The following is a 233802-nucleotide window of genomic DNA, read 5'->3' on the forward strand; positions in this document are numbered from 1 at the left end:
GGAGGCGGTTTCGGACTTTTTTTGGTGCGGATTCCGACGCATTTTCTAAGAGATCTGAAGTAAATGCAATGAGAATAACGAGAATGTATGTGAAGTTTATAGGTTGTACGGACAGACAAGGGTGTTCATACCATATAGACAGCCAAGGCAGCTGCTATGGGGCCCAATAAAAGAGGGGCTGAACTAAGGACAACCTCATTCCCTTATATGGTGGGCAAATGGTCATGTTTCCCTACTCTCTTTAAAGGAAGGGAAAGTCCCATAGCCCACAATCATTCAGAACTTGGATTTTATTCTGTAAACTGCACAGGGCAAATGAAAGCTAAATTCTAAGGGTATGCTCACACGGCTTATTTCCGGCCGTTTTTCAGGTCGAAAATGGCAGCGAAAAAGAAGTTCATTAACTCTATAGAAAAACAACTCCATAAACATCTGTAAAAAAATGCAGCGCAAAACGCGAGTTGCTAAAAAAACGGCTGAAAATCAGTAGCTGTTTTCCCTTGAAAACATCTCCGTATTTTCAGACGTTTTTAGTTAAGCGTGTGAACATAGCCTAATTGGTTGGCAACAAGCACATTTTTTTTTTCCCTGAGACACATGCGGTCTCAAAAAGAATTATTTACAAACTATATTGACAAAAGTATTAGGACACCTACACTTTACACCTACAGGAGCTTATATGACATCCTATTCTAAATCCATAGGCATCAATATAGAGTTGGTTCACCCTTTGCAGCCCAAATAGCTTCCCCTCTTCTGGGAAGGCTTTGTACAAGATTTTGGATTATTTCTGTGGGAATTTTTGCCGATTCATCCAGATGAACATTTGTGCGGTCAGACACTAATGTTGGATGAGAGGGCCTGGCTCACAATCTCTGTTCAAGTTCATCCCAAAGGTGTTTAACAGAGATGAGGTCCGGACTCTGTGGGGCCAGTCAAGTCCTTCCACACCAAACTCACCCAACCATGACTTTATGGACCTTGCTTTGGGCACTGGGGGACAGTCATGCTGGAACAGACAAGGACCAAAGCCCAAACTGTTCCCACAAAGTTGGAAGCATACAATTGTCCAAAATGTCTTGGTATGCTGAAGCATTCAGATTCCCCTTCACTGGAAATAAGGGGCATAGGCCAATATCCTGAAAAACAACCCCATAGCATTATCTCTCCACCAAACATTACAGTTGAACTGTGATCCGTCGCTCCACAGAAAACGTATCCACTGCTCCAGGGTCCAGTAGCGGCGGCTTTACACCACTCCATCTGACGCTTGGCATTGTGCTTGGAGATGAGAGGCTGGCATGCCATAAAGCTGCCAGTGAACAGTTTTTGTGCAGATGTTAATGCCAGAGAAGGTTTGGGACTCTGCAGTTATTAAGTCAGCAGAGGGTTAGCGATTTTTATGCTCTATGCGCCTCAGCGACCCCGCTCTTCAGCTTTACGTGGTCTGAGTGAGCTCTTTAGAACGACCCATTCTTTTGCAAATGTTTGACAAGGCGACTGTATGGCGAAGTGCTGGATTTTATACACCTGCGGCAATGGCACTGAATGAAACACCTGAATTTAGTGATTAAGAGGTGTGTCCCAATACTTGTGTCCATATAGTGCATGTGTCTAGATATATGAAAGTATGATATATAAATGACGCCTAAAGTGACTTTTATAATGGCCCAAACACATAACAACAAATGCACTGTACAGATCAGTACAACGCACCTACCTGCATAATGACATCGAAATGGCAAAATAAAACATGGAGAGGCCAAGAATTCAATTTCACTGTTCAGAGTCCAGAAGTGGCGGAAACTATTTATATGTGAATTGTGTTTTTAAAAAAGTCTTCTACAGCATCGAATCCCAAAGTATTCAGACTATTTAATAAAAAATCCAACTTGATTCAGCATAAGACATGAGTCTAAAGTACATTTTTGTGATATACCCAAAAATATTTGCGAACAGTTATGGCTCCTTTTGGAGCTTTTGAATAACTTTGAAATGTAAGAGATGCAAATGCAATTAGATAATGCGGGAAATCCTTCCCTATAGTTTTTTCGGGCAGCTCTCCTGCTGTCCCATTGCTGGATCCGATCCCTATCTTGGCGCTAAATATACATCTAGTACACAAAGCCATAAGGGTATGTTCACACGCTTAACCAAAAACCTCTGAAAATATGGAGCTGTTTTCAAGGGAAAACAGCTCCTGATTTTCAGACTTTTTTTAGCAACTCGCGTTTTTCGCAGCGTTTTTTACGCCCGTTTTTGGAGTTGTTTTTCTATAGAGTCTATGAAAAACGGCTCCAAAAATGTCCCAAGAAGTGACCTGCACTTCTTTTTCGGGGCCGTTTTTCAAATCGGCAGAGTAAAAAAACGACTGGTCGGAACAGAACGCCATTTTTCCCATTGAAATCAATGGTCAGATGTTTTCCGGACGTTTTTCGGACGTTTACGGCCCGAAAAACAATAGAAAATAAGCCGTGTGAACATACCCTAACACGTGTGTGTAAAGAAAGCCTAAGGGCATGTTCAGACGTGGCGGAATTCTGCAGACACTGTCCGCATCAATGCCGCACATAATCCGCGTTGCAGATTCCGTTGCGGATTTGGCTAAAATGTTAAGGGCAAAGTCCCACGTGGCGGAATTGCTCTGGAATTCCGCTGCGGACACTCCGCAGCGGACCCGTTTCTCCATTGCCTTCCACTTCTTTTTAGTAGGCTTCGTTTAGACGAGGCGGAAAATTCCGCTGCGGAGCATAGGCTGCGGTGCGGAATTTGGTGTCCGCAGCATACAATGGATGTTGCGGACGTGTGGCGGACTGGTTACGGACTCATTGCGGAAGTTCTCCATTGACTTCAATGGAGATTCTAAATTTCGCAATGAAGCCCGCAGATGTCATGTACATGTTATGTGTGCTGTGGATGCGTATTGGTTTTTTAACATGACATTTCTTCATTCTGGCTGGACCTATGTATTTCTAGGTCTACAGCCAGACTGTGGAAGTCAATGGGGCTCCCGTAATTACGGGTGACTACGTGTGTGCACCCATAATTCCGGGTGACTACGTGTGTGCACCCGTAATTATGGGAGCGTTGCTAGGCGACGTCAGTAAATAGTCACTGTCCAGGGTGCTGAAAGAGTTAAGCGATCGGCAGTAACTGTTTCTGCACCCTGGACAGTGACTACCGATCCCAATATACATCAACCTGTAAAAAAATAGAAGTTCATACTTACCGAGAACTCCCTGCTTCTTCCTCCAGTCCGGCTTCCTAGGAAGACGTTTCAGTCTAAGTGACGGCTGCAGCCAATCACAGGCTGCAGCGGTCACATGGACTGCCGCGTCATCCAGGGAGGTCAGGCTGGATGCCGAAAGAGGGACGCGTCACCAAGACAACGGCCGGTAAGTATGAAATTCTTTTACTTTCACTAGGGAAAGTGCTGTCCCTTCTCTCTATCCTGCACTGATAGAGAGAAGGGAAGTACTTTCACCTCAATACGCAACGGCCAGTCCGCATCAATTTACTGCACATTTTGGGCAGATCCGCCACAGAACCTGCAACGCAGATTCTGTGCGGCATTGATGCGGACAGTTGCGGAAGAAAACCGCCACGTGGGGCCATGCCCTGAGTAAAATGCTGCGGATTTGTCGTTGCGGATTCAGGTTCGGATCACACCCTGCTCTCTTTCAAACATTTCATCTCAGTCTGGGTATAGACCTCGGCACACATAGGTCCAGCCAGAATGAGGAAATATCCTGTTCCTGAAAGCAATCCGCAACGCAACACACATTACATCTGCGGATTTCATTGCGTAATTTTGAAACTCTATTGAAGTCAATGGAGAAATTCCGCAACAAGTCTGCATCAAGTCCGCAACAATGTATGCCGCGGACAGAAAATTCTGCACCGCAGCCTATGGTCCGCAGCGGAGTTTTCCGCAACGTCTGCACGAAGATAACTAAAAAGGTGTGGAAACCAATGGGCAAACTGTCTGCTGCGGATTTCCACTGCGGACTGTTCGTAGCGGAATTCCACAGCAATTCCGCCACGTCTGAACGTGCCCTAAGGCCAGGACCACACACAAACACAGTTTTGATGCAGTTTTTGGCTCCGTTTTTTGAGCCAAACACAGGAGTGGACACGAAAGAATGGCGATGCATCAGTCTTTTCTATACACCTCTTCTTTCCTTTAGATCAACTTCTGGCTTTGGTTAAAAAACTGCACCGAAAAACTGCATCAAAACTCTGTGTGTGATTTTACCCTAAGGCAACATGCACACGTTGTGGAATTTGGTGCAGAAAATCTGCATTAAAACCGCAGGTAAACACTGGTAATTCCACAGGAAAAATCTGCACCTAAGGGTAGGAACACACACGGCGTATACACTGCGGACTCATTGCGGAAAATCTGCAACGTATTGCAGTAGCAGCAGTGTGGGTGAGATTCCAACAAATCTCGTCCCCACTCTGCGGAAAAATGCAGCCGAAAAAAACGTACATAAATTGACCTGCTGTGCGGTTCCTTCAACCGCAGCATGTCAAATAATGCTTCGGAATCGTAGCTCTTCTGTTGCGGGTTTTCCCATTGAATTCAATGGGGTGCTTAAACCCGCAACAAAGTAGTGTGTTGCGGGATTTCCCCATTGAGTTCGATGGAGATGCAAAACCCGCAGCAGAAAGAAAAGTGTGGAGACTTCTGCGGCGTAATCGCAGCGTTTATGCTGCAAAAATCGCAACTCCCGAAAAATACAAATAAATCATACTTACCCAGAATGCCCTACTTCTTCCAGCAGTCCGGCCTCCTTAAATGACGTTGCATCCCATGTAACCGCTGCAGCCAATCATAGGTTACAGCATCACATGGCCTTCAGCCTCATCCAGGGAGGTCGGAGCGGACGTCAGAGGAGGGAGGGGGTAAGTATGAACAACTTTCTTCCGCAGCGGATATTCTGTTTGAAAAACCGCACCACAATTTGGTGCTATTTTTCAGGCGGAAAGTACTGCGGATTCCAGGTCGGACACGCTGCGTGATTTTTTTACGCAGCATATCCGCCCCGTGGGAACCTGGCCTAAGGGTCTACCTTTTTTCTGCTATAGATTTCACCACAAAACCGCGGCAATTTTGAATCAAAATTTGAATGTGTTTTACGGATTTTGCTGCAGATTCTACAGATTTTACCCTACACATTGAAAGGCTAAAATCCACCGTGAAAATTCCCTGCTTTTTTGCAACATAATGAGCACGTTGCGGGTATGGATGTAAAATGTTTCCATTCACTGACAGCAAGCATAAACCTTGAAAAGGATGAGAAATTGAAACACAAAGTATTTTCTTTATAATTTTTTTTACTTCTGACTATTTTACACTGCAGCACAGAGATTATGAAAAATTAGCTGGATCAATTTTAACACCAGTTTCTCGGAAGCAGTATAAAGTATAACAATACTGCAATATTTTAGATAAGGCAGCGGCGAACTATGACATCCCAAACTACATTCAGTAAAGAGGTCAGTCACACTGGGACCAGCAGGCTATGGGTTAATACTCTTCTGCGGTACCCAGAACGACCAGATCTGCGCATGCGTGCAGCATCCTTTTTTTGCTTTTGAGAGCCCCATAGGGATGCAGTGACGTCACAACCCATCCCTCCAAGTCCCCCTCCCCAAAGAGGAGCCAAGAGAGAAACATGAGGATGGAGTGAGTGGGAGCAAGCACAGTCCTCCTCCCCCTTCACCCTCCCACCCACCTACCCATCACCTCTCAGCCTAGCCACAATCTAGACAGGCAAGGAATCTCTTCAGTGAGGAGCACACAGAAGAAGCAGGAACCATGCAGACATCCATGGAGTTAAAGAAATCCATCTCTGCCACCTTGGAGACAGACAAGCCAATGAAAAGATATGGAGCAGTGGAGGAGACTGACTGGAAAGCAGGGGGGCTGGGGAGGAGAAGTAAGTACTGTCTATTATAATAGGCTTGCAGCTATGTAATACCTTGAAAGGAAGCAGTGATCTTATCCATTGTGTGCATTTACTATTGTGTCTACACTGCGTTCATTATGCATGGAATAGATGGAGAAACTGCAGAACTGATCTGAGCACTCACATGCTGGGACTGGCATTCTGTGCCATCTGTTTTGCTCTGGTGTTCAAAAGATGCCAGGAGCCACTTCACCCGCAGGTATCTGTATTCCTGCTCTCAGTTCTGTGCCTACTGTATATACACAGAGAAATACTGAATTCTCTCCAGCTTGCGTGTCCTTTCATCCAGTAGTAAATATTGTACATATACATTCCGTCAGTGTAATAATAACGTAAATGCCTACCAAGGTGGTGCAGGGGATTAAGCTGGGCATTGTTATTGGTAGGCATCTCCATATTATATACATACTGTACACTATTTATATAAACTGACTGCTATTATACATTATTATGTAAACAGTTATACAATATCACAGTGATTATTAGTCCATTGATTGGATAATATTTTGTTGATACTTTAAGTGACATCATTCGATAAACTATGACACGTGCTGAATTATCCAATATTCTGGATTATTGCACAGTCTCAGTATAATAATAAAATATACTTGTAATTGTACAAATTTACAGCATATTTTAAAATCTGCTGCCATCACTTTGTTTTTGTCTTCAGAGGATTCTCCTCATTGATTATTTCTGTTTACTCTTCTGTTCCTGGTTTCGAGAAATTTTAGAAAATCTTGCACTTTTGTACCAGATTATCAGAGTTTCTGGACTATTGGATACTGGATTAAAGGAATTGTACTGTATAAAAAAAATTGTTTCTATCTGTCCATAAAAAATTGTAAGGGTCGTTTATAAAAACATTAAAATCCGATATTATCTAGCAAGGTTGTTCAATTGAATGACAATTTTGTGGGTGTGGCCAAAAAAAAGGACCAGACAGTCATCTCATTATCTCATTTAGGGCTTTGGTCACATTTCTGTTCCTAATAGAGCCATGGCAGTTTGGACAGATCTGTTTTCAAAAAGATCCCATCGATTTACAATGGGTCGGACAACAGGTCAGACTTGTAAAAGAGTTTTCTAATAGTAAAAACTTTGTTTTAATGGTATTTGGGGGGGGGGGGGGGGTAATTTTTATGACAGCTTTGCATGTTACTGCTGCCCAATATTTTAAGTCCAATATATCAGTGAATTTTTTTTTAAGGATTTACGCCATTTTATATTATTTGTCTAACTTCACATTATGTACGAAATTGGTGACATTTTCTAAAAAAAAAACAAAAAAAACTGCCGGCAAAATCTAATTTTTACAAGTTTTTACAAAATGAAATTTTGACAAGTGTGGTCGTGATCTTTCATTTTAATGAACATCTACAACAATAGCTCAAAGACGTCTAGTGAAGCCGACACAGCATTGTCTATATTGTACACACGGCTAAGTGTTATCGACATCAACACCAGTGTGAACAGCATGCAGCTGCCATTCCAGAACATCACCTCTGTCTAAGCTGTGTAAACTTGCCTCCCCTCAACTACCGACCATCTACGATGTAGCAAGTCGTCGCTCTGTTAGCTCCATGAACTTGGAGCAATCATCACTACTGTATGTGACCAAACAATTTCTAGTGTGATTGTTCTGGCACATCAGGGGCGTAGCGAAAGGCTCATGGGCCCTGATGCAAAGGTTCTTCTTGGGCCCCCCCCCCCACAAACTTCTCATGGCCGATGGCCCGCAGCCTTCAGCTGCATCGCATGGTCTCCTAAGTGATCCAACAATGGAGCACTAGCAGCCAGGGACGTCACTAAGGACATAAAACATCAGAGGGAATATCCTCAATACATATGTGCCCCCCCCCCCGAAAAAAATGTGTGTGTGTGTGTGTATATGTGTGTGTTTATGTATGTATTTACGATTAGTAAGGGCCTGTTCACATCACTGCAGCCCTTCCGTGTAGGGGTTCCGTCGGGTTAACCCCTCAACAAAAAGGCAAACTGAAATCTCGGCTTCCGTTTCCCTCATCATTGATCTCAACGGTGACGGAAACGTTGCTAAAGGTTTCCGTTTGTCACCGCTGTGACAGGATTCAGTTGTTTTGCATAGTTGACTGCGCTATTGATTCCGCCAAAACAACGGAACCCGTTCACAACGGTGACAAACGGAAACCATTAGCAAAGTTTCCATCACCATTGAGATCAATGGTGATGCAAACGGAAGCTAAGGTTTCAGTTTGCCTTTCCGTTGAGGGGTTAGCCCGACGGAAACCTCAGACGGAACCCCTCAACAGAAGGGCAGCGGTGATGTGAACAGGGCCTTAGGCCTCATTCACATCTGTGTTGGGGTCCCGTTCTGACGACTACGCTATTGCTTCCGGCAAAACAACGGGTCCGGTGCACAATAGAGACAAATGGAAACCATGGGCACTGGATCAGTCACCATGGAAATCAATGGCGATGGAAACCGAAACCTCTGCGTTTCCGTCTGTGTCAGTTTGTGTCTGTTCAGGGTCCCATTCTGACGGACAGCTCAGACGGAAATTCAGAACGGGACCCCAACGCAGATGTGAACGAGGCCTTAGATACAGGTGCATGTGTGATACTGTTTATTGGACCCTGTATCTAAGCCTAAAGTAGGCTTAGATACAGGGTCCAGCAGACAGTAATCTTATACAGTATAATCTGGGGCCCTGTATCTAAGGCTGGATCCACACGAGCACATTACGTCCGTAAATGACGGAACGTATTTCGGCCGCAAGTCCCGGACCGAACACACTGCAGTTATGTACGATGCTAGGAGTCCCTGCCTCGCTGCCGGACAACTGTCCTGTACTGTAATCATGTTTTCAGTACGGGACCGTAGTTCCATGGAGAGGCAGGGACTCCTAGCGTCGTACATAACTATGATGCTGGGAGCCCTGCAGTGTGTTCGGTCCTTTACGGACGTAATGTGCTCGTGTGAATCCAGTCTTAGCCTAACACACGGTAGGCTTAAAAGGGGTTGTCCAGTCCCTAAACATTGATGGCCTATCCTCAGGATAGGCCATCAATAGCTGATGGGTGGGGGTCTGACTCCCGGGACCTCCGACAATCAGCTGTTTTGAAGGGGGTGCAGAGCTCGTACGAGCGCTGCTTCCTCTTCATTTTCCCTACTTGCTCACGCTGTGAATCGCTGACACGTCCGTGTCGGCGATTCAGTGTGAGAAAGTGTCTGGAATGAAGGGGAAGTAGCGCTCGTACAAACGGCTGCACCCCCTTCAAAACAGCTGATTGGCGGGGGTCCTGGGAGTCGGACCCATAACAATCAACTTCAGCAAGACACTAATATTAAACTTACCTCCTCTTCGGCCACAGCGGAGATCCTCACTCCATCAAGTGTCGGGACGCACATCGCTGTGACGTCAGAACCTCCGCTGCGCTACGGAAAGCTGCCTGATTTTTGGATCCTACAAAAACAGCTGAAGAAGTGACATGCGCTGAAAAAAACGGACGTTTTCCGACGGGGCGTTTTTTTTTTTACGCCTAGTTTTCCAAAAGCGGCATGTAAAAAGATTCCCGCGAAAAAGAAGTGCATGTCACTTCTTGGGACGTTTTTGGAGCCGTTTTTTATTGACTCTATAGAAAAACAGCTCCAAAAATGACCGTTAAAAACGCTGTGAAAAATGCGACTTTGATTCAAAAACGTCTGAAAATCAGGAGCTGTTTCCCCTTGAAAACAACTCCGTATTTTGAGACGTTTTTTTATTTTGTGTGTACACATACCGCAAGACTGTTTGGAGGTACGTCTTTATTCTTACCTAATCGACCTGAAGTCATGAACATTTCCAACAATTGTTTAGAAAATCATCAGGTACAAAAGTTTTATAAGTTAAAAAAAATAGAAAAATCCACCTCTGAGACAAGTCTTAAAAAGCATACTGTTCTTACTATAAACTTCAGATTCCAACCGAGTAAAAACCCAAAAAATCCAACCCGGCAAATAAAATTTACAACTGATTATGTGTCATTAGTCAGCACCCGGGACAAATAGACCAGATAATAAATAACCAACTGTCTTTTCCTCTTTTGTTGATCATTATCTATTTGCTCTCCCTGGTTTTAGTGCCACATGCTGTATACATTGTGCTATGTCGCTCGCCTGTCTATTGTAATGACAGTTAATTCTGATGATTAGTTAAGATAGGCTTCAGTGGGATCATGTACTATGCTGGTAAAGTATTCTAGCTGGAGCGTTTTTATGTTCATATTACATATTAGTTAGCTATTTGGAGTAAATTCTTCTGATTCCTGTATTTGCAGCGTGGTGAGTCATCCAGACAAGAGATCACACACAGTAATGAGATACCATTTACATTACCAGTCGTGAAAACAACCCTAACATAAAATACTATGTTGTGTAGCTGCCATCTAATTGGTGGGAATACACTGTATCCTGGCAGCAGAGATCAAGGGCACTTTTTTCCTATAGCTTTAACCATATCTGTTTAACTACTTTATGTCTAATATGAGAAACCCGCCAACCATCCGCTACGCTACACAGGTGTACTTTGTCACCCAAATGACTAGATAACAATCTCCTTCCAATCTCAGACAACGCCTTTAAGACCCATCACATTTTTGCCCTACGTTTACCGTTTACAGCAGGAAAGCTTTTGACAGACACACTACACAAGTAGCCGTGTGTACCATAGGGCTTCATCAGCCTGACGAAGGCCGAAAGAGGGTTCTTTTGGCCTCCTTTGGGCTGGCATATGTCGGTATACTTTTTTTCTAGAGGTATGGTATATAGTAGCAGCAGTCTCAAACACGTGGCCCGAGGGCCGCTTGCGTCCCCTGAGGCTGTCATCCACTTTTGGAGAAGCCCCTGACGTCACTATCCATATATGGACAGTGACTTCAGGGGCTCCTCCTGGAGAAGAATCCCCGGCCAGAGCGTCGGCAATGCTCTGGCTCGAGATTCCACTCCTAGGGGGAGCCCCAAAGGTGCTACCGACAGGGAGGGGGGCTGTGTGACACTACCAGATAAGGGGGGCTGTGTATCACTACCAAGGAGGGAGACTGTGTGGCAATACCAGGGAGGGGGGCTGTGTGGCACTACCAGGGAGGGGGCTGTGTAGCACTACCAAGGAGGGGGCTTTGTGGCACTACCAGGGAGGGGTCTGTGTGGCACTACCTGGGAGGGGGTCTGTGTGGCACTACCTGAGAGGGGGTCTGTGTGGCACTACCTGGGAGGGGGACTGTGTGGCATTACCTGGGAGGGGGCTGTGTGGCATTACCTGGGAGGGGGCTAGGTTGCACTTCCTATGAGGGGGGCTGTGTGGCACAATCTACAGAGGGCACTGTGGCATTATCTACAGAGGGCAGACTTCATTTAGCAACACTTACACTGGGAAAACTGGATTATTAAAATAAGCACGTGGAGTAAACTCGCAAATTTACGTTAAGTTTAAACCTAGCTGTATTATTATAATAATGTAGTATTATTATAGTAATGCAGTATTGTTATAGTAATGTAGTATTATAGTAATGTAGTATTGTTATAGTAATGTAGTATTAGGGCGGGTTCACACATGGCGGAATTGCACTTAAATTCCGCTGCGGACACTCCGCAGCGTTAATCCGCAGCGGAGCCGTTTCTACATTGACTTTCACTTTAATTTAGCAGTGTTCGTTTACACGATGCGTACAATTCCGCTGCGGAGCATAGGCTGCGGAGCGGAATTTGGTGTCCGCAGCATGCTCTGTCTGTTGCGGAGCAGTGGCGGACTCATGGCGGAATTTCTCCATTGACTTCAATGGAGATTCAAAGTTCCGCAATGAAGTCCGCAGCTGTCATGCACATGTCATGTGTGCTGCGGATGCGTCTTGCTTTTTTTACTTGACATTTCTTCATTCTGGCTGGACCTATGTATTTCTAGGTCTACAGCCAGACTGAGGAAGTCAATGGGGCTCCCGTAATGACGGGAGCGTTGCTAGGAGACGTCAGTAAATAGTCACTGTCCAGGGTGCTGAAAGAGTTAAGCGATCGGCAGTAACTGTTTCTGCACCCGGGACAGTGACTACCGATCCCAATATACATGTATCTGTAAAAAAAAATGAAGTTCGTACTTACCGAGAACTCCCTGTTTCTGTCTCCAGTCCGGCCTCCCAGGATGACGTTTCAGTGTAAGTGACGGCTGCAGCCAATCACAGGCCAAGCACAGGCTGCAGCGGTCACATGGACTGGCGCGTCATCCAGGGAGGTCGGGCTGGATGCCGAAGGAGGGACGCGTCATAAAGACAACGGGCGGTAAGTATGAATTTCTTTTACTTTCACTAGGGAAAGTGCTGTCCCTTCTCTCTATCCTGCACTGATAGGGAGAAGGGAAGCACTTTTCCCGCAGTCCGCAGCAGCTAGTCCGCATCAATTTTCTGCACATTTTGTGCAGATCCGCAGCCGTAATCCGCAACCCGGATTAGGTGCGGCATTGATGCGGACAGTTGCGGAGGAATTCCGCCATGTGTGGTCATGCCCTTATAGTAATGTAGTATTGTTATAGTAATGTAGCATTATTATAGTAATGTAGTATTATTGTAATGTAGTATTATAGTAATGTAGTATTGTTATAGTAATGTAGTATTATTATAGTAATGTAGTATTATAGTAATGTAGTATTGTTATAGTAAGGTAGTATTATTATAGTAATGTAGTATTATAGTAATGTAGTATTATTATAGTAATGTAGTATTATAGTAATGTATTGTTATAGTAATGTAGTATTGTTATAGTAATGTAGTATTATAGTAATGTAGTATTGTTATAGTAATGTAGTATTATAGTAATGTAGTATTATAGTAATGTATTGTTATAGTAATGTAGTATTGTTATAGTAATGTAGTATTATAGTAATGTAGTAATGTTATAGTAATGTAGTATTATAGTAATGTAGTAGTGTTATAGTAATGTAGTATTATTATAGTAATGTAGTATTATAGTAATGTAGTATTGTTATAGTAATGTAGTATTATTATAGTAATGTAGTATTATAGTAATGTAGTATTGTTATGGTAAGGTAGTATTATTATAGTAATGTAGTATTATAGTAATATAGTATTATTATAGTAATGTAGTATTATAGTAATGTATTGTTATAGTAATGTAGTATTGTTATAGTAATGTAGTATTATAGTAATGTATTGTTATAGTAATGTAGTATTGTTATAGTAATGTAGTATTATAGTAATGTAGTAATGTTATAGTAATGTAGTATTATTATAGTAATGTAGTATTATAGTAATGTAGTAATGTTATAGTAATGTAGTATTATTATAGTAGTGTAGTATTATAGTAATGTAGTAATGTTATAGTAATGTAGTATTATTATAGTAATGTAGTATTATAGTAATGTAGTAATGTTATAGTAATGTAGTATTATTATAGTAATGTAGTATTATAGTAATGTAGTATTGTTATAGTAATGTAGTATTATTATAGTAATGTAGTATTATAGTAATGTAGTATTGTTATAGTAATGTAGTATTATAGTAATGTAGTAATGTTATAGTAATGTAGTATTATAGTAATGTAGTAGTGTTATAGTAATGTAGTATTATTATAGTAATGTAGTATTATAGTAATGTAGTATTGTTATAGTAATGTAGTATTATTATAGTAATGTAGTATTATAGTAATGTAGTATTGTTATGGTAAGGTAGTATTATTATAGTAATGTAGTATTATAGTAATATAGTATTATTATAGTAATGTAGTATTATAGTAATGTATTGTTATAGTAATGTAGTATTGTTATAGTAATGTAGTATTATAGTAATGTATTGTTATAGTAATGTAGTATTGTTATAGTAATGTAGTATTATAGTAATGTAGTAATGTTATAGTAATGTAGTATTATTATAGTAATGTAGTATTATAGTAATGTAGTAATGTTATAGTAATGTAGTATTATTATAGTAATGTAGTATTATAGTAATGTAGTATTGTTATGGTAAGGTAGTATTATTATAGTAATGTAGTATTATAGTAATGTATTGTTATAGTAATGTAGTATTGTTATAGTAATGTAGTATTATAGTAATGTAGTATTATTATAGTAATGTAGTATTATAGTAATGTAGTATTGTTATAGTAATGTAGTATTATAGTAATGTATTGTTATAGTAATGTAGTATTATAGTAATGTAGTAATGTCATAGTAATGTAGTATTATTATAGTAATGTAGTATTATAGTAATGTAGTAATGTTATAGTAATGTAGTATTGTTATAGTAATGTAGTATTATAGTAATGTATTGTTATAGTAATGTATTGTTATAGTAATGTAGTATTGTTATAGTGATGTAGTATTATAGTAATGTAGTATTATAGTAATGTAGTAATGTTATAGTAATGTAGTATTATTATAGTAATGTAGTATTATAGTAATGTAGTAATGTTATAGTAATGTAGTATTGTTATAGTAATGTAGTATTATAGTAATGTAGTATTGTTATGGTAAGGTAGTATTATTATAGTAATGCAGTATTATAGTAATGTAGTATTATTATAGTAATGTAGTATTATTATAGTAATGTATTGTTATAGTAATGTAGTATTGTTATAGTAATGTAGTATTATAGTAATGTATTGTTATAGTAATGTAGTATTGTTATAGTAATGTAGTATTATAGTAATGTAGTAATGTTATAGTAATGTAGTATTATTATAGTAATGTAGTATTATAGTAATGTAGTATTGTTATAGTAATGTAGTATTATTATAGTAATGTAGTATTGTTATAGTAATGTAGTATTATAGTAATGTAGTATTATTATAGTAATGTAGTATTATAGTAATGTAGTATTGTTATAGTAATGTAGTATTATAGTAATGTATTGTTATAGTAATGTAGTATTATAGTAATGTAGTAATGTTATAGTAATGTAGTATTATTATAGTAATGTAGTATTATAGTAATGTAGTAATGTTATAGTAATGTAGTATTGTTATAGTAATGTAGTATTATAGTAATGTATTGTTATAGTAATGTATTGTTATAGTAATGTAGTATTGTTATAGTGATGTAGTATTATAGTAATGTAGTATTATAGTAATGTAGTAATGTTATAGTAATGTAGTATTATTATAGTAATGTAGTATTATAGTAATGTAGTATTGTTATGGTAAGGTAGTATTATTATAGTAATGTAGTATTATAGTAATGTAGTATTATTATAGTAATGTAGTATTATTATAGTAATGTATTGTTATAGTAATGTAGTATTGTTATAGTAATGTAGTATTATAGTAATGTATTGTTATAGTAATGTAGTATTGTTATAGTAATGTAGTATTATAGTAATGTAGTAATGTTATAGTAATGTAGTATTATTATAGTAATGTAGTATTATAGTAATGTAGTATTGTTATAGTAATGTAGTATTATTATAGTAATGTAGTATTGTTATAGTAATGTAGTATTATTATAGTAATGTAGTATTATAGTAATGTATTGTTATAGTAATGTAGTATTATAGTAATGTTGTATTGTTATAGTAATGTAGTATTGATATAGTAATGTAGTATTATAGTAATTTAGTATTGATATAGTAATGTAGTATTATAGTGATGTTGTATTGTTATAGCAATGTAGTATTATAGTAATGTAGTATTATTATAGTAATGTATTGTTATAGTAATGTAGTATTGTTATAGTAATGTAGTATAGTAATGTAGTATTGTTATAGTAATGTAGTATTATAGTGATGTTGTATTGTTATAGCAATGTAGTATTATAGTAATGTAGTATTGTTATAGTAATGTAGTATTATAGTGATGTTGTATTGTTATAGCAATGTAGTATTATAGTAATGTGGTATTGTTATAGTAATGTAGTATTGATATAGTAATGTAGTATTATAGTAATGTATTAATGTTATAGTAATGTAGTATTATTATAGTAATGTAGTATTATAGTAATGTAGTATTGTTATGGTAAGGTAGTATTATTATAGTAATGTAGTATTATAGTAATGTAGTATTATTATAGTAATGTAGTATTATTATAGTAATGTATTGTTATAGTAATGTAGTATTGTTATAGTAATGTAGTATTATAGTAATGTAGTATTATAGTAATGTAGTATTGTTATAGTAATGTAGTATTGTTATAGTAATGTAGTATTATAGTAATGTAGTATTATTATAGTAATGTAGTATTATAGTAATGTAGTATTGTTATAGTAATGTAGTATTATTATAGTAATGTAGTATTGTTATAGTAATGTAGTATTATTATAGTAATGTAGTATTATAGTAATGTATTGTTATAGTAATGTAGTATTATAGTAATGTTGTATTGTTATAGTAATGTAGTATTGATATAGTAATGTAGTATTATTGTAATTTAGTATTGATATAGTAATGTAGTATTATAGTGATGTTGTATTGTTATAGCAATGTAGTATTATAGTAATGTAGTATTATTATAGTAATGTATTGTTATAGTAATGTAGTATTGTTATAGTAATGTAGTATAGTAATGTAGTATTGTTATAGTAATGTAGTATTATAGTGATGTTGTATTGTTATAGCAATGTAGTATTATAGTAATGTAGTATTGTTATAGTAATGTAGTATTATAGTGATGTTGTATTGTTATAGCAATGTAGTATTATAGTAATGTAGTATTATTATAGTAATGTATTGTTATAGTAATGTAGTATTGTTATAGTAATGTAGTATAGTAATGTAGTATTGTTATAGTAATGTAGTATTATAGTAATGTAGTAATGTTATAGTAATGTAGTATTATTATAGTAATGTAGTATTATAGTAATGTAGTATTGTTATAGTAATGTAGTATTATTATAGTAATGTAGTATTGTTATAGTAATGTAGTATTATTATAGTAATGTAGTATTATAGTAATGTATTGTTATAGTAATGTAGTATTATAGTAATGTTGTATTGTTATAGTAATGTAGTATTGATATAGTAATGTAGTATTATAGTAATTTAGTATTGATATAGTAATGTAGTATTATAGTGATGTTGTATTGTTATAGCAATGTAGTATTATAGTAATGTAGTATTATTATAGTAATGTATTGTTATAGTAATGTAGTATTGTTATAGTAATGTAGTATAGTAATGTAGTATTGTTATAGTAATGTAGTATTATAGTGATGTTGTATTGTTATAGCAATGTAGTATTATAGTAATGTAGTATTGTTATAGTAATGTAGTATTATAGTGATGTTGTATTGTTATAGCAATGTAGTATTATAGTAATGTGGTATTGTTATAGTAATGTAGTATTGATATAGTAATGTAGTATTATAGTAATGTATTAATGTTATAGTAATGTAGTATTATTATAGTAATGTAGTATTATAGTAATGTAGTATTGTTATGGTAAGGTAGTATTATTATAGTAATGTAGTATTATAGTAATGTAGTATTATTATAGTAATGTAGTATTATTATAGTAATGTATTGTTATAGTAATGTAGTATTGTTATAGTAATGTAGTATTATAGTAATGTAGTATTATAGTAATGTAGTATTGTTATAGTAATGTAGTATTGTTATAGTAATGTAGTATTATAGTAATGTAGTAATGTTATAGTAATGTAGTATTATTATAGTAATGTAGTATTATAGTAATGTAGTATTGTTATAGTAATGTAGTATTATTATAGTAATGTAGTATTGTTATAGTAATGTAGTATTATTATAGTAATGTAGTATTATAGTAATGTATTGTTATAGTAATGTAGTATTATAGTAATGTTGTATTGTTATAGTAATGTAGTATTGATATAGTAATGTAGTATTATTGTAATTTAGTATTGATATAGTAATGTAGTATTATAGTGATGTTGTATTGTTATAGCAATGTAGTATTATAGTAATGTAGTATTATTATAGTAATGTATTGTTATAGTAATGTAGTATTGTTATAGTAATGTAGTATAGTAATGTAGTATTGTTATAGTAATGTAGTATTATAGTGATGTTGTATTGTTATAGCAATGTAGTATTATAGTAATGTAGTATTGTTATAGTAATGTAGTATTATAGTGATGTTGTATTGTTATAGCAATGTAGTATTATAGTAATGTGGTATTGTTATAGTAATGTAGTATTGATATAGTAATGTAGTATTAGGGCGGGTTCACACATGGCGGATTTTCACTTAAATTCCGCTGCGGACACTCCGCAGCGTTAATCCGCAGCGGAGCCGTTTCTCCATTGACTTTCACTTTAATTTCGCAGTGTTCGTTTACACGATGCGTACAATTCCGCTGCGGAGCATAGGCTGCGGAGCGGAATGTGGTGTCCGCAGCATGCTCTGTCTGTTGCGGAGCAGTGGCGGACTGGTTGCGGACTCATGGCGGAATTTCTCCATTGACTTCAATGGAGATTCTAAGTTCCGCAATGAAGTCCGCAGCTGTCATGCACATGTTATGTGTGGTGCGGAGCGTATTGGTTTTTTAACATGACATTTCTTCATTCTGGCTGGACCTATGTATTTCTAGGTCTACAGCCAGACTGAGGAAGTCAATGGGGCTCCCGTAATGACGGGAGCGTTGCTAGGAGACGTCAGTAAATAGTCACTGTCCAGGGTGCTGAAAGAGTTAAGCGATCGGCAGTAACTGTTTCTGCACCCGGGACAGTGACTACCGATCTCAATATACATGTATCTGTAAAAAAACATATAAGTTCGTACTTACCGAGAACTCCCTGTTTCTGTCTCCAGTCCGGCCTCCCAGGATGACGTTTCAGTGTAAGTGACGGCTGCAGCCAATCACAGGCCAAGCACAGGCTGCAGCGGTCACATGGACTGGCGCGTCATCCAGGGAGGTCGGGCTGGATGCCGAAGGAGGGACGCGTCATAAAGACAACGGGCGGTAAGTATGAATTTCTTTTACTTTCACTAGGGAAAGTGCTGTCCCTTCTCTCTATCCTGCACTGATAGGGAGAAGGGAAGCACTTTTCCCGCAGTCCGCAGCAGCTAGTCCGCATCAATTTTCTGCACATTTTGTGCAGATCCGCAGCCGTAATCCGCAACCCGGATTAGGTGCGGCATTGATGCGGACAGTTGCGGAGGAATTCCGCCATGTGTGGTCATGCCCTTATAGTAATTTAGTATTGATATAGTAATGTAGTATTATAGTAATTTAGTATTGATATAGCAATGTAGTATTATAGTGATGTGGTATTGTTATAGTAATGTAGTATTATAGTAATGTAGTATTGTTATTACAATGTAGTATTATAGTAATGTAGTATTATAGTAATGTATTGTTATAGTAATGTAGTATTATTATAGTAATGTAGTATTATAGTAATGTAGTATTATTATAGTAATGTAGTATTGTTATAGTAATGTAGTATTGTTATAGTAATGTAGTATAGTTATAATAGTTCAAATAACTAATTGATTAGCAATAATTTGTATTGTATTAAATTAGAAAATAATGCGGCCCGTCAACTTAAAACATTTTCTGTGTGCGGCACATTTACCCGGCCGAGTTTAAAACCAATGTAGTAGACTATGTTAATCCTTATAATGGGACACAATGAAAAAATTATACTGCACAGCATACGTTTTTTTAACGTAGGAGACTAAGGGTGACGTATGCCACAGTATGGCATATCTCACAGGCATCCTTTAAATAGATTATAAGCTTTTCAACAACTTTTCATGATGTATACGTTAAATAAATACCTTAATAGCCTATGGGTGATGGATTCCTGTGACAGATGCCTAACAATGGCATCTATCACCCATAGGCTATTATGGCATCCATTTAACGTATATGTTATGAAAAGATCATGATGTATATGTTAAACGGATGCCATAATAGTCTATAGGTGACGGTCGCCACTGTTAGGCACACTACATTGCCTACGTGTAGCGTGTAGATAGGTAGATTCTCCCACGCGAATATGCTAAACGTAGGCCAAAAAACGTGATGTGATTGCCCCTTCTTAAATTCTCATTCAAGAAAAGCTTACCTAATATTGGGTCCCATTGCCTGGGACCATGTTTTACCATAACGTCTAGAATTAGCTATTGGTGCTGGTGAACCAAAAGTGGTCTCACACAAAAGATAGCCGTCACCTAGATGACCATGGTCAATGGCCAGATATGTATGCGAGCCCCATAAAGAATAGGATTGTCCTCAGACAAACATTGGCAAATTTCATAGTAAGCCGACTAGTCTAAGGGTATATTTACAATCGGCAGATATTTAGCAGAAATTTCTGTCCGATTTATCTGAGTGGAGTTTGCAGAACATCATACACATGTTGCAGAAACAACCCCATTCAGATGTATGGAGCTGATTTTCAATTGCAGAAATTACTTCAACTAATCTGCCACGTGTGAATATATCCTAAGTATGTTTTCGGGTTGCAGATGTAGCCAAAAGAAGCTTCTGTAAACACTTGGAGAACATACCAACTCCATGCAGACTTTAAACTGGTCAGATTTACCCCATGGCCCCAGTGATAACCACTGGGCGTATTACAAGTACACAAGGTATTTTAAAATTGTTGTATCGTTTTGCATTGCTTGACTACGCTATTGCTTCCGGCAAAACGACGGGTCCGGTGTACAACAGACACAAACGGAAACCATGGGCACCGGATCCGTCACCATTGAAATCAATGGTGATGGAAACGGAAAGAGGTTTCCGTTCGTGTCAGTTTGTGTCTATTCAGGGTCCTGTTCTGACGGAAACCTCCGACGGAACGTCAGAACAGGACCCCAATGCAGATGTGAACAAAGCCTAAATAACCTGTGCCAAGACTATAGCACGGTTAAAATATTTAGTCACTGCTGAATTGTGACACTAAGGCTGGGTTCACACGTGGCGGAATTTCACTTAACTTAAATTAAGCGGAGCCGTTTCTCCATTGACTTCCACTTTAATTTAGCAGTGTTCGTTTAGACGATGCGTAAAATTCCGCTGCGGAGCATAGGCTGCGGAGCGGAATTTGGTGTTCGCAGCATGCTCTGTCTGTTGCGGAGCAGTGGCGGACTGGTTGCGGACTCATGGCGGAATTTCTCCATTGACTTCAATGGAGATTCTAATTTCCGCAATGAAGTCCGCAGCTGTCATGCACATGTTATGTGTGCTGTGGATGCGTTTTGCTTTTTTAACTTGACATTTGTTCATTCTGGCTGGACCTATGTATTTCTAGGTCTACAGCCAGACTGAGGAAGTCAATGGGGCTCCCGTAATGACGGGAGCGTTGCTAGGAGACGTCAGTAAATAGTCACTGTCCAGGGTGCTGAAAGAGTTAAGCGATCGGCAGTAACTGTTTCTGCACCCGGGACAGTGACTACCGATCCCAATATACATGTATCTGTAAAAAAAAATGAAGTTCGTACTTACCGAGAACTCCCTGTTTCTGTCTCCAGTCCGGCCTCCCAGGATGACGTTTCAGTGTAAGTGACGGCTGCAGCCAATCACAGGCCAAGCACAGGCTGCAGCGGTCACATGGACTGGCGCGTCATCCAGGGAGGTCGGGCTGGATGCCGAAGGAGGGACGCGTCATAAAGACAACGGGCGGTAAGTATGAATTTCTTTTACTTTCACTAGGGAAAGTGCTGTCCCTTCTCTCTATCCTGCACTGATAGGGAGAAGGGAAGCACTTTTCCCGCAGTCCGCAGCAGCTAGTCCGCATCAATTTTCTGCACATTTTGTGCAGATCCGCAGCCGTAATCCGCAACCCGGATTAGGTGCGGCATTGATGCGGACAGTTGCGGAGGAATTCCGCCATGTGTGGTCATGCCCTTATAGTAATGTAGTATTGTTATAGTAATGTAGCATTATTATAGTAATGTAGTATTATTGTAATGTAGTATTATAGTAATGTAGTATTGTTATAGTAATGTAGTATTATTATAGTAATGTAGTATTATAGTAATGTAGTATTGTTATAGTAAGGTAGTATTATTATAGTAATGTAGTATTATAGTAATGTAGTATTATTATAGTAATGTAGTATTATAGTAATGTATTGTTATAGTAATGTAGTATTGTTATAGTAATGTAGTATTATAGTAATGTAGTATTGTTATAGTAATGTAGTATTATAGTAATGTAGTATTATAGTAATGTATTGTTATAGTAATGTAGTATTGTTATAGTAATGTAGTATTATAGTAATGTAGTAATGTTATAGTAATGTAGTATTATAGTAATGTAGTAGTGTTATAGTAATGTAGTATTATTATAGTAATGTAGTATTATAGTAATGTAGTATTGTTATAGTAATGTAGTATTATTATAGTAATGTAGTATTATAGTAATGTAGTATTGTTATGGTAAGGTAGTATTATTATAGTAATGTAGTATTATAGTAATATAGTATTATTATAGTAATGTAGTATTATAGTAATGTATTGTTATAGTAATGTAGTATTGTTATAGTAATGTAGTATTATAGTAATGTATTGTTATAGTAATGTAGTATTGTTATAGTAATGTAGTATTATAGTAATGTAGTAATGTTATAGTAATGTAGTATTATTATAGTAATGTAGTATTATAGTAATGTAGTAATGTTATAGTAATGTAGTATTATTATAGTAGTGTAGTATTATAGTAATGTAGTAATGTTATAGTAATGTAGTATTATTATAGTAATGTAGTATTATAGTAATGTAGTAATGTTATAGTAATGTAGTATTATTATAGTAATGTAGTATTATAGTAATGTAGTATTGTTATAGTAATGTAGTATTATTATAGTAATGTAGTATTATAGTAATGTAGTATTGTTATAGTAATGTAGTATTATAGTAATGTAGTAATGTTATAGTAATGTAGTATTATAGTAATGTAGTAGTGTTATAGTAATGTAGTATTATTATAGTAATGTAGTATTATAGTAATGTAGTATTGTTATAGTAATGTAGTATTATTATAGTAATGTAGTATTATAGTAATGTAGTATTGTTATGGTAAGGTAGTATTATTATAGTAATGTAGTATTATAGTAATATAGTATTATTATAGTAATGTAGTATTATAGTAATGTATTGTTATAGTAATGTAGTATTGTTATAGTAATGTAGTATTATAGTAATGTATTGTTATAGTAATGTAGTATTGTTATAGTAATGTAGTATTATAGTAATGTAGTAATGTTATAGTAATGTAGTATTATTATAGTAATGTAGTATTATAGTAATGTAGTAATGTTATAGTAATGTAGTATTATTATAGTAATGTAGTATTATAGTAATGTAGTATTGTTATGGTAAGGTAGTATTATTATAGTAATGTAGTATTATAGTAATGTATTGTTATAGTAATGTAGTATTGTTATAGTAATGTAGTATTATAGTAATGTAGTATTATTATAGTAATGTAGTATTATAGTAATGTAGTATTGTTATAGTAATGTAGTATTATAGTAATGTATTGTTATAGTAATGTAGTATTATAGTAATGTAGTAATGTCATAGTAATGTAGTATTATTATAGTAATGTAGTATTATAGTAATGTAGTAATGTTATAGTAATGTAGTATTGTTATAGTAATGTAGTATTATAGTAATGTATTGTTATAGTAATGTATTGTTATAGTAATGTAGTATTGTTATAGTGATGTAGTATTATAGTAATGTAGTATTATAGTAATGTAGTAATGTTATAGTAATGTAGTATTATTATAGTAATGTAGTATTATAGTAATGTAGTAATGTTATAGTAATGTAGTATTGTTATAGTAATGTAGTATTATAGTAATGTAGTATTGTTATGGTAAGGTAGTATTATTATAGTAATGCAGTATTATAGTAATGTAGTATTATTATAGTAATGTAGTATTATTATAGTAATGTATTGTTATAGTAATGTAGTATTGTTATAGTAATGTAGTATTATAGTAATGTATTGTTATAGTAATGTAGTATTGTTATAGTAATGTAGTATTATAGTAATGTAGTAATGTTATAGTAATGTAGTATTATTATAGTAATGTAGTATTATAGTAATGTAGTATTGTTATAGTAATGTAGTATTATTATAGTAATGTAGTATTGTTATAGTAATGTAGTATTATAGTAATGTAGTATTATTATAGTAATGTAGTATTATAGTAATGTAGTATTGTTATAGTAATGTAGTATTATAGTAATGTATTGTTATAGTAATGTAGTATTATAGTAATGTAGTAATGTTATAGTAATGTAGTATTATTATAGTAATGTAGTATTATAGTAATGTAGTAATGTTATAGTAATGTAGTATTGTTATAGTAATGTAGTATTATAGTAATGTATTGTTATAGTAATGTATTGTTATAGTAATGTAGTATTGTTATAGTGATGTAGTATTATAGTAATGTAGTATTATAGTAATGTAGTAATGTTATAGTAATGTAGTATTATTATAGTAATGTAGTATTATAGTAATGTAGTATTGTTATGGTAAGGTAGTATTATTATAGTAATGTAGTATTATAGTAATGTAGTATTATTATAGTAATGTAGTATTATTATAGTAATGTATTGTTATAGTAATGTAGTATTGTTATAGTAATGTAGTATTATAGTAATGTATTGTTATAGTAATGTAGTATTGTTATAGTAATGTAGTATTATAGTAATGTAGTAATGTTATAGTAATGTAGTATTATTATAGTAATGTAGTATTATAGTAATGTAGTATTGTTATAGTAATGTAGTATTATTATAGTAATGTAGTATTGTTATAGTAATGTAGTATTATTATAGTAATGTAGTATTATAGTAATGTATTGTTATAGTAATGTAGTATTATAGTAATGTTGTATTGTTATAGTAATGTAGTATTGATATAGTAATGTAGTATTATAGTAATTTAGTATTGATATAGTAATGTAGTATTATAGTGATGTTGTATTGTTATAGCAATGTAGTATTATAGTAATGTAGTATTATTATAGTAATGTATTGTTATAGTAATGTAGTATTGTTATAGTAATGTAGTATAGTAATGTAGTATTGTTATAGTAATGTAGTATTATAGTGATGTTGTATTGTTATAGCAATGTAGTATTATAGTAATGTAGTATTGTTATAGTAATGTAGTATTATAGTGATGTTGTATTGTTATAGCAATGTAGTATTATAGTAATGTGGTATTGTTATAGTAATGTAGTATTGATATAGTAATGTAGTATTATAGTAATGTATTAATGTTATAGTAATGTAGTATTATTATAGTAATGTAGTATTATAGTAATGTAGTATTGTTATGGTAAGGTAGTATTATTATAGTAATGTAGTATTATAGTAATGTAGTATTATTATAGTAATGTAGTATTATTATAGTAATGTATTGTTATAGTAATGTAGTATTGTTATAGTAATGTAGTATTATAGTAATGTAGTATTATAGTAATGTAGTATTGTTATAGTAATGTAGTATTGTTATAGTAATGTAGTATTATAGTAATGTAGTATTATTATAGTAATGTAGTATTATAGTAATGTAGTATTGTTATAGTAATGTAGTATTATTATAGTAATGTAGTATTGTTATAGTAATGTAGTATTATTATAGTAATGTAGTATTATAGTAATGTATTGTTATAGTAATGTAGTATTATAGTAATGTTGTATTGTTATAGTAATGTAGTATTGATATAGTAATGTAGTATTATTGTAATTTAGTATTGATATAGTAATGTAGTATTATAGTGATGTTGTATTGTTATAGCAATGTAGTATTATAGTAATGTAGTATTATTATAGTAATGTATTGTTATAGTAATGTAGTATTGTTATAGTAATGTAGTATAGTAATGTAGTATTGTTATAGTAATGTAGTATTATAGTGATGTTGTATTGTTATAGCAATGTAGTATTATAGTAATGTAGTATTGTTATAGTAATGTAGTATTATAGTGATGTTGTATTGTTATAGCAATGTAGTATTATAGTAATGTAGTATTATTATAGTAATGTATTGTTATAGTAATGTAGTATTGTTATAGTAATGTAGTATAGTAATGTAGTATTGTTATAGTAATGTAGTATTATAGTAATGTAGTAATGTTATAGTAATGTAGTATTATTATAGTAATGTAGTATTATAGTAATGTAGTATTGTTATAGTAATGTAGTATTATTATAGTAATGTAGTATTGTTATAGTAATGTAGTATTATTATAGTAATGTAGTATTATAGTAATGTATTGTTATAGTAATGTAGTATTATAGTAATGTTGTATTGTTATAGTAATGTAGTATTGATATAGTAATGTAGTATTATAGTAATTTAGTATTGATATAGTAATGTAGTATTATAGTGATGTTGTATTGTTATAGCAATGTAGTATTATAGTAATGTAGTATTATTATAGTAATGTATTGTTATAGTAATGTAGTATTGTTATAGTAATGTAGTATAGTAATGTAGTATTGTTATAGTAATGTAGTATTATAGTGATGTTGTATTGTTATAGCAATGTAGTATTATAGTAATGTAGTATTGTTATAGTAATGTAGTATTATAGTGATGTTGTATTGTTATAGCAATGTAGTATTATAGTAATGTGGTATTGTTATAGTAATGTAGTATTGATATAGTAATGTAGTATTATAGTAATGTATTAATGTTATAGTAATGTAGTATTATTATAGTAATGTAGTATTATAGTAATGTAGTATTGTTATGGTAAGGTAGTATTATTATAGTAATGTAGTATTATAGTAATGTAGTATTATTATAGTAATGTAGTATTATTATAGTAATGTATTGTTATAGTAATGTAGTATTGTTATAGTAATGTAGTATTATAGTAATGTAGTATTATAGTAATGTAGTATTGTTATAGTAATGTAGTATTGTTATAGTAATGTAGTATTATAGTAATGTAGTAATGTTATAGTAATGTAGTATTATTATAGTAATGTAGTATTATAGTAATGTAGTATTGTTATAGTAATGTAGTATTATTATAGTAATGTAGTATTGTTATAGTAATGTAGTATTATTATAGTAATGTAGTATTATAGTAATGTATTGTTATAGTAATGTAGTATTATAGTAATGTTGTATTGTTATAGTAATGTAGTATTGATATAGTAATGTAGTATTATTGTAATTTAGTATTGATATAGTAATGTAGTATTATAGTGATGTTGTATTGTTATAGCAATGTAGTATTATAGTAATGTAGTATTATTATAGTAATGTATTGTTATAGTAATGTAGTATTGTTATAGTAATGTAGTATAGTAATGTAGTATTGTTATAGTAATGTAGTATTATAGTGATGTTGTATTGTTATAGCAATGTAGTATTATAGTAATGTAGTATTGTTATAGTAATGTAGTATTATAGTGATGTTGTATTGTTATAGCAATGTAGTATTATAGTAATGTGGTATTGTTATAGTAATGTAGTATTGATATAGTAATGTAGTATTATAGTAATTTAGTATTGATATAGTAATGTAGTATTATAGTAATTTAGTATTGATATAGCAATGTAGTATTATAGTGATGTGGTATTGTTATAGTAATGTAGTATTATAGTAATGTAGTATTGTTATTACAATGTAGTATTATAGTAATGTAGTATTATAGTAATGTATTGTTATAGTAATGTAGTATTATTATAGTAATGTAGTATTATAGTAATGTAGTATTATTATAGTAATGTAGTATTGTTATAGTAATGTAGTATTGTTATAGTAATGTAGTATAGTTATAATAGTTCAAATAACTAATTGATTAGCAATAATTTGTATTGTATTAAATTAGAAAATAATGCGGCCCGTCAACTTAAAACATTTTCTGTGTGCGGCACATTTACCCGGCCGAGTTTAAAACCAATGTAGTAGACTATGTTAATCCTTATAATGGGACACAATGAAAAAATTATACTGCACAGCATACGTTTTTTTAACGTAGGAGACTAAGGGTGACGTATGCCACAGTATGGCATATCTCACAGGCATCCTTTAAATAGATTATAAGCTTTTCAACAACTTTTCATGATGTATACGTTAAATAAATACCTTAATAGCCTATGGGTGATGGATTCCTGTGACAGATGCCTAACAATGGCATCTATCACCCATAGGCTATTATGGCATCCATTTAACGTATATGTTATGAAAAGATCATGATGTATATGTTAAACGGATGCCATAATAGTCTATAGGTGACGGTCGCCACTGTTAGGCACACTACATTGCCTACGTGTAGCGTGTAGATAGGTAGATTCTCCCACGCGAATATGCTAAACGTAGGCCAAAAAACGTGATGTGATTGCCCCTTCTTAAATTCTCATTCAAGAAAAGCTTACCTAATATTGGGTCCCATTGCCTGGGACCATGTTTTACCATAACGTCTAGAATTAGCTATTGGTGCTGGTGAACCAAAAGTGGTCTCACACAAAAGATAGCCGTCACCTAGATGACCATGGTCAATGGCCAGATATGTATGCGAGCCCCATAAAGAATAGGATTGTCCTCAGACAAACATTGGCAAATTTCATAGTAAGCCGACTAGTCTAAGGGTATATTTACAATCGGCAGATATTTAGCAGAAATTTCTGTCCGATTTATCTGAGTGGAGTTTGCAGAACATCATACACATGTTGCAGAAACAACCCCATTCAGATGTATGGAGCTGATTTTCAATTGCAGAAATTACTTCAACTAATCTGCCACGTGTGAATATATCCTAAGTATGTTTTCGGGTTGCAGATGTAGCCAAAAGAAGCTTCTGTAAACACTTGGAGAACATACCAACTCCATGCAGACTTTAAACTGGTCAGATTTACCCCATGGCCCCAGTGATAACCACTGGGCGTATTACAAGTACACAAGGTATTTTAAAATTGTTGTATCGTTTTGCATTGCTTGACTACGCTATTGCTTCCGGCAAAACGACGGGTCCGGTGTACAACAGACACAAACGGAAACCATGGGCACCGGATCCGTCACCATTGAAATCAATGGTGATGGAAACGGAAAGAGGTTTCCGTTCGTGTCAGTTTGTGTCTATTCAGGGTCCTGTTCTGACGGAAACCTCCGACGGAACGTCAGAACAGGACCCCAATGCAGATGTGAACAAAGCCTAAATAACCTGTGCCAAGACTATAGCACGGTTAAAATATTTAGTCACTGCTGAATTGTGACACTAAGGCTGGGTTCACACGTGGCGGAATTTCACTTAACTTAAATTAAGCGGAGCCGTTTCTCCATTGACTTCCACTTTAATTTAGCAGTGTTCGTTTAGACGATGCGTAAAATTCCGCTGCGGAGCATAGGCTGCGGAGCGGAATTTGGTGTTCGCAGCATGCTCTGTCTGTTGCGGAGCAGTGGCGGACTGGTTGCGGACTCATGGCGGAATTTCTCCATTGACTTCAATGGAGATTCTAATTTCCGCAATGAAGTCCGCAGCTGTCATGCACATGTTATGTGTGCTGTGGATGCGTTTTGCTTTTTTAACTTGACATTTGTTCATTCTGGCTGGACCTATGTATTTCTAGGTCTACAGCCAGACTGAGGAAGTCAATGGGGCTCCCGTAATGACGGGAGCGTTGCTAGGAGACGTCAGTAAATAGTCACTGTCCAGGGTGCTGAAAGAGTTAAGCGATCGGCAGTAACTGTTTCTGCACCCGGGACAGTGACTACCGATCCCAATATACAGCTACCTGTAAAAAAAATTGAAGTTCATACTTACCGAGAACTCCCTGCTTCTGTCTCCAGTCCGGCCTCCCAGGATGACGTTTCAGTCTAAGTGACGGCTGCAGCCAATCACAGGCCAATAACAGGCTGCAGCGGTCACATGGACTGCCGCGTCATCCAGGGAGGTCGGGCTGGATGCCGAAGGAGGGACGCGTCACCAAGACAACGGCCGGTAAGTATGAATTTCTTTGACTTTCACAAGGGAAAGTGCTGTCCCTTCTCTCTATCCTGCACTGATAGGGAGAAGGGAAGTACTTTTACCGCAGTCCGCAGCAGCTAGTCCGCATCAATTTACTGCACATTTTGGGCAGATCCGCAGCAGAATCTGCAACGCAGATTCTGTGCAGCATTGATGCGGACAGTTGCGGAGGAAATCCGCCACGTGGGGGCATGCCCTTAGTGGATTCCTTTGTGTGTTTTACAGGCTCGGATCAGTCCCTTGTCTGTAGAGTGTGGACATTTCTCAGCATTACAGCTGTCAAATACAATCTCAGGCTGAGGACACTATGTAACAATAGTGGCTTCTTGATTCTATCATGAGCATGTTGGGATTTGCTGGCCTCCTTTTCACAATATTAGGAGCGTTGCTGGAAATTTTTCTAGAATTTAAAGCTTGAAATCACATGTAATAGTGAGCTAAGCAATGACATTTTAAAATGCAATGTTTTAGGCTATGCTTTTGGCCAGGGGGATAGGTAAAACAGGGGGTCTCATAGCAAGAAAAAGGAGTTTTCATTCTGGAACTTTTGCATTACCACAACCCCCCAAAAGCCCATAAGCCCTTGTAGAAAATAAATACACAAAACGGTGTTCTCCCCTCTTATTTTGAAATGTAAAATGCCTTGCATGGGTTTAGCACTGCATAGGGAAAGGGAATGTTATGTCTAGTGCAGGGCCTGAGACAGGGATTGTGTCATGCAACGCCCCCTCATGCTCTGCATATAACATAGTGATCAGTTTTGCCTGGAGTGTTTAAGGGGTTATTCCCATCTGATAAAGTAGTAGCATATCTCTAGAATATGCCATCACTTTATGGAAGGTGGGGGTCCAAGCTCTGGGACTCCCATCAATCCTGAAAAGAATGGGCCGAAGTGCTAACTTTTTTCCTTGCACATGATGCCATAGCCACCCACTGTTCAAGGAATGGCAACACGGTCCTATTCTAGGGAAGTTGTCCGGGAAGTGGACGCAGCGCTAAACCAGCAACGTGGCCCCTTCATTCTCGAAATCTGTAGGGGTCCCAGAGGTCGGACTTCCACCGATCATAAAGGGATGGCATATCAGTCACTTTATAAGATGGGAATAACCCTTTAATTCTCTTCAAAAATATTCCACATGCCAGTGTCTTCGGATAAACCTAGGGATACCCAGATAGAAAAGAAATAGGGCCACCATTTGACTATCCCAGTGTGTTTTATGTGCTTTCACATATGATGGTATATATAAACTTATGTATAGGGCAGAGCTGATCAAAGTACTGTAGATATTCGGAGCCAGTTAGACCACTCCTGAAACCAACCTTGGCCTTTTTACGTTTCCTGGCAATAAGCTCTCTGTTAGACATTAATTAAAATGTAAGTAATTAAATTTAATATATTTAATTTGAAAACAAAAGTTAGGCGCCAGTACCAGTGCTGGATGAGAGCGAATAAAAACAACATGCCCATGACTGCATTGGTTCTGTAGTTGGGTAACTTTTTATTACAAACTCATGCTGTATTGTGTGGCGATCTCTAAAGGCAGCTGCAAAATATTGTCAGAAGTAAAAGGCACGGAGCATACAGCATGGAAGCCAATGGTGTCAGATTGTATATTGTGACAATGGAAGATAACTACAGCAATATTTGTAATTTTGGCATGAACTTTGATCACTGGTAAGACCACAGTTAAAAAATAATAATATTAATAATCATAATAAATATTACTGTATTCTTGGTATTTATTTAGTAGTAATGAGTACGTGCCAGCAGCTACCCCTGGTGATAACCTATTCAACTTCCATATATACAGAGTGGGCCATTTATATGGATACACCTAAATAAAATGGGAATGGTTGGTGATATTAACTTCCTGTTTGTGGCACTTTAGTATATGGGAGGGGGGAAACTTTTCAAGCTGGATGTTGACCATGGCGGCCATTTTGAAGTCGGACATTTTGTATCCAACTTTAGTTTTTTCAATGGGAAGAGGGTCATGTGACACATCAAACTAATCGAGAATTTCACAAGAAAAACAATGGTGTGCTTGGTTTTAACGTTACTTTATTCTTTCATGAGTTATTTACAAGTTTCTGACCACTTATAAAATGTGTTCAAAGTGTTGCCCATTGTGTTGGATTGTCAATGCAATCCTCTTCTCCCACTTTTCACACACTGATAGCAACACCGCAGAAGAAATGCCTCCCGATCTGACCCCCTTAGACTTTTATCTTTGGGGTCATCTGAAGGCAATTGTCTATGCTGTGAAGATACGAGATGTGCAGCAACTGAAACTACAGATACTGGAAGCCTGTGCTAGCATTTCTTCTGCGGTGTTGCTATCAGTGTGTGAAGAGTGGGAGAAGAGGGTTGCATTAACAATCCAACACAATGGGCAGCACTTTGAACACATTTTATAAGTGGTCAGAAACTTGTAAATAACTCATGAAAGAATAAAGTAACGTTAAAACCAAGCACACCATTGTTTTTCTTGTGAAATTCTCGATAAGTTTGATGTGTCACATGACCCTCTTCCCATTGAAAAAACTAAAGTTGGATACAAAATGGCCGACTTCAAAATGGCCGCCATGGTCAACACCCAGCTTGAAAAGTTTCCCCCTGACCATATACTAATGTGCCACAAACAGGAGGTTAATATCACCAACCAATCCCATTTTATTTAGGTGTATCCATATAAATGGCCCACCCTGTATGTGTATATTATATTCATACTAATTTTGATTAACTCAGTGTTGTGTGTGTATTTTTAAAGTCATATTTTTTTCTTTGCTGTACACAAATATAGATCAAATAGAAATGTAAACAGAGATGACATTTTATTCATGCTCCATATTTTTTTCAGTTTCCATTAAATTATTTAGAGATAATGTGGCATCAATACGAGCACCAATAAAATATTCTCTTTGTTTTGGGTATATAGTCAGAACAATCCAAATAAGTTACTAAGACTGTTCACACTCCGCTAGGGCTATATGCTCAGTGTATATGTTGGTAAATGCTCCCATGTGCCTATAGACTTAAAAGCCAAACGTATGCCAGTAGAGTGTCTTATTGGCATATGTTTTGGATAACGTATTTGGCTTTGCCTTTCATTATAACTGGACCCACCAAAAAATGTGTACGAAGAGTCATACCCTTTTTTTTTCCAAGTAGGTTACATGTACACGTTGTGTATTTTGCTGCGGAAAATACACACAAAAACCGTATCAATACGCAGGAAATTCGCAGGTAAAAACCGCACCAGATAGCGTGTTTTTTTAGAAGCGGTTTTCACATTTTGAAACGTAAATCGTCGCGTTTTCATGCTGCGGGTTTTGGTGCGATTTTCCAAAACACAATTCGCAAGTGGAAACGCAAGATAAATTGAAAGGCTGCTGATTTTTAAATACGCACCGCAGGTGAATTTCCATTCCGAAAAGTATCGCAGCGTGTACATGAGATTTCCTGGAATCTCATTGACTATACTGGTACTGTATTACGCTGCGGATTTGGCGCATGCAAATACGCGCTGCAAAACCGCACGTAATAAGTATCATGTTCATTGTGCCTAGAATCAATGGCAGACGTATACTATGTCTAACGCATATGTTCACACTTAGGTTCAATATACACGATGCGTATTACGTGCGGTTTTCCCGCGCAGATTTGCATGCGGCAAATCCGCAGTGTAATACAGTACCAGCATAGTCAATGGGATTCCTAGTGCAGAGGAATATCGCACCAAAATCCGCAGCATGAAAACAAGCCGAAAAACGCATCAAACTGCACTGAAAAACGTATAAAAATTTACATGCGAATTTCCTGCGTATTGCTGCGGTTTTGGTGCGTATTTTCCACACCAAAATACGCAACATTTGCATGTTGCCTTAAGCACACTTCAAGGTTTTTTTTCTGTTTAAATGTAGAACCCTTGAGAAAGTGAAGAACCAAGGCAGAGTCCCATTGGGTCAGGGAGATCAGATTAGTAGCCTAGGATTGTGTAACGCTCTGAAATATCTTATTACTTAGGGCTGTCGGAGAAATAATTGTTGTTCAGGTGATTAATGGCTGCAAAGTTTACCTGTAAGGTCCCGGGCTTCAACGCTCTATCAAATCCTTCTAGCAAGAAGGTTAGGAAATCTGGAATCTCAGGGCTGGTAATAGACTTTTCTTGACACCAGCCATCAAATTTCTTCCATATATGACCATATGATCTTAGAGTAGATGATCTTCTAGCTGACATTAATGTCTGAATAACCCTAGAAGATTATCCAATCTGCCCCAAACCCCTCTCCTTGGTTGTTTCTGGCTTCTCTTCTTTGACTTACCATAACACCCTCTGTATTAATAGCGGAGGAGGGAAGATGTAGACAAAGACATTGTCCCACTGGAGTGAGAAAGCATTGATCACTTAAGGGAAAAATGTCTGAAACTTTGCGTTGTTTTGGGTTGTCGAGTGTTAATCTGTTGGAATACCTGAGGGTTCAAAGATCAGTCTCAGCTGGGATCTGCTGGGATGATCTGCTCGGTTATAGGCAGCCAATCCATATGTGGCCAGCTGGGATGCTTATAGTCCATTTCTCCACACAGAACATTATCTTTCAACACTCTCTCATACTATTAGCATCTGGTTTCTGGTGCCCCTTTATATGTCTAGGTAATATACAGAAACCATGAGGGAGTGATTAAAATGACAAAGGGTCGGTGAAATTGCTCTCATCTCCTTCATGTTGGAGGATAGGGTATTTTTCCTGATGTTCCATGTGTTCTGAACCCAAAGTTGACGTAGATGAGCTCCCTAACCTGTGGATGAGGCATCTGTTATTAGATTGGGGTGGGAAAAATTTATGGAACTTCCCCTACAAAGATTCTTCTTCACTAGCCACCATCTGAGGTAGGCACAGAGTTCTGAGTGGAGAACAAACCTCTTCTAAAGACCTGTAGGAGATCTGTTCAAAACAGTCAAGATGTTCCTCTGAAGTAACCTGAAATGAGCTTTGAGCAGATGTTAATAGCTCCAATGCTCTCATGGCTGTTTTGATGGTGGTATGAGTATCCCAAAACAGAGAAGAAATGTAGAGAGAGAGAAACATATTCACAGAGTAAAAGATGGACCACAAAAACGGAATACTCTTTCGTGGTGTCAGGCTGGAAATTTTCCATTTGACGATGAACCAATGATGTTGTAATAGTGTCACAGTTGATGACAGATCTTTCATCAACTGACCCCTGGAGTGTTTTAGAATTACCCAGTTATCCAGATATAGAACCATTGAAACCACAAAGCCTCTACCAGGACAATACAGATTTTTCTAAATACTCGCGGCGCAGCTTTCAGAACGTAGGGAAGACATGTAAACTGGTAATAGAGCACAACTCCTGTGTTGCTTGCGGATTGGCATATGCAGATAGGCATCTGCCAGGTCTCTCTTTATTCCATGTAATTACCCTGTTCAAGAATGGTGGTGGTTAATCTTATTGTAAAGGATCTGCCAGGCACAATTTCTGTGTATACTCCCATAGGTAATCAGTCTGCACCTGAGTCTATGTCTCTGAGACTGACTCCATCTTCCACCACTCAGGATGGCAGGCTTAGGAGTGGGAGAGCCTATCGCAGCCTGGCCAGACGGAGCTAGCTCCCGCCCTCTGTCTATTTATACCTGCCTTTCCTGTTCCTCCTTTGCTTGTGATTCTTCTCGTGTGGTTTCCTGGCCCAGCTACAGCTTCTACTATTTGATCCTGCTCCATACTGACCCTGGCTTACTGACTACTCTCCTGCTCTTACATAGTTACATAGTTACATAGTTTGTACGGTTGAAAAAAGACACATGTCCATCAAGTTCAACCAAGGGATGGGAAAGGGGAAGTGGGATGGGAAAGGGGAAGTAAAAAATTTCTACACATAGCAGTTAATATTTTTTTATTCTAAGAAATTATCTAAGCCTTTTTTAAAGCCATCTACTGTCCCTGCTGCGACCAGCTCCTGCGGTAGGCTATTCCATAGATTTACAGTTCTCACAGTAAAGAAGGCTTGTCGCCTCTGCAGGTTGAACCTTTTTTTCTCCAGACGGAGGGAGTGCCCCCTTGTTTTTTGAGGGGGTTTTACATGGAACAGGATTTCACCATATTTTTTGTATGCGCCATTCATATATTTATATAAGTTAATCATGCGTTTGGTACCTCGTGCACTCCTGGTTTGACTCGGCTCGTTCACCACTCTTGTTGCTCACGGTGTTTCCGTGGGCAACTGCCCCTTTCCCTTTTCTTTGTGTTCCCTTGTCTGTTTGTCTGGTGCACTTACTGAGCGTAGGGACCGCCGCCCAGTTGTACCCCGTCACCTAGGGCGGGTCGTTGCAAGTAGGCAGGGACAGAGTGGCGGGTAGATTAGGGCTCACTTGTCCGTTTCCCTACCCCCGTCATTACATAATCACAAGCCCATATACCTAGTCTACCCTGCTCCCTGACACTACTATGGACCCCCTTGAGACCCTGGCCCAGCAAATGCAGGGTTTCTCCCTACAGGTCCAGGCCCTGGCTCAGAGGGTCAACCAGTGCCCCTCACCTCACCTCTTGAACCCCACCTCAAGTTGCCTGACCGGTTCTCAGGGGACCGGAGGACTTTTCTCTCCTTTCTGGAGAGTTGTAGGCTCTACTTTCGCTTAAAGCCTCACTCCTCAGGTTCTGAGAGCCAGCGGGTGGGTATAATTATGTCCCGGCTCCAGGAAGGGCCCCAAGAGTGGGCCTTCTCCTTGGCTCCTGACGCCCCTGAACTTTCCTCCGTTGATCGTTTCTTTTCTGCTCTCGGACTCATTTATGACGAGACTGACAGGACTGCCTTTGCCGAGAGTCAGCTGGTGACCTTACGTCAGGGTAAGAGACCTGTTGAGGAGTATTGTTCTGACTTTAGGAAGTGGTGCGTAGCTTCTCGGTGGAATGACCCTGCCTTAAGGTGCCAGTTTAGGTTGGGTCTGTCGAACGCCCTGAAAGACCTGCTAGTTAGCTATCCCTCTTCTGACTCCCTAGATCAGGTTATGGCTTTAGCGGTACGACTTGACCGACGTCTCATGGAACGACAGCTTGAACGTTTTTGTGTTTTCCTCTCTGACTCCCCCATGATTCCTCCTGAGGTCCCGTTGCTTCACTCTTCCACGGAAGACTCGGAGGTACCTATGCAACTCGGGGCCTCCGTGTCCCCCCGACAACGTAGAGAGTTCCGCAGGAAGAATGGTCTCTGCTTCTATTGTGGGGATGACAAGCATCAAGTGAACACCTGTCCTAGGCGTAAGAATAAGCAGCCGGAAAACTTCCGCGCCTAAGTGATCATCGGGGAGGTCACTTGGGCGCACAGGTATTTCCCGTAAATATGAAAAGTAATAAATTATTGCTTCCCTTTCAGGTCTCTTTTGGTGGTAGGTCTGCTACCGGCAGTGCCTTCGTGGATTCAGGGTCTTCTGCTAATATCATGTCTGTGGAATTTGCTATGTCTCTAGCTATGCCTTTGATTGATTTGCCTAAACCTGTCCCGGTAGTGGGTATCGACTCCACTCCTCTTGCTAATGGTTATTTTACACTGCATACCCCTGTTTTCGAACTCCTTGTTGGCTCCGTGCATTTGGAGCAGTGCTCTGTACTGTTGATGCAAGGATTATCGTCCGATTTGGTTTTAGGCCTTCCCTGGTTGCAGTTGCATAATCCCACGTTTGACTGGAATACTGGGGAGCTTACCAAATGGGGTAATGAATGCTTGACGTCATGTTTTTCTGTTAATTCTATTTCTCCCCCTGAGGTGGTGAACACGCTACCTGAGTTTGTTCAGGACTTCGCTGATGTTTTCTCTAAGGAGGCCTCCGAAGTGTTACCTCCTCATAGAGAATACGATTGCGCTATCGAATTGGTACCAGGAGCTAAGCTTCCTAAGGGTAGGATATTTAATCTTTCTTGTCCCGAACGTGAAGCCATGAGAGAGTATATCCAGGAATGCCTGGCCAAGGGTTACATTCGCCCCTCTACTTCTCCGGTAGGTGCTGGCTTCTTCTTCGTAGGGAAGAAGGATGGTGGTCTTAGGCCATGCATTGACTACCGTAACTTGAATAAGGTCACTGTAAGGAACCAGTATCCCCTTCCTTTGATTCCTGATCTCTTTAATCAGGTTCAGGGGGCCCAATGGTTCTCTAAGTTTGATCTGCGGGGGGCGTATAACCTTATCCGCATCAAAGAGGGGGATGAGTGGAAGACTGCGTTTAACACGCCCGAAGGTCATTTCGAATACCTCGTCATGCCCTTTGGGTTGTGTAATGCTCCTGCGGTCTTCCAGAATTTCATAAATGAGATTTTGAGAGATTACCTCGGGGTATTTCTTGTAGTGTACCTTGATGACATACTGGTGTTTTCCAAGGACTGGTCCTCCCACATTGAGCATGTCAGGAAGGTGCTCCAGGTCCTTCGGGAAAACAAACTGTTTGCGAAAACCGAAAAATGTGTGTTTGGGGTACAGGAGATACCATTTTTGGGTCAAATCCTCACTCCTCATGAATTCCGCATGGACCCCGCCAAGGTCCAGGCTGTGGCGGAATGGGTCCAACCTGCCTCCCTTAAGGCGTTACAGTGTTTTTTGGGGTTCGCTAATTATTACAGGAGATTTATTGCTAACTTCTCGGTCATCGCTAAGCCTCTTACGGACCTCACTCGCAAAGGTGCTGATCTCCTCCACTGGCCTCCTGAGGCTGTCCAGGCTTTTGAGGTCCTTAAGAAGTGCTTTATCTCGGCCCCGGTGCTGGTTCAGCCCAACCAAATGGAGCCATTTATCGTGGAAGTTGACGCATCCGAGGTGGGAGTGGGGGCTGTCTTGTCCCAGGGTACCAGGTCCCTCACCCATCTCCGTCCCTGTGCCTACTTCTCCAGGAAGTTTTCGTCCACTGAGAGTAGCTATGATATTGGCAACCGCGAACTCTTAGCCATTAAATGGGCATTTGAAGAGTGGCGCCACTTCCTGGAGGGGGCTAGGCACCAGGTAACGGTCCTTACCGACCACAAGAATCTGGTTTTCCTAGAATCTGCCCGGAGGCTAAACCCGAGACAAGCTCGATGGGCGCTATTTTTTACCAGATTCAACTTTTTGGTTACCTATAGGGCTGGGTCTAAAAATATTAAGGCCGATGCACTGTCACGTAGCTTCATGGCCAGCCCTCCTTCGGAGGAAGATCCTGCTTGTATTTTGCCTCCTGGTATAATCATTTCTTCTATTGATTCTGATTTAGTCTCTGAAATTGCGGCTGATCAAGGTTCAGCTCCCGGGAACCTTCCTGAGGACAAGCTGTTTGTTCCCCTGCAATACCGGCTAAGGGTACTTAGGGAAAATCATGATTCCGCACTATCTGGTCATCCAGGCATCCTGGGTACCAAACACCTCATTGCCAGAAACTATTGGTGGCCTGGGTTGCCTAAAGACGTTAAGGCATACGTCGCCGCTTGTGAGGTTTGTGCTAGGTCCAAGACTCCCAGGTCCCGACCAGCGGGCTTACTACGTTCTTTGCCCATTCCCCAGAGACCTTGGACGCATATCTCCATGGATTTTATCACCGATTTGCCTCCATCTCAAGGCAAGTCGGTGGTGTGGGTGGTAGTAGACCGCTTCAGTAAGATGTGCCACTTTGTGCCCCTCAAGAAACTACCCAACGCCAAGATGTTAGCTACCTTGTTTGTCAAACACATCCTGCGTCTCCATGGGGTCCCTGTCAATATTGTTTCGGACAGAGGGGTACAATTTGTTTCTTTGTTTTGGAGAGCCTTCTGTAAAAAGTTGGAGATTGATCTGTCCTTCTCCTCTGCCTTCCATCCTGAAACTAATGGCCAAACTGAGAAGACTAATCAATATCTAGAACAATATTTAAGGTGTTTTATCTCTGACTGTCAATATGATTGGGTCTCATTCATTCCCCTCGCCGAATTTTCCCTTAATAACCGGGTCAGTAACTCGTCAGGGGTCTCCCCCTTTTTCTGTAATTTTGGGTTTAATCCACGGTTCTCCTCCGTTTCACCTGGTAGTTCCAGCAATCCCGAGGTAGAGGTCGTTCATCGGGAACTGTGCACAGTCTGGGCCCAGGTTCAGAAGAACCTAGAGGCGTCCCAGAGCATACAAAAAACTCAGGCTGATAGAAGACGTTCTGCTAACCCTTTGTTTATGGTCGGGGATCTGGTGTGGTTATCGTCTAGGAACTTGCGCCTTAAGGTCCCGTCCAAGAAGTTTGCTCCCCGGTTTATTGGGCCGTATAAGGTCATGGAAGTCCTCAATCCTGTCTCCTTCCGACTGGAGTTGCCCCCATCTTTTCGAATACACGACGTGTTTCATGCCTCCCTCCTTAAACGCTGCTCCCCGTCCTTGGCTCCCTCGAGGAAACCTCCTGTTCCCGTTCTCACCCCTGAGGGGGTGGAGTTCGAGGTGGTCAAGATTGTGGACAGCAAGATGGTCCAAGGCTCCCTCCAGTACCTGGTCCATTGGAGAGGATACGGGCCTGAGGAGAGGACTTGGGTACCCGCCCGGGATGTTCACGCTGGGGTATTGGTCAGGAAGTTCCACATTCGTTTCCCCAATAAACCAGGTCCACTTAGAAAGGGTCCGGTGGCCCCTCATAAAAGGGGGGGGGGTACTGTAAAGGATCTGCCAGGCACAACTTCTGTGTATACTCCCATAGGTAATCAGTCTGCACCTGAGTCTATGTCTCTGAGACTGACTCCATCTTCCACCACTCAGGATGGCAGGCTTAGAAGTGGGAGAGCCTATCACAGCCTGGCCAGACGGAGCTAGCGCCCGCCCTCTGTCTATTTATACCTGCCTTTCCTGTTCCTCCTTTGCTTGTGATTCTTCTCGTGTGGTTTCCTGGCCCAGCTACAGCTTCTACTATTTGATCCTCCTCCATACTGACCCTGGCTTACTGACTACTCTCCTGCTCTGCGTTTGGTACCTCGTGCACTCCTGGTTTGACTCGGCTCGTTCACCACTCTTGTTGCTCACGGTGTTTCCGTGGGCAACTGCCCCTTTCCCTTTGCTTTGTGTTCCCTTGACTGTTTGTCTTGTGCACTTACTGAGCGTAGGGACCGCCGCCCAGTTGTACCCCGTCGCCTAGGGCGGGTCGTTGCTAGTAGGCAGGGACAGAGTGGCGGGTAGATTAGGGCTCACTTGTCCGTTTCCCTACCACCGTCATTACACTTATAGAGTCCATCTTGAAGGGTATTTTCCTTAGATATCTGTTTTAAATCTCAGATCTATTATCAACCTCCATTTGTTTCCTTGTTTTGGACCCACAAATATGATGGAGTAAACGCCCTTCCCTTTCTGCTCTAACTTCTTCTATAGCATGTTTTTGAATGAATTCGGAAAGGAAATTGATAATGAGAGGTTTTCTGTTTGCATTTAGCACAAATCTTACAGGAGGCATCTTATCGAACTCCAGTTAATGATCTTTTTTTAGTGAAGAACGGACCCAAGAATCAGAATTTACTTTTGTCCATAGATAGGAAAAATCTGACAACATTGCTCCAACAGGATATTCTATCCCTTCTTTTCTGGAATAGAAAGGGACAAAATCTTGGTTTGCTGGGAACTAAAAAAAAATATTTTCCCGTATCCTTTATTTAGGCTTTCTAGAACCTTTTTAATTTTGCACCAAACAGACTGCAACCATGTACTACATTGTCACCCGCTCATTTGAATGGGCACCATGTATTACAACATTTCCTCTGCAGTGTATAATGCAGTGTAATTGCATAACTGCACACAGTTTCCACCGGTGATCGACAGGGTTATAGAAGTCAGACCCACAATAAGCAACTTTTCGAATCTAGAGAGACTTTTCTGTAAGGCCTCATTTAGATAGCCGCAATGCAGGCGCATTTTAGCTTCTGGACCATCATAGGTATCTATCACTCTCTTAGTACCGGTCATTAGACCTGTGGACAATCGCTGAAATGAGTCCGCAGTATAGCATAAGAAGGCATTGTCCAGTTAGGATGGCCCGTTTAAGACCGCTCTACATAGCCTCCAAAAAGTGCAGAAGTTGTGAGCATTCTTTCATTAGGGTGGAAATATGTTTTAATGTTTTAAATCTAGAAATTAGAGATATGGTGCCAGGGCCTTTATAATTTCACCCACTTGCTTTGGTCTTTTTGCACATATTGTAACATGCTAGTCATACTTGGTAAATTAAATAGTAAACTGCTTTGGCTGCTTGTGTGTGGATCATTACCACATTACCATGAAAAGTTAAAAAAGAGTAATATCAGCATCCCACTCTCAGCACAGAACCATATTCTGTAGATTGCATCTTCCCATCTGCCCACTGATACACACCATTACTGCATTATGTCAATTCTCACTGTTGATTTGTCATTTCCCTTAGGAATTACAGTAAAAAATTGTGTAGTACCGTGTTAGCCAGAGACAATATGAAATGTTAAATACTTTTGTGTCAAAAAAGACAAAAGTATAATAGGTATGATACCTTTATTGGCTAACCATAAAAGTTCTATATGCAAGCTTTCAGAGCACAGAGGCCCCTTCTTCAGGCAGTTTACAAATGAATGACTTAGGAATTAGAAACGTGCAATTATTTCTTCTACAGTTTCTAGCTGATACCCTAAAAGCAGTAGTCAGTGCCTTCAGACATTTAATCTGTGGAATTAGGGGATTTCCTTAGAGGAGAAGCATGGTTACCAGTGCATTCAGGCTAAAGGCATTATTAACAATTACAATTTCTTGTTGAGCATCATTCCACCCTTACAACAATTTACAGAAAATGCTTAAAGGGAATGTGTCATCAGAAAATGACCTATTGTTTAGATCAGGTTTTTATGTTAAGCATATTTTTTAACAATATTTGGTCATTGTTTTTTCCTATGTCATTATCTATATTAAAAAGTAATCCTAAAATCTTGCAGTTTTCACTCTGGCCTCATAATAGACTGACACTTCCTGTTCTGTAGAGATCACTTCCCAGCAGTCATCTCATTATCATCACAGGCGTTATTACAATGAAAGGTAACACCTCTATATAGATAACACAGGATCCACCATTGAAAATAAGTGATGGTCACAGCTCCCCTCCTATCCCTTTCAGCACAGTGACCTCTACACAGGTCACAGAGTATGCCTAGAAAACTCTCATATAGTCAATGAGTCCGCTCCTGTTCACAGGTTCTGCCTGGGGATTCGGTGGTTCGGGTGACGTATACAACTGTATGCCTTATGTAGTGGGATACATTGCCATCTTCCATCGGAGGTATACATTGGGGGTCCTCCTGACAAATACCTTTGATGGAATAAAAATCCGCTATGTGAATGGGGCCTAACACAGGTGCGTGGCTCATTACAAGAGAGCTTTGTTGCATTTAACAAGTTCTGCAAGATTTTCAGCCACTGGAAACAAAAATGTTTCCTTTCACGGACAGCAAACAGAGCTTGAAAACCCACAGAACTTGATGCACCAAGTATAATAAAAAGCTGCAAGTTCATTTAAAGGAGAAATACGAAAATTTATCTTTATGACACATCATAGATATATGTCAGAAGATAACATAAATATGGTCCATGAGAATGTACCAGCACCAATTTTCAGAACGAAAGGGCTTGGGTTCCCTTAAACCGATTGAGTATCCACAGATTTAATTTCTCAGAAAACGCTGATATAAAATTCTAAGCAAATGACCATTCAAATTAAGCATTTAATGTTGTGTCAAAAGGGCTTGGGGTGTCCTATAGTTCTCTAAATCAGTAGAGTTACAAGTTTACAGACTCTGTGATGATATCTAATGACATGTTCCTATGGTATGTCAAAACATTTATTTTGGGAGGAATTTATTTTAAGTTCACCCATTGGCTAAAGTGTAAAGGCCTTTTTACATGTCTCAATGATTATGCAAACGCTCGTTCCTCATCTGATCTGCTTTTTTATGCAGCAATAAATATTCTTATGGTCAGCAGCGCATCTCCTAACATTCACTCGTCCCCATACAAAGCCAACAATTACTTCTTGTGAAAGGAGCAAATGAGGGCCGATCAACGAGCTGATCGGCGGCCGATTAATGAGCTGATCGGCGCTCGTTTTCACAGCTCATATCGGGCCGTGTAATAGGACCTTTACGCCATCCTCCTTTCCTACAGAAATGTGTTTTGGCTAAAGCGCAGTCAAAGGCCCAGTCTGGTGGTGTAAATCCAAACCATGACCCTGGGATTGTAGAGATCGTTCAGTTAAAGACTAAGCCCCCCCCCCCCTTTTATCCACTCCTCTTAAACTTTTCCTCCCTCCCTTATGGCCACTAATACCCAACCCTGCGTTTACCCCTCCCATAAAACACAGACAACTTTGGTTTGTATAAATCTTTGCCACAGCAGCCATCTTATTAACAAACATAAATATCAATAACCATATCAGCATATAAATTGAACATGGAAAGGAGGTCTTTGGAGCTACAAAAATCTGGCCCACAACCATTTTCCCATCTGCATATTTTTTGTCCCCAGCCGTCTCTCACCAGCTCAGGGGCACTTTTATAACTGCAGTTGGCTGTCCTTAAATGCCACCACTCCCCGAGACACCACCCAGCAGGACCCCAAATTGAGCCAGACCAATTCTATAATTCGGGAGGGACCATACCCACGATGAATCCCCCCCCCACACAATTTACCACCAACTCCAAAGACCCCCAATCCGCCAACATCTGCCATGACTCCGCTCTAGCGTCCCCTCAGCGTCTCTGCCTCTGTGAAGAAAGAAAAGAAAAAACGAGCAACACAGCAACAAAAACGGAACAATGAATTCAACAAAACAACTAAACAACACTTCCCCAAAAAACACCAAAAAAGGGAGGGCGGGTGGGAACTTCCTACACAGTGTCAGCCGTTAATGGCGCTGCCTCTCCCTGCCTCCCCTTATAATCCACCCTTTCCACGCCCATATCCAACCCCTCCTACACACCCCTCCTCTTCTCTTCTTCCCTTATTTTCTTAACCCCTTCCCTACCTACACCCCTGGTCATGCTGGCCTCCCTTAAGTCCTTTGGCCTATGTCCGGCCTGTCCTATACTGTAGGTATTCTAATTTTGGAACAGTTTGTGGGACCTTCTCTCCTCTGTGTACCTCTCAAACTATGGTCTACATACTGTAATTGGGCACAGAGCAATTTGGAACTACCTTGACATCTCGACAGCAATTTTAAAATAAAGACGAGGATTTTCTTCCTTACCTGCTTTTACCAAACATTAATACCTATGAATATAATATGACCCATATCTATCATTTCAATTACACACTCTTCTGCTGACATGCTTAGTATGCACAGCATTAGGGGCATGTTACAGAAATAACTAATGCTCATGTCTCATAGGGATAAGATGTTTCAAGCAGCAGATGTTAACGTCAATGACTGACTGCTGGGTTAACGTCTACAAGGTAACTGAAGCCCACCTCTGCCAACTCAATGCGCCATTTGGCATTATACACTTCAACATTCTCTACACACAGATACAGGCAGCATCACGTCCAAACCAAGGTTGCCAGCTCATTTATACAGGCAAGCTAAAAAACAAACCATTTCTACAGTAAGTTTAGTGTCGGCATTGTCAAGATTTTAATAAAAAGTATTTTTAAAGGGGTAGTCACATCTTATAATGTGATGGCATATCACTAGGTCCGACCTCTGGTACCCCACCAATCCTGAGAATGAAGGGGCTGCAGCACTGATTTAGTGCGGCATCACCTTCTAGTTTTCCCTGCACAGCGGTGCTCCTAACAACCCAACTGTGAAGGTAACCCGCATTGATAAGACGTTTATTGCATATCCGAAGGATATGCCATAAATGTATCAATTGGGAATACCCCTTTAAGTGCTTTGAGAATGTAGATAGATCTTTATGAGGACCACATGAAAACCCTTTGTTAAAACCTATTTTGGGCAAACATTAAATCAAGGCCACAGAAAGCAATTTTCATCCTGTATGATGTAAGTTCTCTACAAATTTTTGCATGTACCAGATCTGGGCCCCTGGGCACTAATCGTCATTGTACCCTTGTCAACCACTAAAGTTACAGTACACTTCAGCTGGGTTAATACAATGCCTTTGAGAGGCATTTATTTCTTATTCTTTAAACTTTAATGCATCTGACTCCGGACATGGGCCCTCAGGCACTCGTTTAACGCCCAAATAGTCAGTACACCCCTTAAAGAGGACCTGTCACGACTCCTGATATGTCTGTTTTAGTAAATACTTGTATTCCCCATCAAACATAAATTCTGGAAAATTAATTTCTTAGAATTCTGCATTGTGTCATTCCTCTATTATTCCTCCTACAAATTTTAAAAAAAATTGATAACTGGGTGTTACCATTTCTCATGTCGAAGGGTTGTGTCCCTACACAGTCTCACTTTATCAGCACTGATTGGACATTGTCATTCTGTGTAAGGATACACTCGCAACTGATAACACCCATTTATCAATTCATTCATACACTTCTAGAAGAAATAACAGAGGGATGACAGGACATAGAGTTCTAAGAATTTTTTTTCCAGAATTGTTATTTTATGGGGGAAAAAAATATTTACTAAAACAGACATGTCAGGAGAGGTGAAAGGTCCTCTTTAAAGAGGCTCTGTCACCAGATTTTGCAACCCCTATATGCTATTGCAGCAGATCGGCGCTGCAATGTAGATTACAGTAACGTTTTTATTTTTAAAAAACGAGCATTTTTGGCCAAGTTATGACCATTTTTGTATTTATGCAAATGAGGCTTGCAAAAGTACAACTGGGCGTGTTTAAAGTAAAAGTCCAACTGGGCGTGTATTATGTGCGTACATCTGGGCGTGTTTACTTATTTTACTAGCTGGGCGTTCTGACGAGAACTATCATCCACTTCTCTTCAGAACGCCCAGCTTCTGGCAGTGCAGACACACAGCGTGTTCTCGAGAGATCACGCTGTGACATCACTCACTTCCTGCCCCAGGTCCTGCATCGTGTCGGACGAGCGAGGACACATCGGCACCAGAGGCTACAGTTGATTCTGCAGCAGCATCGGTGTTTGCAGGTAAGTCGATGTAGCTACTTACCTGCAAACGCTGATGCTGCTGCAGAATCAACTGTAGCCTCTGGTGCCGATGTGACCGACACGATGCAGGACCTGGGGTAGGAAGTGAGTGACGACACAGCGTGATCTCTCGAGAACACGCTGTGTGTCTGCACTGCCAGAAGCTGGGCGTTCTAAAGAGAAGTGGATGATATTTCTCGTCACAACGCCCAGCTAGTAAAAGAAGTAAACACGCCCAGTTGGACTTTAACTGTAAACACGCCCAGATGTAACACACATAATACACGCCCAGTTGGACTTTTACTGTAAACACGCCCAGTTGTACTTTTGCAAGCCTCATTTGCATAAATACAAAAATGGTCATAACTTGGCCAAAAATGCTTGTTTTAAAAAAATAAAAACGTTACTGTAATCTACATTGCAGCGCCGATCTGCTGCAATAGCAGATAGGGGTTGCAAAATCTGGTGACAGAGCCTCTTTAATGACCAGGACTAATTTGGCCCTGCCCGCCATTATCTCCTCTTAATGACACTCTGCATAAACAAGACTCAACACTCTGATAACAGGATGTCCGTGAACAGTGTTACAGATGTTGCAATATTGAACTTGACCGTTAACGTGTTAAATACACAGTGGCAAGAAACTTTAACTTGACTTTTTCAATAGCTTTTGTTGTGGGATATAACGCTGCAGCAAGTTATCACAGTCAAGTTAAACTTTGCTACATCTGTAGATGATGGTACATGTCATCTAGAAGGGTGACGCTTGTTGTATTTGTAAACGAGGCTCTCTCAGCAATGAAAATCAGTCGAACGAGTAAAAAAAAATACCAGTCTGAGTTTTTGGCATTCCAGAGCCTGTGGAGATTAAAGTTGTACTTGTAAATAGCAGCTGGCAGGCTCCCTAATATTATTTTGGCATTTTCAAATAAGTAAAATGTAGATAACATTTTAACAATAACGAATAAATAAAATAATAAATACCAGGCTACACTGGGAACAGCCATATTGCAGAACCATGAAAAGGACTTAAGGGGGTTTTACAGTGGGCAATTATCGGGCAGACAAGCGTACATTGAACGCTCGTTGCCGATAATTGCCCTGTGTAAACAGGGCAGCGATTAGCAGATGAACGAACAAACGCTCGTTCATTTTCTGATCGTATCGGTTTAAAAAACTGAAATATTATCGTTGTCGGTAGCACATCTCCCTGTGTAAACTTGCCGACATGATAATAATGTATGGGGACGAACGATCATCCCCATACATAGCTCCTTGTGACAGGAGTAAACGAGCACCGATCAATGAGCTGTCTCGTTGATGGGCGCTTGTTGAACTAGCCAAAATTGGCCTGTGTTATAGGGCCTTTAGCAGAAAAAAATTCAAATAAAAGGGGCTAAATAAAAAGGATTACTCTGACCCAAAAGTAGATTGCAGGAAATAGTTGACTATGATACCCAAATATTTTATACAATTGACTGAAGTCCTTTGAATCTTGACTTGAGTTAAATGAGTTGGGCAAATAGATGTCATAGAGAGTGGTCTGCTGCTCGTCACCACCCCCCCCCCCTTTCCCCTCTATAAACCTGAGTGAAGAGCACCAAATAAGAATAACTCCTGTTCCGGAGGTACCGGCCGGATGACTATACATTTACCATGCAGGGCAAACACTATGTAGCAATACATGTCTCCTATTCAAATGAATGGCTGTCCCCCAGGAGGCTATTGCTGCACTGTAGGCTCCTATTTCCCCGGAGGAGTGGTCCTGGGCACTGAAGGACTCACCGATGGGGAAGGCATCTGGCCTGGATGGGTCACCTTTACATTATTATAAGGTCTGTTCGGAACTGCTCTCCCCTCATTTTCTGCATGCATTCAATTCACTCACGGAGGGGAGGACCCTTCCTCGGGACATGTTGAGGGCCCACATTACGGTGATACCCAAAGAGGGGAAGGATCTAACCATGTGCCAAAATTACCGTCCCATATCGTTGTTAAATGTAGATCTGAAGTTGTTTGCCAAAATTCTGGCCCATAGGATGACCCCACTATTACATAATGTGATACATAACGACCAGGTGGGCTTCATGCCGCTAAGGGAAGCCCAAGATAACACTACGTGGGCAATTAACCTGATGTATCAGGCGGCCACCACGGCCCTGCCCACTTGCTTCCTATTTACGGATGCGGAGAAGGCCTTCGACAGGATCAACTGGGATTTTATGTTGGCTACATTGCGGCATGTGGGGCTTGGCTCACATATGATGCAGTGGATTTCGAGTCTCTACTCCTCCCCCTCGGCACAGGTTAAGGTGAACGGCCACTTCTCCTCCTCACTCGCTATCTCAAACGGCACGAGGCAAGGTTGTCCCTTGTCCCCCTTAATTTTCATTTTGTGTTTGGAGCCCTTTTTGTGCCATATTCGCTCCAACCCAGACATAGCGGGTGTATCTTTGGGAGGACGGGCCCATAAGGTCGCTGCTTATGTGGATGACCTGCTCTTTTTTCTCACCGCCCCCAGAATCTCCTTGTCCAACCAGATGGCGGAGCTGAGTAGATACTCTAAACTTTCTAACTTCAAGATCAATTACCAGAAGTCGGAGACTCTCAATATCTCGTTGCCGCAGTCCCTGGTGGATGAGCTGTCGGAGTCCTTCTCCTTTAAGTGGGCTAGAGATTCCCTTAAATACCTGGGAGTCCGGCTGACCGGAGATTTATCTCGCATTTACGCGGTGAATTACCCTCCACTTCTTCAACGTGTGAAGAGCGACTTGGATTCCTGGACGTCGGGCACCTTCACCTGGTTCGGTAGATGTGCCATATTTAAGATGAACATTCTGCCACGGATTCTGTATCTTTTTCAGGCCTTGCCGGTACGGGTGGGGAAACCAGCACGCATTGCTCGGTCCATGCTTTTTCGTGCCAAGTGTGACGGTGGCATTGGTCTCCCGTATTTTGTTTCCTATCACCAGGCCTCACATTTGACATTAATATTGGATTGGTTTAGACACACAGAGGTCAAACAGTGGGTGTCCATGGAACAGACCTTTTTTGAGGTCCCGTTGCAGGCATTGCCCTGCTTGGGCACACACGTCCCCCTCTCGGCACAAACACATCCGACAATAGGGTCCACCCTGGCGGTCGCATCCCGGCTCTTCCCTCGGAAAGAGATCTCGTTGTTCCCCTCACCCTTGTTCCCTATCTTGGGCAATCCTGCATTCCCACCGGGACAGGAGGGGGACCCCTTCCGACACTGGCTGAGGGCGGGTAAGGGCTACGCCGCCAATTTTATACAGGATTCGGCATGGATGACCGGCTCACAGCTGGCATCTTTGTCAGAACCCGTCTCCTTTACTTCTTGGCAGGTCACCCAGTTAAGACACTTCATTACCTCCCTGCCTAACCCACAGGCATACTCACGAGATAGCTCCCCTTTCGAACTCTTATGCAGGGGCAGGGACACGGTGCGTCACTCGTTGTCCAGACTTTATGCGCTGCTGAGCTCTCCATCTACTCTTACCACACCTCCATACTTGAGTAGCTGGGAGAGGGATTTAGGTCTCACATTTACTGCGGAGCAGACGGACCGCCTGCTTACTATGACCCATAAATCCTCCGTGGCTAGCAGATTCCAGGAAGCGGGATTTAAGATTCTGTCGCGTTGGTACAGGGTGCCTTCCAGATTGCATGCAATGATCCCTGCGGTCTCTCCGTTGTTCTGGAGATGTGGGGGCCAGGTGGGCACAATTTAACACATCTTTTGGGACTGCCGCAGCTGTCAGATTTTTGGTCTGAGGTGTGGCGCATTTCTTCCAAATTTACGGACTTCCCCGTTCCGTGTTCTCCGGCTCTGTTCCTGCTCCATCTGTGCGATGTCCCCCTGTCTACGTACCGACGCTCGGTGGTTCGCCATTTGGTGAATGCAGCTAGAGCGTGTGTTCCCGGGTTGTGGAGGCAAACTTGTCCAACAGTGGGCATGTGGTTCAGCAAGATCCAGGAGATTATGAGAATGGAGGACCTCACAGCATCAGTGAGAGGGGCCGATTCTAAATTTCTCAAAACATGGCGTGAGTGGATTCGATTTCAAACGTCAGAGGAGTATAGGACCGTCATGGCCTCCTATAATTTATAGCCTTAAGTGTGGGAGGTCAGCTTCCCTCTTCTTTCCTGCTTTTCTATGCTTCTATCTTGTTCTCATTTGGGTTTTTATGCATGGCTGCTGGTTCAGGATGTATAAATTACCTGATCCTTCAAGATTGGTTTCAGCGGAATGTTATGGTTTTCAATTGTGTCTTTTGCACTTCTTGTATCTACACATGCTGGCCTGTGAGCCGATGTCCGTGCTGATTATGTCTGCACTTTCTTCTTTGCATTTGAAAATTGAAAATAAAAGAATTTATAAAAAATAAAAAAAAATGAATGACTGTCCATTTAAGGCCTCGTTCACATCAGTGTCAGGTTCCGTTTGGAGGTTCCGTTCATCCATTCCATCAGAGGTACAAATGAACGGAAAGCCAAACGGCAACTATATTATCGTTGATTCAATGGTAATGCTTCCGTTGCAATTCGTTTCCGTTCAGTAAGATTTCCATTTTTTTTCACGGAAACAATAGCGTAGTCTAATACAAGGACAAGCTAGGTCCGCCAGTGTTAGAGCTGCTGCTTGCAGAGAGTGGGGACCCCTGTCTATAATGTCCATATACTCTAATAGGACGTATGCACAGGAGTTGTCCTGATTAGACAACCCTTTTAAGAAATTAATGAGCACAAAACTCTTTTAATCTATTTAGATTAAAAAACAAATTGGCATTCGAGGGTGGATATTCGCTATCAAGATTTACCTTTCCAGATTTAGTACTACATGGTAATTGTGATTACTTTACTGTGTTTTTACTGAATGTCAAAAGATTCTGTTTCACAAAAAATTATTCTGTCTCAATTATCCTTGCAAACCGAACCAAAAGATAATCTTAAAATATATCTAAGAAAGGAGACTTGAGATTAACACTAGGAATGAAGCCAGACGTTGTAAATCAGTTTTTACATCTTGTTACAAGTAAAACACTGACTTTTATGCTTAGCTCTAAAATCAGGATATTGGATGGTTGAGAGTCAGCAAATCTGTAGTAATTAATCTGCAATATTTTTTTTTTTACAAATTTTATGTGCGGTAATGAACAAAGTATATATGCAATAACTCACACCAATAAATAACTAAATAATGTTTTGGTTTTTTTTTATCACTGAAGGACATCAATAGCGTTTAGAAACTAACCGCTATCATTTTGTCAGCATATTGTATGAATAACAAAGTAACAGTTTTACCACCAGTTTCTGAGGACTCAATTCAAAAGATGCCACCAATATGGCTACACTTCCATGTTTTGTAGCGACCACTCTTTCGTTGCCATCTCATTATCATCACAGGGCACGATTACAATGAAAAGTAAGATCTCTATTATAAAGCTGGAGGAGATAACACTGGGTCACACCATTGACAAAGGTGATGGGGACAGCTCAGTTCATTCTTCTTCCTCCCCCTCCATGCACAGTAACCTTTGCACATGTCACAGAGCATGCCCACAACACTTTCCTATAGATTCTAATAGGTTGTGTTTGTTGCAACGCAAACCTCTGGAATACCGGTTCGCAGCTTGAAGCAGCAGCCCATAATTATATAAGAAAAAATTTATTAAAAATAAATTTTCAGTATGTACTTTAAAATTATAAAAAAAAATATAAAAATAAGGGGGATTTACTAAAGCCCTGTTCATATCATGTTTAGGTTCACATTGTACAATACAATTGTACAATGTGTGGTATACTTTTTTTTACAGGATACCGTTTCATGGAGTAGTAGTCAACTATGTGGTTTGTCTCGGAGCTGCATACAAAATTGAACAATTATTAAATCTAAAATATGCAGTAATCAGCACTGTTTGCTAATAGTTACTTCTTAGTAGCCATTCAAATTCTTTAATAGGGTTCTGTCCCTTACAATTCGGCCAGTAAGAAGTGCCGAAGCTGATAGAAAGCAGCCGAAAAAGGAGGCCGAATTGTACGGGACAGAAGCCTATTACAGAATTTGAATGGCTACTGAAAAGTAACTATCAGCTTTAGGCCTCATGCCCACTTCAGTTTTTTTCGTCAGGGTGCTATCCGTTTTTTTTAACGGATAACACCCTGACACATTCATTTCAAAGGGGCCATGCACACTTCCGTTGTTTTAACGGAACCGTGCGGCCGTTCGGTCAAAAGTAGGGCAGGTCCTACTCCTGCCCGTTTTTGACGGAACAGTCTCGGCCTTTTAATTGAATTTGGTCCGTGAAACAACGGACTGCACGCGGAAGCCTTCCGTGTGCGGCCCGTGTTTGACGGAACCGTCATTAACGGCCGTACAACAGCCGACGGAAGTGTGCACGAGGCCTTAAGACAAATCACATTGCTAACTACTTTCTTTACAGCTGGGATACAGGACTCGGTATTATCTCGTTTGTTGATATTTTTGTTCTGAATTTCCTCTACCATTATATATATTAGTCACGTTGTTTGGAATAGCATAGTCTACTACGCTATTGCATACCTTTTTTTTAGCAGTATACCTACATATGCCAGTCGGATAGAGATCAAAAGGACATTCTTTTGGTCTTTAGCGGGGTAATGCAACCCTATGGACACGTTTAGCCTGTACGTCTGGAGCTTTCCTAAACGTACCTTACAAACGTCATATGAACATGGCCTTCATGACACAGATTTTGGATTCTTTAATGCAACATACTAATAATGAGAAAATTGCAAAGTATTACAACAGGGTAAGCAGATATTGTTATATATTTTATAATGACATGAGAAAAGACAGTCCCTTTATGCTCAGTATAACCACAAAATAAAATGTTGTTTTCCTTTGTAATTATTTTTTCATATAACCTCATTCTACCTCTCCCACAGGCAAAACACAGATGACACTGAAAAGTACATCCGAAATCAAATTTCACTGACATTTTAATGAAATGGTAATCTAGTTCTGGACAGCATGCAGTAAAACTTCAGGTTGTCCACGCATCATTGCGCCAGACAGTTTAGCTCACAGCAAAATAAATAATTTACAGAGTTTCTCACAGTGGGAAATCCTCTAGATTGGGAGGGTGCGATATACTTCTGTAAGGTCAAAGAACTAGCATTTCATGGCATTAAGCATTCCTTTTACACCTGTCAAACATCATCTATGACCTCTAGTGAGGAACTCATCAATCTCCGCAAATACCTAATGCTTTACATTTGGTATACAATGCTTCTACCATTCTTAGCCATCACAAAAGAAGTTGAATTATGTTTCCAAAGTATCTTGGACAAGAACGTATCAATCAATCTTAGTTTACTACTGAGATGTATTATTCTGTTATGCTATCTGAACATAATATAAGATGAACTATGACTATACTTGCCAACTTCCCCAGAATGTCCAAGAAACTCCCGGAAATATGGGAGACTCCCGGAAGAGCAGAAAAATATCTTGGGTGTTTCAGGTCTTCTTTAAAATATACTCACCTCTAACCGTTCCTTCACTCACGTGTGCCACAGACAATATCCTGACATTAGGTCCAGAACCAGTATGATGTCTGCGATGGCGCCTAGTAGTAAAGAGCACTGCAGGAACAGGGAGAAGAGAGTAGTGACTCGTCTGGTCTGAGGCCTGTATTACTTTAGAGGGTCTGGTCAGGGGTCTCTGTATAGGGGGTCTTGTCTGGGGTCTGTAATTATTTAGAGGTCTGATCTAGGGTCTGTATTTAGGGGGTTGGGTCTTGGGTCTGTATTGGTTTAGGGGGTCTGGGGTCTATATTAGTTTAAGGGTTCTGGTATGGGGTCTGTATTCATTTTTGGGTGTGGTGAAGGGTGTCATATGGACTTTTTGTGATTCAATTATTGTGATTTAGTCTTTTGGTGTACCCTATATAAATGGCCTGGGGGATATGGTAACAAATTTCAGAAATGCCCTGATGTCCCTTTTCAAAACTTGGCAAGTGTGATTATGTCTTTCTGGGTTTGCGGTTATACACCAAGCAGATCTGCAGTGTAAAGCATTATAAGGAACAGAGCAGCAGCTTGAGCTTCTGATGAGATAGAAGGTGGATTTAAAACTATTTCAGACTCCTAATAGGCAATGCACCTAAGCTGCAGTCTTTAATCATAGTTATTACCGAATGTCTTGTTCAGAGTGACAGTGCATAAGGTGGTCTAAACCAGCAAAAAAAAAACAACACCACAGGGGCCCTGCTTGCCAGCTCACATTCAGGAGATGCTGCCACAAGACTAAAAAAAAAATTAACATTGTGGCAGAGGGTCCTAGGGGGAACACACTGCATAAGGATTTATACAGCTTCTATTGAGTTCAATGGGAGTTGTGTAAATCTGTATGCAGTGAGCTCCCCCTAGTGGTGTCTGCCATAATGTTAATTTTGTAAAGATGAATTACAGGGTCACGGTCATGACATGTCATAGAGACATGTTAGAAGTTATCAGTGGGGTTGCTTGTGCTGAGAACCCGACTGATTGCTAAAATGAAGGAGCAGAAGCGCTCGGCTAAGCAATGTGCCTCTTTATAGACTTCTTTCAGGTAACTCTGCCGCTGGGAGGAGAAACAGAAAATTCCAATAGGAGTTGACGGAGCACAACAAGGCGTACAGAGCCCTAACCATTTAATTGTATGGGACCCTGAAATTTCTCATGACTGCCCTGACTACAGGATAAACAGGCTAAAGACAGATACTAGGACAGTGCAAAAATTTGTGTTTTTTTTTATGCGACCTACTGTCGGGAGTGAGTAAGTGGCTAGGCCTTCTTCTTGACCCAAACTGGATGAATCAAACCAACAGCAAAGTCTCTTCTCACTGGAGACTGCACAGATAACTAGAATCTCCAAAGCTCCTCACATCTAGATGGAAGCCTTTCTATATGCAGCAGAGGAATAAGCAATGTTTTATAGAAAGACCGGCCCTTTCTTCCAGCTCATTCATTTAGCTCCCAATGTCAATGAAAATGCCTTGCAAAAAAGTATGTTTTTATTTGATTAAGAATAAAAATCTGCCCGTGTCAGAAATGTGACATTTCTTATATCTTTTCCATTTGCTTCTCCGCCTCATTTTTTATTTTATTTCACAGCCCAGTTATAAATGAAACAGTTTATGGTAAGACCATTGTAACATAAATTATTTATTTCAGTCACATCACAGTTTATTCATAAATGCAGTCGTACTTGCAGAAGTGTTTTAACTACTTCATGACAGCCTCGGTGTGTTCCCTCGTCAGGCATGTTCTGAAGGCCCAGGGTGGTGTAAGGCCAAAATGTCATTTTTCTTAGGCCGGTGTTACACTCACACACAACCACAGGTTATGGCAAAACTTGGCTGCTCACCACTCAGTTGTAGGACAGAGTTTCGGGAACTCCTCCCCGATACAGGGGTATGCTCTTTTTAAATGCAGCTCTTTGCTTGACCTCCTGGCTTGCAGCCTAACCAAATTAGCTTGCTTGTTGCGGGGAAACTCCTGAGTCCTGCCACTGTCACCCGCCATTATACACTGTCTCTCACATCGGGACTCCTGCCCTTCACCCGACCAACAGTGATCCACACCCACACACACAGCTCCTGCCAGTTACACACAGATATTCTGGACCCACTTTGGCTCTGGGCCTCACGTAACACTCTGGCACTATGCTGCAACACCTCTGCTTTCCAGGGCAATAGCCCGCGCACTAAACCCTTTTAGGCAGGAACACAATCGAAATGACAAATATTCAATTTACAGCAGGAACATGTCTTACTCCGGAACAAGAACCCTGGGGAGAAAAGCACATTTATCAGCAAACAGAGTGTATTTAAAGGCAGAGCATTATTCACATAGAACTTCTATACATATGTATAATGCAAAAAAAATACACCTTTAATCGGTATGGTAATTTTGGTGCGTCTCGCTAGACATTTTAGACACTTTTCTCTTCCTCACGCCACCTCATATGACTGCCGTAATTTACAGCAATATTTTGCGTAAAAAAAATTGCTCATGCTGTTAACAAATCTGGTGCATTTTACGACTCATCTTAGCCACATCGCTTTTTCTAGACACTTTTCAAAATTGTCAAGGAAGGTATAAAAAGTGTCTAAAACACATAATAAATTTGGTACACACCATGTATGGCACTTTTTTGGTGCAATTTGTACAAGAATTCTGGCTCATTTTTCTTAGTAAATCTCCCCCACTTGGGGAACACACTATATAAAATAAGTAAAAATAAAAAAATTTAATCAGTAAAATTAGTAGGAAAAAAAAATCTGAAACATATGCACTTGTTACCTCGATGTTTATACCTGAATACTGCCATACAATATCTATAATAACAACTCTAATATATAGGTATCTCTTGGCTCTAATGACTACAATGAGTATAATTCAGACCGGAGGTAAGGTAAATCGGGTTAAATTTAAAACACCCTTTAACATAAAATACAACACAGCAAGGTTTTACCGCTCCGACGGCACTGAATATACAGTCCAATGTGTAGTCATCTGGACGCGCTCTCCCAGTTAATGTGCAATAGACAATACGTGATCCAGTGTGGGTGTGTAGGTAATTCTTACTCCTGTAGTTCCACCGAGTACCTTATATTATCCCAACGTTTAAACTCCTTGCAGTATACGTTCCTATATTTCTAGTGTGGAAAAAAAAGGGATATAGTGCAAAACCCTTCAAACTGTTCGTTCCACGCTGGTTTTATTCCATGCTCACAAGGTTGCAAAGGTTATAAGCACATCATAAATGCAATAAAATGGCTAAAAAGGTATAAGCGGCACGCCAAACAATCTCGCCCGACCCCGGATTTCGCCATTCCGGCTGCCTCTGGGGCATGTGTGACATGTCCAATGTCTAATAATACTTAAGCGGAATCCCCGTTGCAAATGATCTGGCCGGGGATTCCGCTCCTAGAGGAAACCCCTGAGGTCACTGTCCATATATGGACAGTGACATCAGGGGCTCCTCCTGCAGCGGAATCCCTGGCCAGAGTCGGCAACGGGGATTCCGCTCAAGGAGTAGCCACTGACGTCACTGTCCATATATGGACAGTAACGTCAAAGGCTTCCCCGAGCACAGCGCTGAGCTAATTCTGAAGCAGGGAGCTGATGGTTCCCTTCTTCAGAATTAGTGGCTACTCCTTGAGCGGAATCACCATTGTCAATAATCTGGCCAGGGATTTCGCTCCCAGATGAAACCCCTGAGGTCACGGTCCATATATGGCCATTGACGTCAGAAGCTCCTCCTGGAACGGAATCCCCGTCCAGAGTCGGCAATGGGGATTCCGCTCGAGGAGTAGCCACTGACGTCAATGTCGATATATGGACAGTGACATCAGGGCTTCCCTCTTGGAGCGGAATCCCCGGTCTATTCTCTGGCAGGGAATTCCGCTCCTAGAGGGAATCCCAATGGCACTATCTACAGGGGGCGGGTAGCGCTATCTTCAAGGGGTGTGTGGCACTATCTACATGGACACTGTGGCACTATATAGGGGCACTATCTACAGTGGACACTGCGGCGCTATGTACATGGGCACTATCTACATGGGCACTGCGACACTATCTACAAGGGCACTGGCACTAGGGGCAGCTAATGGGGCATTATACTGTATGGGGCAGCTATGGGGGCATTATGCCGTATGGGGGAATTTGTTTGGGCATTATACTGCATAAGGGCATCTTTATGGGCATTATGCTGCATGAGAGAATCTTTGTGGGCATTATACTGTCTGGGGGCATCTGTGTGGGCACTATAGTGTATGGGGTATCTGTGTTGGCTTTATACTGTAAGGGGGCATCTATGGGGCAGTATACTCTATGGGGGCATTATACTGTATGGTGGCAGCTAGAGGGCATTATACTGTGTGGAGGCAGCTATTTGGTATTATACTCTATGAGAGGCACTATGGGAGCATGATACTGTGTGGGCTGAACCGGATGTGTATGGGCGGGAATTGGGTGTGATTAGAGTCGTGGCTTCAAAGAAAAAAAACTGCAGCGGTTGTCCCTTTTTGTGATACTTGAAAGTTGGGAGGTATGCCTGCGGTACGTATTTTTTGTACCGCAGCATGTCAATTCCTGCTGCTGAAAGTGGTCTGAATTGCTGCGTTTTTCAGAGGAGATGTCATCATCTCCCAGCATTGAGAAAAACGCAGCAAAGTACGCACCATTTTCTGCAGTCAAAAACGTAGAAAAGGGTGCGTTTTTGAAGCAGCGTTAAGTCTGCTACTTTTAACGGAATTGCTGCAGAAATTTTCTGCAGCAATTCCGTCACGTGTGGACAAGCCCTAAGAACCTGTTCACACAGTGCAAATCAGCTGCAGATTTTGCATGCATTTTTTTAATGCCAAAACCAGAATTTGATCCAGGAGAGCAGGCCTATAAGGCCTTCATTTATATATTTCTTCTGTTTCGGTTCTGTTCTTGGATTTGTCTTAAAAAATGCATGCAAAATCACTTGAGGAAGTTCTGGCATGTGGTACCACATGCTGAAAACTGTAGGGGGTTTTGGCTCTGGAAATGACAGACAGATGATGACAAACACGGTAAGTGGGCGCTTGGCGCTGTTTTGTTACACAGCCACCTCTCCTTGCCTCCTTCGGCTTACTCACTAATGGCCCTGATGTATGTTCCTGTACGTATGTATTTGCATGCAGTTTTGTGGTCATTCAGCCATGTTGTGGCTCTGTGACGCACTGTTCTGCATTGCATAGGTACACTCTGCACGGTGCGGAATGGTGTGGCTCTGCGTCTATTTGGTTTTGTCTTGGTTAAGCAGTGCCTTGGTGTAGTATAGCCCTCCGCCGCACCATTCTGCAATGTGGAAATATACACTTAGCATTTTACTCTTAACATTATCTAGTTAAAGAGGCTCTGTCACCAGATTTTGCAACCCCTATCTGCTATTGCAGCAGATAGGCGCTGCAATGTAGATTACAGTAACGTTTTTATTTTTAAAAAACGAGCATTTTTGGCCAAGTTATGACCATTTTAGTATTTATGCAAATGAGGCTTGCAAAAGTCCAAGTGGGTGTGTTTAAAAGTAAAAGTCCAAGTGGGCGTGTATTATGTGCGTACATCGGGGCGTTTTTAATACTTTTACTAGCTGGGCTTTCTGACGAGAAGTATCATCCACTTCTCTTCAGAACGCCCAGCTTCTGGCAGTGCAGACACAGCCATGTTCTCGAGAGATCACGCTGTGACGTCACTGCCCCAGGTCCTGCATCGTGTCAGACGAGCGAGGACACATCGGCACCAGAGGCTACAGATGATTCTGCAGCAGCATCGGCGTTTGCAGGTAAATCGATGTAGCTACTTACCTGCAAACGCTGATGCTGCTGCAGAATCAACTGTAGCCTCTGGTGCCGATGTGGCCGACACGATGCAGGACCTGTGAGTGACGTCACAGCATGATCTGGCAGAAGCTGGGCGTTCTGAAGAGAAGTGGATGATACTTCTCATCAGAACGCCCAGCTAGTAAAAGTAGTAAAAACGCCCCGATGTACTCACATAATACACGCCCAGTTGGACTTTTACTTTAAACACGCCCAGTTGTACTTTTGCAAGCCTCATTTGCATAAATACAAAAATGGCCATAACTTGGCCAAAAATGCTCGTTTTTTAAAAATAAAAACGTTACTGTAATCTACATTGCAGCGCCTATCTGCTGCAATAGCAGATAGGGGTTGCAAAATCTGGTGACAGAGCCTCTTTAAGGACTCTACAGATAAGTTTAGTGTAGTTTGGGAGGGGGCTGTAATACAGGTGTGAAGTGTCTCATTCTGTGACCTAATAATAAAGTTCTTTTATTTTCAGAAAAATGTAAAAGTTCCATTAAGTGTGATGATTTCACTGATATTTCTCACCAGATTATACGTTTCCTTCGAGCAGAGATATAATTTGTCTTTTAAGCACAGTGCTGTGCAAGATTTGTTAAGCTGCCAGAAATCTTTCAAATGGCAGCTGCAGCATAAGTACCATAATGACTGTGTGAGTTGTATTGCTACCTTCAGGTCAGGTGGGTGGGAGATTTGGAGAGAAAATGGCAATGCGTTCACTTAATTTAGGAACAATTGCCGTTTATGGTTCTCATCTTGTCACCGTCCATCTTTTCAAGGAATGGAGAGTTATGAGCCAGGAATATTAGGAGCATTTTAAAAAGCGAAGTTCATGTATTCATATATTTGCTTATAAATCGAGCACTTACAAAATATATATATTTTTTTGCTACAGTAAACTTGTACTTGATGTCCAAATGCATTTTAAAGAATACAAATATATATTTATGTCTAAAGCCTCCTTGCATATTTGTATGTCTCTATATAGAGTATGGGCCTATCGAATTGTGCTGTATTAGGGCTAGAGTAAGTGCTAGAGCTTGTACAGAGCCTTAATACGTGTGCATGGGTTCTTAAACGGACCCATCATCTCTCAGGACATGTCTGTTTTAGTAAATAATTATATTCCCTATGAAATACCAATTCTGGAGCGCCGTTTAGAACTCTATGTAGTGCCGTTTCTCTGTTATTCCTTATAGGTCTTTATGAATAAATTGACAACTGGGTGTTACTAGTTAGGGGTGTGTCTCTACACAGACTGACAATGTCCAATCAGTGAGACTGTCAGCGCTGATAACACCCAGTTGTCAATTTATTCATGAATTTCTAGACGGAATAACAGAGGAATGGCATGAAGCAGAGTTCTAAGAAAATGTGTTCCAGAATTGGTATCTCATGAGTATTTACTAAAAGAGACATTTTAGGAGAGGTGACGGGTCCCTTAAGACAGTGATTCCCAACCAGTTTTTCCCCATAAAATAGCAACACATACCTCCCAAAATGTGCGGGACACCTTCAACCTTGCCCCTAATCCACCTGGGAACTCCTACAAAATTTCACTGGAATGCCCACTTTTATTAAAAATTGGACGAGTCCCGTTTTCTTTGCGACCAATTCGCCATGGGTTAATCATTTACTATAGGGGTAATTGTTTACAGTAGGGTTAGAATAATTCCATTTTGCTAAAAGACAAAGAAGTCAATAAATCGGAGTCAGAATATAGCATGGGCAAAAATGATAGAAGGCTTTTCCTCCCTCTTCACCAAGCGTATTTGAGGTTCCCGATGATTAGGTTGGGAATCACCGCCTAGGATTTGAATGCAAGTTACACATTTCTAAACCGAATAATATGTGGCTGTGATATTGAGCAAATTTAAAGTTCAGTTCTACAGTGTTGACAATAAAGTGTACCATGTACATTTCTGACGACCGTATGGCACTGACGTTGGTTTCAGGAGACAGTGCTGAGGTTCTGGGTACATTTTTTTTTGTACGCCAGCTCCAAGCTGATCTGTTCCTATTGACCTAACTGCATTTTGTTTTGTGGTAGCAATCTTGAACCTTTTAATGGATTGAATAACAAATGCACTTGGTGCTTAAAATATCCAATCTATTTAAATCTGCTGTATAATAGAAAAAATATATGCCCCCCAAAAATTTTTTTTTTACGTACCCGATATTGTTCAAAATTATATTTATGGGTTGTTGCAAGAAATGTACTAGTTATTGGTTGAAATACATGCACGTAAACACATCTGATGTTTAATCTGACAGAATAATTTGAAAAGGATATTGTGCCTGTGAACAGATTTCATTAAGTCATGGCCCAACACTGTTTGTTATAATGTCTCAGCTCGTGTCAGATGTGAAACCATCTGCCTACTCAAAGAGACATAAACCGAATAACTGTTTGCGAGAATATTTGTTTTAATGGAGATAATACCAGGCTTGTAAATGCCAGACAACTCATAACAAAGATCATACAATAATGAGTCAGGATAAATACAAATAACAGATAATGTTATTATTGCAATATTATTTCATTATTTTATACAGACTTTAAACATCTCGGTTGTCTGATTGGCCCAGATGGCTCATGAACGTTCATTTTCATAAAGCGTTCCAAAACGTACTGCCAAAGAGGAGGAGACGAACGATTAGTAGGTTTAGATGCACTCACTAATTTCTATATGTTATGGCATCTTAAAGATTCCCTAATATTTCAAGGTCTTTCTGGGACTTAAAGGGGTTTTCCGAGACAAAATGACTATGTGTTAATGCTTGTAATTTATTAATGTAAATATATTTGCAATATACTTACATTTTCCAAATTGGCCCCGTTTCCAGATGCTGCCGTGGGGTACTTGACGGGTGACATCACTCTCTGCCGCTGTGTTGATCTTCAATTATTTTCCGGGTATGCGACACGTCACTTGTGATGTGCCGAGTATGGGCTGTTCTGTTATACAGCCCGTAACGCGCATGCACGGTCCCTGCTGTAATCGAGATAACAGCAGGGACCGTGCAACAAATGTATTTACATTCATAAATTACAAACATTAACACATAGTCATTTTATCTCAGAAAACCCCTTTTAAACTCCATTTAGCCTCACACAGATACACAGTAATGAGAACATTCTCTGGATATAGTATCTTTCACATGGCAGTATATTGACCAGTATTTTGCATTAACATTTATAAGCCAAAACTAGGAGTGAAACCTTTAGGCCCACACGGAGTTTACTGGTGCTGATTTTGATGCGGAAACCACGTTGGAATCAGCGCCAAAAATCAGCGGGGCAAAAAAGTGTCATGTTCTTTATGGCCGCGGTTCCTAAAGGAATTTTAAGGCAGGTTTTTTCTGTCTTCAAAATACTCCATGTGAACTAGGCCTTATAGAGAAAAAGTATAATGAAAATATTTGCACCTCCTGACTTTGGCTTCCAAATTATTCAAAATACTGCCGTGAGAAGTGGCCTAAAGATGAAATGCTGAGATTGATGATCATGAGGATAAAGTTTGTTGATGTTTTTCTATATGGGTTTAGTGATTCAAGAAGGGTGGGGATGTTGGCCCGCTTTTTCCAAGTTAGTGATCAGAACTAATTTTTTGGGTAGGATCTTAATAAGTATTTTGAAAAGCACATGACTACAGGATTGCTATCTGTGGCACACAGCCTTGGAAGAACAGTTCATCAATTCTGGGATTATTGCCTATGGCTTCCCGACGTAGATCTCCGGTGGAAGGCTGCAACCTATCCACTTTATGGCATATAGTGGGATAAGTCGGCCAGGGTCTCCGGCTCTGGGGACACTTATGAAGTCACTGTCCATACACTGTCCCCAGCTTCCCCAGGGCCGAAGTCCCTGGAAGAGTGGATGTGCAGGAAGCTCCAGCAACATAACTGTCCATATATGTCGCTGTAGCTTTGTGATGTGTACTTTTAATGCACTGTATACCTGTGACGGATGAGTAACGTATGTTTTTTTTTTTAACACAAGAGCCTATTATTATTGCGTGCAGTCACAACCGGCAGATGTTGTTGCAAAGATTTCTGCAACTGAAAATCAGTCCCATTCATCCTGATGGGGTTGTTTCCGCAACAGGTGCATGGATTTCTGAAGGACAGTTCAGATGAATGGAACTGATTTTTAGTCGCAGAAATTTCTGCCTGTTGTGACTGCACCCAATAATAATTGGCTCTCATGTTAAAAAAAACATACGTTTGTTTACGGGATCTTTTAGCTTAGAATAGGATTGTCTACTACGCTATTAAATACTTGGAAAAAAAAAGTATACCAACGTATACCAGCCCAACAGAGGCCAAAGGGACTCTTTTGTCCTCCGTTGTGCCAATGGAGCTCTGTGGACACCTTTTATAGTGTACATCGGGAGCTTTCTTGATGTACAAGATAAACCTTGCTCATAAAAGTGATGTAAAGAGGGGCCTTACTTGCACAGTTTTTACTTTTGTTTTCAACTTTTAAAGACATGTTTTAACTCAGATTTAGCAAGCTATCCAAAAATGTTTTATGCACCATCCTTAGATACTGACTGCACCCTCATAATGACAGCTATAACAGTGCTAGCCCGAGTACTCCATAACAAGACACCCCCTGAATAGTGCTAGCCAGAGTTCTGCCATGAATAGTGCAAGATGATCCACACTCACTTAGGCTTTATTCAGACGAACGTAAAATACGCGCGTGCAACGCGCGTGATTTTCACGTGCGTTGCCCGTAGCTATATTAGTCAATGGGGCCGTGCAGACATGGCAGCGTTTTTTGCGCAGCGTTGCTCCGTTGCCAAAAACTCACGACATGTCCGTTGATTCAGCGTTTTCAACGCATCACGCACTCATTGAAGTCAATGGGTGCGTGAAAACCACGCATGTCGCACGGAAGCACTTCCGTGCGAACTGCGTGTTTGCGCAACAGCTGTCAAAAGGATGAATGTAAACAGAAAAGCACCACGTGCTTTTCTGTTTCCGAACATCCAAACGGAGTGTCTTTGTGATTAGCGAAGCCGGACAAGCGAACCGAACTTCACCGGGTTCGGCCGAACTCGATTTGGCCGAACCCGGCAAAAAAATTATCGGTACGCGACGTCAGGAGATAGTCACTGTCCATGGTGCAGAAAGAGTTAAACTGTTTCAGCACCATGGACAGTGACTTCCGATCCCAATAAACATGAACCTGTAAAAAAAATACGAAGTTCTGACTTACCGATAACTCCCGGCGTTTTCCTCCAGTCTGACCTCCCGGGATGACAATTCAGGCCAAGTGACAGCTCCAGCCAATCACAGGCCAAGCACAGGCTGCAGCGGTCACATGGACTGGCGCGTCATCCAGGGAGGTGGGGCCCGATATCGAGAGGCGCGTCACCAAGGACGCGTCACCAAGGCAACGGCCGGGAAGTTCTCGGTAAGTACGAACTTTTTCTTTTTTTCAACAGGTTTTTCGATATTGTGTTCGGCATTCACTGTCGAGGGTGCTGAAAGAGTTAGCTCTTTCAGCACCTTGGACAGTGACGGGCGTCGACTAGCCTCATCTCTATGATGGCGGCTGCGCGAAAATCACGCAGCCGCGCATCAGACACGGATGACACACGCAGCTGTCAAATGTTTTTTTCCGCGCGCAAAACGCCGCGTTGTTTGCGCGCGCAAAAACGCAACGCTCGTGTGAATCCAGCCTTACTCTGCACTCCTGCATCTCTGTTCCCTGCCAGGAAGTGATATGTGAGCAACCAACAGATGGCCACAACACTAACATGCCACTTTCTCTACCGCTTTGATCAACAGAAATCGGCACAGGAGAGTGCTATTCATTCAGTGGGAGTGACGGTTTTAGATATACTAATACATTTTTTGGCATATTGATAGGATATTTCATAGATATCTCATTAGTGTGGACCTGACTGATGGGACCCTCACCGATTCAGAGAATGAATCCCGTTCCCCATTCCTGGCAGGGAAGTGGCCGTGTAAGTGCGATTACTCTCCATTATAGTGAATGAGAGATAAGGAAATAGCCGAATAAGTGTGTCTGACCATTTTCATATTTCCCATTCATTACAATAAAGATTAGCTCTGCATACAGGGCCTTTCTCCACTAGCACCGTTTTGTTTGAATCTCCGATCACTGCTTCTTCCCCGACAGGCTGTGCGACTCCTGCACATGCTCAGTTGTAGTAGTGAGTCCTATTTTGTCCTAGTGCGTCTCTCTACATGTATATGTATTTGGCTGCAACTAGTCTGACACATGCCATCAGACTTCAAACTACTGTAAACTAGACTCCAAACACAGATCTTTACCAGCAGTCAGTACATGAAGAAAACTAATATATAATTTAATATACATTTCAATATAATGTCACTATATAATGATCTATCCGTGGCATCTTTATAAAATCGCAGCATGCGCTAGGTATGGATTTTTCTGATGTTTTTCTCTGTGGGCTTTTCAATAGAGTTTCAAAAATGCCAGGAAAAAAATGTGACAAATAAAAAAAAAAACGCCACAAAAAACACATTTACAAAAAAACATTCTTAATTCCTGTTTTTTTTTACATGTGTTTAAAACACTGAAGTAAAACCATGTGTGACGGAGGCATAAAGAGAATCCGTTCTGTCCATGTTTAATGTCAAGCAATGTGATAATCAAATAGAAAGTGACCGACAATCATTGCTAACATGGTGATCTTATGTACGAGATTAATGTGGTTCTACTTTTTTTTGTCAATTCCTCTCTTACGAGAAGTTTTTTATTTATTTTTTATTTCAGTAAAGAAATACAAACAGCAGCAGTACTATAAAGTCATTAAGAAACCAGCATCAGCAAAGTTATATTTAGGCTTTCCTTTAATCAAGGCAGAGATTCAATTTGCTGTCCTAGCCCTGTAATTAAATACCCTGGCTTACATGGGCCAATGATCGGGCATACGAGTGTTCATATAAACAGGGCAACGATCAGATTATGAACAAGCAAACACAGCAAGAAATATTTATGAAGCAAGAGATATGTTATCGTTGTCGGCAAAACATCACCCTGTGTAAACAGGGAGATGTGCTGCCGACATGATAGAAATGTTTGGGGATGAGCGATCGCAGTAGTGATCGCTCATCCACATACATTACTGATCCTTGCTCCTTTTGAAAGGAGAAAACGAGTGCCAATAAACGAGCTACCTCGTTGATCGGCGGTCGTTGTCATGGCCGAATTTACCTCCCTTCCTTTCGGCGTCAGTTCTGCTCCCAGGATATTTACAAAGATCATGACAGAAGTAATTTCTTGTTTAAGAAATCTGGACATCAACATCGTTCCTTACTTAGACGGTCAGTCTCATTCTCCTTTCATCTGCAGAAAACATGCCAGTCTCTTCAGAATCTAGGATGGAAGCAGATATCATTTCTTCCCCCGGAGAAAAGAACTCTCCTAATAAAGAAGATATCCTCTTTCAGAAAACTAAAATGGGTATCCTTAAGAGAAGCTATGTCGGTCCTGGGCTCCATGATGTCATGTATTTAAGTGATTCCGTCAGGCCCATTCACGACCATTGCAGACCCTGATATTGTCCAATTGGGACAAAAATCCCTTATTCCTAGAAAAGAAAATGTTTCTATCTCTTCAAGTAAAGGCAACCCTTAAATTGGTGGCTGTCACCAAAATAATCTGAAGAAGGGAACCCTATGGATACAGACACCTATCCACTCTCTCTCATTACAGATGCCAGCATATGTTACCAAACTTTTCAGGGAGTCTGGTCTCAGCAACTACCGAGAACTCAGTGCAGTCTAGGTGGCCCTAAAGGTTGCAGGAGTCCTTTTAACAAATGTGAATGTCCGAATCGACTCAGACAACATGACTACAGTAGCTCATCTTTGCCTACCAAGACAGAACACGCTACAAAAAATTGCAATACCTATCGGAAAAAAAATATTATTCTTTGGCAGGAAATATCCTTCTCTCTCTCTCTCTCTCTCTCTCTCTCTCTCTCAGCTGTTTGTCTAAAAGGTTCAAACAACATCAATTTTGTTAAATAGGGAGAAAAAAAGACAGAGAAGCGCTTCATGTGTGGGGACCTTAGGGTTTTTTTTGGGGGGGGGGGGGTTGTTTGTAGTTATGCTCACCTTCTTTAGTTATGCAGTGAGGCACAACTACTCAACGCGTGTTATAGTCAATGTTTCCCAACCACGCGACTGTCAGCCTTGAGTCGTTCCCCGGTCCCTCGAAGGAAGCTGGTAATTCAATAGGAATAAGAAGGTATAAAAACGAGTAGTTACTCTGAGACTCTCTGTGGCGCTGTTCCTCAGGGAAAATGAGGAAGAGCGCCACAGAGAGTCTCAGAGTAACTACTCATTTTTATACCTTCTTATTCCAAACAACATCCAGGCAGACTATCTCAGCCGGCGCAACCTGGATCCAGGAGAATTTGGCCTAATAGATCAAGATTTCCAGCTTATAATATAGTAGTGGGGTCTTCCAGAAATTTGACCTATTTGCTTCCTAGAACAACCACAAAGTTCCAATCTTTTATTCCCTCAATCCAAGGGATTCTTCAATAGGAGAGGATGCTCTATTTCATCATTGGGATTATCGACTGACATATGCCTTCCCGACAATCCCTCCTCTTCCGAGAAAACTTCAGAAAATCAACTCCGAAGATGTCACACTGATCCTAGTGGCCCCTCACTGACCAAAATGCAGTTGGTTCGGTCTCCTAAAAAAACCTAAGACTGACTGGTCCCCTGTATCTTACATTGTCCATTGTCTTCTTCATCAGGGGCCTATTCATCATTCAGATCCCTATAAATTCAGTCTGGCAGCGTGGCTTCTGAAGAGACAGTTTTAAAGGCCAGAGGCCTATCTGATGTGGTCATAAAGACCCTCCATGCCAGCAGAAAACCTGAAACTACAGCTATCTACCTGAATGTCTGGAATAATTTTTCATCTTGGTGCGGCAGTAATCCACCAGATCCTTTTCATACAAATATTTCAAGGATTTGGGATTTTTTACAGTCTGGCCTAGAGAAAGACCTCAAAACAAGCACATTGAAAGTGCAGATATCTGCATTAAGTTCCCATTTTGACCAGGACCTAGCCAATCATAATTGGATAAAACTTTTTTTTAAGGCTGCTAGCAGACTGTACCCCAGGATTGTCAATCTGACTCCTTCTTGGGATCTGAACATTGTTCTCAATGGTCATTCTGTTTTGTTCCGTTTGAACCATTATCTCAACTAGACAATTGCTTTCCTTGTAGCTATCACCTCAGCCAGAAGAATAGACGAGATCCAGAACCTGTCTATTAGAGAACCTTACCTAAGAATTCTAGAGGACAGAATTATATTCAGGTTAGATCCCTGCTTTCTTCCAAAGGTAGTCACTAGTTTTTATATGTCACAAGACCTAATCTTACCATTATTTTGCCAGAATCTAGAGAACAAGAATTCCATTCCTTGGATGTTCACAGAATTATCATCCGTTACCTCAACATCACAAAGCCTTGGAGAACAGACCAAAGTCTATTCATTCAAGTCCAGGGCCCAAATAAGAGAGAAGGTTTCAAAGAGTACCCTAGCTAACTGGATCAAGAAAGCTATTGCTGAAGCTTACTCTTCCCAGAACTTAACTTCTCTGAATGCCACTTCATTGCCTTGATCTCTCATCTGTTTGGAATCTCTCCTTCGGGAGAAAAAAATTACAAGCTGTGGCTCTGGCCTAACGTGGTTATGTGGTATCCTCCTGTTTGCGATCATGGTGGAAGATTGGGGAAAATAGAATTAGTTCTTATCGGTAATTACCTTTTCCGGGATTCCTCCATGACAGCATCCTTAAATTCCTGGTTAAGTGTACTATGATGCTTTTTGGTAATTTGTAAAACACTGGTATGCTGGGGGAGGTGGGGCCTTTTCTCTGTTTCCTGTCCCTAATTAGACATGAAGTCAACTTCCTGTGTGCTGTCATGGAGGATTCCCAGAAAAAGGGATTACCGATAAGAACTAATTCTGTTTTTGTAATTTTTACATGTATTTTTGGTGTTTTTTTTTATTCAGTGCCATTATGTACAGGCATTTTTCAGCGTATTTTTTTGTCCGTGGTGTTTTTTTCAAAACCTAGCATTCTCTAGGTATGGCGTCTTGTCTGAAGTTTTTATCCATAGGCTTCTCTATAGAACTTAAAACACGCCAAAAAAAGAGCATACCGTGTTTTAAATAAAATGCCACTGGCTCAGAAAACTCCACAAACCAAAACCTGTGTATGTAGGCTTTCTCATAATTTAAAGTGTTTTAATTGTGCAAAAATGGTAAAACATAAAAAAACTTCTATATGCTTCTATTGTGCTTTAAGGTACTCCTGAACCGCGGAAGGATGGGGTGTTGTGTCCGTAAAATGGGCACAAAAAAGCACCCGTATTATGCTTGTATGAAAGCGTCCTAATTTCTACTGATCCCAAGTTGTAAGCTTCTATAAGGGTATGTTCACACGGCAGCGTCCATTACGGCTGAAATTACAGAGCGGTTTTCAGGAGAAAACATCTCCTGAATTTCAGACGTAATGGCAAGTGCAGGCGTTTTTCGCTGCGTCCACTACGGACGTAATTGGAGCTGTTTTTCTATGGAGTCAATGGAAAACGGCTCCAATTACGTCCCAAGAAGTGACAGGCACTTCTTTGACGCGGGTGTCTTTTTTACGTGCGCTTTAGAGCCGTATTTTCGGACGTAATTCGAGGTTAAAACGCCCGAATTACGTCCGTAAATAGGGTGTGTGAACCCAGCCTTAGGGTTGATTCACAGATGGCAGATTTTGTTGCAGAAATTTCTGCGGCTCTAAGTCTGTTCCATTCACCTGAAGAAATCCATATGTTCGTTGTTTCCGGAACTGGGAAGCTACAGAAACAGTGTGCTACGCTATATAGGACTAATTGGGAGGTCTGGAAACAGGGAGGCAAATTGCGCTCGGCCGTTTCCTGAAAACCCGGCCACCTTGTAATTCAGTAGATGGAACCCAGCGGCAGAAGGTAAGACGGGGGTCAGGGGACCCGGTTCTAGATATAGGTGCAGGTCTCTGAGGTGTGGATATGCTATAAATGTCAGAGATAGGAATACCCCTTTAAGGTCTGCCTCTAACACACTTTTCTTCAGTGTTTTGAAACGCACGTACAAAAAACACTGTTTTAGTGGTGTTTTTTTATTTAGTGTAATTTTGTACATGCCATACCTACAGCATTTTGTGCATGTTAAAAGGGACACTGACCACAAAAATGCTACCAAAACGACAAAAAACAAAATGCTATATATGTAGGCAAGAAAAAAACAGCACAACGAAAAACACCACCGAAAATGCATCAAAATGCTGTGTCTGATACTGGCCAAATGCTGAGTGACTCATTGAATGATCCATTGAATATTTTAGCTACTTGGATGCTATTGGTCTTTCATATTAAAATAGAATTCATCTAAATGGGGATCGACCCAACCTGTGGATAGCATGCTTCCCTCCTTATATAATAAAACATTCTGCAGCTTTCAGATATACTTTGTTCCATTTTCAAGATTTCGTTTGCTGTCAGTGGGTGATAGCATTCTTGTTTACATCTTATTTTGTACAATTGCATCCAGTTTAGCCATATCTCTGTGATCGAAATACTCCAACAGCGCAATTCTCTCTCCAGCTACTATGTATCAGTGTTAGTAAAATGTATCTGTCTTAAGCTTGGTAATGTATCAGCCTGATTACAACTGTAGGTATGTTTTCATTCACTCACAGCAAACAGATTTTCAAAATATTGAGGAGTTGAAATACATAGTATATTTAAAAAAAATGCAGAACTGTTCATACCATAAATAAACTTTCCCATAATATTACAACACTTATACAAAGGGGTGCACCCTCCATGAGGTAAGCTAAGCCAGGCATGAACAGTAAAGTAGTTGAAAAAAGTTAATTGATAGATATAAAAGCGCTGCTGACATAAAAGATTAATCTGGTATTTCAAAATTTATTAAATGGCTACGCGTTTCGACACAGTAATTGTGTCTTCATCAGGCCAAAATATTGAGATCATACAACATACATGTTTTATATACACATACATTCTGGACTAACTGGTTATTTCAAACAAAAAAACGCCAAAAGTGATGAAAAAACGTCCCATAACGTCATCAGCGACAAAGGAGTAGTGAGTGATAGACATAGTAGAGCCAATGGAAAATAAAATAAACCATTGGTAACATTGTGATAAAAAAAAAGAAAAGGGGGTAGACACTGAAACAATACAAGAGGAAGAAATAATATTGCGGATGATATCTATTTCTTCCCCTTGTATTGTTTCAGTGTGTCCTCCCCCTTTTTTCAGGTTTTTTTTTGTCACAATGTTACTGATTGTTTATTTTATTTTCCATTGGCTCTACTATATGTCTATCACTCACTACTCGTTTGTCAATGCTGACGCCATGGTAATTTTTTTCTGCTGTTTTGGTGTTTTCTTGTTTAAAATAACCAGTTAGTCCAATATGTATGTGTATACAAGACATGTATGTTGTATGATCTCAATATTTTTACCTGATGAAGACACAAGTACTGGTTCGAAACGAGTAGCCATTTAATACATTTTTAAATACCAGATAAATCTTTTGCCAGCAGTGCTTTTATACTTATCCATTAACTTTTTCAACTACTTTACTGTTCTACTGCGGTACCATTTTTATGATACCGGTCTTTGGATTGAGAGCTGCAGCTGATTTAAACATCTTGCACGCCTTCATCAGTGTTATGCCTGAACTGCACAACTGTCATAGGTGAGCAAAACTGCTACTCCTCGCATTCTATTCTTTGAACCATTCCTGGTGATCTTGCACTATGTGGCGCCGTGCAATTTTTTCTTCTTTTCTAAGCTGGGCATGAGGCTTATTTCCCGCAGGGGATGGGGCAGCATTGTGTTATGGCACCCTTTACCCTGTCATGTACCTACCAATCTCTCCTATCTCCAATTTGGGTTTAGATGGCATCATTTCACTTCACCTCAGCCAGCAGGAAGGCAAAATTTGCTCCTTTGTAATATATAACAATGGATATGGAGCAGTAGCAGCTCGAGAGGGAACAGAGCATGAAGTTATAATTGCTCTTTCTCCCTAAAGATGTCTTCTCTCTGAATGCTACTTCTGTACGTCCCTTCATCTAAGTCTTATGCCACAAACACACTGCTGTATTATATAAAGGATTTATGTTGTACAGATCTGTAATATGGCGCATATAGCCAACTATAGGTTTATTATATACCTACGTGTGTCTGTAGTTTTATATGAAAGTACACTGATGAACAAAAAAATGAAAGTCCAAAGCAGACACCATACGTCAGCACAGGAGGCGCCTACAGGTCTGTAATTCAGACCCATAGGGACTCCATATATCGCCATAAAGGGTCTGTGCACACCTCAATGTTGAATGCATGGATCCTAATAGTCATAAAAAGATACAAAATTCTACAGCACTCGGCTTTAGTATCCTCATCCTGACATACTTAACAAGAAGGCATCGGGAATAACAGTCAGGGGAGACTTTTTACAGCTTTTCATAAAGAATGTCTACATATTTCATTACCATGATTCAGATGTCAAGTCAATTACAAACAACAGCTCCCCTGCAGAGCATTCATTCCCCCTACTGAATAATTGTTCCGAAAACATCTACAGGGCATTTTTTCGATTTCCCCAAATGATGAGAAAATATTAATGAAGAATCAGAGCCAAAATCTCAGCCTAAAATTAAGTGATAAAGATTGACATGAGCTCCTTCCCATGTAATACGTAGCCTATTGAAATCTTAGAAGTGCTTTGTTGGGCTATGATATTTGTAAGAAAGAAGTATTATTAGCTATAGGTGAAGCCTGCAGGAAATTAATACCATCATTTATTTACCTGTAAATGTTCCTATTAAATATTTCAATCAGTATAATGTAGACGGTGTATTTGGAATGCAATGTAAAAGCCTTAATAAACTGACAGCTGGAAGTCCTGTATTATTATACGAATTGAAGGGTAAGATAAGTAATAGAAGATTGTTAGACTTCAACTGCTAACAAATTGTTCTCACCTGAATGGAATATTCATTCCGTGCGTTTATCTTTTTTTTACTCCTGCTTACAATAAGAGGATTTGCACATTGGTAAGTAAGGGTCCCTGCACATTGCATTGTTTTGTATGGTACCTCCATGAGGCACAGTGTTCTCCCCTAGAGGCAATGCATCTAGGGAAGAAATCTCTGTAATATAGCATTCTATGGAGCATGCCATATTTTTTGTGTCTATAAAATTGGATGCACATGGTGGTACAGTATGGTCATATAGCGGGCTATGGGTTCCATATTGCAAATCCTTACAGAATGGATCAGTAATACAACTTTGTGCATAAAGCACATACATATTTTATCAGTAAATGGCATATGTAGCCAGGGCCGAATCTAGCTTTTCTGCTGCCTGAGGCGAAAATTGAAATGGCACCCCCAGATTTTGATTGACATCCCCCTGGATGTTCTACATCACTATCAGCCACCTCCAACTCTTTCAGATGCACCGTTGCCATGTACTCCCATGGCATGCGCGGTGCAGCCTGGCAGAGTACACCTCGCTGCACGGTGTGTGCCCAAATAGTACAAGGCAATGTCGCATCCGAGAAAGTTGGAGGAGACTGGTAGTGTTGTATAACAGCCAGGGGGATGTCAATCATGAATGGAAAGTTGGGTTTGGAGGCAGTACTATGTGACTCTTCAGGATAGCGGCACCGCCCCATGATCCTTTAATGATGAGTTAGCATATAGTGTGCGCCGTATTAAAAGTTGATTTTATAGATTTTGCTGCATCTGAAAAAAAAAACATACAAGGGAATGTTTGGAAATATTGTCAGGTCATGTATTAATGCATGGTGGAGGTTTAAGAGGTTAAAACTACCTGACAAATTCCTAATAAATATACAATGAACTGAAAACAATTCCATCTGCCCTGCAATTTTGTTGTTATAAATATATCCTACATAATTACAGCTTCAGAGCCAAGCTCATACATATGTACAGTACCAGAACAAAGCTCAGTACATATATACAATACCAGAACCAAGCTCACTACATATATAGATCCCCAGACCCAAGCTCAGTACATATATAGAACCCCAGAACTAAGCTCAATATATAAATAAATAAATATTTGTATATATATATATATATATATATATATATATATATATATATATATATATATATGCAGCACCAGACCAGTATTAGTATCAGCCAATAGACGGCGAGTGCTGGGGCATGCGCATTACGGCGATGATGGCGCCGAAAAAATTATTTTTGCTATTGACATCTCGTGGACAGATTTTCCTTGTTCATCCAGATTGGTGAGTGCCAGCTTCTGTGTATTGTATTGTGATTGCCGATTAATATGTAATTAATATGTTTCACTACTATATACACTAATATTTCACTTGTTAAAGTTGTGATTGTTTACATTTAAATTTCAGTGATTGACTCATACGCTTTTGCACTATGTGCTCTGTTACACTATTATAATATATCGTATTTTTTGATACATTGTATAATTGCTACGATTCATAACACCTGTTAATTGAGCTGTGGCTCTGTCTATATATGTCAATGTGTGGTTTTTATTGATTGCTTGATAATGCTTCCATGGAGGAAGTGAAACATTGCTGTGTTGGGTGAATAAATTCATACTTTTTTTGCTGAGTGCTGCTTCCAGTCTCTTTTCTTGGATATATGTATGAGGAGCACGTCACTCCTTGATATTTGAAGCTAGCACCAACCGTTTCTGGCTATCGACACAGTGCTGCTCCTATCTTTGTATCTATTGTATATATATATATATATATATATATATATATATATATATATATATATATATATATATGCAGCACCAGACCCAAGCTCAGTACATAAATACAGCTCCAGAACAAAGCTCACAACATATATACAGTACCAGAACCAAGATCATACATATATACAGCATGAGAGCCAAGCTCAGTACAACACCAGAACCAAGCTCAGTACATATACGCAGCACCAGAACAAAGCTCGGTACATAAATACAGCACCAGAACAAAAATCATAACATATATACAGAACCAGCACAAGTACAGCTCAATTTAGTGCAACCCCTGCTGTATAGGTTTGTACAGCGTAAAACTACAGCTCCCAGCATCGCCTGAACAATGGTAAGGGTATGCTAGGAGTTGCTGTTTCACAAAAAAAATCATACCACTCATCATCTCGCTGCAGATCATACAGTGACTACATTACATTATAGGCAGAATAAACATTTACATTAAGTGATTCACCGGAGACGTCTCAGATTCTAGTTCTTTTTCTCTTTTCTTCTCCATCCGGTCCAGACCTCTATGATGACTTCTCCCGGCCACAGCCCATTTCTGCAGTTTGCAGCTCAGATGTCTTCAGCGTCTCACTTTTCAAACATTTCTGCACCTGTAAATGAAGATAAAATTTTCACGGTGCCACACACTAAGCCACGAAATATAATAGAGTGATATACTGCACCTCTAATTATAATAGTGCCATACACTGTGTCCCTGATTATAACAGCACCATACACTGTGTCCCTGATTATAATAGCACCATACACTGTCCCACACACACTGTTCTCCCTGTAGATAGTGCCCTCCATAGAGCCTCCAGTAGATAGTGTCCCACATAGATCCCATGTAGATACTGCCTACATAGATGCCCCCGTAGATAGTGCCCCACATACAGCCCCCTGTAGATAGTGCCCCACATACGGCCCCCTGTAGATAGTGCCCCACATACGGCCCCCTGTAGATAGTGCCCCATATACAGGCCCCTGTAGATAGTGCCCCACATATAGCCCCCCGTAGATAATGCCCACATATAGCTCCCCTGTATATAATGCCCCACATATAGCCCACCCCTGTAGATAGTGCCCTACATATAGCTCCCCCTATAGGTAGTGCTCCACATATAGCCCACCCCTGTATATAGTGGCCCACATATAGCCCACCCCTGTATATAGTGCCCCACATATTGCCCACCCCTGTATATAATGCCCCACATAAACCCCACCCCTGTATATAGTATCCCTGTATATAGCCCATCCCTGTATATAATGCCCCACATATAGCCCACCCCTGTATATCGTATCCCTCATATAGCCCACCCCTATATATAATGCCCCACATATAGCCCACCGCTGTATATAGAGTCCCTCATATAGCCCACCCCTGTATATAGTGTCTCTCATATAGCCCACCCCTGTATATAGTGTCCCTCATATAGCCCACCACTGTATATAGTGTCCCTCATATAGCCCACCCTTATATATAGTATCCCTCATATAGCCCACCCTTGTATATAGTGCCCCAGATATAGCTCCTCCTGTAGATAATGACACTCATACTTTTATTAGAAAAAACAAAAACCTTACATACTCACCTTGATCCCGTTACCACCCTGTCCGGCGGCAATGCAGATCTGCTCTCTTCTGAGGGGATCAGCTGGGGCTGAATGACGAAAGGCGTTGATTGACAGGGCAAGTCAGTCTGCCCTGCCAATCAGCGACTTTCAAAGACGCAAGCAGCGCGATGACGTCATCGCGTCGCTTGCAACGTTGAAAGGCGCTGATTGACAGGGCAAGTCATTCTGCCCTGCCAATCAGTGCCTTTGAATGATGCAAGCAGCGCGATGAAATCATCGCGCAGCTTGCGTTGTTGAAAAGCGCTGAATGGCCAGGAACGGCGTTCGCCCATTCATCGCTTATGCAATTATAGTGCAAGAGGGGGTGGCGGTGGCTGGTTTCAGTGGCGCCGTCGCCCCCTCAGAGAGGCAGCAGGGCGCCGGCTGAGGCGAGAAAATTAAAAATTTTAGGCCTATCCTACAACACTTGGATTGGACATCGCTGCATTACCATGCACAGCCGCTGCAAAAGTAATGGCGTGTGCGAGTAAGAACAGCCTGAGACCCGATGTAAACAAGGAATAGACTGCAGTGTTCGCATGAGCACAGCAATCCCATTAAACAGCTGATCACCGGTGGTGCAGAGACTAGGCCCAGAAGTTTTAAATCCTGGATAACCCCTTTAAAGGGGTATTCCCAAATTAGACATTAATGGCATATCCACAGATAGAGCTAGGACCAGAGCTAGGCATATCCACTGTATGTTTTTTTTTCTGGATGGTAGTGACATATACTTTTTTTAACATGGCCGATAAATGACTGACTGCATCCGTCAGAGGTATACTTGTATTTTTTTACGTGTTTGTTTAACATCTGGCGCCATACATCTCAGATTATTTCGGATTTAAAGAGAATGTTAACCTTTAACATATGTTTTCTTGGATTGGGTCATTCATTTTTAGCCATCAGTTATTCAATTTGTTGTCCATTGACACTAATATGAAATAAAGTCACCAAAAACATATTTGTTTCATTGGGAAAAATAGTATTGCATATGACTTAACTCCACAAATTCCTGTAACTTTTCCATTCATTAACCCATTCATTATAGTAATATATGTGTGTGTTTTCTATAATTAATTGTTGAAACTATGCTTCAGGGAGTGTTTAATTTATTTACGGTTCTTCTCCCACAAGCATTCAGGATGTTGTTTATTCAACCAGGCATCGAGGAGAGCGTGGCAGTCATGCATTTCTAGTTTTGCCAGCAATTAAGCTGACATGAGGCTCCTGATATAAAATACATGCTCAGAATTTTCTCCAGGACACAATGTTCTTCAGCAAGTTTCCTTTTGCTAGATTGAGTTCATAAAAATCACCTTTGTGGATACTTTTAAAAAAATAAATAAAAATAGGGCATTGATTTCATGTTTTTTTTTTAATGCCTTAAAATTGACATTTGCTTTGTTGCCTGGGAAAACGGAGCATACAAATCCTGAGATGGAAATAGCCGCTCTAGTCAATGGGAGAATACATCACACAAGCATATCAATCTGATGGCACTAATTCAACAATATTAAGAGTATGGAAGAGAAAATGTAGTAACATGTTTTGTTTTGGTTTTTTTTCTCACCAAAAGTCCACTTAAGATGTAGTTTTTGTCGCTATTGTACGTGTTGTTTCTTAAGAGCTTTTCTATTGTCTGTCCGTTGTCTCTAACATCATGTCGTCTCTCTATATTAAACTGAATCTTTCTAAAACTGTTTCCCCCATGTACTAACCTACCTAAACCTGATGAATACATCTCAGTATGTGGTACTAACAACACTCCAAAGCAGAGCGCTCGCTGTCTTGGGTTTATTTTTCACTCAGATTTTTCCTTTACTCCTCACATTCAATCACTTTCACGCTCCTGTCACCTTCTCCTCAAAAATATCTCCAGAATCGTCCCTTTTCTTACTGTTGAAACAGCCAAAACTCTCATTGTCGCTCTAAATTATTCTCATCTTGTCTACTGTAACTCATTGGCCTTCCCTTCACTAAACTCTCCCCTCTCCAATCTATCCTTAATGCAACAGGCAGGCTTATCTTCCTGACTAACCGCTACACCAATGCCTCTACCCTGTGCCAGTCACTGCACTGGACCGCTACACCAACGCCTCTACCCTGTGCCAGTCACTGCACTGGACTGCTACACCAATACCTCTACCTTTTGCAAGTCACTGCACTGGACTGCTACACCAACGCCTCTACCCTGTGCCAGTCACTGTACTCGACTGCTACACCAACAAATTTAAACTTATTACTCTCACCCACGAAGCTCCCACAGTGCTGCACCTCCTTACATCTCCTCCCTCATCTCTGTCTACCACCGTACCTGCGCTCTACGTTCTGCCACTGACCATAGATTAACATCATCCATAATCCGAACCTCCCACTCCCGTCTCCAAGGTTTTTCTCGTGCTGCACCAGTCCTCTGGAACGTTCTTCCCCAGACAATCAGATTGGTTCCCAACATTCACCATTTTAAGTGTGCCCTGAAAACACATCTTTTTAGAAAGGCCTATAAATTCCCGAATCTGACTCCTTTCCTTTGCCCACCTATTACATTAGTCATCAGAACCTGACCCCCTCATTCAGCATTATCCCCCACATGTCTTGCACCCTAATACACTTCAAGTCCGTCATACACAGATACTGGCTGGTGACCGGCTCATGCAGCTTTATGTGTCCGTCCCCATATGTATAAAAGATGGCTGAACCAGTGGCGGATTAAGTGTACCATGGGCCCTGGGCTGTTGATACAACTTGGGCCCCCCTCACACAGAGTTCACAGCAGCACAGAATCTGCACGCTCCTCTCCTGAAATACTCTGTGCTGCTGTGAACTCTGCTCTTACCATTACGTGGTGACTTGCCAATCATTTGAAGGTGTTATTGAGGACAGGAGTGGAGGAGTGGTAACAGACTGAGCTACGTAATGGTAAGAGCAGAGTTTACAGCAGCACTGAATCTGCACGCTCATCTCCTGAAATACTCTGTGCTGCCTTAAACTCTGTGGACAGGTCAGGATCCTGTTTTTTTTTAAATGCTGCACTGTAGCGCAGCCTTATATAATGGATCGAGCGGGTTCCCCAGCAGCATTTAAAAGAAACAGGATCCTGACCTGTCCACAGAGTTTAAGGCAGCACAGAGTATTTCAGGAGAGGAGCCTGTGATTGGCTGCAGAGGCCGCTGCAGCCTGAGATTGGTTGCAGAGGCCGCTGCAGCCTGTGATTGGTTGCAGAGGCCGCTGCAGCCTGTGATTGGCTGCAGAGGCGGTCACGTGGGATGAAGCGTCATCCCTGCAGGCCGGCCTTCTGACGTCATCCTGACGTGCGTGACCGCCACTACAGCCTGTGATTGGCTGCAGCGGCGACATGGATGACACGTCACCGCTGGAGGCCGGACAGGAGGAATGTAAGTATGAACGTATTTTTTATTTTTTTTTATTACATTAAAATTGTATTTTCCGTGCGCCGAGCATGTACTGTCAAGGTTGTTGAAAGAGTTAGTGCAGCCCATTAACTCTATCAGCACCCTGGACAGTAACATGCTCGGCGCACGGAAATTACAGGTTCGGTCCGAAACAAACTTTTTCGTGAAATTCGGCGAACTAGCCGAACCGAACTTTTCAGAAGTTCGCTCATCTCTAGTCATAATGATGGCGGCTGCGCGAAAATCTCGCAGCCGCGCATCATACACTGATGACACATGGAGCCGTTAAGTGCCTTTTGCGCACGGAAAACGCCGCAGTTTTTGCGTGAGCAAAACGCACACGCTCGTGTAAATGAGGCCTAAAGGGTAAGTCAATTTTTAACAAACTTCTAACATGTCATAGTGACATGTCAGAACTTTTGATGGGTGGGGGTCCGGGTGCGGAGACTAAGCGGCAGAAGCGCTCATGTGAGCAAAGAGCCAATTCATTTCTGTTTGGCTTTTTCCGGAAAGCCAAAGTAGCGGTGTACGGGCTCATTGACTTTCTATGAGACCGTACATAAGCTGCTCAGCTTTCCGGAAACAGAAACCAAGTGGCTCAGCGCTCACACGAGTGCTTCCGACGCTTAGTTTTAGTGATCAGAGGGAGTCGGCGAGAGACACTGCTTCCGTAACCATCATTCAGTTTTATGGGACTTACGGATGGTGGATATGTCATACATTTTTCTTATGGGAAAACTGAGGGCTGTATGGGGGGATTATATTGCAAGGGGAGGTGAGTTTGTCTGACTTCTGGGGGCTCTATAGGGAGGTCTGAGTGTCTGATTCTGACATCTCTGTGGGGGGGGGGTAGCCCCCCCCCCCCATAGAGCCCGTCGCTCAGACCCCCCTATACAGCCCCCAGAAGTCAGACAATTTGACTTACCCTTGTAATATATTAGTAACTAGTGAGGGCTCTATGAGAAGGGGGGATTATACTGAATGGGGGAGGGGGGTTCTAACCATCTAAGTGACTCCAGAGGACTCCATGAAGGGGGGAATAACCCCCCCATCCCATCCCCCATAGAGCCCTCAGTATTTCAGTATTTATTATACAGCAGGGAGATTTGAGCGTGTAACTCACTGCTGAGTGTCTATGGAGGGAAATTATTGTCCCCCCATAGAGTCCTCTGCAGTGAGTTACACCGCTCAAACCCCCCCTGCTGTATAATAAATACTGAAATCCTGAGAGCTCTATGGGGGATGGGATGGGGGGTTATTCCCCCCTTCATGGAGTCCTCTGGAGTCACTTAGATGTAAATTAAGATGGAGACGAACATGAACACTAACCTCCTCGTTGCTCGACCACCGCCCTTCTCGTCTGTTCCTCACTGGCGGTACGTGAAGCGTCAGAGGGGCGTGTTCTACCACGACTAGCAGACGCACGTCTGCTAGTCCTATCCAGACATTGATATCCATCCCCCTCCTCCTCATCAGCACTGCGCTGCCCTCTGCTGCAGTCCGCCCGCCCCTCCCTCTCAACGGCCATTAGCGACGCTTCTTGTGAACGGCCATTAGTGAGTCCGACCGGATTTAAAATGATGTGCGTTTCGGGTTGCGATGGGCCCCCTAAAAGCTTGGGCCCCGGGCGGCCGCCCGAAACGCCTATATTATAATCCGCCACTGGGCTGAACCATTGTACTGAACAAGCACTTTTAACTTTTTGTGTCTCCCCTATTTCCTCATTGATTGTAAGCTCTTGCGAGCAGGGTCCTCACTCCTCTTGTGTGAATTGTTTATTAGTTTTGTCACTATGTAATGTCTGATATTGTCTGTTCATGTTCCTTCTGAATTGTAAAGTTCTGCGGAATATGTTGGCACTATATAAAGATTATTATTGTTGTTATTTTCTAACCTCTCCCCGTATAATAGAAGACACGATATATTAAAGGGGTTAAATGAGATTAAACAAAACATGGCCATTTTTTCCAAAAACTGCTCCAATATTGTCGCCGGGCTGTGTTTGGTATTGCAGCTTAGCCCCATTCACTTGAATGGGGTTAAGCTGCAATACCACACACACACCGAATGGACAAGAGTGGCGCTATTTGTGGCAGCAGCCATGTGTTTTTCTTGTTTATCTTCTACAGTCCCCTTAATTATGACAACTTATATATAATTGGAGGTACACTTTAAAGATCTACATTGACCCTAAAGAGAGGCAGCTGAGGAAGAATTTGGGTTCTAAAAAGGGATAAAAGATCCTCCAGCAGGTCTTGAGAGTCCAGTCTATTATTAGTCTAGGTTCTGAAAAATTTGGTATTTGTTCCATATCTTAAAATCAATGCACAACGCAGGACACCAAAGAAAAGAAACTGAATCAGTATGGACACATTTCTTTTGCACAAAAGTCATCTGAAATCAAGTCGCTGGTCTAAATGATCTCTATCTTGAGAAAGCGAAATAATCTGCTTGGTGAACTTTCTGGCCCATGAACAATCTTTGGCTATGTTCACACGGGGTATTTTGCCGAGTTTTTTGACGCGGAAACCGCGTCGCAAAACTCGGCAGAAACGGCCCGAGAACGCCTCCCATTGATTTCAATGGGAGGCGTCGGCGTCTTTTTCCCGCGAGCAGTAAAACTGCCTCGCGGGAAAAAGAAGCGACATGCCCTATCTTCGGGCGCTTCCGCCTCCGACCTCCCATTGACTTCAAGGGGAGGCAGGAGAAAGCGTATTTCTCGCTGTTTTATGCCCGCGGCGCTCAATGGCCGCGGGCGAAAAACGGAGCGATAATTGCCGCGAAAATCGGCGTGCAGGGAGAGGAATATCTGCCTCAAAGTTCCAAACGGAATTTTGAGGCAGATATTCCTCCCCCAAAATACTCCGTGTGAACATAGCCTTTGTCTACGAGGAATTATTGCATTTCTTTGACCTGTTTACTTAGCCCTCACACTAAGTAACCCTATTTTTGACAATTCAGCCATGACCAGGTATAGGGCGAATCGTACCATTATTTTCTATGATGTAGTCAGTTGGTGCACAGTTCTTTTCATAGCAGGCTGGGGACTTTTCATTACCGATCTGATATCCTTGTTGTTTTTTAATTGATTGTATAATTATTGGAGGTAATACATTGATTTACCAATATTTATAGACCTGCTTAGTGCTTTCCTCTCATTATATACAACTATTTTTGTATGTAATAACTGCAATTTGTTCTGCTGGATAACATTAGGAAATTGTTTGCTAAAACAATTTATCATAAGCTGTTTATACTCGGGGCAAATTTCTGTGTGGGCCGAATTCCACAATTACTCAAAAATGGAGCAAAAATAAATTTGTTCAGCACAGTGTTATTGTATATGTGTTCACTGATGGCTTAACTTACCAGCGATACAAGAAAAATGACTTGCCAGTTTCGCTTCACTGCTTATTTCTTGCTTCTAACTGGATGACTTGGGTAATCAAAGTGTATTTTACCCAAGAATGAATTTGTAGTTTTGATGGAACTATGCATTATTTTTTTTCTTGGAAACATTATATAGACCACATGTGAACTTTATAACTATTCACAGTGAGCAGAACATTCTGGTTGTGAAACATAATCTTTTTTTCTAATCTGTTTTTTGAGCGTAGATTTTTTTAAATTCTATTTTCTGTACATGATTGTAGGGGCATCTATCTTGTCTGAACGGCTGTTAACAGCATTTAGAATAATGTTTTAGAGCAGCTACATGGCCCATAGAGGAGGGGACCCATTGACATCTATGGAAGAATTTTCTAGGCATGCTCTGTAACCTGTGTAGAGGTCATTGTGCAGAAAGGGATAGGAGAAGAGATGTGTCCATCTATCGTCAATGGTGAATCCTGTGTTACTTGTGCATATAGTTGTTACCTGTCATTGTAATCCTGCCTGTGATGATAATGAAAAATTGGATTGCACTCCTGGTTGGGATGTTCAGGTGCTGTGAGGGTTCGGGTTTGGGCAGCCCACAATATACATCGAAGAAATAACCCAAGCACTCAAGCGTGTAGATAAATATAATACATTTTTTATTATTGTTATTCAGTTTTTTCAGTTTTTTTCTTCACAGAGGTATTATAATTGATACTTTTCTTCAAGCAGTGTTATGCAGACACTTATTCAGTAATTTTTTTACAGGCGATTTTTAATTGACGTTTCGGCCGATCCAGGCCTTTATCATAATCGCTTAAGATGCCTTAGTACTTAGCTCCACGCCGACTTCATAAAGTTTAAGCGATTATGATAAAGGCCTGGATCGGCCGAAACGTCAATTAAAAATCGCCTGTAAAAAAATTACTGAATAAGTGTCTGCATAACACTGCTTTAGAAAAGTATCAATTATAATACCTCTGTGAAGAAAAAAACTGAAAAAACAGAATAACAATAATAAAAAATGTATTATATTTATCTACACGCTTGAGTGCTTGGGTTATTTCTTCAATGTGATGATAATGAGATGACTGCTGAGAAGTGATCTCTAGGAAGTGTCAGTCTACACCGCATTCCAAATTATTATGCAAATGTTATTTTTCGCTGATTTTCCTAAATAGTCGATGCAAATGACAGTCAGTATAATCTTCAAGCCATCAACCGTTGGAGTATAATGCAAATTTTATTGAACAAATCTCCTAATGATAACAGATTTTTTTTTAGAAGTAAAAAACTCAAAATGCACTGTTTAAAATTATTATGCACAACAGAGATCAAAACATTTTAAAGGTTGTAAAGAGAACTAAAATGGTCATTTGTTGAATTTGTAGCATCAGGAGGTCATATTTACAGAAATCAAAAGCTCTTTCAATCAAAAAAAACTTAACAGGCCAAGTTACATGATAACATAGGACCCCTTCTTTGATATCACCTTCACAATTCTTGCATCCATTGAATTTGTGAGTATTTGGACAGTTTCTGCTTGAATATCTTTGCAGGATGTCAGAATAGCCTCCCAGAGCTTCTGTTTTGATGTGAACTGCCTCCCACCCTCATAGATATTTTGCTTGAGGATGCTCCAAAGGTTCTCAATAGGGTTGAGGTCAGGGGAACATGGGGGCCACACCATGAGTTTCTCTCCTTTTATGCCCACAGCAGCCAATGACACAGAGGTATTCTTTGCAGCATGAGATGGTGCATTGTCATGCATGAAGATAATTTTGCTACGGAAGGCACAGTTCTTCTTTTTGCACCACGGAAGAAAGTGGTCAGTCATAAACTCTACGTACTTTGCAGAGGTCATTTTCACACCGTCAGGGACCCTAAAGGGGCCTACCAGCTCTCTCCCCATGATTCCAGCCCAAAACATGACTCCGCCACCTCCTTGCTGACGTCGCAGCCTTGTTGGGACATGGTGGCCATTCACCAACCATCCACTACTCCATCCATCTGGACAATCCAGGGTTGCACGGCACTCATCAGTAAACAACATGGTTTGAAAATTAGTCTTCATGTATTTCTGAGCCCACTGCAACCGTTTTTGCTTGTGAGCATTGTTTAGGGGTGGCCGAATAATAGCTTTATGAGCAGTTGCAAACCTCTGCAGGATCCTACACCTTGAGGTTCGCGGGACTCTAGAGGCACCAGCGGCTTCAAATACCTGTTTGCTGTGTTGCAATGGCATTTTAGCAACTGTTCTCCTAATCCTATTAATTTGTCTGGCAGAAACCTTCCTCATTATGCCTTTATCTGAATGAACCCGTCTGTGCTCTGAATCAGCCACAAATCTTTTCACAGTACGATGATCACGCTTACATTTTCTTTAAATATCCAATGTTTTAATACCTTGTCCAAGGTATTGCACTATTTCACGCTTTTCGGCAGCAGAGAGATCCTTTTTTTTCCCCATATTGCTTGAAACCTGTGGCCTGCTTAATAATGTGGAACGTCCTTCTTAAGTAGTTTTCCTTTGATTGGGCACACCTCACAAACGAATTATCACAGGTGTCTGAGATTGATTACAATGATCCAAAGAGCCCTAAGGGTATGTGCACACGATAGCAGGCATTTACGTCTGAAAAGACAGACTGTTTTCAGTAGAAAACAGCTGCCTCGTTTCAGTCGTAAATGCTCCTCCTCGCATTTTGCGAGGCTTCTCTGACAGCCGTAAATTTTGAGCTGCTCTTCATTGAGTTCAATGAAGAACGGCTCAAATTACGTCTGAAAGAAGTGTCCTGCACTTCTTTTTACAAGGCTGTATTTGTACGCGTCGTCGTTTGACAGTTGTCAAACGACGACGCGTAAATGACAGGTCGTCTGCACAGTACGTCGGCAAACCCATTCAAATGAATGGGCAGATGTTTGCCGACGTATTGTAGCCCTATTTTCAGACGTAAAACGAGGCATAATACGCCTCGTTTACGCCTGAAAATAGGTTGTGTGAACCCAGCCTAAGACACAATACCATCCATGAGTTTAATTGAAAACGAATAATTAAATGTTTATGACACTTAAATCCAACGTGCATAATAATTTGGAGTGCGGTGTATTATAAGGATCAGTGGCCAGTGTGAAAACGGCAAGATTTTAGGATGATTTTTTTTTATTTACTGTCATTTTGTACAGGTGGTGTTAAAGTCCCATAGAGAAGCCTATAGAAATATGGTGGTACTTACAGCAGAGCACAGTGTAATTTCGCGAGATTACGCTGTAGATGACAGGTTACAACGAGATTACGCTGTGCTCTGCTGTAACTACCACAGACACATTAACGAAGTGCAGAGATTGTGAATAGACATCCTGTGGAATGTCTATTCACTGTCTAAACACTTCAGTATCGTTAATGTGTTAGTATAAGACAGCACATAGCGATCCAAAAGGATCCCTATGCGCTGCCTAAATGAATGGAGAGGAGTGCAGGACGCTTATTGGTCAGCGTCATACACTCCTCTGTACAACGCCCACTTGGTCTAAAGTAAAAACACGCCCACTTGGGCATTAAGAAACTCATTAGCATAAATCTAAAATCGCTAATAAAGTGGTGAAAATAGATCGTTTTTTAAAAAAATAAAAAGCATTACTGTCACCTACATTATAGCGCCCATCTCCTGCGTTGTTCTCTATGTGCTGTCTTATACTGACACATTAACGTTACTGAAGTGTTTAGACAGTGAATAGACATTCCTTCCAGCCAGGACGGGATGTCTATTCACAATCCCGGCACTTCGTTAACGTTTGTTTGGTACTTAAAGCAGAGCAAAGCGTAATCTTGCTGTAACCTGTCATTTACAGTGAGATCTCGCAAGATTACACTTGCTCTGCTGTAAGTATCAAACAAACGTTAACGAAGTGCAGGGATTGTGAATAGACATCCCGTCCTGGCTGGAAGGAATGTCTATTCACTGTCTAAACACTTCAGTAACGTTAATGTGTCAGTATAAGACAGCACATAGCGAACAACGCAGTGTCAGTATGCGCTGACTAAATGAATGGAGAGAAGTGCATGACGCTGATTGGTCACTGATTGGTCAGCGTCATACACTCCTCTGTACAATGCCCACTTGGTCTAAAGTAAAAACATGCCCACTTGGGCATTAAGAAACTCATTAGCATAAATCTAAAATCGCTAATAAAGTGGTGAAAATAGATTGGTTTTTTTAAATAAAAAGCATTACTGTCACCTACATTATAGCGCCCATCTCCTGCGTTGTTCTCTATGTGCTGTCTTATACTGACACATTAACGTTACTGAAGTGTTTAGACAGTGAATAGACATTCCTTCCAGCCAGGACGGGATGTCTATTCACAATCCCGGCACTTCGTTAACGTTTGTTTGGTACTTACAGCAGAGCAAAGCGTAATCTTTCTGTAACCTGTCATTTACAGTGAGATCTCGCAAGATTACGCTTGCTCTGCTGTAAGTATCAAACAAACGTTAACGAAGTGCAGGGATTGTGAATAGACATCCCGTCCTGGCTAGAAGGAATGTCTATTCACTGTCTAAACACTTCAGTAACGTTAATGTGTCAGTATAAGACAGCACATAGCGAACAACGCAGTGTCAGTATGCGCTGACTAAATGAATGGAGAGAAGTGCATGACGCTGATTGGTCACTGATTGGTCAGCGTCATACACTCCTCTGTACAACGCCCACTTGGTCTAAAGTAAAAACACGCCCAGTTGTGCATTAAGAAACTAATTAGCATAAAGTTAAAATAGCTCCTAACGTGGTAAATATAGATCATTTTTCTAAATAAAAAGCCCTGCTGTCACCTACATTATAGCGCCCATCTCCTTATGTAGGAGATAGGGCACCTATAATGTGGTGACAGAGCCTCTTTAAGTGAATGGCCAACTTTATGTGTTTTAGGCAGAACCACCACAAACAGGAAGATCATACAAGCTCCATGTCTTTTTATTTATTTCTGGTAGCTGAATGAACTAAATAACGGTTCCTTACACTGTTTTTCTAAATGAAAGCTTATTGTATCCATATTCAGTTAGGTCCAGAATTACTTGGACAGTGACACAAGTTTTGTCATTTTTATCTGTTTACCAAAACATATTGAATATACAGTTATATAATGAATATGGGCTTAAAGTGCAGACTCTCAGCTTTAATTTGAGGGTATTCACATCCTACTTTAAGAAAGGGTTTAGGAATTATAGCTCTTTAATATGTAGCTGCCTCTTTTTCAAGGGACCAAAGGTAATTGGACAATTATCTCCAAAGCTATTTGATGGGCTGCATGGGCTATTCCCTCATTAATCTATCATAAATTTAGCAAGTAAAAGGTCTGGAGTTGATTCCAGGTGTGGCATTTGGAAGCTGTTGCTGTGAACCCACAACATGAGGTCAAAGGAGCTCTCAATGCAAGTGAAATAATATTTAGGCTGAAAAAGTGAAGAAATCCATCAGAGAGAGAGCACAAATTTGGCAAATTGAATGTGGCCAAATGAACAGTTTGGTACATTCTTGAAAAAAAGAGAGCACTGGTGATCTCATGAACTCCAAAAGGCCTGGACGTCCAGGGAAGATAACAGTGGTGGATGATCGAAGAATCCTTTCCATGGTGAAGAAAAACCCCTTCACAACATCTACCCAAGTGAAGAACACTCTCCTGGAAGTAGGTGTATCAGTATCTAAGTCTACTATAAAGGGAAGACTTCATGAGAGCAAATACAGAGGGTTCACCACAAGGTGCAAACCATTAATCAGCCTCAAAAATAGAAAGTCCAGATTAGACTTTGCCAAACAACATGTAAAGAAGGCAGCCCAGTTCTGGAACAGCATTCTTTGGACAGATAAAACTAAGATCAACCTGCACCAGAATGATGGGAGGAAGAAAGCATGGAGAAGGATTGGAACTGTTCATGATCCAAAGCACACCACATCCTCTGTAAAACATGGTGGAGGCAGTGTGATGGCATGGGCATGCATGGCTGCCAAAGGCACTGGGTCGCTAGTGTTTATTGATGATGTAACTGAAGACAGAAGACAGAATTATGAACTGTTCATGGATTTACTTTCTGCTCAGATTCAACCAAATGAAGCAAGGTTGATTGGACGTCGCTTCACAGTACAGATGGACAATGACCCAAAACATACTGCGGAAGCAACCCCAGAGTTTTTTAAGGCAAAGAAGTGGAATATTCTGCAATGGCCAAGTCAATCTCCAGATCGCAACCCGATCGAGCTGAATTTCACTTGCTTAAGACAAAACTTAAGGCAGAAAGACCCACAAACAAGCAACAACTAAAGACAGCTGCAGTAAAGGCCGGGCAAAGCATCACAGAGGAGGAAACCCTGCGTTTGATGATGTCCATGGGTTCCAAACTTCAGGCAGTCATTGCCTGCAAAGGATTGTCTACAAAGTGTTAAAAAATACCATTTTATTTATGGTAATGTTAATTTGTACAATTTCTTTTGAGCCCCTGAAATGAGGCGGCTGTGTAGAAAAATGGGTGCAATTCCTAAATCTTTCACAGGATATTTTTGTTCAACCTCCTTGAACTAAACCTGAAAGTCTACACTTCAATTGCATCTCAGTTGTTTCATTTCAAATCCAATGTGGTGGCATGTAGAGCCCAAATCATGAAGATTGTGTCACTGTCCAAGTAATTCTGGACCTAACTGTACAAATATGTTCTGGATGAAAATATACATTAACCAGTAGCTCACTATACAAAACAGGGTCATATCTGGAGACTGCCGTTGAAGTGAATCAGTGATTGTTTGTCAATGAAACGCTGGGGTTCTTATTTTTACCATTACACAAATATGCCCTCACTTTCCACAACATTTCACTTCTTTATTCTTGGCAAACCTGTACACCATTCCATATAGTGTTCTATAATGCAATTATGTTACATATTTTTGCCTGCACCAAATTAGGTAACCTTCTTAATTTCTTGGCTATCTTCCTACTTCTCCATTAGAAGATGGCCAATAAAGGCTTACAGTGAATTTCTATACAGAGTATGAAAAAATTCATAGGGCTGTTCTATAATGGATTGATTTTGTTAAAAGGAATCTATTATATAAAAAAAAAATCTAATATGAAATCTTCAGTATTTGTTGTGTTTTGAAAGTAAATATGATTGAAAGCTATCTACTATGACAGTCCTTTAAATACAAATTGGAAACGGTTAAGCAACAGTATAACCTTTATTCATTACAAAAGAAGAAATATAGCAACTCAAGCATTCTGTTCGTATTATGTAATCAGTCTTTTGTGTTTTGTACTGGAGCATGCAATGTTTGTGAATGTTTATACAAAGAAATGTTATAATAGGAATATAGGAATTCATAATGACAGTGACTTCTGCCATGCATCGGCTGGTGCAAGAGGGTTGCATGATGAACAGTTCGCTTTCATTCATTTTGAGCTTCTGAACATTGGGGTCTTCTGTTGCACTCTAAGACTTCATGCCCACGTCAGTCTTTTTCTTCAGGGTGCTAGCCGTTTTTCTGACGGCTAGCACCCTGACCCATTCATTTCAATGGGGCCATGCACACCAGTTTTTTTGACGGTCCCATTGCTCCATTCCGACAAAAGTAGAGCATGTCCTACTTTGACCCGAGATTCCGTGACCGTGAGGCCCATGCAAGTCAATGGGGCCGTCAAAAAAACTGAAGGCACACGGAAGGCATCCATGTGCCATCCGTGTGTGACAGAGCCATTGCCTAGCAACGGCCGGGCGGGCAGAAGTACATTGGAGATATTACACTAATCGCCAGCCACTTCTCTCTATCCAGCACTGATAGAGAGAAGAGGCTGCTGATAAAAATAAAATAAAAAGCAGTTCATATGTACCCCCGTCATTGTCTTGGTGACGAGTCCCTCTTCTTCCTCCAGTCCGACCTTCCTGTATGACGCAGCAGTCCATGTGACCGCTGCAGCCTGTGATTCGCTGCAGAGGCGGTCAAATGGGATGAAGCATCATCCCAGGAGGCCGGCCTTCTGACGTCATCCAGCCCGGCCTTCTGTTATGACTTTTATCCCATGTGGCCATCACTACAGCCTGTGATTGGCTGCAGTGGTGACATGGGATGAAACGTCATCCCAGGAGGCCGGACAGGAGGAAAAAGCAGGGCGTTCTGGGTAAGTATGAACTTATTTTTTATTTCATTAGAATTGTATTTTGCGAGCGCCGAGTCATTCTTCAGCGCTAGTCACTGTCCAGGGTGCTGAAAGAGTTACCACCGATCAGTGCAGCCCATTAACACTTTCAGCACCCTGTACAGTGACTAGCGCTGAACAACCATGCTCTTTCAGCACCCTGAACAGTACCATGCTCTGCGCTCGGAAACGGAAACACGGAGTGCACAAGGAAGTGCACACGGAAACCATATGGATAACAAAACGGGCACACGGATCCGTCAAAAACGGCCGATAAAATGGTGAAGGAAGTGTGCATGAGGCCACTATTGTAGTGATTCCCAAAGAGGGTAAAGACCCACTGCTTCCCGAGTGCTACCACCTTATCTCTCTGTTGTCTACAGACGTCAAAATTCTCACAAAAGACCTGGCCAACCGGTTGAATAAGGTAATTTCCTCCGTTATTCATTATGATCAAACAGGCTTTATGCCTGGTAAGGCGACATCTGTTAATATTCGGCGTCTGTTTCTTAGTTTACAGATTCCGCCGGATAATGTGGGTAGCAGAGCCATCCTGTCGTTAGATGCCACTAAGGCATTTGACAGTGTTGAATGGCCCTATCTATGGCATGCACTTGAAAGTATGGGGGTAGGCCCGGTTTTCATTTCCTGGGTTAAAGTTTTGTACTCTGGTCCCAAGGCTAGAATTAGGGCTAATGGGGGTTTGTCGGAGAGATTTCAGCTTTACAGGGGTACACGACAAGGGTGTCCACTTTCGCCCCTTTTGTTTGCAATTGCTATAGAGCCTTTGGCAGCAGTGGTTCGGCTTTCCCCAGCAATTACAGGTTTTATGTATGGGACTTATGAGAATAAAATTGCCTTGTATGTGGATGATGCATTGCTCTTTTTGGGAGATATGGGACCCTCTTTAACAGCGGTTATGTCCTTAGTGGATGAGTTTGGGCGTCTCTCTGGACTTACTATTAATTGGCAGAAATCAGCGCTACTACCGATAGACTCCCTGTTTGAACCTGTAGACAAATAGGGAGCTCGGTCCAATGTGTTGCACAAATGCGGTACTTGGGGATAGAGGTAACATGGCGGATATCTGATTTTGAGGATTTGAATCTCATATCTTTGATGCAGATATTTAAACTTAAAATAGGTGCGTGGTGTAAATTGTCTCTTTCTGTCGTAGGCTATGTGAATCTTATTAAAAGGATTCTGATGCCGCAATTGCTTTACCTGATACATAATGCATCGGTGTGGATCCCGCTCACTAAGTTCCACAAGATAAGCGCTCTTTTCCGAGACTTTATTTGGTGAAGGAATCGCCCTAGACTGCGGCTGGAAATTTTGCAAAGGCCGAAAACTGAGGGGGGACTGGCTCTCCCGAATCTATGGATTTCTTTTTTAGCAGCTCCGTGTCAGCACCTTAAAAGATAGGGTGCTCGTTCTGGGGAAATTTTTGTGACATTTTATTGGATGCTGTTGAGAGTGGGTGTCTCTCGGGCAGGCGATCTGTGTTTCCAACGTTAGATCTCATTCATAGAATCTCGGGGAAAGTTAAGGAGTTGAGAGGGGTGACGGGATACACAGAATATACACCCATATGGGGAAACAGAATGCTTCCTGAGTTCGTGGGCCTAGACAGTTCGGAGTACTGAATGGCGGCGGGGCTTACGAGTGTATCTCAACTGACAAGTGAGTCTACCTTTAAATCCTTTCAGCAGTTCCAAGAGGAACTCAATGTTCCGCATAGAGAGTTTTATAGGTATTTACAATTGAGGCATGCGTTTTAGGCACAGTTGCCACAGGTTCAAGTGAATATACAGCACGACACTATTGTCCAAACTCTTGGCCCTTCTGGGGCTACGAAAGGGGTTATATCGTGGGTATACCAACTCCTGCTGACTACAGTTTTTGGATAGTTATCCTTTGGTAGCTATGCGTAAATGGGATAGGAATATACCAGGGATTGATGAAGACCAGTGGTCCACTATAATGGAAGCTGTTCTGGGTGTTTTGTTGAGTGAGGGCGGCAGCCTCTCACAGCTCTATATACTCCACCGGGTGTATAAAACCCTTGAGGTGTTACATCGGATGGGAATTCGGCCTGATGCTACTTGTCCGAGATGCGGTTTGGAGCCTGCCGACCCCCTCCATATGCTGTGGGATTGCCTGCAACTTGATATATACTGGTCTGGCCTCCTTGCGACTGTGGTGAAAGTGTTCTCTATATCTGTGCCTCGGGATCCAAAGTATGTCTATTGGGTTTTGTAGATGGTCTGCCTGTGGACTCTAATGGGAAACTGGCAGTGGGGAGAGTGCTATATGTGGCCCGGAAGCTCATAGCGCAGCATTGGATTCAGCCTTCTCCCGCAAAGGTTCAGGAGTTTGTGAATAGAGTGAACCAGTTGCTCATTAATGAAAAGGGCGATATTTCTTAAAAGAGGAGCATCTGCCAGGTTTGACAAACTGTGGTTGTCGTGGTTAAATACTGCTGGGTTGGCAAGTGCCGGAATGCTAGGGTGTGGGGCTGTTGGGATTCGGAGTTAAATAACTTCTTGCATATTTGAGTCTGTGTTTCTGGGGTAATGCTTACCTGGGTGGGGAATGGGTCATGATATCCTCTGTACAACTGCATATGGCATGTAGATTATGTCTGCTAGTAGACGTTAAAAAACCCCCAAAAAACTGTTTCTGCCCTGTGTGGTGAATTTTCTGTATAACAAATGTATACGCTCATTTTCCTGTATGGTGTATGGTCAAAAGTTCGCTGGCTGCCGCTTCCAGGCAAAGCATTGGTGCACAGCAAGACGGGTTTATAAGACAAAATAGTTTTCCTGTAAGGCCCAAAATAAGTGAATAGTAGTTACAGAAACTGCAGAGCACAGCAAGCTTGGGAAGTAGGACCCGCATCTATCATACATTTATGGCATATCCTGTGGATATGCCATAAATGTCTGTCATGACACAACCCCTTTAGGTTTTATTTTCATAGTTATGCAATATTCTGTTACGCAGGTATGGACTTTCCTATATGGAATATATTGTAAGTCAGCCCTGTAGTTTACCTTTGGCTGTTTCAGCTGAAGTAGCCATGATGTTTCCATGTGAATTCTGACATGATGTTCAGATGTGTAACTTCAAGCTCCTGGGTCCCAATGAAAAATTTGTATTTGGCTCCCCCACCTATATCTCAACTTCATAATACTGATGTGTTTTTATGTGGCAGAGGGGCCTTTGTATCCCTCAGACATGAGGGCTTGGATACTTCTGCTACCTCTGCACTCCTTATAGCCGTGCCCCGAAGATGTCTGATGCCACTTCTGTCTTGAATATCTTTCTGAGTAAAAAATATCAGGCAGAATGTGTTTGGCATAGCAACAATTCAAGAATGCACTGGGTGACAACTGCAAATCTACTTAGCCCTGCATGCTCTGCTTTGGTCACTGAATCTTCTCTAGGGTGCTTCCTGCAGAAATAAGGCTATTGCCAACCAATAAGCGTTGCCCCTCACTACAGTGGGCTGGAGTTTGCACATTGCCTGAGACATGCATGCTGCTGTATAAGGCAGCATCTCCTGTGTATTTTCCTGGGCCTTAGACCTGCACTTGTAGCTCTCCACTATCCTTCTCACAGTTTTGGAATGACCTACATAACTATAGCTTCTGGTATGGAGAAAGTAAAAGAACCATGCCATAATGTGGGCTAGGTTAAGGGGTGGTAGTATATAGTAATTTCCTTACTATTAAATTGTAGTTGTATTGTCTATGAAAATTCTGTGTGAAGTAACTGCCTGTAGGTTTTCCCCTTCCTGTAATCTGCTGCCCACCCCTTGTTGTCAAGCAAAATCTGTCTCTAGTTGCAGAGGAGACGTAGTGCAGAAAGTGGGGATTCGTCTCTTCACACTAGCAGAGAACAAGACACAGGTGCTGCACATAGAGGAGACTTTGACACACTGGCCATACAAGTCTGTGGAGAAGGGGGAGCCGGAGCAGGGCAAGAAAGACACACGTGCTGCAGCTGCTGGTGTGTTATATCTCGCCCCAGTGTTGGATTCTCATGTATGCTGCTCATTACCTCTGTATGATATCCTCCATAAGGCTGCAGCTTTTTATATATGTGCGTGTGTGTGTGTGTGTGTGTGTGTGTGTGTGTGTATGTGCGTGTGTGTTAGAGATTGGAGAGCAGGATTCTCTTCTTTGTGTGTAGTGTATAGAAGAACTAATAGCCGTTGGGCTCCGCCCACCAGCTCAGAGAAAACGGAGAAATAGAGAGAGAGCCTGTTGGGGGGAAAACTGCTAAAAAAATTGCAGAAGACATCATATAATGGCCAGAAATAGTGTTATTCCTTGTATACACACATATTACAGCTTATTCTGAAAAGTCACCTGAAAAGTTAGATATGCTTCAAGATACCTCTTCAAGCCTTTTAATACAATCTATTGAATAAATACAGAAATTATGACATTAGACCGCATTGACTGTGGAAATTTCTTATGAGGGTTTTGCTCATATGTGAGGGTAACGTGTGTACTGTCTATTTTCTCACACAGCTCCTGGAACTAATAATCTGTATAATGTCTCATTATTTCAATATTGAATTACCCTATCAAATTATCCCTCGAGAATATTCTATATACAACAGAACATAGGATGTGAGGAGATCTCATCTCTCAGTGTATCAAATGACAAGCATAAATGGGAAATTGTTTAAAGATGCAAATACAACCCAAGCAATAATGCATCTGTCTCCATATTGTGTCATATGTGTTCATTATAAGAAAAACAGATTGTGGGGAAAAATTGTGCTTTCTCTTAAGAAAGCATAGCTGGTTACACCGGCTATAGAAAATTTCCTAGAGCTTTGTTTTGGTGCTGTATTTATTTACTACACTTAGTTCTGGGACTGCATTTTTGTACTGAAGTTGGTTCTGGTGCTGTATCTATTTACTTGGCTTGATTCTGGTTCTGTATATATGTACTGATCTTGGTTCTGGGGCTGTATATATTTACTGATCTTGGTTCTGGTGCTGTATTTATGTACTGAAATTTGTTTCTGGTGTATTTATTTACTTGCCTTTGTTCTGGTATTGTATTTATGTACATAGCTTGGAACTGGTGCTGTATATATGTACTGAGCTTGATTCTGGTGTTGTATTTATGTACAGAGCTTGTTCCTGGTACTATATTTATGTACAGAGCTTAGTACTGGTGCTGTATATATGTAATGAGCTTTGTTCTGGTGCTGTATTTATGTACTGAGCTTGGTTTTGGTGCTGTATATATTTACTGAGCTTGTTGCTGGTGCTGTATTTATGTACTTAGCTTGTTACTGGTACTATATTTATGTACCGAGCTATTCTATTTATGAACTAAGCTTGGTACTGGGACTGTATATATGTACTGAGCTTGGTTATGGTGCTGTATTTATTTACAGAACTTGGTTCTGTGATTGTATTTATGTACTGAGCTTGATTCTGGTACTGTATTTGTTATAAGCTTGGTTCTGGCACCATTCATTAGGCTTGAATCTGATACTGTATATGTCGATATGGTATGTGCACACGATGACTGCAATTATGTCTGAAATTACGGAGCTGTTTTCAGGAGAAATGGGCAGGGCCAGTGTCAGCACCCGGCGAACACGGGCAAGTGCCGGGACCCACTACCCTTGGGGGGGCCCACTTGGCCGCCAGGAGCTGTCGCTGCCGTCGTCATGGCATCACTGTCCATATTTGGACAGTGATGTCGGGAGGAGAGGAGTCCCAGGCAGAGCGCTAGCGGCTCTGCTCTGGGAATCCGTCTCTTGAGAATCCCCTGACATCACTATCCAAATATGAACAGTGATGTCAGAGGGAGAGAAGGAGTCCCAGGCAGAGTGCTGCAAGCGTTTCTGCACCGGGACTCCGTCTCTGGGGAAGCACCTGACATCACTGTCCATATATGGACCATGATGTCAGGAGGAGAGGAGGAGTCCCAGGCAGAGCGCTAGCGGCTCTGATTCGGGACTCCGTCTCTTGGGAATCCCCTGACATTACTGTCCAAATATGAACAGTGATGTCAGAGGGAGAGAAGGAGTCCAAGGCAGAGCGCTGCAAGCGCGTCTGTACCGGGACTCCGTCTCTGTGGAAGCCCCTGACATCACTGTACATATATGGACAGTGATGTCAGGAGGAGAGAATGAGTCCCAGGCAGAGCGCTAGCGACTCTGCTCCGGGATTCCGTCTCTGGGGAAGCCCCTGACATCAATGTCCATATATGGACAGGGATGTCAGAGGGAGAGAAGGAGTCTCAGGCAGAGCGCTACAAGCGGCTCTGCTCCGGGACTCTGTCTATGGGGAAGCCCCTGACATCACTATCCATATATGGACAGTGATGTCAGGAGGAGAGAATGAGTCCCCAGGCAGAGCGCTACAAGCATATATGGACAGTGAGATCAAGGGTTTCTCCTGAAGCAGAATCCCCAGCCAGAGCATCGTCAATTATCTGGCTGGGGATTCCACACATAGAGGGAACCCCAAAGGCACCACCTACAGAGAGAAATGCTGTGTGGTACTACCAGGGGGGGGGGGTGGCTGTGTGGCACCACCAGGGAGGGTCTGTGTGGCACTACCAGGGAGGGGGGCTGCGTGGCACTACCTGAGAGGAGGACGCTGTGTGGTACTACCTGGGAGGAGGGGGCTGTGTGGCATTACCTGGGAGGAGGGCTGTGTGGCACTATCTGGGAGGGGGGCTGTGTGGCACAACCTGGGGGGGCTGTGAGGCACTACCAGGGAGGGGGGCTGTGTGGCACTATCTACAGAGGGCACTAGATTTATGGGGGTACAAACTGGGGGCCTAACTTCTATATGTGGGCATAAACAGGGCCTAATGTCTATATGGGGTCACAAAGTGATGTTTTCTGCCATTTTACTTCCGCCATGAGTTCCCCCGCAAAGGGGCCTACTAAGTCTGTGTTGCCCAAGGGCCCACATAAACCTGGAGCCGGACCTGGTAATGGGTCAGTTTAATATAATAACTGTGGGTACATATGTATGCATGCTTATGTAATTATATACATAGTGTGTCAATCCAGTTAAACATTCTGTACAGGGAGCCACACAAGTTTGGAAAGTTTATAGGATATTTCTGATACATACAATACACAAAGACTTATTTAGATTTTAAATTATTATAAGATGTATTAGAAATATTATAATGGTTTTATTTGATTATTAGAGTAGGAATCATTTTGTATGGTGCGCTACACGGCAAGCTACACTTCAAAAGACAATGCCCCCTGCAACTATCTCTGTCAGCCAAGTAGGGAACCTCTTGTTAAAAAACCCTAACTACTAATTAGTGTGTATTTGCCTGGTGCGGATGGTATCTTTTCTTCAATTACCACAATTGAATTAAAATCTCTACATGTGATTACTATGTGAACAAACCCTTATGTGAGACCCATTAAGGTACTAATGGGAAACACATAGGGTGGTTCCAATCAGGGGCGTAACTAGGAAACACTGGGCCCCATGGCAAACTTTTGACTGGGCCCCCCTCCCCTTGGTGCCACACACAGCCTGGCCTTGTAGATAGTGCCCCCTGTAAATAGTGCCATACAGCCCCCTCCTTTAGACAGTGCTATACAGCCCCCTGTAGACAGTGCTATACAGCCCCCCTGTAAACAGTGCTATACAGCCCCCCCTGTAGACCGTGCTATACAGCCCCCTGTAGACAGTGCTATACAGCCCCCCTGTAGACAGTGCTATACAGCCCCCCTGTAGACAGTGCTATACAGCCCGCCCGTAGACAGTGCTATACAGCCCCCCCCCCCCCGTAGACAGTGCTATGCAGCACCCTGTAGACATTGCTATACAGCCTCCCCATACAGTGCTATACAGCCCCCTGTAGACATTGCTATACAGCCTCCCCATACAGTGCTATACAGCCCCTCCCTGTAGACAGTGCTATACTTTCAAGTATCACAAAGAGGGACAATCGATGTGGCTCGCAGCAGCAATTTTTTTTCTTTTAAGACACGCCTCTAATCCCACCCAATCGACGCTCATACACACCCAGTTAAGCCCACACAGTATAATGCCCCCAAAGCTGCCACCATACAGTATAATGCCCCCATACAGTATAATGCCCACACAGATGCCCCCATGCCGTAAAATGGCCAAACAAATTCTCCCATACAGCAAAATGCCCCATAGCTGCCAGAATGCAGCATAATACCCCTTAGCTGCCCCCACAGTATAATGCTCCCCATAGCTGCCCCCACACAGTATAATGCCCCCCATACTGCCCCCACACAGTATAATATTCCCCATACCTGCCCCCACACAGTATAATGCCTCCCATAGCTGCCCCCACAGTATAATGCCATCCATACCTGTCCCCACAGTATAATGCCCCCATACAGTATAATGCCCCCATAGCTGTCCCCACAGTATAATGCCATCCATAGCTGTCCCCACAGTATAATGCCCCCCATACAGCATTATGCCTCCATAGCTGTCCCCACAGTATAATGCCCCCATAGCTGCCCCTACAGTATAATGCCCCACTTCTGCCCCCACAGTATAATGCCCCCATATCTGTCCCCACAGTATAATGCCCCCATACAGTATAATGGCCACCATAGCTGTCCCCACAGTATAATGCCCCCATAGCTGTCCCCACAGTATAATGGCCCCATAGCTGCCCCCACTGTATAATGCCCCCATACATTATAATGCTGCCCCATATTGTAAAATGCTCCTATAGCAGCCACCATATCATCCCCCCTTCCCTACCCAGTATAGTGACCCATAGTAGAAAAATAATAACATAATTACTTACCTATCCCCATTCCCACGACAGGTGGAGGATCCTTCTCCTCCAGTCTGTGCTGTGAGTGACTCGGCGCAGATAGGCGATGACGTCACTACATCACGCCTGCCTCGCTCGCGGTGCTGTCAGCTCCTTGCCCGAGCTTTCAGGAAGCGGGACCCGCGCGGTGAGCGCTGTTTGGCTATGGGGGCCCTGTGGGTCCCCCAGGTATAGGGGTCCGGTCGCAATTGCGACCCCTAGAGCTATGCCACTGTATATAGTAGCCTATGGCAGAGCAGGGAGATACCTGAATGTGGTGTGGGTACCGCTGTAGCAGCCATAGCGGCTGCTAGCGGAGCCTCTGGGCTTGGGGGGGGGGCCCTTAGCAGCCGCTATGGCTGCTACAGCGGTAGTTACGCCACTGGTTCCAATAATAATGAGACACTAAGAGGAAATGGGAGACAAATAAGTAAGATGTATGGTGGTATCAACGAGCCAGTCAGGCATGGGGGGGGGGGGGGATATCAATAGTGTCATAGGATGCGTGCATTTAGGAGTATGTGATAATGGCTCCAATTGCATAAAATTTCTCACAATGGTGCATACAGCAGTCTGTACGAAGTTGTCAGACAGAACATTGCCCGGCTCTCAAACTGTTCTGCTCAGCACTTGCCGGCTTAGGGGGAACATCTTGATGTCCAGATGCATGTGATATAGTGGTCTACGTATCCAGATCCTGGTGTCAAGTGAGGTCAACATGATACAGGAGTGTGTTAGAACTACAGTAAGTATTGTGGCTCATAAGCCTGGACAACTGAATAATTAGCAGGAGCCTTGTGATATCTTTTGAAATGGTTTGCCAAGGATATGTAAAACACAGAAAAGTACCCTATATGTCTGTTCACCAGATTATGCCACCATAGCTCAGAAGTAGTTATTTTTAGTTATGTTGCCTAGTTCTGTGCACCACTGTTGTTTTCATTTTGCTAGGACTTGCTCTGGGCAGAATAACCATGTAAAGGACTACAGCCACCATGATTCCTCTCATCTCACAATCATTGCCTCAATTTACTGTACAGCTGCCTGCATGCCCTCTATTACAATTTGTAAGTAAGTGCTGTAATTACTCAAAGGCTGCTAGTGAGACAAAGCTCTGCTGTTATGCTACTATACTCTGCACTACCTGTTGCCCAGCATGTGAAACATGATCCCTCCAGACACAGGGAGGGAAGGGGAGATCAGGAAGCAGTGAAGTTAAGTGCTATGGGATGTGTCATGTCCCGTACTTCAGAGAGGGGGGAGAGCGGAGATAACCATGTGTTTAGAAAACAAACGCCGGAGCATGGTCATGTGACAGCATGTGAGGCTTGCATAGACATTGCTCTTACAGACAGTACATTAGTGACTAATCTTACTGCAGCTAAACCATTTGTACACAGTTTTTAAAGGTAAGAAAACCCCTTTAATATACCGTAGGTTGGATTGAAAAAAAAAAAATGACTGTGTTTTACATATGATACATTCAAATTTAAAGGGGTTGTTTAGAAAACCCATTTTCATATACCCTACTAGGGAATTCTCTGTTAATAGAGAGTGGTCCTCTGTTAAGGATCCTCATCTCATGACCAGAGTGGAGAGTGTGTACAAGGAGTGTCTCTCGCTCTGGAGGACTTGTCATGCGTTGCACAGACAACTCATTGATTTGATTGGGCACTGTGTAATGCTTAATTTTCCCTGTGGCAGTGCTGCAGGGAAACTGAACACCAGGTTTCCCCACAGATTACAGCTGATCACTTGAGGTCCCAGCAGGAGGAATTTTTGTGATCAGTTTGTCATGAGACCCTTCTAACAATTAGAGATTGTCTAAAGCGGAGAATGACTTTAAAGAAGTAAATTTCTTTAGACAATCCCTTTTTGTTAGATGGGTCCCCTCGATGTTAAGTTGATCATAGAGTGTCCTACTGCTGAGAACTCAAGCCATCAGCTTAATCCATGAGGAAATCTAGTAGCAAATGTTCAGTTCCCTTGCATTACACAGTTCTCATTGAAATCAATGGACTGTCAATGTAATGCATGAATGTGCTTGGTTCTCCAGAGTGAGAGACCTATTTTGTAGACTTCCTCTACTCTGGCCAAGCGATGAGGATCTGGAATGTAAAATTTCCCAATATGGTAATTCAAAAGGGTTTTCTAAACCAGAAAACCCTTTAATGGCCAAGGGCATACCTATCATAGAGGTATAACATGTGGCTGCTATAAGGCCCTGTTTGGTCCCATCCCCATTGCTACTTGGTGAAGGGAACCTCTGCAGGACTCCCCTCTACAGACAAACTGCATTGTTAGCAAACCTTAGGGTAGTGAATTGTTTAGGAGGAGACAAATACCAGGCCCTTCTATTCTTGTTGGGAAAACCTGGCACCATAATCGGTGCCATTGTATGTATGCCACTGATCATATATGACCATATTTACAGTTTTCTCTTCTGCTATTTTCTCAGCCCCTAAAAGGGGTTTTCTTGTTTAGACCATCTCTTTTCATATGTCCATAAAGGCAAATGGAGGTAATAGAGCAGAGTCCTTCCACGCAGAAATTCCATTTAATATCTATAGAAGAATGCTGCTACAATAAAGAAGAATCCATACATTGTACAAATGGCCCATTTAAAAGGATGTCTCATGACAACAACCACTTTCTATGTGTCCTATTAGGGTATATAGACATCATAACGGGGTTCCCTGCTCAGGACACTCCTCTATGAGCCAGAAAGCAGAGTTACTGTAAAGACTTGATTTACAGTATTACTGTGCTTAGTTTCCTATTAAAGGTAATTTCCAGGCTTAATAAAACACGGCGGCTTTCTTCCAGAAACAGTGCCACTCTTGTCTTTTCGTTGTGTCTGGTATTGCAGCTCAGCTCCATTGAATTGAACGCCTCTGCAATACCACACTGAACTTGTATGCAGATGTGGCACTGTATATTTTTTTTTAAGAAAGCAGTCATGTATTTCTAATTCTAGTCAATCCCTTTGATTTGAATTGGCACTGTGTAATACCACATAGGTATCTGCAGGGAAAATGAGTAGCCGTCCTCAGCTTCCCAAAGCGATAAAGGCTTTGAAATGCTATCATTGTGTTAGAGTTAAATTTGATTATAGCTCTTTTAAAATGTCTATTTAATTTAATTTAATTCAATCCTATACCTAAAGACACCCGCCAGTCATAGTCACTCTTCACAAAATGTCAGGGTCTGAGTAACTATAGTCAGCCCAACAACATATTCCTATGGAAATAGTAAAACGCTGCTACAGCGATTAAAGTTTCCCTTCATGGGACATAGGGGTTAGTGGAGGTCTGAAAAGCTGTAATCTCCATTTCCTGCCTACCATGATGAATTAACCCCTTAGTAACCAGCCTATTTTAGGCCTTAATGACCAAGCTATTTTTTACGTTTTTTCATCGTCGCATTCATTTTTTGCATCCACATAGCTGTATAAGGACCTGTTTTTTGTGGGACAAGTTGCATTTTTTAATAGCACCATTTTGGTTTACATATAATTTATTGATTACATTTTATTAACTTTTTTTGGGGGGAATAGAAAAAAAACAGCACTTTAGGCACTCTTTTTTGTGTCCTAAATTTATGCCGTTTAGGCCTCATGCACACTTCAGTTTTTTCCTTCAGGGTGCTATCCGTTTTTGTCACTGATAGCACCCTGAACCCATTAATTTCAATGGGGCCATGCACACTTCAGTTTTTTTGACGGTCCGTTGCTCCGTTCCGTTCCAAAGTAGAGCATGTCCTACTTTGGTCCGAGAATCTGTGACCGTGAGGCCCATGCAAGTCAATGGGGCCGTCAAAAAAACTGAAGGCACACGGAAGGCATCTGTGTGCCGTCCGTGTGTGACGGAGCCGTTGCCTAGCAACCGCCGGGCGGGCAGAAAAACATTAGAAAAATATTACACTAATCGGCAGCCACTTGTCTCTATCAATAACTGATAGAGAAAAGAGGATGCTGATTAAAAATAAAATAAAAAGCATTTCATACGTACCCGGTCGTTGTCTTGGTGACGAGTCCCTCTTCTTCCTCCAGTCCGACCTTCTTTTGTGACGCGGCAGCCTGTGATTGGCTGCAGAGGTCGTGGCAGCCTGTGATTGGCTGCCGAGGCCGCGGCAGCCTGTGATTGGCTGCAGCGGCTAAATGGATTGAACGTCATCTATGGAGACCGGACAGGAGGAATGTAAGTATGAACTTATTTTTTTTATTACATTAAAATTTTATTTTCCGCGCGCCGAGCATGGTACTGTCACCCTGGACAGTACCATGCTCAGCGCACGGAAACGGAAACACGGAGTGCACACGGACACCACACGGCTGCTAAAACAGGTTCACGGACCCGTCAAAAGCGGCCGTGAAAACGGTGACGTAAGTGTGCACGAGGCCTTACCGTGTGGTATAAATAACATTACCTTATTCAGAGGGTCATTACGATTGCGATGATACCAAATTTATATCGTTTTCTTATGTTTTACTACCTTTACACAGTAAAACCACTTTTTTTTAAGAAAAAATTATTTGTTTTTGTGTCGCTGTATTTTAAGAGCCATAACATTTTTATTTTCTGCCGATGCAGCTGTATGAGGGCTTTATTTTTTTTGCGGGACAACTTGTAGTTTTTATTGGTAACATTTTGGAGTACATGCGACTTTTTGATCACTTTTTATCAAATTGTTTTTTGAAGGCAGGATGAACAGAAAATAGCAATTCTGCCATTGTTTTTTATTTTATTTTTTACGGTTCTCGCCGTGCGGGTTAAATAATGAAATAGCTTTACCAGCGGAGATTATAAATATGTGTAATTTAGTTCACTTTTTTTTTTTTTTTTATAATTAAAGTATTTTATAAAGGGAAAAAGTGGGTTTTATTTTTATTTTTTTAGTCCCACAAGGGGACTTTACTATGTGATCATTTGATCACTTCTATAATACACTGCAATACTTCTGTATTGCAGTGTATTATGCTTGTCAGTGTAAAATATACAGACATCTGATAGGCCATGCCATTAACGAGAGGCAGACCTGGGGGCCTTTGTTAGGCCCCGGCTGGCATAGAAACCATCGGCACCCCACGATCGCATCGCGGTTGTGTCCCGGTGGGGTGAGAGAGGGAGCCCACTCCTTCTAAAACCACTCAGATGCAGCGGTCGCTATTGACCGCAGCATCTGAAGGGTTAAACCAGCGGGATTGATACTGATTTCTATCCCACCCTCTCGAGCAGGTCTGATCCCAGCCCTCAACTACCTCCGGTAGCTGAGAGCAGGGAGCTTTAACTGCTCCCGGCTACTCCGATTTATTCTGAGGCAGTCCTGTAAAAAGGCTACTGCATCAGAATAAAGCTCGTTAGTGACCGCCGTAAAAACACCTACGGGTGGTCACTAACGGGTTAAAGGGAGTCTATCACCACTTTTGGCGTTCCCACATGATTAGATAGGGGTAGAGCTGACAATTTTAATCATACCTATGTTATCGATTTACAAAGGTATGATTAAACTTGTCTGCTCTACTCCAATATCTAGGCGTGTTTTCGGTGTGGGTTCGGGGGGAGGGGCAAAAGGGGTGACAGACTTTTAACATTTTCTTGGATTTGTGAATATGCTATATTTGTCTACAATTCAGATTGACTAGAAACAATGCTTCATTTAAAATAACCTTGTAAGTCATACATTTTACTATGCAAAGCATACAGTGTTTCTATCTATTAACCCATGTCAAAAATGTAGGGGAAAAATAACAAGTGTTGTAAAAGGTTGGATGAATCCAACAGACATGAAAGGTTGAAATTATACTTTCAGATTGTAATATATTGTGGCTTATTAGTAACTTACCCTAATTGACCATAATCCTGCAAAAGCAGGTCACTGACATTTACGGAATAATATTACTACTTTATTTTATACACTATCTGTCAGAACATGTCTGAAAATATTACATCTAAAGTGACCTATACAGAATTATACAACTAAAGTAACCTGTTCAGAATGAACTTTTAAGACAATTAGATTCTCATTTCACATATTGACTATTTCACGGGTAAATGGTTTCAAGAAAGCTTATATTACCTTACCAGTATTCAGCAGAGTGGAATGCTGAATTTAGGATCTGTTCACATGACTTTATGTCAAGACGTTTAGCGTATATGCCGGGAAAACACCCGGGGCATACGCCGAACGTAGCCATAAGCCCTCGTTCCCCTGACAGAGGCCAACGAAAGACGCATCAATATTTTATAAAAATGCCACAGTTTTACTACTCATTTTATACACCCTAAAATCCTATTTGCTGTTGCAGCTGCTGCTTGACATTGAGTACTGCTGCTTAGCTTATTTGAAAACAGAATACCCAGGTCCTTCTCTTTTTCCATTATCCCTAGTTTTATTCCATTTAATGTATATTAATTAATACAATTATTGCGTCACAGGTGCTTTACTTTACATTTATTAACATTAAATTTCATCTGCCATGTTTTTGCCCATTCTGCCAGCTTATCTAGGTCTTTCTGTAACATTTTGTAGTCAAGCTGAGTTTTAAGTATCCTACAAAGTTTTGTATTGTTAGCAAAAACTGCCACCTGTCTATCAATCCCATCCACAAGGTTATTAATAAGGTGATTAAAAAGAATTGGGCCTCACACCGATCCTTGTGGTACCCCGCTGCTGACTTCAACCCATTTTGAGTAAGTTCCATTTATGTCAACTTTGTTTTCTGTCCCTTAACCAATTCTTTACCCACGTGCATACATGGTCCCCCAGTCCCTTCATCTGCAGCTTCAGAACAAGATTATTGTGTGCAACAGTAGCAAATGCTTTTGCAAAATCCAAATATATTACATCCGCTGCATGACTAACACCCAAGATCAAGATTTGCACTTACCTCCTCATAGAAACTGAGCATGTTAGTTAGGCACAACCTGTTTTAATGAATCCATGCTGGTTATCAGTTATTAAACTAATCTCCGCTATATACTGTTGCAGTTCATCTCTTAGAATACCCACAAATACTTTACATACCACAGATGTCAAACTTACTGGATGGTAGTTACTCGGTTCTACCTTCTTACCCTTCTTAAATATTGGTACAACATCAGCCGTCCTCCAATCCTGTAGCGCTGATCCTGTTACAAGAGAGACTAAGAAGTTGAGACAAATGGTCTTCCAATACAGAGCTTAATTCCCTTAATACTTTTGGATGAATGCTGTCTGGGCCAGGGGATTCATCAATATTTCATTTGCTCAGACGCAGCTGTACTTCTTCCTGTGTTAAGCAGGTAATATTGGGGGGGGGGGGGGGGACCTTTATTACTGTCTCCCTGAATATCTGGTACTGGCAGCTCATCGGTGAACACAGAGGAAAAGAACATGTTTAATATCTCATCCCGCTCTTCGTCCTCTACAATTATATTCCAATGCTCATCTTTAAGAGGGCCAATATTATCAGATTTGTTATTTTTGGCATTACTATATTTATAACAATTTTTGGGATTTATTTTAATGTCGTTAGCGATTTGTTTTTATGTAGATAACTTTGCTAACTCGATTTCATGTTTACATTTTCTATTGAGATCTTTGTAAGTCTGAAAAACTTTTGCTGAGTCCTCAGCCTTCAATGTTTTGAATGCTTTTTGTCTTATTATATTCAGTAATTCCCTATTCATCCATATTGGTCTCCATTTATTTCTAGACATTTTGTTACCAGTGGGTATAAACTTACTACACGATTCACGTAATATATCTTTAAAAACTCCCCATTTATCTTCAGTATCCCTATTTACCATTGCATGATCCCAGTCAACCCAACTAAGTTCTTCCCTCCATCGATTGAATTTTGCTTTCCTAAAATTCCAGGTTTTTGTTGCTCCCCTTCGTATTGTTTTATTGAATATTATATTAAAACTTACCTTATTGTGGTCGCTATTGCCCAAGTGCTCCAGGACGTCTACATCTGATATTGTGTCTGGCCTATTAGATAAGACCAGATCCAGCACATTATCTTTTCTTGGTTGGTTTATCAACCAACTGAGTGAAATAATTGTCTTGAATTATGTATAAAGACTTCCAGCTTTTATCACATCCAGCAGCCTCTATGTCCCAACTAATGTCAGGATAGTTAAAATCCCCCATAATAAGGACCCCATTATTATTTGCTGCCTTTTGTATATGTTGCAGCATTTCATCCTCCGTCTTTCCGCTATGTTCGGTGGCTTATAACAAACTCCAATTAGTAGTTTACCGTTATTAACCGCGCCATGAATATTTACCCATAAAGACTCCACACTGTCACAGTTTCCCCCAATGTCCTCATTCAGGACTGGTCTTAGGTTGGATTTTACAAACAGACAAACCCCTCCACCTTGTCACGGCACGGGCTGTAGACCCACCGGGCCGTACCGCGTAGCGGGGTAGCAGCTGGCCAATAAGGTAGGAAACAATGTCTATAGTTCAGAACTGGTACCTGAGGCAATGTAGACAGTAGCGGAGGCACGACTTGACTTTCACAGCAGGTGGCACCCTGGGGGAAACAGTCCGAGGACCCGGAAGTGAGTGCCGGTGTATCCGAGGAGGGAGCTGACGCCGCAAAGACAGATGTCCATGACCGGAGGCCGTCAGAGGATAAGTCTGAACGACGGCCCCCGGCCATAGAGGTTACACACCTTTTACATCTTTACTATCCCTTCTGAATACAGTGTAGACTTCCACATTTGTTACCCATTCATGGCTCTCATCCTGACAGATTTCTGTTATGCCCACTACATCATAATCCATGTCGGTCATTAGAATCTCCAACTCGTCCATTTTACTTTCAAGACTTTTTGCATTCGCCAGCATACATTTAATCTTACTGACACCTTTATTCCTTGGTCTATTATTCTTAGGTCCTGTTCATCTCCCTACTCAGCTTGCTAATCCCTGCTGTATCCCCCTCCCTATGTACTCTATTTAACGCCGCTTGAGTATCCTCACCCTCCCTCCTCACAGATCCTAGTTTAAAAGCTCCTCCAGCTGTCTAACCATTCTTTCCCCCAGCACAGCTGCACCCTCCCCTTTTAGATGAAGCCAGTCCCTACCATAGAGCCTGTAGCCGACAGAGAAGTCAGCCCAGTTCTCCATGAACCCAAACCCTTCCTTCCTGCACCAATTTCTAAGCCACTTATTTAACTCCCTAATCTCCCGCTGTCTTTCTAGTGATGCTCGTGGCACTGGTAGTATTTCTGAAAACACTACCTTGGAGGTCCTGGACTTTAGCTTCTCTCCTAGTTCTCTAAAATCATTTTTAAGGACCTCCCATCTCCCACTGACTTTGTCATTGGTACCGATGTGTACCATGACCACCGGGGGCTTCCCCAGCCCCACCCAGTAATCTGTCTATTTGATCCGCAATTGAATCGGTTGCAGGGCTGAGGCCCTTTTACATGAGCCTATGATCGGGCAAATGAGAGTTCATAAAAATGCTCCTTCCCGATCATTGCCCTGTGTAAACAGGGCAAGGATCAGCTGATGAACGTGGACGGATTTGCTTGTTTACTTGGCCAATAAAATGGACGCTAGCCGGCAACACGTCTCCTTGTGTAAACATGGAGATGTGCTGTCAGCATTATGGAAATGTAGGGAACACCGTGAGCAACAAGCGAGGTGAACGAGCCGAGTCAAACCGGGAGATGAGCGAGGTACAAAAACGCAGAGCAGAAGAGTGGTCAGAAAAGCCAAGGTCAATCACAAGCAGAGGATCAGTAGTTCAAGAAGCTGCAGCAGGGCCAGGAAACCAGCAGAGAAGAATCACAAGCAAAGGAGGAACAGGAAAGGCAGGTATAAATAGACAGAGGGTGGGAGCTAGCTCCGTCTGGCCAGGCTGTGATAGGCTCTCCCACTCCTAAGCCTGCAATCCTGGGTGGTGGAAGATGGAGTCAGTCTCACAGACATAGAAGCAGGTGCAGACTGATTACCTATGGGCGTCGACACAGAAGTTGTGTCTGGTAGATCCTTTACAATTTCAGTGACCTCATATAACCAGGTTTACTGTTGGATTCTGCAATCTTAATGGAACCTTGATTCCTGTTGACTTACAGTGAAGGAAATAAGTATTTGATCCCTTGCTGATTTTGTAAGTTTACCCACTGTCAAAGTCATGAACAGTCTAGAATTTTTAGGCTAGTTTTATTTTACCAGTGAGAGATAGATTATATAAAAAAACAAAAAACAGAAAATCACATAGCCAAAATTATATATATTTATTTGCATTGTGCACAGAGAAATAAGTATTTGATCCTCTACCAACCATTAAGAGTTCAGCCTCCTCCAGACCAGTTACACGCTCCAAATCAACTTGGTGCCTCCATTAAAGACAGCTGTCTTAAATGGTCACCTGTATAAAAGACTCCTGTCCACAGACTCAATTAATCAGTCTGACTCTAACCTCTACAACATGGGCAAGACCAAAGAGCTTTCTAAGGATGTCAGGGACAAGATCATAGACCTGCACAAGGCTGGAATGCGCTACAAAACCATAAGTAAGACGCTGGGTGAGAAGGAGACAACTGTTGGTGCAATAGTAAGAAAATGGAAGACATACAAAATGACTGTCAATCAACATCGATCTGGGGCTCCATGCAAAATCTCACCTCGTGGGGTATCCTTGATCCTGAGTAAGGTGAGAGCTCAGCCGAAAACTACACCGGGGGAACTTGTTAATGATCTCAAGGCAGCTGGGACCACAGTCACCAAGAAAACCATTGGTGACACATTACGCCGTAATGGATTAAAATCCTGCAGTGCCCGCAAGGTCCCCCTGCTCAAGAAGGCACATGTACAGGCCCGTCTGAAGTTTGCAAATGAACATCTGGATGATTCTGAGAGTGATTGGGAGAAGGTGCTGTGGTCAGATGAGACTAAAATTGAGCTCTTTGGCATTAACTCAACTCGCCGTGTTTGGAGGAAGAGAAATGCTGCCTATGACCCAAAGAACACCGTCCCCACTGTCAAGCATGGAGGTGGAAACATCATGTTTTGGGGGTGTTTCTCTGCTAAGGGCACAGGACTACTTCACTGCATCAATGGGAGAATGGATGGAGCCATGTACCGTCAAATCCTGAGTGACAACCTCCTTCCCTCCACCAGGACATTAAAAATGGCTCGTGGCTGGGTCTTCCAGCACGACATTGACCCGAAACATACAGCCAAGGCAACAAAGGAGTGGCTCAAAAATAAGCACATTAAGGTCATGGAGTGGCCTAGCCAGTCTCCAGACCTTAATCCCATCGAAAACTTATGGAGGGAGCTGAAGAGCCGAGTTGCCAAGCGACAGCCTCGAAATCTTAATGATTTACAGATGATCTGCAAAGAGGAGTGGGCCAAAATTCCATTTAACATGTGTGCAAACCTCATCATCAACTACAAAAAACGTCTGACTGCTGTGCTTGCCAACAAGGGTTTTGCCACCAAGTATTAAGTCTTGTTTGCCAAAGGGATCAAATACTTATTTCTCTGTGCACAATGCAAACAAATATATATAATTTTGACTATGTGATTTTCAGGTTTTTTAAAAAAATATAATCTATCTCTCACTGATAAAATTAACCTAGCCTAAAAATTCTAGACTGTTCATATCTTTGACAGTGGGCAAACTTACAAAATCAGCAAGGGATCAAATACTTATTTTCTTCACTGTATGTTCTACTAGAAAATGTAATGAATAGAGACGTGGTCTGAGAGCGTTATATTATAAATTTGCAGGAAATCAGTTGCATATCTGAACAATCTGCCAGTTAAAATCAGTCCAGCGAGGGTGAAATTACAGGCTGCTCGGATGGCTGGTAAAATGATGAATTTTATAGAAGCTCCGTATTTGTGCCCATTACAGCAGCTCATGTAACTTTAATTAGCAAATGTGTGTTGGCAGCCAGCGCTTCAGCATGACGTATAAAATTGCTCCTGGTCCAGAACTGTTCAATTCACTCATGAGCTGCAGGTCACCAGGAAAAGCTTGGAGGCAGGCCGTTTACTGTTGTATCTAGGAAATGTGCTTCATAAATAAATTTGTAAATTGAATGGAGACTAAATAATCTAATGGGCATACTTATTTTATTTGGGTATTTATAATATACATTTGTATACTAATTAGACTGTGAGCCCCATAAGGGACAGGGACTAATGTGAGCAATGACTAATTTGTACAGTGCTGCAGAATATGTTGGCGCAAAATAAGAAGCGGGTATAAAATATTCCCCCAGATGATTATTAAGTATAATGCAAAATATAACCTCTTTATTAGATACAAAATAAAATACAGAATATAAAATGGAACGACGTACCCATGATACAAGGATCCCCACACGTAAATACTCGACACTTGTCAATACCCCCCCCCCCCCACCCTGTTCCTTCTATCTAGCAGCACTGCGAATACTCTGATGATCCTCCCTATTGACATGTCGCCTGCAAGCCGGACGCCATGTTTTTTGTTTCTCCATGCATTGGGCATGTTGTAATCACGCCTACTCCTTCCCCTACAGCCTGCTTTACGGCTAAGAAAATCAGTACACCTCTCTGAACAGTGTCTGGGAGGCTGTGGTTGCTGCTGCACAAAAAGTTGATCGTCAACAGATTAAGAAACTGACAGACTCCATGGATGGAAGGCTTCTGACTGTTATTGAAAAGAAGGGTGGCTATATTGGTCACTAAATGTTTTTTTTGGGCAATGTCAAGTGTTTATTTGTAAATTTTGAGTTGTTTGTTTATTATTCTCACTTTAACCCCTTAGTCACAAGCCTATTTTAGGCCTTAATGACCAAGCAAGTTTTTACGTTTTTCCATCATCTCATTCAAAGAGCTATAACTTTTTTTTATTTTTGCGTCGACATAGCTGTATAAGGTCTTGTTTTTTGCGGGACAAGTTGTATTTTTTAATATCAGCATTTTGGGGTACATAGAAATTATTAACTTTTTTGTGGGGGAATAGAAAATAACAGCAATTTCGCCACACTATTTTGTGTCCTAAATTTACGCCATTTACCGTGTGGTGTAAATAACACAATAGCTTTATTCAGCAGGTTGTCACGCTTTCAACGAGACCAAATTTATATAGATTTTGTATGTTTTAATACTTACACAGTAAAAACCCTTTTTTTTTAAAAAAACAAAAACTTTTTTGTGTCTCTATATTTAAAGAGCCATCATTTTTTTATTTCTTAGCGGATGCAGTTGTTTGAGGATCTTTGTATAGCGGGACGACGTGTAGTTTTTATTGGTACTATTTTGGAGTAGATGCGAATTTTTGATAACTTTTTATAAAAAAAAATTTTAAGGCAGGATTCACAGAAAACACCAATTTTTGAATTGTTTTTTATTTTATTTTTTACAGCGTTCACCGTGCGGGTTAAATAATGTAATAACTTTATAGTTAGTGTGGTTACGGATGTGGCAATACAAGTATGTTTAACTTTTTTACTTTTTTTATGTTTTTTTAATAATAAAGCATTTTGTAAGTGGGAAAAGTTAGTTTTATTTCACTTGTTTTTTTTAATTAACTTTATTGAACCTTTTTTTTACTAGTCCCACTAGGGGACATCACTATGCGATCCTCCAATCACTTCTATAATACACTGCAATACTTTTAGATTGCAGTGTATTAGTGCCTGTCCATGTAAAAAGGACAGGCATCTGCTAGGCCATGCCTCTAGGCCTTTATTAGGCCCACGGGCTGCCATAGAAACCACCGACACGCTGCGATCTTACTCAGGGTGCTGGTGGGGTGAGAGAGGGAGCTCCCTCGCTCTCTCTAAAACCACTCAGATGCGGCGCTCGCAAACCCACACATGAATTGTCCAAAAGCCTTCGGGTCACTGTGCGTGCAGATGCACTGACAACTGCCTGCTGCCATTCCTGAGCAAGCTCTGCACTGGTGTTGAACCGATCCCGTAGCTGAATGCTTTTTAGGATACGGTCCTAGCACTTACCAGACTTTATTAGGTGCCCTGAAGCCTTCTCAATGATCCAATAAATGGTTGATTTAGGGGCAGTCTTACAAGCAGCAATGTCCTTGCCTGTATAGCCCTTTTGATGCAAAGCAATGATGAATGCACGTGTTTCCTTGGAGGTAACCATGGTTAACGGAAGAAGACAATAATTTCAAGCACCATCCCCCTTTTAAAGCAATCAATCTGTTAATAGAATTTAATCAGCATGACAGAGTGATATTAGCTGCCTTGTCCTCCCTAACACTTTCTCCTGATCGAGAAAATCTCTGAAATTATGTTAGCATGTTATTTTGTGACAGGGCTTAAATGCAGTGAAAATGTGGTTAATGTTCATGGCAAGCAATGACTTTGCAATTAATTGCAATTTATCTGATCACTCTTCATAGCAATCCTAGTTAATGCAAAATGCCACCATAAAAACTGAAGCAGCAAACTTTGTGTAAACCCAAATTTGTGTCAGTCTCATAACTTTTGGCCAGGACTGTAGAACAAGCTATATTCAGCATAATATATAATTATAAGGAATCCTGAGGTAGCGTGTTGTAAATAAATTGTGATGTCATTGCATGCAGGGTTCGATATTTTAAGCCCCAAAGAACCTTCAAAAATTAAATTTCCGTACAATCCAGGATGACCTATAGGCATTAACTTGATTACTTAGAAATCATGCCATTGAACACAATAGGAAAACAATTAGGAGATGCGCATAAAAGCCATTTGGATAGAGGTGTGCTTCAAAGAGATTGGAGGTAGAGGTCAAATCGTAACGCAAATCAGTGTGGAGGATGTTATCATGCTGGATGTTTTATATCTTGCACATCTGAGTCTGAGATAATTTGTTGTAATAGCTGACATTGATCTAGATAAAATAAGATAACTCCACTTAAGATGATGATACCACGTCAGTGGGCCTGTTTCTGAAAATATATCTCTGGAAATAGCTCTAAGAAGAAACATTTGTTATTTTATTAATAAAGCATACTTCAGCACACAGGAAGGGTCCTGGTATTACATGGTCTACTTAGAAGGCTGCAGAGGCTGTAACACGGTGATCTTAGCTTATTATATTCTCAGTTTATTTAGCCGCAGAGTGGATCTATGAGACCAATGATTGACAGACGAAAGTCTATAGACGTTATAAGACTATTCTTGCCGGAGCCTTATCTTGCTTCGGCCACTTAAAGTGAAGTTTGACAAAAGACCCTATTACACTGGTCAATTTTGGCCAGTGCAGCGAGCGCTGATCAATGAGGCAGCTCGTTGATCGTAGCTCGTTTGTTCCTGTCACAAAGAGCTATGTATGGGGACGAGCAGTCGTTACTCCGATCGCTCGTCCCCATCCATTATTGTCATGTCGGCAGCGCGTCTCCCTGTTTACAGGGAGATTTGCTGCTGACAACGATAATATTTCAATTTTTTAAAACGATACGATCAGCAGATGAACGAGCATTTGCTCGTTTATCCGCTGATCGCTGCCCCGTATACACAGGGTAATTATCGGCAACGAGCGTTCTATGAACGCTTGTCTGCCCGATAATTGCCCAGTGTAAAACCTCCTACAGGGTCCTATTAGACACGCAGATATTTTTTCATGAATGAGTCGTTTGCATTCGAGAAACGGTCATTTACACGTGACTATAATTGCTAAAGGTTTTTGCTGTTCAGTCGTTACTGCGAGCATTGCTTGTTCACCACACCTCATCTCTGAATTGCTAATGACAGGAAGATTTTTGATTAGACGAGGGCATGTGGCAGCAAATTACGATAATCTTTTACTCAGGTAGAAGTGGCTGATCCATGGAAACCCAATGATTTATCATTCATCGTTCGATCACTGCACAATATTACACGGGGCGATTATCTCTTACATTCAAACAAATATACGAATGTGCAATAAGGTGAATGATTTTATTCTAGGTAATCCCGACACCTACATCAGCGGCCTCAGCCTAATACGCATGTTGAAGTCGAAGGAACTTGTAAAACTCAACCTGCGGTAGCCACTACATGAGACAATCTTCTAATGCCCCTTGTCCCCTTAACAGTGCCAGCCACATGCCCCCTAATAGTTTCACTGAATTCCTCCCTTAATTGTACTAATCACATGCCACTTTAACGGTGCCAGCGAAAACCCCCCATAGTAGTGCCACTGAATTACCCCCTTTTTTGTACAAGCGAAAACTGAAATGGCGTCCCCCGAGTTTTGATTAACATCCCCCTGGCTGTTCTACATTACTAGCAACCTCCTCCAACTCTTGCGGATGAGCTGTTGCCTTGTACTCCCCTGGCATGCGCAGTGTAGCGATGAAGCTGGGTAGAGTACACATCGCTACACGTTGCGCGCCCAAGGAGTACAAGGCAATAGCGCATCCAAGAAAGTTGTAGGGGACTGGTAGTGATGTCGAATATCCAGGAAGATATCAATCAAGCATGGAAAGGTGGGTTTGCAGGCAGGACTTTGTGACTCTTTAGGATAGCGACACCGCCCCATGACCCTTTAATGAGTAATTAGCATATAGTATGCGCCGTTTAAAAGTTGATTTCATAGATTTTTCTGCACCCAAAAAAAACATGCAAGGGAATGTTTGGAAATATTGTCAAGTCATGTATTACCGCATGGTGACGGTCAAAGGGGTTAAAACAACCTGACAGGTTCCCATTAAATATACAATGAATTGAAAACAATTCCATCTACCCTGTAATTTTGATATTATAAATATATCCTATATAATTACAGCTCTAGAACCAAGCTCAGTAGATATATACAACACCAGAACCAAGCTCAGTACATATATACAGTACTAGAACCAAGCTCAGTGCATAAATACAGCCCCAGCACAAATACAGCTCAGTGCAGAGATAATTAGCAAATTCAGTGTAACCCCTGCCGTATAGGTTTGTACGTCATAAAGCTATAGCTCCCAGTATAGCCTTAAAAATGGTAAGGATATGCTGGGAGTTGCTGTCTCACAAAAAGACAATCATACCACCCATCTCACTGGAGATCTTACAGTTACTACAGTACTGATTAGAGGCAGAATAAACATTTACATTGAGTGGCTCACAGGTAACGTCTTCTCAGATTCTAGTTATTATTTTTCTCTTTTCTTCACCATACGGTCCAGACCTCTATGATGAATTCTCCTGGCCACTGCCAATTTCTGCAGTTTGCCGCTCCGATATCTGCAGCTTCTCCCTTTTGAAACATTTCCGCACCTATAAACGAAGATAAAATTCTCATGATGCCGCACACTACGCCCCTAAATATAATAGCGCCATACACTGCACCTCTAATTATAATAGTGCCATACACTGTGTTCCTGATTATAATAGCACAATACACTGTGTCCCACACACAGTGCCCCCTGTAGATAGTGCCCCCCATAGACAGTGCCCCACATACATAGTGCCCCCTCTAGAGCCTCCTGTAGATTCTGCCCCCTCTAGAGCCTCCTTTAGAGTCTGCCCCCATAGATCTCCCTGGAGATAGTGCCCTACATAGATCCCCCTGTAGATAGTGGCCCCATAGTGCCCCTCATATAGCCCCCTGTAGATAGAGCCACTCACACTTTTAACTTAAAAACCTTCACATACTTACCTGATCCCGTTCCCACACTGTCCTCTAGCAAAGCAGGCCTGCTCTCTTCTAAGCAGGTCTTCTGGGGCTGTACGGCGCAAGCTGTGCGTTGACGTCATCGTGCCACTTGCATAATTTAAAGGCGCTGAATGGCAGGGCAAGGCACATTCTTGCCTCGCCGTTCAGCACCTCCCAATGATGCAAGCTGCCAGCTCTAGTTATGCATGTAATTGTATCTGCATCATATAGATGCAGATACAATTATAGTGCAGGAGGGGGTGGCAGTGGCTGGTTTCAGTCGCACTGCCGTCCCATCAGAGGCAGCAGGTCGTGGCCTGAGACAAGAAGCTCATCTCGCCTCATGCATGGTGCCGCCCTGCCCCACACAGTATAATGCCCCTATAGCTGCTCCCTACACAGTATAATGCCCCCATAGTGCCTCACACAGTATAATGCCCCCATAGCTGTCTCCATATCCAGTATAATGCCTCCATAGTGCCTCATATAAATGATAGAATAAATACTCACCTATCACCATTCCCATGACGAGTGGAGGAGATCCCTCTGCTCCTCCAGACTGCAGACAGGTGTGAAAATGTTACTGCACCGCGCCTGTCTGCGCCAAGCTGCTCACGGCCGGCGTAACACAATGAGTTCCCTGCTCCAGCATTAAATTCGACTGTATCTGCGTCCTAAGGAAGCAGATACAGTTGCAACCGGGACATGCCATCTGAGACAGCGGGACGCTGCGAGGAATCCAGGACTGTCCCGCTTGATCTGGGACAGTTGGGAGTTAGTTAAAAAAATTATTTTATTTGATTCAATATGAGGTATGACTTCTGTCTATATAATACTACTTATATGCATAGAGGCTGTCAATCTTTATAGAAAACAGATGTAGTTTGCTGGTTTGGTTGTGAATCAACTGTACACTATAATCAATATTTACACTGACCATTGCAATAAACTACATACAGTTCAGATCTCTAATATGGGTGTCCTACATCCAGCAGTACTGCCTACACTACAAAATATGGCCGAACTTTCGGCAGGATTATACGGCTTTTATAAAAAACAGTATGATTCCCACAGATCTATAGATCGACATGTATACTGTGTTGTTGTTTGCAGTTTGCTGATCTATCAAGCTGCTGATTATTACCATAATAGTTGGTAGACAAATTAATATCTGCATATGTATAGCCAACAATGGGCAGAAATGTTTCCTATACTGTAATCAGTGCAAACTCAACAAGTTGCATAATCCTACTTATCCCATTGATTTCCTCCGAATATTAGACGAATGAAAAGAAAAATCGGTCTCCTAAAAGCCGTGGATCCATTCGTTTCTATGCACCTACTAGACCATTGCAGCTGTTAATGTTATCTTAAAAAATTGCATTATGGCAAATGACGCACGGTTGGACCATTCCTTACTTTTATCTGAGAGCTATATGGCTAGGAACAGTGATAACAGAGGCTTGATTATGAGGTTATTTGCTCAATGCAGAAGTTCTTTGATGCGGCACTGTGCTGGTGAGTCATACCTCTGCAGTAAAGCAACTTCTCCACACAATTGTCATTCAACTAGATGCTTTTATCTGCAAGAAAATGGACAATGGTAGATCCATTAAAAAGTTCTTTAGAAGAGGCATTTCCGTAGTGTTCTGTTTTATTTTGTTTTTGAAGTAACAGTATAAAAACATATGCCGATACAAAGAGAGTGCCTCTGCTCGGCATCCCTTTGAAGTCTGCCTCAGTGTTGAGCGACAAGAAAATTCTTCATGTACATATAAGAAAATACCCAGAATTCCATACAAGATTTATCTGCAGAAACAACAATATAATGAGCTAAATGTCTAGAAATAAGCAATGCCACTTTGTATGATTTTAATCTTCATACCATAAGATACAATTTAAGCCAGATCTAAAGATTTTAAGTCAAATATTTGGCATTTTAGCTGTTTATATAACTGTATATTCAATATGTTTTGGTAATCAATTATGGCTTAAAGTCCAGACTCTCAGCTTTAATTTGAGGGTATTCACATCCTAATTTGAGGAAAGGTTTAGGAATTACAGCTCTTGTAGCTGCCTCTTTTTCAAGGGAGCAAAGGTAATTGGACAATTATCTCAAAAGCTATTTAATGGGCTATTGCCTTGTTAATCCATCATCAATTAAGCAGGTAAAAGGTCTGGAGTTGATTCCAGGTGTGACATTTGCATTTGGAAGCTGTTGCTGTGAACCCACAACATGAGGTCAAATGAGCTCTCAATGCAAGTGAAACAGACCATCATTAGGCTGAAAAAAATTAAGAAATCCATCAGAGAGAGAGAGAGAGAGAGAGAGAGAGAGAGAGAGCACAAATGTTAGGAGTGGCTAAATCAACAGTTTGGTACATTCTTGAAAAAAAACCCTTCAAAACATCTACCCAAGTGAAGAACACTCTCCTGGAAGTAGGTGTATCAGTATCCAAGTCTACTATGAAGAGAAGACTTCATGAGAGCAAATACAGAGGGTTCACCACAAGGTGCAAACCATGAATCAGCCTCAAAAATAGAAAGGCCAGATTAAACTTTGCCATACAACATCTAAGAAGGCAGCCCAGTTGTGGAACAGCATTCTTTGGACAGATGAAACGAAGATCAACCAGAATGATGGGAGGAAGAATGTATGGAGTAGGCTTTGAATGGCTCATGATCCAAAGCATACCACATCCTCTGTAAAACATGGTGGAGGCAGTGTGATGGCATGGGCATGCATGGCTGCCAAAGGCATTGGGTCACTGGTGTTTATTGATAAAGTGACTGAAGACAGAAGCAGCCGGATGAATTCTGAAGTGTTCAGGGATATACTTTCTGCTCAGTCAACCAAATGCAGTAAGGTTGATTGGACGTCGCTTCACAGTACAGATGGACAATGACCCAAAACATGTTGTGAAAGCAACCCAAGAGTTTTTTAAGGCAAAGAAGTGGAATATTCTGCAATAGCCAAGTCAATCACCAGATCTCAACCCGATCGAGCATGCATTTCACTTGCTTAAGACAAAACATAAGGCAGAAAGACCCAAAAACAAGCAACAACGGAAGACAGCTGCCGTAAAGGCCGGGCAAAGCATCACAGAGGAGGAAACCCAGCGTTTGGTGAAGTCCCTGGGTTCCAGATATCGGGCCGTCATTGCCTGCAAAGGATTCTCTACAAAGTATTAAAAAATCATTTTTTTATGGTAATGTTATTTTGTCCAATTACTTTTGAGCCCTTGAACTGAGGAGACTGGGTAGAAAAATGGTTGCAATTCCTAAACGTTTCACAGGATATTTTTGTTCAACCCCTTGAATTAAACCTAAAAGTCTAGACTTCAATTGCATCTCAGTTGTTTAATTTCAAGTCTAATGTGGTGGCATGCAGAGCCCAAATCATAAAGGTTGTGTAGCTATCCAAATAATTCTGGACCTAACTGTATATGTGTGTGTGTATGTATGTATAATTTTCTCCTTCAAACTTTGCTTTCGTCAAAGAATGCTCCATTTGCAGCAATTACAGCATTGCAGACCTTTGGCATTCTAGCTGTTAATTTGCTGAGGTAATCGGGAGAAATTTCACCCCATGCTTCCAGAAGCCCCTCCCACAAGTTGGATTGTCTTGATGGGCACTTCTTGCGTACCATACAGTCAAGCCGATTCCACAACAGCTCTATGGGGTTGAGATCTGGTGACTGCGCTGGCCACTCCATTACAGATAGAATACCAGCTGCCTGCTTCATTGAAAAAAACTGTGCTTTTCTTTCAAAAATAAGGAAATTTCTAAGTGACCCTAAACTTTTGAACGGTAGTGTACATATATATATATATATATATATATATATATATATATATATATATATACACTACCGTTCAAAAGTTTAGGGTCACTTAGAACTTTCCTTATTTTTGCAAGAAAAGCACAGTTTTTTTCAATGAAGATAACATTAAATTAATCAGAAATACACTCTACGCATTGTTAATGTGCTAAATGACTATTCTAGCAGCAAACGTCTGGTTCTTAATGCAATATCTACATAGGTGTATAGAGGCGAATTTCCAGCAAACATCACTCCAGTGTTCTAATGGTACATTGTGTTTGCTAACTGTGTTAGAAGGCTAATGGATGATTAGAAAACACTTGAAAACCCTTGTGCAATTATGTTAGCACCGCTGTAAACAGTTTTGCTGTTTAGAGGAGCAATAAAACTGACCTTCCTTTGAGCTAGTTGAGAATCTGGAGCATTACATTTGTGGGTTCGATTAAACTCTCAAAATGGCTAGAAAAAGAGAGCTTTCATGTGAAACTCGACAGTCTATTCTTGTTCTTAGAAATTAAGGCTATTCCATGCGAGAAATTACCAAGAAACTGAAGATTTCCTACAACGGTGTGTACTACTCCCTTCAGAGGACAGAACAAACAGGCTCTAACCAGAGTAGAAAGAGAAGTGGGAGGCCCCGCTGCACAACTGAGCAACAAGACAAGTACATTAGAGTCTCTAGTTTGAGAAATAGACGCCACACAGGTCCTCAACTGGCAGCTTCATTAAATAGTACCCGCAAAACGCCAGTGTCAACGTCTACAGTGAAGAGGCGACTCCGGGATGCTGGCCTTCAGGGCAGAGTGGCAAAGAAAAAGCCATACCTGAGACTTGGCTAATAAAAGGAAAAGATTAATATGGGCAAAAGCACACAGACATTGGACAGAGGAAGATTGGAAAAAAGTGTTATGGACAGACGAATCGAAGTTTGAGGTGTTTGGATCACACAGAAGAACATTTGTGAGACGCAGAACAACTGAAAAGATGCTGGAAGAGTGCCTGCCGCCATCTGTCAAGCATGGTGGAGGTAATGTGAGGGTCTGGGGTTGCTTTGGTGCTGGTAAAGTGGGAGATTTGTACAAGGTAAAAGGGATTTTGAATAAGGAAGGCTATCACTCCATTTTGCAACTCCATGCCATACCCTGTGGACAGCGCTTGATTGGAGCCAATTTCAACCTACAACAGGACAATGACCCAAAGCACACCTCCAAATTATGCAAGAACTATTTAGGGAAGAAGCAGGCAGCTGGTATTCTATCTGTAATGGAGTGGCCAGCGCAGTCACCAGATCTCAACCCCATAGAGCTGTTGTGGGAGCAGCTTTATCATATGGTACGCAAGAAGTGCTCATTAAGCCAAGCCAACTTGTGGGAGGGGCTTCTGGAAGTATGGGGTGAAATTTCTCCCGATTACCCCAGCAAATTAACAGCTAGAATGCCAAAGGTCTGCAATGCTGTAATTGCTGCAAATGGAGCATTCTTTGACGAAAGCAAAGTTTGAAGGAGAAAATTATTATTTCAAATAAAAATCATTATTTCTAACCTTGTCATGTCTTGACTATATTTTCTAGTCATTTTGCAACTCATTTGATAAATATAAGTGTGAGTTTTCATGGAAAACACAAAATTGTCTGGGTGACCCCAAACTTTTGAACGGTAGTGTATATATGTATATGTATATATATATATATATATATAGATATATATATATATATACACACAGTGCCCACCAAAAGTTCCGGAACACCCTCATAACTTTTGAATGGCTCGAGGTAGAGGGTTGAAATTTGGTGGGATTTAATGGGGTCATAAAATCTACCAGTTAACACTACAAAAAATCCTGGGCAGGTGCAGCAAGATCTTAAATGGCACGGGAGGACGAGTGGGGGCTCATTTGAAAGCTCTTTTCAATACAAAAACGATTCTGCAAACAATGTTGAGATAGGACTTTTTATCGCTGAGATATTTAACGTTAAAGTTATCATCTTCATTATCATCTACCGCCGGTGTTAGCATTACCCAAAATCCACCGCGCGGAGGTCGCATGGTCAGATTTACATCACATCGGGGTGCTAGATTAATGTGAGTCCAATTGCCTCTCACTTTTGTGTGTGTGTGTGTGCACCCGTGTGCGTGTGTGTGTGTGCGCGTGTGTGCGTGTGTGCGTGTGTGCGTGTGTGCGTGTGTGTGCCCGAGATAAGGACCCGTGGGTTCGTCATTCCCCCGGTATTTAACAACTCCAAACCTTCTCTGCACTGTGTGTGTTGTCCGGCCAACCAAAGCAAGACCGAGGACATGTATTATGTGTATTAGTACAAACATAACAATTACTGTATTAAATCAAATGTTCGAACTGATGTCCTTCAACAACTTGACAGTGTCCTAAGCGAACGTAAAACGTGTCAATAACGTTATTTATAACATCTGGTGTGATTGAATTCGAAATGTTCACTATTCTTTCCCGCAGCTCATCTAAGTTTGCGATCCTAGTCTCATAGACTTTACTTTTTAAATACCTCCAGTAAAAAAGTCTAATGGGGTCAGATCTGGTGATCTCGGTGGCCATTCTATCGGGCCTCTTCTACCAATCCATTGATCAGGAAAATTATCGTTTAGAAGATTTCGAGCTCGCAGAGAAAAATGAGCCGGAGCTCCATCCTGCTGATACCAAACATTGCGGAAAGCTTCTCCAGCAATATTTTTAATAGCCGGTATGACTTGGTTTCTTAGCAAATTGCAGTAATTTTCTGCATTTATGTTTCCTTCAATGAAAAACGGTCCTACAATATGATTGAGCAATATTCCGGCCCAAACGTTAACCTTCTGAGGATACTGGGTAGGACCGTCTCTCATCCAATGTGGATTTTCGTCTGCCCAGAACCTCGTGTTCTTTCGATTTACAGGACCATTTAGTTCAAACGTAGCTTCATCCGAAAAACAGGTCCAGTTAAAAATCTGATGATTATCATCTAATCTTGTCATCATTGTATCGCAAAATTCCACTCTTGTCATAATCATCTTCTGATAGCTCCTGAACTAGACGTATTTTATAAGGATGATAATGATGCCTCTTCAAAATTCGACGGACTAATGTGGCGCTGATATAATTTTGTTGTGCTCCACTCGAGACAGATGTATGAGGATTATCATGTACAGTGAGCAGGACATCTAAAGCTTTTTCATCATTACTAGCATGTTTGGGTCTTCCGGATCTTGGTGCATCTTTAATTGAACCGGTTATTTCGAAACGATGAACAGTTCTTTTAACAGTTTACAATGAATTTGGATCAAGGATAGGATAAGTGGCATTGAATAAAGCCGCTACTTCTCGATAGGATCTTATTTTTTTCTTCGCCATACCCTCTCATCATCAATAAAGTAATCCTTTTCGTTTCGGTCAAATGCATTTTGTGATATGACAATAGAAATGTACAAAAATGAAAATTACTCTTCCGATTAGCGCTCTCTGAAACTCACAAGCGACTACCGAAATGTGTACACATGAAATCATGTTACAATCGTAGATAAGGTCCATTTTGTATCGCCAAGGCTGATTGTAATAATACGTAATTTAATGTCACCTTGATGTGACATTCCCAAGCTCACACACACACATGCCCACACACATTTAGGATTTTACCCGTGCGGTATATTTTGGGCAATGCTAACACCGGCGGTAGCCGATAATGAAGATGATAACTTTAAACTTAAATATCTCAGCGAAAAACAATCCGATCTCAAAATCGATTGCGACATTTAAGATTTTGTTGCCCCCAAGGTGGTGAGGTGTTTTTTTTGGGAGTTAACTGGTAGATTTTATGACCCCATTAAATCCCACCAAATTTCAACCCTCTACCTCGAGCCGTTCAAAAGTTATGAGGGTGTTCCGGAACTTTTTGTGGGCACTGTGTGTGTATATATATATATATATATATATATATATATATATATCTATGCATACACATCCTACACCCTGATCAGTCCTAATAAAACCTCATGCCTAATATTGTGTACATCTCCCTTGTACCGCCAAAACAGCTCTGACCCATTGAGACTTGAACTCCACAAGACCTTTGAGGGTGTCCCTTGCTGTCTGGTACCAAGACGCTAGCAGTAGACCATTTAAGTTCTGTAGGTTGCTAGGTGGGTCCTCCATGGATTGTTTTTTTCCAGCACATCCCACAGATGTTCAATCGGATTAAGATCGATGGAATTTTTGAGGCCAAGTCAACACTTTGAAGTCTTTGTCATATTCCTCAAACCATTCATGAATACATTTTAAAGTGTGGCAGGGCGCATTATCCTGCTGAAAGAGGCCACTGCCATTAGAGAATACCGTTGCCATGAAGGGGTGTACTGTACTGCAACAATATTTGGGGATGGTACATTCAAAAGTAACATCCACATGAATGCCAGGACCCAAGGTTTCATAGCAGAACATTGCCCATAGCATCATACTGCATCCGCCGGTTTCCTTCTTCCCATAGTGCCCCCTGATGCCATCTCTTCTCCAGATGAGCGGCGCACACGCACCCGGCCGTCCAGATGATGTAAAAGAAAATGTGAATCATCAGAACAGGCCACCTTCTTCCATTGCTCCATGGTTATCTTCCGATGCTCACATGCCCATTGTAGGTGCTTTCGGCAGTTGACAGGGGTCAGCATGGGCTATGTAGCCCCAAACGCAACAAGTTGTGATGCACCGTGTGTTCTGACACCTTTCTATCATAGCCAGCATGCATTTTTTTCTTTATTTTATTTTTAGCAATTTGTGCTATCTCTGGGATCGGACCAGGCGGCTATTCTCCCCACGTGCATCAATGAGCCTTGTGCGCCAATGACCCTGTTGCCGGTTCACCAGTTGTCCTTCTTTGGACCACTTGTAATAGATACTAATAATCACTGCATACCTGGAACACCCCACAAGGCCTGCTGTTTTGCAGATGCTCTGACCCAGTTCTCTAGACATTACAGTTTGACCCTTGTCAATATCACTCAGATCCTTACCCTTGACTATTTTCCTTCTTCCTACACATCGGCACCAGAGGCTACAGTTGATTCTGGAGCAGCATCGGCGTTAGCAGGTAAGTCGATGTAGCTACTTACCTGCTGACGCCGATGCTGCTGCAGAATCAACTGAAGCCTCTGGTGCCGATGTGTCCTCGCTCGTCTGACACGATGCAGGACCTGTGAGTGACGTCACAGCGTGATCTGGCAGAAGCTGGGCGTTCTGAAGAGAAGTGGATGATACTTCTCATCAGAACGCCCAGCTATTAAAAGTATTAAAAACGCCCCGATGTACACACATAATACACGCCCACTTGGACTTTTACTTTTAAACACACCCACTTGGACTTTTGCAAGCCTCATTTGCATAACTACAAAAATGGTCATAACTTGGCCAAAAATGCTAGTTTTTTAAAAATAAAAACGTTACTGTAATCTACATTGCAGCGCCTATCTGCTGCAATAGCAGATAGGGGCTGCAAAATCTGGTGACAGAGCCTCTTTAAATACTAATTTACTGCCATGTGGGTGTTTTTCCTTTGGCAGCATTGGCTTCTTTGTCTTAATATTTATCTTGTGCACATAAATGCTCAACTTGCAATATAATGTCTTGGAATTTTCTCTCGTTTTGTAAATCACTGTTGTCTCCATAAAATATTATGTTATAATAATATTATAGTCTGCGGCAGAAGCAAAATAATAATTATAATACAAAAACATGATTTCTTCTTTGCATGTTTTAAAGGTGAATTTGTGAGAAATATTGATCTGTGTTATATATTTTCTGTAAATATGTCCTAATAGTAAAACAAAATTGCTCCACGTATAGAGCTAATAGCAAGACCTATAGGGCTATTCCAGTCACAGTAAGGCCTTATTCACATGGAAATCACGCGCGTCGCACTGACCCATGTTACTGAATGGGGCCGTTCAGACTGTCAGTGAATTTCACGCAGCGTATGTGCGCTGCGTGAAATGCACGGCATGTCCTATATTTGGCCGTGTTTCGTGCTGCACGCACCCCGTGAAGTCAATGGGTGCGTGCAAATCGCGCTCGGCACACGGAAGCTCTTCCGGGTGCCGCGCGTGATTCGCACAACAGTAGTAAAATGAATGAATGAAAACAGAAAAGCACCACGTGCTTTTCTGTTTGTAAATATAAAACCAGAGTGTCATAATGATGCGGGCTGCGCGAAAATGACGCAGCCGCGCACCATATGCTGATGACACACGGACCTTTTGCGCGCGCAAAACGCAGCATTTTTTGCGCGCGCAAAACGGACACGTCCGTGTGAATAAGGCCTAAGTAATAGCATCTTGCTAGGAGTCACAATCTCATGGTTGGTGGAATCTCTGCAGTTGGACGCCCACTAATCGTTAAGTAACTTCAAATCCTAGCGATATGTCCTCACTTGGTAAGACTGGAATACTCCTTTAAAAAAAAAAAGAGCAACTTTTTATTTTCTTGTCTAAAAACACAAAAGAACTTTGGTAAGAACTTTGTATATTACTTTTGTATTTTTAGTACAATGTTTTATGTCCTAGGCATCTTAATTTTATGACTTTTGGTACTGCAATGTATAGTACTGGCCCTAAATTCACACACATTTTTTTATTTCTTTATTTTTAATTTTTTATTGTAAAAACAAATAAACAATACAAACGAGAAAAACTAAGTACATGTGCAGTTTAGCAAATACAATGTAGATTTTACAAAGCAAGGAGTATTATAGACGGTCAGCCACAATGACAGTACATAAAATGTCAACATCATAGCAAATTATACTAAAGAATGTATAATCACTTAAAAGGACAAAGGATTGAAGAGATTGGAGTCTACTCGAAATTTCTATATCGCTTCCATGGCAGCCATATTTTCAAGAAAGCATCCCTGGAATAGCTCTCCCAAATTCACACACATTTGATAACATTGGTGCACTTTCCGCAGATGGAGGCCTGGTAACAAAATATCACTCTTTACAAATGTGCCCCATTGTGTTTGTATTGTTGTAGCTCTCTAGTGTATTAAGCTACAGCTCATGTTTCAAGCAATGTTCCAGAAAATTAACTTAGCAGAGCATAATGAACTACAGATTATAAATATGTGTGTTAACAAGTAGGTAGGAAAACCATTATCGGCAAGGATTAGTGCAGGTCTCTGCCATTCTGTTTTCTTAGCCATTCAATCACGAGGCACATGAGGCATGTCATAAAGAGTTTCAGCTGGTACGCGAAGCATATTTAAAAAATGGCATGGGTTTATCGAGTAATCGTTCTTACTGGCAAGTTCCTCTCAATTTGCTTTATTGAACTGGAGGTGTTGAAAGGGAGAGTCTATCTCCGTAAAGGGACACCATACCTAGAGATGAATTATGGGAAAATCCAAAAGTTTACACATGTTTGTGTGTCTTCAAGACTGCAAGGTGCTGAAACAAACAGACCTGTAGAAATCTGAAAGATAAAACAGATGTTCTTTCCTCCTGAATGTTGCCATGTTCATCTGGGGAAAAGCCAAGGTTAGTAGTGGATGGTTTATGCCGGAGCAGGATACCATCCAGCCATGTGCCTAAGCCCCCCCCCCTTTCACAATCATGTTGCTTCACATGCTTTAGCACTGGAGGAGGAAGGAGGGGATCCAAAATACATTTGCACTTTGTTTTTTTCTTTTTTTTAAATTAACTTAGGGAACAGAGAAATTAAAGGAAAATAAACTATCAGGGGGCTAGTGTAAGTGCTAGCAAAACCTTACCACAGTGTTAAATAGTAAAACTTGGTCACTAGCCACTGGTAAAGCGGCTTTTGTGGAGCACGTAACAAGCTTTATTGCATCCAGAAGTTTAAAATTTGTACAGACCTATTACTTCTCACAACTTTCCCTCTTTCTCCAACACTTTCTCTTCTATGAGATGCCCAATGCTAATACTTTTAAAGCTTCTGTTCTAATAACTGTCTCTAGTTTCCATTTAGTTGGTTGAACTTCCTTATGACATTCTAATCTGTTCCTAGTAAGATTTTACCAGAAAATTACCGCCTTGTCATCCCTCTGCTTCTTTCTAATAACAAGATCTATGATTACTCCTCTTGTTTTATTGGGTCCTTCTTTCTTTCATTTCTTGTACGACACAATTACGGTATTTAGTTACTTTCAATGATTTCTCTCTCTTGCCCCTTAGGTATCTCTCTCACTGTATTTTGCTCACTATTCAACCTCCAGTGCTCCCATTTTACTGTCTCCCATGTATTTACTGTACAGAATCCTCTTTTAGTCCCTGTGTTTTTTCCTGCAAGTTTTCCACCTCTCTTGGCCTGCTTTTCTTTCTGCCGCTCCCCCTACTTTTATACAATTTCAATTGCAAAGTATCCGTACATTTAAAAACAAGGAGTGAGTGAGCGGGAACATAGAATATGGACTGATTAATAAGGCTATACAGTGTATTATTCGCAACACCTTAGATGCATACCAAAGGAAATCTTTATCTTTCTTTCTTTGTTTGGTATTCACTCACAATATTTCTAAAGTGGTGCAACACACAACATATAAGACACACTTACACTACCTCATTGCTGTTGTATAGTATTTTATGGTCAAAAATATATATATATTTGGCACAACCATTGTAAGTTGTTTAGCCATTCACCTAGTTTTTGATAAATTTGGAGGATGTCAGTTGTGCCATTTTTCCAACACTCATTTCCAAGTATAACGCTTTGTGTCTTTTCTATAGACCATGAAATGGGTTTAGACCATACACAGCCTGGACTCTTCCCTACTCTTCCCTAGTCCTCTCTTTAAGAACAAATTATTGGTTTAGGCAGATACATGAGTACAGGATTATTACTGTTTTTGGGCATGCATTAGTGACCACGCCTTGCAGTAGAGACTGGCAAAGCCCAATTCCCCTGATGTTACATTAAGCAAGGTCCAAAGGCATGGCTAGAATATCTGACGCTAAAGCTGTAGTTGGGTCCTCCAATTACTTCACATGCCCCTATATCCATATCTCCAAACCTTTGAATTCTAAATTGTGGGGCATTTGACACCCTACCCCATTCCATCTTGGAGCACCTCCAAACTAACTACCTACTACTGCGGTTCAGTTCGCGGGACAGTTCTGCGAAAAAATGAGACTGTTGGGAGGCATGGGCAGTAGTGATTATCGTGCTTTCTTTAGTCTCTCAATGATATATGGGCCTCCAAAGTATTAAAAGCCAGTTGCAATCTTGGTAGCTACTACAGCTACTCCGCTAACAAAGTCATTCCAGGACTTGTGAATAGAAATTGGGACAGACCTAGCAGAACCAGGACACAATGCAGCGGTGCAGTCAGTAGGTGGCTATATTGCCATTAAAAACCAAGAAATCATGCCATTTTTATAGAAGAGAATCTTATATTTTAAGTGTAACTAAAGGAAATGTAAAGAATGCATTAAAGCCACAAAACATATGTAAATGAATAAAACTGAAAGGTTTAATGTGTTCATTTCATACTGGAATTGATGCTTACTGAACAATTTTATGTTTCCTTCTACAATTTAAAGGGATTGGGAAAATTGGGCAATTACTACACTAGGAACAGCAAATTTATTTTATTATTGAGATACAAATGCGCATCGGTATAAATATATGTCGACATATCTGTAACTAGGAGAGAACATTTGAAAATTCAGTTTTAGTAGTTTTAGAGCTCTAAGGGCTGATAAATGTACTTCAAAGCAATCTCTTCTATAAATATACACATTCTCTTATGGCAGATTGACATCATTGACATGTCAACCTTTTCAGTAATGGATTTAAAGTGAATGAGGTACTTAAGTTACATTAAGATGTGAGTCTATCAAACAAGGGCCCATTGAGAGTTTTCGGTAAGCCAGCAGCAAAGAATTGAGATACGATGGTACAGATGTGCCCTTACGTTAAAATTAAATACGATAAATTGAATTCAACTCTTTTAAGACTCTCTTCATACTTGCTATTCTTCTCTCCCAGGCCACCCGCTTAGTATGCAGAGGTCACATAACATTCCCAGTTCCTGTACATATCACCCTCAGGCTAAATTCACACTTGCGTTGTATAATCCCTTACTGTGATCCGTTTTTAGATCAGAATACGTATAAAAACAGATCAGTTGAAAATCTGATTGAAATCAAAATAACGGATGCAAAGAGATTTACAATATGTTTGTATCCCTTTTACATAGACACCAATGATATAAATAACCCATCCGTTAGACATCCGTTTATTTGAACAGAGTAAAACTCCTGTACTCTGCACTTTTATCTTCGTCAAAAATACGGATGACTAACATAACAGATGCATTTAAAAATCCCATTGATTTCACTGGGATTTTTAACAGATCCGTTTTTATTCTTATACTGAGCTAAAATCGCATCAGAGTAACAGATTATACCACGCAAGTGTGAATTTAGACTTATCTTGCATGTTTTTTTTTTATTCTGAAGAAGCATGATCAATTATACAAGCGTCTCTTGCTTTCTGCTGCTTTAAGGGTAAGTTCACACAGGGTGGATACGCTGCATAAAGGTACACAGCGTATCCGCTCTGTTGCCTGCAGGGAATTCTGGCCGAAATAACGCACCAAATTGTGGTGCAGTTTTTCACCTGGAATGTCTGCTGCGGAAATCCTGCAATAAAAAAAACAGCTATATTTACCATGGTGACGTGTCCCTTCAACATCCTGACATTCTCCAGCGCTGGAATGACCTTTCATCCCATGTGATTGACTGCAGTGGTCACAAGGGATGATACGTCATTCCAGGAGGCCGGCCTGGACAAAGAAGCACAGAATTCTGGGTAAGTATAAGATTGTTTTGTTTTTTTCCTGAGTTGCGATTTTTGCAGCGGAATCGCAGCTTCTCCGCTGCAAAAATCACAACTTCTGCTATTTGTTGCAGGTTTTAGCTCCCCATTGAATTTAATGGGGAAAGCTGCAACAAAAAAGCAGCGATTATGCAAATACTATTGACATGCTGCGGATTAACCCCTCAAGGACGAGCGACGGATATATCCGTCACAAGCAGGTGCTAGTTCCTGCATTGCGAAGGATATATCTGTCGCTCTGATCGTGTGGGTACTGCCAGTGTACCCACGCGATCAGTGGCAGGAACACGGCTGTTATACACAGCCTAGCTCCTGCCTCAACTGCCAGAATCGAAGCGTGCTCAGATTCTGGAAGTTTAACCCATTAGATGCCACTGCCAATAGCGACCGCGGCACCTAAAGTGTTTGACAGAGGGAAGGAGCTTCCCCTGTCACCCCATCGGCGCCCCCGCAAAGAAATCCCAGGGCGCCGTTTGGGTTTCCATGGCAGCCAGGGGCCTAACACAGGCCCCCAGGTCTGCCTTCAGCAACTGCCTATTAGGCATGGCCTAATAGATTGCCTGTCAGTTTTAGGCCTCGTTTACACGAGCGTGCTTTTCACACGTGTCGTACGGACCTATGTAAGTCTATGGGGGCATGCAGACAGTCCGTGAGTTTTGATCAGCGTGAGTCCGCTGAAAAAAACTCACGACATGTCCTATATTTGTGCGCTGTTCGCGCATCACGCACCCATTGAAGTCAATGGGTGCGTGAAAATCACGCAGGTCACACGGAAGCACTTCCGTGCGAACAGCGTGATTCGCGCAACAGCTGTCAAACTCTGAATGTAAACAGAAAAGCACCACGTGCTTTTCTGTTTACAAACATCCAAACGGAGTGTCATAATGATGGCGGCTGCGCGAAAATCTCGCAGCCGTGCATCATACGCTGATGACACACAGAACTGTTAAGTGCCTTTTGCGCACACAAAACGCCACGTTTTTTGCGTGCACAAAACGCACACGCTCGTGTAAACCAGGACTTACACTGACAGGCAATAATGCTTCAGTATACTAAGTATAACAAAGCATTATATAAGTAATCAGCAGATCGCATGGTGAAGTCCCCTAGTGGGACAAAAAAGAAAAGTAAAATATTGAAATAAAGCTTATGAAAAAAAAAAAAAGAAAAGATTAGAGCAAAAATGAAATAAAACCACTTTTTCCCCCAAAAAGTGGTTTTATTTAGTAAAAGTGTAAAAAAAAAAATAACATACACATATATGGTGAACGGCGTAAAAAAAACTGCAAAAAACAATGGCAAAATTCCTTTTTTTCTCCCATTCCCCGCATAAAAAATAAAACAAAAATCAAAAAGCCCCACGTACCCCAAAATTCTACCAATGAAAATTACACATTGTCCCACAAAAAACAAGCCCACATATGGCTACATTGACGGAAAAATTAAAAAGTTACCCCTCTTGAAATGTGGCGATGCAAAAACAAGTAATTTTTTTTTTAAATAGTTTTTATTTTGAAATCATAAGAAAACATAAAACCTTTACATATTTGGTATCACTGTAATCGTGCCGACTCATAGAATAAAGGTAACATGTTATTTATGCCGCATAGTGAGAGGCGTAAATTTATAACGTAAAAAACAATGCTGGATTAGCTGTTTATTTTAAATTCTTTCCTAAAATAAAGTTTATAAAAGTTAATCAATATATTCTATGCACCCAAAAATGGTGCAATTAAAAAAATACAAGTTGTCCCGCAAAAAATAAGCCCTTATATGGCTTTTATGACTCTTAGAATGCGACAGTGAAAAAACCAAAAAATAATCTTTGGTCATTAACGCGCAAAAGGCCCTGGTCATTAGGGCCAGTGGTGCAACTATAGGGGTAGCAGCGGTCGCAATTGTGATCGGGCCCCGAAGCCAGGGGGCCCGCGGTCCCCCGCACCACATCAATGAAAAGTTACTATAGTAATTGGGGCCTATGTAATAAACTACACGGGTCCCCATTACTATAGTAACTGACACTACTTACATTCCTTCTTCCAGAGTGCAGCGGCGGTCCTGACGTCACAGCGCTATGCGCTGCACACAACATCCCGACACTGGATGGAGCCAGGACCTCCGCTGCGGCCGAAGACGAGGGGAAGTTTTATATAACTGTCTGCTGGAGCTGATGGGTCGGGGTCCGACTCCCGTGACCCCCGCCAATCAGCTGTTTTGGAGGGAGCGCAGCGCTCGTACGAGCGCTACTTCCCCTTCATTCCGGTCACTTTCTCACACTGAAAATCCAACACGGACATGTCAGCGATTCACAGTGTAAGCAAGTAAGGGAATCAAGGGGAAGCAGCACTTGTACGAGCGCTGCACCCCCTTCAAAACAGGCCATCATTGTTTAGGGACTGGACAACCCCTTTTAAGCCATACTGTATAAGATTACTGTCTGCTGGACCCTGTATCTAAGCCTACCTTGGGCTTAGATACAGGGTCCAACAAACCGTATCACACATGCACACATGCACATGGACCCTGTATCTGAGCCTACCATGTGTGTTAGGTTGTGTTCAAATCACCGTTGCCCTTCCGTTGAGGGGTTCTGTCGGAGGTTTCAATCGGGTAACCCCTCAACGGAAAGGCAAACTGAAACCTCAGCCTCAGTTTCCCTCACCATTGATCTCCTTGGTGACGGAAACGTTGCTAAAGGTTTCCATTTGTCACCGTTGTGACCTGTTCCGTTGTTCTTGACACAACCAATAGCATAGTCAAGGGCAGCGGTGATGTGAACAGGCCCTTACTAATGTTTTTTTTGTGTTTGTGTTTTTTTAAAGGTTCGGTCGTTAGACTACGTTATATTTGAGAACTACTTAGATGACAGCTTTTTTTGTATTATCAATAAAATGGTTCATGAGTGTTGTGTGGGGGTTTTTTATTTTGATAAACCAATTTTTTCTATGTCTGTATTTTTTTAAACTTTATTACTACCACCTTAGTAATCGCCGCTGGCTGATTGACAGCGTCCATTAATAAGGCGGGGTTTAGTGTTAGCCGATGCAGAGGCTAACACTAACCTCCCCCCCAACCACCCCCCCATTTTTCATAACCAGTCAGTGTTAGCCTCTGCATCGGCTAACACTAAGCCCCGCCTTAGTAATGGAGGCTGTCAATCAGCCAGCGGCCATTACTAAGGTGGTAGTAGTAGAGTTTCGAAAAATACAAAGACATAGAAAAAATATTTTATTGAAATAAAAATCCCACACACAACCCTCATTAACCATTTTATTGAGAATAAAAAAACGCCCTTATCAAAGTAATCCTCGAATCTGAAGTAGTCCAATGACCAAACTCGTAAAAAAAACAGACACACAAAAATAATTAGTAACACACAAAAAAGCAAAACAATTCTTATACTTGCCTTTCCTGGGTCCACCTCTGGAGCCGCAATGTCAGCGAGCTGGGCCCTATATCTAATCCTATCATGTGTGATGCTGTCTGCTGGGCCACTGTATCTAATCCTATAATGTGTGATACTGTCTGCTGGGCCACTGTATCTAATCCTATCATGTGTGATACTGTCTGCTGGGCCACTGTATCTAATCCCATCATGTGTGATAATGTCTGATGACACTGTCTGTATCTAATCCTATCCATAGCTATAGGGTCTTAGTGCTATAGATATGCTGTCTCCTATATACACATATACACGCACACACATTATTTTGGTGGGGTATATGTATTGGGGCTATTTCCCCTGACAGTTTCAAGTCCTTAGTGACGCCCCTGGCTGCTAGTGCTGCATCGTTGGGTCACTTAGGAGAGCCAGCAATGCAGCTGAAAGCTGTGGGCCGTTGGCCATGAGAAGTTTGGGGGTGCCCAAAAAGAACCATGACATCGGGGGCCATGAGCCTTTAGCTACGCCCCATGCACACGACCGTAAAAAATTACGGTCCGCAATTATGGAGCCATTCAGTTCTATTGGTCGCGGACAACTTTCTATATCGCTACGGATAGGTGTCTGTGCCGTAGAACTGTTTTGGGAATTATGGAGCATGTAATATTTTTTGTATTTTACAGGCTGTGCTCCCATACTTTCTATGTGATTACGGGCACGGCCGTGTGCATGAGACCTAAGGGGCTAAAAACCCGCAACGCAGGTAAAAAAAATAATTCCCGGGCTTCTTTTAGCTTTCCGCCTCTGAACTCTATTTGAAATCAATGGGAGGCAGAAAAAGCGGGTTTCACTGCGTTTTTTGCCCGCGGTGCTCAATGGCCGTGGGCAAAGCAGCAAGAAAGTGCACGCAGCTCAAAATCTGCCTCAAAATTCCTGAAGGAATTTTAAGGCAGATTTTTTCTTTCTGCAAAGTACTCCATAAAAACAGGCCTACAGCTACATGAACACGTTGCATATTTTGCTGTGGAAAATACGCACCAAAACCGCAGCAATACGCATGAAATTCGCAGGTAAAAACTGCACTTAATCGTGTGTTTTTCTATGCTTTTTTTCGGTGCGTTTTTTATGTTTTGATGTATTTTTCGGGTTTTGGTGCGATTTTCCACAGCACTTGGCAGATACTATTCGCAAGCGGAAACGCAAGATAAATTGACATACTGCGTTGAGCCTAAGGCTGGGTTCCCACGTAGCGTAAATGCTGCGGAATTTCCGCAGTTTAATTCTGTGCAGAAATTCCGCAGCATTTACAGTAGCTTTAAAGTGAATGAGATTTTGAAAATCTCCTGCCCATGCTGCGTAAAAAAACGCAGGATAAACGTTAATAAATTGACCTGAAGTGCGGAATTTAATTCCGCAGCATGTCAATTTATGCTGCGTTTTTCTTGATTCTCCATTGCGGGTTTTCCCCATTGAATTCAATGGGGCTGCAACCCTCAACATAAAGCCCAGTGTCACAGGCTGCAGTGGTTAAATGTGCTGCAGCGTCACCCAGGGAGGCTGGACCGGACTGCGATGGAGGGACGAATCGCCAGAACAACGACCTACGTAAGTATGAGCGTTTTTAACCGCTGCTTTCCGCAGAGGAGATTCGGTCCGAAAAAACGTGGTGCGATTATCGGACGGAATGCACTGCGGGTTCCAGGTCGGATACGCTGCGTGGTTGTTACGCAGCGTATCCATCCAGTGGAAACCCGGCCTAAGGGTGCGTGCGGTCACATTTGGCAGATTATGTTGCAGAAATTGCTGCAAATGAAAATAAGTTCCATACATCTGAATGGGGTTGTTTAATGGTAATTCTTTTGTATCAGTTGCTTTCCGTTTGTCTCTGTTCGCTAGGTTTCCGTTTTTTTGAACGGAAACAAAAGTGCAGTCTGCAGAAATTTTGTTTGAATTATATCTGTGGGAACATGGTACAATGGGTTTCAGCCGAACTCCCTTACAGCAAGCAGAGGTCTTGAAGATGGTGACATATTGAAAGTTGAATAACTTTCCATATATTACACTTTCTTGGTTTGCATTTTGTTGTTCATATAACCCTTTTAATACATATTTCGCCACTGGATTTTATTATTTTGCTGACTATTTTAGTAGAGACTAAATCTGAAATTTCAGCTGATATGGGTAACCTGACATGCTGAGGTTTAATTGGCCTTTGCCTTCTGTGGGTTATTCTTGTAGTTGTTTTGTTCATTGTCTCCTATTAAGTTTTTCTTTGCATGGAGCGGAGCTATGATGGTGACATATTTCCATATGTGACACATGTTGTTGTCTTACAGCCGGCTTGTCTGACTAATTCTGGCAGAGTATGTGGAACGCTCTTAGATCTGCTGGCTCTGCCGTGGCATTTAATTATGCAGTCCGCACTAATAAGCAGAGGATATGCATGATCTGTACATATGGAAATAATCACAGATTTATGGAAACATATGCATCACAAGGTTTTGGTTGTTCAACAGAATTACATACAAGGAGTTAGAACAGCCAATACATTAGTCTATATTTCCTTACATTACATTGAATCAAATTCATTTTAATGATCTACAAATAAATTACAAGGGACATTTATAAAACCTGATAATTGGACATTCAGGGCTTGGTTTTCAGTAACCATTGCAATTTCTGTTTACTTAATAATTGGTTGATATTGTCGGGAAAAATTGAAAAATTAATTGTTCTACATTTGCTGCTGTTGGAAAGTTTTTTTGATGGTAGAAACTATCAATGCGGTTATGTGAAGAACAGTAATTTTAGACCTTAGTCTGATTGTTGAAATTGGTTAATTCCCTTGGTTAATTTTCTTGTGCTCCAATGTGACACAGGGTCGTCTTTTTGCATAGGGAAACATTAAAGTCATAGTGTGGTTGTGGTTATCCCATGATTTTATGGCAATTCACAGGTGACGCCGTGGTCAAAGGGGCATCTTCAAGATCTTGAAGCCCGTTTGGCGTGGTATATGTGTGCCAGTTACCTGACAATTTTGATGTTTATAATCATTTGATCCCTGCTGTAATTTAAATCAGCTCTCCATACACTGATGAGCTGGTGCTTATATACATAGAAAAGGACCGAGAGTATGTTTAAAGCATGGGAGGGGGACAGAATGCCGGGCTGCGACCTCCTGAGGCAGGAGGGGGATTTTAGACTCTAAAGGAGAACGCTCGTTGATCGGCGCTCGTTTGCTCCTTTTACAAGGAGCTATGTACGGGGACGAACGCTTGTTCCTACAATTACTCGTCCCCATACATTTCTATCATGTCGGCAGCGCGTCTCCCTGCTTACACGGGGAGATGTGCTGCCGACAACGATAAGATTTTCAGCATTTAAAACTATACAATCAGCCGATGAACAAGCGTTTGCTCATTCATCGGCTGATCGTTGCCCTGTTTACACAGGGCAATGATCGTGAACGCTCGTTTTCTATGTATGGGGGGCTATGTATGGGGACGAGTGCTTGTTCCTACGATTACTCGTCCCCATACATTTCTATCATGTCGGCAGCACGTCTCCCTGTTTACACAGCGAGATGTGCTGCTGACAATGATAATATTTTCACCATTTAAAATGATACAATCAGCCAAAGAATAAACGTTTGCTCGTTCATCGGCTGATCGTTGCCCTGTTTACACAGGGCAATGATCGTGAACGCTCGTTTTCCCGTTAATTGGCCCGTGTAAAAGGCTCCTTAGACGCCCCATAGACAATACAGCTAAGCTGCAGTCACTAGTCATTGATGTGCCCTACTGTAGCGACAATGAGAACAGAATGTGATTGGTGATTTGTTGAATCCTAATATTAAGAACTACCCCATGTTAAAACAATGATGGCCAATTACAAGTCACTCTGCAATCCTTTCTTTGGTGATGACCTGAAGCTACTTTTGAATGAACCTGAGGCCGGATTCACACGAGCGTGTGTGTTTTGCGCGCGCAAAAAAGACGGCGTTTTGCGCGCGCAAATGGCACTTAACAGCTGCGTGTGTCATCACCATATGATGCGTGGCTGCGTGATTTTCGCGCAGCCGCCATCATTATGATACTCTGTTTGTATGTTTGTAAACAGAAAAGCACGTGGTGCTTTTCTGTTTACATTCATAGTTTTTATTGCTGTTGCGCGAATCACGCGCGTCACACGGAAGGGCTTCCGTGTGCTGCGCGTGATTTTCACGCACCCATTGTATACATTTTATATTATTACACTAGAACACTTCATTGCTAAACATCTGCAATATTGCAGCATCCTGAATGATGCCTAGTCTTATCTCAAGTAAAGACCCGTTATTTCCAATTAGGGCGATCTCTGAATAGAGATATTGTTTTATTTAATTCTGTCTGTAACAATACATCCATATACATGCAAGGGAGTTATATAAATAAAGTGCTTATACATCACAATCAATTTCTTGTCATATATAGTTACATAGTCACAGGGCAATTACCTTATGTATGCAGGTCTTGTTCACGAATTTAGATATGAATAACATCAGAGTCACACAGGACCAGCTCTCAGCCGAGCCGTCAGTCCTGGTGACCTGACCGATTCGGCTTTGACGGCAAAATACAGCTTCTATGTAAACAGGATACATAGAAGCTGTATCTCAAAAAGCTTTTTTTTTTTTTTTCTATATATAAACCAACTTAAAAGTTGCTAAAATCACATAATACATTGTTTTATTTTTAAACAATTGTAGTTCAAAGGATTACATATCCATTAAAAGGGTTATTTGAGATAAGAAAAAAAGTAAAAGTTTTTTTTTTTTCAAAAACAGCCTAACTCTTGTCCATAGCCTGTGTCTGGTATTGCAATTTAGCCGTATTCAAGAATGACATGGTTTCTAAAAATATCAGATCCTTTTTTTCTGATCCTAGAAAACCCTTTTAAGAATGGGTTTTAGGGGAGTTAATACAGAGTTTTTTTACAAGTTTTTTGACGCGGAAACCACGTCGGAAAACGCGCCAAAAAACGGCCAAAAATGCCTCCCATTGATTTCAATGGGAGGCGGAGGCGGTTTTTTCCCGCCAGCGGAAAAACCGTCTCGCAGGAAAAAGAAGGGACATGCCCTATCTTCGGCCGTTTACGGCTCTGACCTCCCATTGACATCAATGGAAGGCAGAGAAAGCGTATTTCGCGCAGTTTTTTGCCCGCGTTGCTCAATGGCCACGGGTGAAAAATGCCACGAAAAACGCTGCGGATATAGGCGTGCAGGCAGAGCAAAATCTCCCTCAAAATTCCAAATTGAATTTTGAGGCAGATTTTCCGCCTGCAAAAATCTCTGTGTGAACCCAGCCTTAGGCTATGTTCACACGGAGTATTTTGGGGGAGGAATATCTGCCTCAAAATTCCGTTTGGAACTTTGAGGCAGATATTCCTCTCCCTGCACGCCGATTTTCGCGGCAATTATCGGGCCTTTTTTCGCCCGCGGCCATTGAGTGCCGCGGGCATAAAACAGCGAGATATACGCTTTCTCCTGCCTCCCATTGAAGTCAATGGGAGGTCGGAGGCGGAAGCGCCCGAAGATAGGGCATGTCGCTTCTTTTTCCCGCGAGGCAGTTTTACTGCTCGCGGGAAAAAGACGCCGACGCCTCCCATTGAAATCAATGGGAGGCGTTCTCGGGCCGTTTCTGCCGAGTTTTGCGACGCGGTTTCCTCGTCAAAAATCTCGGCAAAATACCCCGTGTGAACATAGCCTTATTAGGCTGCAGTCAATCGCGGCAGATTTTGTTGCAGAATTTTTTCTATTCATCTGAATAAAACTTGCAGAAATCCATACACCTGCTGCATAAACAATACCATACAGATAAAGGGAACTGATTTCAGTCACAGAAATTTCTCTTCCATATTTTTAACAAACAGATTCACATCAATGATCAATGTCAGGGCTTATTCAGACGAACGTGATATACGTCCGTGCAACGCGCGTGATTTTCACGCGCCTCGCACGCACCTATTTTAGTCAATGGGGCCGTTCAGACAGTCCGTGAGTTTTACGCAGCGTTTGTCCGCTGCGTGAAACTCACAACATGTCCTATATTTGTGCGTTTCTCGTGCATCACGCACCCATTGATATCAGATACAGGCCATGGACAAGATATCAGATACCAGACACAGGCTATGGACAAGAGTTAGGCTGTTTCGGAAAAAAAAAAAACTTTAACTTTTTTTCTTATCTCAAATAACCCTTTTAATGGATATGTAATCCTTTGAACTACAATTGTTTAAAAATAAAACAATGTATTATGTGATTTTAGCAACTTTTAAGTTGGTTTATATATATATATAAAAAAAAATAAAAAATAAGCTTTTTGAGATACAGCTTCTATGTATCCTGTTTACATAGAAGCTGTATTTTGCCATCAAAGCCGAATCGGTCAGGTCACCAGGACTGACGGCTCGGCTGAGAGCTGGTCCTGTGTGACTCTGATGTTATTCATATCTAAATTCGTGAACAAGACCTGCATACATAAGGTAATTGCCCTGTGACTATGTAACTATATATGACAAGAAATTGATTGTGATGTATAAGCACTTTATTTATATAACTCCCTTGCATGTATATGGATGTATTGTTACAGACAGAATTAAATAAAACAATATCTCTATTCAGAGATCGCCCTAATTGGAAATAACGGGTCTTTACTTGAGATAAGACTAGGCATCATTCAGGATGCTGCAATATTGCAGATGTTTAGCAATGAAGTGTTCTAGTGTAATAATATAAAATGTATACAAAATTATTTGGTTTTCCGAAATCTATGAAGTTTTGCAGAGGGGGTAGTGTCTGTGTCTCAAACTTTACATGACTCAAACTTGCTGTGTGGGTATTTACCCCACGAATTTAAAAAAAAATACACATTAAGCTGTTTCTGAGTTATCTTGGCCTCCCATATGGGTAACAGATGCTGGGTGACAACCAATAATAATATTTCAGATTTAAATACCATTCAGGGGAAACTGGGTGACAACCCTTAGGGCTTAGGAGTTTTTTGCAGGAGGAAAATTCTGCTTCAAAATTCCGTTTGGGATTTTGAGGCAGATTTTGTCCTTCCTGCACGTCGTTTGCCGCGATTTTCGTGGCATTTTTCGCCCGTGGCCATTGAGTGCTACGGGCAAAAAACTCATCTAAATACGCTCTCTCTGCCTCCCATTGATGTAAATGGGAGGTCAGAGGTGTAAACGCGCAAAGATAGGGCATGTCCCTTCTTTTTCTAGCGAGGCAGTTTTACCGCTCGTGGGAGAAAACCGCCCCCGCCTCCGATTGAAATCAATGGGAGGCATTTTCGGCCGGTTTCTGACGAGTTTTGCGGAGCGGTTTCCGCTCCAAAAAGCTTGTCAAAATACTCCGTGTGAACAGGCCCTTAAGGCTCATGCACATGACCGTTGTTTTCTTCAGTGTCCTATCTGTTGTTTTTGCAGATACTGTACTGAACCATTCATTTCTATAGGACCATGCACACATCCGTTTTTTGTGCAGATCCGTGATTTTGTTCCGCAAATTATAGAACAGGTTCTATTACATAGTCAATATAGTTACATAGGTTGAAAAAAGATATAGGTCCATCAGGTTCAACCTTTCTCAATAAATTACCCGTCATTCATTGCTTGATTAACTATAACCCTCAATGCCATTCGTAAATAAATAATCATCTAGTCCTTTTATAAATGACATAGTATCTGCCATCACTACCTCTTGGGGTAGGACATTCCATAGATTGACTACTATAACTATAAAGAACCCTTTTCTATATTGATGTCTGAAACGTCTTTCTTCCACACGCAATTGCTGTCCCCTTGTCCTTTGAAGAGTTCTTGGAACAGATCATGTGATAGTTCTCTGTATTGACCACACATATACTTATACAAAGTAATAAGAGCCCCTCTAAGACGTCTTTTTTCCAAGCTGAACAAGCCCAATATTTCTAGCCTTTCACTGTAAGCGACACCTCCCATTCCATTAAATAATCTCGTTGCCCACCTTTGAACATTCTCCAGTTCCCCTATGTCCTTTGTGGAGCCCAAAACTGAATTCCATATTCTAGATGTGGCCTTGCTGATATACAGAAAAAATTTTTTGAGTCTCCAAGGCGCTGCTGCACGGGGAAGCAATAAGCAAGCGAAGTGTCAAGTAAAAGTGATTTAATAGAAACAGGGCTACGCGTTTCAATGCCGCACCGGCATCTTCATCAGGCCACAAAAGAAATAAAACATCTGCACAGTTTAAATACACACTGACCAATTAAAAAACCCGCCAATGTGACTGGGGTCAAAGTTCTCAGATGACGTCACGAAAGAAAAGAAATGTAACAGTTCACACGAGGCAATAGATAGTAAAACAGCAGTCAGGACCATGGACAGCAGTAGTGTCAAACATACGCAACTGTATAAAAGGAAAGCACATAGCCGACAGGATAATAATGGTACATAGGGTATAAAAATGCGAAATTGCAGAAGGGATAATCAATGATAAAATGCACATAATGTTGAAATAAGAATAATATATGCCACATATAAAAGAAAAACGAAAAAAGATCCAAATATACAGTAAATAAATAGCTGTGCCGCAATATGATTACTTGGAATAGACAACATCCAAATGGATGTTTGATAACTAACATACAAATGGATGTTGGGAAGAGTGTACATAATTGAGAAGGACAGAATGATGTAAACCTAAATATGTAGAAAAAATAATACCATGGAAAAGAAGTGAAATGAACAGAAGAGACAGCGCATTTGTCGATAGAAAGACGGGCATAGAAAACTGTAATGGGCAAATGATATACATAGCGATACAATAAGATACCATTAAAAACTGATGTTATGATGAGATACTATACAATTATGAAATACAATTATACGATGGTGTACAATTACGGAATCCAATGATGTAGATGCAGTACAAAAATAAATCAACGGATAATAGACATGAAAAAACGGGGTAAAAGGGAAAGGTTGCATGAACACCAATATATAGATAGATCATCAGGGGGCTGGGTAAGGAAAAAATAAAGCCTAAATGTGAGGGAGTAATTGGAAAAATAGGGTATCACGAAAATGAAGAGCAGGAAGGGAAAACACTAATATACTTTATTTAATTGCGAAAAAATGCCGCTACATAGAAATGACCTAAAATTATGAGGCAAACGAATTTAAAGGAGTACATGAAACTAGGAAGTGCAAAACACTCACAAATGTGAGGAAAAAACGGACCCAAACGAACGGGCAGAGAAATTAATGATAATGGATGGATAAAATGTACTGTTAATAAATGATAATTAATCTAGGGAAGATTCAGTTAGATCATTTAGACCATATGGTTGTAGAGTCCTGAGTTTAAAGATCCAATAGTTTTCGCGCTGCTTGAGTTTATTAAATCTATTTGCAGTGTTTGATGAGATTAGTTCGATGGGTGTGACCGTTATTTCATTAAAATGATTGTTATGAGTGGAGGCAAAATGACGTGAAACACTATGTTTCATAAAACCAGAGGTGACATTGAACCTATGACTATTTATTCTGGTTCGCAGGCACTGAGTAGTGCGGCCTATATATTGCAAACGACAGGGGCATTCAAGCATATAAACAATATATGAACTCCCACAATTAAGGAAATTATTAATTTTAAAAGATTCATCAGTCACTGTTGACGTATATTTAGTGGCTCTATGAGTGATCACAGTACAGCACATACAGCGTTGATGGCCACATTTAAAAGAGCCTAATAATTTAGGGAGCAAAGTGGAGCTAATAGTCGGTGGATTGCTTAGTCTACTTGGGGCCAAAATATTTTTAAGAGATTTAGAACGTCTGAACGTGACTACGGGTTTGATGGGCAATTCATTCTTAAGATAGGGATCACTAGTTAAAATGTGCCAATGCCTCTCTAGGATTTCCCTAATTTTCTTATTATTATTATTATTATTCTTATTTTTCTTGATGTGGCCTTACAAGGGATTTATAGAGGGGTAATATTACATTTGAATCCCAGGTTTTTATCTCTGTTTTTATACACCCTAAAATCCTATTTGCTTTTGCAGCTGCTGCCTGACATTGAGTGCGGCTGCTTAGTTTATTTGTTACCAGAATACACAGGTCCTTCTCCTGTTCCGTTATCCCCAGTTTTATTCCATTTAACGTATATGAATTAATTCTATTATTGTGTCCTAAGTGCTTTACTTTACATTTATCAACATATCTGTCATGTTTTTGCCCATGCTGCCAACTTATCTAGGTCTTTCTGTCATATTTAAAAGTCAAGCTGAGTTTTTAAGTATCCTATAAAGTTTTGAATCGTCAGCAAAAACTGACACCTTGCTAACAAGGTCATTAATAAAGAAATTATAAAGAATTGGGTCTCACACCGATCATTGTGGTACCCGGCTGCTGACTTCAGCCCATTTTAAGTAAGTTCCATCTATAATGACCCTTTTTTTTCTGTCCCTTAACCGATTCTTTACCCACTTGCATATACGTTCCCCCAGTCTCTGTGTCTGTAGCTTCAGAACAAGTCTGTTGTGTGGAGCAGTATCAAATACTTTTGCAAAATCCAAATAAATCACATCAGCAGCATGACCAACATCCAGATTTGCACTTACCTCCTCATAGAAACCGAGCATGTTGGTTAGGCACTACCTGTTTTCATGAATCCATGCTGGTTATCAGTTATTACACTTGTCTCCGCTATATACTTTTGTAGTTCATCTCTTAGAATACCCTGAAATACTTTACATATCACAGATGTCAAACTTACTGGATGGCAGTTGCTCGGTTCCATCTTTTTACCCTTCTTAAATATTGGTACAGCATCAGCCGTCCTCCAATCCTGTGGCACTGATCCTGTTACACTAAGAAAATGAGATACAATGGTCTGTCCAAGACTGAGCTCAATTCCCTTAATACTCGTGGGTGAATGCAGTCTGTGCCAGGGGCTTTATCAATATTTAATTTTCACAGATGTAGCTGTACTGCCTCCTGTGTTAAGCAGGTAATATGGGGGGGGGGGTCTTTATTACTAGTAACTTTACTATTTCCTGAATATCTGGTACTGGCAGCTCATCAGTGAACACAGAGGAAAATAACATGTTTAAGCCCTCCCTTTGTCCTCTACAATTGTATTCCCATGGTCATCTTTAAGAGGGACAATATTATCAGATTTGTTCTTTTTGGCATAATATATTTATAAAAAATGTTGGGATTCATTTTAATGTTTTTATCTATTTGTTTTTCTGTAGATAACTTTGCTAACTTGATTTCATTTTTATATTTTCTATTGAGATCTTTGTAAGTCTGGAATACTTTTGCTGAGCCCTCAGCCATCAATGTTTTGAATGCTTTTTGTTTTTGTCTTATTCAGTAATTCCCTATTCATCCATATTGGTCTCCTTTTATTCCCAGACACTTTGTTACCAGTGGGTATAAACTTACTACACGATTCATGTAATATATCTTTAAAAGCTCCCCATTTATCTTCAGTGTCCCTATTTACCATTACATGATCCCAGTCAACACGACTAAGTTCTTCCCTCAGTCAACTGAATCTTGCTTTTCTAAAATTCCAGGTTTTTGTTGCTCCCCTTCGGACTGTTTTATTGAAAATTATATTAAAACTTACCATATTGTGGTCACTATTGCCCAAGTGCTCCCGGACTTCCACATCTGATATTGTGTTTGGTCTATTAGATAAGACCAGATCCAGCACATTATCCCCTCTGGTTGCTTTATCAACCAACTGAGTGAAATAATTGTCTTGAATTGTGTATAAAAACTTCCAGCTTTTATCACATCCAGCAGCCTCTATGTCCCAATTAATGTCAGGATAGTAAAAATACCCCATAATAAGGGCCCCATTATTATTTGCTGCCTTTTTTATTTGTTGCAGCATTTCATCCTCAGTCTTTCCGCTATGTTCGGTGGCTTATAACAAACTCCAATTAGTAGTTTACCATTATTAATCGCTCCATGAATATTTACCCATAAAGACTCCACACTGTCACAGTCTGGTCTTAGACTGGGTTTTACAAACAGACAAACCCCTCCAATTTTTATCTTTTCTATCCCTTCCGAATACGGTGTGGCCCTCCACATTTGTTACCCAGTCATGGCTCTTATCCTGCCAGGTTTCTGTTATGCCCACTACATCATAATCCATGTCAGTCATTAGAATCTCCTACTCTTCCATTTTACTTGCAAGACTCCTTGTATTCGCCAGCATACATTTTATCTTACCGACACCTTTAACCCCTTCCCGACATTACGTCATGTAAAGGCAGTGCTTCCCGAAAAATGTTGAATACTTACGACAAATGGATAGCACTGGCTCAGAAGCTGAGTCGGTGCCATCATCCCCGGATGTCAGCTGTATCTTACAGCTGACACCCTGCTGTAATCGCAGGGACTGAAGTTAGCTTCGATCCCCGCCATTAAATGCAGCGTCAAAGGCGATCACTGCATTTAAGGTGTTTGCAGCTCATCGACACCCCAGCAATGAAATCCCCGGGGTGCTGGTGGTTGCAATGGCAACCGGAAGCCTAATAGTGACCTCCCGGTCTGCCTAGCATGGAAAACTTCCAGCCCCCCCCCCCCCCCATAATTTAAAGATTTTGCACAGGTCAGCATGGAAGTGATGAAACATTGTAACTTTTCCATTTGGACGGTCCATCGAGTTTTCAGGTGAATGATCTATTTACGATCTTAGTAGAAGTAGATGTTTGTTTAGGTCAACAGTAGTATCCTGTATATAATTAGTCAAATGAATGAATGAATGAATGAATGAATGAATGAATTCTCAGATAAATTATAATTTAAAAGGAGAAGCATCACAAACTGTTTCTTTCAAAAATATCTGTGGATATTCAGTGTACTAGGTAATGGAGAGGTCTTCTTAAGATATGTGTACACGCTAGCTGCATTTACGTCTGAAATTACGGAGCTGTTTTCAGGAGAAAACAGCTCCGTCATTTCAGACGTAATTGCTCGTACTCGCATTTTGCGAGGCGTCTTTGACGGCCGTAATTGTGAGCTGTTCTTCATTCGAATCAATGAAAAACGGCTCAAATTACGTCCAAAGAAGTGTCCTGCACTTCTTTGACAAGGCTGATATTTTACGCGTCGTCGTTTGACAGCTTTCAAACGACGACGCGTAAATTACAGGTCGTCGGCACAGTACGTCGGCAAACCCATTCAAATGAATGGGCAGATGTTTGCCGACGTATTGTAGCCGTATTTTCAGGCATAAATCGAGGCATAATACGCCTCGTTTACGCCTGAAAATAGGTCGTGTGAACCCAGCCTTACAGTACTGAGACTCACAGCCTTCTGTATGATGAGAACAACTCATATCTAAATATAACACACTTTGATAGAGCATAAATTTGACTATTTTAACCAAATTTCTTTACATTTGTAATTTTATACTGCCACCTAGAGTAGTCATTATGTATGGCATAGGTCCCTAAGTTTTTGTAGGTTGTGAGCCAAATACGTTAGGTGTTGCTTAGTCACACTGAATAGTAAAAGGATAGTGAAGTGATAGTGTATGAAATTTACTATTTTAACCAAATTTCGTAAAATTTTATTTTTATACTGCCATCTAGAGTAAGGATTATGTATGGCAGAGGTCCCCAACTTTTTGTAGGTTGTGAGCCACTTACAGGTGTTGTTTAGTCACCCTGAATACTAAAACAAAAAATCCTATCAAAGATATGAGTGATAGGTCTCGTACACTAGTGTTATCTGTCAGTTCTATGATTTTGACCCTGTTAATAATGAAAAAATTTTTTTTTATATAGAGCCAACAAATTCTGCAGCACTGGTAATTCTATGACATTCCTGGTGCCACTAGTGTAGAATAGTACCAGGTGCTGCCAACAGCTGGAGGGCCACATGCAGGGGGGTCAAGGGCCACATATGGATCCAGAACCACTGGTTGAGGAACACTGATGTATAGCTATAATAACACAGCTTGGATGCCTTTAAATTTACATTTTTATACAATTTCCCTAAATTGGCAGCTAAAGTAATGGCCAGCAGCCGGTATTCGCTATGATTAATAGCTGTGATAACTCAAAACGTGTAAACACCTCACCTCTGGTGTGTCCTGTTCTCTCATTATGTCTGGACATATGCTTGAAGAAGTTGTTTACTTTGGAAATGCTAAGGACTTGTTTACCTTGAAATTCATCCAATTTTCTTGATTTAATGAGAATTTTAAATACGTGAATAAAGTGAACCTAACTTTTTACTAGTATTTTTTCTTTGTGTCATTAGAGCAGTGTATTTCTTTGTGCATTAAGAAATATGTAACTTTTTGCTTGGCTACAAGTATATACTCCTGACCATTGTTGAAGGAAGAAGTTTGTTGAGATTTTTTTTTTCTGCAGGTCCTATAATCTTTTGCTGAGTTCTAGATAAATATTCATTTGTATTGTTGTAATCTACAACATTGACATTTGTTTTTGTCTGTCTAAATGAGCTCATTGTAGGATTGTCCACAGATGGTAATATTTGCTGCCGATCCAACCAGTGTTCAGATATTTGTGAGTATTGGGACACTCGCCAGTAAAGGGTCATACATACCGTACAAAGATTTTTAAAACCTTTAGGATTTTTTTTTCTACATTTCTATTAACTACTAACAATTTTCGAATGAATTATTTAGACATAGGTGTTGAAACGTTAATTATTTTCATGATGTTATGGCCACAAACTTCAGGCATGGTTTAATTCCTGCTATTATCACAAAAGCATATAGTATTATAAATATGTAATCTTTTTTATAAAGCAGAAATATATTCCATGACTAATATCTCCACAAAAAGAAACAAAATCAAAAGATACATTGAAATAAGTATTTTGAGAAATGATCAATTTACATTTTATCACAAAGATAATTTTTAGACGCACTTAACTTAAGAGTAACCCAAGTTTAAAAAACAGAAAATAAGGGAAAAATTATTCGGATCAATTTCAGAATTCTATAGTGATTTATTGTAGTGGAGAGGTGAATGCCAGCTTCTCTTGGGGTCTAATGTAGCGAACTGGTATTTCTTGATGGTCTATGGTAGTGCAGAAGTTAATGTCTGTTTCAAGGGTATTGGAGAGGTGACTGCATTCTTCCCAGGTAATCTAGAGTAGGGGATTGGTTAATGTCTGCTACCCTGGTGGTCTAGTGTAGTGGAGGGATTAATGCACAGTTTTCTGGTGTTCCAGAGTAGTGGAGGGGTCAATGCATGTCAGGGGCTTAGCTAAATGCCCCCCAACTTCTCTTCACGACCAACATCCATGGCCCACCTGTAATTTCAGCTGCATTGCCGGGTATCTTAAGTGACCCGTGGATGCAGCACTAGCAGCCATTGGCTCTTAAAAGATCAAGGGTTCAAGCCCCAAGACTTATGTTCCCCAAAAAATAATATATATACATATCGCAGACAGCATATCTATAAGACTGTGACCCCTAAAGCTACGCCGCTGGATAGGATTAGGTACAGCAGCTTATCAGACCGCATCACACATGATAGGATTACATACACTGGCCCAGCAGCCAGTATCACACATGATAGGATTAGATACACAACTCAGCAGACAGTATCCTGTGATAGACTTAGATACAGTGGCTTAGCAAACTGTATAACACATGATAGGATTGAGCCTCTTTGGCTTCAGGCGCAGAACTGGGTTCAGACACCGTTCAGCGTCAGGATGGTATGGGCACCGTGCAGACAATGTCCTGACGCTGAACGGTTTCAGGGCCCTGCGCTGCGCCCGAGGCTGAGGAGGGTAAAAATTTGGAGGAGTTACTGTAGTAACAGGGGCTCATGTAGTTTACTACTTACGTGATACATAAATTTCCTTCTGAAATAGTCATCTTTCAATTTCTGAGACCAACAGCTACTGACCTCACGTACCTCTCTGGAATGAATGAACAGATAAGTATAAGAAAGGCTGCAGCACACGCACAGGGAGAGACAGGTATACAGTACTACAGTATCTGTGCTTACATCATTTACAGGGAGAGACAGAGAGGCAGTACTATCTGTGCTTACATCATTTACAGGGAGAGACAGAGAGGCAGTACTATCGGTACCATTTACAGGGAGAGACAGAGAGGCAGTACTATCTGTGCTTACATCATTTACAGGGAGAAACAGAGAGGCAGTACTATTTGTGCTTACATCATTTACTGGAGAGACAGCACAATCGGTACCATTTACAGGGTGAGAAATAAAGAAGCCGTATGATGTGCCATATTATTCTGTAGGCTCCCTCTAGTAACGTGACCACTACATTGTGCTGGAACATAAGCAAAGAGATGATCTGCAGTACTATTCAGATAAATATTGAAGGAGCAGAGTGTAATATAGAGGATTCTTCTGTAATATAATGTGTCTCTTCTCACATTTAGATCAACTTGATATCATTTCCATGGCTGAAACAACCATGACACCAGACGAAATTGAACATGAAATGACTAAAATCCAGCGACTTCGAGAAGTCTTGGTCAGAAGGGAATCAGAATTAAAGTTCATGTGAGTTTTTCTATTTTGCTTTGTTTTTTAATGGCAATATCACATGTCACATTTAACATACAAAGCTTAGAAATGTTGAATAAGATGTGTATAATAAAACACATCTTTTATTTTAAGATCCTTATATTCTGCTACATTATTATACATACATCTGAAAAAAGAATGCTTCAACTTGCCGTTTAACGTGCCGATTAAAGTGTAAATCAGAGGTTTGAATTACCTGAAAACGGGTGCATAGCATTATGGTAATAGTTTAAAATCTATTGCAGTTTTTTTATGGTTTGCCTGGCACTTGAAATAAACCCTAGTATACACGAGTATACATGCTCCGCTGGAAAAAGACTCATTACAGAGATGGTGATAGGCGCTAATATTTTGCATACAAGCTCTGATCTAGAGGATGGTGCCAGGAATTATATTTCGGAATAAATCTCCACTTTGTCTGCTGACGGGTTGTAAACATAATAAAGTCTGTTTGTGGTTAAAACCCTTAAAGGGATTGTCCTGTATTAAAAAACAAGGGTCTGTTTATGTATTACATGAACAACTTATTAATTCCAATTGTCACTGTATAACTAAATGCAGATGAAATGAGGATCCTCCTCCACTCCTCCAGCAAAAACAGCAGATTGCTCATTGCCAAGGTCCAGTGATGTACCTAACCAAGAAATAGAGCATGCAACCACCATGGAGCCTGTAGTGAGAGGTGGCTGACACTGAACTACTAAACTGGCTTGCTGTGACAATGACACAGCATCTACCTGCAGCCACCACTAGGGGTGCTCACTGCAAATATATACATCTGTATGCAGTTATCTCCCCCTAGAGTTGTTTGTAGACAGCCAGAATATAATAATTTATGAAGTCAGAAAAACAGAGCTCCCCTATACAAATATATTATGAAATTAAATAGGACAGAATTTAACCTCTTAACGACATGCCACGTACAAGTATGTGGCAGCTGTTATGGGGATGTTTGAAGCAGTCTCACGGACCAAGCTCGCTCTATATTTAGCAGGTGACAGCCGACACCTCACTGCAAAGGGTGTCAAAGATCACTTTGATTCTGCCCGTTTAACCCCTTAGATGTCCCGGTCAATCGCGACCGCGGCCTCTAAAGCATTAGAATAAGAGGGACGGCCCCCTCCGACATGCCATCGCCCCCCCCCCCCGCACACGATGCAATTGCAGGGTGCTGATGGTCGTCGTGGCAGACTGAGGGCCTAATGAAGGCCCTCAGGTCTGCCATCTTTGTACTCCTATGAAGCCCTGCCTCCAGCAGGGCTTCGTAGGACACTGTAAGAAACAGGATATACTGCAATTAATTAGTATTGCAGTATATTATTTTTTATTATTATTTAAGGGATCCAACCATTGCTGGTTCAAGTGCCCTAGGGTGACTTCTAAAAAAATAAAAACCTGTTAAGTAAAGTATAAAAAGTATATATATAAAAATTACAAAAAAAAAACACCTTTTCCCTTTTTTTCCCCTAAAGTAATGTTAAAAAAATAATAGTTAACATATGGTATCACCATGTCCATAAAAGGCTGATCTATAACAATACAACATTATTTCATCCGCTCGGTGAACCCTGTAAAAAGAAATAATTTATAAAATTGCTGTTATTTCGTCACATTAGCTCCCTAATAAAATGGAATAAAAAATTACCAAAAAGTCACATGTACCCCAATATGGTACCAATAAAAACTAAAGCTCGCAAAAAAGCCTTCACACCGCTCAATCGACAGGAAAATTAAAAAAAAGTTATTGCTCTCAGAATATGGTGGCACAATTTTTTTTTAACAAATTGTTTTTTTTATACAAGTGGTAAAAAAATAAAATAAACATATAAATTTGGTTTTGCCGTAATCGTATCAACCCGTAGAATAAAGTGAACGTGTAGTTTCCACCACCTGATGGATGCCGTAAAAACGAAAAATGGCAAAATCGCTTTTTTTTGCCTTTTTCACCCCACAAATACTGTATATATATATATATACATATATTTTATTTTTATTTTTTTTCCCCGTTTCCCAGTAGGTTACATGGTACATTAAATGGTGTCATGAAAAACTATAACTTGTCCTGGAAAAAAAATTAGCCCTCATGTGGCTATGTCGACGAAAACAAAAAAAAGTTATGGCTTTTGGAAAGAGTGGAGGAAAAAACGAAAATGAAAAAACAAAAATTGTCCGTGTCATTAAGGGGCTAAGGACTAATAATGGAGTGGTGTAAATTAGCTTTAATAAAGGTATGGTACAGCGGAGCTACACGGTAGGTGAGGAATTGGACCCATTCTGAGTGTTGCTATCAGGTCCTAAGAGTTATGTGTACAGCTCTGCCAAGGTCCCTTCTAATGAAAAAAGGAGATGTCTCAAACTAGACAACCTCTTTAAGGTGAGCTGAAGTCTATACTCTAGTATAAGTAATGACATCCTTTTATTTAGTTTGTTGTCCACCTGGAATTACATTATATTTTTAAATGTCATAGTGTGTATACAGGAATAATGATTACATTCCTTTATGAATACATTAAAAGCGATATTCCTCTGTAAGATTCAGTGTTAGATTTATAGCCTTGTGAGTTTACAAGCAAGCATAAGTACAATTGTCAGCATTTCTACGGTTTACTGATATATTGTACGTCCACTTTTATTGCCACGGTAATTATTCAGAGCTATTTCATGAATTGAAAATACATTTGTCAGACAAACTCTTCTGAGTCAGTGGAAGGCGAATGAGTTTGATTAAAAATCCTGATGTATGTCCTTTGAGCCAATGCGAAAACTTGGAGTGTTCTTATGAAGATGGAGGTTCAATTACCATAGAAATTATTTTGCCTTGCGGAATGACTGTATCACAGCGGGCTATGACTACACATATATAGCGTGACACATTCATATTGTCTGATCTTCATTATTTCATGACGTTGATGCTCAAACAGATTCATCAAAACCTCTGAAATACACGTACAGTCAAAATATGGCAACATTAGTTATATGTACAGAAATTTTTTAAGGATCTTTTTAAAAAAAAATATATATATTTTATTTAATTTTTAACGTTTGCAAATAGTGTAAGAAAGGGTTGTGTTACACTTAATATTCTCATTCTGTGTTGCAGCTCAGTTAAGTGAAGATACAAATCATTTATCAGAATAAATAAGGCGAGAACACATTTTGGAGTGTCTAAAGGAAGGTGTCCGCTACATATATTTATATTTGGTAATATGTATAGCAAACAATTTGTCTTTAGGCATTTCCCAAGGCACTTGAAGTAGAATTTTATTTAGGTGTACATAAATACAAATCCAATGTAGAACAAAAAGGAGAGAACACAAGGGGCCTAAGATGGCATGACCCTGAACACTGCAAGAAAGGTAAAGCCTCCCGAATACCACTACAAATACCAAGCACAATACTTATGACTACAAGCCCTTTTACACCGGCCGCTTATATATATATGTATATATATATATATATATATATATATATATATATAAGCGGCTGGTGCAGCGAGACATCGTTGATCGGCGCTCATTTGCACTTGTCACACAGTGCTATGGATGGGGGCGAGCGGGCATTACTCCGATCGGTCGTCCCCATACTTTATTATCATGTCGGCAGCGCGTCTCCCTGGGAGATAATATTTCACATTTTTAAAACGATATGACCAGCAGATGATCGAGCATTTTCTCGATCATCTGCTGATCGTTCTCCTGTTTCCACAGGGCAATTATCGGCAACGAGCGTACTCTAAATGCTTGTCTGCCCGATAATCGTCCTGAGTAAAACCGCCTTATGAGTAGAGCCCACAATGTTGTTTAAAAAGAGTAAATGTATGTCCTCAAAAATATTAGATGGATGTAGCCTATAATATACTAAAATACCTATGTAATGAAGAAAGGTATACACATGCAAGATGTATGATGGTATCATATCAATGCAAGGATTTATAGAGCATGGATTGGAAAGTAATACTAAGTAATAAAAAAAAAATACTAATAATGCCAAACACACAGGGTGTAGAGATTGTAACGTGAGTTCTTACCCTTAGACATGATGTGGAGGTGTAAGGGGAGCAAAAGCACTGAAGTCTTTGATGTGCATTTCACTGTTATACCAACGTTTTACGCCTCGAATTACGCCTGAAAACACGGCTCAAATACGTCGGCAAACATCTGCCAATTCATTTCAATGGGTTTGCCGACGTACTGTGCCGACGACCTGTAATTTTACGCGTCGCTGTCAAAAGACGGCGCGTAAAATAACAGCCTCATCAAAGAAGTGCAGGACACTTCTTGGGACGTAATTTCAGCCGTTTTTCATTGACTTCAATGAAGAACAGCTCCAAATTACGTCCGTAATGGACGCCTCGCAAAACGCGAGTACGAGCAATTACGTCTGAAATGCAGGAGCTGTTTTCTCCTGAAAACCGCTCCGTAATTTCAGCCGTAATTGACGTTATCGTGTGCACATACCCTTACTCTACACCAGTTTTTGCTGTTTCGTGCTATAATTATTCTATCTACTTATAGATATTTGTATTAACATGAATTTGCATGAAATAACAATTCTGGAGCATTTTTTTCTTATAAATCTGCTTTGTGCCTTTCCTCTGTTATTCCCTATAGAAATGTATAAATAAATTGACAACAGGGTATTATCATTCTCCTTGTCAAAAGGATGTGTCCACACTGACACTGTCCAATCATCGCTGACAGTATCAGACTTTGTAGGGATACATCCTAATGACGAGGCCAATGGAAACTCTAAGTTGTCAATCACTCATTTAGGTCTGGGCAACACGGGAGACTTTTTGTAGCGCTACTGTAAAGGATCTGCCAGGCACAGCTTCGGGGTTAACTCCCTTAATTAATCAGTCAGCACCTGAATCTACATCCCTGAGACTGACTCCAGCTTCCACCACTCAGGCTGGCAGGCTTAGGAGTGGGAGAGCCTATCGCAGCCTGGCCAGACTCAGCTAGCTCCCGCCCTCTGTCTATTTATACCTGCATTTCCTGTTCCTCCTTGCTTGTTATTCTTTTTCGTGTGGTTTCCTGGCCCAGCTACAGCTCCTTCTATTTTGTTCCTGCTCCATACAGACCCTGGCTTACTGACTACTCTTCTGCTCTTCGTTTGGTACCTCGCACACTCCTGGCTTGACTCGGCTCGTTCACCACTCTGGTTGCTCACGGTGTTGCCGTGGGCAACTGCCCCTTTCCCTTGCTTGTATTCCCTTGTATGTTTGTCGTGTTTGTCGTGCACTTACTGAGTGCAGGGACCGCCGCCCAGTTGTACCCCGTCGCCTAGGGCGGGTCGTTGCAAGTAGGCAGGGACAGAGTGGCGGGTAGATTAGGGCTCACTTGTCCGTTTCCCTACCCCCCGGTCATTACATAATAACAAGCCCATACCTAGTCTACCCTGGTCCCTGACACCACTATGGACCCCCGTGAGACCCTGGCTCAGCAAATGCAGGGTCTCTCCCTACAGGTCCAGGCCCTGGCTCAGAGGGTCAACCAGCCTGATGCTACCTTGGTAGTTCCCCTCACCGCACCTCTTGAACCCCACCTCAAGTTGCCCGACCGGTTCTCAGGGGACCGGAGGGCTTTTCTCTCCTTTCGGGAGAGTTGTAGGCTTTACTTTCGTTTAAAGCCTAATTCCTCAGGTTCTGAGAGCCAGCGGGTGGGTATAATTATGTCCCGGCTCCAGGAAGGGCCCCAAGAGTGGGCCTTCTCCTTGGCTCCTGACGCCCCTGAACTTTCCTCCGTTGATTGTTTCTTTTCTGCTCTCGGACTTATTTATGACGAGACTGACAGGACTGCCTTTGCCGAGAGTCAGCTGGTGACCTTACGTCAGGGTAAGAGACCTGTTGAGGAGTATTGCTCTGACTTTAGGAAGTTATGCGTAGCTTCTCGGTGGAATGACCCTGCCTTAAGGTGCCAGTTTAGGTTGGGCCTGTCGAATGCCCTGAAAGACCTGCTAGTTAGCTATCCCTCTTCTGACTCCCTAGACCAGGCTATGGCTTTAGCGGTACGACTTGACCGACGTCTCAGGGAACGACAACATGAACGTTTATGTGTTTTCTCCTCCGACTCCCCCATGATGCCTCCCGAAGTTCCGTTGCTTCGTTCCTCCCCGAAAGACTCAGAGATACCTATGCAACTCGGGGCCTCCGTGTCCCCCCAACAACGTAGAGAATTCCGCAGGAAGAATGGTCTCTGCTTCTACTGTGGGGATGACAAGCAACAAGTGAACAACTGTCCTAAGCGTAAGAAGGCAGCCAGAGAACTTCCGCACCTAAGTGATCATCGGGGAGGTCACTTGGGCGCACAGGTATTTCCAGTAAATAGGAAACGTAATAAAATCTTGCTTCCCTTTCAGGTCTCTTTTGGTGGTAGGTCTGCTACCGGCAGTGCCTTCGTGGATTCAGGGTCCTCTACTAATATCATGTCTGTGGAATTTGCCATGTCTCTAGCTATGCCTCTGATTGATTTGCCTAAACTTGTCCCGGTAGTGGGTATCGACTCCACTCCACTTGCTAATGGTTATTTTACACAGCATACCCCTGTTTTTGAACTCCTTGTTGGCTCCATGCATTTGGAGCAATGCTCTGTACTGTTGATGCAGGGATTATCGTACGATTTGGTTCTAGGCCTTCCCTGGTTGCAGATGCATAATCCCACATTTGACTGGAATACTGGGGAGCTAACCAAATGGGGTAATGAATGTTGTACGTCATGTTTTTCTGTTAATTCTATTTCTCCCCCTGAGGAGGCGAATACGCTACCCGAGTTTGTTCAGGACTTCGCTGATGTTTTCTCTAGGGAGGCCTCCGAAGTGTTACCTCCTCATAGAGAATACGATTGCGCTATCGAATTGGTACCAGGAGCTAAGCTTCCTAAGGGTAGGATATTTAATCTTTCTTGTCCCGAACGTGAAGCCATGAGAGAGTATATCCAGGAATCCCTGGCCAAGGGTTACATTCGTCCCTCTTCTTCTCCGGTAGGTGCTGGCTTCTTCTTCGTGGGGAAGAAGGATGGTGGTCTTAGGCCATGCATTGACTACCGTAGCCTGAATAAGGTCACGGTAAGGAACCAGTATCCCCTTCCTTTGATTCCTGATCTCTTTAATCAGGTTCAGGGGGCCCAATGGTTCTCTAAATTGGATCTACGGGGGGCGTATAACCTTATTCGCATCAAAGAGGGGGATGAGTGGAAGACTGCGTTTAACACGCCCGAAGGCCATTTCGAATACCTCGTCATGCCCTTTGGGTTGTGTAATGCCCCTGCGGTCTTCCAGAATTTCATAAATGAGATTTTGAGAAATTACCTGGGGATATTTCTTGTAGTGTACCTTGATGACATACTGGTGTTTTCCAAGGACTGGTCCTCCCACATTGAGCATGTCAGGAAGGTGCTCCAGGTCCTTCGGGAAAACAAACTGTTTGCCAAAACCGAAAAATGTGTGTTTGGGGTACAGGAGATACCATTTTTGGGTCAAATCCTCACTCCTCATGAATTCCGCATGGACCCCGCCAAGGTTCAGGCTGTGGCGGAATGGGTCCAACCTGCCTCCCTGAAGGCGTTACAGTGTTTTTTGGGGTTCGCTAATTATTACAGGAGATTTATTGCTAACTTCTCGGTCATCGCTAAGCCTCTTACGGACCTCACTCGCAAAGGTGCTGATCTCCTCTACTGGCCTCCTGAGGCTGTCCAGGCTTTTGAGGTCCTTAAGAAGTGCTTTATCTCGGCCCCGGTGCTGGTTCAGCCCAACCAAATGGAGCCATTTATCGTGGAAGTTGACGCATCTGAGGTGGGAGTGGGGGCTGTCTTGTCCCAGGGTACCAGGTCCCTCACCCATCTCCGCCCCTGTGCCTACTTCTCCAGGAAGTTTTCGCCAACTGAGAGTAACTATGATATTGGCAACCGCGAACTCTTAGCCATTAAATGGGCATTTGAAGAGTGGCGCCACTTCCTGGAGGGGGCTAGACACCAGGTAACGGTCCTTACCGACCACAAGAATCTGGTTTTCTTAGAATCTGCCCGGAGGCTAAACCCGAGACAAGCTCGATGGGCGTTATTTTTTACCAGATTCAATTTTTTGGTTACCTATAGGGCTGGGTCTAAAAATATTAAGGCTGATGCACTGTCGCGTAGCTTCATGGCCAGCCCTCCTTCGGAGGAAGATCCTGCTTGTATTTTGCCTCCAGGTATAATCATTTCCTCGATCGATTCTGATTTAGTCTCTGAAATTGCTGCTGATCAAGGTTCAGCTCCCGGGAACCTTCCTGAGAACAAGCTGTTTGTTCCCCTGCAATTCCGGCTAAGGGTACTTAGGGAAAATCATGACTCCGCACTATCTGGTCATCCAGGCATCCTGGGTACCAAACACCTCATTACCAGAAATTATTGGTGGCCTGGGTTGCCTAAAGACGTTAAGGCCTACGTCGCCGCTTGTGAGGTTTGTGCTAGGTCCAAGACTCCCAGGTCCCGACCAGCGGGCTTACTGCGTTCGTTGCCCATTCCCCAGAGACCTTGGACACATATCTCCATGGATTTTATCACCGATTTGCCTCCATCCCAAGGCAAGTCGGTGGTGTGGGTGGTGGTAGACCGCTTCAGTAAGATGTGCCACTTTGTGCCCCCCAAGAAACTACCCAACGCCAAGACGTTGGCTACCTTGTTTGTCAAACACATCCTGCGTCTCCATGGGGTCCCTGTCAATATTGTTTCGGACAGAGGGGTACAATTTGTTTCATTGTTTTGGAGAGCCTTCTGTATGAAGTTGGGGATTGATCTGTCCTTCTCCTCTGCCTTCCATCCTGAAACCAATGGTCAAACGGAGAGGACTAATCAATCTCTAGAACAATACTTAAGGTGTTTTGTCTCTGACTGTCAATATGATTGGGTCTCATTCATTCCCCTCGCCGAATTTTCCCTTAATAACCGGGTCAGTAACTCGTCAGGGGTCTCTCCCTTTTTCTGTAATTTTGGGTTTAATCCACGGTTCTCCTCCGTTTCACCTGGTAGTTCCAACAATCCCGAGGTAGAGGTCGTTCATCGGGAACTGTGCACAGTCTGGGCCCAGGTTCAGAAGAACCTAGAGGCGTCCCAGAGCGTACAAAAAACTCAGGCTGATAGAAAACGTTCTGCTAACCACCTGTTTATGGTCGGGGATCTGGTGTGGTTGTCGTCTAGGAACTTGCGTCTCAAGGTTCCGTCCAAGAAGTTTGCTCCCCGGTTTATTGGGCCGTATAAGGTCATTGAGGTCCTCAATCCTGTCTCCTTCCGGCTGGAGTTACCCCCATCTTTTCGTATACACGACGTGTTTCATGCCTCCCTCCTTAAACGCTGCTCCCCGTCCTTGGCTCCCTCGAGGAGACCTCCTGTTCCCGTCCTCACCCCTGAGGGGGTGGAATTCGAGGTGGCCAGGATTGTGGACAGCAAGATGGTCCAAGGCTCCCCCAGTACCTGGTCCATTGGAGAGGTTACGGGCCCGAGGACTTGGGTACCCGCCCGGGATGTTCACGCTGGGGTATTGGTCACGAGGTTCCACCTGCGTTTCCCCAGTAAGCCAGGTCCACTTAGAAAGGGTCCGGTGGCCCCTCATAAAAGGGGGGGTACTGTAAAGGATCTGCCAGGCACAGCTTCGGGGTTAACTCCCTTAATTAATCAGTCAGCACCTGAATCTACATCCCTGAGACTGACTCCAGCTTCCACCACTCAGGCTGGCAGGTTTAGGAGTGGGAGAGCCTATCGCAGCCTGGCCAGACTCAGCTAGCTCCCGCCCTCTGTCTATTTATACCTGCATTTCCTGTTCCTCCTTGCTTGTTATTCTTTTTCGTGTGGTTTCCTGGCCCAGCTACAGCTCCTTCTATTTTGTTCCTGCTCCATACAGACCCTGGCTTACTGACTACTCTTCTGCTCTTCGTTTGGTACCTCGCACACTCCTGGCTTGACTCGGCTCGTTCACCACTCTGGTTGCTCACGGTGTTGCCGTGGGCAACTGCCCCTTTCCCTTGCTTGTATTCCCTTGTATGTTTGTCGTGTTTGTCGTGCACTTACTGAGTGCAGGGACCGCCGCCCAGTTGTACCCCGTCGCCTAGGGCGGGTCGTTGCTAGTAGGCAGGGACAGAGTGGCGGGTAGATTAGGGCTCACTTGTCCGTTTCCCTACCCCCCGGTCATTACAGCTACTGATTGATTTTAACTATAGAGTCACAGATGCAGTCCACAAGATTGCTGTAGCTCTACAGTTAAAATTTGTTGCATTACAAAAAGTCAGGCCTTATTTATAAATTCCCAGGAGAAATAACAGGGGAACGTCACAACACAGAATTTTAAGAAAAGGTGGTCCAGAATTATTTCATGAGTAATACAAGGATTTACTATAACAGACAAGTCAGGTGGGTTGACAGTTCCTCTATAAATACAGCGACTCACAGGTGACGTCTTCTCTAAATCTAGACATTCTCTTTCTTCTCCTTCTGGTTCAGACCACTCTTGACGAATTCTCATGATAATTGCAGAGTTTGCTGTCAACACATCTTTGGCCTCTTGCTTCTGCAGCCACGCCCAGACAAAAAGTCAGAACATAGACCAGACCCCTAAATTAATCAGACTCCCTAAATTATTCATACACCAAGCCGGATTGATTAAAACTAATTAGACCCCAGATCAGACTTCCTTAATTAATCAGACTTTTTTAATCAATCAGATCCCAGATCAGACCCACTAAAGTATGTAGATCCCAGACCAAACCCCTCAAATTAAACAGACCTTAGATTGATTGCAGTAATAGTATTTCCTAAACCCATCTCGTGTTGTACATTTACAAAGCCAGTTGGGAATATGCATAGGGATGTGCCTGCACCATCACCCACAGGAGTCAGCTATAGCTAACTGCTGACATCCCACAGTAATGGTCAAGATCGGAGATAACACTGATCCTGTACTTTTAACCCCTTAGATGCCGCAGTTTATAGCGACTGCAGCACCTAAGGGTAATGACAACCCTTTATCATCCCATTGGTGACCCTGCAATGTGATTGCTGCAAGCTTATTAGTTGCTGTGGCAACTAGGGGCCTAAAAGAAGCCACCACGACTGCCATCACTAAGACCCTATTAGGCATTGCCTGAAGCAATAAAAAAATGGTTGCAAAAGTGCACATACCCTTTAAATAGTACATTAATAAATAAAAAATAAAGTTTATAGAAAGAGCTTCTGATTTAATTCACAAATAGTGAAAATAGTAATCACGGGGCATTCATTTTTACTATATTTATATATGTGACAGGCACTATTATATATGCTCTCTGATTGGGCTCCATAATATGGGTGTCATGACTTGCACTATGATTTGGATACAATGGCAAGCATTATTATAAGTTAATTGACTGCCACTATTTTATGATGGATATAGTGCCCATGTAACTGTGGCAAGCACAGTTGTATGGGCACTATAGATATTGTTATATTGAAACCACAAGTTATATTGACACTATTATATTGGCACTGGGACTCCTACAATTATATGTACACTATGACTAGGACTAATATATGAGCACTGATATGGATGATGAGAATAATATATGGGCACTTATACAGCTGGTTCTGTTATATAGCCACTGAATTACTATAATTATATAAACACTACAGGACAGCAGTATTTGGGACTTTTGTTTTTTTAGTCAGTGTATGTTAGTATCATCTGGTAGTGTATTAGGGGGACACTGTGTGGAGGTATACGGGTAGTGTGGTGGTATTTTGTGGACACTGTATGGGAATGGATGTATTATTTGCACACATTATGACAGTGTTATACAGACATTGTATTACAATATTAATTAAGGAAGGGATGCCCACCAGATTTTGGGTCTGGCCATAGTCTTACCTAAGGCCAGCCCTGAATACAGGTAATAAATATTTATTGTTTAAATGCAAACCGCTATAATATAGACCACAGTAATCTCAGATGCCAATGTCCGAAATTTAGATGATGAATAGAATTTCGTACTTGTCTGAGAACATGGACCACAGCTGGTAACTTTTGGCAGCTTTCTTGTAATTTGCCGAAAGCATAAATCTCATTTGTAATGCCTTGTTAATTTTATCATTCTCTATTGATAAATAAAAAGTAGAAACCTATATGGGAGAGACAAGGACCAGAGACCCGTGACTTCCAGGGGTTCCTCCGGACATTTTGCACGTTGTTTGAGGAGCCTGGACGAGTCTTCTGTGCTGCAGCTTCCTTGCTGAACTTACGCCAAGGAGACATCTCTCTGGGCAAGTACGCCATCCACTTCCGCATCCTGGCGGGAGAACTGTTGTCTAACAATGAGGCCCTGGTGGCTACATTCTGGCATGGACTGTCTCCAAAGATTAAAGACGAACTTGCCGCTCGAGACCTGCCGTCCACCCTAGATGACCTCATGCACCTGGCTGCCCGGATTTATAGAAGGCTCCGAGAACGGCTCCAAGAGGTTCATCGGGAGGGAGGCCTTCCTAGTCTGGCTCCTACCTTGCAGCAACCCCCGCCGTCCTCAGATGCCGATCCTCCTCAGGAGTCTGTGAGGATGGAAGAATGTAAGCTATCTACCCAGGAGAGACAACGCAGACACACTTTGGGACTGTCTTTATTGCGGCCTCGGAGGCCATCTTGTGCATCTGTGTCCCCAAAGGCCCCAAAGCCTAGGGTTGGTAGGAGAGACAACCTTGGGTAAAAAAGGACTCCCGTCTAAGTTGTCCATACCCGTGACCATAGTGTACGGTGAGAAAACGCATCAGGTCTCTGCGTATCTGGACTCTGGATCCGTTGCTAATTTCATTTGTAGAGACCTGGTGGACCTTCTCCAATTACCCACTACCCCACTGGAGAGACCATTGATAGTTGCATAAGTAAGTGGACTACCTCTGCCAGACCCAGTTATAGCTGTGACCAAGCCGCTGAAGCTCCAAGTAGGGGCTCTCCACTCTGAACTTCTACCGTTCTATGTCCTGTCCAAGGCCGTTAACCCTGTGCTGCTGCGTTTGCCTTGGCTACATGCCCCAGTCCTGGACTGGAACTCTGGAGAGGTTCTCCAGTGGGGCCCCGAGTGTCACAGCCGATGCCTGGTGCAGATTCGTTTGGCCTCCTCTGCCTCGATCATTGGCAGGATAGCCTGGTCGTATGCTGCATTTTCGGACTTCTTCAGCAAAAGGGAGGCGGAGACACTGCCCCCACACCGGGTGTATGACTGTCCTATCGAGCTGATCCCTGGTGCATCCCTTTCCTGTGGTAGGATATATCCTCTCTCCTTGCCAGAGACTCTGTCCATGTCCGCCTATGTTAAGGAGAACTTGGAGAGGGGCTTCATACGGAATTCTTCCGGCAGGAGCCGGGTTCTTCTTCATCAAGAAAAAGGATTGCTCCCTGCGTCCTTGTATTGACTACCGAGGTCTCAACCATATCACGGTGAAAAATAAGTATCCGTTGCCGCTGATCTCTGAATTATTTTATCATATACGTGGTGCCAAAAATTTTTCCAAACTAGACCTGCGTGGGGCTTACAACCTAATCTGGATTCGCCAGGGTGACGAATGGAAGACTGCATTTAACACCCATGATGGACACTGAGTATCTAGTAATGCCCTTCGGCCTGTGTAATGCTCCCGCGGTCTTCCAGGAGTTCGTCAATTACATTTTCTGTGACCTCCTCTATGTTTGTGTTGTGGTCTATCTTGATGACATCTTGATTTTTTTCTCCAGATCCTGTGACTCAGAGACATGTCCGTCAAGTTTTGCTGCGGTTAAGAGAGAATCGTCTGTACGCTAAGTTGGAGAAGTGTGTGTTTGAAAAGGATGCTCTGCCCTTACTCAGCTACATTGTCTCGAATAGAGGTCTCAAGATGGATCCTGAAAAGGTAAAGTCCGTTCTGGAATGTCCACGCCCTCAAGGCTTGAGGGCCATACAGCGCTTTTTTGGATTTGCCAGTTTTTACAGACAGTTTATTCCAAACTTCTCCTCGCTGACATCTCCTATCTCTGGCCTTACTAAGAAGGGCATGAACACCAAGGTGTGGACTCCTGAGGCAGAGACTGCATTCAATAGCCTGAAGAGTGCCTTCATGTCAGCTTCTATCCTCCATCATCCCGACATTTCTCTACAGTTCGTGCTGGAGGTGGATGCTTTCTCTGTCGGTGCTGGTGCACTCCTGTTCCAGAGAGGTTCCAAGGGCAAGTCTATGGTATGTAGATATTTCTCCAAGCTCTTCTCTTCCGCAGAACGCAACTACTTGATTGGGGATCGGGAGTTACTGGCCATCAAGTTGGCCGTGGAGGAGTAGAGACATCTGCTAGAGGGTGCAGCTCATCCCATCCTGATTTTTGCGGACCACAAGAACCTCACCTATCTCCAGACGGCCCAATGGCTGAATCCTCATCAGGCCAGGTGGTGGCTGTTCTTTACCAGGTTCCAGTTTGAGCTCCATTATTGCCCGGCCGACAAGAATGTGAGGGCCGATGTCTTGTCCAGGTCTTTCGAGACAGAGGACACCGTGGAGATGCCACAGAACATTATTGATCCATCCAGCATTGTCTCTGTCAATCCCCTGAAAGTTGGGGACATTCCTCCAGGGAGGACTTTTGTGCGCCTGGCTGACTAAGGGAGAATCCTCCACTGGGGACAATCCTCTAAACTGGCAGGTCACGTGGCGACCCGTAAGACCCGAGATCTGATTGCCTGTCATTTCTGGTGGCCCACGCTGCCCAAGGACATTTTGGACTTTGTTTCTTCCTGCTTAGTGTGTGCAGCTAACAAGGTTGCTCACTCCAGACCTGCTGGCCTGCTCCAGCCATTGCCTGTGCCCAATGCTCCCTGGCAGCATATAGCTATGGACTTTACTACTGACCTGCCTCTCTCTGCTGGATGCAGTTCTGTCTGGGTGGTGGTGGATCGATTTTCGAAGATGGCCCACTTCGTTCCTCTGACCGGTCTTCCTCCTGCTCCTCTACTGGCCAAGCTGTTCATCCAACACATCTTCTGCCTGCACGGCTTACCGCAGCATATTGTGTCTGATCGGGGGGGGGGGGGTTCAGTTCACCTCGAAGTTCTGGAGAGCCCCCGGCGGACTCCTAGGTGTAAAGTTGGACTTTTCCTCGGCCTACCATCCTCGGTTCAATGGTCAGGTCGAGAGGATCAATCAGAACTTGGAGAACTACTTACGCCACTTCATCTCCAAGCAGCATGATGACTGGGTGCAGTTGCTTCAGTGGGCTGAATTCTCATACAACAATCACACCAGCGAGTCCACACAGAAGACACCATTCTTCATTGTTTATGGCCAACACCCACGAACTCCTCTCCCGGTGCCTGATACGTCCGAGGTACCAGCTGCTGACACAGCTTTTAGGGACTTTCTGCAGATATGGCAGCAGACTCGATCCACCATCCTGCTGGCGGTCGACTACATGAAACGGAAGGCGGACACAAGGAGAAGAGAACCTCCTCAGTTTCTTCCTGACACGAAGGTCTGGCTGTCCTCCAGGAATATTCGACTGAGGGTGCAGTCGTTCAAATTTGCTCCCAGGTTCCTCTGACCCTTCGTGATCCTACAGCAAAAACCCTGTCGCCTACAAGCTTCGCCTGCCTCCTACCCTCAAGATTCCCAACTCCTTCCATGTATCCCTCCTGAAACCGGTGGTTCTGAACAGCTTTACCAAGACTCCTAGCCCTGCGGTTGCCTCCAGCGGTCCTTCAGAGACCTTCGAGGTTAAGTAGATCCTGGACATTAAAAAAGTAAGAGCAATAACCTTTTATTTAGTAGATTGGAAGGGTTTTGGTCCAGAAGAGAGGTCCTGGGAGCCAGAAGAGAATCTCAACGCTTCTACCCTCATTAAGAGGTTTCTCTCTCATTCTGGTCCTAAGAGGAGGGGGCGTAAGAGGGGGATACCGTAACGTCCGTGGTTGATGACCTCGAACTCCTTCCATCCAGTCGACGCCCTTCTCTCCAGAGATGTCTGCACATACGGCCGTCCTGTTCCACAGTGACCACCAGGGTGCGCTCCCGAGCTCAGTCCAGACCTAAGAAGCCAGAGCGCACGCATGTGGGAGATTGAGCTGGTTGTCCATGCCCATGCCTGTGCGTTGTTGTCGTATCCCAAGTTTGTCTTACAAATGGTCCCCTAGTGTTTCCCGCACCCAGTGTTCCCTGTTCCTGTATCCTGTAACCTGTATCCTGATCTAGTTCTGTGCTGAGCTGTAGCTGTGCTGTGCTGTATACCACACCTGTCCTGCTACTCCACGCCTGACGTCTACCTGCTGCCTAGTTCCAGTCTAGCCTGCCTTGCTACTGTCCGAGCTGCCACAGGTACACGCCATGAACTATAGACTCTGACCTGCGCCCTGTTGGCCAGCTGCCATACCGCCAAGGCGGTATGGCCCAGTGGGTCAACGAACCCTACGTGAAAACCTGTCAGTGCCGCTGACCTGACGGACTCAGGCCTCACACTGGATACATCTGCTCTGTATACAGGACATAAAGCAGCTGTATCTCAAAGTAAAAATAATTTTTAATAAAAATTAATTAGAAAGTGTCACCAAACACAGTGACTGGTTCAGTGTAAAATGAGAGATACAGCTGTTCTGTATAGAGAATAAGTTTAAAATGTTTTGTTTTTTTTTACAAAAAAACAACTCCACAATAGCTACTACATTTAGTATATGTGATAGTGTATTTGATCAATGTTGGAAGAAGCCAATAAAACTGTAAACATCCTTAAAGCATATGTTGAGGGTCCCACCATTCCACAGGATAGGTCATAAATGTCGGATAGATGCAGGTCCCCCCTCTGGGACCCGCACCTATTTCTAGAACAGAAGCAAATAATGTGCAGGAGCACAAATGATCCCAATTTCCCAGCTGCTATTGATTTATTGAAAAGATTAAAACATAACTTTTAATATTTTACTTTAGAAATAAAGCACAGCAGAAAATGACAGGACGTACAACATTAAAGTGAGTTAAAATGATTCCAGGTCGGTTAGCGTAACGTTTGGGATCCAATGTGTATTGAGATCTGATAGGAATAGTGTGGCAGGCACGGTCAGCAGCTGCAGACTGCTAGAGAGCCTCTTAGTCACGCTGGGTGAATACAATAGCTTGTACCGACTAGGATTATTAAAAAAGCGCTAGCCCCCCCGACATGTTTCGCTGCACCAGCAGCGTCCTCAGGGGATAATTTCGGGGCTAGTAGGCCCGAAATTAGGGTCCATGCTATTTCTTTTGATTTATTTCTAGAACAGGGCCCCCTAAATCCAGTTCTAACTCTCTGTGCTCCGGCTGACTCGTGTGATTTCCGACCATGAAGAAGGAATTCACGTAGCTCGCTGAGCTACTCTTTTTCCGTAAGTCCCATGGAACTGAATGGTTGTTATGGAAACATTGTAGCATGCTACACTGATTCTGTAACTGCCATTCACTAATACGGGAGTTACGGAAAGTAGTTCAGAGAGCTACGCTGTTTTCGTAATTCCCGACCATATAGTCAGGAAGTAGCCGGGAGCAGAAAAAGAGTGCCCCGTTCTAGAGATAGGTGCAGGTCCCTGAGCTGGGACCCACATCTGTCTGACATTTATGACATATTCTCTGGATATATCATAAATGTCCCTGATCAGGGGCGTAGCTAAAGGCTCATGGGCTCCGATGCAAAGGATCTTCTTGGGCCCTGATGCAAAGGTTCTTCTTGGGCCCCAATGCAAAGGTTCTCATGGTCGACGGTCCAAAGCTTTCAGCTGCATTGCTGGGTCTGCTAAGTGACCCAGCGATGCAGCACTAGAAGCCAGGGGAGTCACTAAGGACTTAAAACATAAGTTGAAATAGCCCCAATACATATACCCCCAAAAAAAGTGTGTGCAGACTCCATCCAGGGTCTAAATGTTGTCTGCAGCTCATAGCGTCGTGACATCAGGCCCTCCGCTTTGCTCCGTAACGAGGAGGGTAAGTACCGTCAGTTGCTATAGTAACAGAGGCCCGTGTAGTTTATTACATAGGCCCCAGTTACTATAGTAACTTTTCATTGATGTGGTGCAGGGGACCGCGGGCCCCCTGGCTTCAGGGCCCGGTCGCAATTGTGACCACTGCAACGCCTATAGTTATGCCGCTGTCCCTGATGGGAAAAGCCCTTTAATATTTGTGCCAACTAATAATGTCTTGTTTTCATTGGTGGATTAGTTGCTTGCAATCCTTTTTATTATTGTTGTGATGGATCAACTGTTAATGCACTACGCTCCTGGTCAGTTTGTGGTGGGCTTGTGCTTACACACAGCAGCCAATCTGAACAGACAGAACTGCAGTATAAAACCTGAGGGAGGAACAAAGATGAAGACTGAGCTTCTGATAAGACAGGAAGCAGATGCTACATCAGATTACCTATAGACAATGCATCTAAGCTGCATTCACTTATCATAGTGTCCTAATGGATCAGAGCTAAGGAGCAGCCAGGAACGTAAGGATCACCCAGAGGTAATGACTTATATAAATAGAATTAGTGATTACAGCTACATTTAGGCTTCATGCCCACTTCAATCTTTTTCTTCAGGGTACTAGCCGTTTTTCTGACAGCTAGCACCCTGACCCATTCATTTCAATGGGGCCATGCACACTTCAGTTTTTTTGACGGTCCCGTTGATCCATTCCGACAAAAGTAGAGCGTGTTCTACTTTGGTCCGAGATTTTGTGACCGCGAGGCCCATGCCAGTCAATGGGGCCGTCAAAAAAACTGAAGGCACACGGAAGGCACGCGTGTGCTGTCCGTATGTAATGGAGCCGTTGCCTAGCAACGGCCGGGCGGGCAGGCTGAAGTACATTAGAGATATTACACTAATCGGCAGCCACTTATCTCTATCCAGCACTGATAGAGAGAAGAGGCTGCTGATAAAAATAAAATAAAAAGCAGTTCATACGTACCCCGGTCGTTGTCTTGGTGACGAGTCCCTCTTCTTCCTCCAGTCCTTTCTGTATGACACGGCAGTCCATGTGGCCGCTGCAGCCTGTGATTGGCTGCAAAGGCGGTCACGTGGGATGAAGCATGATCCCTGGAGGCCGGCCTTCTGACGTCATCCAGTCCGGCGTCACCGCCACTACAGCCTGTGATTGGCTGCAGCGGTGACATGGGATGAAATGTCATCCCAGGAGGCCGGACAGGAGAAAAATGCTGGGAGTTCTGGGTAAGTATGAACTGATTTTTATATTTTTTATTTCATTAAAATTGTATTTTGCGAGCGCCGAGCATGGTCATTCTTCAGCGCTAGTCATTGTCCAGGGTGAAACACGGAGTGCACACGGGAGTGCACAGGTAAACCACACGGCCGCTAAAACGGGCAAATGGATCCGTCAAAAACGGCCGCTAAAACGGTGAAGGAAGTGTGCACGAGGCCTTGCACTTTAATGTGCCTAATCTTTGTAAGGCTGATCTCTCACTTCAGGTTTTAAATGCTCTTTTTGCAGCGAATCTGGCAAAACCATGCCATTTTTGTTAAGAACTTAAGCGCATTTAAAATGGGACGTCAGAACGCATCCTAAGTCCATGGTGACTGACACAAACAATTTTAACTAATTATCGCAGGGAAGCCATAAATTTGTATTCATTCCACAGTGACTGTGACAGTAAGATAAACACATTCTGCAGTTTTAATGTTGAAGCGGGTTGTGAAGAAGCAGAACTGACTGTCTCAAGCTCTCAAGGGACAAGTGCAGTTTACACAACTTTTATTATCATAGATGCTGCTGACATTTTAGTAGAGACAAAAGAAAAAGTAAAAATAAAATATTTCTAGCATTGTAATAATTTAGTAAAAAAGAAACAACTTTTAAGGTCAGAAAAATAGACCACTGCAGGCAATGCAAATATTGATTTGAAGCAAGTCAATATAGGAGTATTTTCAGTAGAAAAATGTTTTTGCATATTCTTTTTTCTTATACTTTGTTTAACCCCCGTAAAAATGCAGCAAATTTTGGACCTGAAGATGCAGGGAATTTTTTCATTTTGCCTCACTGCATAAGGTGTATTTTTTTTCCATAAATCACTAGTACATGTGAAAACGTTATCTTCAATGGCACAATGGCCCACATTTTTCAGTTTACACTTGATCTTTGAAGGAAAATTCACGGGTTAAAAAGTTGCATCTACTATTGTGCCAAAATGGTACAAAAATTTGCGATATTTTTCTTCTCATTTGATAAAAGAAAACAGGCAAGATTTATGAAGAGGGACGCACCTTTTAATAACTAAGACAATTCTTGCCAACTACCCGCTCCAATTTACTAGGTGCAGAATGCGCCATTATTAGTTAATGTGGGCCATTAGCTGCAAACACTAAGTAAATGACAGTGAGGGAAATAATGTTGCAGTCTCCCTGCCTCAGCTAGTTTGTGAGACTCATGCTATGAGAGGGGAGAGGGAGCAGCAGCTGATAGGACAGAGCACACAGAACAGTTCTATAACTCCAACCAGTCAGTGCCTACCCACATTGTACAGTTAGGCCTAATTCACAAGATCGTGTTCGGTCCGTGATATACGGTCCGCATGTCCTGGACCGTACACAGTGTAGGGAGCCGGGCTCCTAGCATCATAGGAACTACTGACCCCGTACTGAAAACATGATTGCAGTACGGGACAGAGGCAGGGACTCCTGGCATGGTACATAACTATGATGCTAGTAGCGTTCCTCCCTGCACGGTGTTCAATACTGCCAACATACGGACCGTATATCACGGACAGAACACTCTCGTGTGTTCTCCCTTAAAGGGAAAAAATTAAGAGACGATAAATAGGTAAGGAAAACAAAATATGCAGGTTCCACAGGTTAAACATTTATGACATCTAATACACATCTATTGCTGTCTAAGGAGACATTGTCGTTTTTGTGTAATGGCAGATGCTTTTCAGCGTGTTATGTGTTAATTTGCGTAAATGTGGTATTAAAGTAAGAAAATCTCAGATTAGATGGACTTTAATATCCCAAAAATAATATCTACACATGAAGGTAAACACTTTCTTTGGTATCCGTATTGCGTTCTGACTGACAAGTGTGAATTGCTAAAAGACAGGCAATATGCCTTTCCCCTATCTGATAACATTCACATCTCTTACTATCTATCCCCATCTGACTTTAATATGCTGAATGCACGCACAGATTACGTTCACTGCCAGCAGTAGCTTATTATAGAGAACATTACAATTTTGACGCGAGAATAGGAATTTCACCATAGAAACACATCAAAAGGAACCCATCTGATATAACCAGCCTAGATAACATTTAGTTTGCTTTGCATAAAATGAACGTGCACAAAATTTATTTCACCATTTCATTGCCACCAAGCAGAATACTTTATATTATATAACTTTTCTTTTCCATTTTTTATTGCTAGATTTATAGAACTTGTAGCCCTAAAAACATACTTGTTGATTCCAAACAAAACCTCTGAATTTTATTACGTACAAATTATTTTAAATGAAGGAATATCAACTTAATTTCTTAATTTTTTTCACTAATTAAAGATATTGAAACAAACTTTTTTCCGATCTTGATTTTATAATAATATATATTTTATTTTCGGCATTAGAATTATTATGGCGGCCGCCATAGTAATTGATCTGCTGCAACAGCAGATCTAGAGGCATCAACATAATAAACCTAAGTCAGAAAATGACTTATTGAATTGATTTACATGCAAGCGCGACCACCTCTGCATTGAAGCCGTTGCAGTTGGTGGACACTTTGGCAGATAGGTGTCAGGAAACATGCAAATATCAATAGCGTGTGCTGAGTGCTCTAGCTGCCAGTTATGGATACTTCAGGATAATACTACATGGTTTCCTATCTTTTAAAGAAGACCTGTCCGGACATGTCTGTTTAGTGGATACTTGCATTCCCCATGAAATAACAATTCTGGAGCATTTTTCCTTAGAACTCTACGTTGTGACGTTCCTCTTTTATCAATTATGTAACTGTACGAATAAATTGACAACTAGTTGTCAATCTATTTATACAGTTCCATAATTGAAGCCCTCCTTAATTTAATATATATATATATATATATATATATATATATATATATATATATATACACTACCGTTCAAAAGTTTAGGGTCACTTAGAAATTTCCTTATTTTTGCAAGAAAAGCACAGTTTTTTTCAATGAAGATAACATTAAATTAATCAGAAATACACTCTATACATTGTTAATGTGCTAAATGACTATTCTAGCTGCAAACGTCTGGTTTTTAATGCAATATCTACATAGGTGTATAGAGGCCCATTTCCAGCAACCGTCACTCCAGTGTTCTAATGGTACATTGTGTTTGCTAACTGTGTTAGAAGGCTAATGGATGATTAGAAAACACTTGAAAACCCTTGTGCAATTATGTTCGCACCGCTGTAAACAGTTTTGCTGTTTAGAGGAGCTATAAAACTGACCTTCCTTTGAGCTAGTTGAGAATCTGGAGCATTACATTTGTGGGTTCGATTAAACTCTCAAAATGGCTAGAAAAAGAGAGCTTTCATGTGAAACTCGACAGTCTATTCTTGTTCTTAGAAATGAAGGCTATTCCATGCGAGAAATTGACAAGAAACTGAAGATTTCCTACAACGGTGTGTACTACTCCCTTCAGAGGACAGCACAAACAGGCTCTAACCAGAGTAGAAAGAGAGGTGGGAGGCCCCGCTGCACAACTGAGCAACAAGACAAATACATTAGAGTCTCTAGGAATAGACGTCTTACAGGTCCTCAACTGGCAGCTTCATTAAATAGCATCTGTCAAGCATGGTGGAGGTAATGTGATGGTCTGGGGTTGCTTTGGTGCCGGTAAAGTAGAAGATTTGTACAAGGTTAAAGGGATTTTGAATAACGAAGGCTATCACTCCATTTTGCAACGCCATGCCATACCCTGTGGATAGGGCTTGATTGGAGCCAATTTCATCCTACAACAGGACAATGACCCAAAGCACACCTCCAAATTATGCAAGAACTATTTAGGGAAGAAGCAGGCAGCTGGTATTCTATCTGTAATGGAGTGGCCAGCGCAGTCACCAGATCTCAACCCCATAGAGCTGTTGTGGGAGCAGCTTGACCGTATGGTACGCAAGAAGTGCCCATCAAGCCAATCCAACTTGTGGGAGGGGCTTCTGGAAGCATGGGGTGACATTTCTCCCGATTACCTCAGCAAATTAACAGCTAGAATGCCAAAGGTCTGCAATGCTGTAATAGCTGCAAATGGAGCATTCTTTGACGAAAGCAAAGTTTGAAGGAGAAAATTATTATTTCAAATAAAAATCATTATTTCTAACCTTGTCAATGTCTTGACTATATTTTCTAGTCATTTTGCAACTCATTTGATAAATAGAAGTGTGAGTTTTCATGGAAAACACAAAATTGTCTGGGTGACCCCAAACTTTTGAACAGCAGTGTATATTAAATTATATATATATATATATATATACATATATATATATATATATATATACACCCATACATATAGTATTTGTTTTCATAGTTCATGCTTTTACCTATACTAGACGAGTTACATATATACAAATCCGAATATGCTGGTGACTCAATTGAACACCTGGTATATTTTTTATCTCAGGAGAAACATAACATCACTTTAGGCAGATCTCTGTTGTTGACCTATGCGTCACATACTTCGCCCCCACAACGTCTGCCTTGGCTGATGATGATCAGTTGTTTTCAAATTGCTCCCATATATCTTATATTATGAAAGTTTATTATGTTGTTCTGAACAAAATTCTAGATTGTTCACACCGTCCGCTGTATGTTGACGTAATATATGGGATAATGTAACCACCTGCTTTAGGTTATAAGGATATTTCAAGCCCCAAGTATGTATTTATCAGTTCCCATCAAAAACATGTATGGCATATCCACGGGATATGCGTTAAATCTCTTATAGATGTGGATTTCTCAGGTACTCACACCTATCTTGAGAACGGGGGCCACCCGACCTCCATCCTGCCTGGCGAAGCGGCTGCCGCATCCAGGTGGAGAATCCGTGCAGACTTTGCTGCGCATGTGCACGGCTTTCTCCACTGATTCCTATGGCAGTTACAGAAATTGACATTTCCTATATAATCTTATAGTATTCCATTCTTAAAAAAAGTTGTATCTTTACACTCCAGCATGTTTGTATTCTATTTCCTATATCTGTGATCCTGGTAGTCTGACTCCCACAATACTCTCTACTGATATTGTACAAAATATAATAAAGCAACATGCCTATAAAAAAAAATGTTAAATTCTTATATTCAAAGCTTGGATACATTACCAGATTTAAATCTCAGGAGCCCATAGAAGCAACATACTTTCCAATAAGATTTGCATAAATCAGTATAAATATAATAAAATCAGGCCCAGTACATAGTTACATAGTTACATAGTTACATAGTTAGTACGGCCGAAAAAAGACACATGTCCATCAAGTTCAACCAAGGGAAGGGAAAAGGGAAGGAAAAATTTCTACACATAGGAGCTAATATTTTTTTGTTCTAGGAAATTATCTAACCCTTTTTTAAAGCCATCTACTGTCCCTGCTGTGACCAGCTCCTGCGGTAGGCTATTCCATAGATTCACAGTTCTCACTGTAAAGAAGGCTTGTCGCCCCTGAAGCTTGAACCTTTTTTTCTCCAGACGGAGGGAGTGCCCCCTTGTTTTTTGAGGGGGTTTTACAAGGAACAGGATTTCACCATATTTTTTGTATGTGCCGTTAATATATTTATATAAGTTAATCATGTCCCCCTTAGTCGTCTTTTTTCAAGGCTAAATAGGTTTAATTCTTTCAATCTTTCCTCATAACTTAAATTCTCCATGCCCCTAATTAGCTTTGTTGCTCTTCTTTGTATTTTTTCCAACTCCAGGGCATCCTTTCTATGAACTGGAGCCCAGAACTGAACTGCATATTCTAGATGAGGCCTCACTAATGCTTTGTAAAGTGGTAATATTACATCCCTGTCCCGCGAGTCCATGCCTCTTTTAATACACGACAATATCCTGCTGGCCTTTGAAGCAGCTGATTGACACTGCATGCTGTTATTGAGTTTATGATTTACAAGTACACCCAGATCCTTCTCAACTAGTGACTCCCCCAGTGTATCTCCCCCTAGGACATATGATGCATGCAGGTTGTTGGTACCCAGATGCATAACTTTACATTTATCTACATTAAACTTCATCTGCCAAGTGGATGCCCAAAAACACTTAGTTTGTTTAAATCTGCCTGCAATTCATAAACATCTTCCATAGACTGAACTATATTACATAGCTTGGTGTCATCTGCAAAAACAGAAATAGTGCTATTAATCCCATCCTCTATATCATTAATAAATAAGTTGAATAATAGTGGTCCCAGCACTGAACCCTGGGGTACACCACTTATAACCGGTGACCATTCAGAGAAGGAATCATTGACCACAACTCTCTGGATACGGTCCTTGAGCCAATTCTCAATCCAATTACAAACTATATTTTCTAAACCTATAGTCCTTAATTTACCCATTAGGCGTCTATGGGGGACAGTGTCAAATGCCTTTGCAAAGTCCAAAAACACTAAATGCACAGCGGCCCCTCTGTCTAGACTTCTGCTCACCTCTTCATAAAAACAGATTAGGTTAGTTTGACAACTTCTGTCCTTAGTAAAACCGTGCTGGCTGTCACTTATAATGCTATTTATTGTCACATAATCCTGTATATAGTCCCTCAATAGCCCCTCAAACATTTTCCCCACGATGGATGTTAAGCTTACTGGTCTATAATTACCCGGGGAAGACCTAGAGCCCTTTTTGAAAATAGGCACCACATTTGCGCTGCGCCAGTCCCTTGGCACTATACCAGTCACTAGAGATTCTCTGAATATTATGAAAAGGGGGACAGAAATAACTGAACTAAGCTCTTTAAGAATTCTAGGGTGTAACCCATCTGGTCCCGGGGCCTTGTGCACATTTATTTTATTTAATTTAGCTTGGACCATCTCTACATTCATCCAATTCAGTATATCAACTGATATATTAACAGCACTGGCAGCGGCTACATCAGCTGCTCTTTCTTCAGTTGTATATACAGAGCTAAAGAACCCATTTAGTAACTCTGCCTTCTCTTGATCCCCTGTGATCAACTCCCCATTACCATTATCTAAGGGTCCTACATGTTCAGACCTTGGCTTTTTAGCATTTATACACTTGAAGAATTTTTTGGGATTTGTTTTACTATCCTTGGCCACCTGCCTTTCATTTTGTATTTTTGCTGATTTTATTACATTTTTACAGATTTTATTAAGCTCTTTATATTTTACTCCAGGGTTAATCACATTTCTTACCCAAGATGGCCAAGTGCAAGACAGCGATGTACTATCAGCGGAGCTCTGACATCAAAGAGCAACATCATATGTATAAAACAAACTACTGCGCCATCTCCTACTGCATGAACTATAATCTGGATATGAACCTGGCCCAGAACCAAGCATCCTTTCCTGCAGGATAGCCCATAGGCATGTGCCACTTATGCCTAATGCAAAATCCAGCCCTGCTTGGAAGTACGACTTAAGTTTCATGCTTGAAATAAATCCTACACTATTTACAAAGAAACATCACTCACATTGCAATTCCTATACACTGAAGGACTACACGTTGGCCCATAGCCCTTTCCGCTAATCTTGTCCACTCATGCACATAGGTGAACAGGCTGAGTTGTAATGGCATGTTCAGACGTAGCGGAATTGCTGCAGACACTGTCCGCATCACAGCCGCACATAATACGTGTTGCGGATTCCGTTGCGGATTTGGCTAAAATGTTAGGTAAAATGCTGCGGATTTATCGTTGCGGATTCAGGTTCGGATCACAACCTGCTCTCTTTCAAACATTCCATCCTAGTCTGGGTATAGACCTCGACACACATAGGTCCAGCCTTGATCCCGTTTGTTGCGCTCAATATACCCTGCACTGGAGGTGTCCCACAATTCGGGACGGTTATGTACCTGAAAAACAAATAGACAGTGCATATTGAAGTTTGATTTGTACTTATGAACAATGTTATATATGTTACATGTTTATCTTTGTATAATGTTTACATACTGCAGATGCTGCTATTCAGACATCATACATACAAGTAAACTAGTGAAAACATGACATAAACATGTAAAGTTACTTACAAGGTTAATAAGAGTGGACACTTCCATATCCATTCGCCTATATCTGGCCATGGTAATAGCTCTGTGTTCATGTAATAAGCCTGGAAGGCGAAAATAGAGGTTTTCTCTTCCTCATCAGAATGAAATATCGTGTTCCTGAAAGAAATCTGCAACGCAACACACAGCAAATCCGCAACACACATTACATCTGCGGATTTCATTGCGTAATTTTCAAACTCCATTGAAGTCAAAGGGGAAATTCCGCAACAAGTCCGCAACAGAATGAGCATGCTGCGGACTGCAAATTCCGCACCGCAGCCTATTTTCCACAGCAGAGTTTTGCGATACGTCTGCACGAAGTTACCTAAAAAGGTGTTGAAACTAATTGAAAAACTGTCTGCTGCGGATTTCCACTGCGGACTGAATATGCCCTTACAGTTCTTCTGCTGTGTATAGTGTTGATCTGTGATAATATTATGGTTATATTATATAATACCTGGCTTATCACAACCTCAGCACATCATCTCCTAGTACAGTAAGCTTCAAGGCCATAATAATTAACAAAAATAAAATAATTACAATTGCATGTGACTCAACGTAGTAGATTGTAAAGGTTTGAGCTCTTAAACAATGCAAGCATACTGACAGAAGCAATGATATAAGGCTTTATTCAGACGAACGGGAAAAACGTCCATGCACGGATTTGCTCGCGCGTTGCACGGACCTATATTAGTCTATGGGCCCGTGCAGACATGTCCGTGATTTTTACTCAGCGTGAGTCCGCTGAAAAAAACTCACGACATGTCCGTTCTTTGGGCGTTTTGCGCGAATCACGCATCCATTGAAGTCAATGGGTGCGTGAAAACAACGCATGCCGTGCGGCCTGCGTGATTCGCGCAACAGCTGTCAAAAGGATGAATGAAAACAGAAAAAGCACCACGTGCTTTTCTGTTTACAAACATCCAAATGGAGTGTGATAATGATGGCGGCTGCGCGAAAAGCATGCAGCCGCGCATCATATGGTGACGACACACGGAGCAGTTAAGTGGCTTTTGCGCACGCAAAACGCTGCGTTTTTGCGTGCTCAAAAACGCCACGTTCCTGTGAACCCAGCCTAAGAATGAATCTCAGAGGGATATGCACATAACACAACCGTGACCGTTTGAGCAAAACATTGTGGCGTATACCGAGTCTCCTCTAGTTAAACATACAGTGTCTCTTCTCAAAGGGTTCATTCACATGTAGTGGTACAATCTATACTACTGCTAAAGTACAAAAACTGCATGTTATATACAGGTCCTTCTCAATGAATTAGTATATCATCAAAAAGTAAATTTATTTCAGTAATTCAATTCAAAAAGTGAAACTCATCTATATTATATAGATTCATTACACACACAGTGATCTATTTCCAGCATTATTTTCTTTTAATGTTGGAGATTATGCCTAACATTTAATGAAAACCCAAAATTTAGTGTCTATGAAAATTTGAATATTATATAAGTCCAATTTCAAAAATGATTTTTAATATGGAAATGTAGGCCTACTGAAACGTATGTCCAGTATATGCCCTCAATACTTGGTCGGGGCTCAGACTCTGCATGAATTACTGCATCAATGCGGCGTGGCATGGAGGTGATCAGCCTGTGGCACTGCTGAGGTGTTATGGAAGCCCAGGTTGCTTTGATAGTGGCCTTCAGCTCGTCTGCATTGTTGGGTCTGGTGTCTCTCATCTTCCTATTGACAATACCCTATAGATTCTCTATGGGGTTTAGGTCAGGCAAGTTTGCTGCCAAATCAAGAACAGTGATACTGTGGTTAATAAACCAGGTATTGCTGGAAATCGATCACTCTGTGTGTGTAATGAATCTATAATATATGAATTTCACTTTTTGAATTGAATTACTGAAATAAATAAACTTTTTGATGATATTCTAATTCATTGAGAAGGACCTGTACACAATTTTACAGGTTTTTTTTTCTAGGAAATGTTCCTAAAAAAACAATTTAAGAAACTATGACCATATCAGTTGTCTTCCAACGTCTTCTCCCCCTCCCCTCTTACAGTATGGCTGTCTCATAGAGAGGGAAAATATATAATTGCAGCTGCATCCTCCTTCTCCATTTTCTATTTGTTGTATCATCGCTCTTTAGTCTAGACAGATTTTTTGTTGGGGGAATGAAGAGGTTCCAGAACATTTACAGAGTCTGCAGGCAGGAAAAGGGTACTGCAGGCTGCTGTAAAATGAGGAAGTTGCCATCTTCCCCTAGTAATTTTCATGTATTATTATATACTACTAATTATTTGAAAATAATATATCTATAGGTAAACTTTAAAAAATCCACTATTCCCTTGGAATCAAGTGTTTTGTAGCCAATTTAAAGCCAGCATTCTGTATTTAACAGTGCCGGATATTATAGGTGCAGCTGTAGTGCATACAGTATATAATATAATCAACCATAGTGCAAATCTAGTAGTCTTATAATGCATAAAATATAGTGCCCATATAATACCAACCATAGTGTGATGCCCATTGATCCTCCAATGCTTGGTCTTAGCACAGTGTATAAGGCAAGGGCAGGAAAATATATAAATCAGAACCTGTAAATATAACAATTCAATAATGCATACAGATATACTGACAAAATGCTGTACAAATGTACATCTAGTAAGAAGAAAGGCTTCAAATTAGTCAAGGGATGATCAGTATTTTAGAGTGAATAGTTCAATCCTAAGGCTGGGTTCACACAACCTATTTTCAGGCGTAAACGAGGCGTATTATGCCTCGATTTACGCCTGAAAATAGGGCTACAATACGTCAGCAAACATCTGCCCATTCATTTGAATGGGTTTGCCGACGTACTGTGCAGACGACCTGTAATTTACGCGTCGTCGTTTGACAGCTGTCAAACGACGACGCGTAAATTGACTGCCTCGGCAAAGAAGTGCAGGGCACTTCTTTGCAACGTAATTTGAGCCGTTCTTCATTGAACTCAATGAAGAGCAGCTCAAGATTTACGAGCGTCACAGACGCCTCACATAATACGAGGAGGAGCATTTACGTGTGAAACGAGGCAGCTGTTTTCTCTTGAAAACAGTCTGTCTTTTCACACGTAAATGCCTGCTATCGTGTGCACATACCCTAACACTAATCCTAACCGACAGGTTAAATTTTATTGAATATATGATTCGCAGATATTTTTGGGTAAAGCATGCCTTCCTCATTAAATACCTTCACCAAAAGACATTGAGAAATTATTTTTTGAACTGTAATTTCATTTGGTCTTCCCAGGAGAGCCTATATTTTCATGGTTTCAAAGGGATGAACGAACTGTTTTTTATCATTTGTCCATATTGTGTACGGTCTCTTTTTGCTGTATTAGGGCATAACATTTGCGCTAACATTCAGAAAGGGGAGAGTAGACATATGGTGCATGAGTCACGGGGCTGTCTGTTTATCGCAGTGCTCTTATGGTCAGAGAAAAGCTTGAGCATGAAGCTGGAAGCCTCGCATTAACACAGATTGCTACTCCTCTAAGACCCAGTGAAACAAGACACACAAAGCTCCTTTTTAATATATGTATGTACTGACCGTGGAAGGAGTGTGTATAAATCAGATTTTATTTTAGGTCTTCTACTAATCGTGTTATATGAAAGGGTACAGATTGGAGATGAATACGAAATACAGGCTGATTGACTTGTAATGCTGACCATACCCATTAATTTCAGCCAGATCGCACTACAACATTGTGTATAAGCACGGTTCAATAGTCCCCCAACATCTGCTGTTGGGAGAAAAGAAGGATCGGGCATGTTGTATATCAACATTAGCGATTCTTTTTCTCCCCAGGAGCTTATCCCTCTTTTCCTAATGTAATAAAACTACATTAGCTGATTCAAATATTCACATTCATGTTAGAGTTGGGAGAGATAGCTGCCGGCCATCAGTTATCTTGTGTATAAGGATTGGCAGGAGTTTAGGGATGTATCTGTATGTAGATGTATTCACAGTTGCTGCAGTTGAGTAATGAATCGCTACCCATAACCCATACACTCCCCATTATTTTCTGTATAAAAAAAACTATAAAAAGAGGACCTAGGTCATATAAGTTGAACTGGTTATCTAACCTGAATAGCACTGTCTCCCTTATTCCAGCGCAGTTTATATATTTTTTCCTGGAGATATGGCCCACTGTTGTGTTGGCTACCTCTATGCTAATTTACTGTAGTCGGCTAAAAGGGCATGAACCAGTTCCTCCAGCTGCCTCGTGCTGATTGGTCAGCATCAGAGGCAGGGAAGCTAGCTCCACCCCGTTGGCTAACTACAGCAAATTATCATGTAGGTAACCAACACAACAGTGGGCCATATCTCTGGAAAGGGGGTCCGGCAAAAAAAAATAAAAAATAGCGCTGGAATCAGTGAGACCGCACTATTCAGGTCAGTAAAGCAGTTCAACTTATATGACCCAGTGAATTTAAGGTTATTTGTAAAAAAAAATTGAGTTGAGAGAATGGAGTTTTGGGTTCACAGCTTGTTTCTCAGCATTGTGAACAAGCCTAATGAATGGGCCAGTGCTAAATATCATACATAGAAATGCATGATACATTTACTGTATGTCTGCAACCAGTGAATCTCCTGCTGTTGAGAAACTACAAGCGTTCCAAGCTGAACAGCGAGAGGTTGCAAACCACTGTAAAAGTCTACACACCCCTGTTAAAATGCCAGGTTTTTGTCATGACAACTTTTTTCCACCTTTAATGTCACCTATAATCTGTACAATTGTATTGAAGAACAAACTGAAATCTTTTAGGGTGGAAAAATAAAAATATGGGTGGAAGAACAAAAATAATGTGGTTGCATAAATATGCACACCCTTAAACTAATATTTTGTTGAATTACCCTTTGTCTTTATGACAGTATTCTGTCTTTTTGGGTAGAACTCTATCAGCATAACACATCTTGACTTGCCAACTATTGCCCACTCTTCCTTGAAAAAGCGCTCCAAATCTGTCAGATTGCAAGGGCATCACCTGTGTACAGCCCTCTTCAGGTCACCCCACATATTTTCAATGGGATTCAGGTCTGGGCTCTGGCTGGGCTATTCCAAATCTTTGATCTTCTTCTGGTGAAGCCATTCTTTTGTTGATTTGGAGATATGCTTTGAGTCATTGTCGTGCTGCAAGGTGAAATTCCTTTTCATCTTCAGCTTTTTTTTTTTCTTCAACTGTGTTTTCAATTGAAAAAAGAGATTTTGTTTTTTTCCAGTACAAAAATATACACATGTGAGTAACAAGAGTACAAATATTATAAAGTAGCAAATTCAGGACAATAAGGAAAACCAGCAAGACATGCATAGTCGGCACATAAGCAAAGGATAGCAGCATCCCATTACAGCATAAGAGAAGCGCATTAAATATGTGAATAACAGTAGCACATCAGGCAGGAATGAGGCAAGAGAAAATAGACCTTAATACAACAGCACAACACACAACATAGAAGACAAAAAGATAAGACATAGGACCCAAAAGGACGGGAGGGGAGTGGAAAGATTCTAAGTCATCTCTTCTGATCAGGGGACGTGCTGATGAGGGACATCAATGATTACAAATTACATGTAAGGGGGAAAACATGCCATGCATCCCAAATGTCCAGGAAATCATCCAATTTGTCAAGAATCACTGCTGTAAAATGTTCCAATCATCTAATATTCTTAATTCTAGAATATAAATCTTCATCTTCAGCCTTTTAGCAGAGGCCTTCATGTTTTGTGCCAATATTGCCTGATATTTGGAGCTGTTCATAATTCCCTCCACCTTGACTAGAGTCCCAGTTCCAGCTGCAGAAAAACAGTCCCAAAGCATAATGCTGCCCCCACCATGCTTCACTGTGGGCATGGTGTTATTTCGGTGATGTGCAATGTTGGCTTTGTGCCAAAACATACCTTTTGGCATAATGGCCAAAAATTTCAACCTTGGTCTCATCAGACCATAACACATTTTTCCACATGCTTTTGGCAGACTTGATGTAGGTCTTTGGAAAATATAGCCGGGCTTGGATGTTTTTCTTTGTTAGAAAAGGCTACCGTCTTGACACCATACCCCACAGCCCAGATATATGAAGAATATGGGTGACTGTTGTCACATGAAACGACAAAACCAGTACCTGCCAGAAAGTCCTGCAGCTCCTTTAATGTTGCTGGAGGCCTTTTAGTAGCCTTCCCGACCAATTTTCGTCTTGTTTTTTTCATCAAGTTTTGAGGGACGTCCAGTTCTTGGTAATGTTACTGTTGTGCCAAATGTAATCCACTTCTTGATGACCGTCTTCACTGTGTTCCATGGTATATCTAATGCCTTGGAAATTCTTGGGTACCCTTCTCCTGACTGATGCCTCTCAACAATCAAATCCCTTTGATGTGTTGTAAGCTCTTTCCGGACTATGGCTTTTGCTGTCACATTCATCAAAGAGAATGTCAGAAAAATCCTATTAGAACAGCTGAACTTTATATGGGGTTACACAGAATCACTTTAAATAATGGCAGCCGTGTACCCACTACTATTTAACATCAGTTTAAATGTGATTGGCTAATTCTGAACACAACCACATCCCCAATTATAAGAGGGTATTCACACTTATGCTACCACATTATTGTAGTTTCGTTATTTTTATCCCCCCCTAAATAATTTCCGTTTGTTTTTCAATGGCATTGTACAGATTATGGGTCACATTAATGGTGGAAAAGTTCTGGAATTATTCATCTTGTACTGATTTTGTGACATTACAAAAACCTGGCATTTCAACAGGGGTGTGTAGACTTTTTATATCCACTGTATGGGTAAGTACTGATATCTCCCTAGTAAATGACCCCACAGCTAAGCATATGGGGCAATTAAGTTCAGTGAGGACACCATATCAAGAGAGGAATTAGACTCCTCCTTTTACATCGATCTAGGAGTGTACAGCTTAGTGCATTCCCGCTACCATCGTTCTCCTGAACCGTTTTCATTTTTACTTGTAAAAAAAATAAATTGAAAAAACTGCAGGCCAATGTGCACAGAGGCTGTATGGGATCACACGTGTGCCCTAGTATATTTCTCCAGATTGTGCTGCATTATGGAGTCCAATGGAAAATGCCATGATTTTATTTTCTGTTGGATTCATACAGAATCTGACGAAAGACATCTGTAAGAAATTGGAGGAATATGGAGGTACAGCACTCCAGTAGTGGTGTGGCCGGTGTCTATAGCATGCATACCACTGATTGCAACTGAGTTGTACCAGCATGTAACAACTAGACTAGAATATGTAAATTACCTTTTATGTGTCTGATTTACTAAGACTCATCATTGTCAGGCCATTAGCAAGTTCAATAAATAATGAAACATTCACTAGCCATATATTTCTGCAGATATTCACGGTGAACTAGCTCGGTATTTCTGCAAACTCTTATCTGCTATGCATTTGGAAAGTCTTCAGACCCTTTCAGTTTTAGCACATTTTGCTACGTTGAGACCTCGTGCTAAAATAAACAAAGTTTTTCCCCATCATTCTGCACTCAATATCCCATAATAACCAAGTGAAAACATAATGCTAGTAATCTTTGATAATTTATTGAAAAAGAAAAACTAAAATATTGCATTGACATAAGTATTCAGACCCTATACTCTGCACTTAGTTGAAGCACCTTTGGCAGTGATAACAGCCTCCAGTCTTCTTGGGTATGATGCCACAAGGTTTGCACACCTGGATTTGGGGATTTTCTGCCATTCTTTTCAGCAGATCCTCTCAAGCTCTGTCAGGTTGGATGGGGACCGCCGGTGGACAGGCATTTTCAGGTCTCTCCAGAGATGTTCAATTGGGTTCAAATCAGGGCTCTGGCTGGGCCACTCAAGGACATTCACAGAGCTGTCCCTAAATCACTCCTGTTTTGTCTTGGCTGTGTGCTTAGGGTCATTGTATTATTAGAAGGTGAACCTTCGGCCCAGTCTGAAGTCCAGAGTCTGGATCAGGTTTTCATTAAGAATATCTCTGCACTTTGCTCCATTCACCTTTCTCTCAACCCTGACCAGTCTTTCTGTCCCAACCGCTGAAAAACGCCCCCCCCCCCCCCAGCATGATGCTGCCACCACCATGTTTCACTGTAGGGATGGTTTTTGGCATGTGATGAGCAGTGCCTCGTTTCCTCCAGACATGACACTTAAAATTGAGGCCAAAAATGTCATTCTTGGTTTCTTCAGACCACAGAATCTTGTTTCACACAGTCTGAGAGTCCTTTAGGCGTTTTTTTGCAAACGCAAGGTGGACTTTCCTGTGTCTTTTACGGAGGAGAGGCTTCTTTCTTTCCACTCTGCCATAAAGCCCAGATTGGTAGAGTGCTGCAGTGATGGTTGACCACCTGGAACTTTCTCCCATCTGCACACAAGATCTTTGGATCTCAGCCAGAGTGACCATTGGGTTCTTGGTCACCTCTCGTACCAAGGCCCTTCCTCCCTCAATTTCTTAGTTTTGTGGGGCTGCCAGCTGTAGGAAGACTCCTGGTTGTTGCAAACTTCTTCCATTTAAGAATTATGGGGGCCCCTGTGCTCTTGGGAACTTTCAGTGCAGCAGAATTTTTTTTGTGCCCTTCTCCAGATCTGTGCCTCCACACAATCCTGTATCTGAGCTCTACAGGCAGTTCTTTCCTCCTCACGGATTGGTTTTTGCTCTGATGTTGATTGTCAGCTGTAAGCCCTTATATAGACAGGGGTGTGTCTTTCGAAATCATGTCCAATCAATGAATTTACCACAGGTGAACTCCAATCAAGGTGTAGATGAACTAGAGAAATGCAAGGCCCCCAGAGCTAAATTTCAAGTCATAGCAAAGGGTCTGAATACTTATGTCCATGCAAAATTTGAGTTTTTCATTTTCAATAAATTTGCAAAAATTTCTAAAATTCTGTTTTCACTTTGACATTATGGGGTATTGAGTGCAGAATGACGGGGGAAAAAGTTTTGGGTTTTTTTTGGTTTTGTTTTTTTAGCACAAGGCCTCAGCATAACAAAAATTGAAAGGGTCCGAAGACTTTCTGAATGCACTATATATATTGCAATTTGTAGAGTCATTCATTACACATTAGGATCTTCAGTGGGATTTGTAGCCGACAAGAAAACCGGTCTCTCTTATCGCCTTGTATCTCATAATGTAAAGCCAATAAATTGAATTGCAAGATTTATTTGTTCTAATGTCGGGATCTTCCTCTATTTTGTCTTACAGGATTGATGACATTCAGCTGTGCAAGGAAATTATGAGCCTTAAACAAGAACTGCAGAGCTTAGTGGATGTGTTGGGTAAATGCTCCAATTTACTATAAAATCTAAATATGTATAAAGCGCCAGTAAGAATTGGTTAAAGTAAATCGTTGATTCTTTCATAATATAGAGCTGAAGTTTAATGTAATGACTGGAAAGTGACTCATAGTTCTGATAACTTGATTAAAGTTATACCGCGTTAGAACTCAGGATTAGAACTATAAAAACATGTTTTTTAATTAAAAAATAAATTTTATGTTTCTTGTTTTTAAATCTATGAGGATTTGTTCTTGTGGTTGATCGCTCTTTAGTATGAAAGTTATTAAAGGAGTTATTAGACTTAAAAAAAAATAAAAATTAAAACCAGTATGCATTGTGTTATTTCTTTTTGTTTGTTCCTTTTCCTGTGCTTTGAATATTAGCAGCGGTGCTGTTTACTTGTACAGCTACAAAGAAAGGGGCGGTCCCGCTCTACTTGAATAGAAACGGGGAAACTACATTTCCCATGAATCCCCACTTCCAACTCACTCTTGTCAAGGCCAGACATCGCTTTCCAGTCAGCATCACTCAACCGCCCCCTTTCCTTCCATCTGCGTTACCTCCCACTGTATCTCAACTCTGTTCACTTCCACTGTAGAGCAATAGCCACAGACTCTGGAAACCATGTGTCGCACGTTCCCAGTGCTCGGGGATTTATTTTCCACAAGTGTCAGCTTGGGAACGTGCACTACTAAACATCGACATGGTACAAAATTAACGTTTTTTTTCATTTTCTTTTGTAAATTCTGATTTACAACCTGCCAGCCTGCCAGTAGTTTCAAGGATTCCTCAGCCCAGGTGGAATGATAGCAGGAGAAAGTAATGTAGTCTTTGATAGGTGGGGGAAGGCAGCGGACGCAAGAAAATAAAGCCGAGGCCCAAATAAGACGCACATGTCGATGCTGCCCCTTCCTGTCTGTATCCACGTCTTCTGTGTCTGCGACCGGAAAAAAAAAAACGTTTATACTTACCGCGGCCAATGTCATGGTGATGCGTCCCTCCTTTGACTTACGGTCGGGCCTCCCTGAATGACGCTGCAGCCCATGTGACTCCTGCGGCGGTCACATGGGATGAAAGGTCATCCTAGGAGGCCCGACTGAAGGAAGAAGCAGTTTTGGGTAAGTATAATTATTATTCTTTTTTTCTGAGTTGCAACGATTTTGCGGCGGAATCGCTGCGATTCCAATACTAGGCTTTCTGTTGCAGGTTTTGCATTCCCATCAGAAAAGCAACGAAAATGCAGCATAAATTGACATCCTGCAAATTTAAATTCCGCACTGCAGGTCAATTTATTAACGTTTTCACTGCGGTTTTTTTCTGTAGCGTGGGCATGAGATTTTTAATATCTCATCCACTTTGCTGCTACTATAAATGCTGTGAAATTCCCGCACAGAGTTCTGTAGCGTTTACGCTACGTGGGAACCTGGCCTTAGAGTTCTCCACTCGTAAGCTCAAGGAAGATTGGTTACTGAAATGAGTGTCAGCAAATGAGCAAAGAGGCTTGGTAGGATTAGAAAAACACCATTCTCCTTCATTTCAGCTCTACCTCAGAAAGTCCTACCTTTATTGGCATCATGTCTCTCCAATGAAATGAATGGGAGCTGTGGATAAGTATTCACTTGTAGGGTTCTGCATCTTCCATTAATTTCAAAAGGAACTGTGCTTGAAACATCAGGTATTTAACATTGTGTGAGATTTAAAAAAGGATCTGATTTTTTTTCCCCCAGGAACAGCGACATCCTTGTGCATTGGTTGTGTCTGGTATTGCAGTTCAGCCCAAATTCAAGTGAATAGGGTTGATCTGCAATGCCAGACACAACCCATGGAAAAGAGTGGTGCTGGGGGGGAATAAAAGTAGACCTTTTTTTCTAATCTCAGCAATCCCTTAAATAAGCTTCCATATGGGTACTCAGCTGCTTTATTTTTTACAGAAAGTTACTATTTATATTTTATTTTTCTGTTTTGCCTTTACACTTGTTGAATTTTAAAGCTTTTAAAACCTCTTGAGCATATTAAGCCCTAAACTGCCACCGAAAAAAAATTAGAGGCGGTAATGTCCGATTTTTGCAGCAATCTGTTATGGATTAGTAATTTCTTCATCCAGATAGAGATCCCAGCTCCTGACTGTGACTGCTGCAAATTTCGTTAGGATTACAGAGAACATCAGCTGGAAAATAACTGCACTGAAGTGTAATGGAAGCAGGACAATGGTGCCAGAGGCAAATCCCATCCCACACATTCCCCATACTTCTCACAACACCAGGCTGAGAAATAAGACCAGCATGTCATGATTTTGTATAATGAAGCAACTAAATGTAATTGTGTGTATATATTAAAAGAAGCAGGGACCAGTAATAGCCTCTAGACATTCCAGAAAACCTCCACAGACTACTCTACAACTTTATAGGACTATTCACTGCGACTGAAATACTGGGGAAAAAAAGTCTTTATTCTAAAATAGAAATGAAAGCAAACATAATAGTAGTATGCTATAGTATAATATGTTATGTAATAGTTATGGGAAACTAGCACTAATACGACAATTCATTCATTTCACATCTCCCAAACTGTGTTACAGAGAAAATTAAAACAAATGAGCAGAAGAAACGAGAAGATGAGTTGATCCAGAAGATTCAGAAGCTGGTACAGAAAAGGGATTTCCTTGTAGATGATGCTGAAGTGGAGCGATTAAGGTGAGTGTCCTAATTCTCGCAAGGAAAAAACAACAACACTGATCAGCCTATTGTCGGGGATCTTTTCTAGCTAAACGGGATTGTCCAATGCGCCTTTTCTTTAACCCTTTCAAGACCGAGCTCATTTTGGCCTTCAGGACCAGCCCCATATTTTCAAATCTGACATGTGTCACTTTATGTGATAATAACTCCAGAATGCTTTTGCCTATCCAAGCGATTCTGAGATTGTTTTCTCATGACATGTTGTACTTTATATTAGTGGAAAAATTTGGTCAATAAATTCATTGCTTATTTGTGAAAAACCCCAAAATTTAGAGAAAATTTGCAAAAATTATGATTTTTCTAATTTTAAATGTATCTGCTTGTATAACAGATAGTAATACCACACAAAATAGATACTATTTCACATATTCCATATGTCTACTTTATATTTGCATCGTTTTTTGAACATTATTTTATTTTTCTAGGACGTTACAAGGCTTAGTACTTTACCAGCAATTTCTCACATTTTCAAGAAAATTTCAAAAGGCGATTTTTACAGGGACCAGTTCAGTTCTAAAGCAGCTTTGAGGGCCTTATGTACTAGATAGACCCCATAAATCACCCCATATTAAAAACTGCACCCCTCAAAGTAGTCAAAACAGCATTCAGAAAGTTTCTTAACCCGTTAGGCGTTTCACAGGAATTAAAGCAATGTAGAAGGGAAATTGACAAATGTTATTTTTTTTGCTGCAATTAATTTGTAATACATTTTTTTCTGTAACACAGAAGGTTTTACCAGAGAAACGCGACACAATATTTATTGCCCAGATTCTGCAGTTTTTAGGAATATCCCAAATGTGGCCCTAGTGTGATAATGGACTGAAATACCGGCCTCAGAAGCACCTAGTGGATTTTGTGGCCTCCTTTTTTTAGAATATATTTTAGGCACCATGTCGGGTTTGAAGAGGTCTTGTAGTGCCAAAACAGTGGAAATCCCCCAAAAGTGACACGGTTTTGGAAAATGCACCCCTCAAGGAATTTATCTAGGGGTATAGTTAGCATCTTGACCCCACAGGTCTTCTGCTATATTTATTGGAGTTTGCCTGTGAAAGTGAAAATCTACTTTTTTTCTGAAAAAAATATTTGCAAGGAATAAAGAATAAAAAAGCACCCCAAAACTTGTAAAGCTACTTCTCCCGATTACAGCAATACCCCATATGTGGTACTAAACTGCTGTTTGGACCCACGGCAGAGCTCAGAAGGGAAGGAGCGCCATTTGGATTTTGAAGCGCAGATTTTGCTGGATTGGTTTTCAGTGCCATGTCGCGTTTGCAACGCCCTGGAGGGAGCAAAACGGTGGAAACCCCCCAAAAGTGACCCCATTTTGTAGACTACACCCCTCAAGAAATTTTTCTACGGGTATAGTTAGCATTTTGAGCCCACAGTTTTTTTGCTGAATTTAGTGGAATTAGGCCGTGAAAATGGAAAATCTACTTTATTCTGAAAAAACATAGAAATGTTTAATTTTTACAATGAATAAAGGAGAACATTCACCCCAAAATTTGTAAAGCAATTTGTCCTGATTACAGCAATATGCCATATGTGGTAATAAACTGCTGTTTGGACCCACGGCAAGACTCAGAAGGGAAGGAACAATAGTTGGCTTTTGCAAAGCCCCTGAGGTACCAAAACAGTGGAAACCTCCCAAAAGTCCCTTTAGGGGACTGGAACGAGCGATCATGAGGTCGCTGGTACAATACACTGCAGTACTAATGTATTGCAGTATAATATCATTTTTACAGGCTCCTGTAACAGCACGATCGCTTTTCCTGTCCGTTAGTCTCGGGTGTCAGCTGTAATACACAGCGGACACCTGCAGAATATGGCACGGACGCAGCGCATGAGCCCGCTCCATATATAACCCCCCGCACCACGACATGCTATTAAGTCGTGGTGTGCGAAGGCGTTAATGCGCAGCGGATGGTGCAAAGTGAAAATTTAAATTTTCCACTGATATGCCATTTTAATGCACAATATGTTGTGCCCAGTTTGTGCCACTGAAGACAAATACCTCATACAATGTTGAGCGGGTTCTCCCGGATATAAAATATCATATATGTGGACGTAAGCTGGTGTTTGGGCACGCTGTGGGGTTCAGAAGGGAGGGAGCGCCCATTTGGCTTTTGGAGCGCAGAGTTTGCTTGGTGAGGCTGGGTTCACACGACCTATTTTCAGGTGTAAACGAGGCGTATTATGCCTCGTTTTACGCCTCAAAATAGGGCTACAATACGTCGGCAAACATCTGCCCATTCATTTGAATGGGTTTGCCGACGTATTGTGCAGACGACCTGTAATTTACGCGTCGTCGTTTGACAGCTGTCAAACGACGACGCGTAAATTGACTGCCTCGGCAAAGAAGTGCAGGGCACTTCTTTGCCACGTAATTTGAGCCGTTCTTCATTGAACTCAATGAAGAGCAGCTCAAGATATACGAGCGTCACAGACGCCTCGTATATTACGAGGAGGAGCATTTACGGCTGAAACGATGCAGCTGTTTTCTTCTGAAAACAGGCTGTCATTTCAGCCGTAAATGACAGCTAGCGTGTGAACATACCCTAACTGTTCTGTTTGGGGTTTTGCTGGTATTTCAGTTTATGATGTGGGGGTATGTGTAAATTGGGCAGAGTACATCAGGACATAATAAGAGGGTATAATAATTCGGTAAATAAATAATAATCCGCGGATATGTGGCCAATCTCGCACTGATAAATGGCGCCCGATCTTATCAGCTTTTGGACACTGCACAATTTCTGTCGCTATATTCTGAGAGCCAGAACTTTTTTTATTTTTTCTTCATCGGAGCCGTGCGAGGACTTATTTGTTGCGGGACAATCTGTAGTTTTCATTGGTACCATTTTAGGGTACATGTGATTTTTTTATCACTTTTTATTAGATTTTTTTGGCAAGCAAAGTGACAAAAAAACAAATTCTGACAATGTTTTTTGTCTTTTTTTTTTTTTACACTTTTCACTGTGCGCTATAAATGACATTTTACTTTATTCTGCGGGTCGATACGATTACGGCGATACCAGATGTATATAGTTTTTTGTTTTGTGGCATTTTCGATAAAATTATTTATTTTTTGTGTCACCATATTCTGAGAGCCATAACTTTTTTATTTTTCAGTCAAAAAAGCTGTGTAAGGGCTTCTTTTTTGCGGGACGGGTTGTAGTTTTTATTGGTACTATTTTAGGGTACATGCGAACTTTTGATCACTTTTTATTCTATATTATTGGAGTGTTGATGACCAAAAAAAATAGTGATTCTGACATTGTTTTTTAATTATTTTTTTTGCGCTGTTCACCGTGCGGGAAAAATAATATTATAGTTTAATAGTTTGGGTCGTTACGAACGCGGTCATACCAAATATGTGTACTTTTTTGAACATTTTCATTTTTTTCCTATAATAAAAGACTTATTATAGGAAAAAAAGCATTTTTTGTTTTTGTAACTTTTATAACTTGTTTTTACACTATAAACATTTCTATTACTTTATTTTTTTACTTTTTACTTGAAGACTGGCAGCACTGATCGCTGCTATAATACATTACACTACCTAGGTAGTGTAACGTATTATAAACTGGCAGTGTGACGCTGAGAGTCACACTGACAGGAAGCTTATGAGGACCGGCCTCCGGCTGGTTCTCATAGGCTGCTGTGCATGGCAGACCCGGGGGCCGTTTTATGGCCTCCGGTTCTGACTTATAACCGACTGCAGCACCTGCAATCGGTCCCCGGGAAAGTTTGTTGTAGTAACAAACTTTCCAGTTCGTTGCTACAACAAACTTTCCCTGCGATCACATGACCGGGACCTGAACCAATTAGGTCCCGGTCATGTCTCCGGGACCAGAGGCAGGGGTTAGCAGCGCAATCCGGGTGTCAGCGCTACTCTGAGACACCCGGATCGCGCTTTTAACACCCACCGTGAATTCACGTCGGCGCTGCACAGAGCCCAGTAAGCGCCGACATGAATTTACTGTGGGCAGTCGGGAAGCGGTTAAAGAACATTTCTACCTAAAAAAAAACAAAACACATACATTTTTGATTCGTCTTATCTGTTTCTTACAAATTCTATTTCTTAGCCTTAGCTTTCTTATTTTAATTTTTCTTCCAAAAGTCATTACTACTAACTGAAGCTACTATAAAGTGAGTGTTGTCATACAACCTTCTCAGAAATTGACAGCCACATTCACTTGTATCTGCGTCTTCTGGACATAGATACAAATTAATATTCTAGGCTGCTGCTGCCTCTCTGAGGGGCCGCCGCCACCCCCTTTTGCAGTAATTATACCTGCGTCTAGAACACGCAGATACAAATACATGCATTAGCGCTGAATGGCCAGGCACGTTCTGTGCCCGACCATTCAGCAGCTTACAATGACACGGATTGGCGGGGCAAAATTACTTGCCCCGCCAATCAGTGCTTTTAAATCGACGCTAGCGAGCGGTGCGATAACGTCATTGCGCCGCTTCCATTGTTGAAAGGCGCTGATTGACTGGGCAAGTCATTCTGCCCTGCCAATCGGTGCCTTTCAATGATGCTAGCGGCGCGATGACATCATCGCACTGCTTGCGTCGTTCAGCTCCAGCAGACCTGCTCAGAAGAGAGCAGATCTGCATTTCCACCTGACGGTGTGGGAACGGGATCATGTATGTAACGTTTTTTTTCTAATAAAACTGTGAGTGGCATTATCTACAGGGGGGCACTGTCTGCAGGGGGGTTCTATATGTGGGGATGGGGAGCACTATATACAGGGGGAGCTATATGTAGGGCACTCTACAGGGGTGCACTATATCTGGAACACTATATACAGGAGTGGGCTATCTGTGGAGCACTATCTATAGGGGGAGTTATTTGTAGGGCATTGTCTACAGGGATGGGCTATATGTGGGACACTATATACAGTGGTGGGTTACCTGTGAAGCACTTTCTACATGGGGGCTATATTTGGGGCATGGTCTACAGGGGTGGGCAATATGTGGGACACTATATACAGGAGTGGGTTACCTGTGGGGCACTATCTACAGGGGTGCTATATGTAGGGCAGTGTCCACAGTGGTAGGCTATATGCGGTACACTATATACAGGGGGAGCTATATGTGAGGCACTATCTACAGAGGTGGGCTAGATGTGGAGCACTATCTATAGGGGGAGCTATATGTAAGGCCCTGTTCACACTGAGTTTTTTGACGAGTTTTTTGACGCGAAAACCGCTCCGCAAAACTCTTCAATAAACGCCCGAAAATGCCTCCCATTGATTTCAATGGGAGTTGGACGAGTTTTTTTACCGCGAGCAAAAAAACAGCGTCGCAGTAAAAAGAAGCGACATGACTCATCTTGAGGCGGCTTCCGCCTCCAAAACCCCATTTCAATCAGTCAGAAAGGTTAAAAAAAAAACACCTCGACGAGTGTCTTGACGAGTTTTTGTCAAACCACTGTGCAAAAAACGTCTGGAGCAGTTTTTGCAGGAGTAATTTTCCTCCTGCAAAAAACTCTGTGTGAACACAGCCTAAGGCAGCACGGTGGCTCAGTAGTTAGCACATATTGGGCTGTATGTGAGGTACTATCTACAGGGGCTTCTATGTAGGGCACTATCTACAGAGGCTCTATGGGGGTCACTATCTACAGAGGCTCTATGGGGGTCACTATCTACAGGGGGCACGGTGCGTGTGTGACAGTGTATGGTACTATTATAATCAGGGACACAGTGTATGGCGCTATTATAATTAGAGGTGCAGTGTATGGAACTATTATATTTAGGGGTGTTGAGAATTTTATCTTTGTTTATAGGTGCAGAAATGTTTTAAAAGTCAGAAGCTGAAGACATCTGAGCGGAAAACTGCAGAAATGGGCTGTGGCCGGGAGAAATCTCCATCCAGTCCAGACCGCTATGATCTAGAAAAGAGAAAAAGAACTAGAATTTGAGAGGTCACTGGTGAATCACATAATGGAAATGTTTATTGTGCCTCTAATCAGTAATGTAGTCACCGTATGATCTGCAGCGAGATGATGGGTAGTTTAATTAGGATATGATATTTTTTGTTGTGAAACGGCATCTCCCAGCATATTCTTACCATTGTTTGGTCCATGCTGGGAGCTGTAGTTTTACGCCGTACAAACCTATACGGCAGGGGTTGCACTAAATTGAGCTGTATTTGTTCTCGTGCTGTATATATGTGCTGAGCTTTGTTCTGGTGTTTTATTTATGTACGGAGCTTTGTTCTGGTGCTGTATACATGTACTGAGCTTGGTTCTGGTGCTGTATACATGTACAGAGCTTGGTTCTGGGGCTGTATTTATATACTGAGCTTTGTTCTGGGGCTGTATATATGTACTGAGCTTTGTTCTGGTGCTGTATATATGTACTGAGCTAGGTTCTGATGCTGTATTTATGTACTGAGCTTGGTTCTGGGGCTGTATTTATATACTGAGCTTGGTTCTGGGGCTGTATATATGTACTGAGCTTGGTTCTGGGCTGTATTTATATACGGAGCTTGGTTCTGGGGCTGTATATATGTGTGGAGCTTGATTCTGGTGCTGTATATATGTACTGAGCTTGGTTCTGGTGCTGTATTTATGTACTGAGCTTTGTTCTGGTGCTGTATACATGTACTGAGCTTGGTCTTGGGACTGTATTTATATACGGAGCTTTGTTCTGGTGCTGTATATATGTACTGAGCTTGGTTCTGGTGCTGTATTTATGTACTGAGCTTGGTTCTGGTGCTGTATACATGTACTGATCTTGGTCCTGGGGCTGTATTTATATACTGAGCTTTGTTCTGGGGCTGTATATATGTACTGAGCTTTGTTCTGGTGCTGTATATATGTACTGAGCTAGGTTCTGATGCTGTATTTATGTACTGAGCTTGGTTCTGGGGCTGTATATATGTACTGAGCTTGGTTCTGGGCTGTATTTATATACTGAGCTTGGTTCTGGGGCTGTATATATGTGCTGAACTTTGTTCTGGTGCTGTATTTATGTACTGGGCTTGGGTCTGGTGCTGTATTTATGTACTGAGCTTGGTTCTGGTGCTGTATTTATATACTGAGCTTGGTTCTGGGGCTGTATATATGTACTGAGCTTTGTTCTGGTGCTGTATATATGTACTGAGCTTGGTTCGGATGCTGTATTTATGTACTGGGCTTGGTTTTGGTGCTGTATTTATGTACTGAGCTTGGTTCTGGGGCTGTATTTATGTACTGAGCTTGGTTCTGGGGCTGTATTTATGTACTGGGCTTTGTTCTAGTGCTGTATTTATGTACGGAGGTTTGTTCTGGTGCTGTTTGTATGCATTGAGCTTTGTTCTGGTGCTGTATATATATATATATATACTGAGCTTTGTTCTGGTGCTGTATATATGTACTGAGCTTGGTTCTGGTGCTGTATTTATGTACTGAGCTTGGTTCTGTATATATGTATTGAGCTTGGCTCTCGTGCCATATATATGTACTGAGCTTGGTTCTTGTGCTGTATATATGTATTGAGCTTTGTTCTGGTACTGTATATATGTACTGAGCTTGGTTCTGGAGCTGTAATTATATAGGATATATTTATAATATAATAATTGCAGAGCAGATGGAATTGTTTTAAATTCATTGTCTATTTAATGGGAACCTGTCTGGTCGTTTTAACCCCTTGAACCGCCTCTATGCGGTAATACATGCCCAGACAATATTTCCAAATGTATGTTTTTTTCAGATGCAGAAAAATCTATAAAATCGACGCTTAAAATAGTGCACACTATTTGCTAATTACTCAAGAAGGTTCATGGGGCGGTGACACTATCCTGAAGAATCTAAATGAAGAAAAAGGAAACAGGACGACAATGGCGCTCCTCTAAGGTAATATTGCAAGGAACGGGGGGACAGTAAGAGCAGAGAGGTGAGCTGATGCACTCACCTGGCAATGTTGTGCAAGGATAGGCACAACACTACTGCTTAGCGTGGAAACAAATGTTACTGAAGAGCATTGTAGGTGTCAGCTGCCACCCGCTGCTATCCCACGGGAGAAAAATCTGTTCCCGGGGAGATCGAGCACAGTATGTGGAGAAGAAAAGTTGCAGTATTCGGGACACGGCGCCGGATAGGTAATTGTTTAAAACGAAGTATTTTTCAGTAGATTTTATTGTAATAGATACTACGCGTTTCAGGACCGGACAGGTCCCTTCCTCATGTTCATACAGTGATACACAAAAAGCAAGCATCATTTTATGCACAGAAGAACCGGGAAAAAAAGACAAGCGTTTTTTCTGGGATGGCAATTACACCTCATTTTTCAAACAGGAAGGGAGGAGTGAACTAACCCCAAAGGTCAGTATAGATCAAAAAATGATGTCAGGTGATTGCGGTGGACCAGTGATTTCTAACCCAGAACACATGGGTTGGGGACTATATAGGAGTGGGCCCCGCCAGGATGATGCCACCCCCAGACGAAGGCATTTGCCGAAACGCGCATCGGGTGTTGGCGTCCTCTCTGTGCAAGACCATGACTTTGGGTATGTATGTTACCTCTAACCGGTGTCTGTGTCACATGCTTTAGGTCTGTTGTTACTTTGGCCCTTCAGTTGATGGGCTGCATAGGCCCTAGGCTTGTATTGATTTACATGTGGTTTATGGCTATACGCTGAGCTACCTGCATTTTTTAGCACTTTATATTAGACTGTTACCGCTATAGATATCAATCATTTTGCTTTACATCTCATGCAGTTTGTCTGTCCCTTCTGGACTCCAATTTACACATGCACCTGTATTTTGACATTTACGTATGCTCAGGCTCGCTATACACGTTTTTTTGGTCTTGCATAGGCTGACGCCTTCTTTTCATTGTGTGACTCATCTTTTTAATCTATGTGTCTATCTCTAATAAAATTTATATATTTTTATATTCAATACCTTTATGATAGAGTTGGTAATTTTTGTCTGTAGGTTTCTCTTGTACGACTTAGGAACACACCGTGCAGCGAGGTGTGCTCTGTCTGGGTTCATCGCTGTAGCGTGCATACAAGGAGTACAAGGCAATGACGCATCCGCAAGATTTTGAGGAGGCTGGTAGTGATGTAGAACAGCCAGGGGGATGTCAATACAAATCGGGGGGGGGGGGGGGGGGGTACCATTTCAATTTTTGCCTCAGGCAGCAGAAAAGCTAGAATCAGTGGCAGGGTTGAACTATATACAGCGGGGGGGGGGGGGCTGTATGGCACTATATACAAGGGGCTGTGTGGCACTACTAAGGGGGGCTGTGTGGCACTATATACAAGGGATGAGGGCTGTGTGGCACTATATACAGGGTGAGCTGTATGGCGCTACATACAGGGGGGCCGTATAGCACTATCTACAAAGGGGAGGTGGGGGTGCTATCTACAAGTGGGGCGTGACAATGTCTACAGGGGGGGCTGTAAAGCACTGTCTACAGGAGGACTGTATGGCTGTGTGTGGCATCTGGGGGGGGGGGCCCAGTCAAAAGTTTGCTATAGGGCCCAGTCTTTCCCAGTTACGCCCCTGAAGCCATCAATTCAGCTGAACTGCCAGAAGCTGTATAGTTTTGTCTCAGCCGATTCCATGTATACAGGATACATAGAAGCTGTGAGACAGAACGATACAGATTCTGGCAGTTCTGCTGAACGGACGGCTCGGCTGAGAGCTTCTCCGGTGTGTCTCTGACAGTATCCGGCTAATATTGATCAAATCGAAGCTATAGAACTGATGGAATAGTCTGAGACAGAACGATACAGCTTCTATGTATAAAGGTTACATAGAAGCTGTATCTTAAAAAGTAAAATTTTTAATAAGTGATTTGTAAAGTTGCTTAACCCCTTAACGACATGTCACGTACATGAACGTGACCGCCGTTAAGGGGAAGTATGGAGCAGTTTTACGGGTTGAGCTCGCTCCATACTCAGCGGGTGATGGCCGACACCTCACTGCAACGGGCGAAGTCAAAGATCACTTTGATTCCGCCCGTTTAACACCTTAAATGTCATGGTAAAATCGCGACTACGGCATTGATATTGTTAGAATCAGGGGGCCGCCCCCTCAAACACGCCATCACGCCCCCCCTCCCCACGACAGTATCGGCTGGTGACGATGGTTGTCATGGCAGCGGTTTTTTATAATGTTCCAAAAAATATATATATTAAAAGTTTATATATTTTATGTCTAAAGTATTGCTAAGAAAAAAATAAAAGTTAACATAACTGGTATCGCTGCGTCTGTAAAAGTCCGAACTATCACAATGTAGCGTTGTTTAACCCACTCGGTGAACGACGTTAAAAAAAGGGTTTATAAAAAAATGGAATGAAAAGTGATCCAAAAATCACATGTGCTCTAAAATGGTATCGGTGAAAACTACAGCTCGTCCCGCAAAATTTAAGCCCTCACACGTCTAAATTGATGGAAAAAAAAACTAAAAGTTATGGCTGTCAGAATATGGCGACACAAATTTTATTTTAGCAAATAGTTAGATTTTTTTAAAAGTGGTAAACGTAAAACAAAACATATAAATTTTGTATCGCCGTAATCGTATCGACCTGTAGAATAAGGTGAATATGTAGGTTTTATCGCCTGATGGACACCGTGGAAACAAAACCCCCAAATAATGGCGTAATCGCTGTTTTTTGTCCATTTCACACAACATATAATTTTTTACTCAGCTTCCCAGTATCTTATGCGGTACAATAAATGGTGCCATGAAGAACTACATCTTGGCCCGCAAAAAACAAGCCCCAATACTGCTATTTCGATGAAGAAATAAATAAGTTATGGCTTATGAAAGAAGTCAAATCCCGCAGCAGCCATTTTTCAGATTTACATTTTTTTCGTCCCCACCTTCCAAAAGCCATAACGTTTTGATTTTTCTGTCTATATAGTCCTATGAGGGCTTGATTTTTGCGGGACGAGTTGTAGTTTTTCACGGCATCATTTATTGTGCCATATAATGTACTAGGAAACGAGCAAAACTATTTGTGGGATAGAAAATTAAAAAAACAGCAATACCGTCACAGTTTTTTCTGCTTTGTTATTATGGCATTCACTGTGCAATTAAAATGACAAATTAACTTTATTCTGCAGGTCAATACAATTATGGCGATTCCAATTTGATATAGTTTTTTTTTTTACATTTTACAAGGAAAAAAAACGAACTGTAAAAATGTTTATTTATTTTGTGTCGCCAAATTCTGAGAACCATAATTTTTCATTTTTCCATCCATTGAGCGGCATAAAGGGGAATTTTTTTGCAGGACAAGCTGTAGTTTTTAATGGTACCATTTTGGGGTACATGCGATGCTTTGATCACTTTTTATTCCATTTTTTGTGGTAGATGAGGTGACCAAAAAAACGGCGATTCTGGCATTTGTTTGTTTTTTACGGCGTAGACCATGCGGGTTAAATATTCATATATTGCAATAGTTCAGACTTTTACGGACGTGGCAATACCATTTATGTTTCTTTATTCATTTACAATGCTTTAGGGGGAAAAAGGGAAAAGGTTTTTCTTGACTTCATATTTTTTTTTGCACATAATTTTTTTTTCCAAAATGATGTTTCATTTTTTTTTTTTTATTAGTCCCCCTAGGGAACTTGAACCAGCGTTCGTTAGATCGCTTACACGATATACTGCAATACTAATGTATTGCAGTGTATCGTTTTTCTGAGGCATGGCTTAATAGAAACACAAAGATGGCAGACCTGGGGGTCTTCATTAGCCCCCAGGCTGCCATAACAACCATCGGCACCCCCCGATCGCAATGGGGGGGCGAAGAGCTGTTAGTCGCCCCCCTCTTTCTAACAATTTAAATGCTGCAGTCGCTATGGACTGCGCCATTTAATGGGTTAAACTAGTGGTATCGCGCTCGAGCGCAATTCCGCTCATTACTATGAAGTGTCGGAAGTAACATACAGCCGACGCCTGCTTTGTATGGAGCGGGCTCAGCGCATGAACCCGCTCCATACTCCCCCCCCCCCCCCACTACCCAGCTATGATGTAACTGTGTGTGTTTTCTGACTGCACTAAACACTAACCATTGTAATAAAAAACTATTTTGTTGTGCAATTTTGGGTGGTCGTTTCAGAGGCTTCGACATGTGTATACTCATAGGTACTGTTTTTTTCCTCGCAGAGAAAAAGAAGAAGATAAGGAAATTGCAGACTTCTTACGCATCAAATTAAAGCCCCTGGACAAAGTCACAAGACCAGCAGCCGGTATGTATTTATTACACTGTAACCAGGATGGCCACATGAGTCTTGTGGGCCCTTTTCAGGCTACTCTATTCCATCCAAGTGTAGAGGACTCAGCAAAACAGTCCTAGATTCCATGCACTGTCCTGTACTGCATTCTCTCACATAAATGTTGCAATTAGCTACATTGAAGTACATATGTGAAATAAATAGTGCTGTACAGGGTGTTGTTCCATGCAATAGTAGTTAGTTTCATAAAGTGCTCAGATAAATAATGCTTGCAATCAACAAAGTGTTTACAGTGTCACATAGTGCCCATGTAATTCTGCATACAATGCCAATGTAAATACTGCATACAGAGCCCAGATGAACAGTACCACATAGTACCCATGTAAATAGTGCATACAGTATCGGATAGTGTCCAGGTGAATATTAGCATGCAGTGCCAATTATCTCTACAGCAGAAATATTTACCGGTGAAGCTTTTCTCGTTCCACTTTTTCTGCTGAGGTGCCATAGGCATAACAATGTCATTGTCACGTAACGCCTTACAGGTTAGCACTAGGGCTATCAGAAATTTCTGCACGTCAAACGTCAGTGCCCCTCCCCCCATTACCGGGGGCGGCATCGGAAAGTGGTGGAGGAAGACTGGGGTGAGACAAGCACTGGCATTGGCTCTGTGGAGGGGCAGCGCGGAGACAGTAGGTGGGCAGGTGTTCTGTCATGGGACAAGGGAGAGAGACTAGGTAGCTGAACTCTGTGGGGGAGGGCTAAGAAAGCAGCGGGGGCGAAAGTGGGGCTGGGGGACATGGAACATTATATGGTATCTGTGGAGCGGTGGGGGGAGACAGGCGGGCAGGGGCGCTGTTGGAGTCTAAGGATGAGACAGTAGATGTACAAAAAGGCATCATAAAAAAAAAAAAAAAACATTCAGAGCCCAATATACTTACTGCTCTTTCCCCTTTTGCCTCCACTTCCATTGGGAGCATCGTCTCCTCTGGGAGCGGAGGACCTGATTTACACGGCTCACGCTGGCCAGTGTAGAGATGCGGTGTGCAGCGGTACATATAACTCATGACGCCAGCATCAAGACGTATGCGCCGTCGCATATAACGTCATCACGCTAGCCAGCATCAGTTTCGTGAAGAAGGGCCCAAGCGTTGGTTCCTTTAGATAAGGGAAGGGGCCATGCAATATAATGGGGTTCCTTTCTCCAAATTAACTATGGGCAGCGGTGGTGGTGGATAGCGGCAGCGGACTGGCCCCTTTTTTTAATTTTATGGGCCGGGCACTTGACGAGAGTACCAGCAACGCGGCCCTGGTTAGCCCTAAGAGCTTGATTGTTTTAGCTGCATTGGCTATGACTGTTTTTAACCGTCCTTACTGCTATCAGTAATTTACAGAAGTAATGGAACTGAATCGAGCCAACAACTGGTTCTGCACACTGGATAGGGAGAATCCTATGCTTGCATATAAATGATCACTGCACTCATAAATATATTAGGATTGCAAACAAAACCCATCTGGGCATCCTATCCAGTTTTATACATACTTCTACAGATGAAAGGTAGACAGATATCCTACAGATGAAAATTAAACTTACCACTTTGCTCTTCCCATTGGTTCACTACCATCTATTTATCTGCACTTCATCCCCATTGGGTAATAGAATAACTTATAAAAACTTGTTAGCATCAATGTATTAAAAAAAATCTCAATACTATGCAATGTTTGTATAAAGCAATGTCCATTCCATATACTTATTGTACAAGAAGGTGGGAATTTTAACAATTAATGACTATACCTGTTTTCATACTGCAGATGCCACTCCTGAAAAGAAAACTGAACTTCCACCAACTAAACCTTCTTTAACAAAGACCGGAATGGCGATCCTCAAAGATTGCTGTGGTACCACCCAGTGCAGTGTCATGTAACACACAGTCTCAGTCCAATCATCTGAAGGCTCCTACAAAATGATGGGTTCAATGCATCTAGAATCCTGCTACCAAGAACTGTTCGTGCTGTAGCTATTACAGTAACGCATTTACCAATAGTGTATCAATAGTGAATCCCTCGCCGTTGCATGGATCACTCAATGAGCATGTTTAAGAGGAGCGTGTATGTACCAAGATACCTACATATACTGTATATGTTTATAGGGTGGCCAGAAAACAGTACTGTTTTGTACCAGCCTGAGTGATTACTTAGTAGAAATAGCAGTCTGTGTTCTGGTCTCCTTTGAGAAATTAACATGCGGTGTCAATTAAGACGGAGTACAGCCTATACTAGTAACCTGCAAAGGGCCCTAGACAACTCGTCTCTTTTCAGTATTTAAAACTGCCGGTGACCTTTTAGGATTGCCCAAGAGGAACAAAGTTATATTCCACACATGAAAATGAAAACAATTAATAACAAAAAGGTGAATAAAACATATAAAACTAACATACATACATACATACAATAACCAACATATCATTCAAGGAAAAAATAACTATGAAATCATATGTTTACACTTCTTCAATCAATCTTGCAGCGCCACCTATTATAAGGGGTAATTATGGCTTTTAAGGATCTGCCAATGTTTTATATTCTATACTGTAGCAACTAACAGACATTTAAAGCTTGATGAAAACAAATGTCTAAATTATTTGAATAATCTAAAGTCAGATTTATGTAGTTTGCCACTGTATGAATGTAAGTTATAATTTTATGTTACTTCACTCATTGTGTAAACAACACTGCCCACTCCCTGATATTTCTTCATTCTACTCTTATGTGAAGGCATACATCAACATGGACGCATTTTGCTAAGGTTTTCAGGGTGGCCTAAGGTCTTGCTCTCCTGAATAGTTTTGTCGGATTATGGGCAAAACGTTCGCTTGAACTAGAAAAAAAATCTAGGAGAAATAAAAATGTCTGAGGATTTGGCATCCAGCACTCAACATTCTGCAATGCACTCCCTTAAATATAAATATCTTCTATAAAACATATAAATCTTTAACAAAAACCTTCCTGAAAACACCATACAATAAAATAGGCTGCATTCTCAAAAGCAGATTAATAGAAAAGAGCATCACTCATGTAGTGATGAAAATAGAAAGACAGTGGAACTTTTAAGGATCAGTAAAGCTGGCCATAGATGTAAAGATTTTCTCCCACTATCAGTAGTATGCAGATATTTTTTTTCCCGGAGTGGTTATCGGGAACGATCATAGTAGAAAATATAATTTTGAACAATATGAACAATTTTCCCCACAGAAAATTGTTCATAACTTGAGAAATATTACTTTATAGTGTATAACTAAAATATTCATTTTCTCAGCTTATAATAAAATAAAATAAACTATAGGACTAGCATTTACCTCTTATGATCAAGATACAATTTTAAGCATGAACGATAAGTGTTCTAACTGATGGAACCGATTTCCTTTGGTCGAAACTGATGGTTTTAATACCATGGACTTTACGACTATCATGACTGTAAAATCATTTGAATCGTTAAAGCGCACCTCCAGCTATAATCTATCAACTAAAAAATTAACTTTTTCTGTGTTGTTCATTTCATAGTTGCCCTATTTATGCCATTCAAGTATGGTAGAGTCTAGGCTTTTGTCTGAAGAAGGTGCTTGTTATCAAGAGGAGTCGGTATGCAGGGCCAATTCACCCTGCATATTGAAGCCTAGGCTCTTGACTCTGAATGGAGGTGCTGAGTGTGAGTACTCACTCATGCTCTTGACGCTAGTATGAGCTAAACATACATTGCCATAGAACTTGCTTCGGGAGTGCAAATACATTTCCCATTGCCTAAACAGGAAGCGGTTGGGCCTAGTAAAGCAGGACTGTAATTGGAGGCTTAGTTTGCATGACGATCTGCAACTATGGGATAGAAGCGAAATTGGAGATTGAAGTATGGGTGAACATGAAATAACATAGATCACCATTTTAAGATGTCTGGAAATGTATGGATGGCATAGACATACGCAAGTGAGTGCATTTGCACTGGTGACTAGAGGTACACCTAATGCTAATCTTTAGCTCTATGGGAATCTGTAACAGTAGGATTAGATTCGTGAAATGCATCATTGAAGGCTTTTCCTCTGCCATTGTCCTGCAGGTGTATAGTAATTAATCACAACTAAGGTGGTAACATGTTAGTTGGATTGTTGTGAAGTGCTTGTAAACGCAGCCTGAGAATATTGTATTACAGATAATCACACAGGTATAAAATGTCATAATAATTAGATCCATTGGATGTGATGATTGTGACCTACATAAAAGATATACATCTGGATTATAAATTACCCAGATGTCTGTCTGATTGAGGGGAAAGTACCCCCTTGTAAACCAGACATAGTCCCTGGTGCCGCACAACTGTGTAGTCTTTCTGTTGCAGATTTATTATTGTGCACTTTTCAAATCATTATTTTTGTTATACCTTTAGTTTGAATTAACACTATCTAGGTTACGGTCATTCTCAGTTACTATGACGCATGCAATTACATGAAATCGATGACTTCAACATCTATTTATTTTATGGCGTATTTTAAACTTTTTCTTTACTCTGTTTTTGAGAATATAATGCAACTATATTTTTAGCAATTAGACGTGTAAATTAAAGATTCCAAACAATTTGTAGAATTTATTTACTTGGACATTGCAAAATCGCTGTACGTAAAAGCAGTAGAATATTTATGTCTTAGGATCTATTATACTGTGAAGTTCAGCCTGTAAGTAAATAAATTATTTGTATCTTTGTGGATTTCAAAATGGAGTTATACATTTGTAAAACGTAAAACACTGTGGCATTTCATCCTCGGTTCGTAGATGGCATTGAACAAAATGAAACAGAAGGACGTATTTGTGTTCTCATACCAAGTAAAGCAAAAACTTTGATTTATGTGTTGGGCTTCATTGAGCGGTCACTATTTATGCTTTGAGTTTTAAAAATTCCAGATAAAAGTGCATAGTACTCATATTTTAGCTTTAAAAATAGTCATGCTTATTTATATAAACATATCAGTTTCTCACAAAATGGTTGTAATTATCACCTAAACACCAAAAATACAAAAACGACTGTAATAATGATATATATTTAAAAAATAATATCTAAAATATACTTCGCAGCACTGTACAATACATTTAATAGCTTCTGTCTTGTGGATGATTGTAGACATGAATGCAAATGGTGTCTAGTTGAAAAAAATCAGTACATGGTAATTAAAATATTTACAAAGCTACTCAAATTTTTAGGCAGACAATTCATTTTTGTAAGAAGGGTCCCCCGACAATAAACTGTTAAGATAAGTGCAGAGTGTCCTGCGGTGCCACACATTGCAATAGAGTGCTTTAAGAATACTAACATACACTAACCAAATAAGAGCCCAAATTATATTAACATGTCATTAATAACAGTGCCATAAAATGTCTGAATAATACGGCCATATAGTTAATATATAAATCCCTCACGGTCTTGTGGTTATCTTAAAGTACACTTTAAGTCTTTGTGCTTGGAAGCTATGGAGGATGCAATATTCTAGATCTAGTTGGCCTGTTAGATGTTCCACATCTATTTAATCGGTCATAGTTCATTAAGGTTTTTCAGGATGGATCATGTTAAAAGAAATTGTGGCGCCGACTGCTGTGGACCTCCTCCACTTCCGCGGTTGTCAGCCTGTGGATACTCGCTGCCTCTGACCGTAGGGTGCGCGCCAGGAATATTTCCCCCAGTTTATCCCTGCATACTCTGGACTACATAAGGAACTCTGCCCACATTCCCAGTCCCTGAGCAATGTTGTTACTAACCCAGTGTTAGTCTGCGAAGGTTCCATATCCTGAATCCTGTGTCCATAACCACTCCTGTATTCTGAGTCCTGTGTCCGTGACCAGTTCCGAATCCTGTGTCCGTTACCAGTCCTGTATTTGGAATCCTGTGTCCCTGACCTGTTCTGTATCCTGAGTCCGTGTCCAGCCTGCTTTCAGTAATCCAGCACCAGCCAGTTTACAGTAATCCGGGACCACCCAGCTTCCGGTAATGCGGTACCAGTCAACTTCCAGTAATCTGGCACCAGGGGGGTACAGTAGTACCGATGGCCGTGGATCTCCTCCATTCCAGCGGCCATCCGCTTGTGGATACTCACCACCGGTGTCCTCTGCCTCCTTCCCTAGGACGCCAGTGCACTCTGCCTCCAGGACCCATAAGGTGCATGTTCTCTGGACGTTTATTAAAGGGCCAGCATGCACCAGGAATATTTCCCCCAGCCTATCCCTGCATACCCTGGACTATATAAGGAACTCTTCCAACTTTCCCAGTGCCTGAGCAATGTGGTTACCAACGCATTGTTAGTCTGTGAAGGGTCCGTATCCTGTGTCCATGTCCTGATTACTGGCTAGCTGCCAGTAATCCGGTACCAGCAAGCTGCCAGTAATCCGGCACCAGCCTTTATCTGCTACCTGCTGTGTTCAGCTGCCACCAGGGAACCATCTAACAGTGACTGTGTTACACCTGTCTGGCCAGCTGCTACTCCATTGCGGCGGAGTAGCCCAGTGGATCCACAACCCCATTGGACTTTACAGAAATGAAACAGATAGAGAATTAGTTCCTTTTTTACAAATTTAATTAATGAAGTCATGGAAACAGATGAGGATCATTCATGAGAAGTTAGTCAAAGCAGAATGCCAGTAGTACCTATGGCCAGTCTAAGGATCCTTTTACACGGGCAGATAAATTGCCCATAACGAGCATTGCTTATTGCATTTACATAATAAAATAATAAATAATCAGGTGGTTTCTTTTTGTAAATGCAATAGTTTGTGTCCGCCTTTCATACAGTTTCTATTACAAACGAAAGGCAAGAAAGGGAAGAGTTAGAGTGCAGACAATTTATCACCAAATGGGGTGGACACCAGGTTCTCTCTAATGGGGAAACAAGTAAATTAAGGTCAGGGTTTTACCAATGCCTAGAGACCTGGACCAATCTAAGATGATGGCTTTTAGACAGCAATTGCTATACCTGCTACAGGGGTAGCTACACCCATGCCTCAGGTGTCAGTAGTAAGAATTTCTATGGTGGTCAGCAAGCGGACCCAAATTTATTCAGATGAGGTGCTGTTAGTTATGCACGGTCACTTGTTAACTTGAGTAGGAACAGGAAAAGCTCTGCAGATAGCACCATATGGAGTGTGAATGGCCATAGCGATCTCACGTTATCTGTGAAATGAAAAAAAAAAAGACCGTTGTACCGCTAGAAGGCAATTGGACGTGCTTAGAGTTCTTCAGCACTCTGAAGAGGAGAAGGTAGCCCCTAGAATAATTACTAGAAGGGATGGACCGCAAAAGCCGGCAGGCTGTGAACAAGCTCTGTTGTGTAGCCATAGGGATCCACCTTGCAGACCCATAAGTCTGGCATGAGACATTGTCTCTTTTTTTGGAGGGGCAGGGAAAGAACATTGTGGTCTACACTGAAGTCAAGTGAGGAATCGAGTCAACAAAAAAAAATAAAAAATACCCGTAAGAGCATTTGGAAGTTGAATTAGCTACTCAAAATAGAAGCCAAAAAGAGTGTGGCTGAACAACACTATATGTGTTGTAAAGTCCAGAAAAACCTCAATGGGTAGTTTGCTGCCAAGTGAAACGGATTTTGCCAATTTAGCCAGAGGACCTTGGACAATATACTCTAGTAGGTCCAAAAGGTTGTGTCTGTTATGGCAATAGAGGGAGTCATGGACAGGCAAGAGACCTGCAGGACTACCCTAGGCAAAACTGGCAGCTTGGCCAGTGTTCAGATCCAAGATCTTGAAGTAGAAGAGAGCACCTCTCAGAAAGCAAACTTTCAGAGGACTTTATGGAAATCTGAGTAGTTATGAAAACTCACTTCTGGAGTGGAGAATCCAGGGGCTTTAATCTTGAGCAGTTCGCAGACTGCGGAGATAAGTATGTGCACTGTATAAAAAAATGTTCTTGCTCGGTTTAGCATCTAGGTCTGATTTGGGGTTGGAGATGAATGCAAGGCATTCTTAACCTGTGGAGACTAAGCTGCCGAGCCAACCTCCAGGAGATGGAGGGTCAAACCATTGCATTCTACACAATCTGTCACAAGGAATGACATCCAACTGGTTGGCAGAGAATTGGTGGACAGCCTCCTTGATGGAATTAGTCAGTTAGATGACCGAGGACCACCATCGTGTACTGGCAGACCTTAAAGGGCTGGTCACTGTTAGAAAAAAAGATAAAGTCCCTACATGCGCAGCAAGTGCAAAGCATACAGGTGCCAACCTGGGGGTAAGAGGACATGGGTAGCATTCACAGAGCCTGATAGGCAGTACAGAGTGGCAAAGATTGACCACATTGGGGATTAATATTGCACTTCGTGCAAAATAGACAAAAAAAACAAACACACACAAATATATACATATATATATACACACACACACACACACACACACACACACACACACACACACTACCGTTCAAAAGTTTGGGGTCACCCAGACAATTTTGTGTTTTCCATGAAAACTCACACTTCTATTTATCAAATGAGTTGCAAAATGACTAGAAAATATAGTCAAGACATTGACAAGGTTAGAACTAATGATTTTTATTTGAAATAATAATTTTCTCCTTCAAACTTTGCTTTCGTCAAAGAATGCTCCATTTGCAGCAATTACAGCATTGCAGACCCTTGGCATTCTAGCTGTTAATTTTCTGAGGTAATCGGGAGAAATTTCACCCCATGCTTCCAGAAGCCCCTCCCACAAGTTGGATTGGCTTGATGGGCACTTTTTGCGTACCATACGGTCAAGCTGCTCCTACAACAGCTCTATGGAGGTTGAGATCTGGTGACTGCGCTGGCCACTCCATTACAGATAGAATACCAGCTGCCTGCTTCTTCCCTAAATAGTTCTTGCATAATTTGGAGGTGTGCTTTGGGTCATTGTCCTGTTGTAGGATGAAATTGGCTCCAATCAAGCGCTGTCCACAGGGTATGGCATGGCGTTGCAAAATGGAGTGATAGCCTTCCTTATTCAAAATCCCTTTTACCTTGTACAAATCTCCCACTTTACCAGCACCAAAGCAACCCCAGACCATCACATTACCTCCACCATGCTTGACAGATGGCGTCAGGCACTCTTCCAGCATCTTTTCAGTTGTTCTGCGTCTCACAAATGTTCTTCTGTGTGATCCAAACACCTCAAACTTCGATTCGTCTGTCCATAACACTTTTTTCCAATCTTCCTCTGTCCAATGTCTGTGGGCTTTTGCCCATATTAATCTTTTCCTTTTATTAGCCAGTCTCAGATATGGCTTTTTCTTTGCCACTCTGCCCTGAAGGCCAGCATCCCAGAGTTGCCTCTGCACTGTAGACGTTGACACTGGCGTTTTGCGGGTATTATTTAATGAAGCTGCCAGTTGAGGACCTGTGAGGCGTCTATTTCTCAAACTAGAGACTAATGTACTTGTCTTGTTGCTCAGTTGTGCAGCGGGGCCTCCCACTTCTCTTTCTACTCTGGTTAGAGCCTGTTTGTGCTGTCCTCTGAAGGGAGTAGTACACACCGTTGTAGGAAATGTTCAGTTTCTTGGCAATTTCTCGCATGGAATAGCCTTCATTTCTAAGAACAAGAATAGACTGTCGAGTTTCACATGAAAGCTCTCTTTTTCTAGCGATTTTGAGAGTTTAATCGAACCCACAAATGTAATGCTCCAGATTCTCAACTAGCTCAAAGGAAGGTCAGTTTTATAGCTCCTCTAAACAGCAAAACTGTTTACAGCGGTGCTAACATAATTGCACAAGGGTTTTCAAGTGTTTTCTAATCATCCATTAGCCTTCTAACACAGTTAGCAAACACAATGTACCATTAGAACACTGGAGTGATGGTTGTTGGAAATGGGCCTCTATACACCTATGTAGATATTGCATTAAAAAAACAGACGTTTGCAGCTAGAATAGTCATTTAGCACATTAACAATGTATAGAGTGTATTTCTGATTAATTTAATGTTATCTTCTTCGAAAAAAACTGTGCTTTTCTTTCAAAAATAAGGAAATTTCTAAGTGGCCCTAAACTTTTGAACGGTAGTGTATATATATATATATAACTACCAAGCCCTAGCGGGGTGATTCGCTGCTAGGTTCTGGCCTTTAAAAATAGCAGTCGAATACACCATAACAGTATCAGAAAGAATCAAGCAAAGGGACTCCGCCTACGGAAGGCGGTAATGTGGCTGCCTACTGTTCGCAATAATTTCATAGCCTTATCAGTTACAGGGTATTGCAATGAGCAATTACTCCACCTATGAAAAAGGAAAAACCTTCCGCTAGCAATTACGGCATAACCAGATCAGAACTAGTGTTCTACATAGCACCCTTATTATGCCTATGGAGGGGGTAATGTTAGTGGCTGCTGCTCTCAATAACGGTTACAGGGTACCGCATAGCACAATTAATGCGCCTATAGAAGGGGGTAAAGTAGCTGCCTGGAGCGCACAATAATGGCATAACTTTGTCAGGAAATAGGGTACTCTATAGCACAACTGCAGCCTGGAAAGGGCCAGTGCTTGCAATAAATGTGTCACCATGTCATACAGAGTGAACTGCATAGCAATTTTTACTCCTTTGGAAGGGTGTTAAATGGCTGCTGATGCTTGCAATAAATGCGTAGCTACTACAAATACAGTGTACTGCATAGTACAAGTTACTCCTTTAGAAGGGAGAAATAGGACTGCGATGCTTACTGTATAGTAAAACTTGTAGGTAATGTGGCTACCGATGCGCAGCGACATACTACTGGGTTTAATGCCATAATAAAAGTAATATCAGGCTAGTAATACCTACAAGATGATCTGAGGCGGTGTCTTTAGGTGGCAGATGGCCACCCCCGTGGAAGGCCAAGGTAAAAGGCAACACCCCCACCACATTAACATAAGTGAAGGGGGCCTCTACTTTTTTTTTTAAAGAGCAGGGCAGTAAGCCCATGTAGCGCAGGTATAGGAAGAGCGAATAGGAGTAGCTTAGTGCTGCCAACCATGCTCTGGGAAGTCAGACAGGCAGGGTTAGTGTACGGATGATGTGGGCTACCCTGAGAGAGGGTCCCAGTGGGAAAAACAGTTTTCTTTGAGAGGAGAGCCCGCAGGGAAAGGAAGGGATTCATGAAGGGCATGGAACTACAGGTTTCTACCCAAAACCGCATAGCGGAGACAGAGACCAATGGCTTAAAAGGAACACTCACCTAATCCAAATTACTCATCCCCATTTTCATCCTCTTCGGCTCCCCAGAGTACCAGTAAGTAGGGTCACCCTCTTTAGTAACGGTCACTCGGCTATGAGAGTACGTTGAAATGTGGGGGGGGGGGGCAGATAGGAATGGAGGGTGACCCCATGGCTGGAGAGTAACAGAAGCGTTAGACTGCACTGTTCTTCTTTGCCTTCTTGGAGGCGGCTTAACCGCTCGATTATGTCGCTGCTGTTCGTCCGCCGCACTTGGGGACAATAGGGATATTAGGTCTTCCCTGTATTCCACCTAGAAGGAAAAAAATAATAGTAGAAGCAGATTGGACTTGCCAAAGCAGGGAGGTCTTTCTCCTACAGACACCAAGCTAAAACAAAATGATCTGTGCCTGCAGGAGGGGTATAGCATGATGGGAGGCGCTTCACGTTTTCTTTCACTCAGTGTCCGCTTTCTACTGGCAGCATTTATACCAAAAGTCTCCATCTGTTTATCAGAGAGTTGAAATTTTTTTTATTAGTAGAAATGAAATAAACCAAAAAAGCAATAATTATCTATCATTGCCCCCGGCGATCCAGCAGTGTTGCTCCGGCTGCACTGCTGGTGGTTGTTTAGATGCACGTGGCATGTAACTGCTGCAACTAAAAGGGCTCAGCGGTGCTTACAGGTAACTAATCGTATTTCTGGCATAATGCCAGAAATACAAAATATGACTGCTGAGCCCTCTGATTGGCTGTAGCGGTTACATGCTATGTGTATGTAAACAAGCACCGGGAGTGCCGCCGGAGCAAGGACAGGGAAGTATTGCTTTTTTGATTTATTTAATTTCAAGGCCCTAATAATACAAGCTACAATTGTAGTTCAAAGAAGTATATTGAGTTGTATGCAATCCTGTGTATTGCAGCGGTCACTCAAAACTCATCAGTAGTGCCACAAAAAGTCTAGGTGTAGCCCCGGCCCGGTCATACAGCTGTAGCAGATCACATAGGGTCAACCATCCAACAGGTGACACAGCTCTCCCCCTCCCTGCACAGTGACGTCTACACAGGTCACAGAGAATAGATGTCAATAAGTCATCTCCAGTGTACAGGTTCCTATGACTGCTGTAAAACATCTCTGAATACTGGTAAAGCAGCTGACCAGGCAAGATGGCCATCCACGTAATCATGTACAGAAAATAGAAAACAAAAGTCAGGGTGGGAAGCATGGGGCGTGCAGGTCAGCTGTATGAAACAGCCAACAATTCACTGCAACGAGCCTCAGTCAATAGCAATTGCAGCATCTAAGAAGTTAGAAACAGCAAGGCGGCCCCCTCTGACATTCCATCCCGCCTCCGTGACGCAATCATGGGATGCCGATGGTGGTTACGGCAGCCTAGAAGCCTAATAAATGCCCCCAAAGTCTGCCATCTGTGTGCTCCTTTGAAACCCTTAACCCGTTCACGCACCATGACGTACTTTTGAGTCGGGGTGTGGGGGGTGATGTTTGGAGCGGGCTCATCCACTAATCCCGCAGGGCCGTGTAAGAGGACCTTAAGCCCATAGCAAACATTTGACTGGGTGCTCCTGTCATGTCCGTGGCTGCGGGCTGTCAGCTCCAATCTCCCCGACAGCCGCAGCCACTACTCGGCAAGCACTGGCCCCAGCCTCCTCCTCAGGAGACCCAGGGCTCGCTTCCACTCACCTCAGCCGGATCCTGTAGAGTGCACGCGCATGCTCGTGCCCGCTGAGTACCCTGGACTATAAGAGAGTTCCAGCCCCCTGCTTTGATGCCTGAGCGTTGTTGTTGTTTCCTAGTTTGTCTATGTGATGGCCTCCTAGTGTGTTCCTGTTCCTTGCATTCCGAACTATCCTGGTCGAGTACTGTGCTGAGCCAAAGTCGTGCCGTGCTGTAAACCATGCATGTCCTGTTTCACCACGCCTGACGTCTGCCTGCTGTCTAGTTCCAGCCGACCCTGCCTTGCTACGGTCATGGCTGCCACAGGTACCCTATACGAACTATAGACATTGACCTGCGCCCTGTTGGCCAGCTGTCATACCGTCAAGGCGGGATGGCCCAGTGGGTCCACACACCCTTCGTGACAGTATGCTCAGGCCATGGACCCCGCTGGCCGATTAAAGACCATGACGACGTCTGAAGAGATGCGGGCGGATATGCTAGACCTCCGGTCTCGACAGGACCTACTCCTCTTGGCAGTGTTGACCCGCGTGTTTCTTTGCCACTTCCTGTCCCACTATGATGGAGACGCAAGTACCTGTCGTGGATTTCTGAATCAGTGCCAGATCCACTTCAGCCTGTATAGTAGTACATTTTCGTCTGATGGTGCAAGGGTCACTTTCATCATCTCTCTCCTCACTGGCAAGGCTCTTGCATGGGCGAACCCTATCTGGGAGAGACAAGCCTTAATCCGGACTTTTCGTATGGTGTTGGAGGAGCCTGGTCAGGTCTCATCTGCAGCGGCCTCTTTGATTAAACCTACGCCAAAGGAGATACCGCCGTGATTGAGTACGCCATCCACTTCCGCACCCTGGCGGGAGAACTGTTGTGGAACAATGAAGCCCTGGTGGCTGCATTCTGGCATGAACTGGCTTCTAAAATTAAGGACGAAGTTGCCGCTCGTGATCTGCCGTCTACCCTGGATGACCTCATCCTTCTGTCCACCCAGATTGATATACGGATCCGAGAAGGCCTCCAAGAGGTTCGTCGGGAGGGAATTCTTCCTAGTCTGGCTTCTACTTTGCAGCAACCCCTGCTGTCCTCAGAGGTCGATCCTCCTAAGGAGTCTGTGATAATGGACCAGTGTAAGCTATCCACGCAGGAGAGACAACACAGACGCACTTCTGGACTGTCTTTATTGCGACCTCGGTGGTCATCTACTGCGCCTGTGTCCCCAAAGCCTAGAGTTGCTTGGAGTGACAACCTTGGGTAAGAGTACTTCCGTCTAAATTGTCCATACCTGTGACCATAGTGTCCGGGGGGGGGGGGGGTTCTCCAGTGGGGCCCTGAGTGTCAAAGCCGTAGCCTGGTACAGATTCGTTTGGTTCAGCCTTCTCTGCCTCAGTCATTGGCGGGATTGCCGAGTCATTATGCTGCATTTTCGGACGTCTTCAGCAAGAGGGAGGTGGAGACATTGCCTCCACATCGGGCGTATGAAACTGCCCTATCGAATGGATTCCTGGCGCATCCCTTCCCCATGGTAGGGTATATCCTCTCTCCTTGCCAGAGACTCTGTCCATGTCCGCATATGTGAAAGAGAACTTGGAGAGGGGCTTCATACGAAAGTCTTCCTCCACGGCAGGAGCCGGGTTCTTCTTCGTCAAAAAGAAGGATGGTTCTCTTCGTCCTTGTATCGACTACCGAGGTCTAAACCAGAACACAGTGAAGAATAAATATCCATTGCCACTGATCTCTGAAATGTTTGATCGTATACGTGGTGCCAAGATTTTTTCTAAACTAGACCTGCATGGGGCTTACAACTTAGTCTGGATTCGCCAGGGTGACGAATGGAAGACTGCATTTAACACCCGTGATGGGCACGGAGTATCTGGTAATGCCCTTCGGCCTGTGTAATGCTCCCGCGGTCTTCCAGGAGTTTGTTAATGACATTTTCCGTGACCTCCTCTAGGTTTGTGTTGTGGTCTATCTTGATGACATCTTGATTTTTTCTCCAGATCCTATGACGCATCAGAGACATGTCCGTCAAGTTCTGATACGGTTAAGGGAGAATCCTCTGTACGCCAAGTTGGAGAAGTCCGTGTTTGACAGAGATGCTCTACCCTTCCTTGGCTACATCGTTTCGAATCGTGGTCTCCAGATGGATCCTGAGAAGGTAAAGTCTGTCCTGGAATTGCCACGCCCTCAAGGCTTGAGGGCCATACAGTGCTTTTTGGGATTCGCCAATTTTTACAGTTTATTCCAAACTTCTCTCACTGACTTCTTCTCGCTCTAACCTCACTAAGGTGTGGACTCCTGAGGCAGAGTCCGCATTCAATAGCCTGAAGAGCGCCTTCACGTCAACCTTTATCCTCAATCATCCGGATGTCTCTCTGCAGTTCCCATTGGAGGTGGATGCATCCTCTGTCGGTGCTGGTGCACTCCTGTTCCAGAGCGGCCCCAAGGGCAAGTCAATGGTATGTGGATATATCTCTAAGCTCTTCTCTTCTGCAGAACGCAACTACTCGATTGTGGATCGGGAGTTACTGGCCATCAAATTGGCTCTGGAAGAGTTGAGACATCTACTAGAGGGCGTAGCTCATCAGATCCTAATTTTTACAGCCCACAAGAATCTGACCTACCTCCAGATGGCCCAATGGCTGAACCCTCGTCAGGCCAAGTGGTCACTGTTCTTTACCAGGTTCCAGTTTGAGTTCCATTATCGCCCGGCCGACAAGAATGTGAGGGCCGATGCCTCGTCCAGGTCTTTCGAGACGGAAGACACCATGGAGATTCCACAGAGCATTATTGATCAGTCTTGCATAGTCTCTGTCAGTCCCCTGCAAGTTGGGGATATTCCTCCAGGGAGGACTTCTGTGCGCCTGGCAGATCGTGGAAGAATCCTCCGCTGGGGACACTCCACTAGACTGGCAGGTCGCGCAGGGGTCCGTAAGACCCGGGATCTGATTGCTCGTCATTTCTGGTGGCCCACAGTGCCCAAGGACATTATGGACTTTGTTTCTTCCTGTTCTGTATGTGCAGCCAACAAGGTTGCTCACTCCAGACCTGCTGGTCTGCTCCAGCCATTGCCTGTGCCCAATGCTCCCTGGCAGCATATAGCTATGGACTTTATTACGGACCTGCCTCTTTCTGTCAGATGCAGTACTGTCTGGGTGGAGGTGGATCGGTTTTCGAAGATGGCCCACTTCGTTCCTCTGACCAGTCTTCCTTCTGCTCCTCAGCTGGCCAAACTATTCACCCAACACATCTTCCACCTGCACGGCTTGCCGCAGCATATTGCGTCTGATCGGGGGGGGGGGTTCAGCTTACCTCGAAGTTCTAGAGAGCCCTCTGCGGACTCCTCGGTGTGAAGTTGGACTTTTCCTCAGCCTACCATCCTCAGTCCAATGGTCAGGTCGAGAGGATCAGTCAGATCTTGGAGAACTACCTACGCCACTTCATCTCCAAGCAACATGAGGATTGGGTGTAGCGGCTTCCGTGGGCTGAGTTCTCATATAATAATCCACCAGCGAGTCCACAAGGAATATACAGTTCTTCATTGTCTATGGCCAACACCCATGAATTCCTCTTCCGGTCCCCGATACTTCCGAGGTACCAGCGGCTGACTCAGCTTTTAGAGACTTCCTACAGATATAGCAGCAGACTCGATCCTCCATCCTAATGGCAGTCGACCGCATGAAACGGAAGGCTTACACAAGGAGAAGAGAACCTCAATTTCTCCCTGGCATGAAGGTCTGGCTGTCTTCTAGGAATATCCGACTAAGGGTGCAGTCATACAAATTTTCTCCCAGGTTCCTCGGACCCTTCGAGATCCTACAGATCAACCCTGTCGCCTACAAGCTTCGGCTGCCTCCTTCCATGTCTCCCTCCTGAAGCAGGTGGTGCTGAACCGCTATACCAAAACTCCCAGCCCTGCGGTTGCCTCCAGCGGCCCTTAAGACACCTTTGAGGTTAAGGAAATCTTGGACACTAAAAAAAGTGAGAGGAAATACTTTATTTGGTGGATTGGAGGGGCTTTGGTCCTGAAGAGAGGTCCTGGGAGCCAAAGGAGAACCTACAAGGGTTTTCTCAGAGTCTCACCTGTGCTTCCAGAAACCTCCTGTTCGGATGCCAGGCTGACAGGATTCCCCACTATAAATCTCAGGAGTAGCTCTGAGCCCAAGGGACTGGCTGAAGACAAGCGGTTAGGGACCCTAGAATGGACATGGCCTTTCTTAAGGACAGTATAGGTTTCCAAATTAAGGCCCCCACCTGGTCTTGAACCTTTACTATCTTCTCCTCTGGAAGGAGGCAAATCTAATGGTCTGAGTGCAGGATGATCCTCAAAAAGGACATAGTTGGTGGGACTCAGTCTTGACGTTTTGGAGTTTACAATCCATCCCAGGTCGGACAGGATGGAGAGAACCTGATCCACACAATGGCTGTAATCTCTTGCTGAAGTCCCCACAATCAGAAAAATCGCCCAAATTTGGAATAAAAAGAGAATGTCTTTTCCCCTGATATGAGCCCCTTCTTCTATTAGTTTGGTGAAAAATTGGGGCACCATAGAGATCCCAGAGGAGAGGGCCTAGTATTGAAAATGACAAAAGGAGCCCTTGATGAGTGTCGCCACCCTCAGGAACTTTTGATGGTCTATGTGGATAGGAACATGATCGTAAGCATCTTTTAGATTGATTAAAACCGTCCAGCACCAGGGAAACAGGAGATTCACAGCAGATTTTATAGTCTATCTAAAATCGTTTCTTGAAGTTCAAAAGATTCAAGCCTTTTAAATATATGATGGTCCTGAATGACTGGTCTGCTCTGACCAAAAATAGATGGTAATAAAACCCCTGTTGCTCTTCCCCTGGAACTGGTACCAATACCTGCTTTTCTAAATGGTCTAGAATTTCTAGGGCAGATTGAGATATGGCTAATGATTGCGCTCTGGTAACCCCAAAACTTTGTGCAGGGGGTGGGGGCTGGACGAGCTAATGTTAGGATTAAAGTTATTGTATTCAGAACCCAACCAAAAATTGGACCGGAGGGGAGTGGGGGGGGGGGGGAATAATTATTATTTTTTTCTTCCACCCACCTGGGGTCTGGTGTTATTGAGCACTGGGTTCAGTGCCTTGCTTGACCAAAAAACTACCAAAGAGGAATCCCCTTTGTTTGAATCAGGTTTTTTTTTTTTAGACTCCTTCCACCGTCTGTCCCTCCTGTATCTTCTTTTTTTTTTCAACATTGAATTTTTCTTGATTTTATCTCCTGTATCTTCTAAAGGGACAAAAGGGCTTACGATATCAAAGACCAGCAGCATTGGCGAACCCTTTCTTCTTGTCAGAAGCCTTCTCCAGAACAGCATGGTCCCAAACAAGAATTCACCAACATAGGTAAGAGCACAAAAGGCAAGACTTAGATCCCATATCCCCATACCAAATTTATTTTTTAACCAAACAGCCCACCAGCTGGAATTGGCTAAAGAACAGGCTAAAAGCCTAACTGCATCAGCTGCAAGGACTCCAGCCCCCTGAACAGAACGGGAGGGTTTGGGCTCTTCAATGTTCATAGTAGAATGGATAGCCTTAACTAGTTTATCCATATCCTCAACTGGAAAGAAGGGCTGAACTACTCAATCATCGTTTGAGGAGGAAGCTTAATACACTTCCCCAATTTCCATCCCATGGGCCTGATCTAAGGAAGAGATGTGAAAATAGGCTAAAGAACTACCAAGGCTTTATTTATTTTATTTTTTTAAAAAGGCACATCTTTGCCCCTAAGGGAGGTGCAGATTTCATCCCAAATCATGGATTTAATTCCCAGAAACAGATACATACATTTAAAATAAAACTTTCCTAACATTCCCCCCTGTTGTAAATTTATCAAGAAATGTTCTGAGACATCCAAAACAGATTTTCTTAAGTTTTCACCAGTCCTTCTGAATCTTGACCGTCATGAGATGGCTTGAAAACACCCCATGATAAGTCCTCATTTTGAATATCTTGGTACATGTTTTTTTTTTTTTAAACTTTATTTGCCTTTTTCCAATTTTACATAATAACATTTGAATACAACATTGAACATTGAAAAACAAATGAACATTTGCAAAAATGTATCGACATCATTACCTTCACAAAATATTAGACAGTAGAACGTCCATACAAGTAAGATTTTACAACTATTTCCGACACATAGCCAACCATCCCATTCCACCTCCAGTATTCCGTCCCACCATAAAGACCTGTGCAAGTAGTCTAACAATACCTGGTATTGTCCTAATATCTTTCTCCCTGATACCTCTAGGACATATCCAATGCGCTGTATGTCTAAACGAGGACATCAATTCAATATATATAAGGATGCCAATGAGCTTTGAAATGGACAGCAATCCGCGCATAATCTCGCGAGATTACGAGGTAAACGAGATTTCGTTTCCCTTGCTGGAAATCTCACAGATGACGTCCAGGCTGGATGTCATGTGTATTCATTATCAGGACACTTGTGTATGTGGCTGCACATCGTTCTAGTAAGAACGATGCTGCTGTGTAAATGAATGGAGAGGAGTGCATGATGCTGATTGGCCACTGATTAGTCAGCATCATACACTGCTCTCCACAATGCCCAGTTAGTAAAACAAGTAAACACGCCCAGTTAAAAACACAATACACGTCCAGTTGGACATACGTATAAAAACCACGCCCAGTTGTCCATTTCAAAAGCTCATTTGTGTGTGTGTGTATATATATATATATATATATATATATATATATAAATAGCTCATAACTTGGCCAAAAATGTACGTTTTAAAAAAAACAAACAAAAAAACACGTTACGGTTATCTACATTGCAGCGTCGATCACATGCAATAGGAGATAGGGATTTCAGAATCTGGTGACAGACCCTCTTTAAAGATATAGGTCCCAACTGATCTGCAATGCCCTTTATTGCATCTCTGGTATAAATTAACAAAATCTATATTGATTGTGATAAATATAATTAATCCAGTCGACATTCTTATTTATCATAGACCAGAAAGATACAGAATCGAAGCCTGATGCAATCGGATTTCGGGCCTTAAACTCATTTGGCCCCCCTCGGGGTACTCCTATTTCATCTATGTATATTCTATGGTCAAATGAACCTCCAAGGATAGATCGCTTATAGTGATTCAGATAGTCTCCAGGGCTATTTTCTCATTCTCTGAAACTCAGGGGCTGAAAACAAGTGGATGTCATCAGAAGCTGAACCACAGTACAGCTTCCTTGCCACTTGGTCAGTAGCCTAGGTCTCAGCTTCCGGTCTCCACATAGCCATCAGAGATCAGTCCTTGCCCTTGTCTGGTTGGTAAATCATTTAGAAGAGTAATTACCATTATCGGTACCAATATCTATGGTGGTTTCACAATACTCTTCAGTGAGGTTCCCTACTTTCTTACCTTGCCCATTCCTCAGAAAGCAGGTGTAGTTGCCTGGGTAAGCAACTACTAAGGGAGAGTTTTCATCTCTCCCCACAGGTGGGTACAATACGGAATGTCTTACATAATTTATCACCTGGATTATATGATGCATTATATAAAAGATAACACGCATTGCAGACCTTGTGGGTTCTCCTTATCTGATAGCCTGAAAGCTATAGTAGCCACATGGGGCTAAGCTTTTGCGCAAGCAATACAGTTAGTTCTTACCTGCTTCTAATGCCAATTTATCTTCATAAGTGAAGTTGGCCATATAGATTATAGAGGGTAGGTCTATCTTCGGGGCTAAAGGACTTTCATTTGCATTCTTTTCCTTAACATCAATAAAATGCCCTATAGGGTCAGTACCTGAAACACCAGCTCGTATAAAAAATGGCTGGTTACATTTGGTGGAATTTGTACAGGGAGAGGTAGGTTTCTTAATAATTAAACTTTCTTTTAAAGAGGGATTACTGTCATGATATCCATAGTCGGGCATAGCCGTAATCCATACAGCCAAATTCCATGACTGCACATCCTAGCTGTCACGGCGCGGGGTGTGGACCCACTGGGCCGTACTGCGTAGCGGAGTAGCAGCTGGCCAACAAGGTACAAAACAATGTCTATAGTTCTGAACGGGTACCTGAGGCAATGTAGACAGTGGCAGGAGCACAACTTGACTTTCACAGCAGGTAACGCCGCGGATGCAGCGGGAAGAAACTACTTGACTTTCACAGCAGGTAACGATAGCACGGGATAAAGGGTACAGGCAGCAGGAATGGGTAACACTGGGAACTGGAAAACACTGGGAGACCTTTATCAAGACAAACTAGGGTATACAACGCTCAGGCAAGGAACCAGTGGGCAGAGCCCCTTTTTATAGGCCAGCAGCCATTTGGGCTGATAAAGGGCCAGTATGCGTCCAGCTGTCTAAAATCAATTAAGGCCGTGCACGCGCGGGCGCGCGAACCCTGCAGGAAACCGTACGAGAACCCAGAAGAGAGTGCTGGCGTCTCCCAGGAGGGAGCGGACACCGAGAAGAGAGATGTCCTTGGCCAGTATCGTCAAGGGGTGAGTTTGAACGACGACCCGCGGCCATGGACGTAACACTAGCATATGTGTTTGTATAGCATAGATGTATTTGCCTGACCTTGTTAACTTGGCTGACTCTCCTATTTAGATTACATTTTAACCATCCATTGTTTCCAGTTCTGAGCAGGTCACAAAAGTCTACTTGCAAAGTGGCTGTTTGTCCTTTACTAAAGTTAATGCTAACCACATTCCATTTACCTGGAGTTCCTGAATTAATGTCATCTGCGGGAACCCATCTCTTGTTTTCATTATATTGCCATCTCACCTTCATTGAAATTAAAATATTTAACCCCTCCGAGCGAAGTCTTTAGGGAATCCTTTCCCCTGGCCCGGTTTCCCAGGGATCCCATACCTTAGGTTGACACACCTTGGACCCCCATAGGATACCTAGAATAACTTATAACATTTTGCTCCAACTGCTCCCAGGCTCTGGATGTTTTCTTCACTGAAGTTTGAGACCAGTAACTTCTAACAAATGACCACCCTTTGTAATCCGTCTTTTATAGCTTAGGAGGATAGTGGCAATTCCCTAAGTACCTTACAGTATGATCAGTGTATCCAAGAGGTACGATTCGGCTATCTGTATGGCCGTAGATGTGGTAAGCAGAACCTGATATGGTTCTTCTGAACGAGGAGGATACGAGTGTCTTCTTTTTATAACTTTGATGAGGATCCAATTTCCTGACTTCACAGGTTGTGTCACCTGGAATAAAATTAGAGATAGAAACTTCCTTGTTGGTTAACATTTTTGCCATCTATTCAGCAAGTGTAAAATCAGACTCCTCATCCATCCTAGAGAATGGTTCTAAATGTGGTATTACAAATGGTCTAATATACATCATTTCAAAATGTGTCAAACCTGATGCTGTAGGAGTCACATGCATATTTAGGACTACTAATGGTAAACAATATATCCAATTCTTCCCAGTCTCTTCCATTGTTTGTGAGTTTGTTTTTTAGTATCCCATTGTCGCTGTATATTTTCTCAGGTATCCCAAACCTAGGTATTCTCTCCTTTACCAATGCTTTAGTGACTGATAGCATCTGGGCTTGCTGTGGGGAATATTTCTACCCAATTGGTACACACATCAATCACTAAGCAATATTTCTTCCCTTGGACCTTGGTTCTCATGCGAAACTCACATATAACTTTAATAACATACGAAATCAGCATTAATATACTGGTCTTAAAGGAACAAGGTCTTTCTTATTCACTACATAAAAACAAGACGGCTGCTGCACAAAAGTAATTCATTTAAACATTATTTTAATCACTTTCACATTTACCATCTTTTGTTTATTTGAGGACATTTTGTAGCCAAGCCAGGTACTTAAAAGAGGGCTTATCCACCTTACGGACTTTATTTTCTTAGTTTGTTCTACAGTCATACTTGTCCTGCATGATACCAAAAAGGTCTATACAGTGGCAACAGGCTGGGCCAAGTACTTGGCAAATGCCCCCTAGGGAAGCATTCAAACCATCAAACACAATCTGTAACAGTGTCCAATCTGTCAGCCACTTAATGTTATGAGCATTCTTTACTGCTAAACCTACTAATATTGGCAATAATCCAAACTTGTCCTGCCATGGTACATATTGGTCATCATTGTGTCGCACAGTCACTTACCATCCTAATGGGACTTTTACCCCTGCAGATATAACAGGTCGTGGGCAGCATCCTTCTCAAACCTAAAGACACCCAGGTCACATAACCTCCGGGCTCTCATTGCTGCCATGTACGTCTTACTTATGAGTAACAACCAGTGACCTTCACCTTATAACTACATATAAAACACCAAGTTGTTTATCAATACCGTGGCATGTTTACATACATTATAATTATAAACCTCAGACAATGGGGTCTCAACTAATAAAATAATGCTATCACCAATCTCATGCCATCACCCCTCAGGTTTGGGTCCCATCAGTTAATTGACAAGTCCTGCACATCAAATCAAAAACCTTTATATAAGAAAAACTTCTGTCCTTCTGGACAGGGCACATAGATAATATGTAGTAAATGGGTACATTTTATGTCACACTTGTTACTCTTTTCAGCTGGATTTGTACCTTGATCTGAGCGGATTACCTGTAACAGCTCCTACTCACATAAATATTCACAAATATATTTTATCTGACAAGTGTCTCAAACCAAATTTTTTCTTACCTACGGAGATTCAAATTAACACGCCTATACATATACCTAATATCTTTGAATTTTAAACTTCCTATGAAATCCATACAAAATATGTTAGAATGGATTTCGTGGACTTGAGAATGGTCCTCTGGTCTTACATTCCCCTGCGGATTATGCTTGGCGCATGTTAAACAGGTTAAATACATTTTTTAGAGTAGTTAGCAAAGCCATATGCAGTGAACACTTTAGATATGATTTCTACCATCCCCCCTGTTGACATGGCTTGTCCCATGGCTCAATATGACTGCATATCTGAATAAGTTACTAGGTAGGATGCATTTGTTCTTACAAGATCCATCTACAGAAAGTAGGAGATCACTATTTGGTAGTGGAACATCTTTAAGATCTGATCTTGGTTCCGCTCTTTCTGCTATGGAGGATAGGCAATCATGGGGTTTACCATCCTCAGCAGTAGGCATCAAGGTCAAATAATTTAAAATGGTACATCTTTCTATCATAAATAACACTGTGGCGGAAGCTCTTATAGCTTCTGCGGTGGCTACAACTGATTGAACACTGGGAGGTAAGGCTCTAGCTACTGGGTCAAGTTCTGATGAGTAGTAAGCTAGAGGTCTATCCTTTCCTCCATACTCCTGTGTTAGCACTGAAATCATGTATCCATTTTTACAATCTACAGTTTGAATAAAGGGTTTTTGAATAATGCGTCCTCAGCTTCAGGAATCCATTCAATGGAATCCTGGGCTGCAAGGAGTTCCTCAAATCAAACACATTAATTGTCCTGTAATATAATTGGCTATCAAACTTCTGCATAAGTTGATCATACCCAAAAAGGACATAATTTGTCTTTTTGTCAGAGGTCTCGGTGCTTGGAGTATTACTGACTTTCTTCCTTCATCTAGAGGTTTACCTTCTCAGGTAATATGGTGTATGGAATGCCTGCGTGATGCTGAGGCTAGTAAGTATATGCCCTAGTACTTCTCCTGTGAAGTAGGTTCCTCTGTCACTCTCAATTACTTCAGGGACCCCATATCGGCATACTACTTCACCGAGTATTTTCTTAATAGTGTTTTTAGCTGTGGCTTTGTTTACTGGCCGTGCCTCAGGCCAGTTTGAAAACACGTCAGTACATATTCATATACACCTACCTCGGGTAGCTGTATGTAATCCACCTGCAGTCACTGCAAGGGGTAATCAGGGCGAGGCATGTGCTTACTGGGTGTTTGTCATTTTACCGGGGTTGTATCTGGCGCATGTCAAGCAACCCTCTACATGTCAAGCAGCTGCGTTCTGAAAACCAGTGTTGTATTGGTTTGCCTAATGAGTCAGAAAGCCTCTTGCTTGCCATAATGTCTCAATCGTTTGAGACTACAAAAAGGTGTACTTTGAGTCTGTATAGACGCTTTTACCTGTGCTCAACTTACATGCTTCTACGACTGCTATGAGTTCTGCCTTTTGGGCAGAGCTGCTGGAGGGCAGTGACTTTTGCATCAGTGTCTTACCTTCCTGGACTACTGCATACCCATACTCCTGTCTGCTCATTCCAGTATCTGGATCAGTCTAAAAAACACTGATCATCATAGTTAGTCAAAGGTACATCAGTGACACCTGGTAACACTTGGGAGACAAGTTGCATTGAACGGTGACAATCAGGCCCATGTTCCATATCAAACAAGACAAAGTCATTTGCAAGTTCGCTCATTAAGGGTCTGGCATCCCCCCCTCTCTCTACAACCATAGGCATAGTGATGGTTGTGCGGGACTGGGTGGTCTTGGATAGCAGTAAACCTATATGGGAAAATTACAACAATAAGGAGACCGTTTCCTAAGTACATATGTCAGAGATACAACACAAATCATTAACATATTGCAATAGACAAGTGGTGGAGAGTTTGGGGGACCACTTATCCAACAGCTCTTTCATTGCACGAATGCCAATATCAGGGTAATTTGCTGGACCCTGGGGAAGCACCGTCCAGGCATATTGTTTGCCTCGGTGTGCAAAGGCAAAATATTGTCTGTCTTTTTTTTTCCTTAATCCAAAAGAGAAAAATAAAACCGAAGGGAAAAAAAAAACCGAAGGGAAAAAAAAAATGCGAAAGAGAGAATGAGAGAGAGATTTAGTACAAGTTCAAGGCTTTCTAAAATCACCTAGACTTAATCTCATTGGAGATATCTACATTAGTGTAACCATCAAACCTTCTTTTACTTAGTGTAACTCACTAACTGGATATATTCCCCTGTTCTAGGCTTTGACATTCTACTTTTCATGGGTAGTAGATCATCATGTTAGGTGACATACAATACATTGGTGAAGCATGTGGGGTTAGAATTGCTGTAAGAGCATCACTCGAATAGTAGAAAATGCTTATAACCCCAGCAGAAAAGATGCAGAACTTACTTTTCTTAATTGTTAACTCGCTAACTCACTCCTGACCACGAGCGCAATAATAGTCACAACGTGGACATGCAAGAGTGCTGTCCAGATCCGCGGACGGTAGTGGTTACCCACCACTCCACACACCGAGTTTATAATAAAAAAAGTGGCCCAACTTAGACCCACATTCTGGTGAATAAGTCTGTAAAACACAGAGAGACTATACCATATACTTCCGTTCATTCAAACAGCAAACACACAGTTAGCATAACAATTCTACATATTTTACAATATTAAACATATTCTGCAATCTATAATATAAACCAAAGTCTTCCTATGGAGACTGGACATCAAATCATTAATTACAGCAGTTTATATAGACAATATGACATATGCACACCATGAGATAGAGAGACCTAGTGTACAATACCACTGGCACACGTCTATAGAATATAATGCAGTAAAAATAAAGGTTAATTATATACAATGGTTAGTTGAACAGATGGAATTCCTGTGACTCCCTGTCTGGTAACTAACAATAGAATCAGTATAACTTCTGTTCTCCTACAAGACAGGTCATCATTCTCCAAGTTAATACAGTAGTAAAAAGTTTAATTTCTTAATTTTTTTTTTTTCTATCACACTCACACCAATATTTACAAGTATTATGCTGATCAGTCATATACTTAATGATCCTGGGCGTTTTAACAGTATTTTTTTTTCTACTAATTTGTCCTGGTGACAATTTTACCTAGGACCATACCCAATTGGACTCCCTTATACACACAGGGTTTTATTTATTTACCCCTCATACATTCATTCTTCACAGTCAAGGAGTCTCATATACATTCACAGAAGCATAAACCTATACACATCATTACGTTACACAGCACAATTCAGACACTTCCAAAGACAAAGCTGTTCCCCTCATATCTCAATCGTGCAATGCTTTTAACCACAATATTGAACTGTATACAACAAATAATGCTAACATTATAGAATCGTTAATCTATGGGAGATCCTCCAACTCTCCAAGTACTTTATCTTTTACGTGCTGCACGGAGTTATTCATTACCTGTAGCCTTCTCACACAGGAAATGGACTTCTAACCTCGAGAACAGTTATTCCCAGGTTTTTATATTAAGAACTGTGCTTAATATAACTAAGACCCAGTCTTAGTACCAAAGATCCAACTTATAAGGTTGTGATAAAAACCGAACATCTAAATATGAAAAATAATAAAAACATATATAAAACAAAATTATATTACCTTTATTCAGATGAAAACTAGAATCCTCAATTCTTCTCTATATGTTCTTTTAGAATCCTTCACTCCACCCTGTCCGTCCCATCAGACTGGCCTCTGTTTAACGGCAATTCAGCCGGAGGTCTGTAGATTTAGTGAGTTCATTGAATAAGTCCTCAGGTAGACTAGGGGTCAGAAGATGTTGGATTCCAGGCTCAAAGAAACAATTGTTAGAAGAATCTATGTACTTATAAAAAGGTTCAAGGAGTCACCTGAATAGAGAATGTGCGTCTTTTATTCTTATCAATGAGACAATATGGAAAAATGTCTGCTGCTAGCTTGAGTATCATGGCTTTTATACATGGGATAAACCTAGTTCAAACCAGTTCTTAGACAGCATTGTTGATACTTCACTTCTCTCTAAAGGAATTAAACTGCCTTCATGCCCTCACACAGCACCTTGTAGTAGACATATCTATTGGGGCTCGCACTAGAAGTGTAATCCCCAGCCAAAGCATTGCTGACACTTTGGCAGGGGATTCCTCTGCTGGAGGAGCCCCTGAAGTCACTGTCCATATATGAAAAGTGATATCAGGGGCTTCCCCAGATAAGGAGTCCCAGAGCAGAGACTATACTAGCTCTCTGCTCCGAGACTCCTGCTCTGGGATTTCCCTTGACATCACTGTATATATATGGACAGATGTCCGGGGCAGGGCTGGAATCCCAGGCAGAACACTAGTAGCACTCTGCCCAGGACTTCGGAACTCTGGGGAAGCCTCTGACATCACTGTCCATCTATGGACACTGCCTGGTGCACCAGCTCTGCTCCCGACACAGTGCTGGTACTATTCTGCCTGGGACTCCTGTTCTGGGGTTGCCCCTGACATCACATTCCGGTTCAGGAGGATCCCCTGACGTCACAGTCTATGGACAGTGACGTCAGGGGGCTCCTCCAGCAGAGGAATCCTCTGCCAAAGCATCAGCAATGCTCTTGCTGGGGATTCCACTCCTAGAGAAAGCACCAATAGAGCCATCTATAGGGGGTGTGTGTGGCACTATCTAAAGAGGGCACGGTCTAAAGAGGGGGGTGCCCAATCTTGACATTGTGTCTGCCAAATGAGCCACTGGACTGCATTTAGCGACACAAACTGGATTATTAAAGTACACATGGAGTAAACACACAAATTTCCAAACGCTATTCTAGTAATGTAGTATTGCTATAGTAGCTCAAATAACTAATTGATAAACAATAATTTTGTATTGTATCAAATTTGAATGCAACGCGGCCCGTCAACTTCACATTTTTTTCTATGTGCAACCTATTTACCTGGCTGAGTTTGAGACCACTG

General features: G+C 41.5%; 1 protein-coding gene across 1 annotated transcript; it reads left to right on the plus strand.

Annotated features, from left to right (window-relative positions):
* Positions 1-5639: 5639 nt before the first annotated feature.
* Positions 5640-210154, plus strand: BMERB1 (bMERB domain containing 1). The gene is made up of 6 exons (XM_075830146.1): positions 5640-5945; positions 153720-153843; positions 190274-190347; positions 192926-193040; positions 205199-205281; positions 207079-210154. The coding sequence occupies exons 1-6, from the start codon at positions 5825-5827 to the stop codon at positions 207189-207191; spliced, it is 630 nt and encodes a 209-aa protein (XP_075686261.1). The 5' UTR covers positions 5640-5824; the 3' UTR covers positions 207192-210154.
* The last annotated feature ends 23648 nt before the right edge of the window (positions 210155-233802 follow it).

Source organism: Rhinoderma darwinii, chromosome 6 (assembly GCF_050947455.1).
Source record: "Rhinoderma darwinii isolate aRhiDar2 chromosome 6, aRhiDar2.hap1, whole genome shotgun sequence".
Classification (NCBI taxonomy): Eukaryota; Metazoa; Chordata; class Amphibia; order Anura; family Rhinodermatidae; genus Rhinoderma; species Rhinoderma darwinii.

What these genes read in the sequence shown, in the direction of transcription:
- BMERB1 (XM_075830146.1), top strand. Translation starts at nt 5,825, where the DNA reads ATGCAGACATCCATGGAGTTAAAGAAATCCATCTCTGCCACCTTGGAG. An exon ending in AGGGGGGCTGGGGAGGAGAA is followed by an intron (nt 5,946 to 153,719) that starts GTAAGTACTGTC and finishes TCTCACATTTAG; the next exon opens with ATCAACTTGATATCATTTCC. An exon ending in GCTGAAGTGGAGCGATTAAG is followed by an intron (nt 193,041 to 205,198) that starts GTGAGTGTCCTA and finishes TTTTCCTCGCAG; the next exon opens with AGAAAAAGAAGAAGATAAGG.